Source organism: Ambystoma mexicanum, chromosome 12 (assembly GCF_040938575.1).
Source record: "Ambystoma mexicanum isolate Mex_15411 chromosome 12, UKY_AmexF1_1, whole genome shotgun sequence".
Taxonomy (NCBI): Eukaryota; Metazoa; Chordata; class Amphibia; order Caudata; family Ambystomatidae; genus Ambystoma; species Ambystoma mexicanum.
In genome coordinates, this window is record NC_090936.1 from 507,763,009 (window position 1) to 508,051,366 (window position 288,358).

The 288,358-nt window shown below is 45.4% G+C and overlaps 1 non-coding gene across 1 annotated transcript; it reads left to right on the forward strand.

Moving 5' to 3' along the window:
* The first annotated feature begins 61,999 nt into the window (after positions 1-61,999).
* Positions 62,000-62,106, forward strand: LOC138514821 (U6 spliceosomal RNA). Its single transcript, XR_011281967.1, has one exon. It is a non-coding gene; the product is annotated as a U6 spliceosomal RNA (small nuclear RNA).
* Positions 62,107-288,358: the final 226,252 nt, after the last annotated feature.

Below are 288,358 nucleotides of genomic sequence, written 5' to 3' on the forward strand. Positions count from 1 at the left end.
AGGGGCACCTGCCAGCAGGCCCCCACTCATGTCCCCCAGCACCCCCACGCCCCAGCAGTCAGGGGAACCTGCCAGCAGGCCCCTAATCATGTCCCCTAGCACCCCCACCCCCATCAGTCAGGGGCACCTGCCAGCAGGCCCCCACTCATGTCCCACACTTGTCCCCCAGCACCCTCACCCCCCAGCAGTCAGGGGCACCTGCCAGCAGGCCCTCACTCATGTCCCCCAGCACCCACACCCCCCAGCAGTCAGGGGCACCTGCCAACAGGCCCCCACTCATTTCCCACTCATGTCCCCCAGCACCCACGTCACGACAATCCTCAATCATGGGCCTCATGGCCACCCACCCCACCCCACTCCACCCCAGCCCAAAGACCCAAATAAGTATTGCATCCACCCACAGAGAAATGGCCATTACATGATACAACCCAAATGGCAAGTATGTACATGAACACATGTCCGTCACACACACAATGGGTGCAAGTGAATGTGAAAACCCATATCATGACCTGCATGAAACCAATGAGAGAATACCACACATCAAAGTATGAAACAAAAATGTATTGAACACAACATGAATGTAATGAAAATAAAAAAAATCAATAATGGGAATAAGAAATAAAAAATATGAAATCAGAATCCAAAGAAATCCAATGAAAATGTGTCCAAAGTCTCAGTCCAACAAAGCAAATCCAAGGGAAAAAAAATATATGAAATCCATTGCGCCGTGGTGAAATTAAAATAAAAACGAGAAACATCCACTGTTCAACTATATACAAATCACCAATCCAGGGTCCATGAGCCCAACAAATGAAATGAAACCTACAAAAAACCCTACCTAATAATGAACTATATACAAAAATGTGGTGCATTGTCCAAGCGGCCCAAAATAAACAAAAACAGAAAGGAAACCTAACGCTATCTAACTATTTACAATGGCAGCGGGCTAGTCAGACGGCTCACTTTTTGATGTCCCAGGCCAGGGCATCATCAAACTCCCGCTCAATGTCCTGGAGGCGGTCCTCTTCCATGGCCCCGAGGGTTTGCAAGGACGATGACATGTTCACCTCCAACTCCCTGCAAATTGCCTCGAGGCACTCGGCCCGCCTCAGGGCCCTCTGCATGGAGTTCTCCGCCCTGACCATTGTGAGCCGTGCCTCTTCCGCCCCCTGCCGCTCCGCATCTATGGCGTGGCCCAACCACTGCCACACGGAAGACACTTGAAATCCGGGGTCCTCCTGCCCTATGGCCGCTGCCTGCCCTTCGATGTTGAAGGCCCTGAGCCATCATTGCTCCCACCATGTTGCTGCTGCTGTGCCTGTGCCTGCGCCCTGGCTCTTGCTGCCTGCATGTCCTCCTCCGGCTGGGGTGTAGTTGTCATGGTGGCCACCCCTGCTGGACGTCCGACTCCCGACTGTGGCAGGGATGTGTCCTCCACCAGCCAGGCCGCTGGGTCAGGGGCAGCTCCACAGGGTACCCAGGTGACACATGGGTGGGAAGATGGCATGGAGGATGACTGGCGCATAGGGGGTTCAGGTGAGGAGGGGGTCGCAAGAAGGTCCAGCACACGGAGGAATCCAGCACCGGTGACCCATCCCAGTAGGTCAACGTGGTCAAAGAGGCATGCGAGACGACGTGCAGTCTCTCCACGAAAAGACTGCAGGTCACCTCACATGCCCCGTTGACGCAACGCTATCCCACTCAGGACAGGCTCAACACGGTCCCGGATAGCCACGTCCGCAGGGAGAGGAAGGCCAGTTGTTGTGCGCTCATCCCCTCCCTGAAAACGGGTCTGGACGTAGGCATCCCTGCTGGTGCCAGATGATGCAGTGACAGGATCAGAGACAGGATTACACACAGGCACCTCCGTGGCTGCCTGTGCTGCCTCCTGTCCCAGCCCCTGCACTGAACCACTAGCACCAGTGGAATCCCCACCTCCAGACCCCGTGTGTGTCCCTTCCGCGGCCTCCTCCTCCACCAAACCCCCCACCAACCTGGATGACTCCGTGCCATCTTCCTCCGTTGGACCCTGTGGGGTCTCAGCTGCCCCTTCTGCTGCCGAGGAGTCCACTTCCAACCTCTGCCTCTTGGACCTACCCTCTGCAGCTGCGGCCTGCTACGCGGCACCAGACTCCTCACTCCCTGACGAGATGACAATCTGGGAGGGGAGCCAGGCCTTGCGTCTCCGGCTGCTGGTGCGATCCCTGCCGCTGTGCTCGACAGCACCCTCTCTGCCCTCATCATCAGTTGACGCTGCAGACATGGAGAGATAAAACACAGACATCAGGGCACTGTACAATGGACTGATACACACATGACAGTTGAACATGAGTGGCAGTGTCAAACTTCAGACATGGCATCACACTCCACGACACACATGTAATTTCAACTCACACACATGAGCATTTCCACAGCAATATTGCACCAGGCAGCAACATCCATACACATACAACAGCATGAACAGCTGAAGGTGAGCCTGACATCACATGAAACACAGGGAGTGCACTAGACATGCACACACGCCACCACACTTACATGCATGTCTACATCTCCTCCAACTGTCGCAGTGATGCGATCGCCATACATGTCACATCTGGCACTCAGCCTTCTACATATCAGTGTCACGTGCATCCATGTTGCATCACAGTTGCACACTTGTCAAATACACACACATGCACATGCACACAGTGCAGATACATGCAGCAGGAACCACCATCCATGTGTGACACCACAACCATGCCAACGTACATACACAGAAATTCAAACATGTGTGCTACCACACATGCATTTGCACAGCATGCTTACCCACACATACACCATCGACGTGTCTCACACCTAAGAGGACTCACATGTGGCAGCCTCACACCCCTGTTTATACACATCCCTACATGGCCCTACGAAAACACATGTGCAACCTGCACACTACTGGCACACCACCACACGCACAGCGTCCAATCAGTATGCATGTACACTTACCGCTCGACTCCAGACGGGTCTGCCTGTCAAGGACCTGGATGTGGAGCGCTGGGCATATGTGTTCCAGGACCCTCATCTGGTGGTCGGACAGGTGGCCCCGGCGCCCTTTGGCATCTGCTGCCTTCAAGAGGCACCGGGCCTTGTTGAGGGTCCTGGACCTGAAGTCCTCCCAGCGCTTCTTGACATGGTGTAAGTCGCGGACTGCCACCCCCTCCTCGTAGATGGCAGTCACAATGTCCATCCAGATCCTGGTCCATCCTTCATTGTCGGTGCGCAAACTTCCAAAGAGGGCATCATACTGCCCCAGGACTTGCTCCACCAGGACACCAACTTCCCTGGCATTGAAGGTGGTGGCCCTCTGCCTCTCTGGCTGGGGGTTGCCAGTGGTGCCAGATGGTGTTGTGCCCGACATGGCAACCCCAGAGGCAGGAGGGGGTGGGCAACTGGGTCCTGGGGCTGAGCTGTGGAGCGATGATATCCCAGTCGGGAGTCTTCGGTTCCAGCAGGGGTGGTCACAGCAACTGCACCCCTGGCTGACGTGCAGGCAGCAAATAGCAGGGCACGTGGGCAGCAGGCAGTCAGGCAGCAGCAGATGGCAGGTGAGAGCGTGTTCAGGGCTCTGGGGGGCAGTAATTCGGCCTTCTGGGCAGGAGCGTGTTCTTCCGTGTGTTGTTGCGTGGCCAGCTTGATAGTGAGTGATTTGGCACGTGAAAATCTTGCACGTCAGCATGTAATTCGAGGAAAGGCCCTTTGCGCATAAGCGCGTCAGCACACGTACGCCGTATCATTGGACCAAAGGTCCTTAACGCGTAAGCGCTTCTGTGACATGACTCGCGCGGGCGTTTCCCTCGTGACGTGGGCATAGTGGTTCAGCACGCGTGAAAAAACTGCACATCCGCGTGTGAATGCGTGTAATCCGAGGAAAGGGCCTACGCGTGTAAGTGACGTGATGCGCGCGGGCGTTTCCCTCAGCACGGGTTAAAGGTGAGCGGGACCAGCAGTTCTCTGTACGTGCCTTTCATGGAGACCGACATGTGTTGGTGCTTCGTGTTGTTTCGTGCGCCATCAAAACTTCACAGCTATCAAGGACGTATCTCTTCTTTTGGCGGGGGTATTGGCTACGCGTGTTTTTCAGCATCATGCTAGTCAGATGGTGAGTCGCGCATGCTATTTTTAGCACTGCGGATGAGTTTGTGTATCACACCAGTTTTCGAGGTCATAGTAGCCTGCGTGTCCCATGCGTACTTGTTTTTCGTGTTACTGGGTGCCACCGCGTACTGCGGGACGTTGATTCCACGCACATAGGCTGCAGGGTTGCGTGCACAGTTTTACTGCAGTTTTGGGGTGCCTGAGCGTTGCATGATCCGTCACTACATCACCGTGGTCACATACAGCCTTGCAGGTGCAAGCTGTTAACAACTTGCATCCCACCCCCTACACCCCAATAGCCCAGGTCATTTGTGGTGTACACCTCCCATTGGCACTACTCCATCTGTGCCGGCACTACTACATCTGTGCCATGGTTGGGAGGCCACCAAAGGTGAGGGACGCCTCAGCTGGGCTTCCTCCTCGTGGCGGGTGTGGTCGGGGACATGGCCGTGGTGACCAGGGAGTAGGGGGACTCCAGGGTGTCCAGGGTGGCCACAGAGGGGGAAGAGGCAGGGGTGCGCCACTTGAGCATGATGTTGTGACATGTGTCAGTGCAGTCATGCCACCACCCCCTTTTGTTCCAGGAGATGCAGCTTCTGCATCTGGCACTGGAGCCCGTGTGACCCGGCAGTCCGTTTCATCGACTGCCATGGGCCCAAGGGTAGTGTAGATGCAGGTGCAGCTGTGGACACCACCACCCAGGCTCAGGATCTGCCAGCGCAGGCTGCGTTGGCACTTGAAGAGCCCTTGGAAGATTTCCAACAGGCCAAGACGGAAACCGTAGGGGCACGCAGGGCTGCCCTGACCAAGACACATGTCCCTGGGGCAGTTATGTCATCTGCTGCACCGAACAGCTGGGTGTTGGCAAGTGCAGGGGCAGATGCACCCAACAACACCCCGGTTGTGAGTCTGCCAACCAGGACAGTTGCGGTCAATGACCCTGCCACAGCGGATGTTGCTGCGCAGGGTCCATTAGAGGGCACCCAGCTGCCACTGACACAAGTCTGGCCTTTGGTCGTCCCTCCACCTGCCACTCCCTTGGCTCAATCCACCGAACCCACTGGCCATACTGATCAGGGTGGCATTAGCCAGCCAGGTTCTGCGCCACAATCCAAGAGGAGGAAGGTTGCACCTGCAGCACAGGCTGGGACCCCACACACAGCCACGACCTCCGGAACGTCGAGGAAGAAGCCTTTCTGCAAACAGGAACTGGACTTCCTCGTGGACTACGTGCGGGACAACAGCCGTGACATGCTAGTGGGTGCTAATTGTCAGATTACGGCTGCCCACCGTGATACCCACTGGAAGCAAGTTGCGGAACATGTGAGTGCATTTGGCCATGAGGTGCGCAAGGCGCAAGAGTGCAAAAAGCGTTGGAATGACCTCAAACGCAGCGCTAAGGCTAAGCGTGCCTCAAATTACAACTTGACTCTGGTGACTGGCAGTGGCCCTGCACCAGAGGAGGAAGAACTCACTCCGCATGAGTCCCTCGTTGCGGAGTTCATACCATCTAAATCGGTCGAAGGAGTGGGAGGGATGCCGGACTTTTATGCCCAGTCCAGTGAGTGTTGATGCGTGTTTGTTGAGGACGTGTGTGTTTTACTTGTGTGATGTGTTGTGCATGACTGCCACTACATGTCACGTGTACATGGTTCTGATGTGAAAGTAATGCAATGTTTCCCTGATGCATGACTACTCTGCTGGATGGTGGACATGTGGAGCAGACAGGGACTGTCCACATCACCACTATTGCACCCTACTCAAATGCTGGTTAACAGTATGCCCCTCTGGTCCATGTTTCAGCTCACTGGCACTTCTGCATGTAGCATGGGGTGTCCTTCCTCTCAGCCCAGGGACTATGCATAGCATGACTGACGTGCATGTGTCCTCATCCTGCAATCGGGTACTCAATGAAGGCATGCTCCCCTGCCCCTCAACCCCCCGCTCTGCACCCCAATTCCAATTTAGCACTGGTCTGCTACAATATTGAAATTGGGTACTTCCCTGTCCATGCCTCCTGTGTACATGCTAACATCCAGCGGCCAATCTGCCAGACATATGCTGTTTGGTACATCCTTAGTACTTGATGCAGGGTGTCTGACTTGACTGTACAGAGGTCAGAGGCCCCACAGGGACATGAGTGCCCATTCATGCTCCATGTGCATTCCACGCATGCCCCTATGTGTCCATGACTGGATGATCACTGTAATACAAGTCCTGGATGACCTACATTGCATGGCATTTCATCTGCCTTCCTATGTCAACTGTGGCTCAGTACTGCGTTGCACACATGTTTAGGGTCTGACAATCTGTGTGGGTCACTGGCCTCAGCCTGTTTAATGGCCAATGACTCTGTCCAACTGGTGTAGTGCCTTCTTCACACGTGGGTGTACTCCAGAGGTTTCATCATGTGTCCTGCTTACTGTCCCATCATCATTTGCTGTGTTGTCACTTGACTCACATGCTGCTGTTGATGCTAGTCAACACTGTCTGTCAATACACAGGTCTATGGTCAGCCTTTTGATACCATGCTAGGCATCCCTGCTTTTGCACTTGGGGGTAGGGGTGGTTTGCTTGTAGACATGCTACCCATTGAATGCACATTGCACGTGATGCCTGAAGTTGACTTTGCACTGCCTTCACATTTTCTGACACACACCATGAAGTCTTTGTACATGTAGATAGTGAGTAACATACATATTTGCTGCACTGCATAGACCCACTTCAGTGCAAACTGCCACCTTTCCACAGGTCTAATCACAGAAGCAATTTCAAGTTTACCCAGCATGCATGCCAGGTTCTATTTTGTGTGTCACATGTCTGCCTGATGTGTTTGGTGTTGGTGTGTGTGTCTGTTGTGTGCTTCTAACATGTGTAGTGACCTTTTTCCTCTCTATTTTTCAGGTGATGACGCAATGGAGCCGGAGGATGGTGTTGTCATGCCAGGCACAGGGTTGTTATCACTACATCAACCCAGCACAAGTGGGGGTCGTGGGGTGGTAGGCCACGAAAACCCCCAAGTGCTACAGTCCATCTTGTCTCTGGCTGCCTATGAGTCCAGCCGTGATAAACACTCTGACGACCATGTCGAGTTGGATGAGCATCAGGTCCATATGTTAGGGGTGAGTGGTTCTGATGTGGACACTCCTCTGTCCGCGACACCTGCACTGAGGGGTCAGACAGTCTTGGAACCTCCACCCGTGGTGGATCGGGACGCAGGGTCACCCTCCACACCAGTCACTAATGTGCCTGGGACATCACGTCGACGGGGGCATGTAGTCGTGCAGCCACGGGCGGTGCCAATACAATGAGGACACCCGGTCCTTGGGTCCCACAGGGGTCAAGCCCATCAACGTGGTCGCCACGCGCAACCGCTGTATACTGAGTGGGAGCAAGACATTACTGCCAATTCTGAACGCCAGGGGGCAGCAATGGAGAACATAACATCGCTGAGAGCATGGAGTGTGTGGCCCGATCCGTGCTCCCCCCTGCTAGGCAGGTGCTTCTCCAGCAGCAGGCGGCACGGTCCACGGCCCGCTCACTCAGGCTGGGCATGGCGGCCTCAGACAGGGCACGCCAGGCTGAAATGTTGTCTCTGCGTGAAGCAATTGCTGCTCACGCAGAGGCACACATGGAGGCCCTGGGGGAGGAGTATGCTTCTCTCAGATCCACTCTGGGTGTCCTTCTGATGTCCCAGAGGGAGCGGGCAGAGGAGAGGTTTGCACAGCTTGAGCGTACCATCTCGGCTGAGCTACATGCTTGCCAGGAGGTGCACCGGTTGTCCAGCCAGGCCTTGCAGGAGGAACTCCATGTTACATGTCATCACCACACAGAACCAGGCTCACCCATCCGGCAGACTTGCTGCCGACGAGGGGCAAGCTGCGGCTAGGCGTGATCATGCTCCTGTGCAATGTCCTCCTTTCCAGGAAGAGCCAGACTCGGACGACAATCTATCTCCCACATAGGTCGGGCTGTGCTCTATTAGTTTAGTTAGTTAAGCTTCTGTTTGATAGTTAGTTTAAATAGGTAATGTAGGTTTTTCATAGTTAGTGTAATTAGTTAATATAGTTTAAAATTGCTTGTCTATTGTGCTTTCATGTGACGGTGTGGTGCTTTGTGGCTTTTGAAAGCATCCACTGTCTGTTCCAGCTGGGCCCTTCAAGCTTGTCTTGTGTATGTGTTTGCTACTTGGGGTCCTTGACTCACAAATGCCACTCCTGCTTCCCTTATCCATGGGCTCGCAAGGATGGTTCGGTGTAACAGCCTATTACACAAGGGCTTTGGACTGTCATATATGTGGCATGTCTGCTGCTGTGGAACTTGTGTTGACACCCCTAGTGGGGATGATTGGGGTGTAATTGACCACTGTTCTTCTTTTGCTAGATGGGGTGTTTCATGATTCATGTGTACATTCATTGCTATGCATTGTGTAGTATGTTTCTTATCTTTACCGTACATGTGCTTGTTGCAATTCATGCCGTAGATAGTGTATTCCACACTTTGGCTGTGAAAGACGGACTGATGGTGTGATTTCTGATGTACGTCTCTGACATGGTCCAGTCAGGAAATGCCTGAAGAGACACACACAGATGAATCGAAAGCATTAATCATGTGTTTCATGGCCTTTCTGCAGGGGGATGAGCCTCCAGACCACCTTTGCCAGGAGACATGGGCCATTGGACGTCTGGAATCTGGACACGTTTGGTGGTGCCGACATGCACATGTGTGCGCAAGCAGAGGCACAGGGATTGCGATCATACATCCGAAAACTGCTGACGTGTTTCAAGGGACTCCAGGCAAGGTGAGCAGCACAAGGGGGTCACAACACAGCAAACCTTCCACCAGGCCAGTTGCACATGCATGCTTAGTAGCAACACTGACGGTGAACTTGGACAAATATTGGGGTTGAAGCGCACAATACAGCTCAGATGTGTTAGTGGACTGATGGCTAGTTGATAGCGAAAGTTGTCTGGGGCACCTGCAGGGGCAGTGGCACATACCCTCCGGTCCAACATGGGCCATTGAGGCACTTGTATTAGCCATGTAGCGTTCCGAGACATGGAAGGAAGCAGCTCACAGGGACAGACAGCAAGGGACATACTCGGGTGCAGTGCATTTCATTTCCGAGTGGAATTTGCAACATGCACTGCCTACTTTATTTTGGTCATGGTGGTACACGACTTGTTCTGAAGTCATACTTTGCTATATGCGTCTGTCTGCTTACCCAGGGAACATTGCATGTTGTGTGAATCGTGACACATTTGTGTTCCATTTGCCACGCACCCAGCGGCGCCTGACTAACTGCATTGACTGTGTATGAACCATCACAGAAGTAATGTTACGAATGGGTACGAAGCATCCACAGAAGATTGTCTGTATGTAGAGTAGTTTGTTACTTTGGGCCATATTTGGTGGTGTGTTTGTGTGTTTTGGGCACGCACAGATTATTAACTCTGGCTCTCTTTGCAGCATTGAACTGCTCCTGTTACCTGCCCGGAGAGTGCGCAGGCAGGAGGCCAGCACTCACCCCAGAGATAAGTTTCTCTTTGAATTCCATTTGAGTAATTTGCTGCTATGTGCATGATGAACAAGGTTGGTCTAATTGTGTATGTGTTCATGTGAGTATTACATTTTTGTGCATTCCCTACTTTCCCGTGTCAATCCTACTCCCCTCTCCTGCCCCTCATTCCGGTTATCCAGTATGCCAATGCCTGTCCCGACTGCATATCCCTGACCCTCCTTCCCCATCAGGGTCTCAGAGGCCTGTGTGTGTTTGACCTTGCAGGCATGCAGACCACGGTGGGGGTGGTTGGTTCGTGCCACTCCTGCGCCTGTACACGGGATCTGTGACAGTACACATCCGTTCGTGGTGCATCATTCTATGTTATGTACCACACATGGTACACATCCTGTTGTGACATTGTTTTACTCTGCTACCTTGGTTGTTAACATCATTGTGGCAGTACTTGGTCTTTGTGGCGTACTGCTACTTCAAGTCATCTACTGGAGGCTGTTCTGGTTTGTTTTCCTGCCTGCAGGCTATTTGCTTGGCTTCTGTGTTGGCCTGCTTTGAGTTCTCTTGGATTTGGTGCTTTTGCAAATCAAGGTGGACTCTGAGGGTGCTGGCAACATTTTACACACAAGGTGGGAAATGGTGACAAAGGGGAAGGGTGATCCTGTGGCCAGGTGACATTAAAGGATGAGGCTGAATAACCCAGGTGCAGTTGTTCAGTGGGTCGTGGTGATTTGTGAGGGGGGTTGTTGTTGATATTTGCCTTGCCCTGCAATGTGATGGGCATCCTGACATTGTAATTGTGGTATCCTATGTACATGATGTATTCTTCTGATCAATGCCTGTTCATGTGTTGTGTTTACCTTTCAGGTGTGAGGGGATAGTTGTGGTTTGACATGCTGGGATGTATACATGGTGAATGTTCATATGTGATGTGTAGAGGACACTGATGGTCACTTGATTGCACATGCATATGTTGAGTGCATGTCCCTACTGACCCACACACTGGCACTATTATCAACTACATGTACAACCACCCTTCCATGTCCATGTGTACACTCTATTTGCCTTCTGGTGCCCACTGTGTCCCTGCAGCACATGTTCTATGAACAATTGTGGATCCTGTACATGCCTAATTTGCTTTTTGATGTAGTTTGTTGCTTAGATGTGATGCTCAGGGTGTGCATCACACACAATGGCTGTTCACTGTGCTGTGTACTGAGCAGTGTGTTGCAGGAGGTGGACACGGCACACAGAAGCTGCAGTGTTGATTTTGCAATGCACATTGTGCATGTAGACAGGCATTCATTGTTATGTTACAACTACAACTTTTGGAATGCATTTGGGTATGACTTATCTTGGGTGAGAGGTTGTTGGTCAGTCATTTCATCTGATTCCATGTCAGGCATCATTGTCTGATGCCAATTTACATTTTTCACATGGCAATGTGTACCTTATTGGCACTGTGTTGGTGTATGGCTATTGCCTGCCATGTCATGTTGTGGTTTAGGAGGGTTAGAGTGACATACCAGTGATAGTCATGGCCTGTTTTGCAGGTCTGTGTGATTCACACCTTGCCTGTGTGCCTTTTGGTCACACAGGATTGCTTGTGTTTAAGTAGCTAGGGATGCACACAATGTGGCAATTCCATGGCAACAATCTTAGGGTGGTAAGGTTGTGACAGTTGACTGTCTCTTTGTCATCATTGATTGTCACCTGGTATGTGCCAGGCCTGTGTGCACTCCGCAGGGTTGGGAGTTTAGGTGAAAAATATGGCCACAAGCTGGGTCCGGGCTGCCTCGCCACGTGCCCTATCCCCTCCCATGTGCAGCGCCTGTGCCTGTGGTTGGGGATGTGGGGGCACCACCATGTCCACCGGTACGCCCTGCCGTGTTTCAACATTGTGCAGGACACATGCTGCCACAATGATCCTGCACACTACTGGGGGTGCATAGAGTAGCTGCCCGCCAGAGCGGTCAAGGGAGCGGAAGTGTGACTTGAGCACTCCGAATGTGCGCTCCACTATGGCCCTGGTTGCAATATGGGCGGCGTTGTATCTTACCTGGGGTGGTGTGGTGGGGTTCCGGATTGGCGTCATCATGCGGTTGCTCAGAGGCTAGGCACTGTCCCCTGGAGAGGTGACAATGGTTGTGATTATTGGGGTTGTGTATTTGTGTGTGTGTGTGACATGCATGCATGTGCACAGGCATTTGTACTTACCTAGGAGCCATGTGTCGCCATGCTGCCCAGAAGCTTCCAGGGCCCGGCTCAGGGCTGACATTCTGTATATGGAACTGTCATGGGTGGAGCCAGGGTAGTTTGCATAGACAGAGGTGATGATTCCCTTTTCATCGCATACCACCTGTACGTTGATGGAATGCCAGTGCTTGCGGTTTTGGTAGATGTGCTCAGTGGCCCTAGGTGGATGTAGGGCCACATGGGTGCAATCTATGGCACCGAGCACTTTGGGGAAGTGTGCCACCCCGTAAAAGTCCTGGACAATGGCCTGCCTTTCTGCGGGTGTTCTGAGCATGTTCTTTGCCTGCGGACTGAGGGGCGCGCTGTCATGATTGCCAAGACCTGGTGTAGGCAGCGTGACTGCGTGGCCTGTGAACCCCCCCCCCACTACGGCAGTAGTCCGCTGAAAGGACCCAGTGGCCAAAAAATGCAGGACATTGAGCAGCTTCTCCAAGGGGCTCAATGCTTGGGAGCAGAGGGTGGGGGATGTAAGGTCATCTTTCCACTCCCTGACCAGGTCTAGGATGATAAACCTATACCTGCCATAGACCTGGTCATCAGGCATCCCAAAAAGGCTTGTCCGTGGTGACAAAATGCGTGCCCTGGCTATTCTCCTCCTCCTGCGGTGTCCCACGATCAGTGCTGCGACAAATGGGGCATTTATCGTAGCTGTATATACGTGTTTGTTGTTTGCGCGCACTTTTATACTGTGCGCGGGGACGCTTCCGCCTTCCTTTGTGTGGCGGACGCGTTGATGCCTGTGACGCGTCTTTTGCAGCGCACGGGTTTCTCGTATTCCAATCCATGAATACGGGTTGTTCGCGTGCGTGTGGGCATTCCGTGTAGTTCACTGCAGTACTTCCCCAGTTACACCTTCTTTTTCCCGTGTTATTCCCAATTTTGCATGTTACGCCCACTGTTCCGCCCACTTTTGTTGTGTGCGCCACGCTATGTGCGCTTTTGCTGTGCGCGTAGCGCACGCCATTTGATGACGTGTGTGCCTGCGTGCGCCATGCATGGATTTGGCGCACAACCAGTGGGAAACAAGCGCAGCGCCTTCCTTGAATCGCACACTTGCTTTCTCACGCTTGCGCCACCTTGCGCCTGCTTGTGCTGGGATTTTCGGTGCACGTTTGTTCCATGAATCTGCCCCCGAATAGCTTAAGAAGCAATGTAGAATGAATGTTTGATCACATATAAAAGAAATGCAAATGCGTTACATTAGAAACATATTAAATAGGGAGCCCACACTGGAAATGAGTATCTGGTTCTTAGATCTAAAGTGCAAGTGCTAGCTGCAATATAACAAGCAAAATAAAAACCCAAGTATCAATGAAGATATTCATGCAGCAATGTAAAGTGCAAGTGCATATGCTGTGGGATGTTCTAACCCACTAGCATATGCCCTGCAACATTACTGTGTGCCGCTTGCACCAGAAACATCAGAATGGCCGCCGAAAAGCCTAATGTGCGCTAGAAATCTAAGAAGTGCACAGGAAAGCTGAAAAATAGGCAGCCAATCCGTTTTTGCCTATGTCAGTGGTAACACAGGAGACCACTGCTAAAACCTATCATTGGGCTGCGCACAGAGTAAAATAGAACTGCTTGAAAAGTCAGTGCTGCATTGCCAGGAAAATCCAGAAGTGTTTAAAATCTGTTTTTCTTTGGCTGTGGAAAGTGCAAAAATCATGGTTCCCAAACATCCCAAAAGATCCAACATCCTTGTTGGGTGTTAAACATCACTTTATTCAAAGAATTCACCTAAGCACAATGTCAGCAGAAACACATTTCATCATAAGAAAATCCACATTGAAAGGTGCTTGCATGGGAAAAATATGTCAGAAATGGGTGCAGTACCGCCGCTCGCCTGTGTCAGAAGCTGGCATTACTTATACTGTCATTTAAACTTGTGCCTTAAGATCAAAGTGTGGAAAAGAAGAGACTTCCCACAAAAGAAATATAGGTTGATACAATGCAATCCCATGTTTTAAAAAGGCTGGAATTAAGAGATTTGTGGCTAAATTTGTTAAAAATGTAAATTGTATTTTAGAAAAAGACTATTTTAGACAATGTTTTAAAAGTGAGCTAAAGCCAGCCACACTGGGCTTCAAAGACTTTCCACAGTTTCTCCCAAACAAAGGTATCTTCCCCCCTGCTCTCTGCTGAAGAACTGGCAGGAAGGTGTGAAAGGAGGAGGGAGGAGGACTTTGGCCCGTTGCTCTGACAGGAGACAAAAGACTCCCTTGACTGAAAGGAAATGCAAATGCAAATGTGGGTGTCAACAGAAACCAGCTGCTGGCAGGAAGAGGCTCAGGTTGCTCTGGCCCAGCCAAAACCTTGGGGGTGGGGCCAGACTGAAATGTGTATCTGGAGCAGTAGAAAATATATTTTTGAGAAAAAGACTCATAGAAAACTGTGTGAAACTGGTAAAAATCTGAAATGTATAGGTTGTTTAAATGAAAATGTTGCTCACAAGTAGAAACTGTGTGCGATGTTCAGAGACTGAACCACGAAAATGTTGATATTGTAGCAATTGTGATAATGCTAGGAATATGAAAATGTACAGGATGGTGCCCAGGTGTTATGCGCATGTATGTGGAAATATTTGTACAGATCTGAAAAACTGTCATTTGTGAACGGAAACCCTTAAGAAGAAGGGACTTGGACAGATATGTGCCTTATTTAATTTGGGATATAAATATGTATTATTAGCAAGTTGGTGATATTGTAAATATGTTTTATATAGAAAATAGATTTTCTGTGTAAAAACAAAGGCAAGGTTTTTTCCCTGGACCATAAACACAGCATCATCATGACACATCATGACACTTTGTTGCCTTCTCAAATCAGTAGAGAGGGAATTCTTTGACCAATCAGTTTCCTAGAGGGTGGGCATAGTATAATCAGCCTATCCACCCCCTTGGGAAATACATAAATAGGGACTGTTGAGGACCTAGAGACACACAAATTCACCCATCAATTGATTTACTGGTGAAGCGCTCTGCAGGAAGAATCCAGATCCAGACTACAGAACTCTGAAAGCAGAAGGCCCAATCCAAAGCTGAACCCTTCTCAGCTGGCCTTCACAATCTTGCAACCTGATTTTAACCCCAAACTTCCAAAGGGCATAACAAATTCAACAGCCTGGCTGTGCTGTTTTTTTGGTTCTTGCCAAGAACCTTTGCTAGAACCCAGAGGTCCAAAGCAGTAAAGTAGAGCTGTAACCCAGAACCAACCTGTCAGATCCAGTCCAGGAGGCCGTGCAGTGATAGAGTGCCGTGCTGAGAAGAGAACTAGGTGCCCTGAATCCTGTCCGGTGGCGAGAAGATTCCAGTCCAAAACCCTTGATCAGATCCTGACGGGCCTATTCCAAAACCATAGTTGTGAGTATTTAGCATAGAATTGTCCATAGCCAATCTCTTGTCCTTACCTATCCTATCCAAACCATTCTATCATATCCATAATGCATTGTAGAAACTCTTTTGTCCTGAATCATTCTCTCATCCATATAGTCCTGTGATAATTGTAATGATAATCATCTTTGCGCTACTATATAGTTGCTGAAGAAAGGCAAGTGTCGCAGTGGGCAAGAATCAGACAAAGGCGCCTCTGGACTGGTGGCTGTACCGTTGGTATCTCGCATCTTCATAGCCTGCCTTAGTGTTAAGTAATCCTTCTAGGTAATATTCAAGAGCGCATCTTTCATTTGAAAATCTTGACTCTTTTTGAGAAAAATTGACCTCTACTAAAACCTTTGTAACTTTTGAACCGTACGTGCTAGAAACAAAACCACATTCCAACTCCTTATAGTTTTACCGCAATCGCGCTTAACGCGCACTGAAAAGTTTGCCGCGATTCTGCATTTGGCTCAATTTCACCACATGTAAAATAGCTATTTCTTTTCATTCAGCCTCTGAATTCAGTTTCCTATCTGCCAGCCATTCAATCATAATTGCTAGTGTCTACCTGGAACTATCCAAAGTGGCTCCCACTAGTTCTGAATCCAATTTAGAGAATTAAAGTCATTTTTCAGTATTTTTCCCATTCATTTAAAATCACATTCAAAAGCATTTGACCTGTTTGAAATCATTCCTGTTTCTCTCTGCTTGCTGGGGGGAATTTGGATTGAACTTGCATTGGTAGAGTGTTTATTCCTGAAACCTGTTTTCTCTCCTTCCATCTCTATATTGCATATTAGTGGGGATTGAGTAGTATCAGGGGGAAAGAGTGATTACATTGCATTTGATTGAATTCAAATCAAGTATTATTTCTGTGCAGCATTAATTCAATATCATTGCATTTCATTGAACCCACACAAAGTTTTATTCTGTGCTACATTATTCTTCTCAGCCATACTCCTATTGATTAAAGAGATTATATGTAAATATGTTTTATATAGAAAATAAATTTTCTGTGTAAAAACAAAGGCAAGGTTTTTTCCCCTGGACCATAAACACAGCATCATCATGACACATCATGACACTTTGTTGCCTTCTCAAATCAGTAGAGAGGGAATTCTTTGACCAATCAGTTTCCTAGAGGGTGGGCATAGTATAATCAGCCTATCCACCCCCTTGGGAAATACATAAATAGGGACTGTTGAGGACCTAGAGACACACAAATTCACCCATCAATTGATTAACTGGTGAAGCGCTCTGCAGGAAGAATCCAGATCCAGACTACAAAACTCTGAAAGCAGAAGGCCCAATCCAAAGCTGAACCCTTCTCAGCTGGCCTTCACAATCTTGCAACCTGATTTTAACCCCAAACTTCCAAAGGGCATAACAAATTCAACAGCCTGGCTGTGCTGTTTTTTTGGTTCTTGCCAAGAACCTTTGCTAGAACCCAGAGGTCCAAAGCAGTAAAGCAGAGCTGTAACCCAGAACCAACCTGTCAGATCCAGTCCAGGAGGCCGTGCAGTGATAGAGTGCCGTGCTGAGAACAGAACTAGGTGCCCTGAATCCTGTCCGGTGGCGAGCAGATTCCAGTCCAAAACCCTTGATCAGATCCTGACGGGCCTATTCCAAAACCATAGTTGTGAGTATTTAGCATAGAATTGTCCATAGCCAATCTCTTATCCTTACCTATCCTATCCAAACCATTCTATCATATCCATACTGCATTGTAGAATCTCTTTTGTCCTGAATCATTCTCTCATCCATATAGTCCTGTGATAATTGTAATGATAATCATCTTTGCGCTACTATATAGTTGCTGAAGAAAGGCAAGTGTCGCAGCGGGCAAGAATCAGACAAAGGCGCCTCTGGACTGGTGGCTGTACCGTTGGTATCTCGCATCTTCATAGCCTGCCTTAGTATTAAGTAATCCTTGTAGGTAATATTCAAGAGCGCATCTTTCATTTGAAAATCTTGACTCTTTTTGAGAAAAATTGACCTCTACTAAAACCTTTGTAACTTTTGAACCGTACGTGCTAGAAACAAAACCACATTCCAACTCCTTATAGTTTTACCGCAATCGCGCTTAACGCGCACTGAAAATTTTGCCGCGATTCTGCGTTTGGCTCAATTTCACCACATGTAAAATAGCTATTTCTTTTCATTCAACCTCTGAATTCATTTTCCTATCTGCCAGCCATTCAATCATAATTGCTAGTGTCTACCTGGAACTATCCAAAGTGGCTCCCACTCGTTTTGAATCCAATTTAGAGAATTAAAGTCATTTTTCAGTATTTTTCCCATTCATTTAAAATCACATTCAAAAGCATTTGACCTGTTTGAAATCATTCCTGTTTCTCTCTGCTTGCTGGGGGGAATTTGGATTGAACTTGCATTGGTAGAGTGTTTATTCCTGAAACCTGTTTTCTCTTCTTCCATCTCTATATTGCATATTAGTGGGGATTGAGTAGTATCAGGGGGAAAGAGTGATTACATTGCATTTGATTGAATTCATATCAAGTATTATTTCTGTGCAGCATTAATTCCATATCATTGCATTTCATTGAACCCACACAAAGTTTTATTCTATGCTACATTATTCTTCTCAGCCATACTCCTATTGATTAAAGAGATTGTTGATATTGTAATATCACCCAACGTTGATCATTGTATAAATATTAATAGTGTGATATCTAGATATTGTTCAAATTCATAAAAGTGTGATATATATATTGTTCAATTCATATCATAAAACTTTTAACTTTGCAAAACAACCTACTTCTTGGTTCAGTGAGACCGGGGGGGATTCAAAGAGAGGGGCATGATTTAAGGGTACATTATTCAGAAATAAAAGAACTTTAGACATAAAAATATATAATTAAGGGTTGCAGCTGGGCATCTCATGCTAGGCATTGACTTAAGTGAAAGTGCCTACAACAAATACAATAGTGCTTGATGAGCATCAACCAAAATAAAGTGCTAGTGTGAACAGCTGCCATCTGAAGTGCAAGTGTATAAAATTGTCTAATTGCCAACCCTCAATATCAGTAGGTCATGATGACAAATAACAATCTCCATAAGACAACAGAGCAAATAATATCACAATGAATAATTCAAATGTTCAATTCATAAAAGGAACAATAAAAAGTGATTCTCCATATAAATGATATATGTTCTTTGAGCCTGCAATTCTGTTATGACAGAATTCCCTTCACTTTGGACATTAGAAAACAACCACAGCTTATGTCATTTCAATACCGCTGTAGATGTAACAAATGTGGCCCTGATCCCTCGCTGATACAATAAATGGGGCTGTGCTGCAAATGGCATATATATATATATATATATATATATATATATATATATATATATATATATATATATATATATATATATATATATATATATGTGTGTGTGTGTGTGTGTGTGTGATGTTTTACCGCAACAAAACCCTTGAAATTTGCAAAGTGTTGGAAGATATGCCACCTTAATTTTGATCCCATGGTTGCACAGCCCATGAGAAGATTGATGACATCACAGATGATATCACAGATGGTTTCACTTATGATATCATTGATGACATCACCGGAAACAAGATGACACGGATGACAGCTTTGAGAAACCACAAAGAAGCACAGTGGAGTGCAGAGGTTGACAGGCAGAGCCTGAGGAATCACATGGCACATCTGAGATAGGATCATGATTCCCAAACACCCAATGACTTGTGATCATATACTGTGTGTCTCGGCATTGCTAGTGCATAGCTCTGGGTTGTGGAGCGCCCGGAAAATGAAGTGTAATGATGAGAAAAGCATGGCACAGCTCAACGCTGCCCGACAATGAAGAGTTTCATTCTGTCTGATGTTATTCTTGTTTTTGGAATCTGTGATTGGGGAATTTGATCTTGCACTGTATACTGGACATGAATCTGCTATTTTCCTTCTGTTGTGTCATCTACCTGCTTGCTTTCTATGTTGCTGAACCTGGCCTGTTGTAGGCATGTACACACCTTAGCCGCCTGTTTTGAACCCGCACCATCTGCCTCTTATTCAGTATGGACTACAATTCATTGACCATAATACCCTACTTCTAACTACTTTTTGGACAAGTCTGTTTCTCCTGAACATATGACCTTTTGGTGGATCGTTCCCGGTCCTCTGCCTCTGTTGCTACTTGGAACTTTTGTTTGGATTCCTAGTAATTATCTGTTCATTATGAACCTAATTTTCCATTAGTTGCATCCTTGTCCCTCCCGGGACAGGTTCCAGGTTTTTGTTGTTTTTCTTGTTTATTTGTTTTGTTTTTTGGCATCCCCATTCTGCTCAGGGCAGTTCTCCTGGACACAGGACTGTACCTCATCCTTAGTGGGGAATTACCTATATGGAACATCAGGATAATCTGGGTTTTGAGTGAAGTGGGCAATAATCTTGGTTTACTGGACACTTACTCAATTGCGTCCCTTATCTTCCAGATACGTGTTTTGCTTGGCCACCATCTATGCTACATACCCTCCTGGTCATTCCTTTTCTTGGGCTGCAATTTGGTCCCCCTGGAGATTTCAGGATCTGGTCAAGACAGCAGTCATAGTTTGTTGCCATATTGCCCAGGGAATGTCTTTTGATCATGTTCTTAACCTTGCAGAGCTACCCAAAATATATGGAGAATTTATGGACCCCCTTTCTTGTTGTTACCGTGACTCCCTGCTCTGACTCCTAACTCATACCTCCCAGAGTGGCACCCTACAGACGCCCTGAAGGTCTCGCCCTCTTCTTCCAGCCGGCTGTGACGGCCCTCATCTCCTGAGCGCGGTTCTTGGGTGATGAGATCCAACGCCTCCTCTGCACCTGGAGTGCCGCTGCAGCTTTTATCTTAAGTCCTGCTGTCGGAGCTCAGGACCTCCCGCCTGTGGAGAGTTCATGGACCCCCCTTTTCTTGTTGTTACAGTGACTCCCTGCTCTGACTCCTAACTCATAAATCTCCCAAGAGTGGTACCCTTGGACGCCCTGCTGCCATCTCCACCCTCATATTTTTCCTACTGATTTGCTTTTGTCCACGATCAGGCAACCTTTAACGGCATTTCCTCTGCCCCCCCCCCATCAGCCCTTTCTCTGAGCCCTTACCACCGCCTCATCCACTCTACCACTATGCACCCTCCATCACCTGATGTTCAATCCCAATCCCTTTAACATTGCATTCTCTCCTTGTCATGCGCATTACCAAAATCCTCCCTTTTCACCCTCCTTGCTCTTCCCCCTCCTTCCCATCCTACCCTCCCCCTCCTTCCTCTCCTCCTTGTCCTTCCCCTATTTCTCATGTCTATTCCCTTGCTCAAACCCCTTCCCCGTACACTCCCTTCCTCTTCCTTCCTTCCATATCATCGTAACCTCATCTACCCCAATCTATTCCTCCAGCCTAATCAACGTTGCCCTTTGGAATGTCAGATCTCTTTGCAATAAGACTGCAGCTGTTTTGGATATGTTCCTCCTCTTTAACCTTCACTTCCTCTGTCTGACAGAAACATGGATCCCTCTTCACAACTCTATGGTCCCTGCCTCTCTTACAACCCCCCTCTTCATCCTTTTATCAAATCTCTCGTCCCACTTGTCGTGGCGGAGACTCCTCTTCCACCTAATTACCTTGCATCTACATCCTCACTGTCCCTTCCTACCTTTTCTTCTTTTGAATACCTATTTAAATCCTTCACCTCCCCTCACCCCATCTCCTTCTTAATTATCTATAGACCTCCTGGTCCCCTTTCCTCCTATGACAATCTTGACCACCTCCTTTCTCTTAACTCCCCCTCCCCTCTCCCCTCACTGTACCCGGCAACTTCAACATTCACCTTCCCACTCCCCCTCAACCCTCACCTCTTCTCTCTATCCTCGACTCCTACCTTCTCTCCCCTCCTCTCCTTCTCACTCTTCTGGCTCCACTCTTGACCTCATTTTTAATTCAACCTACTCCTCCTTCTCTGTCTCCTCACCACCCATCTATCTATCTGATCATGCTCTTCTCTCTTTCTCCCTTATCTCCTGCTCTTAACCTCCCATTCCCTTACCCTCTGACAACTCTTTTACTCAACGTGACCTCCGGAACCTTAACCCCTCTCTCTTCCTTGAAACCTGCTTTTCCTCTCTTCCTCCTCTCTCTGAGTTCTGCACTCTCCCACCTGACCTTGCCCTATCCTCCCTGTCTTCCTCCTTCTCCTCTAGTCTTGATCAACTCTACCCCCTCTCCTCTTTCCATCCCACCCGTAAGCCTTCCCAACCCTGACTCTCCCCTCACCTTTTGCCCATGCGTCGTCTCCTCCGTCAACTTGAGCGATGCTGGCTCAAATCCCCTACCCATCCCCACCAAATCGCCTACTTCTCTTATCATTCTCTCTATGAATCCTGTCTTAACTCTGCTATACGCTCCTACTTGTCTAACCTCCTTCACTCACAAGCCTCTCACCCTCGTCGTATCTTTCAAACCCTCTCTCGTCTGCTCTCCCCTCCTCCCCCTGACCCCACACTTTCCTCTCCTCTCTCTCCTTCTGACTTTGCTGAATTCTTCTCGGCCAAAATTATTTCTCGTCGCCAAAAAATTAAATCTTCTCCTCTCTGCTCCCCTCCCCCTCCTTCCTTCCACTCCCCCTCTGCTTGCATGTCTGAATTCTCTCCTATCACTCCCTCTGATGTCTCCCTGCCCCTTGCTAAATCCTACCCCACTGCTGCCCCTTCTGATCCCATCCCTACCCTCCTTATTCCTAAGATTTACCCCTCTCTTATCCCTTATCTTACTTCCTTCTTCAATATCTGTCTCTCCGCTGCCTCCTTCCCTACTGCCTTCAAGCATGGCATTATTATCCCTAGACTGAAGAAACCTTCTGCTAATCCCCTTCTTGCTTCCAATCTCACTTCTACCTTTCCTCTCTAAAATACTAAAATGCTTAGTCTACTCTGAGCTCTCGACCTTTGTCACTAACCTGTCTCTCCTTCCCCCTTCTCAATCTGGTTTCCACCCTAAGCACTCCACTGAGACCGCTATCACCTATGTCCTTAACTCCCTCCTCGCCGCTCGCTACTCTAAGCAATCCTCATTCTCCTTGACCTCTCTGCTGCCTTCGATACTGTCGATCACCCTTTACTTATCAATACTCTTTCCTACTTTGGCTTCAAAGGCTCTGTCAGTAACTGGCTCTCCTCTTACCTCTTCCAATGTTCCGTTTCTGTCTCTTGGGGTGGTTGATCCTCCCCTACCTTCCCTTTGGACCATGGCATCCCGCAAGGCTCTGTTCTGGGTCCCTTCTTATTCTCTCTTTACACTTCATCCCTCGCCCCTATCATCTCCTCCTTCAGGATCTCTCACCATTTCTACGCTGATGACACCCAGCTATATCTCTCCTTTTCTTCCTTTACCCCTGATCTACAACTAACGCTCTCTTCTTGTTTTACCGCCATTAAAAACTGGATGTCATCTCACTATCTTTCTCTAAACACTGATAAAACTGAAGTACTATTCTTTCCCTCTAACACACTTCCCTCCCCCACTTCCCCTCCTTCCATTCATTTCCCCCTTCTAACCTTCCTATTTCCACCCATGCTAGTAATCTAGGCATTTACTTTGATCCTTCCCTCTCTTTTTCCCATCATATCTCCCTTACTTCTCGTGCATGTCGCTACCACCTCTTTAACATCCGTAAAGTCCGTTCCTCTCTCACCTTTCATGCTACCAAACTTTTAATCTCCTCCCTCATCTTCTCTCGCCTCTTCTATTGTTCTTCCCTCTTCCTTGATCTCCCTGCCTCCCACCCCCCTCAAATCCATCTACCACTCTGCTATCCGCACCCTCTGCCTTCTCTCTCCCCTTGACTCCATCTCTAACTCACTTTCCAACCGAGGCTGGCTTCCTTTCCACTCCCAACTTAAATTTCACTTACTTTGTCTTGTCTTTAAATCTCTCCATGACCTTGCCCCTCCATATCTCTCCTCTCTTCTCTCATTCCACACTCCCTCTCGCTCCCTTCACTCCTCTGATCTCTTCTTACTTTCTGTTCCCCCACACCCTTGTGCTTCTTCTTGTTTCTGCTCCTTTAAGCTCCTTGCCCCTTTACACTGGAACTCCCTGCCTCTTTCTATCCGCTCCATCCCCACCTATTCTTCATTCCGTTCCTCCTTGAAATCACTTCTTTTTCATCCCCCCGACACCCTATTCTCTCTTTCCCTTTCTTTCTGTCACTCTCTCCCTCTAGTACCCCCATTTTAGCTCTATTTACTCTCCCCTTCCTTCCTATGACCTCCCTTCCTACTATGTAATTTACTCCCTAATCTCTCTCCCTCATCCTTCCTTCCCCATCCCCCTCCCCTTCTCCTCCTTCTCATATGCAAATTGTTCTACATACTGTTTTTTGGTCTAATTCATGCATATTGTTTGCTTATACTGTTTTATGTTTGGTGATTTCTTGTTGTTAAACTGTAAAGCACCTTGGATTAAGGCGCTATATAAATACAATAAATACAAATACAAATTAGCCACTGTGCCTTGCCTCCTACACCCCCCTCCCTACTCTTGCCCTTCCCAACTCATCCTTCTCTACTCCCAACAACCATCCATACCAAAGCCTCCTCATGCCACCCAACCTACCCCAGCCATGTTATGCCCCACCAACCTACTCGACCTCACCCTCGTGCCATTCCACCTGCTTGTCCCCACTGCATCTACCTCCCAACTTCACCACACCTTCCACTCTCCCACCACCTGTACCCCACACTTTTCTACTACACCCAAGCTACTTCACCCCTCTAGCCCCACACCACCTACTCCCCTCATCTATAACTCTATCCCCCCTATCTACCCCACCCCTCTATAAAACCAAGGGTGTTACAACAGGGGCAAACACTGGCCTTTGTCTGCAAAGCAGCAGTGTTATTACAAATGCAAAAACGAGACTTTGGAACAACAACTGCACAAATATGTTATAACAGGTGCAAATACTGGCCTAAGGGGGAAAAGGCAGCACAAGTGTGTGCTAACAGGGGCAAATACTGGCCTTTGGGGAAAATCAAGAACGAATTTGTTCTAACAAGGGTAAACACTGGCATGCTGGGGTAACGCCATCAGAGGTGTGTACTTACAGGGTCAGATACTGCCATGTCATGTTGGGGGAAAGCCATTGCAGGTACATTCATACAGGAGCTAATGCTCACATTCTGGGACAGGTGGGTGGGGCTGGGTATTTGATGGGGATTGGGTGGGCCTTGGTGTCTGAAAAGGATGGGGTGAATTTCTTTTGAGGTGTGTGGGGGGCTGGGTATCTGATGGCTGGTGGCTGACTGATGGAGTGGAGGGACTGGATGTCTGAGGATGGGGGAGGGCATTCGGTTCCATTGGGAGCCAAACGGTGGGAGTCTGTTGGCAGTTTGGGGTGTCTAATGGAGGTGTTAATGGCAGGGCTGTGTATGCCTGGGGTCCAAAAGTCAGTGCTAGTATGCATTTGATTAGCATATCTGATGCAGTTACTGGGTGACTTGCCATTATCTGGTACAGCCTGTGCATCTGAAATAGTGCAGGCATGCCTTGGTGATGTCATATGTGATGTCACGTGATATTGCTGGTGATGACACCTCTAATGTCATCACTGTGCTCATGTACTGTGCAAAAGAGGAGCTCAGGGCTATCTTCCAATACTTCAGGGGGTTTGTTGAATTAAATCATCAGAAAGAAATGAGAAAGGGCCAAAGATCTCATTTTAAAAGCTTTGCTGTATATTGGTAGTGTATGTCTAGAGAGAATATCGACATATTCCGTGTTTATGAAAAAACTAAGATTTTTATTTCCACTTTGTTTACATTTTCTTTTAGAAAGTGGCTTCAAATGAGAATGATGGCTTCTGTGGTTCATTACCCGAGTGCTCCAGGGGTCACTTCTCAGGAAATATTCTTCACTCTCAGAGACTTGATGAAAAGTGATTGCATTGACCTGCATTAAGGGTTACACCTATTTATACTGGCAAGCTTACGTTTTTAACAACTTGCTACAATGTGTAGGTCGAGAGAGCAAAATGTATTGAGATGGGTCGAGAGATGAAAGAAATGTGTGGGTTGGCTTGTTACCCGTGAAAGTCGATTGGTAGAACATATGTTGTAGCTTAGCAAGAAAATAAATATTTTACTGGAACTGGCACCGAACCTTTTTACACGAGAAAGAGTATCCTATTAATGCCTCGGTATTTAGCATCATAACCCATTGACATTCATTAAAAAAAAACATTGGTAAGGCATTTAAAATAAAAGTGCGCAATGTAACAAAACCTTGAAATGCAGTGGAAAAATGTCTGTCGAAGTGACCTGAAGGTGCCGGTTTAACACAACGTTTAACAATGTCATCATTGACAACGCCATAAGTGACATGGTTGATGTTATGAATTGTTTCATAAGTGACGTCGTATGTGCTGTCATCGGTGATGTGAACTGTGATGTTATTAATGTGCTCTACTTTCCAGCAATGTTATCAATGATGCCATGAGCCATGTCATAAATGACGTCCACACTGATGCCATGTGTGCTCATGGCCATCACAACAGGGGGGCAGAGAGTTAAGGTGGTAATTTCAAAGGTTTTGTTGTGTTAAACCTGCACCTTAGCATCACTTCAAATTAGGTTTTTTCACTGGATTTTAAGGGTGTCGTTGCATTGGGCTCTTTCACCTTTTCGCTGCCTTAATTAAAACAAATGTCACTGAATATAGATAAGACATGGGAGTACGTTATTTCAGGAGATGTGCTATATTAGTTACATGTATTCATCAACACTTTGCAAAGTCTGGAAGTCCCCCCAGTCACTGGTAGGAACTGGGCCATGATCGTTCTTTTGGAGAGAAAAATGAGTACCTGAAATATAGCTGGCCTGTGGGGTCACTCACTGCAGCTCTAGGGCCCTTGTTGTGAGGCCTCACCTTCACCGCCCTTAGGTCACCTCTTGATTATCTTTTCCTTAGATAATTCCACTGGGTCCTTTGCAGTAGCAGCTCACCTTGTGGCTGATTGTTCCATTTTGTTCACTGTCATGACCTCATTCTGTGATTTGGGCTGAAGAGTAGCAGCTCACCTTGTGGCTGATTGTTCCATTTTGTTCACTGTCATGACCTCATTCTGTGATTTGGTCTGAAGAGTAGCAGCTCACCTTGTGGCTGATTGTTCCATTTTGTTCACTGTCATGACCTCATTCAAGGGTCCAGTCTGTGATTTGGTCTGAAGAGTAGCAGCTCACCTTGTGGCTGATTGTTCCATTTTGTTCACTGTCATGACCTCATTCAAGGGTCCAGTCTGTGATTTGGTCTGAAGAGTAGCAGCTCACCTTGTGGCTGATTGTTCCATTTTGTTCACTGTCATGACCTCATTCTGTGATTTGGTCTGAAGAGTAGCAGCTCACCTTGTGGCTGATTGTTCCATTTTGTTCACTGTCATGACCTCATTCTGTGATTTGGTCTGAAGAGTAGCAGCTCACCTTGTGGCTGATTGTTCCATTTTGTTCACTGTAATGACCTCATTCAAGGGTCCAGTCTGTGATTTGGTCTGAAGAGTAGCAGCTCACCTTGTGGCTGATTGTTCCATTTTGTTCACTGTCATGACCTCATTCAAGGGTCCAGTCTGTGATTTGGTCTGAAGAGTAGCAGCTCACCTTGTGGCTGATTGTTCCATTTTGTTCACTGTCATGACCTCATTCTGTGATTTGGTCTGAAGAGTAGCAGCTCACCTTGTGGCTGATTGTTCCATTTTGTTCACTGTCATGACCTCATTCAAGGGTCCAGTCTGTGATTTGGTCTGAAGAGTAGCAGCTCACCTTGTGGCTGATTGTTCCATTTTGTTCACTGTCATGACCTCATTCTGTGATTTGGTCTGAAGAGTAGCAGCTCACCTTGTGGCTGATTGTTCCATTTTGTTCACTGTAATGACCTCATTCAAGGGTCCAGTCTGTGATTTGGTCTGAAGAGTAGCAGCTCACCTTGTGGCTGATTGTTCCATTTTGTTCACTGTCATGACCTCATTCAAGGGTCCAGTCTGTGATTTGGTCTGAAGAGTAGCAGCTCACCTTGTGGCTGATTGTTCCATTTTGTTCACTGTCATGACCTCATTCTGTGATTTGGTCTGAAGAGTAGCAGCTCACCTTGTGGCTGATTGTTCCATTTTGTTCACTGTTATGACCTCATTCAAGGGTCCAGTCTGTGATTTGGTCTGAAGAGTAGCAGCTCACCTTGTGGCTGATTGTTCCATTTTGTTCACTGTCATGACCTCATTCAAGGGTCCAGTCTGTGATTTGGTCTGAAGAGTAGCAGCTCACCTTGTGGCTGATTGTTCCATTTTGTTCACTGTCATGACCTCATTCAAGGGTCCAGTCTGTGATTTGGTCTGAAGAGTAGCAGCTCACCTTGTGGCTGATTGTTCCATTTTGTTCACTGTCATGACCTCATTCTGTGATTTGGTCTGAAGAGTAGCAGCTCACCTTGTGGCTGATTGTTCCATTTTGTTCACTGTCATGACCTCATTCAAGGGCCAGTCTGTGATTTGGTCTGAAGAGTAGCAGCTCACCTTGTGGCTGATTGTTCCATTTTGTTCACTGTCATGACCTCATTCTGTGATTTGGTCTGAAGAGTAGCAGCTCACCTTGTGGCTGATTGTTCCATTTTGTTCACTGTAATGACCTCATTCAAGGGTCCAGTCTGTGATTTGGTCTGAAGAGTAGCAGCTCACCTTGTGGCTGATTGTTCCATTTTGTTCACTGTCATGACCTCATTCAAGGGTCCAGTCTGTGATTTGGTCTGAAGAGTAGCAGCTCACCTTGTGGCTGATTGTTCCATTTTGTTCACTGTCATGACCTCATTCTGTGATTTGGTCTGAAGAGTAGCAGCTCACCTTGTGGCTGATTGTTCCATTTTGTTCACTGTCATGACCTCATTCAAGGGTCCAGTCTGTGATTTGGTCTGACGAGTAGCAGCTCACCTTGTGGCTGATTGTTCCATTTTGTTCACTGTCATGACCTCATTCTGTGATTTGGTCTGAAGAGTAGCAGCTCACCTTGTGGCTGATTGTTCCATTTTGTTCACTGTCATGACCTTATTCAATGGTCCAGTCTGTGATTTGGTCTGAAGAGTTTTGAGGGTCCATGGACTGAAACAAGTGGGTTGCGTCTGCCCATGTGAATGCCCAGGAACAGAGAGGGAAAGGGCTACAGGCACTGCTAACCTCACTGTGCTATGAACCTTGGCTATTAACGAAGGAAGATTACACCTGACTCCCACCTTTCCTTATCTGGTGGACCTTCTTTGTCTCTGAGAGGCAGGACGCTGTGGGTTCCGCAATCTGACACTGGTGCATATAGACACCGGGTCCACAGATGAACAAGTGAGATGAACCTATGCAGTTCAAAGACCTGCTACCATCTTTAAAAGTAAGCCAGTGTCTGACCTATATTATAACCTTTGTGTGTACATGTTAGGCATTTTTATGGCTTGCGGAAGCTGCCTTCAGATGTTTTTTGTATATATCATGCTCGCTGCTTTCTCCTGGTACCGGAAGCACAACTTTCTAAATAGATTACCCAGTGCATTCTAGTAGTCATAGGTAATGTGAAATGTGTGCACATACAGTTCTACAGGATTTGCTGTTCCTTTTGGAAGGCTTTCCTTGCTGCATCTCAAAAAGAGTACTGCCTACATTGTATTGGATGAACATGATATTTTGTTCACTATAGACGTCGTAAGCCTCTACACAAGTATACCTCACGAACAAGGTCAAGAAGAAGTTGGTGACCCTAACGTACATTATTTAGATGTGCAAACAGTAATCAATGGAAACAGGATAAACACTACACTGTATACAAAGCAAACGGATCGAAACAACCTACTACACCGCATGAGTTTCCACCCGCCGAATCTGTTACGTAATTTACCATTCGGGCAGATGCTGAGAATAAAGCGGATCGTTAGTGACACAGAAGACTGTGAAAGGCAATTGGAACTACTTCAAGAAAGGTTGAAAGTAAGAGGTTATCCTCAAACTGATTTACAAACAGCAAGAGAAAAGACTAGTACACGGACAAGAGAACAATTGCTCACTAAAAGAACCGAACGAAAAAATCCAGATTTGGTGTTTATCACCACATATGCGATACAAAGCAATAAAATCAAAGATATTATCAGGAATAGATGGAGTATACTCACAAGCGATGCACGAACCAAGGATCTGTTTCCCCAACCACCGGTCTTTGCCTACAAGAGAAGCAACAACCTATGCAACATGTTGGTGAATACGAGAGACAAGAACTCTAATAGAAAACCAGACAAACATCCGGGCACGTATCCCTGCATGAGCTGCGGCAATTGCAATAACGTGATCAAAGGCAACTGCATTACGCATCCCAAAACTGGAGCCAAAATCAAGCTTAGGTACCATGCTACTTGTCTATCAGAAAACGTAATATATGCAATTAAGTGCCCATGCGGTATATATTATGTGGGAGAGACATCACGGAAAATAAGAGTGAGGATAAATGAACATAAGTCCTGCATTCGAAACAACAACTTGACTTCAGCAGTAGCAAGACATTTTAAAGAAAAAGGGCACTCTGTGACGCAATTGAAATTCGCAGTACTAGAGCTACAATCCACCAGGAAGTGTGACAAGGATATGAAGAAATGGAGGGCTCAACAGGAAGCTTTTTGGATTGACAAACTGGATTCCCTAGCACCGGATGGAATTAATGAAGTGTTTGATTTGAGTTGTTTTTTGTATTTGTATCCATGACTAATTTTTCTTTCATTATGTACATTCACATGACAGATTATGCAGAACCGCATTCTACACAATAATGGAGTAGACCACGTGTCAAATATAGGGTATTTAGATTTGGAATATGCTTGAACCAAATTTATCAGATAAACTAAAGGTTTGAAGCATGATTTGTAACATAAATTAACGTAAAAAGTGTAGACATACACATTGTTAACAGAAGTTGTTTAGAGAAATTAATCACAGTACCGGTCACTATATTTATACTAATGACATGTTGCATACTTTCATTTAAATATAGAGCGACCTGCAATAGTGGAAAGGTAATCATTAGGCTGCTGTGCTCAATTGTTTTACTGACCGTTTAAGTGATCGAGTCCATTACAACATGGCCGCCGTGTGCACCGGCGGTTCCTCCTTGTTTAACATGATCAAGTAACCGTGGTAACTTTTAACAACTGAGCATACAGAGGAACGCGCGCACCCGCGATCCTCTGTAAGTTTCGTGGCACTGTGATTTGACACAAGGTAAGCGAAGTACAACGCTCTGCGTTGTTCTGTAACGCTGAGCCATTAGATAGGCTAAAGATACTCGTTCTTATGTCTTCTATAGGATTTGTGACGAGCACGAGTCTACCACGTACTCACAGACCAGATTAAGCTGAGTGATTACACGACTAGCGAAACAAACGCTGACATACAAGTTCACAAGGAAACCAGGTCAGATTTAATTTTCCTTGTGCTAGAACGGAAGATAAACACAGATAGCGTTTAATGTAAAGAGTGATTGCTAACTCTTGATTTCCTTTCGTTTTGTTTTTTCTGATCTTGCTTAATTTTTCCAAATCGCTGGGCTGTCTTTACACACTTCCATCGTTAACCGTATGTACTTTTCTTTTGTACTTACATGCTGATATAATGTAATGTCTATGGAATGCTTTATCTAATGATATATATACACACGCGCATTTCTGAACTGTGCTCTTATATGTGAAATGTATGGGGTTCTTTTCAATCTGGTGCATAATGGATACACAACATTGGGTCTAAAATGGGGGTTCTCCTTAACTCTTTGGTGATTTTTCAACTTAAATGGGTGTTGCATTGATTTTTACCAGGCCCTGATGAAGGAATTTATTCCGAAATGCATTGGCCACCCGTATAGGCATCTGCAGGAATAAGAGACCTAAGATCTCGTGAGAGTTAAGAATAAAATACAGCCACACTTGAAAAGAGATTCTTTTTCTTTGTCTTTTTGAAAGATTACGTACCTGAAGTTTAAAGACTCCACTTACTAGTGGCTATAGGAGTGCAGCCCGCACCGCTGGCTTCACGGCCAAGGTCATTGAATACTGCCTACATTGTGTCATGGCACCAACATTTTCGGTAATTAACACCTATTCTGAAGCATGCGCATTTTTACGAGGGTACACAGAAAGCGCCACTTTAGGAACCTGTGTGCCGGTTGCTAGGATTTGATTGGCATTGACTTCCATCTCGTCCTATGTGTCTACGGTGGGGCCTGTGCGTCCAAGGCATTGATCCACGCTTCTGAAATGTGTTGATAACAAAATAGGCCTGGTGCCGGAGGGTCTGTTGGTGGAAATCAATCAGGTCTTGTGGCCCTGGTTGTGTTGTATGAGGGTTTGAAGGCGGAATCTCGAATCCACACATCTCTCTTGGAATCTTTGTTGTTTAAATTTGAGCATTTAGGGGTACATGGTAAACTAAAATAATGTTTAACTGGATCACAAGGAGGCAAGTCATTGGAGGAAAAGCAGGGTACCCATTTGTCAACGTTCCCCACTATTGGAAGGAACTTGGTGACAAACGAGACAAAATTAGCGGACGATGGGGCTCACAGAGATTTGGTATATGATGAAATGTCCAATGTGACTGATGATAGCACTGATCCTAGAGCGGACCTCTTGACTATGTTACAGAAGGAGGTTATGGAGGAAGCTTGCGATGAAGATGTCTAGGTGTCTGATATTAACTTAGAATCGAGTCTGCTTAGTTCGAACAATGGTAGTGTGATGGCTGAAATTAACCATGTTTCTTGTCATGCGCCTGTGGAATGAGCTCCCTTGCTGATTAAACCCCCTCTAAGTAAAAGGAGAAAGGTGAGAGGGAAGGGTAAAACCCAGATTGTAGCAGAGAAAAATTAAAAAATAAACCAACAAGGAACCTTAATAATTAATCATCTTGTACATTTCTGAGGGTTCTGACTGAACAGCCTGCAGTAACAGCGTCCGTTTGCAATACGTCCCAGAATCCTATTTGCATTTTGTTGGGAAAGGAAGGGGGTGTGGCGGATGGGAACTCTGCTTGCACTCCAGTACAGGTTGACTCGCTGAGTTTAGAGAGATGCACCCAAACTGCGCCACATGCTGTGCAAGCAGATGGTTCGCAGTTGTTTTTCAAGAAGTCTGTTGGTGGTGTTGAATTGATGTTGCGTGTTCCAGTGTCCATGAATGGTGCCAATGCTTTCTCTCACAGTTTTAGGGATCTAGAGTAGTTGGTACTGATCCTATGTTTGTGTGTTTGTTTCTCCATCCTGGCCTCAAAATAGAAAACAGGAGCAATGGTTGGTCGTTTAGATGAGAGGTTGGTGAATAAACAAAATAGTAGCATCTTGAAAGCTGCCAGGGGACCTAAAGCTTTAGATGGATTTGGAGGGAATACGTTTTGATACGAGGTTCTATAAATCACAGGAGAATGAGAGAAGACCCTGTGTTTTTGCACTTTTTATCAAGAAGCCATCCAAGAAAACTTTGGTGGAGAGTTTAGAACAAAGAAGTACTGTTAAATAGCTTGCATATCCTGTGTCTCTTAAGTGAGGAGCCAAGTTTCAGAGCACTCTCATCTAGAGATATAGAGAGGGTGGATTTTACTGACTTGTGGTTATGTTTATACATTCAAAGACTGTGGGGGTCATTACGACCCAGGCGGTAAGTTACCGCCTGGGTCGTACCTTTACCACCATGGCGTAAACTACGTTTACGCCATGGTGGTTGGCGGACTTACCGCCCCATTCCGAGGTTGGCGGGGCGGTAAGTCCCCAATCCCCATTTACCCTTCCCCATTCCCATTTTTGCCCCATAGGGCATAATGGGAGTGGGGAAGGCGTTAATTACGCCACCGTAAATTACGGTGGCGTAATTAACATCAAGGTACCTTAGCGCCATGGATTTTAACACCTGCTAAAAGCAGGTGTTAAAACCTCCATGGCGCTGAGGGACCTCGGAATCAGGCGGTAAGGGTCGGCGCTGTTTACGCCGCCGTAAACCCCTTACCGCCTGAGTCTTAATGAGGCCCTGTGTTTTGCATTATTCTTAAAGGGGTACAGTCTTTGAGACCTTTAGGATTTGACCTATCTCCTTATTATGGCTCTATTACTAACTCAAACAACAAAGATTGTAGAAGGGAGATTCTGGTGTCGTGTAATACAGAAGTGAATATGCGGAGCGAAATCCAGTTATCCAGGCCTAAGCCAGTGACTATGGGAACTTCTGGGGACTGGTCTTGGTTGGTGGGTGCCCTATAAAAGTCTGGTAGGAGGAATAATATGGAACCAGCCAAATGGAATAATGTTGAGTATAGCACTTAGGATTTTTTACGGGAACTCCAGAGGACCCAGACCTTATTTACCAACCCTGACATTGGTAGAATGTTGAAACAAGGTCATCTTATTTTTCTGCAAGAAACGTGGTTATTACAAAAACCATCACTTGATGGGTTTATATCTAGTTACCAGGAAGCAGTAAAGGGAGTGCTGGGTCGCCAGGCTGCAGAGTTACTTATTTTTGTTACAGTTGGGAGGGGCATGGATGTTGTAAATGTGAACGAGGTGTGTCATGGAGTGTTAGCCATGCATGTCAAGCTATCAGAAGGAAACATTATTAGTGATCTGTTAATCCTTAATGTGCATTGGCTGAAGGAATTTCAGATTTAGCTACTGTTCTAGATGTATGAATCCCCTTTATAAATGAATGGTTGAATAATGTGAAAGGGGGCCATTGTACGATAGCAGGTTATTTTAATGCGCGATGTAGCAATGTGGTTGACGAAAAAAACGTTCTTCCCAGGCCCGCTAAAATTAATTCTACCTGTAACTTGGGAATAAAATGTCTTTTTGCATTTAAGGGGTTAGGGCTTAAGATGCTTAATGGGGTCGTCCCCGGCAACATACCGTCTAATTACACATGGACTAAAGGGAAGACGGTCTACACTATCAATGATATCTTTGTTGAAATGTAGTTATGAATGAAATGTTACTCTTTGGTGATTTCGGCAACAATATTGACCGACCACAGGATCGTTTGTGCCGAGTTTGATCTAATGATTAATGAAGGGGCTGTGAGTGGCCCCTGGGATCTTGAACTCAACTGCACTGGAAACAAAGTTGTGTGGTCCTTTCGAAATATGAAAATGATAAATGATTCACTTGCTCAAGGTTTAATGGGAGCGTCATATGAATTGAAATTTGACACGTTTACAGTGGATTCTTATGAGCCCTTTGCAGTGGATTTGTTATGCACGTCCCTAAATTTCAGGAACGTGGGTATGGTTAAAAAGATTAGACATATTCATGCCTTAGACCAACATTTGGTACATAGAAGAAATATAATGAGTTCCCAAGTGAATCTTCTGAAAAAAGTGAATGGTGGTGACCCATTGGTAACTGCCATGGGGTTTCCCCCCCAGTGCCAAGGACTTTTTTGGTGATTTCGGTATTTCACCATTCAATGCCTTCTAATATTTTCTCCTTCATTAACCCCTTAAGTGCCAAGGACGAGCTATCTCGTCCTTGGCAACATGGAGGTAATCCCAAGGACAAGATACCTCGTCCTTTGCATTTAAGGGGTTAAAGAGATTATTCCTTTTATGAGGGGGCTTAGAGTCCTGCAGTCACAGAAAGATGCAGATAAAATGCTGGAAACATTAAAAAATAAGAACTCTCCTGGATTTTGGAAGTGGATCAATGCCATTGGATCTAAACAGGGAACAGCTAAAAATGTACGCAGTAGGAGAATCTGATTGGGTGAAACAGTATGACATTGTATTTGCGATTGTGTAACCTGAGAGTTTAGAATATGAATCCAGGTCTCCTGATGTGGTGGATGAGTGGAGTCTACAGTTTGATTGTGAGATTGTTGAAGGGCTACTGCTGAAGATTAGTTCGTTTAGAGCCGCAGGCACTAATAAACTAGAAAATGTCCTGTTTAAGTCTGCCCCAGATCATTGGGCTACCATGCGGACTATGTTATTTGCACAGATTTTGGTTTCAATTAGCATGTCAAGGACATCCCGTGACTCCCTGCCATATATTAACTCAAATTGCACTTGCACCGGTGAAACATTTCTGGGTTGAGAGTCCTTGGGGACTGGGGAAAGTATAGTGCATATTGTTTCCATTTATAAAAGAGACGCAGGAAATGACCCCAAAAATGATCGTTGAATATCAATATTTGATGCAGACAGTGAAGTTGTTTCGCTGTTATTGTTGGAACACCTGCAAAGTTGGGCCACGGGATCTGGCAGATTACAGAAATGACAAGTTGGCTTCAGAAAGCAGAAAGGTACCTCTCTAAATGAGTTTATACTAAAAGCTGTTCAGTCTTGTGCATGGTCTAAAAAGTATAAATCAGTTTTTATTGCCAGAATTGACCTCTCCACCGGTAACAGGAATGTGTTATGGGCTAAATTGCAGAGATGGGTGCTGCCTTTTGGGTTATTAAGACTCATTGTTGGGCTCCATTAACATACCATGGTACAAGTGAGACTTGATACAGAGGGAGCTCTCTCATTTTGTTTTGCCCCCTGTCTATTTAACCTACACATGTCAGATATTGTAGAACACCTTACTCATTATGAGAAGACCAATCCTACCTGAACTTTAGGTCTAACACTATCACCTGGCTTAAATCTTCTGACCAGCATTGACTGTGTTCATCATCACCAACCAGTCACAATCTCTTAATGCTGCCACCATTAAGTAATATAGAACTGCCTGCTTACGCCCCCATTGGAAGAATTTTAATTTACTGTAAAATTCGTAAGCTATCCTGTATGCCCCGTTGACATTATCTACCTGTACCTTAACTTGTAAATTTGTAACCTAAGATGTGTATTGTAACCTAAGATGTGTATTGTAACTATGTAAATGTGTAACCTAAGATGTGCATTGTAACCTAAGATGTGTATTGCAACTATGTAAATCTGTAATTTAACTATGTAAATGTGTAACTTAAGCCGTGCATCTTCCTGTAACTGCTGCACCCTGAAACCCTCGGGTGTGGTGCGCAATACAAATAAACAACCAAACAAACATGCAGCTTTAGCTTCCGCTAAAATGGCTCTTTTAGGAGTCACTTGGATGAGCTATGCTGATAACTTTCTCATCTTTGACACCACGAAAATTGGAATCCAATGCCTATCGAATGCCTTTGGTGACTTTGCTGTTGAACAATCGTAGAAGATAAATAGAAGAAAGACTAAGGGCCTAATTCACAGAAGCATTTTATAATGGCAAAACCTCTTTGGAAAACGCTCTGTGAATTACTCCCTAACACTTTGCAATGTACAAATAGGAGGGAAAATACCAATTTTAAATGGTATGTACAACATGAGATTTTAAAACGCGTAGATAGTTTTATCTACATAGGTTTCGCTGTAGTTGCTAAACAGCATAAATCTCAGGTGATAGAGTGGTTTAAGGTTTGTGCAATAGCTTTAGCATCCCAGGTGAATCGGGTGGATGTGAGATATGGAAAGCTTTCTGTAATCCCTATTTTAAAATGTTATGAGGGGAAAGTGCTCCCAAAACTTTTATATAGTATGGAGTTACAATGTTTGGGGATTTCAGAGGTTTTACCGTTTATTGAGGTTATCATCTGTAGAAGAGTATTAAGACTTCAGAATTCAGTCCCATTAGCAGCCATTGAGTATGAATTGGGTATTAACGGCTCTGACTAGTAAAGCCAAGTGTAGACTTTAAGCTTTTTATCGGGAGATTATCTCTCCAGTAAACAACTCTTTTTATTATGATTTAAATACATTGGCCCTCATTAGGACCCTGGCGGATTTTTTCCGCCATCGGCGGACTTTTCCGCCATGGCGTAAAGTCCCTTTACGCCATGGCGGATGGCGGACTTACCGCCCCATTCCGAGGTCGGCGGGGCGGTAAGTCCCCATTGACCCATTTACCCTTCCCCATTCCCATTTCGGCCCCATAGGGCTCAATGGGAGTGGGGAAGGCGTTAATTACGCCACCGTAAATTACGGTGGCGTAATTAACACCAAGGTCCCATAGCGCCATGGATTTTTACGCCCGCAAAAAGCGGGCGGAAAAATGACCATGGCGCTATGGGAACTCGTAGTTGGCGGTAAGGGGTCGGCGCAGCTAACGCTGGCGCAAACCCCTTACCGCCAGGGTCCTAATGAGGGCCATTGAAAACCTCCAACAAAATTGTTTTTATTTATGAATATGCAGTTTACTTTGGAAATCTATTGCAAGAGTGGAGTACACAGAAGATGATCTAATTAGTAATCCAGTTATAGTGAAAAGGGCTGATTTGGATTCTGACTTGATTGCTTTAATGAAGAGACTGCATTCGTATGACTCATTGAGTGACCTAGGTTCGGACCATAAGAGACATGGTCAGTTCTCACCCTTCCTAGCTATCTATCCAAACAAATTAATTAGAAGGTCAGTCTTAAAAGTCTGGTGTAATCTGTATCAAACAACACACATTTTGTTAAGCTTTGGGGTATGTACTGTTGAAGAGGCCTCCTGAAAATGTTGTGTGTAAACTGATGTAATGGAACATCTTTAGCATTTGGTGACACAGCAGTGAAACTTTTAACCTATTTTGGCAAATTTACTGATATGAAATTCAGATGGTATTAATAGTTTTTTGTTACTCTCACCTGGTCTCTGCAGAGGCGTTGGGGCACGGTTGCAGCCCTCCCGGGGGTGAGGTGGCTCAGGTCCGACTTCACCCTCTGCGCTTATGTGGTGACTGGTGGTAATAGGTGATGCTGCTCGGGACTGCTCCTGCGTGGAGAATAGGCGGCATGAGTATGCCAGCTTGTGCGCCTGAATCCCTTCCAGACCCCTTCTCCCAAACCGTGGTACCCGTGGGATGCGCTGTCCCTGGAAAGCTCACCTGTTGATTAGTTTTGGCGAGCACTCCGTCCTGCTGCTTCTGGCAGGGGCACTTGTATGATCTGGATTGAGTTCTTTCACTGGTCCCTTGCACGTGGTAGTCCAGTCCTGCTGCAACTAAGCCACTATATTTCAGGTAAGTGTTCCAGTTTTCCTTTCCTCATCTGTTTTTGTTGTATTGTAAAGTTTGTTGTCTTGTTTTGCTGTCCGTTCCAGTTTTGATGTTTGCTCTTTTGCTTTCTTCCCTTGCAGGTGATGCTGCCGGCCCAGCAGAAGCTGCAGAGCTCGAGGCGACAGCCGGAGGGAATGAGGAACGAAGCTGCAGCAGTACAGTAGCTGGTAAATTGTTAACTACAGGATGCGGGGGGTTCAAATGCAGCACAGCCCTAGGATGGATGTTCTAACCTTGTCTTTCTTCTTCTTCACAAGGTCCGAGTTCATGGATGCGGAATGCGGCATCGGGATCAAGATCACTGGATGTCAGGAGATGAGTCTGCAGATGAAGCAATGAAGCACCGGTTTCCTGGAGGTGAGTATGCAGGAGAATGCCTGGTTTGAAAGGTAAGTAAACTGGTCCAAACGGCGGTGAGTGTCATGTTGCACGCAAGTTCACAGTAACGCAAAGCACCGGCCTTAAGGATAGAGCAGCTTATAGCTGAGCTTCTGAAGCCACGCCCACCAGATTCAGCCTGTCTGCCACACCCTGCCACACCTGATGAGTCAGCACATGAAGACCAGGCCTAGGGAGCCACACCCGATGAGTCAGCGCATGAGGATGTTGTATGCAATAAAGTCATTTCAGCTCCTGGAAAGTTCTTCCAAAATAAAAGCACTCCTGCACTGAAATAAAGTGTTCCTGCTCACATCTCTATATGAGCCTGGCGGCAAAGGCACCAGGACTGAGTGAGTCCAGCCAGGGTCCCTGTGTTTATAGGTCCCAAAGGGACATAAATGAGTCAAGTGACTCATTGCCCCCATCACTAGATAGTGTGGTTTTTGTGTTCTGGGGCTTGTGGCTATGATAGCACTCCCCCTCATGGCCCCTCTCATGGGTGGTTTCCCCCCTGGCCCTAGTTTATCGGGGTTATTGCGGTGGAACTTCCTGATTAATCGTGGAGCGTGGACATGCTCACTGGGTTCCCAGGTCAGATCTTGGGGTCCATAACCTTTCCAGTCTATAAGGTAGTATAACTTGGACTGGATCATCTTAGAGTCTAGGATTCTTTTAACTTCGTATTCTGGTTCTCCTCCAACTATTTTGGGATCTGGTGGAGTATCGATCTGCGTACCTGGTCTCAATGGCTTTAGGAGGGAGACATGAAACACCGGGTGGATGCTCATGTGGGCCGGTAATTCTAATTTCATGGCCGCAGGGTTGATCACACCCTTGATAGTGTAGGGTCCCAGATATCTGGGACGGAACGCCCGTGGTCCTTTCAGGGGAATATTTTTGGATGCTAACCAAACCTTGTCTCCAATTTGGTAGTTGGGAGCTTCCCTTCGGTGTCGATCCGCAAAGTGCTTCTGTTTCTCTTTGGCTCTGGTAAGATGCTCTGCTGCTTCCTTAAAAACCTGGGTGATGGTTTTGTGAAAGGTCATTACAGCGGGTAATTCTAATAATTCGAGTGGGTGGAAAACATATGTCCATGGATGTCGACAGTACACTATGTAGAATGGGCCTTGTCCCATACTGGTGTGAATGGAGTTGTTATATGCGTATTCTGCCAACCAAAGTATGTCCTTCCAGGTATCCTCGGTTTGTTGCAGCATACACCTTATGTATTGCTCAAGGGTCTGGTTAGTCCATTCAGTCTGGCCGTCAGTTTGAGGGTGATGGCTTGTAGATAACCGGAGGCTGATTTTGGCAATTTTACAACATCTTTTCCAGAATGCAGAGACAAAGTGAGTTCCTCTGTCTGATATCAATATTGATGGGAACCCGTGTAGCCGGACAATCTGTTCCAAAAACACAGTTGCCAGAGTAGAAGCAGTTGGGAGACCTTTCAGGGGAATAAAGTGTGCCATTTTGGAAAACAGATCTACGACGACTAAGATGGGATTGTATCCGTTACAGGAGGGAAGGTCTGTAATAAAATCCATTGATAGCATATTCCAAGGTGCTGGGGATACTTCTAAAGGACGTGACAGACCTGCAGGACTTTATTTTTGGGACTTGTGTTGTGCAGATGTGCCACAGGTTGCGATGAACTGGACAATGTCCTTTTGCCAAGTTGGCCACCAGTAATTTTTCTTTATTTTAGCTTGGGTTTTGGCTATTCCCGGATGCCCTTCTACTAATGAATCGTGATAGTATGCGATGATTTGATTCTGTAATTTCTCATCTGGGATGTACAATCGTCCTTGGTAGTATGGTAGGTTGTCCACGATCGTATACCGGTCGCCCTTACCTAGCCATTCCTGTTGCGCTGGTGGACCTATCAAGTGTTGCAGGTCAGATTTTAAGTTGTCTAGAGTGGTGGTTGCGGCAATCATGCCTTGGATTCGTCCTTCAGGGATGATGGCCACGGGGTCTGGTGTAGTGAATGCCTCTTCTCCCTCACTCATGCGAGACAGGGCGTCCGCTTTTCCATTGCATACTCCGGGTCTATAGGTGATGACGAAGTCGTATTCCGCAAAGAAGAGAGCCCATCGGAGTTGGCGTGAAGGTTGCACTTTAGCGGTCTTCAGATATTGTAAATTGCGATGATCAGTGGCGATGGTGACTGCATGTCTAGCTCCAAGAAGATAATGTCTCCAGCCTTTGAACGCTGCCTTAATTGCTAGTAGTTCTTTATCAGTGATTGCATAATTCAATTCAGGGGCTGAAAACTTGTGAGACCAGAATACCACCAGATGCAACTGACCTGTTTGGGGGTCTCGTTGTGACAGGACTGCTCCCATTACTATGTTGTAAGCATCTGTTTCGACCATGTTTGGTAGTTCTGGTTGAGGATGCCATAGAATTGATGCTGTGGTAAATGCTTGTTTTAGCTCCTGGAAGGCTTTCTCTGCCTCTGCGGACCAATTAAATTGTTTATTTTTCCGTAGTAAAGAGGTGATTGGGTGGACGATCTGGGAGAACCCGGGAATGAACCAGCGATAAAAGTTGGCGAACCCGAGTACACTCTGTACTCCCTTTATGGATGTCGGTGAGGGCCAGTTAAGGAGAGAGTCTACCTTGCGCGTGTCCATGCGCACGCCCCGTGGTGTGAGAATAAAGCTGAGGAATTATACCTCTGTCACATGAAAGAAGCATTTCTCCAATGTGGCTTGTAGCCAGTGTTGCCACAGTTTCTCCAAAACTGCCCGTACATGGTTGACCTGGTCCTCCTTGGTGGTCGAACAGATAAGAATGTCATCAACACAGACAAGAGCGCAGATGTCCAACAGTTTGCGGAGCACGTTATTCATGAAAAACTGGAATGCCGCCGGGGCATTATATAGTCCAAAGGGCATATCCTGATATTCACAAAGGCCATATTTCATGTGAAAGGCTGTCTTCCACTCGTCTCCTTTTTTGACTCTACTAGATGGTAGGCACCTCATAAGTCTAGTTCTGTATATATCTGAGCGTTTTTGACTTGATCCAAGAGCTCAGGGATAAGCAGTAACGGTACCATTTTTTTACCATAATCTGGTTAAGTGCTCTGTAGTCAATGCAAGTTCTCAGGTCTCTCTCCTTTTTGGGAACAAAAAAGAGGGGCGAGGATGCAGGGGACTTGAACAGACGAATGAAGCCATTTGCCAGATACTGATCGAGGTAGGTTTTTAGATGCTGGTTTTCCTGTTCTGCTAGGGTGTAAATCCGGCTGCAGGGAACTTGAGCTCTAGATACCAGATCAATTTGGCGGTCATACAGTCTGTGCAGAGGTAGGGTGTTTGCTTGCTCTTTTTGAAAGACCTCTTGGTAATACAGGTATTCAGGTGGTAGTGAACTGGTAAGGCCCAGTATGGTTTCTTTCTTCGACAAACCTGGGTTGGTTAGACCTTTTAGACCTTTTAATGAGAATCCCTTGCTATAACAGGTGTCGGCACAGTCTTGGGAAAAGGTCAGAACTCGTTTACGCCAGTCAACCCTGGGATTATGGGTCTCCAGCCAGGGCATTCCCAATATCATCTGGAACTGAGGAGCGCCAATGAGATCGAAGGTGATGTCCTCTTGGTGACCGTCCTGACACAGAACCGTGACCTTCTCGGTGTAATGCGTCACTGGGCCAGATGATAGCTGAGATCTATCAACTGCTGTGACGTTTTCCGAAACCTGTTTCTGTCAGAGAGGAAGACCTTTCCGGGTAGCCCGATCTTGGTCCATGTAATTTCCCACAGCCCCACTGTCAATGTATGCCTCCAAGGCATGTATTTTTGATGGTTGCTTGTGGTTTACCCGGAGCACGGGGATGACTAGATCACCATTCGACAAGTGGACCCCTATGCTTGCCGGGCGTTGGAGTTTCCTCGAGTCCTGTTCTTCTTCTTCAACCTTGTCAGTTGCTCCAACTGCTTCCCTGGGTGGTTTCATCGGGCATTCTTGGAGATAGTGACCTGCCTTACCACAGTACAAACAAAGCTGCTGCTGTCTCCTTTTCTCTCTTTCTTCCTTGGTGAGTGGGCTCCGCAAGCCTACGATTTGCATTGGCTCAGACTGATCATGTGATTTGGTGTGATTCTCACGAGGTGGCACGTAGACCGACTGCCCCTCGGCATTGGCCCGATCCATCTTCCGATCCTGCAATCTGTGATCGAGTTGCACTGTCAGGTTGATGTATTCAGCAGATCTTTCTGAGGGAATTTACTACTTGGGCTAATACGTCCTTAAATTCCCCTCCCAAGGCTTGGTAAAAGAGTGTATTTCTTTTCTCCTTTGGCCAGTTAGTTTGTACTATCAGACAATTGAAGGAAGTGATATATGTTAGTAGGTCTTGATTACCCTGCCGTAGTGATAACAGTTCATTGTCCAGAGCCTGTCCTTGAGTATGCCGTGCAAATAGTTTCTCCATTTCACTCTGGAAACCTCCAAAGTCTTGAAGCAAAGGATCATCCTGGTTTACCAAGGGTATTGACCAGTCTGCTGCACAACCTCCCAAATATGAGAGTACAAATGCCACTCTCGCTTGATCGTTGGGGAATGCCCCAGGTCTGCACAAGAAATGTAGGTGACATTGATTCATAAAGATGCCATACTTATTTGGATCACCTGTGAAGCATTCTGTTGGGGCCAAAGGAACCCCCCCTGGGAGAACCACCTGTACTGGCGTGGGCTGTAGAGGCGCACGAATAGGGGCATACCCCGGCAGTGGGACCTGGCCTGCCTGTGCCTGGAGCATTTGCCTTGCTAGTTCATCTGTCCACTCCCAGTTCACAATTAGATCCCTCCTTAGGGCATTGGTTTCCTGTCTTGAGGCATGAACTTCAGCCCGTATCTCTCCCAGTAATTGGGGCAACTGGTCCATTTCAGAAGTTTCCATAATGCCCAGGCAGAGATTCGAAGAGGCTTTGCGCTCTGTTACGCTCACCTTGTCTCTGCAGAGGCATTGGAGCATGGTTGCAGCCCTCCCGGGGGTGAGATCGCTTGGGTCTGACTTCGCCCTCAGCACTTATGTGGTGACTGGTGGTAATAGGTGATGCTGCTCGGGACTGCTCCTGCGTGGAGAATAGGGGGTGTGAGTATGCCAGCTTGTGGGCCTGATCCCCTTCCAGACTCCTTCTCCCAAACTGCGATACCCGTGGGATGCACTGTCCCTGGAAAGCTCACCTGTTGATTAGATTTGATGAGCACTCCGCCCTGCTGCTTCTGGCAGGGGCACTTGTATGATCTGGACTGAGTTCCTTCACTGGTCCCTTGCATGTGGTAGTCCTACTGCAACTAAGCCACTATACTTAAGGTAAGTGTTCCTGTTTGCCTTTGTCTTTCTTCGTCTGTTTTTGTTTTATTGTAAAGTTTGTTGTCTTGTATTGCTGTCCGTTCCAGTTTTGATGTTTGCTCTTTTGCTTTCTTCCCTTGCAGGTGATGGAGCTCAAGACGACAGCCGGAGGGAATGAGAAACGAAGCTGCAGGGGTACAGTAGCTGGTCAGTTATTTACTAGGGGGCGCACGGGGTTCAAATGCAGTGCGGCCCTAGGACGGATGTTCTAACCTTGTCTTTCTTCTTCTTTACAGGGTCCGAATTTGTGGATGCGGAGTGCGGCATCGGGATCAAGATCACAGGATGTCAGGGAATGAGTCTGCAGATGAAGCGATGAAGCACCGGTTTCCTGGAGGTGAGTATGCAGGTGCACACGAGTGCACAGTATGCGAAGCACCAGCCTTAAGGATGGAGCAGCTTATATAGCTGAGCTTCTGAAGCCACGCCCAACAGGTTCAGCCTGTCTGCCACACCCTGCCACACCCGATGAGTCAGCACATGAGAATGTTCTCTGAAATAAAGGCTTTCAGCTCCTGGAAAGTTCTTGTAAAATAAAAGCACTTCTACACTGAAATAATGTAAAAGCACTTGTGCACTGAAATAAAGTGTTCCTGCTCACATCTCTATATGAGCCTAGTGCCAAAGGCGCCAGGATTGATTCCAGCAAGGGCCCCTATGTTTATAGGTCCCAAAGGGACATAAGTGAGACAAGTGACCCATTGCCCCCATCACTAGATGGTGTGGTTTTTGTGTTCTGGGGCCTGTGGCCATCCCATTTTTAGAATGGTTGTTTGGTAGGAAGAACAACTAGGATGGTATTGGCGGTAGTAGGTTTTGTTGAGAGCTTACAACTAAATAACTAATGGATATTTCACAATTAATGTACTGTGTATCAGGGCATAATTATTCATGAATTAAGTATTGTTTGGGAATTGTTACTCTGTTTATAACATTTTAAATGATGTCAATGTTTATTGATTGGAAGATTATGAGTTCATTAGTGTGAATGAATTAATGATTATGTGTGAATTGTGCTGGTATATTTCAGGAATTTTAAGGTTGTTAATGGTGTTTTTTTATCTGAGGATGTTATGAAAGGTCTTGTTTTAGTATATAATGTAATATTGGCAGGTGGTTTAAGGTATTTGTAATATGTGTATTCTTAATCTATGTATTCTGAATCCATGCATTTTAATATTTTGATATGTATATTTATTTGTTATAATGTTTCCTAAAGATTATATTTGTTAAAGGCTTCTTTGCCAAATAACAATAATACAAAAATTATGTAGCCATAGTCTGCATGTAGGTATATGTTTAACTATGTTTGAAAGACCAGGAATAGCTTGCTGTACTTAAAAGGTCACAGTACCTGGTGCTTCTATTGGTTAATGCTCAGAGCTCTAAACACAAAGGCAAAGAACAGCTGATACACTTTGGGTAACATGCTTTATTGTCTGGTGTCATATTTAAGGCAATGTTGCAATCATTCTGATGTTCATAGCACCCCCTCATTCCTCCCATCCTTCCTTCTCGAGCTACACTTTGGTGTCCACTGGAACTAGTCCTGGACTCAGGGCGAAGCGGGAACCCAGTGAGATGGGTATGTGTTGTGTCGCAGTATCCTGAAGGTAACACGTGTATGTTTTTGCTATTGAAGGGTCATTCCCCCTTGTGTCATCAGCGCCTCTCTCAATCCCCACAGCAGTGCCTTCCTTGGCAGCCAAGATCCTTTACTTGTGAAAAGAGGGCTCTCACATCAGCTACAGTGATTTTTTGTAATGTTTATGCACCGACGTTGATTGATGGTACCTTTTTCAGAAAGGTGGCTCAGGCGATTCAAGACCTTAAGTCCAGTAACATAGTCTTGGGTGCAAACTTCAATACGGTTATGGATTCTGCTTTGGATAGGAGCAATACTAGACATTTCAGAAGGATGGACATGCAGTCTCGGGCATTAAAGGATCTGCTAGAGGAACATAATCTGAAAGACTGTTGGCGGATAAAAAATCCTTTGAAGAGGGAATATACTTTTTATTCCGGTGCACATGCTTCATATTCCAGAATTGACATGGTATTGATGGCAGGAGATATGTTGCAGGATTACAAAACTAGTGGTATAGGTAATATTGTGCTGACTGATCATGCTCATGTTTCAGTGGATTTGGATTGGAGTTATACTATGTGTAGACAAAAAACTTGGAGACTAAATACCATATTGTTGGACAATCTAGATGAGATGGACAAAATTGCGACTGAAATAGACTATTTTGTAGTGGAGAATTGTACTGGGGAAGTTGGATCTGATATGATTTGGGAAGCATTTAAGTGCACAGTTTGTGCTATGTTTATTAGTCTGGTGAGTGGTTTGAAAAGAAAATGGGACAATACGCAGAATGTACTGGAACTGAAGATTAGGGATTTGTCAAGGGTTCTGATGGTGGATCCTACAAGAGTGGAATTGATTCCTGAGTTAAACAGGCTGAAAAGAGAGTTGAGGGAGTTAATATCTAATAGGGTGGATAAGAAGTATTTCCATCAAAAATGCTCTTATTTTGAACATGGGGAGAAATGTGATCACTGGTTAGTGTATAGATTGTGGCTGAGAGAGTCGGAGCGTTCGATCATGTCTATTACTGATTCAGATGGTCAGGTCACATTCACTCCGGATGGTATAAATGAAGTATTCAGAATTTTTTATGTGGATTTATATAAGAATGAATCCTATATTGATGCGGATAATGGAGACTTCCTGGAAGGGGTTCAGGTCCCAGTAATTTCAGGAGAGGAAGCTACTTTACTGGAGGAAGATATGTCGGTGGATGAAGTCAAGCTAGCAATATCAAAATTGAATGTTGGTAGGTCTCCAGGGCCTGATGGATTGCCAGTCGAATTCTATAGGTGGTTGCCTAATTCGGCGTTGACACTTTTGATGGATATGTATAAGACCACCAAGGCTAGGGGTATACTTCCAGACTCTACTAGACATGCAACTATTTCTGTCTTTCTGAAGAAAAACAGGGATGAGACACTGGCGTCCAACTACAGACCAATTAGTTTGATCAATGTGGACAATAAGATTCTGGCCAAGATTCTAGCTCTGCGAATGGAAAATCTTTTGCCGGGGCTGATAGATCGGAATCAATCTGGTTTTGTTAAAGGTAGGATGACGTCCAGTAACATACGGACACTGCTAAGTACTATCGCGAAGGCGTCAGAGTTGTCTGAAGACTCGGCTGTCCTATCACTCGATGCAGAAAAGGCATTCGATAGAGTTGACTGGCAATTTCTGTTTAAAGTATTGGAAAAGATGGGTTTTAGAATTCAGTTCTGTTCTTGGATTAAACTACTGTATACCAGGCCTACGGCTGATGTCAAAACTAATGGTCAGAGGTCAACACCTTTTGAATTAGAACGTGGCACGAGACAAGGTTGCCGATTGTCTCCTTTGTTATTCGTACTGAGTATTGAACCTTTGGCTATAGCATTGAGAAATGAGGTAGGTTTACAAGGCATAAGTTGTTGGGGGATGCTTCAAAAAATGTGGTTATACGCTGATGACTTGTTATTGGTCCTCAAGAACCTAGGTGAATCAGTGCTGGTCCTTATGAACATTCTCGAAGCTTTTCACCAGTGCTCTGGATACAAGATTAACTGGGCAAAATCAGAGGTTTTACCATAAGTGCCGTTGTGTGACAAACAATTTATTACCCGGTTGGGATTCAAGTGGTGTGCTGAAAAACTGTTGTACTTGGGGGTTTGGATTTTGCCTAATATCGCTGATTTTGTGAGGGAAAATATGTTGATGGTGTGCACTACTTTCAAATCAGATTTGAAAAGATGGAGTTTGTTGCACCTTTCCCTTTGTGGGAAGGTGAATGCTTTAAAAATGGTGTCGACTCCTCGAGTGAATTTTGTTCTGAGTATGATCCCCTTAGATATTGAGAGGCATTTTTGGCGTGAGTTAGATAGACTCATGCGGGACTTTTTGTGGGATAATAAACCTCCACGACTGAAGATTAGCAAATTGCAATTGCCTTTGTCTAAGGGTGGGCTGGGGGTCCCTAATTTCAAGTCATACCATCTGGCTTTTATGTCGCGGAATATATTTGATTTTCTCAAATCGGAACATGTGGATTGGATATGTGCTGAGTCTAGCCATATAGGCCCTTTGTTGCCTAGGGCCATTTTGACCAGTAAGCCACTTCGAGCAAGGGTGGAAGGCCTACTGACTAGGAGCTTACAGAACTCATGGGTGGACTTGTGTGAGTGTTTGGGTTTCAAAGCATTAAGAGGTCTGAGTGGTTCAATTTGGCTGAACCCGAGCATTACACACGAAGGGAAAACTTTGTTCTGGCAGGATTGGTATCTAGCTGGGGTGAATTGGATTAGTGATCTGTTCAATGGTTTGAATTGGATGACGGCTAGGGAAATACGGTTGAAGTTTGAAATTCCTACGTTTTGTTTGACAGACTATCGGAAGATCAGGAAGGCGGTGGGGGAGGTGAATTTGGAAAAGAGAATCAACATAGACATGCTTGGTTGGGTGCCTGAAGTGAGTGGATGTGGCCTGGTTATCTATGTTTATAGACTGGTTGTGTCGAACTATCGGTCTAATGATGCTTTGAGATTGGATTGGAATCGGAGAATTGGTGAGGATATTACGGAGGATGATTGGAAACGTATTTGTGAGAATGTGAAATTGTGTTCTTTGGGTCTTGCTGATAGGTCTCGTCAGATAAAGATTTTGAATAGAACATACTGGACACCTGAGAGAATGATGAAAAGAGGGATGAGTGACAGCTCTGAATGTTGGGCATGTTTACATGAGGTGGGCACCTTTCAGCATGTGCTGTGGGAATGCTCGAGGGTGAGAGGCTTGTGGTTTGAGTTTGACCAGATCTGTGAAAAGAATTTGGAGGAGAAGGTTCATATGGATTTTAAGACAATAGTGTTGGGTAGTGAGGATTTGTTGGATGACCTGAGTACTTCTCAAAAGAAATGGATCTTTCGAGGGGCAATGGTGGGGAAGAAACTAATTTTGAGACATTGGAAAGCATCTAACCCTATTACTATTGAGGAATGGATTTCGGAGATGCACTCTTTAGCGGATATGGAGAAGGAGCTGTATTGGAGAGATAAGAAAAGTGCATTATTTAACAAGATTTGGGGTAAATTTCTTTTACTATATTAGACCAGTTTATTGATTGTTTTGTGACTCCTGGGGGGAGGGGTGTTTTCTGGTGTATATAGTTCTGTTGGCTTTGTTATGATTATCACATGATGTTATATTATGTACAAACTGTTTCTCTGTTATGAACTTTTTGAAAATAAATTTTAAAAAAAAAGAAAAAAGAAAACATCAGCTACACCAAAGTGCAGAGAGATCACATAGAAGGGGTGAGAATGAACGAAAGAAGAGAGAGAGTGGTACTATGAAGGAATGAAGAATGGGAAGCATTGCTGAAGCAAGGGTGGGTGGAAACAAGTGGGTGGGGAAGGGAAGGAATGAAAGAAGCGAGGTGGAGAAAGAAGGAACGAAGGAGGGAAGGAAGCAAAGGAGGGAGGGGGGATTGCAGGAAGGCAAGAAGGGGGAGAAGTGCATAAACAGCACGATCCAAACTTTGAAAGAAAGTGTGTGGTTATGCACGGGATTCTGTTTGCCTGCGTGTGCCTTTGTCGTGGGGCATGGAGGGAGGGAGCTTACGGGTGTCCCTATGGCTGCATGAATGTATTACATATAAGACTTTAAAAGGCAACACAATTTGAACAGATCTGGGGCTAGATTAATGAGATAAGTGCCAGGGTTTAGCCCTGACAAACACCCCCACAAAGTAAGCACTGCACACTCTCGAGCCACATTACAGAAATGTTTCACTGATGCAAGTATCGATTTTGCAGTTTGGCGTAGTATTCGTGCTAGGGCAAAGTTTGTCTTAGTTCAAAAACATATGCTTTCAATGCAATTTGGCACGATGGAAAAGTTAGCCATAGTGCTAATACCAATCCTTATTAGCACTAGGGCAAACATTGCCCTGTTGCAAAAATGCATTGAAAGAATAGGGTTTTGCTGTAAAGGCAAACTTTGAACTAGTGCTAATGCCATGCAAAATTGCACTTGCACAGGTGAAACGTTTCTGTAATGTGGCTCTACTGTGTGCAGTGCTTAATTCTTGGGGGTGTTTGCCAGGGCTCAGCCCTGGCACTTATTTGTTAGCCCCTCACTTATGCCACGATTCATGGAAAAGTGTGCATTTATCCTGCAACGTCCGTGCGCCGAGAACGTCACTGCGCGAGCCTGTGTGCTGAATTCATTCTGCGCACTCTGCATATTCATGGAATTGTTTGAGCAAAGTAACCATATACGCGAGTCGCAGCTGGAACATCCCCGACACGTCCCCACGCAAATCAATAACAGCCCGAAACAGCTCGCTTTGTGTACTCCCTGGGTGCGCATTCATGCACCCCCAAAACAGTGCCCCGGGGACCCCAGTAAGCATGCCTGCATCTCAGGGACCCTGTGCAGAGTCCCCCGTAGCCATTCCCAGCACCCCGATGACATGCGTACGGTTTTTGGAACTCGGGCAAAACTCCAAAAATCAGTGTACGAACCCCCGTAAACCGGCCCAGCACCCCACTACGCAGCTTACGCGCACCCCTAAGTCTAATCAGAAACTCTGTCTGCATGCATGCACCCTTAAATCGGACATGCAAACTCACCTCTGCGCTGCGAATCCTATGCGCGAGTGTCCATATGCCTGCCTTCAGGTTGCGGAGAGATCGAGGGATTTGCGTGGGCATTTCACAAGCGAGAGGTTGCGCAGTAACATTCATGAATAGACTTTGTGGTGTGCATTTGTGGGCATGCTATGGACTGCCTGTGGCCGGTCCCTCGTAATGCCCACTTTTTCCCTTGTTCTTCCTAATTTTCTGAGTTCCGCCCCCTACTCCGCCCTCTGCGCAGGCCTCGCCCCCATGCTCTGCGTGGAGTCTTGCACAAGGCACTCAACCACTCACAGACTGCGAAATCCACGCAAGTCCAAGCAATATCCCACGCATTCGATTCCATTAATCGACAAATGGGATTATGCACACAGCAGTTTGGCACACAAATTCCCTATTTTCCGCCCAAATAATTCCATGAATCAGGCCCTTATTGTCTCATTCTCACTTTAATATGAAGTGGTGATAGTCAGTGCATCCATCAACCACAATGAGCAGGGGCGAGCTGTAGTGTAACCTCAAATACATGTTGACACTGTGGGAAGCAGCTATGGGTGGTGGCAGCTGTGGTGGGGAACTGCCTACCTGCAGTATCACAGCAGTGCTAGAAAATATTTGGGCCCAGGCACTTATTTTCTTACAAATTAAGCACTGTGTCCCCATGCAGCATACACAGCAAGGATTACCGATGGCTAGAGGGAGTCATCTGTCTCCCGGACGCCTCACCAAAGCACCCTTAAAGCCTTTGTTTGAAGAAATGCTGAGGTGATTCAACCCGGGAGCGCGCAGAGCAGCAGCAGACACCCTGGCACTTTGCTCGGATTTATTGACGACTGACTGAAAACCCCGGGCTTCTCACGGCATGAGGGAGGCAGGACTGCACCGCGATCCCTTCAACACCTGAATCACCGGCAGACAGCTAGTTACCGGCACGGCGCTGATACACATGTATTTTGAATCCATTAATCTGTCAACAATTTCATTGCGCTCGTTTCCCCCTCAAATTGCCGGTAATTAGGGCGTTTGTGTCTGGACTGCACATTTCTCATCCTGGCGCCCAGCGGGTCTCTAGGCCGCGGCGATGCTGCGGGCCTGGCAGTGCACCTGTTCCTGGGGTGAGATTTCTTAAGGGGGGTGACTCCAAGAACATCGTGTGCCGTCTGCTCTGCCTGTTAAATCAACCAACTGACTTTTGTCTGGCACGTAGGGATGCGGAAATTGATGACAGACTTTAAAAAAGAAAGTGAAGAGGTCTGGCCCACGCTCTTCAAGTGCTTTTAATAAATTAATGCATGACTATCTGCATAAAACCTGGATCTGTCTGTTCACGGGATAGAAACATTTCCGGTCAGGGGTGCTGTACATGCACCTAGTCCCTGTTGTGGTTTGGTTAGTATCCGCTCTGCGGAAAAGTCACTGGTATATATACGCACCCCAGTGCAGTGCTGTGGAGCGGGCTAAGTGAGAAGACTGCTTTATTCCAGTATGCGCAGCAGCACTGTCGCGCCAGAGGTAGTTGGCTACTCGCTTGACCGTACTGGTGGGCAAGCAGCTCATGTGGCTGGTGTTAGGGTTTGTGGCATGCACAGCACAGGTGGAGCAGTAAGCGGAAAGGGTCCAGGTATTGCATCATCTCCTCAGTGTGGAAGATGATGGAGGCCAGTAAAGTCCAAAGGCTGTCCACATTGGTGGTAACGTGTGTGTGGTTGGTTGGGTGCTCCTGGTTCTTCAGTTCTGGAAGCAGCAGGATTGCCCTCAGTAGTTGAGGCTGTCGACCTTTCCAGTGATTGGAACGTTATCCTGTGGATGCAGTGTGCACAAGTGTTCTTGGTTGTCCACATTCTTTTTGTAGAGCTACACAGATGCTTACCCGTATTTCAGCATTCTCTTAAAGAACTTAGCTCATCCTGCCTTCCATTATTCTGCTGGCTGAGGTGTTTGTTTGCAGCATCTCAGGCTTTTCTGAACCGTTTCCTCTCCACCCAGACACAATGTCAGCTTCAAATTGTCATGTGCTGTTATGCAAATGGCACAGTAGATGCGATCATCCCAATTTAGGGCCCGATCAATGAAATTGTTTGCACGGTTCAAAGTGACTTTGCATTGCTGAAAACCCAACGCAAACCCTGATTCATGGAACTGTGCAAAGTGTATTTTTGCAGTGCAAAGTCCGTGCAGTCAGTGCATAGTAGTTTTTGCACAGACGTTGCACTGCAAAAATACCCTTTACACAGTTCCATGAATCAGGGTTTGTGTCGGCAGTGCAAAGTCACTTTTCAGCAGTGTAAAGTCACTGAACGGTGCAAATAATTACATGAATTGAGCTCTGAGTACTTCAAAAAATCCAAACTTCTCCATGCTACATGTATCCTTCTGCATGTAAAGTTGCACGCTGCAAACAGATGCACACAGCCTAAAATACTCCCAAATGCATCTCCGAGAGGCAGGGGCAGAGATATGCATTTGCCAAGTTACTTTATAAGTCTCATAAAGATGCAGATTTGTTTACGACATTAAGGATGGACCCATGTATCAGAGCTCATTACCCTGGTTGGACTGAATTATTTTAACAGAGAACGTTTACCTAGGTATTCTAGTTAGCCTGCTGAAAGTCACAGTACATTCGTCATGCTATCTATATACACCGAGGTCACTGGAACGTAGCTTGCAAAGTACCTCCTCTCAGAAGAAAGCATGTCCGTCTTGCCTTGAGCAGTACACCAGGATGTTGTCCTCAAAATAGAGCACAACGGGCACGCGTTTTAGTAGGTTTGACATCAGCTTTCGGAGGATGGCATGAAAATGATGCAAGAGAAAATTGCATTCTGGTGCATATAAATATACTTTCTGAGGTCAAACATGCTGTGAGATGTTGCAGGAGAGGTTGGTGCTTGATCTGATGACAGACACTTAGTGGATCATGTTTGGTGAAGGACATGCAGTTGGCCATGTAGACCACGCATGCAATAAAGTTCGGCAGGGTGTAATGGACCGTGATCCTTTCTGCACTGAGGCAGGTTTCTGCACTTTTAGTCATGAAACATCCTTCATCTTTCATGTTACGTTTCTTCACATCTTTAATGCAGTGGGGTGACTGCCCGGCGCTCTTGGCAACTTCCTCCATTGTTGGATCTTTGCAGGGCCACACCACTTCTTCAATTTTTCTTTCTTTTACAATCGACTATGAAATTGTTTATGATCAATTATGTCACAAATTGCACATTATCAGGATGAAAGATCCTATAAGCAATGAAGTGGCTCTGTGTATGTATGTTTATTTCACAATGTCACAGAACATGTTTGGTGATTTGACAATTTACTTTATAGTACTTTCGATAAGCACGAAAGTTTGAGAAAACAAACGGACACAAATGATTGTGAATGGTGGTAACACAGGTAAGTGTCGACCTCAGAGGTATTGAGGTCAAGACTCCACAACAAGGCACATTCCCAAGATAGATGAGGTAGGAAAGACCTACTGTTCAAGGAAAGTGCACCTGAAACTTAAAATGGTCCAAGGCATAGTTCACACAAAGTGTACACAACAGTCTTTACAAAACATACACGAGGGGGATGGTACAGTCTTGTCACGGGGATCGACACAGGTGTGTTTCGGCCAAAATAGGGCTTGATTGAAGCCTGTCTATGTGCTGGCCTTCGTCAGGAGGAACACCAATTGCGGTGCTGTCCGTAGAATCTGTAAGTTAGAAGAAGATGTAAGGATCTCAGAGAATAATTGACTGATTCATGATAGTACTTAATACTGGCCGAGTGGTGCCATAGTGATACATCGCATGGTGTATCAAAAACACAGCTTATCTGCTGCTGCAACAGCAGTAGGATGCTGTGGACAATCCTCAAGGAGTTGCTGGATTGCTAGTGCGAAATTGCACTTAAGAGTGGGCCGAAGTTTCCTGAAGGCCGACGTCTCTCAGGGTCCCGCAAAACTGGAACGGGCCGGGGTTGGTCCCATATCTTAGAGGAAAAACAAGGGAGGATCATGAAAAATGATCCACAAAGTGGTCTATTTGTGGTGGATTCGGTAGTGGTGAGGGAATCCTGTCCGGGATCTGTACCCCCCATTTGCCGTGGTGGTAGTCCATGAGTGCCCGTAGAGTGAAGATGTATACTCGATAAATCTATGTGAAATATGGCGAGTAGTTTCGGTGGGCCGTGGAGTTTCTATGGAGGTAAGTGAAGTGACATGGCTCCACAGGTTGGTATGGCTCCAGGTATAGTACATCCTTTCTGGTGCACAGATCGTAACTTGAGATGTGCAGCGGTTTATGCAGCCCTGTGCAAAATGCAAGGTTGCACACAAGGTGTGAATAGTGGCGCACAGGTTAAGCAGTGTGGTAGTGGAGGACTAAAAGCTTCCGGTATGAAATAATACAATAATGCGGTCTTATGCTTACTGCAACATGGGACAGTGCGTGCTGGTATGGTGAACAAAATGCACGCTGCATGTGCACGAGCTGGTGGTGGAGGCGTGGTCTAAAAACGGCTCCAGAGGTGCTTTAGAGGAGGAGTGCAGGGCTAGGATCCTAACCTAGCGTCATAAAATGCAGAGGTAGGCTTGGTGACAGTGCCTAACACAGTTGAAGGTCGGATGAAAAAGCACGTAGTAAATTATTAGCACAAGACCGTGTGTGAAAGTTGCTCCTCATTACAGGCATGGTGACATATTATAAAGCTACAAAGGTTGTGGTCCCTATCAATTTACCGCAGTGCGTCCGGTGCTTCTGTGCTCACGGAGTCCTCAGCTCACAGTGATTCTGCGCGAGGAAAAACGGCTTCTGTATCTATAAACATTCCTATGGGCTGACGCTCAGCCAATGGGGATGCGCGGTGGACGTGAGAGGCGCCCAAGAGAGCCAATCGCATCATGCTCAGTGTGTAGCCCAATAACGTGTCAGTTGGTGGGCGGGAGGATGGGGGAGGGGTGTTCTCAAGGGTATGGACTACTGGTGCAGCAGGGCATCATGGGAGAGGTAGTCCCATATTGGTGAATGCTATCTGCAACACCATGCCGGATGATTTGAAGTGTGAGGCAAAATGCCTGAATTTGTTGGATAAACACATGGGTGGATGGGCCATGAGAGCCTAGGCACATCATTTGCCAGAGTATCTGCCAAATGTAGCAGAGATATCATTTGAGAAAGTTTTAAGACCATACATGGTGATAATCAATGTGGCCTGGTAACAATCAAAAAGTGAAGCATTTATCGATTGGAGTGGCAAAAGACAAGACACATGGTGCCAGCACTGGCATTGTACTGATAGAAGAAGAGACACAATTTCTTAACAGTTTCAGCCTCAAGTTATCAAAGCAAAAATGTTTGGTAATGACATTGGTGCTATTTGTCCATGCATTTGTACAGTGGTGTAGCAGTGCACCCACGAAATGTGAGTCCCATGGTTGCAAAGTAGAACAATAGGTGAGGAAGCAAGTTCTATTTGTGCATACATTTTCAATTAGTAGGAATACACAAGGTGCACCTCATGTTTGTGTGAAAGATGGCTATTTACAGGTATATTAGCATTCCCATGCTAAGGTCAAATTACTGTTCAATGTACATTACGGGCCACATGGTGATAAAGTGGTCATCATAACACCAAAAGGTTGGATTGCTGGTGTCATTACCAAGTAGATGGGTCGAAAGAAACAGAGTGGAACTCTATCCATAGTGCATTTGCAGAAAAAAGGAGACAATGGTGGGAGGCAGGAGTATCTCAAAAGTGTTTCCATTCTACGGTTATGTTTAAACCGTTGCGTACAGAGTCCAATTTATACACCCATTTTTGTTCCAGTTTGGTGAGGGCCAGATTGATATCCCCTCCACGTCGTTGTGGCTGGAGCTGTTGTAACACAGTCCAGGAGAATTGTTCGTGAGTATGTCCTTTTTTGTTAAAGTGTTCAACCAGAGGTTTGTCTTGCACTTGGTTCTTGATACAGGACCTGTGTTCGTTGATCCTTTGTTTTATGGGTCTAATGGTCTTGCCGATGTATACCATGTCGCATGGGCACTTGATGGCGTAGACTACAAATCTGCTCTCGCAGTTAGTGTGACTGTTCATCTTCCAAATGAAATCCCTGTGGGTGAAGGTTTTGCTATTGGTTTTATAATGACACACGACACAGTGTCCGCAGCTGAAATGTCCTACAACTGGTGGGAGGTTCCACAGGGTCGATGGTGTTTTTGTTGGTTCCACAAATGCACAAGGGTGTCTCTTAGGTTCTTGTTCTTTCTGAAGGCGAACAACGTTTTTTTGGCTAGGCTGGCCTCGTTTTTAATCAAATGCCAGTGTTTGTTAATAGTGCTCTTGATGAGATCGCTAACTGGGTTGTACGTAGTTACGCAGACGGTCCTATTGATGGGATCTTTTTCCTTGGCTGTGAGACAGACAGAGCGGTCGGTATTCGCTGCTCTTTTCTTGGCCGTCCTGATGGATTTCTTAGGGTAGCCCCTCTGTCCTAGGCGTGTTTGGAGTTGCTTAGCATGTAGATTGAATTTTTCATTGTCGGTGCAATTCCTGCGGATACGGAGGAATTGGCCGTAGGGGAGATTGTACTTCAACCCTTGTGGATGGTAACTTGCGAAATGTAGCAGACTGTTTCTATCGGTCAGTTTTCTAAAGAGTTCTGTTTTCAACATCTCGCCTGATCGATAGATGTGCAAATCAAGAAAATGGATAGCTTGGTAGTCCCAGTCGATGGTAAACTTGATTTGGGTGTTCTATGTGTTGAGCCATTGGTGAAAAACCAGTAGTGATTCTTTGTTGCCTTCCCAGATCAATAGTACGTCGTCGATGTATCGACGCCAGATCTTGATGTGTGATCTCTAGGGGTTGTTGTTGTGGTAGATGTTATCGTCTTCATACTGGGCCATGTAGAGGTTGGCAACGTCTGGTGCAAAAGTTGCACCCATGCTGACGCCTTTTATCTGCTGATACATTTGTTGTCCGAACAGGAAAAAATTTCTCCCATGGCTATGCGGATACATTCCAGGAGGAAGTTGGTGGGTATGGTGGTTGTGTTGGTTGTTTTTTCGAGGCAGGTTGCCAGTGCCTGTAATCCTTCTAGCTGTGGGATGGAGGTGTACAAAGCCATTACATTCATAGTGACGAGGATGGAGTCGGTGGTTAGATGTACTGTGTTCAAAATCTTGATGGTTTCTGTGCTGTCCTTGATGTAGGAAGCCATTTTTCTGACAAAAGGTTTCATTAAAAAGTCTGTGTATAATGAGAGGGCTTCGAGTAAGGAGTCACATGTGGAAACAATAGGTCTGCCTGGTGGTTTGGTTGCATGTTTATGTATTTTGGGCAGTATATAGAAAGCCGGAATCCTGGGGTGTGTTTTGTTCAAAAACGCCCCTTTGTCCTGGCATATCCACCCTTCTTCTTCGGCATGTTTCGTCAGGTTGTTGATTTCCTCTTGTAAACGCTGTGTCGGGTCCCTGTTCAACTTCTTGTATGAGGTGGTGTCATTTAGGAGGCACTGGCACTGTTGGTTGTAATCTCTGGTGTTCATGATCATGATACCTCCACCCTTGTCAGCTGGTTTGATCGTTATGGTGGTGTTTTGGTTGAGGTCCCTCAAGAACTGTCTTTCATCTCTGTTTAAATTGTCTTGATAGAAGTTTTTTTGTGTCAAGCCGTTAGTGATGGTCTTCATGATGATTTTTTTCGAATGTGTCGAACTCGCCCGGGATGGTGTGTGGGGGAGGAAAGAAGGTCGAATTAGGTTTGAAGCCTGTCCTGTTGTCTCGCTGTGTCTCTGGTCCTTGGATGATGATGTTTTCAGAGTCCTGCTTTTCTGGTAGGTATACCTTGAAGAAATATTTGAGTCTCAAGGTGCGGAAGAATTTTCTAAATTCAGCCTCCGTTGTTAAAGGATCAGCCTTTGTGGCTGGGACAAATGATAATCCTCTCTCAAGTAGGGTCTGTTCTGCTTGGACTAGAGTTCTGGAGGATAAATTGAAGATAGGAATGGATGCTAGGGCTGGTTCGAGTACCATTAGCGCGTCCTCATGTATTGGCCCGTCTGTTGTGGAAGTCTCTTCGGTCAGCCCCGTTGGCCCCCTCTCTGAAAAAACGGATGTAGTGGTGGTGGTCCGGGGTTCGTGCTGCCCCCGGGCGAACTTGGTGCGCTACCGCTCGAGGATCCTGAGCTACCAGAAAAATTCACAACGCGGTTGCGTCTGTTGTAGTTCGTTTTTTGTTGCTGTTGTAGATCGCTGTAATACGTGTCCTTGAGATAAGGATATGTTTTCTCCTCGACGTAGTTTGTGAAATCCTTTCTGAATTTCTGTACCTTACGTTCTACAGTGAGTTGGTTGTATTTTATAACCTCCTCCTCCAGTTTTTCCAGTTTTTTTCTTTGCGTCGTTAATGGTTTCGTCCTCCACAAACTTCTTCTCCAAAGTGGCCAGTTCTTCTCCCTGCGTCGTACATTCTTCCTGAGCAGTGTCTATTATAAGAATGATCCAATCGCGGCTAAATTTATTACCGAAGCCGCTAAAATTTGTCTTGAACTTGGGGTTATCGGTGAATACCCGGGGAATGTTTTTCACTTGTAACCCATCAGGAATAATCCCGTCGTTGAGATATTCAAGCATGAAAGTTCCATGCATCTCTGTGCGTATAAGTTTCTTCCTCTTCTGGAGGATAGTGTCTAGTTCATCTTTTTTCGCGCCTTGCGCGATGGGTCCGCCTTCTGACACTAAGGCAGATATAGTGGCAATCAGTTTTTGAAAATTATCGTCCGTATAAGACACAATTTTTACCTTATCCATATTTATTGGTCGTAGGAGAAAGACAAAGTTCTAATGTCTACTCCTGTAGTTTTGATAGCCCTACAACCATGGGTTGTGCTAAATCAGGTAGAAAAAATAGGGCACCTGGCGGATTCCTGATTTACCCAGGCAGGTACATGTATAAGTCCCACGTTGCAGTAAGCATAAGACCGCATTATTGTATTATTCCATCCCGGAAGCTTTTAGTCCTCCAGTACCAGTGATTTTAACACGGACCACACTGCTTCACCTGTGCGCCACCATTCACACCTTGTGTGCAACCTTGCATTTTGCACAGGGCTGCATAAACTGCTGCACATCTTAAGTTACGATCTGTGCACCAGAAAGGATGTACTATACCTGGAGCCACACCAACCAGTGGAGCCACGTCACTCCACTTACCTCCATAGAAACTCCACGGCCCACCGAAACTACTCGCCATGTTTCACACAGATTTATCTAGTATACCTCTTCACTCTACGGGCACTTATGGACTACCACCACGGCAAATAGGGGGTATAGAACCCAGACAGGATTCCCTCACCACCACCGAATCCACCACAAATAGACCACTTTGTGGATCATTTTTCATGATCCTCCCTTGTTTTTCCTCTCAGATATGGGACCCACCCTGGCCCGTTCCAGTTTTGCGGGACCCTGAGAGACGTCGGCCTTCAGGAAACTTCGGCCCACTCTTAAGTGCAATTTCGCACTAGCAATCCAGCAACTCCTTGAGGATTGTCTACAGCATCCTACTGCTATTGCAGCAGCAGGTAAACTTTGTTTTTGATACACCACGCGATGTATCACTACGGCACCACTCGGCCAGTATTAAGTACTATCATGAATCAGTCAATTATTCTCTGAGATCCTTACAGCTTCTTCTAACTTACAGATTCTACGGACAGCACCACAATTGGTGTCCCTCCTGACGAAGGCCAGCACATAGACAGGCTTCAATCAAGCCCTATTTTGGCCGAAACACACCTGTGTCGATCCCCGTGACACAACTGTACCATCCCCCTCGTGTATGTTTTGTAAAGACTGTTGTGTACACTTTGTGTGAACTATGCCTTGGACCATTTTAAGTCTCAGGCGCACTTTCCTTGCACAGTAGGTCTTTCCTACCTCATCTATCTTGGGAATGTGCCTTGTTGTGGAGTATTGACCTCAATACCTCTGAGGTCGACACTTACCTGTGTTACCACCATTCACAATCATTCCTGTCCGTTTGTTTTCTCAAACTTTCGTGCTTATCGAAAGTACTGTAAAGTAAATTGTCAAATCACCAAAAATGTTCTGTGTCATTGTGAAATAAACATACATACACAGAACCACTTCATTGCTTATAGGATCTTTCATCCTGATTATCTTTTTCGTACTAATACATGTACCCAACTTGGTAAACCAGGACTCCGCCAGGTGCCCTATTTTTTCTACAAATTGCACATAGGCTGGCTAACTCGCTTACTACTCGGGCAGTTCTTGATGAATTCAGGGGGAGCTGGGAGTTCAGTGTCAAATGTGTAACTCGTGTGCAAAACTTCATGGCAGTCAGTGCCATCTGGATTCGTCTCAGTTGGAGTGAAGAAGAGCGGTCTCTGTCCCTCTAAATCCAATGGATGATTATGCTTGACTCATCTCCTCGCTGGAAACTAGTTGTACCATCCACTGCTGTTATGTAGTTATTGACAAATATTTGTTACTCTTGCCTTGATGTGTGGCGAGACAAAGCGAATTGAAGAAAGAAAGGCCATGAAGCTACTCCTTGTATAGTAATTGGGCACATGGTGGCCCCTTCATAGTGATGACTTACTGTGGTGCAGATTAAAGTGTGCCGTGACTCACTGGTCCGGTGGAGCAGCATGGACCTTTGAGGGAATCACTGTAGGCAAAAGGTTTCTCAGACAATAAATCATGAGGGAGCAGACCGCCTGCAGCGTGTGGATACATGCTGAAACAGTATCGAGTTTGGATGCATGCATGCCTCCTTGAAAGGGGCAGCAAGCCCACCCCTCATCAGCCTCACACTGGCGTGTGAGAGGGCTTATCTCCTAAATTGGTTGTGATTGGTGGGAGAGACAACAGCAGATACACTTATATTGTTCATCCTTACAAAACTGTATAGAAATAGGCATCCCCTATTCTGAATAGGATTTATCCTTACTGAATTGCCTTGAAGCGTGTTTGTGGGTGTAATACTTAGTATTATTATCACAGTAAACAGTGCTCTTTTCATTGACCTCAGAAGATTATCGACGCAAATTGTGCCTTTCTTAGGAAAATTACATACAGATCTTTGCAGATGGTGCATTAACCAATAGGGCTATTTTGTGTGCACATTTACTCATGCTAATAGCTAGGGGGCAGCTGCCATTTTATGGACCCATTCTCATAGTCAAGAAGCAATTCAGCAGAAGATTATCATGGCCCCTGTGCAAGGATGACACGCAAATTCGTGAAGCGTTCCAAAAAATAAAAAAGAAGCAATTCAGCAATCCCAAGATCAAAAGCAAATTTTCATAGAGTGATTAGTCATGCAATACAGCCATCAATTGACAACTAGACAATTATCATGGATCCCTTCAGCCACCAGAAAGTGTACTACATAAGTAGCACTCCAGAGTGGTGGACAGGTGAGACCATACCAAGACAAGGTTCCTGCCAAGGTCACGGTAAGAGTATTGATTGTGAGAAACAGGCAAGATGGAAACCTACCAGATATTAATGGGCGAGTAAACCAAACAAGATATCTTTCGACAGTTGAAAACTAAATGGAAACAATTCATTTTTGTGGTCGGAACAGCGTACTCTTTTGTTAAGTCAGCCAGTTCCTCTCATGATGATGGTGGACTTTATCTTAGTGGAGGGTACTTCTGTTTCGGCATCTGCTTACCTAAGAACTCATTGCTCTTTTTTTTATTTTGGTAGGATTTAAATGAATGCCTTTAAAAGAAAGCTGCCTGGATGTTAACTTGATTGCATACAACTTCTTTTCCCTTGGAGCAATTGAGCTATCTTGTTGGCAGTTATACCTCTGACGGCATGCTGCACACTTATCTACAAAGGAGACATCTTGACCCATTTAGTAATATCCCTTCTATTGGAAACTGTGAGATAAGACACAACTTTCCGCATCAGACCTGTCAACTCGCCTGAGCTAATTTGTAGTCAAAGAAGCAGCAAATTAAACTGGAGAGATATTTTGATAGTTTGCATCCTATATAATACTTAGGGCCTGATTTACAAAAGTGTGTTTCAAATGGGAAAATCTCATTGAAAAACACTTTGTAAATCAGGCCCGATGGGCTGGGCAGAGTCAGTCACAATTCTGACATGCAGATCCAGACCCAGGTAAGGCCTTCAGAGTGGCTCCCTTGACTTGGTCGCGATCACCTTTGCAGATGCACCTGCCAGTGAACACAAAACTCAATCAAATGTCAGCAATTCCAGCATCCTAGTGCATTGGAAAGAACCATAGGGAAAAGGGGAAATAAAAATGTCAGGCATGGAAAGCCAGTCAAGTTCACCTGGCATGTGACTGGTTCTATCGGTGGCTGTCTCCCCGAAAAGAAAATCACAGACATGCCAATTCCTTTGAAAAATAGAGTCACGTCGACACACTAGGGCTTCTAAAGCTATAACAAGGAAAATAGCTGCTACTCCTTTATCCCTGTTCCTCTTCCCAGTAGTAATTAAATAAGGTGACCTTCACAGTCAACCCTGTTGTCAATAAAAACATGTTTAATGAAGAGTATGTTTTTTTGTCTATCTGTTTAAGAGCAGGATAGTTGTATGTACTGATACAATGCTACTTGAATCCCCTGGTTGGTCTCGATACAGGAAGATGGAAGGGGTAGCAACCACCATCATGCTATGGCCAGAACCCTGCCCCATCCTTGGAGCAACTGGCAATCACCACAGAGACATTACTATTACTATTGCTTTTACGGGTGGTTCAGACTACCCATCCTGGACCTTTTGCTTCCAAAGAGACCAACCAACTTCCAAGCTATTGCTGAGGGAGCAAAGACCCCCTTGGTTGTGCTCAGGATGATCCCTCTCTGCTCTGGTCACCCAGACTCCTCTATGCCTTTCCCCCTTCCTACTCTTGTCAAGGCTTCCTCCTAGGTGCGACAAGGAAGGAAGGCATTTAAAGTAGGAAACCAGCTTGAAGGAGGAGGTCCATTTAACTCTCCTTCAGGGATTGCCTTCAGCCATCCCCTGGCTGCTCCAGCTCCCCTCCTACCATTAGAGACTCCTCCTCCCACCACTTATCTCCCTGAAGAACCCTAATAGTATGGTCATTTTTTTTGTCTTTATTGCATCATTTGGTTTACAATCTACTTACAATAAAAACAAACCTTTACAATTTGATACAACATTTTCAAGCAACACACTTCATTTTTCAATAAAATACCAGAGAATCATCCTACCTCCACCCCCCTAAATTATGGGTGATCCGCTTTGGCTTCAAGGTTGTGTGATTCCCCCGAAAGGAGTACCTCCCTGCCCCCTTACCAAACTTGAAATTCTCCCCCAAACCCTTCTTATTCTCTGGCTCTTTAAAAGGTTCAATTCTTTCCCGAAGGATTTGTTTTTCTAGAGCTGGGTTAACATCTGGCAATACTGACCTGTGTCTTCCTACTATCCCCACGTTAGTAGTGGGTTACCTTATTCCACTAAATGTAGGGCCTGCGGAAGGCCTACCATCGCTGCTGTAAATTGTACTTCATGCCCTGGTATCATTCTATGACACATATTCTCTGATGTTAACCAATTAATTAATCCTTTCCACAAATCTTGCTAGCTTTTTCACCATTAGATCCCATGTTCCTCCACACTCCATTAATAAGTGTCTTATGGACTGATTTGTTGGAGTTGCACACCCGTCACAGTATTTCATAGCCTTGTGTGTCTGTTTTCGATTTTCTAGTATTTCCCCCGTGGGTAGCAGATTAAGTCTAACCCTGAGAAAATTATTCCTAATTTTCTCATCTGGGAATTTCTCTAGATATCATGGGAGGGGTCCTAGTTTTTTGTCAATAACCAAAAATGAATTCTGCGGGACTGATGATCTTACTTTTCCAGTAGTTTCAATCCAGTCCAGTAGTTCTAGCTCCCGTTTTATCTTCAAAGGGTTATTGTCCAATGTTTCAGGGCCTAAGCCTATTTTGGCTAGCGCAACTTCTGCTTTTAGTTCTAGTCCCCGTAGGCTGCTGGATTTTAGATGACTGTGATGTCCCTTGATATCCTCATACAGAGATGCACGTTTGGGGTTTGTAATCTCTCTATAGAGGGATAGCAATTTCCATTTTGCCAAACAGTCCAGGGATTTTAGTCCAGGTTCATAGTGCAGCTGCCATTCTGGTGTGCTCCAAGGTAAATTTCGAGCCCCCTTCCAGATTCTGCCCTCCAACTTGGACCAGTTTAGGTCCCACAGTTGTGGTTTGGCTTCTAAGCCGTACAGTAGTATTGGAACTATTTTAATCGAGTAGTATTTTATCATTGGTGCGATGGAAAATGTACAGTGCCTGGCTCAGATTTTTGTCAGGTGAGGAATTAGTGAAAGAGATGTATGGTCATTAAATTGGGGATTTCATGCAGTTGTGGATGTCTTCAGATTTGGCTATTGCCACCCAGGCTCCCAAAATCCCTAATGGCTTATGCTAGGCACTGGTACCCCTTTGTCTCCCAGTGCAAAAGTGGGATTGGTGTATCCTGCCACTGCTTTTAATTCCTTCATTGGGTTATATCCCTTGCTTTCTGTTGCTGTGTCTAAGTCTGCTGTTTGAGGAGGAGGAGAGGGAGCAGCGGGCTGCTCATCCCCCATGTCACATTAGGTTAACTTCAAATGCTGCCGAACCAAGTCCCCTTCCTCGTCCTGAAACATCTTCCATAACTGTAATATGGCCAATATTAGCTTAGTTACTCCCCTTATAAACTGCCTGCAAGTAAGTGGTTATTTGTTGCTGCACTCATTTGGAAAAACCTCAGTCTTTGGGCCATGGTTTTGCCAATTTGCTTGCTGAGTCACGAGTCCATTCCACGCTATACTTGCAAATTCTTTCTTAATACTGCAGGATGGACTTGTACAGATATTGAAGTGGTGTATCCCTCATTTTGTTACCTTTATATAACACTTTATGAATACTTGCTTGGCCTCCAATCAGGATTTAGACCCATCCAATTTTAATCAACACAATATAAATAATCTTTTCTTAACCTCTCCACCTTACCACGATAAACCCAGGCATGCTCCGTGCACTGCCCCTCTTGCGGCTCTGAAGGCTCAAATCACATCTCCGCTCGTAAACCTCTCAACCTCTGCCCAAATGGCACAACACTGGTTTTCAATCACAATCGGCAACCTACCCAATAAGTTCCACCAGGCTCTGTACATTTCAAGACGTATTAGACAACCTCACGGGTGACGTCATGAATACCATAGAGGAAGACATTTCAAAACTCAATCTTTCCATAAATATGACTGCTTATAAACTGCCCCAAGCACAACGACAAACACAACATCACATATATGCGGCCTCCTTCCTCTCTCCTGACAGGGAAAAGACATAAGAACAAAGCCCGTTATTGCCAACAGGTAACCCTGTGTGCACTCTGTAGGGACCAAAGTCCCAGTGTGATTTGTTGGCGTTAGTGGGTGGTGCCCAGTGTTATGGTTTTTACCCAACACACCATTATATTGATGCTCTTAGATCAAACACTAATCATATAAGAGTATGAATACAAATTCCAATTCAAAAATTTGGATACAAGTAGAAATGTGATGTTGTCCAGGTGAAAAACATACCTACGCTCAACATTGTACTATATACTCAAGGTTATATTATAACAACATTGTTAGCACAGAATTGTTCATATACACAAAAGAAATATATATTAATCCAGAGGTGACCGTAATCAATACACCTCTGTATGTCAAAATTTCGATTTCAATACAATGTAGTATTTCGTCAACAGAATAAATCTGTATAAAATCAATGAATCATGCAGATTCTACTGAAACGCAACTCAATTTAACAGGAAAGAAATATAGATCAACCTCATATATTTATCCAATACGCTCCAATTAAAAGAACAATAGCCAACACGTGTTGGATTGAAAATCCATCTTCACGGCTTGGGAGTTCAGAGTTCCAAAATATTCATTGATGGGGTAGATAACAATTCTGACAGGCACCTTCGATCCCTCATTGGATAATTCAGTGCTGATACGCCCCGGCTGCAAACTGTGTCACACCGGATAAGCTGGGGCGACAGAAAGTAGGCCGGCTGTGTTGTTGTTAGATTTGGCGCAAGTAACCACTAGTGTAATTTCACACAGGACCGGAGCCGACCTTCAGCAATAAATCTTGTGGTGCCTTTTCTATAGCGTTGCTGCCTTATAGAAAATGCAGGGAAACCACTGATATAAGGTAGCTTCTTCTGTTAACCAATATACCCAGTTAAACCATTATATATTCATCCATGAACCAAGCTAAATTGCCTAACTCACAGAGGAAACCATTAAATAATCATCCATGAACCAAGCTAAATTGCCTAAATCACAGGGAAACCTTTATATATATTATTCTTTTTTCATCCGCAAGCTAAGCTGACGGCCTAAGCTAACGGTCCAAACTAACCGCCCAATAAGCAGGTATCCTTACATAAAAAAAAAACTTCAACACAAGACACCAACCGAACCTACCCTCCCATTTGCCATATAGCTGAGCCTATACTTATCCACAAAAATGTATCCCCCTGTTGCGCCAAATCAACAAGTAGTTAAAATTGTGAACTAGCTAAACATTCAAAATGGCTGCGATGCCACGAACGTGATGACGTCATCACGCATGCACATTATGTGCGTGATTACTTCACCATGCTGTTTCGCTGCCCTAAAAGCGTGAAATCGCTTCAAACTCTGAGCAACTCAACTGCTGCACAGAGAAGGAGGACAATCGGATCCCTCTGTTACTCAAAATAACTTGAGCCTAAGATAAGCACTTGAATACTCTTTTATTGACCATGAGTGGTTATAGTAAAATCTTTTTTCCACTCATCCAGCAAATTTAAAAATACTGGAACGTGGATTATAAACATTGACCAAAAGAATAATCTAAAGAACAATAATCAAAATGCACCACTTTTGCAAAAAATAGGTGAGTAGCCTTTCTAAAAATCAAGAAAGCTAAACTATGAGCAATCAATCTTAAACCGTTTCAATCACAAAATCCTAGTTGAAATGTTCACAAATATGTTAAAATGAACTTTGTTTTACTTCTCTTTGAAAACATCCAAATGTGTTTTGAATTGTTATTGGTTTCACTACATACCACATCACAAACTATTCTTGTTTACTTTGCTATATACTCTCCTGAATATCCCTATGAATTGAATAGGGTGAAACACGTGCAGAGAGTTCTGAAATATTACTTTGAATTCTATTAAAGACTATTTACTTGAACATTATCTAACTGGAATCAAGATTTATTTTTGCTCTCACCTACTAAAAAACTTTAACTACTTGTTGAGTTGGCACAAGAGGGGGATACATTTTTGTGGATTGTTAAACTCTTTATCTCAAGCAATCAAGATAATAGTATAACCCCATTGCAGACGACTCAGTTTCATTTACTTTATGAAATACTAAGATTGGATTTGCCCAAAGAAATAAGTCCCTCTACTTATTGCTTTTTCTGTTTCTATACTTACACTGCGTGATCCACTGAGGTCTTTCAGACCTCGGCTCTCCCGCAACCTGCCACTCTGCCATCCGGTATGATAGGCATCCCACAGGAAACAGGTAGGAACTGTCTTCCAAAGGCAGCACCTGTCAACCTTCTCTTCATACACGCATGATTTTAAACATCGGTTACTGTGGGTCGCCACCAATCTCCTCAAGCATGAAATGGGACAAGACGGTTTCTCGCTGAAAAAAAATAGCAACCCACCTCTGCTACCACTTTGTATAGTTGTGGCAGGGGCCCTCTAGCAGTTACCGCAATTATCAGCAGAGAACACTTGGGCCATCAAAGATTCCCCGCCACAAGAACGGAAGACTCAGCCACTGGGCAGAGTTACTGCCTCTTATTACCAAACAAAATGGCAGGGATCACACCAGAAAAACAAGTATCCTCCGGAGCTCTCATCTTCTAAGCATATGTCACCCGGTTTTATCCTGGTATGATGTTGCAAGTTCAGGTTCCATCCCAGAAACCAATCACACATTTACATTGGTCAGTTTGGGTAAGTTACATACAGAAGATATACGGATGAGTTCTACAATTGGATAGCCATATCTAGTGCCTCCTCCTAGCACCACCTCTACTAGTATCAATCTACAATTGTGCAGGGTTGCTGAGAGACCATTGGCCCTTGCAACAAATTATATCCCCATGTGAAAGTGGAATCTGAATTGAGCAGAATGTGTCCTCCCATTCCTGGACCCTGGATGGTTACAAGACTGAGAGTACATTTTCAAGGCAATGAGAATGAATATGGAGGTGCAAAGTGTTCTCTAATTTTGCCATCTCTGATCACCTAATCCTGGGAGAGTGCTTTCAGTTAGCAGTTAGTGGGCAACACTTGTAACTTTTTCACCTCTGGTTCTATGAGAACAGTTCTCTTTGTCTGCATCGATTGACGGAGCATTGTCCTGTTCGCCTGGGTCAAATGTGTTGAGACCACAAAATTAAGCTGTCCTGCTTGTAATTATGAGGATTTTAGCCTGGTTTTCTGCAGGTGGCTCATTGGGCCTCATTACGACCCAGGCGGTAAGTTACCGCCTGGGTCGTACCTTTACCACCATGGCGTAAACTATGTTTACTCCATGGTGGTTGGCGGATTTACCGCCCCATTCCGAGGTTGGCGGGGCGGTAAGTCCCCATTAACCCATTTACCCTTCCCCATTCCCATTTTTGCCCCATAGGGCATAATGGGAGTGGGGAAGGCGTTAATTACGCCACCGTAAATTACGGAGGCGTAATTAACAACAAAGTCCCTTAGCGCCATGGATTTTAACACCTGCTAAAAGCAGGTGTTAAATCCTCCATGGCGCTAAGGGACCTCGGAATCAGGCGGTAAGGGTCGGCGCTGTTTACGCCGCCGTAAACCCCCTAAACCCCTTACCGCCTGGGTCCTAATGAGGCCCATTGTCTTGGTAACTGGAACTTTCCATCTCCACTTGTCTTTGGCTTTGTGCCTTGTCTCTGTTTGCCTCTAGCTGTGACTTTCATGTCAGGATGTCCATGTACTCAAAGCCTTTCTCTCCTTTGCCATACATTTCAGAGACATATAGTTTCCATAACAGTCCTTATGGCTTCTTCACATTAGTATCAATCAAGCATGTGCACGCTAAATATATGAATACTTTGTATCTTGTGGTTTCATCTTTAGCGAAGGAAGTGAATATAAAGAGATATCTATGTGTGTCCATCCTCTACCTATGTGAGTCATACGCATGTGCTTTGTGCCTATGTGCAATAAACTAGTGTATGCTCATGCTTCGTGCCTATGTGCAATAAACTAGTGTATGTTCGTGTAACTTCATGAATGGATGAATATGTACTTCATGTATAAGCACGGCTATGTCGTGATGTTAATGATGACGTCATTGATTTCTGGCTTTGCAGTCAGTCCCATTGCTCGATCAATGTAATTTACATATCATCCATATCATTGATTGGGTACGTTCTGAATGGCTGTCTGAGGCAATAATGCTTCTCCTACATGCGATAAATCAAAGATTGCGGTGATGGGCCTAGGAGTGAGGCACATCTGTCATTGTTCTGCCTTAGTGTTGAGAGTCATGTGGGGGCATGAGGGTCAGATTTGGCCCTGCATCTACACAGGCACTCTTGTTTGAGCCAATACTGCTGCTTTCGCTAGAGGTGGATCTGCTTGCTTCTTTCTTCTCTTCGGCCCTGTCCTGCTCTATGGTGACCTTGCCCCACTGTTTCTGTTCCTCTAGCGCTAATCTCCTCTCCTCCAGCAGGAGTTTTTTTGCCGCTACCTCATTAACAGCCGGAATAATTATTAGGCCACTTAGAAACTGTGCTGGGCCTGGAACCTGTGGGATGCTGCACTGGCCACTGACCTCACTGATACTGTAGAGTGTTGAGAAACCATGCGTGCCCCCTGGTGGGATGGTTGGGGGAAACACTGCTCATGGTGTCTTCTTCATCATCTTCCACTTCCCCCTCTGTAAGGTCTTTTCTGTTCAGATACATGGGGGCTAGCCCCTCCCCTGGGGTCTTCTCCCCAACCGTCTTCACTTCTACACAAGCTTGGAGGCTGGTCAGCAACTCATGTTTATTAAAATTAGTGCTGTGGGGAAATCCCATCTCTTGACATAGGACACGCAGGACATCCTTGCTCATGTCTTTCACAGTCTCTATGTCAAGATCCATGATTATCTAAATATAACTTGCAGTGTCTAAAGGTTGGCTACAACAGTTCTTTTATTGTTGGGTCACTAAGCTGTGCGCAAGGCTCCAACTAGATCCAATAGCTTGGCACCAATGTGACAAATCAACTTTCAGGGCATCAGTGGTCCGGGGATGAATATCGGTTTCTAAACCATCAATCAGCTCCACACATCTAGTACACCAGAAGAGATCCGAATAGATTGGAAAAACAAGCAAATTATAAACCTCCTTGTCCAATTTTGGTAACGTGGTTCGAATGGCAGGCATGGTTATCTCCACAAGGTCGTGGATCATTGGTTAGTTGCAGCACAGCGAAAATACAATTGTAACCCAATGATAAAAGGGACTATCCAGTCAATGTTGTATACAAATATCTACTTTATTATTATTCAACAGACAGTTCTAGCACACTACAAAATACAACCCACCATGTAAAGGAATGTAGAGGACAGATAGTTTCAAGAAGGAATAGGGATGCACTCTGGATACTGAGAAGAGGGTAGTCTGTAAAATTATTAATCGCAATAGTTCAAGGATACTTGGTTGCAGCGCAAAGGGAGCAATGGGTCAAAGAATGTCACCAGGGGCCTTCGGAGAATGTCCAGGGGGACAGAACCACAATGCACCTTGTGCTTGTAGAGGTTTTTGGTGCTTGACAGTGTAGAGTCGATTTCAAGGCACTTTGCAGCTTCTGCAACAGAGTTCAAGATGGGAGACCGTTGCAGGTATCAGACGGCAGGCAGTTCAGCGAGTGAGCCTGGACGGATGACTACAGGCTGGCCTACATGGCGGCTTGGGGTCAGGAATCATTGTCTCAGTGCTGGTTGGTGGGTCTGAAGCACTGGCTGAGGCGTCTCAGACAATGTTAGCGATGGAGGTGTGACAACAGTCAGCAGTGCAGTCGGTTGAAAATCGAAGGGTTTAACTGACTCAAAAATGCCTTTTATGGCGGACGCTGGTTGATGCTTGTCGATGCACTCCTCCTAGCTTCTTCACGGGGCTTGTGTCGTCCTTTAAGGTGGACGGCCCAAAACTGAGGAGAGTGTTGCGGGCCCGGCCTTGTCCTGGGTTTGGTTCAGAGACTCTCTGGCACTTCCCACCTAGGAAGCTTGCTTGCAGAGCCTAGAAGGGCATTATGTGTGCTGGCTGGGTACTTGTTCTGGAGCTGCTGGAGGGTCCTCTGGATTATCTCCCTCTGTTTCCCGAGAGATGTTTTTGGGAGGGATCTTGCTTCCCTCTTTGGAAATCCTGGCCTTCCTTCACTGGCAGAAGCTATAAGGCAGTCCGTACCTTCAGACAGGGACCGAATAAGTTCTTCTTGTTATTCCCTGCAGTCTTCAGATTATCTCCAAAGGAGTGGATTGTCCCTCTTTTAAAGCTAAATGGGCCCCACGTATTGGTGTAGGCTAAGCCTACCTTAATGAACCCATCCTGGTTCCCCACCAACAATCTCCTGTATGCGTGAGGTCATAAACAGAGTACTTTGCAATAGAAAATGTAAAGGTGTGAAAACATGTAATACCAAGTCCCACCCATCTTGTTGTCTGTTGTGGATCAAAGGGTCTCTCTGGTTAATTAAGCTCTCTGTGGTTCCGCATTAAAGTGGCAGGCCTCCCTTGAAGCTGTGGTGGTACCAGAATTTTGGTCTACGCCAATCCACATACTCATACGTTCAGAATGAGGTCCCCCTGCAGTGTTTGGCTACCCTAAACACATGTCCTAGCCATGACATATCACTGCCCTTGAAACTGTGAAGTGGGGCTGGCTTCAGGTTGACACAGGGCATATCAAAGGTTGTTGGGGTTTCCTGTCCTTTGCTAGTCCTGTGGCCATACCTCCCATGGGCCTGTTTGAATTAATTGTGATTAGTATGCAAAGACCAGCAGCTAACGAAGTATAGGGGAGATCCAAGGAGCCTTCGTTAGTAAATAAGACTGGCAATGGTGGGAGGAAGGTTTTGCCATCCCCCTTCTGTGATGCCTTGATGTACTCTTGGCTGTCTTATTCTGACTAAATATGATGGGGAAGACGGCGCTGGAAATCTGTGTCCACCCAGAGTACCCGGGTCTATATGTATGTCGTGCGGTGAACATAGGAAAATGTGTGCAGATTAGCTCCACACATTTTCCAGAGGTTAATCTACCATCATTCAATTTCATTTAAAATTTCAAAGAAAACCCAGGCGAGCACACACGCACCGTGCAGATGGTCAAATACCTCACAGTAATAGATGAATATGCATCTGGGAACTACTGGTTTAAACATAATTGCTACTCTTTCTCTGTCTTAGGGCCTGATCACTAGTTGGACGTTATCCGGCTGTAATACCGGCCAACTGTAATAGCGTTAGCACCCACCGGTCCGGTGGCATTACCGCCGGATCACAGGTTGATTGTTAACGGTAAATCCCCATTCCCCACTGGGTCCATTGGATCCAATGGGGCATTTTCAGTGCTAATACTGTGTGCTAATACAGCTGGTGATAATATAGGGTGCTAAATGGAGTTTTCACCTCCAGAAGAAAGCTGGAGGTAAAACAGGCCATTTAGCGCCCATCTTGTGATATGGCCAGCCCTTAAATGCCACAGTAATACCGTTACCACTGCATTTAAGGGCTACAGCCCAACTCGTGATGAGGCCCAATGAGTTGTTTCAACCTGCAACTTTGACATTGGTAAACCCACACTCTAAACACTGGGCTACAGAATGTAGCTTTTTGTACTATGACATAGCTGTCAAAGGTTCATTGGATGATGATGCATCTGGCAACTAGAAATGCCAGTTGGGATAAACAAGGGCGCAGTTCTCTCTCTGAGTCACGTGTACTGGAAATGATGATAACATTCTATGTTTCTAACAGTAACATCTAGAAATTCATTTATTGATAACACAAATAAACAGGATGCGCGATCCTCACAAAAATCCACAGGTTTTGGACGTATTTATTTTAATCTCAAGAACCAGTGTCTTAAATTATTACAAACTTTCGCTAAGCACGAAAGCGATACCGGACAGATTTCAATAAAAACATAGGGAAGTGCAGTTGTGCACCCTCATCGGGATGTAGAGGATGAGTACCCTAGTGACAAGCACATATGAGTATACAAAGTAGGTGACACAAGTAACTCAGATCAGTGCTGCCCGAGGCTGTTCTTCAACCCGGGTGTGGTTTTTAAACAAACACAGTGTACACAACACGGAATTAGAAACATACAACAAAGGGTATTTTCACAGTTGTGCCACAAATGATCGACAGAGTTGCTTTTCTGCCACAATGGCTTAGTAGAAGCCTGTAGTTGTGGTGGCCTTCATCAGGAGAGACTAGTTGAGGAGTCTGTCCGTGGGTAAGGTCTGTGGGGGGGAGGAGAACTATGAGGATCTCAAAAAGTACATAATGAATTAAGGGTTAATAAATAACAGCTCATTGGTGCTGGAGAGATACATCAGTGGTGTATTGGAGAGCGCAGCTTACCGTCCGACCGGAGTGAGGCGGTATGCTGTCAAAAGACCTGGGTGAAATCCTAGGTCTGGTGGTGTGAAAAGATACACCAATGGGTGTAGATCGGCCGTGCCGGGGAAACTGGATTCAAACGGCGCTGGGCTTATGATTAGCCATTGATCTAGAGAGAGGGAGACACAAAAGTATGCCCCTGTCAGAGCACTATGGTGGCGAGAAGTCCAGTTGGTGAAACAAGACGTGTCAAAAGTGCAACAGTCTTGTAATGTACAGGAGTGATGCGGCTCTGGGGCCAGCCGGAGCCTGGCTTACCTGATTCACATTCTTTTAGTTCTTGCTGGGTTGACGGCGGCGATGGAAATGGCTGCCTGCCGTGAATCAGCAGATATGACTGGGGGGGTGGACACGCCCCCCATGTGCTGGGCCACTCCCTGTGAGGGTGTGTGGAAGACTCGTGAAAGAGTTGTGTGCACCCTATGATAGGCTACTTGGTACTGTCACTCAACGGGAGCCATCCCGTGTCTGGGGTGTATGCATCCAGTGTGGAAAGGAGTGAAGGAACTGCACTGGGATGTATTATGGGAAAGGTAGTCTTTGGGAGTGCATAGGTGAGAGGTAAGAGAGGCGAGCGAGCCCGCTGGTAAGGGGCTCGTGTGAATCAACATGGCCCTGTGGTCACGTGTGGTCGGAGGACAGTGATGCCACAAGCAATAGCTACAAGTTTTCTCTATACATATCCATATATATGTCATTCTGAGAGAAAAACCAGAGCAAACTAAACATGCACGTGTATGGTTTTACCACATGTGTATTCACATACATATTTTGCAGAGAAAGTAAAACAGTGCAACACCATAGATTCTTGCTGGCAACGTGTATGAACCATTTGGGCGCATAAAACCATTTTTGTTTGTTGCATATTTTAGCATTTGTGACAACAACTCTAACCTATTGTTGGCACACGACCAAAGTGGTGTGGTTGGTGAAGGGTCCCACACAAGGGGTACTGGTCATGATTCTAGGGGACTAGTCCCAGAAGTGTTTCCGTTCTACTGTAATATTGAGCCCCTTCTTTACAGTGTCAAGTCTGTGGACCCATTTCTGCTCCAATCTGGTGAGAGCAAGATTGATATCTCCTCCTCGTTTCTGCGGGGTTAGTTGCTGGAGGACGGTCCATGTAAACTGTTCATGTGTGTGTCCTTTTTTGGAAAAATGCTCAACCAGAGGCTTGTCTTGAACAGAGTTTTTGAGGCAGGATCTGTGCTCATTGATCCTTTGTTTTGCCTATATATGATGGGCATCTGATGACATAGATGACGTACTTGCTCTCGCAGTTCGTGTGACTCCTCATTGTCCATTCAAAGTCTTTGTGGCTGGTCTTGGTGTATCTACAGGCTACGCAGTGGCCGCAGCTATAATGTCCAATAACCGGTGGTAGGTTCCAAAGGGTGGGTTCTGTTTTAGCTGGTTCAAGGAAGGTGTGCACCAAGCTGTCCCTGAGGTTTTTATTTTTCTTGAAGGCGAACAGAGGTTTTTTGGAGAGGCTCCCTTCATTCTTGATGAGATGTCAGTGTTTGTTGATGGTGGTCTTGATAAGATTGCTTGCAGGGCTGAATGTGGTCACACAGACTGTTCTGTCTGTCAGATCTTTGATATTGGTGGTGAGGCAGATGGTGCGGTCCGTGTTGGCGGCTCTTTTTTTAGCAGATTTTATGGACTTCTTGGGATGTCCTCTCTCAGTAAGCCGTGTTTGTAGCTGTGAGGCATGTAGTTCGAACTTGTCTCTCTCGGTGCAGTTTCTGCGTATCCGAAGAAATTGTCCGTAGGGCAGGTTGTATTTAAGGCCCTGAGGATGGTAACTTATGAAATGCAGTAGGCTGTTCTTGTCCGTGGGTTTGCGGAAAAGTTCGGTTTTGAGTTGGTTTCCAGAGCGGTAGATGTGTAGGTCCAGGAAATAAATGGCCTGGAAATCCCATTCAATGGTGAAATTGATGTGTGCGTTCCGTTGGTTAAGCCACAGGTGAAATGCTGTCAAGGCTTCTTTGCTTCCTTCCCAAATCAGAAGAACATCGTCAATGTACCGCCGCCAGATTTTGATGTGATCTTTATACGGGTTGTTTTCATGGTATATGTGGTCGTCTCCATATTGGGCCATATATAGATTTGCCACATCTGGTGCGAACGTTGCGCCCATACTCACGCCTTTGATTTCTGATATATTTGGTGTTGAAACAGGAAGAAGTTTTCTGACATGGCCAGGCGGATACATTCAAGGATGAAGTTGGTAGGAGTGGAAGTAACGTCTGTTCTTTTGTTTAGGCATTTTGCGAGTGCTGTTAATCCTTCATTTTGTGGAATAGAGGTGTATAAGGCCTCAACATCCATGGTGACCAGGATGGGGTTGGGTGTTAAATCCACTGTTTGATGAATTTTGATAGTTTCCGTGCTGTCCTTAATGTAAGATTTCATTTGGACCACAAATGGTTTTAGGAAGTGGTCCGTGTAGAGGGACAGAGGTTCCAGTAGGGAGTCACAAGCGGAAATGATAGGCCGCCCTGGTGGTTTAGTGGCATGCTTGTGGATCTTGGGAAGGATATAGAATGCCGGTATCCTTGGGTGTGTTTTCTTAAGGAACCTGTGCTCGTCCTTGCATATCCATCCTTGGTCTTCTGCGTGCTGGGTTAAACTGCTGATCTCGTCTTGTAGCCTTTTGGTAGGATCTCCATGGAGTTTTTTGTAGGAGTTGGTGTCTGCTAGCAATCGCAGGCATTCGTCGTTAAATTCTGTAGTATTCATGATGACAATCCCACCGCCTTTGTCAGCTGGCTTGATCGTGATAGATCTGTCCATGTTCAGTGTGTTCAGTGCTGCTCGTTCTTCTTTACTCAGATTTTCTTGGTAGAAGTTTTTGCATATAAGGCTGGTGGTCACAGTTTGCGTTACTATTTTTTCGAAAGTTTTGAATTCACCCGGGATGGTATGTGCGGGCGGAATGAAAGTTGATTTAGGTTTGAGGCCACGGGTGTTCTCGCGTGTGTCCCCCCACAGATCTTACCCACGAACAGACTCCTCAACTAGTCTCTCCTGATGAAGGCCACCACAACTACAAGCTTCTACTAAGCCATTGCGACCGAAACACAACTGTGTCGATCATTTGTGGCACAACTGTGAAAATACCCTTTGTTGTATGTTTCTAATTCCGTGTTGTGTACACGGTGTTTGTTTAAAAACCACACCCGGGTTGAAGAACAGCCTCGGGCAGCACTGATCTGAGTTACTTGTGTCACCTACTTTGTATACTCATATGTGCTTGTCACTAAGGTACTCATCCTCTACATCCCGATGAGGGTGCACAACTGCACTTCCCTATGTTTTTATTGAAATCTGTCCGGTATTGCTTTCGTGCTTAGAGAAAGTTTGTAATAATTTAAGACACTGGTTTTTGAGATTGAAATAAATATGTCCAAAACCTGTGTATTTTTGTGAGGATCTCGCATCCTGATTATTTGTGTTATCAATATATGTACCCACCTGGGCATATCAGGACCCCGCCAGGCGCCCTTTATTTTCTTTCCGACATCTAGAAATTCTACCAGTTTCCTCACAGTAAACAACACAACCTACAAGTTTGTGCATTCTCAAGCCATTTATGGGCTGGAGTTTGCAGGCTTATGAGTCCTAAAACCATACTATAACCTCTGAACTATTGGGATTCCCTTCAAAAGGCATAGCCTTTTCATTATGACGTACCTGTTAAAGATGTAATGGATGAAGATGCATCTGGTAACTGGCAATACACGTTTGGATTAACATAGGTGTTTCTCTCTCTCTCTCTCTCTCTCTCGCTCTCTCTCACACTCTTTCTCTCTCTCTCTCCCTCTCTCTCTCTCTCTCCCTCCCTCTCTAAGTCATTTCAAGGGGAAATAATGATAAAATTATATTTTTATAACAGTAAACATTGGAAGTTTTATCTACTTCCTCCCAAAGTGCAGCTAAAGTTACAAGGTTGAGCTTTGTTAAGTTCATAGGTGGACTTCAACCTGAAAACTATCCATTGGTAGACCTGCACTCTAAACTCTGAGCTGCTTGGTATACCCTCAAAAAGTAAATTTTTCTGCTTTATGACATAGCTGTCAAAGGTGTCATGCCTGAAGATGCATCTGTGAATTAGCAATGGCGCTTGCGATAAACACATATGTTCTAAATATTTAGAACACTTAAAAAAGAATCATAAACTAAACATTTTAATGATTTCCTCCTAATGCACAGCTCAACCTACCAAGTCAGTGAGTGGATTTTAATCTTTGATAGTGCCACTCGTAAACCCACTTGCAGAAATCTCAGTTACTGGGTCTCCCTCGAGAAAGCATAGCTGTTTGCTTATGACATATCTGTCAAAGGTGTTATGAGTGATGAAGCATCTGTGAATTAGCAATGCTGGTTAATATTAACATAGGTGCTGCTCTCTCTCTGCAAGTCATTTATAAAGAAAACAATAATAAACTGATATTTTTATAATACTAACAACTAAAACATGTATTGATTTCCTCCCAATGCAAAGCTGAACCTACCAGGTTGAGTATTTTCAAGGCAAGGAGAGGATGCAAACTTGCAACCGTGCCATCGGTCGGGTCTGTGGCTCAGTGGCCTAATTCATCCAATCCAAGGTTGATAAAATGAGCATCATTGAGTTAGGAAACAATACATCTGTTATCTGTCAATAGCACCAAGATAACCCTCTGGGGGGTGAATGTGCCCTCTATAGAATGTTATTGGTAAAACAACCCACTACCCGGTGAGTCACTGGGTCTCATTTATCTGAGAGCTAGCAATGCTGTGTAATAAGAAGAAACATTACCATAAAAAGATACCAGACTCATAGAGAGATTGCCATAAGAGAACAATCAGAAGGAAGAGAAATTTTCCGAGTATAATTTAAGTTATTCAAATAGTGGTAGGATCAGTTAGAATTACTTATCGACGGAGGACATCTTCATTTCCGAGTTCCTGATGACTGACAAGCACCTTGAGTTACTTATATCGGCTGGGAATCTCCTAGAAGGATTGGGAAAGATAAGCCTTATTCTTATTGATTTGAATAAACCAGACTCAAAATGTCCTTCAAGAGTCCACCTCCTTCTTCTGACCCTCCACAGCGGACAGAAATACCCTGTTACATCACACAAGCTACCATTTGAGAGCCCTAACGGGTAGTCTTCCATAAACTCAGTTCCTACCTCTTCATAGAAACTGTAGCCCTCTATCTGACTATGCTGAACATGCAGACATGTTGAATTCTCATCACATATGTAAGAGCTATCCCAGTAAACTACTAAAACTCTACAGAAAACAAGCACTCCCCACTACCTGAGAGACTTCGATTTGTGGACTGTAGAACAATTGTTATGTGTTACTACCTTCAATCCAAATACGACTAAAAGCAAACACATTGTGAAGAAACATTGGTTGTTAATACAATTCAATTTTCCAGATATACAAATGCCAATGTTCACTGTGACAAACAATAGGAACTTAATGGACCAACTGTGGTATTCAAAAGACAACATAGCACAGACAGAAACAATCAAACAGTCCTCTGGGTGCTGGCTCCCCTTCTTGGCCATAGTCCACGTGGAGTGTGTACTGGATGCAAGCTCACCAGGAAAATCACCAGTTTTACTATTGGTGACTATGGCTGGACTCTTCAATATTTATCTAATGTTAAGACTACTGGAATAATGTACTATACCAAATGCCCCTGTGGCCTAGGATGCATGGGACAGGCTGCCCAAGGCTGCCCATTCAGTTAATCTGAGAATCTCGGAACATAGATCACAGATTACATGCACAAATACACATGCGCCACTGGTTCAACATTTTCAGGAGCAGAATCACACACTAAGGAATATGTATAGGTGTTTTGTACCACACACTCACAAAATATTTAGAAGTTTAGTCTCCAGGGAGATTGTTTGAATTCAGAAAAAGAATAGCTACAATGCAGGGCTGAATGAAGAATTTGACTGGTCCGGACTCTTTACACACTAACCCCCCATCCTTTAGTTGGACATTGGCTTCTACATCTAGTAATCACTATATTTTACACTTAAGTCTAGCTCTTCTGCCTCTTACTGTAGGTGGGTTCTAGGTGCTTAGTCTAATTTAGTTTGCTTGAATTAATCTTCCCTTTCCACCTTTAACATCTCCTTTTTTAACCTGTCTATTGTGCAGCTATTAGTCATAGTGCACACCACCAGCAATCCTGCACTTTAGTACTCTTAAAGTACTCTTAAAGTACTCTTAAAGTACTCTTTAGTGATTCAAATAAAATGACATTAAAACAACAAAGTAGATTGTGCTCTCTCATTTACATATGCCGGGTTTAATAGTCTGCATTAGGCTGGCTGCCGCCATGTTAGACAAGTATTGCTATTGCCCTTTATGTCATTATGTTATTATTTTCTCAGCCACCATGGCGACTGCGAACATGCGAACGCCGTTCAGAACACTTTAGCATTCGGCTGCAGTTCACCTTTCTGATTGATCAGGTGAGCATACAGTTTTTCTTAGTTAATGTGCTGCACTTAATTATACTGCATGTTTGTGGATATATCTGTACATGCACAGTTCCACAATTCCCAGCAAATGGCATATATTATTAATTAATTTCTCTCCCCCTAGAATATTACTTATTCCCCGGATCTGAATTTGACATTTCAATGAAGGTACAGGTTTGTATCGCCCAACTTCGCATAGCGTACTATGTATAACTTCCACATAAGGCTTCAGATCCAACAAATTTGAAGGTACGTTTTATTCTGTAACAAATAAGTCCTTATACATTTGGGCAAGCTTTAGAGCTCCTCCAAGAGCTGCTTGTATAGCGACCTACTTAATATAAGAGATGTTGACTGTGATATTTTGGACAATTCTAGGTGAGACCATTACACTTACAGGCCGATTCATGGAATTAATGTGTGCCGAAAAAATGACGCACGCGTGCGAAAACGTGCAATTCGCAGAGAAATAGCGAAAATCGCAGTGCAAGTGCGATTATCGCACAGAAAACATCGCACATCAATTTATGGAAGTCCGTGCATGCGCGAAATGTGGGATGTGTGCTGAAAAAGTGCGCGCCGCATGCTGGCGCATGCCGGCGTACATGTCATCGAACGCCGTGCGATAAGGCCACAGTGAATTCGCACATAGCGCGGCGCACATAACAAAAGTAGGCGTAACACGGGGCGTCACACGCAGAATGGGGAACAACTCGTGAAAATGTGGGCGTCACGGGGGAAGTACAGGAGGCAAGTGCGCAGAACGCCCACACGCTCGCCTACAACACGTATTCATGGAATCGAATAGGGAAAAACAGCGCACGGCCAAAGATGCGCACATGCCCATACATGTCCGCCACACGAAAGCAGGCCGTAGCGTCCCTGCGCAGGAAAAAAAGTCCTACACGCGCGAGAAGGCCCACATGCGATCGGGCCTGGGGGAGCGTGTGCGTGTATTTCAGGGGTGCGCGTGAAGTTCCACACGCGATTGGCCTGGGCGCGTGTATTTCAGGGGCTCGCGGGTGTTTTCACACGCGATCGGGCCTGGGGGAGCGTGTGCGTGTATTTCAGAGGTGCGCGAGAAGTTCCACACGCGATCGGGCCTGGGGGGGAGCGGGGTACCACTCACCGTCTGCCTTGCGTGTAGAAGAACGCGTAGCCAACACCTGCTGTGAAGTAATAGCGTGTGAACCCCAACGGATGGAAAACACACGCACCGCACCAAAAGCACGTACCGAGCAGTGTAAAGGCACGCGGGATCTCCAAGCCCGGCCAAGGCAACGCCCGTGCGCTAAACGTCACAGACGCGCTTACGCTGTAAGGGCCTTTGGTCCAATTAAATCGCGTACGCGTGCTGACGCGCTTACGCGCTAAGCCCCTTTCCTCGAATTTCACGCTGACGTGCAGGATATTCACGTGCCAAATCACTCCGTATCAAGCTGGCCACGCAAAAACACACGGAAGACCACGCTCCTGCCCAGAAGGCCGAATTACTGCCCCCCAGTGCCCCGAGCAGCCTCCCATGTGCCATCTGCTGCTGCCTGCCTGCCTGCTGCCACCGTGCCCTGCCATTTGGTGCCTGCACATCAGCCATCTGCAGGGGTCCAGTTGCTGTGTCCACCCCTGCTGGAACAGAAGACTCCCGACTCGGATAACATCGCTCCACAGCCCAGCCCCAGGACCCAGTTGCCCACCCACTCCTGCCCCTGGGGTTGCCATGTCGGGCACATCAACATCTGGCACCAGTGGCAACCCCCGGCCAGAGGGGCAGAGGGGCACCAGCTTCACTGCCACCGAAGTTGGTGTCCTGGTGGAGCAGGTCCTGGGGCAGTATGATGCCCTCTTTGGATCGTCCCGCGCCAACAAGGAAGGACGGGAGAGGATCTGGGCCGACTGTGTGGTTGCCATCAACGCGGAGGGGGTGGCAACCCGCACCATCCAGAAGGTCAAGAAGCGCTGTGAGGACTTGAGGTCCAGGACCCTCATAAAGGCCGGGCGCCTCGTGGAGGGGGGCCGGGGCCGCATGAGTTCCATCCAGATGAGGGTCCTGGAACGCGTACAACCAGCGCTCCACGCCCAGGTCCTTGAGAGGGAGACCCGTCTGGAGTTGAGCGGTAAGTGGCCAAGCATTGCTTTGTGAGACAGGGCATGTTGCAGTGTGCTGGTTGTCTGATACTTGCCTGTATGTGTGACATAGGCCATGTACGCATGTATGTGTGCAGGGACATCATGGTAATGCATGTGCAACCAGTAATGTGTGAACCGCACGGTTATTGCATGTGTTTAAATGCGACATGGGGAGCCTTATGCAGATTGTACACATGAGAGCATGGCAGTCTCTGTCCCTGGACATGGGTGGGGGTGAGGGATGGGTGCTGATGCCAGGTACATATATGGTATCCATGTCTGTGTGCCTGACCTGCGTGTCTGTGACTTGTGAATGCCATGGATGTATGACACATGTCTGTGACAATGTTCAGATTCACTGATGCAGCCTAGTTATCCTTGCATCCACTGTGTCTGGGGTGTACGAGTCCAGATGGATGAAAGTACGTTGAAGTGTGTGCATGTGATAGGCATGACCCATGATGCATGTGAGTCCAAAAACAACATTGTATACTTCAAGAGTCCCTTGGACATGTTTGCTTATGTCCATAGCATGCGCCATGCCTGTTACTGCATGTGTTTTGCCTGCACTGACCCATGTGTTGTGGAGGGACATGATGGAAGTGATCTTTGACAATGCCACTCATCTGCTATTGCTTCCAGTCTAGGGGACCATTGTACAGTACCCTGATGCTTGTGTTCTATGTCTCCCTCTACACAGCGCAAAGTGAAGAAGAGGGCGGAGACGGCGCTGTGGAGCTAAGCGGCGGGGATGCCCCCACGGCTGCAGCGGAAGGGGTGGGTGAGCCCCCACAGGGGCTTGCAACGGCGGAAGACGGTGTGGAGCCATCCAGGTTGGTGGTTTCCACAGAGGAGGAGGAGGCCGCTACTGAGCCGCACATGGGGCCTGGTGGGGGCATCCCTGCTGGTGCAAGTGGTGCAGTCCAGGGGCAGGAGGCAGCACATGTCGCCGTGGAGGTGCCTGTGCATGTCACTGTCCCTGGCACTGTGACTGCACCACCATGCACCAGCAGGGATGCCCCATCCCAGGCCCGTCCGCAGGTAGGGGGGATGCCCATGTCATCTGACTCCCCTCCACCTGCGGAAGAGGGGACCCCTGGCCGTATGGAGAAGGTCCTGATTGGTGTCGCATTGCGCACGGCTGTCATTCGTGATGAGGTGCGTGCTTCCCGGGGGGAGCACGCACATCATCACGAAGAGCACCGTGCCAACGTGGCCCAGTTGGGAGCGGTCATGGTCGGGGGTCTCGTACATGTGTCGGGCACTCTGGCGACCCTCTCCTCCTCTGTGGAGGCTATGCGCCAGTCGTACTCCATGCCGTCTTCCGACCCAGATGCCACCAGGGCCCCCTGTGGACCTGCCCCGACCAATGCAGCCACCTTGGTGGGGATCCCATCCCTGCCACAGTCGGGAGTCGGAGGTCCAGCAGGGGTGGACACACCTGCAATGGACCCCAGCAGATGGAGGATGTGACGGCATCATCGGGCAGGGCACGTGCACGACGGCGTCAGTGGTTTCCATCAGCCTGGATGCCGTCGTGCTGGCACAGGCAGTTGTGTCGGAGGCAGCAGCAGGCTCAACGTGAGAGGCATCATGGCTCGGGGCCATCAACATCAGGGGTGCAGGCATCGGCCGGAGGGCAGGAGAACCCTGGAATGAGAGTGGCTTCCGTGTGGGAGCGGTTGTGCCAGCAGATAGGTGCGGAGTGGCAGCGGGCAGAGGAGGAACGGCTCACAATGGTCAGGGCGGAGGACTCCATGCGGAGGGCGCTGAGGCGGGCTGAGTGCCTCGAGGGTCTTCGCAGGGAGTTGGAGCTGGACACTGCATTATCCCTGCGGGACCTCGGGGCCAGGGAATATGCCTGCCTCCAAGCCATTGAACAGGAGTTCGATGATGCCCTGGCCCATGACAACAACCAGTGAGCCCTCGGACTAGCCTGCTGCCCTTGTAAATAGTTATGTAGTTAGTGTTAGGTTTCCTTTGCTTTTTTATTTATTTTGGACCTTTTGGACAATGGGCGACATTTTTGTATATAGTTTTATTTTATTAGGTAGTATTTTTATGTAGGTTTCATTTCTTCAGTTGGGCTCATGGACCCTGGTTTGTTTATCTGTATATACTTGACTGTTGGATTTTTTTTTTTTTGATTTACCCATGGAGCAATGGTTTTCGGTTTTGTTTTTACCTTGGATTTACTTTCTTCAACTGTGACTTTGGACACCTTTCCTTTGGATTATGATTTGTCGTTTTTCATTATTTTACGGACTTGCTGCTTTTGGTTTTTGATTCCCATTGTCATTTGTTTATTTTTTATTCCATTTATGCTGTTTTAATACATTTTTTTCATCAAACTTCAATGTGAAGTATCATCTCATTGGTATCATGCATATCCTGATATGGGTTTTGAGATTCACTGACACCCATTGGGTGTATGTGAGGGCCATGTGTTCATTTCCAAACTTACTATTGGGGTTCTATCATGTCATTGCCATTTCTAAGTGGGTGGATGCAGTACTCGAGTGGGTGTTTTGCATTTGGAGGCTGACCATAAGGGCCAGGGATCTAGATTGTGATGACATGTTGGCTGGGGGACATGTGTGGGGGCCTGCTGGCAGGTGTCCCGCAATGCTGGGTGGTGGGGGTGAAGCGGGACATGAGTGGGCATGAGTGGGGGCCTGCTGGCAGGTGCCCCGCAATGCTGGGGGGTGGGGGTGCAGGGGGACATGAGTGGGCATGAGTGGGGGCCTGCTGGCAGGTGCCCCGCAATGCTGGGGGTTGGGGGTGCAGGGGGACATGAGTGGGACATGAGTGGGGGTCTGCTGGCAGGTGCCCCGCAATGCTGGGGGGGTGGGGGTGCAGGGGGACATGAGTGGGACATGAGTGGGGGCCTGCTGGCAGGTGCCCCGCAATGCTGGGGGTGGGGGTGCAAGGGGACATGAGTTGGTGATCAGTAGTGCAAGGAGACATGTGCCTTTGCTGGGGGGCCTGCCCATGTTGGGTGGGCTGCCTGCGGGACATGACCAGTGATGCAGGGTAGTCCCCTGTGGTGTGGGCTGCCTGCAGGGGCCGTGGAGGGTGTACAGGGGACACCTGGGAGGACCCACACTGCCAAATCACATGTAGGACTCCCCGGCACCCCTGAAATACACGTACCCTGCTGAAATCGCGTGTGAAAATTCTCGCGCACCCCTGAAATACACGTACCCTGCTGAAATTGCGTGTGAAAATTCTCGCGCACCCCTGAAATACACGTACCCTGCTGAAATCGCGTGTGAAAATTCTCGCGCACCCCTGAAATACACATACCCTGCTGAAATCGCGTGTGAAAATTCTCGCGCACCCCTGAAATACACCTACCCTGCTGAAATCGCGTGTGAAAATTCTCGCGCACCCCTGAAATACACGTACCCTGCTGAAATCGCGTGTGAAAATTCTCGCTCACCCCTGAAATACACGTACCCTGCTGAAATCGCGTGTGAAAATTCTCGCGTACCTCTGAAATACACGCGCCCAGGCCAATCGCGTGTGGAACTTCTTGCGCACCCCTGAAATACACGCACACGCTCCCCCAGGCCCGATCGCGTGTGGAACTTCTCGCGCACCTCTGAAATACACGCGCCCAGGCCAATCGCGTGTGGAACTTCTCGCGCACCCCTGAAATACACGCACACGCTCCCCCAGGCCCGATCGCGTGTGGAACTTCTCGCGCACCTCTGAAATACACGCGCCCAGGCCAATCGCGTGTGGAACTTCTCGCGCACCCCTGAAATACACGCACACGCTCCCCCAGGCCCGATCGCGTGTGGAACTTCTCGCGCACCTCTGCAATACACGCGCCCAGGCCAATCGCGTGTGGAACTTCTCGCGCACCCCTGAAATACACGCACCCAGGCCAATCGCGTGTGGAACTTCTCGCGCACCCCTGAAATACACGCACACGCTCCCCCAAGCCCGATCGCGTGTGGAACTTCTCGCGCACCTCTGAAATACACGCGCCCAGGCCAATCGCGTGTGGAACTTCTCGCGCACCCCTGAAATACACGCACACGCTCCCCCAGGCCCGATCGCGTGTGGAACTTCTCGCGCACCTCTGCAATACACGCGCCCAGGCCAATCGCGTGTGGAACTTCTCGCGCACCCCTGAAATACACGCGCCCAGGCCATTCGCGTGTGGAACTTCTCGCGCACCCCTGAAATACACGCACCCAGGCCATTCGCGTGTAATACTTCTTGCGCACCCCTGAAATACACGCACCCAGGCCATTCGCGTGTAATACTTCTCGCGCACCCCTGAAATACACGCACACGCTCCCCCAGGCCAGATCGCGTGTGAAACTTCTCGCGCACGCGTGTTCCCGACACCCGTAATACACGTTGCCCGCTTTGTGTTTGCTGTTTGCCAGTCCGGTAAACTGGTACAGGGTTGGCGCAGCCCTTTGCGATGGTTTTGCGATCTTGATGGCTTTTCCTTGCGCGAGGGCGTTCTTGGGGGTGTAACTAGCGCTGCTGCAGGGTCGCTGCGCCACTCTGCGCCACGTCTGCTTTTGGAGGTGAGAATCCATGAATACGCTGTGCGTGGAAATTGATTTTATCGCACGCGGCTGGCACAGACATTCGCAAGGGCACGCTGTGCGCCAGCCGAGTGCGACACTTTTGAGAGGAATTACATGAATCGGCCTGTTAGTCTTCTTGCGTTACAACATCTGTACAGTTATTGAACACCTTGCACTTTTTGCAGTGCTTCGCACACATGCAATCTTCTTTTTGCATATGAAAGTTTACTTGATTCTTAACTTCGTCATCAGTTTCGTAAGATCCATACATTCTCTTCAGCCAGTATCCTCAGGGCATCACGCTCATCTCTTGTGATGTCACTGGCTCCTCTTGTGAACAATTTCAGGACAACAAGTTATTGTCCATTTATTTGTTAACATTGGCTAATCTAATCATCATTTGTTTATGCTTGGATCAATGAAAATTCGCACTAAAGACACAATGACGACTAACTGAAAGTATATTAGCCCTTACCCACCACAGCCACATTCGAGCTATGAACTAAACCATTACATGGTTTTCTCTCTGTTGGATCTTAAACATCCCTTTGAGACATGATTCGGAAACCCATCAATTCAAAGTATCTTTTGCAAATTGAACTGTGACATTTCAAACACATATGAAAGTAAGCAGGTACCTTTTGTGTGCATTTGTTCCTGAGAAAGGTGTGCAAATTTTTAACACCAAAACGTGGGTGACATTGTATCAGTTACTACCTGTTTGTATCAGCTACAATCCATTGATCACTCGATAATTAGACTCTAGGGGAAAGCAAATCAATTTAATGTTTACTAATTTTTGTTCATGAGTAGAAATTATGTAATGTTCAATCATTGGATGAGTAGCTCAGAGTTTGACTGGATTTTAGGATAAAGTGTTTAATATGTTTTATTATTGATCCATTAATGAGTATTGAACTGATTTGTACTGTTATTGTTTCTACTACTTTTTTGGTTTCCCCTTTCCCATCCCCTTTTTCTTATTGTTCTCTATTGTTCAGTGTACAAAAAAATGTTTTATTTCAGACTGTGTGTATATTAAGTCATCTATGTATTTTTCTGTTGCTCTTTTATGTCTGGCAATATTGTTGTTTCCATAGCTTTTCTGACATGTAGTAACTGTGTATTGGTTTGAAATGATGTAGTATGTCTTCTGTGCAACACTTAGAACATTGTTCTATTTACTGTTGTGTTTTGAGTTTAGTACTCACTTAGTTTGATCCTAATAAAGCATTATTGTGTACTCCATTGCATAATGAGCAGACATCATTTTCAAATGATTAACACTTCGAAGTAAATGCTCTTTTTTATATCTAGGTGATATCCTGCTATACAAAGTTACCATTAATAGTCGTTTTCTCAATAAAATGAGAACTATTTTTGATTATGTTTCTCCAATGGGAACAGTCCCTTTTGTATGTTAGTTACTTGGGAGACAGCCTGGCCAGGGCTGCCTCAAGGTCCTTCTTTTTGCAGCTGATGGCTCTGGTGCTCATGGTTGGCAGCTGGGCTTGCAAGGCATCATAAATGTGTGATGGGACCCCACTAAATTGAAGTAACATAAGTGGAGTGGAATACTGAAAATCAGTATCCAACCAAATTGTGTTCGGGCTCGTGAAATTCACTGAATAGATGTTCAAAGGTTGTGTGACCTGAGAAGGAAACACTGGCTCGACTGACATTGTGGAGTCACCTTTCTGAGAGGCCTTGTCCAGCATTGAGAGGAAAGACTGGGCTGAAAGGCTGCGCAGCGAGGATGGAGAAGCGTGCTCCTCTTGGGACCAAGACAACGCGAGCAACATGGGTTTGGTACCTGGTCCCTGTGCTTACAGGCTTTAGACAACTGTGAGAGAAAGGGACACACTCAAAGAAAGAAAGGGTCCGACGAGAAGTATTTTTAAAGACTGAACATGACACCATTCTCATGCACGAGTGGTATTACAGCTGAGAAAGTCCGTATCCTAATGCAAATGGATGGAACATCCAGTTATAAGAGTGATGTACACCGGTTTAAAAAAGTACATTGTAACTAAAGGCAAACCTGTGTTTTGCTTGCTTGAATGAGAGCACTCCATCAGTGTACTCAGCAAAAATAAAGTGATATTATTTTTATTTTTATTATCTACTCTTTAGTTATGGAAAAAATGTTCTTTCTGTGGCACTAGCGTTTGAGTGGCATTTCCCTGCAAACACCCGCGAGACTCACATAATGGAACCAGAGCACCCTTGTGGCATGGTGGGATCTTGGAAGGCCCTGTCCTTCATTAGGTGCAGTGCAGCGCTAAATGTTGACAGTGAAGTGTGGTGGTGTGGTTATTTCGAAAGAAGCAATTTTGTGCAACATCTTACCCGCCATGCTGCCATTATGCTGTAGAAGTGTGGACGTGGACAATTCCCGCCTTTCAGGGAGGAGCAGTTGACGTGGTTTGCAACAAAACGATCAGAGTGGTCTGCATGTGGACCATCGATCTCTATTTTTCCCTTGAAGGTTTTGCAATTTGAATGGGGCAACTCTGCACACATTTACACAATCATGCATCTGGTTCACATGACCCAATTCTGGCTCAAACAAATAATAGTGAAGATAAGTATTTCTCTTACTGATATGCTTTCTTTTTCACCCACGCCCCAGATCGGTCTCAAGAAAGCACTTTGCAAAGCAGCATCGATAGATTGTTCCATTCATTTAACTACAGAATTGAAACTTCCCCTAAAACAGACAAGTGTATATTAACTTATGGCACAAGCTGCAAGAGTATTCAGCCGATTATCTACAATTGGCATGTATTCAATTGTGTCATGGGGCAATAACGTCACAAGATTCATAAAAAAGACGATGTACAGTGTATCAAATCTTTTAATGTGTGCAGATGCACTTACCAAGAAGCATATCCCGACTCATTTATGGACTGGGTATAGGGTGCATACCCTTGTCGAGATGTTCATGTTACAACAATTTGATTTAAGGTGACAGTATTTCCCATTCTATAACTGGCATAGTGATTCTGCTGAAAGACTAGGGCGCTTTTCTCAGCAAATATTTAATATAGGCCTGTGTAGGCCCTTCTGGAATGATGTATGTCAGACAAGTCATGTGCAAGTTTAAAGAATGCCTTTTGAGCACCAATGTAAAATACATACCCACACACCAAATCCAGTATTGCAGGGCATACTCTGAATCATTCACTGTGGCAGCTCCATGCTTTTGTGCTGGAAGTAATGGAAACTCGGCCCAGAAACTGTGGCAAAGAAATCAAGTTGTTAAAAAGAGAGACTTTTGGACTTTTATTGTAGAATCTGGATCACCTATAGAACAGAATGAGTATGCAAATTAGCTATTTTTTTATGTACGATTTATACAGTGTTCATTTTGCTCGTATTTCTTCCCGTGAGGTTAAGTGTAATATGAAGCATTTTCACTGTGCCTGTGTGTCAGGCATGCACTTTTTGGGACATGTTGATTTTCATCTTCGGATATGCACAGTGTATCCACATGCAGCCTATTTGCCTGTGCTTCCAGGGAAACAAACAGGTGCTGATTGGTATCGATCAAAAGCAAAATCCAGTCCTAAGTAAGGTGGATCTGGAAGTATTTGAGTTAGTTTGTGATTTTAACTTATCTCTCTGCAGGGCTTATTCTGATTGGTCGTTATTGTCTGTTTTATGTTGTAGCGCCTGATTAAGAGAGATGACTCCCAAAATATTGTGTATTCAAGGACAAGTTGAGCACACATCAAATTGCTGACAGAAGTATTCACAATTGAATCTATAAACTTTGATAAATGGCTAACCGAGAGGACTGGATTGTTTAACTTCTACCTCATCAGTTTGTCAAAATATTGGATGAGAACTTCTCTTATTGGCCAGCAAAACATCAATGGTGGCAGTAACTAGTGGGTGCTAATGTTACATTAAGTCATGTTGTGGAACCCTAAGATGTGCTCAAAGGTTTCTGGGAACTGTGGGTGCTACTTAACAGTTATAATCACATGCTTTTGTGGTGAATAAAATGAACTGAAGTATAATGAAGCTTCATGATTGTTGGGTGTGATACTGTATTAGTAAGCATTGCTGTTTTAATGATTTTAAGTATTGTGATATCATTGTGAGTTTTATTAAAGGTTGAGATTTTTGAACCATAAAATAAAAAAATAAAAAAATAAATGATCACATGATTAACCCCTTACTGCTGATTGCTGGAGGCGGTTCTGGTAAAGCCAAGCCCACTGACTGAGGTGCCAGAGCCAATAATTGTGGGCTACATAATTAGACCTTGGCAGAGACTCTGCCCCACACATAGCCATACAGACTGGTCTCGTGTGGAGAAGAGATAACACATGTTGTCTGTGTATGGAGTAACTTGATCAATATGGCCACTCCAATGCAAAATGACAGAATACAATTGGAGGTAAGCTTTTGAAGGAATGCACAGTCAGCTCACTCATTCAAATGAGACATTCACATTATGGACAACATTCCAAAAGGGCAAATATTCTGTATAAGCCCTGTATTCAAAGGCTGTTTGACATAATCTTTAAAGCCTTCCTGCACTGCCCATCTGTGGTCAGGCAATAACCAAGGGAAGGCGAGAGCACACACTCACGTTTTCCCTTGGCCATGAGCAAACTGGTAAGGATCTATAGACAGAGACATTAGGAGAAACTAAGAACACATCTAAATCAGGATGAGTTTTGATCTATGGCTCCTCTGGGAATAAGGACCTGGACAGGGTTGCCTTGAAGTCCTTGAAGCCTGCTGAGAGCTTTACGCCAATGGTAATGGTGGTTTCGGGAGGTTGTGACCTAGCAGTTCGGGCTGGAGTGTCCATTTGGGGGTGGGACCAAGCCTGTTTTGCATATGGTCTTTCCCCTTCTGTAATGGCTTGGCAGGCAAAGAACAATGGTCTGGAGGGTTGCCCAGAGCAATGCCAGAGGTTAAGATTAATACCTTCCAGCCATAACCTCTTTGTTTGTACTTTGTCACTCAGAGTGGGATGGGTATGCCCTGACATGGGTACCATGCCTGCTGGGCCTAAAGACCCAACCTACTCCTCACTGATGAGTCCCAACAAGGCCAAAACATGTCTGGGGATACTTGTGGTCTCGTGCAGAAGGGATGCTAGTGTGCTTGTATAACAAAACTGACGATATTTCCAAAAATTGAAGTGGGGTATAAGTAAATGTACACATAGATACATATGTGAGACTCCCCGAAAAATGGTACATGGACTTTGGAAACAAAATCATAATTTGGAGGGAAGAGTTAAAATAACACACAAGGATGTAAAGAGAAGGAAGTCCAACAGGATTGTGTGTGTGGGTTGGGGGGGTTTAACACCCATGAAGGCAACCAGAAGGTGTGCATAAAAAAAAGCAATGGAGGTCAAAACATTTGAGTTCTCACCCTTTGTCAAATGTATGACTGCAATCTGATGGGATTGCATTAAAACCTGTCAAAACAGAAATGCATTTCCTCCAAAGCAGACTTCTAGACTTTAGTTCTTTGGAGCTGCATGATCAATGTGGAACTGGGCAGTACCTATGCTTGTAAATCCTTCAGAACCCCTTTCCAAACCTAGGTGAGATCAAATTAAAACCTGTTGAAACCCATATTCATTTGCAACAAAGCTGACCCCCCAAATTAGCATTCTTCGAGTAGTTCAGAGAAGTGCATATCCTAGCTCTTGTAATCAATATTTTTCCAAATACCTCTTTCGTTCAAGGGGTTTCCAGAGTCAGCCAAGTCAAGGATGCACTAGACCATATGTGTGGATAAAGATAGTCAATAAAGCCCATTTTACCTGTTAAACATGGATCCCAGGCCAGCCATTTCCTATACAAGGTCAGTCAGGGCCCCTATCCCTTTGCTTCTGTTGCTATAATGTTCACTTGTGTTCCTATTGTGCTATGGGCATTGCCACAAAGACTTCAGAATTAATAGAACCATACACAGTGCCAAGTTGTATCTATATCCAGCTGTTGCCCACGTACACTGCCAGTCTCCCAACATTAACTGACTGCTCTGCAGAAGCCCATAAATTGTAGAAAAAAGCTCTGCCAAGCAGCCACAGCGGATTGCCTTCTGCAGGGAAAACAAAGCCCAGATCAACAAGGCGTGTCTGACTGTGCAAATAAGTTGATTGATGTAATATAGATTTCATTGTTAAGCTGTAAATAAGGACATGGGCTGGAAGTGGAAAGTCCTTTCTAATATGCATTTCTTGCTATTCTATATTCAGGCTGGACCTGAATAGTGTTTGCATTGGAATAGCCTCATTACGACCCCGGCGCTAAACCATGGTGCTATTAGCACCATGGTCCATGCCGAGGTCCGCCATGGTGAATGGCAGAATTACCGCCCCATTCCAAGGTTGGCGGGGCGGTAATTCCCCATTCACCATGGGCCCTTCCCCATTCCCATTTTTGCCCCATAGGGCTCAATGGGAATGGGGAAGGCGCTAAGTACGGTGCCGCAAATTGCGGCACCGTACTTAGCACCAAGGTCCCTTTGCGGCACCCTACTTTAATGGCTGGTAAAACCAGCCGTTAAGGTCGGGTCCTGCAAAGGGACCTCGTAATCAGGCGTTAAGGGTTTAACGGCACCGACACCTTTTACTGCGCCGTTAAACCCTTAACGCCAGGGTCGTAATGAGGCCCGTGTGTGTGTGTGTGTTTCTTTCTGTTTTATTTATTTATTTATTTATTTATTTATTGTTTATAAAGCGCAGACTATGGCCCGAAAGCATCAAGGCGCTGAAGTGAAAAATCTCTAGATGAAGTGAAGCATCCTCTGTCACGATTCAATGCAAGTGATGGAAGAGATCGGGGCCAGTGTTTCCATATGTCACCTTCCCTTTTATTACCCAGCCACCCCAACACTGTTACAGACCCATTGCTTGATGGTCAGGTGTTTGGGTCCGGCCATCCCTCAGGGAATATCCCCTGCAGACTTGAGGCAGGGCTTTCTCTTTCGTCCCCTGCCCCCCTTGGGTTGCGTTGCTATAGTTGGGTCCTCCCTATGCTGGTTGTGCCTATTAGGGGCCCTTGTGACCTTTAGGGTAACCTGCCCTTTTAACTTATTCCTGGTCATTAGTAAACGTTTGATGCAATCGTGTTGTTATTTTTCTCTGAGGTCTTAAGTGACGTATGTATAATATTCTGTATATTTGATGCCCATTAATAGCTTATGGCCCTATTTTTCTGAAGGTGCATTTGGTTGTTTTCTGTCATCGGAGTTGTGTTCTATAACTGAGACAGTGGCGGCTGCTATGATAGGGCGGCCGGGCGCCGCCCCCCCAAAAAAAGAGAGAAGCTAAAAGAGATTCAGTCAGAGAACTTCTCTGATTGAATCTCTTTTAGCTTTAGTACTGCTGCATTTCCTTTGCCAACAGCGCGGGGGCGCTGTGGCAAGGAAACAATAGTGTGTTAGGTCGGCCCAGCGCCGGGGCGCGTCCCAATTTAGTATATATTTTTTCTATAGTAGAGTGCGTGGAGCTCGTAGCTCCACGCACTCTACGTAGCCCCTTTCATTAGAAGCCTGGCGGGGCGCTTCAGGGGTGGCCCCGCCAGTCTGAAATTTGCGCAAACAGCGCACTTATTCATTCCCTCGAATCCCTCCCCTGCCATGGATACAGTAATATCATTGGCTGGCAAACAGCCAATGATATTACTGTATCTATGAGTCAGACTATTGGCGGCGCAGGGTGTGTGCGTGCGCCTGCGCCGCCTTCACACCCTGTTGACTTTCTCTTTCCATCCCCGGTACGACGAGTCAACATCAACATTCAAGTTGTGCTGCTGCCCAGCCCCAGTGACCAGGCGCCGCGGTAAGTACCCCCGTTTCTTCTCTGGGCCCGGGGACTGGGAGTGTTACTTACACTCCCCTCCCCGAGCCCAAACTATGTGATCCACCACCACCACCGCCCTGGGCCCAGGGCCAGGGCCGAGTCAACACTGAACGACGTGTAGGCCAAGGCCTACACGTCGTTCAGTGTTGCTGGCTGCCGAGCTGACTGCCGTCAACTTGGGGCGAGCCTTGGTGGTAGCGGGCCACCCGCTACCACCAAGGCTCGCCCCAAGTTGATGGCAGTCGGCGGGGGCCGCCTGGGCCTAGCCTTGTTGTTTATCCCGGTCCGTGCATGGCCCAAGGGCCTTGCCTTGGGCCACGCCGGACCGGTACGCAAGCGCAAGGCCCAGTGGGCCATGCACGGACTGGGATAACCCAGGGCAGGCAGGCGTGTGCTGCTGCTGCCCAGCCGCGGGCAGCCGCGACCACTCACAGCGCATCTGCTAATTGTGCCGTTTTATATTTTCGGCATTTTTCCACAAAAAATGCAGAAAATATAAAACGGCCGGGAAACGGCACAAGTCACCACTGGGAGAGCCCTGGCAGGGAGAGGGTCTCTGCCTGCCAGCCAGGCTCTTCCTGGTGGTGACTTGTGCCGTTTTATATTTTCGGCATTTTTTGTTGAAAAATGGCGAAAATATAAAACGGCACAATAAGCAGATGCGCCGGGAGTGGTTGCGGGCCGCGCGGCTAACGGAAACGTGGGCTCTGCCTCCGAGGGCCAATGTATACAGTGTGCCTCACATTACCAGGCGATGGACAGCCAGATGCCTGACGCGGTGCAAGCCACTGTGCTTTTACTGTCAGCTCCCATGAAAGGGAAATTTAAGGGGAGCGAGTGGTGATGCCCGTCCATTGCCAATTACCTCTCCCCTAATGGGCACACAATGGCACATGCCATCCAATCTTAAGCTAGATGATGATTTGTTATTTATATAGCGCCTTAAGTCAAAGGGCTTTACAGAGAACATGTACATACATTTATCATATCATCACAGCCGAAGTTGGTACTCATTTATCGACCTCGGAAGGATGAAAGGCTGAGTTGGCCTTGCCAGGATTCGTACCTGCGACCTGCCGATCACACATTGATCGCAGCAGCAAGCGCTCAACCCGCTGAGCTATCTTAATACCGACAATTGGTCAACCCTCATAACAACTTCGAGAAAGTGCCATGTTGTGCACAACTGGTGTCGACTGATTTTGGTAGAAATAAACCACAACTTTAGCACACGTTCACCTTTTCAAAACGGTGTTGAGCGATTGGAAGCAAAAGAATGTAAGCAAGAGAACAAGCAGGATAACACGGGGCACACCGCCAGAGGCTCTGCTGGCATGTGTTTCATTCGGGTTTATCACCAATAATGACTCGAGGTGTGGTCAGATACCCCTCTGCATAGCTGAGTTGGCTCTGCAGCCTTAATTCTACAAGCAAAATCCCATTATCATCCAGGAGAGCGTAGCAGTGCACATCTGCTCCCCCTTTCCTCATGATAAAATTACTCCCTCTGGCACTGCGGGAAGGGCATCGCAGACTGATGCTCAATTCGTCCAAATCAAAGCTGTTTAAAGTGCTCACATCCATAGTGTCACATGCCACCTCTTCTCACATCTCATCATTCCCGTTGGGCATCATTTCACCTGCCGCCGCAATCCTCGATCCTCGGGGTCCAGCTGGACAGCGAGATGTGCCTCTCCACAATCATGGCTAATGCCAACAATGCAGCCACCTCCCGCTACTCACCGTGCGCAATGTCTGTCCCGTCTCACCTTCCACTGATCCAAACCTCAATGTTGAGCAACTACCCAAAGGAGTTAATCAGACGAACTCTTGATTTAGGGACTACAAAAAAAGTCACATATATCCCTTCATTCCCTTCGAATGCCTGACCTCCCGTCCTTTGCACCAGATTCAGTCCCGTCCCATGTGTGTGTGTGCTGTGCGTGGACACGCCCGTCCCTTGTAGTATGTGTGCAGCAGTGACATTGGGATCCTAGGGTGAGGCTCGAAATGTGGCCTTAGTAGATAAAAGGGCAAACGGTTTTGTTAAGTTTAACTCTGGGTATAACTTAACGAGACTACAAGGGAAAACCTTAGTTTTATTGTATGTGCATGTGTATTTAACTGTCAGCCTGTGCTTCTTCTTGCTGTTTACCCACCTTCCCCTTTGACCTCGGCTCACTGCCTTGTGTTGTGCTTGCTTGATCTGTCTACCTTCACCCCTTCATCCCTTGTTGTGGCTAGGCACAGCTGTAGCACAGCTACACTGCCAGGCACAGTGCCACTTGCCAGGCACAGCTGTAGCAGAATTAACTACCTGTTGTTGTAGAAGCAGAAACATGGTGCACATTCCTGGGCATCATGATTTAATAGCAGTGCCTGGCAGAAGCTTACATCGTATGCACAAGGCCAAAATGCTGGCTTTGTCAATGCTTGTGTTTGAACAGGATCTCAGTGGCTTTGCCAATGCTGTTTTTAACAGGACTTCAGCGAAGGACACGTAGAGTGCTTATAAATCGGGTGCCTTAAGGGCTGCAGCAAATTAATTTTGTAATGTGAGCTCCGCAAAGCGCACTTTTAAAGCCCCAGAACGAAAACATTACAAAAATGTTTATATTGCAGCGTTATACAACTGATGACTGGCACATGGTGGTAGTTGCTGGTACTTTCTTTACACATTGTACTAATGATTATTCTGGTGCAGCTTCAATGTTACAAGCAGTTAACTCTCTCTCCTTCATGTGTGAAAACCATTTTAATACTGCTCTAAGCCTATGTTGCCCTTTCTCAGATCAGTCTCTCGCTTTCTCTTTACAGACCATCAGCAACACCTTACATGAACAAATCCAACCAGTCCAGGGCAATTGTGCAACTAAAAACATCAGACTTCAACCTCCACAGTGCACCTTCGGGGATTTGGATTTCCCATAGCCTGCGAAGGAGTTCATTGCAGTGACCATTCTCCAGAACGAGGTGAGCTAGCATGAGTCTTTTGTAGGGTTTGGTGCTCAGGGCACTCCAACTCTGTTTGTGTTCATCTGTAGTAAAGAAGGTACAAGCTGCTGTAAAATACACCATCACACTTGCACACGTAAGAATAGTGTACCACCATTAATATGTAAAACCGAATGCTTTTTTCATATTTCGGTGGGTTTTTTGGACAGTAAATTGCACATTTTGTAGGCCATTTTTCCAAAATTTTCGCGGGGGGAGAACCCCCCCGCACCCCTCTTGGGGGGGGTGGGCTCGCGGGCTCGCGCGCTGCGCGCGCTCGCGACTATATTCGCCCTGGGAAATTTACGCCCCACCAGCTTTCAAACTCACCAGCCGCCACTGAACTGAGAGATGTTGCCACACAGTTCTGCGCAATGCTCGAAGTGCATGAAAAGAAGCAGTGGAACTAAGTTCCCTGCTGGCCTGACCCCGTCCCCACAAATCCCTATCGCCATCAAATGCCCCCTCACACGCACAATACAAACCCCCAAACAAATGCGTCTGCTCTTTAAGGGAACGTTCAGTGCAGTGCAAGTTTCAACTGCTTCCTGAACTTTTATTTTAAAACGAAACCATTCTGGAACAGTGAAACTTTAAAAAAAAATTAGAGGAACTCCTTCCCGCCCTCTTCGACCATTGGTTCTGTGTAAAAGACAGAGAGGATGCGCAATGCTTTCTGAATATTTAATGCTCCTTTGAAGCGGCGAAACTGCCACTCAGAGTGCTATTGGTTGTCATCCAAGGTTTGCTGCGTGCCTGCGTTCAGCACACGAGGGGGTGGCGGCGCAGCGATTAGACGACATTAGTCCCGCTGGAGCGGATCCATCACAAGCTCATCCCAATTGACAAGTTGTTGGTCTGTGATGAAGCCCAGCCACGTTTCCTGCCAAAGCCAAGTGAGAGGAAGCTGGATAAGCAGGCATCTCTCAGGCTCCCGCCCCCCTGCGAAGCGTGCAGGGCCCAAAGGGATGTCCAGGAGCCATCAGGATGTGTTAGGTTTTAATCTGTTTGCTGGATGGGAGGTGGCAACATTTATGAGGTTAATCTGTTGGCTCGTGATATAAGGCAGGCAAAGGCTGCTTTGAAGTCCCCCTGTTGATTCACTGCAGCCCTGATGGCTGTTTGTGCAAAGCGATGCATTACCTTATGTTTTAGTAGACGTAGGGGAAATAACGCAACTCTTGCTCGTGCTCATTGTCATCTCTGCTTAGTGGCCTGTTTACAGGCTGGTGGCCTATAAACATGTCGGCTGAATTACTGGGCTACGATTTGTAATATACAGGAGTCTCTCAGGCCAGCTTACTCAGATAATATCCGGGTGGTCAGTCAATTAATGTTGTCCCGCCAAAAGCTCTAAGTGAGAAGGATTCTTAAAGATCTAAGGATATTTAGTCCTGTTAACAGTGACTTTCCCAGCTACCCAGTGAAATAGGATTATGAGGGGAAGAACTAGCATGTCCTCAATCCCCCAGCCTGTTTATTATCAGCAAACGGAAAGGCGGTGCGGCGGGAGAAGCTTGGCGCACGTCCCTACACTGTAGCCTTGGCATGGATATTGCATCTTATTCTTGGCATAGATATTAATGTTGGCTTTCAGGCCAGCTGCCATGAATACTTACAGATAGCTGACTCATGTCCTCTACCTGGGGGTGGGAGCATATAACACGAGGGCAGCATATGGCGTCCCTGCCCATTGACCTTGCTCTGAAACCATGCCAGACCCTTCATTCATCAGATGAGACAGTCATTCAGACTTTTTTCGTGATATTCCCAGGTGCCCATACATTACAGTCTGGGGTATTACTGTGCCTGGTATGGATAATGAGCGCTTCCCTTTGAGGGCACGCCTTGCATCATGTTCTCGGCCCACCGTTCTACGCTAGACTAGGTCATTACATCCTTGGTGCTAAGTGCACCAACTTTACCACCAAGGTGTAAACTACGTTTACACCATGGTGGTTGGCGGATTTACCGCCCCATTCCAAGGTGAGTGGGGCGGTAAATCCCCATTTCCCATTTTCCCTTCCCCATAGGGCATAATGGGAGTGGGGAAGGCGCTAATTACGCCGCCGTAATTAGCACCATGGCGGGTTAGCGCCATGGATTTTAACGCCTGCTAAAAGCAGGCAGTAAAATCAGAATCAGGCGTTAAGGGTTAACGGTGGCGTTAACCCTTAACGCCTGAGTTGTAATCAGGGCCTATGTAGTCATGGTTTGACACACCGTTGCAAGCTTTGATCAAAACAATTTTAGTCACTACTTGATACTGGGCCTCATTCCAAGGTTCGCGTTAAATTACTGAGTTTACCGGCATGGCGGAAATACTGTATCCGCGTTGGTAGCAGGGCGTAATTAGCACCATATTCCGACCTCGCTTTCCGCCATGCCGGTAAACCCCCTAGCGCCATACCGGTAAAGGGCGCGTCAAACCCCTTACCGACAACAACCGAGACGTAACTAACACCATCGCCCTCCACCTAGTGCGTAAATAGCGGTGCCCGTAATTAACGATGACCGTAAATTACGGGCACCGGTAAAAACCGCAAACGGAAATTACGTCATCGAACAGGAACGGGAAGCATCATGGCGGCCATCTTTAAATGACAATCCATTGCAATCCTCCCCATACAGGACTCGTGGGCATATTGTGATAGGCAAAATAGACTCCAGAGACCAGCATCATGCCAAAAGCATTAAAAAAGGGTGCTGCGCGCATCAGGAAGGAGAAATTCTCCCAGGATGAGCTCCAGGTACTCATTGATACTCTGCATGAACATGCTGAGATTGTTTTCAGCAGCGACATGCGCAGGCCAACCATCCACAGGAAGAAGGAGATATGAGAGCTGGTCTCGCAGAGGGTGAGCGCTGTCGGAAACACCCCCCGCAGCACGACGCATTGCCGCAAACGCTGGGATGACATCCGTCTGAGGGTGCGGGCCATCCTCTCAGCAAACCGCAATCTGGCCCTAGAGACAGGAGGAGGCCCAGCCTCACCCATAAAAATGATGCCCTGGGAGGAAACATGTGCAGAGATGATGGGCACAGAAGCCATCGAAGGCGTTGGCGATATGGATTGCGGTGATCCTTCATCAGCTGACGCAGGTGAGTGCCATGAGTGTAAACAGTACATGCATCCCTAATGCAAGTCATCACCAAGGGCTGGTCAAGCAGTCACATCATGTTTGGGTAAAGCCTCCCCCCCTCCAATGATGCCGTAACAACTGGGACCCAGGATGATGTCAGGTGCAAGGCTGACACCCATATTGGGCATGCCACACAAAAAAGCTGGTCAATGTCAGTCACCACAGTACTCCGCCAACATGAGTGACCCTGCCGACAGTATGCTTTTCCCATCCAAGCAAAGATAACAGTCCCACTCAGCACCCAAATGTCACCACAACGCTGCTATCCCATCGTAATACCATTGTCTGGAAGTAATTCTGACCCCCAGATCATTGCTCATGCTGTCTCTCTCTTGCCCCCTACAGGCACCGGTCATGAAAGTGAGGACCAGGAAGGCCCCCGGACAAGTACCTCCCGGGGCACAGGCAGGGGACAGCACACACCTGCAAGCAGGAAGAAGGCACATGCCACACCACCTGTCCCAGCAACCCCCATGGAGGGTACACAACCCCCATCCGCGGCCCTGGACATGCCTGCAGTTCTGCGGGACACATGCCCCACGCTGCACCATGAGGAATCGAGTGCGTCATCGGAGAATGCTGCCATGTGCATCCTCGATGTGCCAGGCAGCACATCACCAAACACCATCGACAATGTGGAGGAGCCCAATGACTATGTACAGAGCCCAGACACTCCCTCGTACAGCCAGGTTGCCCATAGCAACCCTGGGTCGAGTGACAGCCCAGGGCTCACAGGTGAAGGGGATACACCTGTCTGTCATGAGCCCACTTCCCCTGCAGGAAGTCCTGAAAGTCCTGCAGGCACAACAACAAGGAGCCTGCCAACCACATCGCCCACATCGGCTGCAGAAACAGTGCGCTGCCAGCACCTCACGGGCATGATAGAGGAGTTTCTCCGGGACAACCGGGAATCAGGGTCGGTGCTACATAATGACCTTCAGGCCCTGGGCGAGATCATCAGTACCAGCACAAACCGCATCTGTGAGATGCTTGGCACGATTGCTGATGCCCTGGAGGCAGCACCCCCCAGACCACAGCCCCAGCAGGAGGAGCCACTCTCCCAGAGCTCCTCCACGCAGACCAGCCCGGTCCGTAGGTCACTGCGCACGATGCGCCGGAATGGAAGGGATGCCCCAGGCTCTGGCAGTGCCCATTGACTGTGCAGCCACACACATGTGGCCAATGCTGCACTGATGGGAACATTGTGGGGATGTTGTGGGGGGAGGGTGAGGGGTTTGAGGGTGTGTGTGGGAGTTGGGGGGGAGGGGGGGTGAGGGTGTGTGTGGGAGTTGGGGGGAGGGTGAAGGGGTTGAGGGTGTGTGTGGGAGTTGGGGGGGAGGGGGAGGGGGGTGAGGGTGTGTGTGGGAGTTGGGGGGGAGGGTGAGGGGGTTGAGGGTGAAGGATCTGTTGTACACGTTTGGACATCATCATACAATACACAGTTTGGTCTATCCTACAATACAGAGTGGACATTCATTATTGTGCATGTGCCTTTTAATGTCTCACAGTGCATGTAGTACATGTATCCCCACACCCAGCGCCCAATGCCCTGTCATCCTCACCCCCTCAGCTGACTTGTGATTCAGAAATATTGCTCGATCAATGCTTGTCGCACGGAACGTCCCTCCCGTGCATCGGCACCATGTTGCTGTTCTGCCATTCCTTCCTCCACCTCCTCCTCATCTGGTGGTAGCAGTCCCACATCAGGGGGCAGTGGCACATTCCGACGGATGCACATGTTGTGCAGCATTACACATGCCATGGTGATCTTAGGCACCTTCTCGTGGCTGTAGATGAGGGCCCCACCTGACCGGCTGAGGCAACGGAATCGTGCCTTCAGAAGGCCGAAGGCCTGCTCTATGACCACCCGTGTACGGGTATGAGATCTATTATAGTCCTCCTCGTGCCTGTTTTGGGGGTTGCGGACCGGGGTCATGAGCCACGGTTTCAAAGGGTAGCCAGCATCACCTGCATGAGAGTGGAATGAAGGTAAGTGTTAGTACATTCATGGTGGAGAACTGTGCTAGTCTTACATTGCAGCGGGTGATGACTGGCCATGCACACATGTCCCTGGATACAGTCAACCCATTACTGGTCCGGCCATGTGTGCTGGCCAATGGAATGATGGAGGGTGTAGCTTCTCCCTGATGGGTCATGGTGCGCACTCATGTCTTGTTGCATGTGCATCGTTTATGCATGCAGCAGTGTTGGACTGCATTAATTGATGACTTGCATGAGACCTGCTGTAAGGGTGTGTTGGTAGTAGTTGGTAGCATACCCTTCATTCAGCACTGATCCCTATCATGGTGATTGGCAGCTATCCTATGGAGGTGCCGAACCAGTCACACGCAGTAGGATCCCTGTCAGACTAACCTCTATGCACTCCCATGGATGACTGTCCTTTGTGTTGAGATGCAGGAGTCAGCGACATGGTGCTATTGCACTGCATGGTGCACGATGGCCTTACGGTGTGTAAGGTCCACCGATGTGTGGTGCATGTGTTGTGGTCTTTGGCCAGGGTAACTGTTTGTCAGGTACCATTAGGTGTTGGCTCGTATTCACTACTGTGTGGTTAGGTGGTAATGTGGCGTGCCACTTGTCATGGGGCCCAGTGTTCTGTGAGGTGCACAACATACAATAGCGTTGTCATTCCCCCCCCTTCCCCTCCCGGGTGGAGTATGCATCCCCCCCCATTTCCCTCCCGGGTGGAGTATGCATCCCCCCCCTTTCCCTCCCAGGTGGAGTATGCACCCCCCTCTTTCCCTCCCGGGTGGAGTATGCATCCCCCCCCACTTTCCCTCCCGGGTGGAGTATGCATCTCCTCCACCCCCTTTCGCAGTGGGGTATGCTGACAACCTACTCAGAGCCCCAATGCACTGCCATGGCCCATTATGGTTACTCACCAAGCAGCCAGGTACGTTGTCCGGCATGTCGGCCCATGTAGCGTGGTAGTGTTGAGTTCCACAGGACCAAGGAGTCATGAGTTGATCCGGGGTACCGAGCATTGCATTGTGTGATGGCTTTACTGGCATTGCACACCATCTGGACGTTGATGGAGTGGTATTGCTTGCGGTTGCGATACGGCACCTCCATGGCATGAGGAACCACCAATTCTACGTGGGTGCAGTCGAGGGCACCTATGCAATTTGGCATGCCTGCAAGTGCATGGAAGGCAGCTTTGGTATCATATATCTCCTGTGGAGTCCGGGGGAGGCATATGTAGTCCCTTCTGTGCTTGAGGAGGGCATCCAGCACTTGGTTGAGTATCCGGGAAAATATTGGCTGTGAAATGCCATGCATGTGCCCCACTGTATGCTGGTAGGTGCCTGTGGCAAGGAAGTGGAGCACGGACACTACTTTTAGTAGAGGGGGGATGGCAGTGCTGATTTCTATGAGGCTCACTATGTCGGTATGTATCAGGGCCACTATGGTGGTTATGGTGTCCCAGTCAAGCCGGTACAGGGTGTGGATCTGCTCTGGTGTGAGGTTGAAGGGGGTGGCTCTGATGCGGGGCATTGGGGGCTGCCGGCGTGGTAATGGTGGCTGCACCGGTAGGGCATGCTGGCCCTGTCTCACCCTCCTTCTCCTACTGTGTATCCTCTGTGGTGGTTGCTGTGGTTGCTGTTGTTGCTGTTGTCGTAGTTGCTGCCTTGGAAGCAGGGCCTCCAGCTCCAGGAACGTTGCTACAAATGGTATCATCTTGGTGTGGGTGGGGGTGTGGTGTTTGGGTGTGCTCCTTTTGTGCTGTGCCAGACTCTATTGCCTCCACCTGTGCTGATTGGGTGCACCTGTTCCTCTTCCAAACACTGATCAGGGTTGTTAACACCTTCCCCGCGATGCCGGTATTAACGCCATGGCGGTAAGGTACTTTGCGCCCTTGTGGAGGTCGTTATTTCCGTGTTCGCTTTGCTTGGAATCGGAGATGGTTTACGCCTTCCCGTTATTTCCGCGATGATGTGTCGGGTGCGCGACACTGGTCCGCTATTTACGCAATCGTAGTTTACGGTGGCGTAAATAATGGTGTGGCGGGTCAGAATGGCCCGTAACGGTAAAGGAAGTCGTTATTCCTTTACCGGCCTCGTTTTTCCCTTAACGCCGGACTCGGAATGACCCCCAATGTGTTGATATGTCTGCAAATCGTTTATTTTACAATAGTATTCAGTATCCAAAAAATGAGAGAGTTTTAGATGCCAAACATAGTTGGTATGGTTTCTGGATGGAAGAAGCATACCCTGCAATGTTGCATGCCCTGCATTCAGGAACCTTCGGCGGGACCAAAGATCTCCAAGGGAACTCTTGATTGCCTGCCAGACCAGCAGTCAAGTGTCTGTCCTGTCCAATGTGCGCCAAAGCTCGGCATTGGGGAGGCTCATATGGAGATCTAAGTTAATGAACCTGATGGTGACCCGCTAGATCAGGCTGAAATCAGCATTAACCTCTTAAGTGCCAGGTTATTATTGAAGTCTATGTAAAAAGCCGAGGCGTAAGACAGAGGTGGCCAATAGAGACTGTGACTGGTCTGTGATCCCAGAGGAATAGCACTGGAGTGGACACATGGAAACCCCATCATAGCCTTGTGCCCGTGGTTGGTGAGGGCCGTTTCAATAATGAGGGACTCAATAGAATGTGATATATTCATTTGAGCTCTTTCTTTAGCATCCTTTCTGAACGTGTTAAATTCAGTATAGTTATTCCCCTCGTCTTGCCACTCAGCTGAAAACATACTGATATTCAAGAAGGGGGTCCTCTTTCCCATGTGAACTATTGCCCAATCTCTTTACTTGCCTCAGTCTCTAAAATGTATGGAAGGGTACTTTTGGCCCGCCTTGATAATTGGGCTGATGAGTGTAAAATTTGATTTGAATATCAGGGTGCTTTTTGTAAGGGGAGAGATACAGTTGAACAGGCTTTTTTACGTACTACGTTAATAAGTACATCAGTGAAAATTAAAAACAAAAATAATGTCTTTTTATTTTCTTAGTTGATTTAAGAACAGCATTTGACCCTGTTGAAAGAGCTAAACTCTGCCAGATTTCTGTGCACCTTGGGTCACCAACAAATCTATGAAATGCACTACAGTCACTTTAGACCACTCCAAGAGTTAGGCATAAAGATGAATGTTCCAGTGTTTTTCCCACCAATAAGGGGGTGCCCCAAGGGTGCAAATTGGTACCCTTCTTATTTTTAATCTACAGAAATGCACTGGCAACTTTGATTCAACAAATATATTGGGAGGATAGCTCAGGGGCAATGTGCTCACCCTGGAAGCAAGACAACATGAAGCAACACGGGTTCAATCCCTGGGTCCACGCTTAGAAACTTCTGGGTATTACGTGCGTTATAAATAACAAATTACAATTACGATGCCCTGATCATTGGGGATCCTACACTATACAGACCATCATATTAATGGATGCATTCGGGGGTAATGCCCCTATTTCTGCAGTGGAAGTGTACATGGTGGCAGAATGCCTAGCAGCAGAGTATGGTTCAGAATTATGGAGCTATTTAACATCTGACCCCCGCCTCAGCCCCCATCATTCTAACATATTTTGTAAGATGTTATTCGTCCGACCATATATGAGGCCTATTTGAAACCAATACTATTTTTGGAATGTATGAATTCAAATGATGAGCTAGCTCTGAATAAATAAGTATTAGAGTCTGTTACCAATGACCTTGAGGGTAGCAATTGAAAATGGCCAAACTCTATTTAATATATGTTGGTGGAACTTGGCTTAGGTCACTCTTGGAGTGCTTGTGGCTCTATAAATAAAACAACACAAATATAGTTAAAGTGGCTTTTTAAAGATGTGCCCCTATTTAATTTTACCAACTGTAGGAATCTTGGTGGTAAAACATTTGTGTACCTGAACATAGAAAACTGCCAGAGTTTTGAAAATGAATTATCTTGGATCAAAAAGTCAACACAGTCCAGCAAAGTCTAAGGAAGCAACAGTTGTGCAGGGAGGAGCTTCAAGGCTACTTCAGTGTGTGACAGACTTTACCTGCTGCTACTGTGCATACATTCCGTGTGCTTTCAAATTTGGAGGATACTTTCATTCATTCCTTAAGGCTGGCAGCCTCGGAGCATTGTTTGCTCGGCTCTGCGTTTCGTGTGCCTGACCCGTGTGTCAGACATAAAAGGACTGCACATGCGCGAAGCGCGCATGAAGTCCAGCAAAGTCTAAGGAAGCAACAGTTGTGCAGTTGTCACAAAGGTTTTAGAGTTGCAGGGCTGAATCAACACAGACTGTGATTACGTGTTCATATACAACAGGAAAATAACATTTAACAATTTTCAAGAGTTAATTATGCCAGGCTCTTACACCCTCTGCAGTACCGCTGTCAAACGGGAAATTATATTGTGCCTCCTGTTTGTAGTGAATAAATGTATATTGCCCTACGCCAAGCTGCTTATAAGCCACTTGCGAAGAAATCTGTGTTACAAGGTCCTGACCTTAGAATCAATGTAAGCCGCCATTTTAGGTCAATCCGCCATTTTAGGTTCTCTCTGTAAAGTCGCCCTGTGAGTTAAAATGGTGGACGATGTCATTCCGAAATACATCATGGCCGTCTTGACCTCTGTGTGCAATTAATATGTAACTTGCCTGCAGGTCACTTGTTGGGGTCGTGAACTGAGACCTTGTCCTACGCTGACCTGTGTGTAAAGGAATACCTGTGCCAATGAAACTAACCCACAAGCATATGTTAAGAACAATGGGCCTCATTACACAGTGGGCGGTAAGGGTTTACCGGTACCGGTATTTTACCGGTACCGGTAAATCCTTACCGCCTTACTACGAGGTCTCTTTGCGGTTTGGGGAATTTAACGGCTGCTTTTTGCAGGCGTTAAAAATCCAACCCGCAAAAGGAACAGGGAGCTAATTACGGTACCGCAATTTGCGGTACCGTAATTAGCACCTTCCCCATTCCCATCATGCCCTATGGGGTAAAAATGGGAATGGGGAAGGGCAATGGAGGAAGGAGGAATTCCCCTTTCCTCCAAGGCAGTACCGGTAAATTACCGACATGATCCACGGCACTAATTGCGCCATGGTTTACCGCCTACCGTGTAATGAGGCCCAATGTATCCAAATACTGAACTGAGAACACTTGTTTAACTACATTGTATTAATGTTTGAGAAGACCTTTATGAGAAATCTTAAAATACACTATTACCGTGTAGACTTGTTGGCGAATGTATTAAATGCAAACCCTATGCATATAGAGGTGTGAACTCGGCATGAACCCTAGATCTGTAATGTATTAGAGGAATATTAACACGCCGTAGGGTTGGACATCATGTTCGCAAAAAGTATAAATGTGGGACTATTCTAATGTACAGTCCCACTCACTGAGCTATCGGACTGGGATCGGACGGTGAAGGGGGCCCCTTCGGAATGAGACGAGACACCTCGGCAGCGCTGCACGACCCGATCCCTGGACGATTAGCATGTGGTCCAAGACGGCATCTTGACGAGGGTCCACTTATCGAGGTGGGCAGATTTGCCAAAATCACCAAACACAAAGTAAGATTAGTTAGGTAAGATTCTTTGTAATCCGATCAGATCTCCTTAGGATTGATCAGGTGAGTCGTGACCCGATTCTTAAATATCCTGATGATTTGATTTTGGCGTATTGTATCTGCAGACACAATTATTGACCAGGGTACACCAATAATTTGATATGCCTGGGAAACTGTCTACCTGCTTCAGGGCGTTATTCCGCAGGGATAGACAATCTTTGGAATTTAGCCATCCAGCACCACATGAGGGGTCGCCGGCGTGTACTATGTACTGTAAGCATGGCATTGAAAGTATAGTGTTTAATGATATTTGGCACAGACAAATCAGACATGCCTCAGAACTTCAGTGGCCAATCAATGGTAGTTTTGAAATCCCTCGTATTGAGTATTTAGAGTCGATTCTATTAAAGAAAAAGGCTAGACCTGCAGCATTCGAAGTTTTGCAGAATTGGAAAAAAGAAGCGTTACAGCAACTTAAGAGTAGGGAAAAACATGCGCGCCGTCATAAGATGAACGCCGAAAAAGCATTGTTGTATGACCAATATAAACATCTGAGTCAGCTAGGAATATGGATAGGGCTTTCTCACTTGGCATTCAGAAAATCTATCCTTCTAAAGATTTCCATGTTTCTGATGAATTCATTGACAAATTGTTAAATGAACGAAGGCCTGGTGCCACTGCGCCACCTCCGTATGTTCCTCTTCCTGCTGTTGTGCCTATTCCTGCTGTTATTCATGTTATTCCTGCTCTACCTGTTGTTCCTGCTCCTCCTAATGTTCCTCTTCCTCCAGTTGTTGTTCTTCCAACTGTTCCTCCACCTCTTCCTATTGCACCAGTAATAGTACCTCCATTGAATTTGCCTGCTCCCCCTCTTCCAAGTGGTCTTGTACCGCTTATAGTCGATCAGGGTGCGGGGTCAAGGGTTGTCACTCGTAATACTGTATCTCCAGAAAAGAAACATGAATTGATTGCCTGGGCTAAGCATTGTATAGAGAGAGATGATCAAACTAACGTTTTTGCCACACTTTCTAATATGGATAATTTTCCTGAGAAAAATGTTTTTATTGAAGGTTTAGGGATTCATTTATGTGTAATGTGAGGCAAATTAAATAATACAGATCTCCCGCAAGGGTTAAGGGATCTAAACACTTTAGCGTTTTCAAGAGACACTGTGGAGAAAGTAAATGAGCATGTCGGGAGGTTAGTTGAGTATCGAAAGGAGTTGAAAAGGTTACAGAATGAGGATGACGAGGGGGAAAGTATGTATGTACAGAAACAGTTCCTTCCTTGTCGAAAATCGATATCTGAGGAAGAACGGATTTGTACGAAAGACACGCTTAGATGGATTTCAGATATGTCGATAACTCCAGTTGAGGTATATGACACATACAGTCAGTATACGCCAGAAATGCGTGATACAAGTAATGATAGAGTACCTACAGGATGATTGTGTGAAGAGAAAGATTAGTTGTCCTACAGAGTTATTGAGTATTTATAAGAAAGCTTTTTCACTTGACACTTCTTCGACTGCTTTAGCGCTCGACTAGCTCTCTTGCTTAGTAAGCGTTCGGAGTTGCCTATTTCTCAGTTGCCTATGAGAGAGGTTTCTCCGACATTTGTCCCGAAGGTTGAGATTGTGGCTGATCCTGCAACAAATGCAGTTGCTGTGAGAATTCCTTCACATTATGTATCACAGTTTGTTCATGTCCCGTTCTCAAGAAAGTAAGTGAATACTATTAGACAATCTATTCCTGATATTAGGAAAAATCCGACAGGATTCTATAGAGAAATAGAGTCTGTCTTGCAGTCCCCAGTATTCACCCTAGGTGATATTGATTTGTTATTTCCTGTACTCCTGCCCGTAGATTTGTGGAAACAAGTTAGGACTATAGACGACGTACCAGAGTTGGGAGATACATGGGTTAACATAACTAGACTCGATGGAGAAAGGCCAGATGGTGAGAGACCGCCCCAGGTGATATTAACTTTGCCTGATCGAATCATTGCAAAATTGAAGACTATAATTCCCGAAAAGAGGATTATCTGGGACAAGCTTACAACCTGTGTCCAAGGGAAGTCTGAGGGTGCTACCGAGTTCTTTAATCGGTTCGAACAGGTATTCTCGGATTTCAGCGACTTAGGCACAGAGTCTGGGAAAAGATTATTTGTGGACAAATTTGTGCGTGGATTGCTGCCTGACATCCAGTCACAAACGATGTCTTCTGAGAGCAATTGGCAGGCGAAGTCCCAATCAGAAGTAATGCACATGGCTCAGTACTACGAGAATCGTGTCAACAATGAAAAGATAGAGTTGAGAAGCGAAAAGGTGATTTAAAGACTAAAGTATCATTACAGCAAACTGTTAGAGGCCCCAGAGGGGGTAGTTCACAGATTAGAGGTCAGTATGTTCCACAAGCGAATGAGTCCCTTGGGTCCTGTGAACATTAAGCAGTGTGCCTATTGTCGGCAAGAGGGTCATTGGCGTGCACAATGCCCCGTCCTTCGACAGAGGTCGAATAACACATTCGGAAATATGGGTAGACGATCCAAAGGTCGCCCGGGTGTAGGGGGCCCTGGTAGAGGTCAGTTTACACAGGATCCTCAGCAACCTTTTTCACAGGGTAATCAGACTTCGAGTGTGGATGCTAGAAACATATTTGATCATCCTTCTTCTGCATATCTATCTGAAGAGCTTCCCTTTGATGATATTTTGTTTCGCTAGGATTGTCCGAAGCAGGGTTTGGAACCTATACCTATTCCCGTCAATCAGAAAGGTCCCTACGTTAAAATGGTAGTGGGAAATAGGAAACATCAGTTTTTGATAGATACTGGAGCACAGAAGTGTTCCATTGATCATTCTCGGGTTCCAAACATTCCACTGTCAGGGCAAACCAATGTTTCTGTAGGGTTTTCTGCCACACCAGTTGTTTGTCCAGTTTCTTCGCCGGTACCTATTTCTTTGGGTCCCTTTGCAGACCACTGTCCATTTCTGTTGACTTCGAATTGTGGAGAGAATTTGCTGGGGTTGAATCTGTTGAAAGAATTAAATGCAGTAATGTATTGTTCTTCTGACGGAGTGCGTTTGACGATTTCACCACAGCAACTTTCTGTCTCTCAATTCTTGACTAGACCTTTGCCGGCAGAATTCATTGATGTACCAGAGTGCTTATGGGCAATTGACGACAATGATGTCGGTGTTCTACAGATTGAGCCTGTCAAGATAGTCTTGAAACATGGAATTGAGCTTCCACGCATTCCACAGTATAAGATTTCAGTTGAGGGCGAGCTGGCTGTGAAATGCATTGTTTCCGATTTTGTGCATCGTGGGGTGATTGAGGAAATTTCAGGTATTTTGTGCAATAGTCCGATTTTGCCCATGTACAAAAAAGGCAATAATGCAATTCCATTCCATTTCATTATTGATTTACATGCCATTAATAAAGGCGTCGCTCCGCAATTTCCAATTGTGCCTGATGTGACAACAATATTAACTATGATTCCAGCTACAGCTACTTACTTTAGTGTTGTGGATCTGAAGAATGCTTTCTTTAGTATTCCTATACACAAGGACAGTAGATACTTGTTTGCATTCACCTTAGAGGGATGCTTGTTCAAATTTACTCGTGCACCTCAAAGTTACACAGAGAGTCCTAGCATCTACAGTAGGGCTTTGAAAGAACAGCTTGATACCCTTGAATTGCCTTCTACTTGTACATTGCTTCAGTATGTTGATGATTTGCTTTTAGCTGCTGACTCTGAGAGCGCCTGTAAGGAGGGCAATGTGTTGTTGTTTATACATCTAGCTAAACATGGTCACTAAGCTTCGCTTAAAAAGTTTCAATATTGTTGCCAGGAGGTCGCCTATTTAGGCTATCTCCTGTCAAAAGAGGGAAGAAGATTGACACCTGAAAGAATAAAACACATTTCTGGCATGTCTGTCCCAAATACACAGAAGGAAGTTAGAGCCTTGATAGGTACGGCTTCTTACTGTAGGTTGTGGATCCCAAACCTCTCACAAGTGATTAAACCGATGTTGGCTTTGACAAAGAAGGGCATTTCTTCGCCATTGCCGTGGAACACAGAGCACCAGCAATCATTTGATTTGTTCACGACTTCATTATGCTCGGCACCAGTTTTGGGCACACCAAACTATGAAAAGGCCTTTGTGTTGTTTGTGCATGAATGTGATGGATGTGCTTTGGCTGTATTAACGAGGGAACATGGAGGGAAGAATAGGCCGTGCGGTTACTTTTCTGCCGCCCTTGATCCTGTAGCATGCGCTTTGCCAAGATGTTTGCGAGCTGTCGCTGCTGCTGCTGCATCTGTAAAACAAAGAGAGGGAATGGTCCTAGGCCATGATCTAACCCTGATGGTGCCTCACTCTGTAGATGTTCTACTGAACAGAACCCAAACACAACACCTCTCTTCCACACGGCTGACGAGATATGAATTGATCTTGTTTGCTCCTCACATCCAAATTAAGAGGTGTTGTGTTCTTAATCCGGCTGAACTCCTACCTTTCCCGCAGGGTACTGCTTGCGGCGAGGAAGAGTCACATGACTGTATACTACCGAACAAGAGACAAAGGGTAGAATTGATTTAAAAGACACTCCTTTGAACAATCCGCAAGGAGAGCTGTTTTGTGATGGTTCATGCTTCAAACTTCCGGATGGTACATCCACAGCTGCTTATGCAATCACCACATTAAGCACGGTTGTGGAAACCAAGAGAATTACGCATAACTCCGCGCAGGCCGCTGAGATTATAGCACTGACTCGAGCTTGTGAACTTTCCGAAGGGCTTACAGTAAACATATATACTGATAGTCAGTATGCCTTTGGGGTGGTTCACAACTTTGGGAGACTTTGGTCAGAGAGAGGGTTCTTGTCTTCTCATGGCACAAAGATCCAACATGGCTCACTAATAGTACAACTGCTCTCAGCGCTTGCGCTCCCTACTCAGTTAGCTGTCGTAAAATGTGCAGCACATCGAAAGATTGCAGATGATATAGGAAAAGGGAATGCTTTCGCTGATCAGATAGCTAGAGAAACTGTCACCGATCTCTTTACGGAGATGTATGTTTCAAGGAAGACTGTAAATGCCTATGCAATGGATGAGGGGGTTGGGTCTATAGGGGATATCCAAGCTGATGCCACGTTAGAAGAATCCAAGAGGTGGGCTGAAGGCTTGGGGAAACTCGATGATGATGGGTGTTGGGTTGACATAGTTGAAGGAAAATGGCTACTCCCTGACGCTTATGTGATGATGATGGTCACTATGGCCCATGGCCCTACGCATATATGTGCCCAGAAAGTTACGAAAATGTTAGAGAAAGTTTGGGCAAATGACAAAATTTCAAAAATTGCCCAGCGCTATGTTCAGGACTGCATGATTTGCCTACAACACAATGTGGTAAAGGGGACATCAACTCCAAGGGGAAGTTTTGGGCCACCTTCTGTCCCCTTCAAAGTCATTCACTTCGATTTTATTGAAATGGAACGGTGCAACAATATGAAGTATGTGTTAGTTGTGATCTGTGATTTTAGTAAATGGGTCGAGGCTTTCCCTGTCAAAGATGCTACAGCCATGACTACTGCAAAAACCATGTTAAAGGAGTATTTTCCTCGGTTCGGGCTACCAAGAGTCATCTGGTCGGACAATGGTCCACATTTTGTTGCTGCTGTAATTCTGCAGATATGTGCGGCATTACAGATCGACAAATGGTTCCATTCGGCCAGACACGCTCAGAGCGCCGGACAAGTAGAAAGACACAATGTTATCATCAAAAACAAGCTCGCTAGGACGTGTGCCGGCACTAAATTAAAATGGCCAGACGCCTTACCGATTATGTTATTAGCCATGCATACAACCCCTCAAACTAAGACTGGGCTCTCTCCATTTGAGGTGGTAATGGGGAGACCTGCCAATATCTGGAATCTTCCTAAATGTAGATCCTTGAAAAATGTTGAAAATTTACTTCTTTCAGATTATTGCAGCCAGTTGACTAAAAACCTGTATTTGATTTATCACCAGGTGCGAGAGGCTTTACCTGTGCGATACGAGGGCCCGGGCCACAGCATGCGGCCTGGGGACTGGGTGCTCATCAAGGCATTTGAGCATTCTTCCTGCCTTGCACCTAGTTGGCGGGGCCCATTCCAGGTCCTGTTGGTCACACAAACAGCAGTGTATGTCTCAGGCAGAAAAAATTGGATCCACGTGACGCATGTCAAGAGGCTTCCTCACCCAGTGCCACACGATACAGAAGAAACAGAACCCCTCCCTAACGCTGCAACCAACGATCCCAAAGCAGTAAGTAAGAGTGCATCGGAGAATCCTTCTGAGCCTGTGAGGCTTGGGGAACCTGCCATTCTGCCTCCACACTCTCCAAAAGTTTCTCTTCCAGAAATTGTTGTTTCAAATTCAGCATCCTCACTTGCTCCTGATAAGTTGCTCCCAACGGAAAGTGACGACACATTGTTTCCAGATCAATCAGTACCGGGAAAAGCAAGGTACAATCTGCATCCAAGAAGATAGACTTACGGCACGGTTTTGCTGTGCATCTGATAGACTTACGGCACGGTTCGGCTCTGCATTCGGAGAAGGAAAGGATCATCGAGGGCTAGTTTTTGCCCAAATTTGAGAAAGGGGATTCTGTAGGCTAGGGTTGTGGAAGGACTAAGAAGTCGCGCGGCCGGGAGGTCGCCAGCAAATAACACTGGGGTTTGTCGTTTGAAGACTACAATGCCTGCCATCGCTACCGCTCGCATGGGACTTGTAAATGATCGTGTGACCAGCCGGGATAATGAACAAAGCAGTTCGGCCCCGAAAACGTATTGCTGTGTTTTTATAATAATATTTGTTTTTATAATAGTCACTGGCCCTCATTACGACCCTGGCGGAGAGGGGTATACGCCAGCGTAATGCATGGCGTACCTCTCCGCCAGATTAAGACTTTCCGTAGCGCCATGGTGATTTTTCCGCCCGGATTTTCCGGGCGGAAAAATTCATGGCGCTACGGGACCTCTTGTTAATTACGCCACCGTAATCTACGGTGGCGTAATTAACGCCTTCCCCACTTCCATTATACCCTATGGGGCAAAAATGGGAATGGGGAAGGGTAAATGGGGATTGGGGACTAACCGCCCCGCCAAGGTCGGAATGGGGCGGTAAGTCCGCCAACCCCCATGGCGGAGTTGGCAGCTCGGCGCCATGGTCCATGGTGCAAATTGCACCATGGACCTCCGCCAGGGTCGTAATGAGGGCCACTGTGTTAGGCCTATGGTACCTCGAGGAAACTCATCCTTTAGAGTGTTTGCAACCGACTGAAAATGTAGCCCCTGTTCCTACTCCCTTCATACATTTGCATACTCTGTCCCCTAGGGACTCCCAGCATAGACACAGGTACCATAACAATACTCTGTTACTTATCATGAATGCTACGCATGCCATTTTTAATAGGTCAAACTGTTGGGTCTGTTCACATTTACGGCAACATGGGGATAAGGGGTTAGGTTGGTATGTTCATCCGTTACCTTTGACAACTGCTTGTTATGCTTCTCTTAGAGCACTGTCCTTTGGCCGATGGAACGATAGCATCTCGGGGAACTTTGATGGTACTAATTTGAATAATTTTGAGAAACGTGTTCTGACTCCCCTGGGATGCTCGCTTTTCGCAAATAGGAGTATGCTCAACGTTGCTTCTATTAGGCCTTCTGATAGACTGCCTCGTCCCTTTCAATCTTTGATTATGATATGATATGATAGGTTATTTATAATGCGCTTAATACCCAGAGGTTTCTAAGCGCTGACCCGGGGATCGAACCTGTGTTGCTCCTTGTCGTCTTGTTTCCAAGGCGAGCATGTTGCCCCTGATCTATCCTCCCGGGACATCCAAGCTGATTTCCTTCAAAATGTCTCTGATAGGCAATAAGGATGCCATGCCTCCTTCTTACACTGTTAACCATAGCCCCGATTCAGTTTCTTTCGGCATACAGAGGAATGGTACTCAGTCAATGGGAGACTTTAAAGGTTGTGCCAACGTTGCCAATTTGACTGGGGAAGACAGACCTTTGTGTGTAGGCGAACCTGTCTACTTTGTTTGCTGTAATGTAGCATTTCCATGGTTGCCCAGGGATTGGCAGGGAACCTGTTATTTAGGGATCCTGTTACCTGGGGTGTTCATAGCTAGTACTGTAGAGGTTTCAAAGGCTTGTCCACGGCAGGACGAGAACGGTGACACTCCAGCACAGGTCTTGGGAGATGTAGCAAAATCATTTGTGCCATTTGGGGGCAGATAGCGAATTCCAAAGATATCAGAAGACTAGCGAGAGTACTGGAGAGAACCATCAACCGGACCACAGACACACTCTATAATATGACATTAGAACAGAAAGCGATAAGACTAGTAGCGCTCCTGAACCTGATGGCATTAGATGTCATTCTGGCTGAACGTGGTGGAATGTGTAAAGTAGTGGGGTCCGCTTGCTCTGTTTTCGTGCCAGATTCCTCCCCAACTATCTTCAATGCAATACAGAATATGCACGTCCTTAGTTCAGAAGTGCATGTTCCCGAGGGAAACTGGGATCTTAGCGCTTGGTTCTGGGACTTCTTGCGATCTTGGGGTTGGAAGGTACTTTCGGTCTTACTGATTATTTTGGGAATTCTGTTGTTCCTTTGTTGTTGTATCTAGTATCTACCTAATATATGTTCGATGCTAGTGGGATGTTACGCACAAGCGATAGGCACAATAGGACATAAAGTGTATGCCCAGATAAAACTTCCAAGGAATATGTGTTAAAAGAAATTTTAGCGAATGATCTGATGGCAATAGATATTTCTGACAGCGATTCAGGGTGCATGGACGATGATGCATGGAGTTGTTTGCAAGGAGATCAGAAGTAGTTTAGCACTTGGCATAGGCCAAAAGGAGGGTTTGTCAAACAGGAAATTATATTGTGCCTCCTATTTGTAGTGAAGAAATGTATATTGGCCTACGCCAAGCTGCTTAAAAGCCACTTGCGAAGAAATCCGTGTTACAAGGTCCTGACCTTAGAATCAATGTAAGCCGCCATTTTAGGTCAATCCGCTATTTTAGGTTCTCTCTGTAAAGTCACCCTGTGAGTTAAAATGGTGGACAATGTCATTCCGAAATACAACATGGCCGTCTTGACCTCTGTGTGCAATTAATATGTAACTTGCCTGCAGGTCCCTTGTTCGGGTCGTGAACTGAGACCTTGTCCTTCGCTGACCTGTGTGTAAAGGATTACTCGTGCCAATGAAACTAATCCACGATTATATGTTAAGAACAATGTGTCCAAATACTGAACTGAGAACACTTGTTTAACTACATTGTATTAATGTTTGAGAAAATCTTTATGAGAAATTCTAAAATACACTGTTACCGTGTAGACTTGTTGGCGAATGTATTAAAGGCAAACCCTATGCATATAGATGTGTGAATGTGTTCATTCGCCATGAACCCTAGATCAGTAATGTATTAGAGGAATATTAACCCGCAGTAGGGTTGGACATCATGTTCGCAAATAGTATAAAAGTGGGACTATTCTAATGTACAGTCCCACTCACTGAGCACACCGAACCACGCTGGAGTTCGTTGTGTTGTACTAAGGTCCGATAGCTATCCGTTACTTTTGTCCTTTGAAACTGTTCAGTATAAAATAAAAGATCTTTGTATGTTCCTTTGTAACCCTTGTTTGGTGTATTTCCTTTTGGGGTACTCAGCCTCGATATTTTCACTTTGTTTTCACACCGCCTAAGGAGAACATTTCAGAGGGCCAGAAATTGAAGATCCCGCCGGGTGGGACAAAAATCCCATTTCCGTTGAAAGATCAATATTTAAGCCCTATTCAGTGGGAGGGAGAAGGTTTTATCCTACAAAAAGAGTGTTTGTGGAAGATAACCAAGTATCAATAGGGTCCGGAACTGGGGTCTCAGATAATGCAGAGGCAAGGATTTCAGCAGCATCAACACCCTCACATCAGATGATGAGAGGAGTGTTGACATCTAATTTGGACTGCACTTTAATGGCCTCAACGTTGAAAAACACAAAATCCAAGTTTTTTCAGCAAGAGGGCCGCTATGCGACAAATAAATCCCCCTGGTTGAAACTACAGAGCAAACAGAGGGAATTGAGATCCGTCCCCAAGTCCAATATGCTAGAGGCCGATTGGACTCAAGAGAACACAGCACCAACACTTATAGCTTTGAATTTTGTTAAAGTTTTCGAAAACCTGAAAACAGAGGTGCAACAACACTCTGGCCTACTTTTGGAAATTACAAAGGATCTGGAGATTACCAAAACCTTGTTGGTGGCCATGAAGTCGGCAGTTAACGAGTCTGTAGGTGGGATTGTGGTAGATTTTCGTTCAACATCAAAGAAGCAATCTGAACAGATGGACCGTCTCTTACAACAATGGGAGGGAACAAAGGTCATTCTGAATTCAAATTTGGGGAAGATGCAAATGGGGCACAGCTTGGAAAATTCCCACAATGATCACCATCTCTGTTGCCTGATTACCCAGACGTTCCTATGGATACCCCACTTTCAGCTTCTACCCTAGAAGAATTTGTCCAGCTAGCTCAGTTGGAGGAAGAACTAGACAATCTTACCCCTAAGGTTAATTCTGCTCCAGAGAGGTCAACTCAGAAAGAGAGGAAATGTGTGGGGAAACAAAAGAAGCTGAATGGAAAAACTAAAAAAAAGAGTAAGAGACATCTCCTGGAGGCAAAGAAGGTGCAGCAAGCTGTTTCGAGAGAATTAAAGAGGATAAATATCCTGAAATGCAAAAATAAGAATAGGACTCCTGATACAAACAAGTTCATTCCAAATTTAAAAGGGGCTGCTTTGGAAGAAATGGAGAAGATCAACAAGAGGAATGCAACACCCCCACTGATATTGGGGAAGAACGAGAAACATTTATCAGAAAATGTTAAAATGGCTGGGAAAGAGGCTATCAGCCCGGAGAACTATGAAGTTAAAGTGGGGATTCAAACCAAGATCAATCTAGAACCACTGAAGATCGCTCTGATCTTTTTGAGAGGCAAACAACGTGCAGAAAATATGAAAGCGGTGGGGGTTATCCCTGTGGGAGCTCGACAAGACCAAAAGACGCATATTGGGGATACTTTGATTAGCTCTCATTTGCCATCAAGGCCCAATAACGATAAACCTGTACCTGTGCCACCAGAGGTGATTCGGATTATGATCCGGGAGAAGGACTTAAATGTGGAAGCAGAACTTACAGAAAACCAACAAAACCCAGAGACCACAGATGCCTCAGTACAACCCAATTGCTCATATTCTAGAGTTAGCTTAGATCAGCCAAAAGTGAATAAACCGCAGTGCCCCACTCAGAGAGGGGATGCTAGGGTCTTCATTTTGAGGCCGATTCTGGCAAAATGAACCATATTTCCATTGAATCGAAGCATGATTTTATCAGTAATGAAAAGAATTCCAAATTTACAATTCTTTACCTCGGCTGACATTGAGTTTGTCAGATTTCCATACTCCCATCAACAGACAGAGTGGAGTTGGGCTTAAAATTAAGATTGGGGATGGACGCCATCTAGAGATCCGGACTAGAGTGGTCAAAGAAGGGCTATTTGGTTTCTTTGGACTTACAAGGTAGGCCAAAAATATGTAATGTACAGATACCCAATTATAAGGCTCCACAAAATGGGCAGAATGTCGCGCAAAAGTTAGTGCCCACCCCAAATGTGTGATCCTTGGTCCCCCAGATTGTTTCCCAAATTATTCTTAAACTCAGCTTCTCTGAACAATCACTCTAGTCAGGGAGACTATTAAAGTGCTGGACTGGAACACTAGGGGGCATACATTGTTTTGTGGTGAAAAGAATAGGACCCTTATTTTTGGGAAATTCACTCTGATAGTGTTCCAGGAGACATGGCTGAAGAACTTATTTGAGCTAGATGGCTTTTCTGTATATCATCAACTGGCAACAGGGGAAAGGGTGGGACGCCCAGCGAGGGGACTATGTATTGCTTGCAGAAATTAGGTACTTACACATTCAGTCTTGTTGTCCGATAGGGTTACAGGTATTTTGGTGGTCAGACTGGAATCAAGGGTCGGAGGGTTGTAATTTGAAATGGATTATAGTGAACATTTATTGCAACCTACTGAAGTTTCCCTTGTTGGATTATCATCAAACTCTAACAGATCTGCTCCTTCTCCTCACTTCCCAGTATCCCTCTGACAAACTTTTGGTTATGGGAGATTTAATTTTGCAATGTATAAAAGGGGGCTCCCCAGTTTGCACAAGGTGTAAAGTTCCCATGACTAATGGTGACATGTGGTGTAACTTTTTGCAGGGATGGGACTTATCCATGCTTAATGGTAACATCAGGGGGATATTCCTCCAGCCGCCTCCTAGAAGAGGGATGCGAGTTTTTCAACAATTGATTATCTTTTTCTCTCCAAGAACCTTTTTTATAGGCGTGCCCACTTTTCCATCAACAATGGGGCCCCAAGTGACCATGTAATCTTAGAACTAGTGATTAATGTAAAATTTAAAGAAGGAGGGTGAGCTTTGGTCAATAAACTGGGAAATATTACTATTTCAATGACGGAAGAGGAATTATCAGAACTATGTTAACCCAGTCACTTTGTTGAATTTCTATGGTAGCTTAATTCAGCAGAATCAATATCCGCCCTAGCTGTTAAACATAAACATCAGTTTGACGCCCAAATCTGGGAGAAAAAAAGAGATAGGAGGAGACTCATAAAACAACTAAAAAGGGGAAATAAGGTCACTCAGGGTTATAAGAGGGAGGCTAGTCTGGTGAATAAAAAATACAGGAAATGGTTCAGATCCCATAAATCTCTTATGCTGCAAGCAGAGGGAGAACGGATGTCGAGGGCTGTTTGTTTAAGGAATTCTCAGAATTTCTGGTCTATTATTGGGTCAATAGATGGGCCCATTAACACAGAACAGGATGGGGTCATCCAGGATCAAGTCTGGGTGGACCACTTTCCTGGATAACCCACGGTGAGGTGTGTTAGCTTAATCCTAAAATTACTATAGAAACAGAATGGTCCCTGAATATTGCACAAGAGGACATTGCCACCTTAATAAATAAATCGTCCTCTTCCAGATACCCCAGACCTAATGGTCTAAGTAACAAGATTCTTAAATCAAATCCCAAAAAATGGGTCTAGGTTCTAATAGTCCTCTTCGGTAGAATAATCAGCACAAAACAAATACCAAATTCCTACAGAAGATTGATTATCATTCCGATATACAAGAAGGGAGATCGATTGGCCGCTTCAAACTATTGTCCGATTTCCCTCTTGGATGCGGATGGTAAGATGTTTGCCAGTCTAGTGTTGCAGGATTTGGAATCATGGGCCAATACACAGGGAATTTTTCCTAAACACCAGATAGGCTTTAGGAGAGGCCTTTCTACTTCACTGAATGGCTTGTTCCTGAGCAGTGTTAGTGGTGACTCTTTCTCCAAGGGTGGAACTCCCCTATTTGGGGCATGGGTGGATCTGTCCCAAGCCTTTGACACCATTAACAGGGACCGACTTTGGGGAAAGTTAACACAATGGGGGTTCCCAGGTAACCTCCTGGCCATCCTGATAGAACTTCATAATAAATCAGAACTTCAAGTCAGATTGTGCAGTTCTGATAAACTTTCAAAATCCATACAAATAAAAAGAGCAGTTCAACAGGGATGCCTAGTGGCCCCCTTTCCGTTCAATTTATATCTATCTGATGTGGCTAAATGGTTACAAAATTCAGCCTTGGCGAGTCCAAAAATAGGAACTACTAAAATCAACTGGTTGGCATACGCCAATGACATTGTATTATTAGATTACACGCAGATTGGACTGCGACAGCTTCTCGATGCACTCCAAGAATATGCAGAGTTGAATGACCTAAAAATAAATCCAGAAAAATTGAAAATTGTCATTTTCAAACATCTTTAAAAGATCGCAAAATCGTTCGTCTGGCGTATGAACAACCAAAAAAATCCCTATTGTAAAGGAGGTAACATATCTGGGTTCCTTTGTTAGAGTGTTTCCTACAAAAGGGTTGATAACATCGAGTTTGGAGGTTAAAATCTTGAACCTGGGATCGCAAATGAAAAGAAATTAAATAGATTTTGCAAATTCTCCATTGTCCCAGTCACTAGATTCGACATCGGTAAAATAATTCCTACATTATTGTATGGCTTTGATACAATTCCCCTATCATTTGTTATTGACTGGGACAGAATTGAGGGGAAAATATGGAGACGAGTCCTGGGTCTCCCCAATTGCGTGCCTATTGCATGTGTACGCTAGGAACTGGGCCTTACCTCATTAAGAGCATATCTGGAGTGGAAGTGGATCTCTGTGTATAGATCGATTCTGGCTCCCCCACCGCTTTCCCTTTATGAAGATGTGGCAGTCTTATTGCAGGGGTCCTCTAACACATTTTTGAACAGCTTGAAAGAAAAATTCACTAGCATTTTACTACAGTCGGATAGTACAGTAGAAGTACAAATTTAAAATCCTTTAAAGGTTAAGGAAACCTTGAAAAGGATGGACTAGATCAGGACTATTGAGACAATGAGAACAGCCAAAATCTCTGCCTCCATGACTATGATGGACAAACCGAGGGCTTTTATACCAACTTACTTATTGAAGTTTCCAGACCTGGTCAGCAAATGAGATTTCGATGAAATCTGCTGCCAACTCTGGAAATACAAAATATAAGAGATGGGGCAGAGATTTCTTGCAATATTTGTCAAAAATGTAGTAGGTCCAAAAAACAAGACACCTGCTGTTTGTGTGTCCAGGGACTTGGACCTAAGGATCCAAAGGCTACAAAGATTTGTACATAATATTTGGTTTCTAGAAAAAGATTGTTTTTGGAAAAGAGTAGCCTCTGGGAATGACATTTTTCGAACGTTAGAAGTTGTAAAGTTAATGAAAGACTTAAATTTGACAGGGTAGCTATGAGACCTACATTTCACTGGATGTTATATGTTTTACATCTCATGGCCGGGTTAGCTACTATGAGAGTCAGACGATGGGAACTTCCTCTGCGTTTTGTTTTTACTATTCCCTCTTTTTATCTTTTAAAGAGTTAGTGAACATTTCTTCTTTTTTCTTTTTTTCTCCCGCTGCATTTTGTCCTTTTTTAATAACAAATGTATGTATATTCGACATGGTTTTTTGCCATACTTTTCTATGTGATGTTGTTGTTTTGTGAAAAAAAAGATTTCATTTAGGCAGTATGGCCTTTGCAGTTTTTACCTCAAAATGGGCACGTAGTATCCATGTTTTGTTCATTCTGCAGTAATGTTTTGGAAACTGTTATCCATTTTATTCTGCCCCGCGTATATTAACCAAAGGAAAACATGGATTTGGCCGCAGCTTAGGAAGCAGAGGATCACAGATACTGAGGAAGCCATGACCTTCCAAAAAGCATGTAACACCAAAGAAATATGCACTGCATTAGCAAACCTTTTCCACAATGCCTTTATAATCAGGAAGATAGCATGCCATAGTTGACGTGTTGTGCCTCTGGGACAGATCGAACCCTAGGCACTTTCTAATTGTTGGTATAAAATATCTTTAAGGTTATCTTGTAGTGCTTTCAGATGCCTAAAAGATGTTTTTAGAAACTTTTTTTATATATAATTTTTTTATATATATAATTATGATAGAAGCAGGCACTCGGCCCCCTTGTGTGCCCCTGTGCTCTTCATTCTGCAGGAAAAAGGTTAAAACATTTTTACAAATGCGCATTCTGTGCCAAACTTCCTTCAATTGATTCCCACCCACCAGCCCTCATAGTAACTCCCCTCTCCCACTCTCCCCACTTCAGATTGGCTGTTAGGAGGCTCATAAGCCCTGAAACAACAGACACTGAGGCCCCAGTCACAGGAGCAGCAGCAGAAGTGCTGCAGAGACCAAGGAGGTAAGGGCCCTGCAGAAGTAAGCATTAGACCCCCTTTTGTGTCCCATACAAATAATTTTCCAAATGCATGCGACTGGTTTTCCAAATACGCAATCCTTGCCAAGCACCCCTCTGCTGATTCCCACCAACCAGCTCTCCTCTCACCCACCCTCCTCACCACGGATTGGCAGTTGTAAGTGTCATAAGAAACCAGAAACAAGAACATTTACCAAGTTCTCCAGGGCAGCCTTGCCTGGGCAGCCAGCGAAGGGCAGGGCAGAAGGGCAATTCTTCTGTTTGCCTGGCACCCATCCCCGCTGACCCAGGGCACCACTGAAGTTAAGGTAAGGGAAGATGAAACATACTCACAAAGGCTTGAATCCATCATTTGCCTCCACATTTAACTCGGCTCTTTTGAGTCCCGCTAAGGTGTGGTCTCACCACTTTCAACCTCTGCAGCTTAGACTTTTCCACTTTTAACTTTTCCTACTGGGAGGTTTGTGCCATTTTCAGTTATGCTGCTTTGAATTTTGCTGCTTTTACTTTTTTTCCTACTGTGAGGTTTTACCGCTTTGAGTTTTGCTACTATGAGGTTTGCACCATTAGAGTTCTACTGCCTTTGAATTTTGCCATTTGAATGTTGCTACCATGATGTTTATATGCCAGTAAGTGCTGCTGCTTTGAGTTTTGCAACTGTGAGGCTTCACCGGATTTGAATTCTGCTACTGTGATGTGTGTGTGTTTTTTTTTATTCTGCTGCTTATGAATTTTGCCATTTTTAATTTTGCTGTGAGGCTCCACCACTTTGAGCTTTGCCACTGTGAGGTTTTTGCCATTTTGATTTCTGCTGCCTTTGAATTTTGACACTCTGAATGCTGTCGCTGTAATGTTTCGTAACATTTGAGTTTTGCTAATGTGAGGTTTTACATTATATTACATTTCCATTGCAATATCGAGATGGTACAGACAAGAGGACCTGTGTTTGTGGTATCTTTGTCTTAGCTGACAATTGTTTATGTAATTTGCTTGCTGACTGCATGTTAGCCATTGATGCATGTGTTCTGCATGTAATGTATGGGGGAGCCCTATCCTCCCACTTCTTAAGAAACCAACTCTGGACCCGGACAGTCTCAACAACTACCGCCCCATTACCCATGTTCCCTTTCTAGGTAAGATCCTTAAGAAAGCAGTAGCCACAAAAGTCCTCCAACACATCAAAGCCAATAACCTCCTTCATTCCTACCTTTAGTTTCAGACCCAGATGCAGCACTGAAATGACTACTATATAGGTGATGGACGATGCTCTTAACATCCTCGATGATGGCCATCCTTGCCTACTAGTTCTCCTTGACCTCTCAGCAACATTTGACACCGTAGACCACCAGACAGTCACCAACAATCTACATCACTGCACAAGGATCATTGCAATTATCCTCAGCTGGTTCAAATTCTACATTGGAACAGCTAACAGTTTGTACAAATAGATTTTTCCAGATCACCAACTCTACCCATCACCTGTGTAGTCCCACAAGGATCCATCCTGTCCCACGTGATCTTAAATCTTTACATGGAGCCACTCAGAACCCTCCTCTCTCCACACAACATCCACATTCACCAACATGCATATGGCACGTAGATCTACCTCAAGATATCCTCCATCGAAGACATCCACAGGCTTAAGGCCTGTCTCACATTGATCCAGTCCTCAATGTGCAGTGCTTACCTGAAGCTCCACCCCTCCAAGAATGAATTCCTACTTCTGATCAACAACACTGTACACCCTGACATCCAGACCTGGATCACTGCTATGAGCCTTGAGGGATTCACACCCCAGCTGGCCCCATTGTGCCAAGTCCTTTGGGTTCAACATTGACAGACACTTCATGTTCAAACAGCACATAGCAATGAAAACACAAAGGGCCTAATACAATCTTGCTCTCCTGTGGAATATCATGCTCCCCATCCCAGAAAACAAGTTCAGATCTGCTGTCCAGGCCTTGATCCTCTCGCACCTGGATGGTGGCAATGCCCTTCTTGAAGACCTTCCGGTGACTACTCAGCACCCCTGAAATGTGTCCTGCATGCTCTAGGAAGACTCATTAAAGGACTTTGCAAATTCGACCACATCGCCCCGAACCTCATTGAACTGTACTGGCTCCCACTGCAAGCCTGTATCATCTTCTAATTCTGTTGCATCATCTACAAGGCTGTCATCCTGAAGTCTCCCAGCTACCCCACTGAGAAACCCGGCATCTCCAGTGATCCACCAGAAGTAAGGAAATGTGCAGACTTGAATTATGACAGTGCAGGGAGGAAAGAACCAAAAGACAGACCTTCTCTGCCCACGCTCCAAGAATCTGGAACCTCCTCCCCATCAACATAAAACTTGCCCGATCACTTCTACAGTTAAGGAAAGTATTTCACTATTTGAATATTTCATTTTTATGACATATCATACACATGGTTATGGATTCTTAAACTACACTAGAGTCTTGTTGCTTGGATTATTTTGAGTATATGCATTCTATAAGTATGTTTTTTAGGAGTAAATGAACTATAGATGATTCCACTATGCATTTTAGCAAGCCTGGACCTGAAAAAGGAAGGCTTTTCCAGTGTGTCGCAGCTGAAAAGCAATTGAATTACGTAGGTGAACCAAAGAAGGGCGAGGCTGTACCAGCCCCAAGAAGCTAAGGTCACTCTGGGCCGGAGTGATCAGACAGTAGCTACAAACATGTGAAAGAACAAACTCCTGTTTTGAAGACATGTACGAAAACAAGGAAGACGTCGGAGGTTCATTAAATTACAGTATTTTAAATGCATTAGAGCTCGAAATCATGGTCTGCAGTCACGTAGATGGGTGAAAATGGATAATCATGATGAACCACAGCTACGCAGGTAGACAGAGTATACTATACTCCCTTTCCATTCTTAGATGTGAAGAACAAACTCAAGGACACGCTTCAAAAGGCTAATTGACTCGCAGACAGCAGGGTGATGATGGATAATGGTCCAACTTGTAGGAATCTATGGTCAACACCAGCCCACCAGCACCTGCAATGCCAGCCAGCGTGCTGCTGGTGTATGTGGAAAAGTACTGACAAATTTAAGGGTGCCAATCAATTATAGAGGGCCACATATTAAAGGGCCCTACAGTTTGTGTAACCAATGGGACATCATGTATTTGATGATGTTCATATTGACCTGTTTGAGGGGTGGGCTTAGTTGCCCCACCTGACATTAGCGACCCTATTACTCTCTTAGACTAGTATGGAACATATGCCCAGATGTTCCCTTAATCCTATCACTTTCTCCAATAGGTTTTTGTAGGTTGACACGTAGATTGACATCAGCAATGACGAGGTTTTGCTATATAACTCATGTTTTTTATTAAATGCTCTGAAATCATGCTGTGAGACGTCCGTTGATGTCCACTGTAGTCCCTGTTTTAGACAATTGACATTAAAACAGTTAAAACTTTGCCAACTTCCTGAATTAGTTTAATTATTGATGTTCGTGTATCTTCTGCATCCCATTCATCTCAAAATATTGCTACCTCATCTTAAAAGGCTGGGTCATCAATCCCGGTTCACGTGGTAGCAGAGAGAGGCTGGTTAAAGCACCTTCAACTTATTAAGCTTTGAGGTCCCGGCAATATCGGACGTCCTGTGCCATTTAGCTGAAAGGATATGAAGCTCCCTGTAGATAGCGGAAATTAGTCTAAAGAAAGGCTTGCCAGCGTAGGTGAGATGGGTCCCTTGGTTTGCACGGAATCCCCTCCCGACTCCTACAGGAAGCTAAGCGGGCGCAAGGCTGAAGTGGCTGGTTGAGGAGGTGACCGTCCTGAGATCTGGAAGTCGAAAAAATGCAAATGCTGAGTAAAAGTGAGTTTGGTGGCAAATTGTGAATGGGCATTGAGTGGAGAGAGTGATAAGGGGAAATAAGTAACAGAGGGCGGTTGAGATAATCAGCTCAAGACCATGAACATCGAGTTTAAATGGGTAAACAGCTCGAGACGATGAGCGTCGAGTTAGTAAGTAATTGACTTGAGACGAGGATCGTCAAGCAAATAAGAAACTGTGAGATGAGGAACATCACAGTTAGATTAAGCCCAGAATCCTGCGTCTTAACTTAAAGGACGTTAGAAGGAGTCGTGTCAAAAGTCCAAATAGTGGTTCATGTAGACTACGGACACGTTTAAAGACTGCCTAAAGGGAATTACTCAAACTCCGTAGCAGTATTTTTAGGGGCAAGGATAAATCATGAAGAGCGTGAAAGAAGGGATAGTCACGAGGAGCGTAGACTGAGATATACGTAAGCCGGCCAAGTCTGTCATTTTTGTCTCTATATTTTATGTGTTATGTAAAATATATATGGCAAAGAAGTGACAAATAATTTAAGAAATGAAAAAGAAGGTATAAAGATTTGAAGTTTAATTATTTATTTGTTTAAATGAACTGATGATGTTTAGTGAATAAATAGATTGAAGTAAAAAGTGATATAGAAGGCTTGGAGCGGCGACGATTGGTGCACGCTCATATTGTGTTATTTTTCTGAAACTTATTTTTAAAGTAAAAAACATAACGGTGAGTATTGACAGTCAAGTGTGATGAGTCAGAATGGAGGATATTACTCTTCCTATACATCTATTCAGGCAGTTTCCAAAACACGCACACAAGCTTAAGTAGTACAGTGCAGAATGGGTTAAGGGCACGGCAGATAAGATGTTCATGCCATGGCCACAAGGGGGATCACTAGCAAAAGCAGTTTTGCAGCACATGATGACATATTTACATGCAGCATATACAGAAAAAAAAATTGAAAAGAGATTAGTGAGCTTAGAGCTCTGGAAGATGGATACTTAACCAGTGCAAAGAGGGGGGTGGGGAGCCTTTGCTCCCCCAGCCGCACCTAAAATAAATGGCGATAGTACGAAGGATGACGGACTGTACCCATTAAGAGAGTTTAAGGCAGCAATGGAGTACAGAAATCCAGCATATGAGTCGCCTGCTCATAGCAGCGACGAGAGTCAAGAGAAGACTCCAGAAAGAGATGTGATCTCTAAAGTCTTACAAGACAAGGAGAGAAGCGATCAACCAAGTACATCCTTAGATATAGGACAGGAAATAAAGAGATGGAAATGCGAGAAAGATAAGGCTGATGAGGTAGCGTTGATAAAAAACAAATGGATGGGTGGTCAGATTCTGCTCAAACTTGATGGAAAGAGCATTGAGGAAGTAAGGCAAAAAGAAGATCAAGAAGAGCAAGATAAACAAGACAGGAAATGAGGAACAATTGAAAAGAGATGGGGCTAGAAGAAAGGATAGACAGAGACGGGAACATCTATATGAAGATGAGCAGCTAAAAAAGCAGGACAAGGCAGAGGAGCAAAGAAAGTATGATAATAGGCAGAGGGCAATTGAAGAATGAGACAAGCTAGAAAGAAAGAGAAGAGGAAGAGCAGAAATTTAGAGATGAAAAAATACAAAGACGAAGAGATGAGGAAATACTTAGGGCAAGCGAGAAAAGAGGGATGAAAAGACAGGAAGAAGAAAGAGTGAGAGAGTAAGCAAGGAAGCGAAGAGAACTTGACGGAGAAATAGAATGAAAGAGAAAACAGAGGGCATGCAATCTCAATTGCATAGAAAAAGAATTATTGGAGCTTAATCCAGTATTAGAACGGGAAGACATACAATAATTCTTCCAGACACATGAGCCAATGCCAGCTCCATCTAGAGTAAATCTAGAGGTTGAGTTTGACACTAGAAGCATTGGTGAAGCAATTGGTAAGGTCTATCATAATATGAGGACCAAGAAAGAACCAAAAGGAAAGGGTAAAAATGATCGACTCGAAAGTATGCAGTTGTACGATAAGGAGGGAAGCTTATATGACTTCGAACATAAGGCTTTATCTCTGAACAGGCTGACTTGGAATAGAGATGAAAAAGAGGGAAGCCATACAAGTTGGGGACAAGAAATGTCTGATGAGGACAGAGAAATCTTCCATGGGGAGGAGGGAGACAATGCGTATGGTCCTGAAGGATGTTCTCTGATGTACAAAGAAGTAAGATGGTCAGATCTAGACCCACCCAAATCTCTGGCGTCAGAATCTCTGACGCAGCTAGATCGACCTAAAGGGCGATCCCATGGTGAGAGGGGGACTCGCCACCTTATGTGAACAGGTTATGGTCACTTACAGGGAGAAGGGGGTGCAGAATCATTGCCCCTGCTATGGACAGACAGATGATGGGGGATGAAATTTTGGATTTCGCAGTTTCCTTTGCTAGAAAAGGGAGGAGCCAGACTGCAGTACATACCATGGCCACAGATGGTAAGGATAATTTAAGGTGTAAACTCCCTAGTTTCAATTCTGGCACTGGGAAATGGATACATAAACTAGAGAAAATGACAGGAGGATATACATTAGCTGTAGGAGACATTAAATGTCTTCTAGCCGCTATTCTTGGGGAGAGAGCAGATGACATTTTGACGAGAACAGGATACTCGAGTGTCACTGCACAAAACAGTGCTCATGATGGAGCACTGTTAAATAACTGTAGAATGGTTGTCTGGGATGCACTGCGAGTGCAATATCCAGATACGCCAGATATGGGAGCTATAATGGCATGAAAGATGCAGGAAGGAGGGGATGCTCTTGTTTACATTCAAATGGGGCAAATCTATACCTGTATTTTACAATATATTATGTCAAGGGCTGCCTGAACCAGTGCAGAAGCAGCTCAAGAAACTGGAGTGTATGGAGACGAAACCAGGGTCAGAAATACAGCTGACCATTGCTTATTATTGCAGATTATTACAGGAGAAAAACCAAATTAAAGATGATGTTAGGAAAGGTGAGGAAGCAAAATGAGTGCAGAAGAAATTGCCAACTACGCCATATAAAGGGCGATGTTGACTAGTGGTGAAGGGCCAGGTTTGCAACAGGCATGCCACAGATGAATAATCAAAGACATTTTGATCAAGGTAATAATGAGCTTATACCACGGGGAAGGGGAGGTTTCATAGAAAGAGGCTTCATAAACAACCAAGAACTTTTTCAGAATAATCAAGGTGGGTTTCCATATATGCAGAATGAGGGAGGGCAAATTAGGAGACTTCCTCCTATATGTGAGACAGGGCACATAGCATGCATGTGTGGAAGCCAAGGGTACATGCAGAATGGGCAGTTCTCAGGAGGAGGGCCCAGTCACCCGCCTGCATATAGTCAACAAAGTAGAGAGGGGTTTGCCCAAAATCAGACATTGCAGCAAGTACAAGCGCTGAGAATGCTACAAGATTTATAAACACAGGCGACACTAATGAATCCGCCGCAAGGGTAGTCACAGCACTCACCCATGCAAAATGCAGCAGGGCACAAGCACAGGAAAGATAATGACTCCTTGGGTAGAAGGTGTCACTGTTGAGGAAGGGAATTTGTTCACAGGTCCGGGAATAAGCATGTACCCGCAATAGGACATCTCACTGGGTGACTTGATGTGTTCAGTGCTATCAGTGACTCCCAATCCTCAAGAACAACCAACGGTTGACGTCACTAAAGGAGGCAAATCTTTTTCTTTCTTAGTAGACACAGGGGCAACACGCTCATGTATACGAGAGGGGAAATTTACTTTATCTGGGAATGCCATGAAGGCTCACAGGAGCTACAAGCAGAGTTCCTTTCACTGAGAAATTGCCAGCCTCTATAGGAGAATGTGATATAACTGTGCCATTATTGTATACAAGGCAGACAGCAGTTAATATACTAGGTTTTGATTTAATGATGAAGTTAAATATCACAATTTTGTTTACTTATGAAGGCATAGTGTGCTCAAAGCCAGGAATTCATTATTTAAACGTGAGTACATTTATCTTGGCATTTACAGGACAAATGGCCATACAAGGAGTACCGTTAGAACCAGAGGTCTTTCACTGTGGAGTACACATTTTGTTAACATGGCTACCTGGGCTAGTGGGTAAGACTGAAAGAGTACCTGATGAGTTTTTATTCAACCGAGGATACCTATGGATGAAGCGGGGGGACTAGTTTTTCCCTTAGAGTTACAAGCAGCAATAGTGCAGGGAGAAATAGCCATGCTTGATGGAGTTGACGATGAAGGCATCACAGTGACCGTGCAATACTCCAGTGTACCCTATCAAAAAATCTATCGGGGGGTCGTGGCGTTTAATTCAAGACATGCGCCCAATTAATCAGATTGTAGAGGCCAAGTTCCATGTAGTTCCTAATCCAGCGACGGTTTTATGTAGTATCCCGGTAGAGGCACGATATTTTACTGTGATTGACTTGAAACATTTATTTTTCTCAATCCCATTGCATAAAGATTCTCAAGATCTGATGTAATTTATGCTCAGACAGACTAAGTTAAATAATACAAGATTACCCCTGGGGTATTGTGAGTCACCATCGATTTTCAACAGAGTTCTGCAGATGGTCTTAAGCAACATCAGTTTGGCAAGTGTTGTGTTGCAATACATGAATGACATTTTAGTGTGCAGTACCTCAGAGGAAGAGTACAGACATGAATCAGTTCAGCTAATGATTATCCTAGCAGAGAAAGGATATAAAGTAGACAAGGAGAAATTGCACTACTGCCAGGAAGAGGTGCTGTACATAGGCCAATTAACTTTGCATGAAGGAAAGAAAGTCACACCTGAAAGGGCTGAGGCTATTTTGAAAACAGTGAAGCCACACACAATAAAGCACATGCAAAGAAAATGAACATGCACATGATTGATCGAACTACGAGGAATTTTATGATCAGATCCCGAGGTTGAAAGAAAATGCCTTAACAGCTGGGGAAATTCTCTTTATTGAGGGTTCTTCAAGAATCGATCAAAATGATGGACAGAGATATACAGTTTCCTCTGTGGTAAAGCACAGTGTCAATGGAGAGTTTGAAGTATTAATAAGTGCACGACTACATCTCACTTTTCAGCACAGGCTGCATAATTAGTGGCACTGATTGTCATGCTCAAGAATAACGCAGACCAGAAAGTAATCGTGGGCAGTGACCCCGCCTATATGACGTCAACAGTACATGCAGGGTTAGCACGTTGGAATAGGAGGGGCTACCTCTTAGTGAATGCCACTACAGTGCAGCATGCTGCCTTTTTGGATAGGCTTATTAGAGCACTACAACTCCCAGTAGCCATCAGGGTCATCAAATGCCCAGCTCACTTTAAGAGAGCAGACTTTATTTTATGCGGAAATCAAGCCGCAGACCAAGAAGCAAAATGAATTGCATGTTCAGAAGTTATAATTAATTTTGACATGCCTGATGTATATGAAAGAATGGTGGTAATGATGAGTGTGAATGACAGTTTTAATAATTTGTCTAAAACTCAATTAATGGAGATTCAAGGGGAAGCACCACAAGATGAGAAAGACCTGTGTACTCGGAGGGGGTGTTCTTTAATTCGTTCTGAAGCATTGTGACGATAGGAGAACACTGGTAAACCGGTGATGCCTGTAGCCTTATCAAGGGTGGCATTGAAACAGCTACACTAATCTGCGCATTTCACTAGAGAAAGCCTCGCAGCAGCTATTGGGGTAGACTAACTCATACCGAACCTGTTAGAACACGTTGCATATTATGTAGTGAACTGCATCATATGTCAAAAGTTTACTGCTGGGCACACACTGCATACAGTTTGAGGGGTCACCCCGAGCCCTAATGGTCCTTTTCAGCATTTACACATTGACTATGTCAATATGCTGCAGATCTGTAATGGATAAAGATACATGATAGTGGTAGTTTGTCCCATTTAAAGGTGGATTGTGGATGGTTCGTGCACACATCCAGATTCCACCTGTGCAGTGAAATTTTTAGTACGAGAAGTATTTTTTAGATGGGGAGTATGTGATGTATTGAGATCAGATAATGGCCCCCATTTTGTCAACAAAGTCTTCGAGCAAAGAAGCTTGCTGCTTGGTATAAAGCACATGTTCTCGTTGGATTATCACCTGCAAGTGAACAAGATCTGTGAGAGACTCAATGGCCTGCTTAAAGAAAGGATAGCCAAATTGAAGCTTACATTGAAGAAAGTATGGTTACATTGCCTGCCCCTTGCATTATATGCGTTGAGGAATCAACTAGGCTCTGACCATAATCTTACGCTCCATGAAATAGTGACAGGGAGGCAAATGAGGACACCCCGCACTTCTCCATCAAGAACTAGAAGTGATGCCCAGACGACAGCAGAATTGTTAGGAAAGGAGCTGCATGCCTACTTGAAGTGTATGACTACAAGTATCTCTGTCATTTCAGATCAGCTCAAGCATAAGGAGTGTGGGGCTCAGAATACAGATAGAGACCATATAACAGCCAGACTAGAAGAATTATGTCTTCCCAAACTTTGCCCCGGAGATGAGATCCTAATTAGAAACTTCACAAGGAAGTGGCATGAGCCAAGTTTTAACGGTCCGTTTATCATAGAAGACGTAACACTGTCACACGTGAAGGTCCAAGGAAGACATGCGTGGATATTTCTCAGAGACGTAAAGATCTATGATGGAGAAACCCCTTTATCCCCACCCCAGCAGAAGCAAGCAGCAGGGAAGAACCTCAGCACATGCAAACTAGATCAATGGCGAGCAAGAAGGATGCAGAGAATGTCCAGTAGACAGATAAAGAGTTCATTGGAATGTGGTTCTGTTGAGACACTCTTTGAAATTGCTAAACAAGGAGTGAAAGGAAAGTTATCTGTTCTTAAGCCACAGGAGCTTGCTAACATTGGACTGAGACATGCTAATGTCTTGATTGGGAAGGAAAGATGGAAAAGGGAACAGTTCCCCGATTCCTTTCTCACTGAGTTTCTCTTTGAAGGCACCCATAGTAATGCCTGATGGCCACGTTCACAGGACCATACTTACTGTTTTTCTCTTCATTCTTCGTGCATACCCTGCACTTGTGTTCATCTGTTCCTGCAAGATCCTAAGAATGGTCCAATGGTAAGGAGATTGCTCACAGCAATAATAGAGGAAATTATCCAACTTCCTGAGGACAGTTTGGAAAGTACACATGCCCCTGTCTGAGGATAATGCTAATAGACTAGTTGAAATGGTCTTCTACTTCCAGATTGAAGAATTTCCTCATCTTTTTTGGAAGGCAAACAGATGTTTGCACCTTCCTGAGAGATCTGAGGAATACAGTGGCACTTAATGAATTGCTACGAGATGTAGGAGAGCAAGTACTATTGTTTTCTGAGAGACTGTAAAGAACAATCCTGAATGAGGCTTTTGAGGGAATAAGTCCAGAACTTACTGATCTTGAACTTTTACTTCTTACTAGAAACGCATCCACACTTTGTCTGGCGAAAGGACAACTCCTTTGTGTACATCAGGAATCCTGTTTATCATCCTGCAATTGGCCAGCTGCTTGAAGAACTTGTGGAGCAGATCCAGATACTGCCAGAGTATGTCATGATGTTGCCCGAAAACAGTTAGATTTTTTCCTTCCTTAAAAAAGATTGAGAATGGGCAACATCGATAGCAATAATAAGGTTGCCAACGCTCAGAGGTCACCACGATGCTGCATCGAATGGGCCTATTTGTATGTTATTTATACATGCATCGTATTCATTGTGATTCTTCTCTCTCTTACAGTACGTACTGCATATTACGTGACATAAGTAAAGCAAGGGTCCCTGTGTATCTTCCTATGCAGAAGGAGGGTACAGATGTGGCAACTACAAGGCAGCCTAGACCTTATCTAATTGTTCCTACTCCCGAGGTACACTTAAAGGCCCCTAGTCCTGTGATAGAAAAATCTAGGCTTCCTTTTGGGGGAAGGTCACATATGGAAGTTACATGACACTCTTATGCCTTCCTTTTATGTTAATAGGGTGAAGCTTCTGGAACTTTCTCCTACACAAGTAGCACATGTAAAAACACCAAGTTCACTGACAAATGTTCCTGTGATTCCTCCAGTGATATAATATTATGCTGACATACTTCATGAAATAATTAAAGAGGCTCATGAGGAAAGAAAGAGACTTAAGAGAGGCATATGGGAGGATGATCAAGAGTTGAATGATTACCTGGATAGTACAGCACCTTTAGGAAATAACATATGATATCAGCATATGAAAGAAATGGGAAGGAGAACCTCAAAGGAGGAATGCTCTGTATGTGCACTCCTGCCTTATAGTATGGGGAAGTCTAAGATTTTCATAGGCATTGAAACAGACGTCCAGACAGCACATTGTCTATCACACATTGTGCTCTGCCTGACAAGAGGTCAGTTCATGGGCCGGTCAGCTTATCTCAAATGGGCAACTTAATTGGCAAATCCAGAGGAAGACAATTATGTCCAGGACACAAAGAAAGGCTAAGAATGCATACCAACAATCACATGATCGGATACTAACAGCCTGGAGTAAAAGGAGCCGGAATCAGATGGGAAGTAAACAGAACATTTGAGAGTCCAGGAAAATCTACAGAAGAAGTTTGAAGATGGAAGAATATAGGCCAGATGCAGATTTGTGGATCAGTGCTTTCACCAGATGGATGGGAAGAAGGAGTGGTCATCTGCAGAGCGTGGGTAGTCATTGGTTTCTACCAGTCAACCATTGACATTCCATAGAATGGATGCAAACCTCTATGGGAAAAACTTGCTAAACTACTGACAGAAGATAAAGGAGGGCCTTTGCAGATAGTGCCTTTGGAAAGTGGAAAATTGTGTTTCAGAAACAATGGCACAAGAAAAGAATTGTGGTTGAATCTTTGACATAATAGGAATACATATTGAAACAACAATGATTATGGATCACTACTGGCTTGTGGATCCAGAGCTTATATGAAGCTGCCCAATGATTGGGGAGGACGATTTTCCTTAGTAAATGTTTATGTTCCAGCATTGGTGATTCCTAAAGGAGACTTAAACATTGGTAGCTTTCCAGAAGCAGATGCTCACCAGAGGAAAAAGAGATCCGTAAAGCTGATAAGTCAAATAAAGAGAGATAAATATTTCTCCAGGGAAATCAATAGAATCTTTTGATTCTATTCCATATGAGCACAGATTGTTCAGTCCGACTTCATCAATATTCACGATGATCTTCATGCCAAGAATCCAGACAGCAGCAAATACTAAGTGGTTGTAGATAACCAGATGGGAATTGTTGCAGACGATCAACACTACCATAAAGGGATGTAATGCTATCAAGGAAGAGCTGAGAGCCATACGACTGATGATTCTTCAGAATAGATACGTCTTAGACATGATCACAGCTATGGATGGAGGTGTTTGTGCCAAAATTGGAGAATCATGTTGCACATTATACCTTCTCATGATGATGAGAATGGTACCCTGACAGAGACCATAAAGATACTGACTAAGCTACATGTCCAGATGGTAGACGAAGTTGAAGACATTGCTGATGACAGTTGGTTTGGATCACTCTTTCTGTGGGTTCCACAATGGATGGCATACATGTTCAAATTATTTGGAGCCTTGATAGTGATGATATTGCTTGGATTCTGTGTAATCAAGATAATAATCTCACAATGCAAGCAGACTGCAAAGAAATCTATAGGAATGAAGAGCATGATTGATGTTGAATCAGGATGGAAAACCAAAGAGCTAACAGATGAAGAAATCAGAGACTACATGAAAACGGGCATCTATGCGCCTGAGGGAACGAAATTCCTCTAGCCAAAGAACCACAAGAAGTATGTGGGGAGATGGATCTATTGCATTCCAAGTGGACAATGCATGCTTATGACCTGGAACAAAGATGAGCATGTGAAATCAGCTAGATGCCTGAAAGGATAATAAAGAGATGGGTCCTGAAAAAGCATTTCTTCAGAAAAGGATGCCTTACGTGAAAGATGATGAGAGAGTGGTCGATGTATCGCCAAGAGGAGGGATAGTAGAGAAGGAGTCAAGTACCCCCACCTCAAGCATCTCACCCATGTTGCCTATATGTTGGCAACCTGAGGGTGAGACACAAGCAGTACCAGTAAACATACCGATACCAAGGAGAAATATGGAAGCAAGATTCACATTGATGAAGCCATACCTGCATACACGACAGTATGATGGCCATTTGAATGAAATACCAGAAGAAGCGGGACAAAGGAGTGAAAGAGCAGATTGGTGACATCACACAAAGCAAGTCTGACGTACCCAGAAGAGGTGCAGAGACAGGAGAACATAGACATTATATAGGTATTAAGAACATTTCAGTGATAAGTAACATTTCGGGATAGAATTAAAGATGTTTATATTAATGGATCTAATGAAGATATCAAGTTATTTTACACGAGTACAGATGCAAAGAAACACAAGCAGACAAAGTATTCATGAGTCTAGCTATATAGTGAATAGATTGCGGCATGTGCCTAACATATATATATATATATATATATATATATATATATATATATATATATATATATATATACCTATAGCTCTGCTAAAATGCATAGTGGAATCGTCTATAGTTCATTCACTCATATATATATATATATATATGAGTGAATGAACTATAGACGATTCCACTATGCATTTTAGCAGAGCTGGACCAGAAAAAAGAAAGCTTTTCCAGTGTGTCGCAGCTGAAAAGCAATTGAATTACAGAGGTGAACCAAAAGAAGGGCGAGGTTGAACCAGCCCCAAGAAGCCAAGGCCACTCTTGGCCGGAGTGATCAGACAGCAGCTACAAACGTGTGAAAGAACAAACTCCTGTTCAGAAAACATGCACGAAAACAAGGAAGATGTCAGAGGTTCATTAAATAACAGTATTTTAAATGCACTAGAGCTCGAAATCATGGTCTTCAGTCACATGGATGGCTGAAAATGGATAATCATGATGAACCACACCTACGCAGGGAGACAGAGTAGGCTATACTCCCTTTCTAGTCTCAGACGTGAAGAACAAACTCAAGTCCAATCTTCAAAGGGCTAATTGACTGGCAGACAGCAGGATGATGATGGATAATGGTCTAATTGGTGGGAAGCTATGGTCAAGACCTGCCCACCAGCACCTGGAATGCAAGCTGCGTGCTTCTGGCATATGTTGAAAAGTACTGACAAATGTAAGGGTGCCAACCAATTATAGAGGGCCACGAGGTAAAGGGCCCTATAGTTTGTGTAGCTAATGAGACATTGTGTATTCGATAATGTGCATAATGACCTGTTTGAGGGGTGGGCTCTATTGCCCCACCTGACGTTAGAGACCCTACCACTCTCTTAAACTAGTATGGAACATACACCTAGAGGTTCCCCTAATCCTATCACTTTCTCAAATAAGTTTTTGTAGTTTGCCACATAGATTGACATCAGCAATTACAAGGTTTTGCTATGTAACTCATGTTTTTTTATGAAATGCTTCAAGATGATGTTGTGAGACATCTGTTGATGTCTGTTGTACTCCCTGTTTTAGACAATTGACAGTAAAACAGTTAAACCTTTGCCAACTTCCTAAATTAGTTTGATTATTGATGTTTGAGTATCTTCTGCATCCCCATTAATCTCAAAGTATTGCTACATCTTAAAGTGCTGGGTCTACAATCCCGATTCAGTGGGTTCAGCAGAGAAACATTGATCCATAGTGAAGAGCCCAAGATTGGGGGGACCTTAGCGCTGCAGCATTTACAAACAGTATAGCTCTGACAGGCGACCCACATCTTCTTCCAAGGTGTCATCAATCATTTTAAAGGCCTTTTTGGAAGTAGGGGATGACTACAATAGATGAGTCTCTCACTGGGCAGTTTCTTTGTTGTGTTTGCACCTTCATTCCAATTATCACACAGCTTCAGTTTAACTGTTTCAGCCTGATTCTCAAAACATTGCCTTGCCTCTGCATGTGCAATGTAATTCACAGATGCAGAGAAAAGAAGCAATCTGTGCAGCTCACACTCTCAAAGATCATTTTTTGAGAATCTGGGCTATACCGCTAGGGGCTGGGAATGGAGATGGGTGTGACATGCATGCTTCAAAGTGCAGTGCGATTCCTATGTGCTGTGTTATATTGACTTATACGATGCACATTACCACCTGAGGGACGGTCTCCTGGTGCTCATGTGTCTCTGCAAGAATGAGGACGGTGTGGGTTAGTGAGGGTAGAATGGCAGTATAGGTCCAGAACCAGGAGAAAACCGGCATCTGTGTGTGTTGATTTGCAGAAGGGTTGATTTGCATGCACTGGTTTGTTGTATCCGTAAGGGTGCGGTCCAATGTCTGGGTTGTTTGTTGTCTGTGAGTGTTTGTTATGTTGGGTATGTGTTTGTGAGATTCCTGTGTAGTTTGGCCAGTAATTTGATTGTGCGCACTGGCTTGTATCTGAAAGGGGAAGGTCCAGTATAAGGGTTGTTTGTTGTATGAGGGTGTTGGTTGGGTTTGGGTGTGTGTTTTGCAGGTTACATGTGTAGTTTGGCTGGTAGTTATGCTTGTGTTTACTGGCTCGTTTTATCCATAGGAGTAATGTCCAGTGCCTGGGATTGTTTGTTGTTTGAAAATGTTGTTCATGTTAGTGTGTGTTTGTGTGTGGTTTGGATAGCCCAATTGGCCTGTATAGTACTTGGGAGGTATGCTGGAGGGGATCAGGAGCTGGGTGGTCAGTACATTGGCTGCTCTCACCATTCTTCCAAGTGTGTCCGCAGAGCTCATCTAGCTGCAACCCAATGGTACCCTCCAATTTTCCAGTGCAATACACTGGTCGATCCCACTACCTGCTCAACACACTAGCCACTCCCACACCTTCCTCTAAATGCAAAGACATTGGCTAATCCCACTAGCCAATCTCTGTGCCACAAGAAATATCAGACACAAAGTGTGCTTCTGGGTGCAGCAGGATAAGCAGCTAATATGACGCATGGCTAATCTTCACCAGTCTATCTGAATGCGACGCACAGCTAATCTTCACAATTCTATCTGGTGTTTTGCATGGCCAATCTTCACAATATCTGTCTAATTGTTATGCATGGCTAATCATCAGAAATGTGTCTAAATGTGACGCTTGGATAAACTACACAAATCTGTCTAAATGTTACGCATGGCTAATCTTCACAAATCTATCTGAATGTGACGCATGACTAATCTTCGTAGAACTGTCTAAATGTGACACATGGCTAATTTCACAGAACTGTCTAAATGTGATGCATAACTAATCTTCACAAATCTCTCTGAATCAACATAGTGGCTAACTATAGAATGCAGTGCAATGACTAGCTATAAGGCCGAGTACAGTTCAAACACAATGGCTAATTCTAGGAAATAGACTGTGGCTAACTATGGCGGCCGCACAGTTCATCAAAATGACTAACTATAGAGCGTAGTACTGTGGCTAACTATGAAGGCCGCGCAGTTCAGAAAAGTAGTTGTATAATAGTGGTAGGATTTTCTGGAGCACAGTAATGCCTGCGCTCACTGCCCGTGCCACCTTACCTGATTGTCGCAGTAGTATGGCTTGTTAGGTGCCCATGGGTGAACAGGGGAAAACAGGCATAGGAGCTGCCCCAAGAGGTCCTGCCCTTTGCCTCTGGCCTGTCGCCGAAGGCTTCCCAGGCATGGTTGCCCAGGGTGGATTCCTGGAGAACGGGCTTCTGGTCATGTGACCCAGCAGCAAGGCCGATCCATGTAGAAGAGGGTGGGCAGAGAAATGAGAGGGGGCAGGAAAGCACGTCAGGGAAAATATTGGGCAAAGAAAGGAGAAAAACAGGGACCAGAAGCAAGGGAAAAAAGAAAAGTAAATTGAGGATAAAGAGGTTGAGGGGGATAGAGGGGTATTTACCCGCAGCATGGCCAGAGTGGAAAAGGCCATGCCAGAGGGGGTCTGCCAAGGCCACCCTCTCAGCCTGCTTCTGGTCACGTGACCCTGTGAAAACAAAGTAAAAATATTGAGGCTGAGTACCCCAAAAGGAAATACACCGAACACAGATTACAAAGCAACATATGAAGATCTTTAATTTATACTGAACAGTTTCAAAGGACAAAACAAATCAGATAGCTATCGGCCCTCAGTACAACACAGCGAACTCCAGCATGGTTCGGTGTGCTGAGTGAGTGGGACTGTACATTAGAATTAGTCGCACTTTTATACCATTTGCGAACATGATGTCCAACCCTACTGCGGGTTAATATTCCTCTAATACATTACTGATCTAGGGTTCATGACGAGTTCACACATCTATATGCTTAGGGTTTGCCTTTAATGCATTCGCCAACAAGTCTGCACAGTAACAGTGTATTTTAGGATTCCTCATAGAGTCTTCTCAAACATTAATACAATGTAGTTAAACAAGTGTTCTTAGTTCAGTATTTGGATACATTGTTCTAAACATATGCTCGCGGATTAATTTCATTGGCACGAGTAATCCTTTACACACAGGTCAGCGAAGGACAAGGTCTCAGTTCACAACCCCAACAAGTGGCCTGCAGGCAAGTTACATATTAGTTGTACGCAGAGGTCAAGACGGCCATGTTGTATTTCGGAATGACATTGTCCACCATTTTAACTCACAGGGTGACTTTGCAGAGAGAACCTAAAATGGCGGATTTACCTAAAATGGTGGCTTACATTGATTCTAAGGTCAGGACCTTGCAACACGGATTTCTTCGCAAGTGGCTTACAAGCAGCTTGGCGTAGGCCAATATACATTTATTCATTGAAATAGGAGGCACAATATAATTTCCTGTTTGACAAACCCTCCTTTTGGCCTATGCCAAGTGCTAAACTACTCCTGATCTCCTTGCAAACAACTTCATGCATCATCGTCCATGCAACCTGAATCTCTGTCAAAAATATGTATTGCCATTAGATCATTCGCTAAATTTTTTTTTAACACATATTCCTTGGAGGTTTTATCTGGGGCATACACTTTATGTCCTATTGTACCTATCGCTTGTGCGCAACATCCCCCTAGCATCGAACATATACTAGGTAAACACTGGATACAACAACAAAGGAACAACAGAATTCCCAAAATGATCAGTAAGACCGAAAGTACCTTCCAACCCAAAGACTGCAAGAAATCCCAGAACCAAGCGCTAATATCCTAGTTTCCCTCTGGAACATGCACTTCTGAAATAAGGACGTGCAGATTCTGTATTGCCTTGAAGATAGTTGGGGAGGAATCTGGCACAAAAACCCAGCAAGCGGACCCCAATAATTTACACGCTCCATCACGTTCAGCCAGAATGACATCTAATGCCATCCGATTCTGGAGCGCTACTAATCTTATCGCTTTCTGTTCTAATGTCATATTATAAAGTATGTCCGTGGACCGGTTGATGGTTCTCTCCAGTACTCTCGCTAGTCTTCTGATATCTTCGGAATTCGCTATCTGCCCCCAAAATGGCACAAATGATTTTGCTACATCTCCCAATACCTGTGCTGGAGTGTCACCATTCTCGTCCCGCCGTGGACGAGCCTTTGAAACCTCTACTGTACTAGCTATGAACAACCCAGGTAACGGGATCCCTAAATAACAGGTTCCCTGCCAATCCCCGGGTAACCATGGAAATGCTACATTACCTCAAAAAAGTGGACAGGTTCGCCTACATACAAAGGTCTGTCTTCCGCAGTCAAATTTGCAACATTGGCACAACCTTTAAAATCTCCCATTGACTGAGTACCATTCTTCTGTATGCAGAAAGAAACTGAATCGGGGCTATGGTTAACAGTGTAAGAAGGAGGCATGGCATCCTTATTGCCTATCGGAGCCATCTTAAAGGAAATCAAAGATTGAAAGGGACAAGACAATCTATCAGAAGGCCTAATAGAAGCAACGTGGAGCTTACTCCTATTTGCGAAAAGCGAGCATCCCTGGGGAGTCAGAACACGTATCTCAAAACTATTCAAAATAGTGCCATCAAAGTTCCCCGAGATGCTATCATTCCATCAGCCAAAGAACAGTGCTCTAAGAGAAGCATAGCAAGCAGTTGTCAAAGGTAAAGGATGAATATACCAACCTAGCCCCTTATCCCCATGTTGCGGTAAATGCGAGCAGACCCAACAATTGGACCTATTAAAAATGGCATGCGTAGCATTCATGATAAGTAACAGAGTATTGTTATGGTACCTTTGTCTATGCTGGGAGTCCCTAGGGGACAGAGTATGCAAATGTACGAAGGGAGTAGAAACAGTGAGTACATTTTCAGTCAGTAACAAGGACTCTAAAGGATGAGTTTCCTCGAGGTACCATAGGCCTAAGACAGTGACTATTATAAAACCAAACATTATTATAAAAACACAGCAATACGTTTTCGGGGCCCAAGTGCTTTGTTCATTATCACGGCTAGTCACATGATCATTTACAAGTCCCATACGAGCGGTAGCGGTGGCAGGCATTGTAGTCTTCAAACAGAAACCCCCAATGTTCGTTGCTGGCGACCTCCCGGCCGTGCGACTTCTTAGTCCTTCCACAACCCTAGCCAATAGAATCCCCTTTTTTCTCAAACAATTATTTGGGCAAAAAGCAAGCCCTTGATGATTCTTTTCCTTCTCCAAATGCACAGCCGAAACGTGCTGTAAGTCTATATGATGCACAGCAAAACCGTGCCGTAAGTCTATTTCCGTGGACGCAGATTGTACCTTGCTTTTCCTGGTACTGATTGATCCGGAAACAATGTGTCGTCACTTCCCGTTGGAAGCAACGTATCAAGAGCAAGTGAAGATGCAGAATTCAAAACGAAGGTTTCCGGAAGCGAAACTTTTGGAGAGTGTGGAGACAGAATGACGGGTTTCTCAAGCCTCACGGGCTGAGAAAGATTCTCTGATGCACTCTCAGCACTATTTACTGCTTTGGGATCGTTGACTGCAGCGTTAGCGAGGGGTTCTGTTTCTTCTGTATCATGTGGCACTGGGTGAGGAAGTTTCTTGAGATGCGACGCATGGATCCAATGCTTCCTGCCTGCGACACGCACCGCCGTGTGTGTGACCAGCAGGACCTGGAATGGGCGTGCAAGGCAGGAAGAACGCTCAAATGCCTTGGTAAGCACCCAATCCCCAGGCCGAATGCTGTGGCCCGGGCCCGAGTATCGCACAGGTAAAGCCTCTTGCACCTGGTGATAAATCAAATACAGGTTTTTAGTCAACTGGCTGCAATAATCTGAAAGAAGTACATTTTCAACATTTTTCAAGGATCTACATTTAGGAAGATTCCAGATATTGGCAGGTCTCCCCATTACCACCTCAAATGGAGAGAGCCCAGTCTTAGTTTGAGGGGTTGTATGCATGGCTAGTAACACAATCGGTAAGGCGTCCGGCCATTTTAATTTAGTGCCGGCACACGTCTTAGTGAGCTTGTTCTTGATGATACCATTGTGTCTTTCTACTAGTCCGGCGCTCTGAGCGTGTCTGGCCGAATGGAACCGTTTGTCGATCTGTAATGCCTCACACATCTGCAGAATTACAGCGGCGACAAAATGTGGACCATTGTCCGACCAGATGACTCTTGCTAGCCCGAACCAAGGAAAATATTAGTTTAACATGGTTTTCGCAGTATATATGGCTGTAGCATCTTTGACAGGAAAAGCCTAGACCCATTTACTAAAAGCACAGATGACAACTAACACATACTTCATATTGTTGCACCGTTCCATTTCAATAAAATCGAAGTGAATGACTTCGAAGGGGACAGAAGGTGGCCCAAAACTTCCCCTTGGAGTTGATGTCCCCCTTCCCACATTGTGTTGTAGGCAAATCATGCAGTCCTGAACATAGCGCTGGGCAATTTTTGAAATTTTGTCATTTGCCCAAACTTTCTCTAACATTTTCATCACTTTCTGGGCACATATATGTGTAGGGCCATGGGCCATAACGACCATCATCATCACATAAGCGTCAGGGAGTAGCCATTTCCTTTCAACTATGTCCACCCAACACCCATCATCATCGAGTTTCCCCAAGCCTTCAGCCCACCTCTTGGATTCTTCTAACGTGGCATCGGCTTGGATATCCCGTACAGACCCAACACCCTCGTCCATTGCATAGGCATTTACAGTCTCCCTTGAAACATACATCTCCGAAAAGAGATCGGTGGCAGTTTGTCTAGCTATCTGATCAGCGAAAGCATTCCATTTTCCCATATCATCTATAATCTTTCGATGTGCTGCACATTTCACAACAGCTAACTGAGTAGAGAGCGCAAGCGCTAAGAGCAGTTGTACTATTAGGGAGCCATGTTGGATCTTTGTGCCATGTGAAGTTAAGAACCCTCTCTCTGACCAAAGTCTCCCAAAGTTGTGAACCACCTCAAAGACATACGGACTATCAGTATATATGTTTACTGTAAGCCCTTCGGAAAGTTCACAAGCTCAGGTCAATGCTATAATCTCTGCGGCCTGCGCAGAATTATGCGTGATTCTCTTGGTTTCCACGACCGTGCTCAATGTGGTGATTCCATAAGCAGCTGTGGATGTACCATCCGGAAGTTTGAAGCAGAAGCCATCACAAAACAGCTCTCCTTGTGGATTGTTCAAAGGAGTATCTTTCAGATCAATTCTACCCTTTGTCTCTTGTTCGGTAGTATACAGACAGTCATGTGACTCTTCGTCGCCGCAAGCAGTACCTTGCGGGAAAGGTAAGAGTTCAGCCGGATTAAGAACACAACACCTCTTAATTTGGATGTGAGGAGCAAACAAGATCAATTCATATCTCGTCAACCGTGTGGAAGTGAGGTGTTGCGTTTGAGATCTGTTCAGTAGAACATCTTCAGAGTGAGGCACAATCAGGGTTAGATCATGGCCTAAGACCATTCCTTCACTCTGTTTTACAGACGCAGCAGCAGCAGCGACAGCTCGCAAACATCTTGGCAAAGCACATGCTAAAGGATCAAGGGCGGAAGAAAAGTAACCGCACCGCCTACTCGTCCCTCCATGTTCCTGCGTTCATACAGCCAAAGCACATCCATCACATTCATGCATGAACAACACAAAAGCCTTTTCATAGTTTGATGTGCCCAAAACCGGTGCCGAGCACAATGCAGTCTTGAGCAGGTCAAATGATTGCTGGTGTTCCGTGTTCCACGGCAATGGCGAAGAAATGCCCTTCTTTGTCAAAGGCAACATGGCTTTAATCACTAGTGAGAAGTTTGGGATCCACAACCTACAGTAAGAATCCATACCTATCAAAGCTCTAACTTCCTTCTGTGCATTTGGGACAGGCATGCCAGAAATGTGTTTTATTCTTTCAGGTGTCAATCTTCTTCCCTCCTTTGACAGGAAATAGCCTAAATAGGCGACCTCCTGACAACAATATTGAAACTTTTTAAGCAAAGCTTTGTGACCATGTTTAGCTAGATGAATAAGCAACAACACAGTGCCCTCCTTACAGGCACTCTCAGAGTCTGCAGCTAAAAGCAAGTCATCAACATACTGAAGCAATGTAGAAGTAGAGGGCAATTCAAGAGTATCAAGCTGTTCTTTCAAAGCCCTACTGTAGATGCTAGGAATCTCTGTGTAACCTTGAGGCGCACGAGTAAATGTGAACGAGCGTCCCCCTAAGGTGAACGCAAACAAGTATCTACTGTCCTTGTGTATAGGAATACTAAAGAAAGCATTCTTCAGATCCACAACACTAAGTAAGTAGCTGTATCTGGAATCATGGTTAATATTGTCGTCACATTTACTACATAACTTTACTAATGGCACGTAAATCAATTATGAAACGGAATGGAATTGCATTATCGCCTTTTTTTGTACACGGGTAAAATCGGACTATTGCACAAACTACCTGAAATTTCCTCAATCATCCCGCGATGCACAAAATCAGAAACAATGCATTTCAAAGCTTGCTCGCCCTCAACTGAAATCTTATACTGTGGAATGCGTGGCAGCTTAATTCCATGTTTCAAGACTATTTTAACAGGCTCAATCTGTAAAACACCGACATCATTGTCGTCAATTGCCCATAAGAATTCTGGTACATCAATGAATTCTGACGGCAAAGGTCTGGTTAGGAATTGAGAGACAGAAAGTTGCTGTGGTGAGATCGTCAAACGCACTCCGTCAGAAGAACAATTAATTACCGCATTTAATTCTTTCAACAGATGCAACCCCAGCAAATTCTCTCCACAATTTGAAGTCAACAGAAAAGGACAGTTGTCCGCAAAGGGACCCAAAGAAATAGGTATCGGCGAAGAAACTGGACAAACAACTGGTGTGCCTGAAAACCCTACAGAAACATTGGTGTGCCCTGACAGTGGAATGTTTGGAACCCGAGAATGCTCAATGGAACATTTCTGTGCTCCAGTGTCTATCAAAAACAGATGTTTTCTATTTCCCACTACCATTTCAAAGTAGAGACTTTCTGATTAACGGGAATAGGTGTAGGTTCCAAACCCTGCTTCGGGCAATCCTAACGAAACAGAATGTCATCAAAAGGAAGCTCTTCAGAGAGGTAAGCAGCAGAAGGATGATCAAATATGCTTCTAGTATCCACACTCGGAGTCTGATTATCCTGCAAAAAAGGTTGCTGAGGATCCTGTGCAAACTGACCTCTACCAGGGCCCCCTATACTCGGGCGACCTCTGGATCGTCTACCCATATTTCCAAATGTGTTATTCGACCTCTGTCGAAGGATGGGGCATTGTGCACGCTAATGACCCTCTTGTCGACAATAGACACACTGGTTAATGTTCACAGGACCCAAGGGCACATTCCCTTGTGGAACATACTGACCTCTAATCTGCGAACTACCCCCCTGGGGCCTCTAACAATTTGCTGTAATAATACCTTAGTCTTTAAATAACCTTTTCGCTTCTCAACTCTATCTTTTTCATTATTGACACGATTCTCGTAGTACTGAGCCATGTGCAGTACTTCTGATTGGGCCTGCCAAACGCACTCAGAAGACATAATTTGTGACTGGATGTCTGGCAGCAATCCACGCACAAATTTGCCCACAAATAATCTTTTCTGAGACTCTGTGCCTAAGTCTTGTCCGCTGAAATCCGAGAATACCTGTTCGAACTGATTAAAGAACTCGGTAGCACCCTCAGACTTCCCTTGGACACAGGCCGTAAACTTGTCCGCGATAATCCTCTTTTCGGGAATTATAGTTTTCAATTTTGCAATGATTCTATAAGGCAAAGTTAATATCACCTGGGGCGTCTCTCACCAGCTGGCCTTTCCCCATCAAGTCTAGTTATGTTAGCCCATGTATCGCCCAACCCTGGTACGTCGTCTATAGTCCTAACTTGTTTCCACAAATCCACGGGCAGGAGTAGAGGAAATAACAAATCAATGTCACACAGGGTGAATACTGAGGACTGCAAGACAGACTCTATTTCTTTATAGAATCCTGTCAGATTTTTCCTAATGTCAGAAATGGATTGTCTAATAGTGTTCACCACCTGTCTTGAGAACGGGACATGAACGAACTGTGATACATAATGTGCAGGAACGTTCACAGCAACTATACCCGCCGCAGCATCGGCCGCAATCTCAACCTTCAGGACAAATGTCGGAGGAACCTCTCTCATAGGCAACTGAGAAGTAGGCAACTCCGAACGCTTACTAAGCAACAGAGCTAAGTCGAGCGCTAAAGCAGCCGAAGACGTGTCAAGTGAAAAAGCTCTCTTATAAATACTCAATAACTCTATGGGACAACTAATCTTTCTCTTCACACAATCATCCTGTAGGTAATTTATCATTACCTGTATCACTTTCCTCAAATCCACGGGCAGGAGTAGAGGAAATAACAAATCAATGTCACACAGGGTGAATACTGAGGACTGCAAGACAGACTCTATTTCTTTGTAGAATCCTGTCAGATTTTTCCTAATGTCAGAAATGGATTGTCTAATAGTGTTCACTTCCTGTCTTGAGAACTGGACATGGACGAACTGTGATACATAATGTGCAGGAACGTTCACAGCAACTATACCCGCCGCAGCATCGGCCGCAATCTCAACCTTCAGGACAAATGTCGGAGGAACCTCTCTCATAGGCAAATGAGAAGTAGGCAACTCCGAACGCTTACTAAGCAACAGAGCTAAGTCGAGCGCTAAAGCAGCCGAAGACGTGTCAAGTGAAAAAGCTCTCTTATAAACACTCAATAACTCTAGGGGACAACTAATCTTTCTCTTCACACAATCATCCTGTAGGTAATTTATCATTACCTGTATCACTTTCCTCTGCATTTCTGGCGTATACTGACTGTATGTGTCATATACCTCAACTGGAGTTATCAACATATCTGAGATCCATCTAAGCACGTCTTTTGTACAAATTCGTACTTCCTCAGATATCGATTTCCGACAAGGAAGGAACCGTTTCTGTACATACATACTTTCCCCCTCGTCATCCTCATTCTGTAACCTTTCCAACTACTTTCTGTACTCAAATATCCTGTCAACGTGCTCATTTACTTTCTCCACAGTGTCTCTTGAAAACGCTAAAGTGTTCAGATCTCGCAATCCTTTTGGGAGATCTGCATTATTTAATTTGCCCCACATCACACATGAATGAATCCCTAAACCTTCAATGAAAACATTTTTCTCAGGAAAATTATCCATATTAGAAAGTGTGGCAAAAACATTAGCTTGATCATCTCTCTCCATACAATGCCTAGCCCATGCAATCAATTCATGTTTCTTTTCTGGAGATACAGTATTACGAGTGACAACCCGTGACCACTTGGAAGAGGGGGGCAGACAAATTCAATGGAGATACTGTTACTGGTGCAATAGGAAGAGGTGGAGGAACAGGTGGAAGAACATCAACTGGAGGAAGAGGTACAACCGGAGGAGCAGTAACAACAGACAGAGCAGGAATAGCAGGAATAACAGCAGGAAGAGGCACAACAGCAGGAAGAGGAACATAGGGAGGTGGCGCAGTGGCACCAGGCCTTCGCTCATTTAACAATTTGTCAATAAGTTCATCAGAAACATGGATAGATTTTCTGAATGCCAAGTGAGAAAGCCCTATCCATATTCCTAGCTGACTCAGACTCTTTGTCTTGGTCATACAACAATGCTTTTTCGTCGTTCGTTTTATGACGGCGCACATGTTTTTCCCTACTCTTAAGTTGCTGTAATGCTTCTTTTTTCCAATTCTGCAAAACATTGAATGCTGCAGGTCCAGCCTTTTTCTTTAATAGAATTGACTTTAAATACTCAATACGAGGGATTTCAAAACTACCATTGATTGGCCACTGAAGTTCGGAGGCATGTCTGGTTTGTCTATGCCAAATATCATTAAACACTATACTTCCAATGCCATGCTTACAGTACATAGTACACGCCGGCGACCCCTCCTGTGGTGCCGGACGAATACATTCCGAAGATTGTCTATCACTGTGGAATAACGCCCTGAAGCAGATAGACAATTTCCCAGGCATATCAAAATATTGTTGTTACCTGGTCAATAATTGTGTCTGCAGATACAATACGCCAAAATCAAATTATCAGCAATATTTAAGAATCGCGTCACGACTCACCTGATCAATCCTAAGGAGGTCCGATCGGATTACAAAGAATCTTTTTCTAACAAATACTACCTTGTGTTTGGTGATTTCGGCAAAACTGCCCGCCTCGATAAGTGGACCATCATCAAGATGCTACCTCGGACCACAAACTAATCGTCCAGGGACCGAGTTGTGCAGCGCTGCTGAGGTGTCGCATCTCGTTCAGAAGGGGCCCCCTTCACTGTCCGATCCCGGTCCGATAGCGTGTGTCAACCTTCGACAATCCGGCATCAATCTTGAGGGTCCCTATTCGGGGGCCAACTGTGAAAACAAAGTGAAAATATTGAGGCTAAGTACCCCAAAAGGAAATACACCGAACACAGGTTACAAAGGAACATACGAAGATCTTTAATTTATACTGAACAGTTTCAAAGGACAAAACAAATTAGATAGTTATCGGCCCTCAGTACAACACAGCAAACTCCAGCATGGTTCGGTGTGCTCAGCCATGTACTGTACTGTACATTAGAATCAGTCGCACTTTTATACCATTTGCGAACATGATGTCCAACCCTACTGCGGGTTCATATTCCTCTTATATATTACTGATCTAGGGTTCATGCCGAGTTCACACATCTATATGCTTAGGATTTACACTCTTAAGTCTGCACAGTAACAGTGTATTTTAGGATTCCTCATAGAGTCTTCTCAAACATTAATACAATGTAGTTAAACAAGTGTTCTTAGTTCAGTATTTGGATACATTGTTCTAAACATATGCTCGCGGATTAATTTCATTGGCACGAGTAATCCTTTACACACAGGTCAGCGAAGGACAAGGTCTCAGTTCACAACCCCAACAAGTGGCCTGCAGGCAAGTTACATATTAGTTGTACGCAGAGGTCAAGATGGCCATGTTGTATTTCGGAATGACATTGTCCACCATTTTAACTCACAGGGTGACTTTGCAGAGAGAACCTAAAATGGCGGATTTACCTAAAATGGTGGCTTACATTGATTCTAAGGTCAGGACCTTGCAACACGGATTTCTTCGCAAGTGGCTTACAAGCAGCTTGGCGTAGGCCAATATACATTTATTCATTGAAATAGGAGGCACAATATAATTTCCTGTTTGACAAACCCTCCTTTTGGCCTATGCCAAGTGCTAAACTACTCCTGATCTCCTTGCAAACAACTTCATGCATCATCGTCCATGCAACCTGAATCTCTGTCAAAAATATGTATTGCCATTAGATCATTCGCTAAATTTTTTTTTAACACATATTCCTTGGAGGTTTTATCTGGGGCATACACTTTATGTCCTATTGTACCTATCGCTTGTGCGCAACATCCCCCTAGCATCGAACATATACTAGGTAAACACTGGATACAACAACAAAGGAACAACAGAATTCCCAAAATGATCAGTAAGACCGAAAGTACCTTCCAACCCAAAGACTGCAAGAAATCCCAGAACCAAGCGCTAATATCCTAGTTTCCCTCTGGAACATGCACTTCTGAAATAAGGACGTGCAGATTCTGTATTGCCTTGAAGATAGTTGGGGAGGAATCTGGCACAAAAACCCAGCAAGCGGACCCCAATAATTTACACGCTCCATCACGTTCAGCCAGAATGACATCTAATGCCATCCGATTCTGGAGCGCTACTAATCTTATCGCTTTCTGTTCTAATGTCATATTATAAAGTATGTCCGTGGACCGGTTGATGGTTCTCTCCAGTACTCTCGCTAGTCTTCTGATATCTTCGGAATTCGCTATCTGCCCCCAAAATGGCACAAATGATTTTGCTACATCTCCCAATACCTGTGCTGGAGTGTCACCATTCTCGTCCCGCCGTGGACGAGCCTTTGAAACCTCTACTGTACTAGCTATGAACAACCCAGGTAACGGGATCCCTAAATAACAGGTTCCCTGCCAATCCCCGGGTAACCATGGAAATGCTACATTACCTCAAAAAAGTGGACAGGTTCGCCTACATACAAAGGTCTGTCTTCCGCAGTCAAATTTGCAACATTGGCACAACCTTTAAAATCTCCCATTGACTGAGTACCATTCTTCTGTATGCAGAAAGAAACTGAATCGGGGCTATGGTTAACAGTGTAAGAAGGAGGCATGGCATCCTTATTGCCTATCGGAGCCATCTTAAAGGAAATCAAAGATTGAAAGGGACAAGACAATCTATCAGAAGGCCTAATAGAAGCAACGTGGAGCTTACTCCTATTTGCGAAAAGCGAGCATCCCTGGGGAGTCAGAACACGTATCTCAAAACTATTCAAAATAGTGCCATCAAAGTTCCCCGAGATGCTATCATTCCATCAGCCAAAGAACAGTGCTCTAAGAGAAGCATAGCAAGCAGTTGTCAAAGGTAAAGGATGAATATACCAACCTAGCCCCTTATCCCCATGTTGCGGTAAATGCAAGCAGACCCAACAATTGGACCTATTAAAAATGGCATGCGTAGCATTCATGATAAGTAACAGAGTATTGTTATGGTACCTTTGTCTATGCTGGGAGTCCCTAGGGGACAGAGTATGCAAATGTACGAAGGGAGTAGAAACAGTGAGTACATTTTCAGTCAGTAACAAGGACTCTAAAGGATGAGTTTCCTCGAGGTACCATAGGCCTAAGACAGTGACTATTATAAAACCAAACATTATTATAAAAACACAGCAATACGTTTTCGGGGCCCAAGTGCTTTGTTCATTATCACGGCTAGACACATGATCATTTACAAGTCCCATACGAGCGGTAGCGGTGGCAGGCATTGTAGTCTTCAAACAGAAACCCCCAATGTTCGTTGCTGGCGACCTCCCGGCCGTGCGACTTCTTAGTCCTTCCACAACCCTAGCCAATAGAATCCCCTTTTTTCTCAAACAATTATTTGGGCAAAAAGCAAGCCCTTGATGATTCTTTTCCTTCTCCAAATGCACAGCCGAAACGTGCTGTAAGTCTATATGATGCACAGCAAAACCGTGCCGTAAGTCTATTTCCGTGGACGCAGATTGTACCTTGCTTTTCCTGGTACTGATTGATCCGGAAACAATGTGTCATCACTTCCCGTTGGAAGCAACGTATCAAGAGCAAGTGAAGATGCAGAATTCAAAACGAAGGTTTCCGGAAGCGAAACTTTTGGAGAGTGTGGAGACAGAATGACGGGTTTCTCAAGCCTCACGGGCTGAGAAAGATTCTCTGATGCACTCTCAGCACTATTTACTGCTTTGGGATCCTTGACTGCAGCGTTAGCGAGGGGTTCTGTTTCTTCTGTATCATGTGGCACTGGGTGAGGAAGTTTCTTGAGATGCGACGCATGGATCCAATGCTTCCTGCCTGCGACACGCACGGCCGTGTGTGTGACCAGCAGGACCTGGAATGGGCGTGCAAGGCAGGAAGAACGCTCAAATGCCTTGGCAAGCACCCAATCCCCAGGCCGAATGCTGTGGCCCGGGCCCGAGTATCGCACAGGTAAAGCCTCTTGCACCTGGTGATAAATCAAATACAGGTTTTTAGTCAACTGGCTGCAATAATCTGAAAGAAGTACATTTTCAACATTTTTCAAGGATCTACATTTAGGAAGATTCCAGATATTGGCAGGTCTCCCCATTACCACCTCAAATGGAGAGAGCCCAGTCTTAGTTTGAGGGGTTGTATGCATGGCTAGTAACACAATCGGTAAGGCGTCCGGCCATTTTAATTTAGTGCCGGCACACGTCTTAGTGAGCTTGTTCTTGATGATACCATTGTGTCTTTCTACTAGTCCGGCGCTCTGAGCGTGTCTGGCCGAATGGAACCGTTTGTCGATCTGTAATGCCGCACACATCTGCAGAATTACAGCGGCGACAAAATGTGGACCATTGTCCGACCAGATGACTCTTGCTAGCCCGAACCAAGGAAAATATTAGTTTAACATGGTTTTCGCAGTATATATGGCTGTAGCATCTTTGACAGGAAAAGCCTAGACCCATTTACTAAAAGCACAGATGACAACTAACACATACTTCATATTGTTGCACCGTTCCATTTCAATAAAATCGAAGTGAATGACTTCGAAGGGGACAGAAGGTGGCCCAAAACTTCCCCTTGGAGTTGATGTCCCCCTTCCCACATTGTGTTGTAGGCAAATCATGCAGTCCTGAACATAGCGCTGGGCAATTTTTGAAATTTTGTCATTTGCCCAAACTTTCTCTAACATTTTCATCACTTTCTGGGCACATATATGTGTAGGGCCATGGGCCATAACGACCATCATCATCACATAAGCGTCAGGGAGTAGCCATTTCCTTTCAACTATGTCCACCCAACACCCATCATCATCGAGTTTCCCCAAGCCTTCAGCCCACCTCTTGGATTCTTCTAACGTGGCATCGGCTTGGATATCCCGTACAGACCCAACACCCTCGTCCATTGCATAGGCATTTACAGTCTCCCTTGAAACATACATCTCCGAAAAGAGATCGGTGGCAGTTTGTCTAGCTATCTGATCAGCGAAAGCATTCCATTTTCCCATATCATCTATAATCTTTCGATGTGCTGCACATTTCACAACAGCTAACTGAGTAGGGAGCGCAAGCGCTAAGAGCAGTTGTACTATTAGGGAGCCATGTTGGATCTTTGTGCCATGTGAAGTTAAGAACCCTCTCTCTGACCAAAGTCTCCCAAAGTTGTGAACCACCTCAAAGACATACGGACTATCAGTATATATGTTTAGTGTAAGCCCTTCGGAAAGTTCACAAGCTCAGGTCAATGCTATAATCTCTGCGGCCTGCGCAGAATTATGCGTGATTCTCTTGGTTTCCACGACCGTGCTCAATGTGGTGATTCCATAAGCAGCTGTGGATGTACCATCCGGAAGTTTGAAGCAGAAGCCATCACAAAACAGCTCTCCTTGTGGATTGTTCAAAGGAGTATCTTTCAGATCAATTCTACCCTTTGTCTCTTGTTCGGTAGTATACAGACAGTCATGTGACTCTTCGTCGCCGCAAGCAGTACCTTGCGGGAAAGGTAAGAGTTCAGCCGGATTAAGAACACAACACCTCTTAATTTGGATGTGAGGAGCAAACAAGATCAATTCATATCTCGTCAACCGTGTGGAAGTGAGGTGTTGCGTTTGAGATCTGTTCAGTAGAACATCTTCAGAGTGAGGCACAATCAGGGTTAGATCATGGCCTAAGACCATTCCCTCACTCTGTTTTACAGACGCAGCAGCAGCAGCGACAGCTCGCAAACATCTTGGCAAAGCACATGCTAAAGGATCAAGGGCGGAAGAAAAGTAACCGCACCGCCTACTCGTCCCTCCATGTTCCTGCGTTCATTCAGCCAAAGCACATCCATCACATTCATGCATGAACAACACAAAAGCCTTTTCATAGTTTGATGTGCCCAAAACCGGTGCCGAGCACAATGCAGTCTTGAGCAGGTCAAATGATTGCTGGTGTTCCGTGTTCCACGGCAATGGCGAAGAAATGCCCTTCTTTGTCAAAGGCAACATGGCTTTAATCACTAGTGAGAAGTTTGGGATCCACAACCTACAGTAAGAATCCATACCTATCAAAGCTCTAACTTCCTTCTGTGCATTTGGGACAGGCATGCCAGAAATGTGTTTTATTCTTTCAGGTGTCAATCTTCTTCCCTCCTTTGACAGGAAATAGCCTAAATAGGCGACCTCCTGACAACAATATTGAAACTTTTTAAGCAAAGCTTTGTGACCATGTTTAGCTAGATGAATAAGCAACAACACAGTGCCCTCCTTACAGGCACTCTCAGAGTCTGCAGCTAAAAGCAAGTCATCAACATACTGAAGCAATGTAGAAGTAGAGGGCAATTCAAGAGTATCAAGCTGTTCTTTCAAAGCCCTACTGTAGATGCTAGGAATCTCTGTGTAACCTTGAGGCGCACGAGTAAATGTGAACGAGCGTCCCCCTAAGGTGAACGCAAACAAGTATCTACTGTCCTTGTGTATAGGAATACTAAAGAAAGCATTCTTCAGATCCACAACACTAAGTAAGTAGCTGTATCTGGAATCATGGTTAATATTGTCGTCACATTTACTACATAACTTTACTAATGGCACGTAAATCAATTATGAAACGGAATGGAATTGCATTATCGCCTTTTTTTGTACACGGGTAAAATCGGACTATTGCACAAACTACCTGAAATTTCCTCAATCATCCCGCGATGCACAAAATCAGAAACAATGCATTTCAAAGCTTGCTCGCCCTCAACTGAAATCTTATACTGTGGAATGCGTGGCAGCTTAATTCCATGTTTCAAGACTATTTTAACAGGCTCAATCTGTAAAACACCGACATCATTGTCGTCAATTGCCCATAAGAATTCTGGTACATCAATGAATTCTGACGGCAAAGGTCTGGTTAGGAATTGAGAGACAGAAAGTTGCTGTGGTGAGATCGTCAAACGCACTCCGTCAGAAGAACAATTAATTACCGCATTTAATTCTTTCAACAGATGCAACCCCAGCAAATTCTCTCCACAATTTGAAGTCAACAGAAAAGGACAGTTGTCCGCAAAGGGACCCAAAGAAATAGGTATCGGCGAAGAAACTGGACAAACAACTGGTGTGCCTGAAAACCCTACAGAAACATTGGTTTGCCCTGACAGTGGAATGTTTGGAACCCGAGAATGCTCAATGGAACATTTCTGTGCTCCAGTGTCTATCAAAAACAGATGTTTTCTATTTCCCACTACCATTTCAAAGTAGAGACTTTCTGATTAACGGGAATAGGTGTAGGTTCCAAACCCTGCTTCGGGCAATCCTAACGAAACAGAATGTCATCAAAAGGAAGCTCTTCAGAGAGGTAAGCAGCAGAAGGATGATCAAATATGCTTCTAGTATCCACACTCGGAGTCTGATTATCCTGCAAAAAAGGTTGCTGAGGATCCTGTGCAAACTGACCTCTACCAGGGCCCCCTACACTCGGGCGACCTCTGGATCGTCTACCCATATTTCCAAATGTGTTATTCGACCTCTGTCGAAGGATGGGGCATTGTGCACGCTAATGACCCTCTTGTCGACAATAGACACACTGGTTAATGTTCACAGGACCCAAGGGCACATTCCCTTGTGGAACATACTGACCTCTAATCTGCGAACTACCCCCCTGGGGCCTCTAACAATTTGCTGTAATAATACCTTAGTCTTTAAATAACCTTTTCGCTTCTCAACTCTATCTTTTTCATTATTGACACGATTCTCGTAGTACTGAGCCATGTGCAGTACTTCTGATTGGGCCTGCCAAACGCACTCAGAAGACATAATTTGTGACTGGATGTCTGGCAGCAATCCACGCACAAATTTGCCCACAAATAATCTTTTCTGAGACTCTGTGCCTAAGTCTTGTCCGCTGAAATCCGAGAATACCTGTTCAAACTGATTAAAGAACTCGGTAGCACCCTCAGACTTCCCTTGGACACAGGCCGTAAACTTGTCCGCGATAATCCTCTTTTCGGGAATTATAGTTTTCAATTTTGCAATGATTCTATAAGGCAAAGTTAATATCACCTGGGGCGTCTCTCACCAGCTGGCCTTTCCCCATCAAGTCTAGTTATGTTAGCCCATGTATCTCCCAACCCTGGTACGTCGTCTATAGTCCTAACTTGTTTCCACAAATCCACGGGCAGGAGTAGAGGAAATAACAAATCAATGTCACACAGGGTGAATACTGAGGACTGCAAGACAGACTCTATTTCTTTATAGAATCCTGTCAGATTTTTCCTAATGTCAGAAATGGATTGTCTAATAGTGTTCACCACCTGTCTTGAGAACGGGACATGAACGAACTGTGATACATAATGTGCAGGAACGTTCACAGCAACTATACCCGCCGCAGCATCGGCCGCAATCTCAACCTTCAGGACAAATGTCGGAGGAACCTCTCTCATAGGCAACTGAGAAGTAGGCAACTCCGAACGCTTACTAAGCAACAGAGCTAAGTCGAGCGCTAAAGCAGCCGAAGACGTGTCAAGTGAAAAAGCTCTCTTATAAATACTCAATAACTCTATGGGACAACTAATCTTTCTCTTCACACAATCATCCTGTAGGTAATTTATCATTACCTGTATCACTTTCCTCAAATCCACGGGCAGGAGTAGAGGAAATAACAAATCAATGTCACACAGGGTGAATACTGAGGACTGCAAGACAGACTCTATTTCTTTGTAGAATCCTGTCAGATTTTTCCTAATGTCAGAAAGGGATTGTCTAATAGTGTTCACTTCCTGTCTTGAGAACTGGACATGGACGAACTGTGATACATAATGTGCAGGAACGTTCACAGCAACTATACCCGCCGCAGCATCGGCCGCAATCTCAACCTTCAGGACAAATGTCGGAGGAACCTCTCTCATAGGCAAATGAGAAGTAGGCAACTCCGAACGCTTACTAAGCAACAGAGCTAAGTCGAGCGCTAAAGCAGCCGAAGACGTGTCAAGTGAAAAAGTTCTCTTATAAACACTCAATAACTCTAGGGGACAACTAATCTTTCTCTTCACACAATCATCCTGTAGGTAATTTATCATTACCTGTATCACTTTCCTCTGCATTTCTGGCGTATACTGACTGTATGTGTCATATACCTCAACTGGAGTTATCAACATATCTGAGATCCATCTAAGCACGTCTTTTGTACAAATTCGTACTTCCTCAGATATCGATTTCCGACAAGGAAGGAACCGTTTCTGTACATACATACTTTCCCCCTCGTCATCCTCATTCTGTAACCTTTCCAACTACTTTCTGTACTCAAATATCCTGTCAACGTGCTCATTTACTTTCTCCACAGTGTCTCTTGAAAACGCTAAAGTGTTCAGATCTCGCAATCCTTTTGGGAGATCTGCATTATTTAATTTGCCCCACATCACACATGAATGAATCCCTAAACCTTCAATGAAAACATTTTTCTCAGGAAAATTATCCATATTAGAAAGTGTGGCAAAAACATTAGCTTGATCATCTCTCTCCATACAATGCCTAGCCCATGCAATCAATTCATGTTTCTTTTCTGGAGATACAGTATTACGAGTGACAACCCGTGACCACTTGGAAGAGGGGGGCAGACAAATTCAATGGAGATACTGTTACTGGTGCAATAGGAAGAGGTGGAGGAACAGGTGGAAGAACAACAACTGGAGGAAGAGGTACAACCGGAGGAGCAGTAACAACAGGCAGAGCAGGAATAGCAGGAATAACAGCAGGAAGAAGCACAACAGCAGGAAGAGGAACATACGGAGGTGGCGCAGTGGCACCAGGCCTTCGCTCATTTAACAATTTGTCAATAAGTTCATCAGAAACATGGATAGATTTTCTGAATGCCAAGTGAGAAAGCCCTATCCATATTCCTAGCTGACTCAGACTCTTTGTCTTGGTCATACAACAATGCTTTTTCGTCGTTCGTTTTATGACGGCGCACATGTTTTTCCCTACTCTTAAGTTGCTGTAATGCTTCTTTTTTCCAATTCTGCAAAACATTGAATGCTGCAGATCCAGCCTTTTTCTTTAATAGAATTGACTTTAAATACTCAATACGAGGGATTTCAAAACTACCATTGATTGGCCACTGAAGTTCGGAGGCATGTCTGGTTTGTCTATGCCAAATATCATTAAACACTATACTTCCAATGCCATGCTTACAGTACATAGTACACGCCGGCGACCCCTCCTGTGGTGCCGGACGAATACATTCCGAAGATTGTCTATCACTGTGGAATAACGCCCTGAAGCAGATAGACAATTTCCCAGGCATATCAAAATATTGTTGTTACCTGGTCAATAATTGTGTCTGCAGATACAATACGGCAAAATCAAATTATCAGCAATATTTAAGAATCGCGTCACGACTCACCTGATCAATCCTATGGAGGTCCGATCGGATTACAAAGAATCTTTTTCTAACAAATACTACCTTGTGTTTGGTGATTTCGGCAAAACTGCCCGCCTCGATAAGTGGACCATCATCAAGATGCTACCTCGGACCACAAACTAATCGTCCAGGGACCGGGTTGTGCAGCGCTGCTGAGGTGTCGCATCTCGTTCAGAAGGGGCTCCCTTCACTGTCCGATCCCGGTCCGATAGCGTGTGTCAACCTTCGACAATCCGGCATCAATCTTGAGGGTCCCTATTCGGGGGCCAACTGTGAAAACAAAGTGAAAATATTGAGGCTAAGTACCCCAAAAGGAAATACACCGAACACAGGTTACAAAGGAACATACGAAGATCTTTAATTTATACTGAACAGTTTCAAAGGACAAAACAAATTAGATAGTTATCGGCCCTCAGTACAACACAGCAAACTCCAGCATGGTTCGGTGTGCTCAGCCATGTACTGTACTGTACATTAGAATCAGTCGCACTTTTATACCATTTGCGAACATGATGTCCAACCCTACTACGGGTTCATATTCCTCTTATATATTACTGATCTAGGGTTCATGCCGAGTTCACACATCTATATGCTTAGGATTTGCCTTCAATGCATTCGCCAACAAGTCTACACGGTGACAGTGGCCCTCATTACGATACTGGCGCTAAACCATGGCGCTATTAGCACCATGGTTGGTGCCGGTATCGTAACGAGTCCGTCAATGTTCAATGGGGAATTACCACCCCATTCCAAGGTTGGCGGGGTGGTAATTCCCCATTGAACATTGGCCCTTCCCCATTCCCATTTTTGCCCCATAGGGCTCAATGGGACTGGGGAAGGCGCTAAGTACGGTACCGCAAATTGCGCTACCGTACTTGGCACCAAGGTCCCTTTGGGGGTCCCTACTTTAACGGCTAGTCTAGACCAGCCGTTCAGGTCGGGTCCCGCAAAGGGACCTCGTAGTAAGGCGCTAAGTGTTTAACGGCACCGCTGCCTTTTACGGCGCCGTTAAACACTTAGCGCCAGGGTCCTAATGAGGGCCAGTGTATTTTAGGATTCCTCATAGAGTCTTCTCAAACATTAATACAATATAGTTAAACAAGTGTTCTTAGTTCAGCATTTGGATACATTGTTCTTAACATATACTCGTGGATTAGTTTCATTGCCACAAGTAATCCTTTACACACAGGTCAGCAAAGGACAAGGGGCCTCATTACGACCCAGGCGGTAAGTTACCGCCTGGGCCGTGACTTTACCACCATGGCGTAAACCATGTTTACGCCATGGTGGTTGGCGGACTTACCGCCCCATTCCGAGGTTGGCGGGGCGGTAAGTCCCCAATCCCCATTTACCCTTCCCCATTCCCATTTTTACCCCATAGGGCATAATGGGAGTGGGGAAGGCGTTAATTACGCCACCGTAAATTACGGTGGCGTAAGTAACTCCATGGTCCCTTAGCGCCATGGATTTTAACACCTGCTAAAAGCAAGTGTTAAATCCGCCATGGCGCTAAGGGACCTCGTACTCAGGCTGTAAGGGTCGGCGCTGTTTACGCCGCCGTAAAACCCTTACCGCCTGAGTCGTAATGAGGCCCAAGGTCTCAGTTGACGACCCGAACAAGTGGCCTGCAGGCAAGTTACATATCAGTGTATGCAGTGGTCAAGACGGCCATGTTGTATTTCGGAATGACATCGTCCACCATTTTAACTCACAGGGTGACTTTGCAGAGAGTACCTACAATGGCGGATTGACCTAAAATGGTGGCTTACATTGATTCTAAGGTCAGGACCTTGCAACAAGGATTTCTTCGCAAGTGGCTTACAAGCAGCTTGGCATAGGCCAATATACATTTATTCATTGAAATAGGAGGCACAATATAATTTCCCGTTTGACAACCCAGCAGCCAGGCAAACCCATGCAGCGGAGGGCAGGCAGAGGGATGGGAGGGGGTGGCACAGCAGTGAAACAATGAAAGGAGAAAAACAGGTACAAGAAGCAGGGCAAGAAGGAAAGGAAATACCATAATTATTATTATTTTTTTTTATTACTTGTTTGAATCACATTAGTGAGTTTTACAAGAAGTAGTTTTAACAAACTTTGCTTCTCTAAAATACAAGATGACGAAAAGTGGAAGACTGCGAAAAATGGCGACCTGATATGTTCTTGTTTCTCTGTAATCATAAGATCCTCATGCTGTTTTCTATGAAAAATCATTTCTTTGTTCAATTTTCCTCAATGCGTTTCGAAGAATTTTAGTTGTCGCTTTTATCCACAAAGTTTTTTAGCATAATAAGAAGTGGAAAAGCTCCCTTAACATGGAAGAACACGTTTATCATCCCCATTTACAAGAAGGGTAACCGAACAGCACTGACTAATTATAGGCCAATAGCACTGATTGATGTGGACAGTAAGACTTTTGCTGTTCTAGTATTAAAAGATCTGGAAACCTGGATAGAACATATGGAAATATTAAAACCTAACCATACTGGCTTTAGAGGAGGAATAGGGATGGACTGAAAAGGTCTTATATCCTCCATTCAGAAAACAGCATGGTCAAAGCACGCCACTTCAATCTATATGGTGTCACAAGATCTGTCTGTGGCCTATGATATGGTCGACAGGATCCTTCTCTGGGAGAAATTAGACCGCTGGGAATAGATCATGGTATTCTGAACATCTTATAGCCATCTTAATGTATCTGCATCGGAACACCACGATACGGGTTAGACTAGACAGAGGGCCTCATTACGACCCAGGCGGTAAGTTACCGCCTGGGCCGTGACTTTACCACCATGGCGTAAACTACATTTACGCCATGGTGGTTGGCGGACTTACCGCCCCATTCCGACCTTGGCGGGGCGGTAAGTCCCCAATCCCCATTTACCCTTCCCCATTCCCATTTTTGCCCCATAGGGCATAATGGGAGTGGGGGAGGCGTTAATTACGCCACCGTAAATTACGGTGGCGTAATTAACTCCATGGTCCCGTAGCGCCATGGATTTTAACACCTGCTAAAAGCAGGTGTTAAATCCGCCATGGCGCTAAGGGACCTCGTACTCAGGCGGTAAGGGTCGGCGCTGTTTACGCTGCCGTAAACCCCTTACCGCCTGGGTCGTAATGAGGCCCAGAGTCTCTTGATCTTTCGTCGGTTATTAAACATCTACCTGGTTTAATCACTCTCCCTGTGTTCAGTATAGTGTTCAAGTCCTTTGGGTTTCTCCTCAGCACCAAGATGATTCGGCGAGCGTGCGCTCTACAAAAACAATTGACATAACATAACATAGCAGCAGCAGTGGGTGGGCACAGGGAGGGTAGGGGCGGGAAAGGAGAAAAACAGGCACCAGAACAGGGGAAAGAAGGAAAGTAAACGGAGGACAAAGAGGGCCAGGGAGAGAGAGAGGTACTTAGTCGGTGCATGGCCAAGGTGGGAAAGGGTAGTGGCTGAGGGATTCTCCAGAGGACACCCTCTGGGCCTGCTTGTGGTCAGTCACCTCGCAGCCAGGCCAATGAATGCAATGGAGGGGAGGGAGGCAAGGGGTTGGGAAAGAAATTGAGTACAGAAAGGAGAAAAAAGGCACCAGTAGTCAGGGAAGGAAGGAAAGCAAACAGAGGACAAAGAGCACCAACAGGGAGAGAGGGGTACTTAACCTGTGCACAGCCAGGGTGGAACGCGTACCTGTCAGGGCCCTTTTCCCCTGCTTTCACAGCACTATTTCCCTGCAAGGATTAGAAACTTACAACATAAGCACTACATTTTATTTTCCTTCAGACCTTCGAAGGGAGCAAACACATTTACATTGGTGCACTCTTCAAGGCCCATCACTGTAAATGTGCTTGGGTGTCTGACGTTAATGTACAGCTAATACCAGCCATCAACTACATGAGTGATTGCAACTGATGCATACTTTAGTGAGGCGTGCACCCATGAATAATTAATTCAGAAGGAGGTGGGCTGCATGCACCCAGCACCCGACGCACCTCCCACGCATCTATTGGCAAGACCCTTTAGGCAGTGCCGGCCCCAGGCCTACCAGTGCCCTGGATGCGATTTTTGGATGCTGCAGCCCTCCCGCCCATCCGCCCCCAACATTCTGTAGACTACAAACAAATAGTTTTCTCTGGGGCGTGGGGCCAAGGTTTTCAGGGTGCTGATCAATGTTCCCTGTAAGCTGTGCACATGTGCGCTTGCCCAGCTTCCTTCTGGGTGCCGGTCGTAATATTTATAGCAACGCACACAGGCAATTCTCACTTATGCAAAAATATTTAATAAGGCACAAGCCACAGCATTTACCTGACATTTTCTTTCCCTTAAAATAACTAACTAGTCATGATATTCTGGTGTAGCTCATTTACATTACCATACTATGCAAGTGTGACCTTAAAAACCTAAAAACCCTAAAAATAGAATACAGCCACATGAAAAAAGTGGCTCCATGAACAGAAAATTCTAACTAAGATATGCTTGCACACATTAACAAACTACTGATCCCTTCCCACCCATGACTCCTAAGCTTTTACTCTACCACACATATTTAGATATTTACCAGACAACCTTGACTCTTCCTTTCTTGGCTTTGCGAAAAGGTTACCAGACATGAACCTACATCGACTTATTTTATGTTTGTTGTAATTTGAATAACGTTCAAGCAACAGAACTTCTGTTATTCATGGTGCCTTATAAAAAGTTCCTCTTGGAAGGCCAGACTACTCTGGCACCCCTGAGATGTGTCCTACATGCTGCAGCATGACTCATGAAAGGACTCTGGAAATTCAACCCTGACCCTCCAATAACTGCATTGGCTCCCTCCGGAAGCCTGTATCATCTTCAAATCCTGTTGCATCATTTACAAGACTGTCACCCTGAAGTCCCCAAGCTACCTCACTTAGAAACTAAGCATCTCCAGAGGCCTGCAATCCACCAGAAGTAAGGAAATGTGAAGGCTTGAACTCTGATGGTGCAGGAAGGAAAGAATGAGAAGAACAGCCTTCTCTGTCTATGCTCCAAGACTCAGGAACCTTCTTCCATCAATATCAGACTTACCCCATTGCTGCTGCAGTTCAGGAAAGAGCTCAAGACCTTCTTTGTCAAGGAATGGCTCCTACATAACACATAGGTCTACACACACCCCATACCCACCGTACCCTCCACTCTGACCTTCCTCACAGTGTCTCCTCCCCTAGTTGCTTGTAGATCCCTTGATGCAAATTGGCCGCCTCTGCCCTCCCCTGTTAGCTCCCACTCATCTTTTCTCTGCTTCCCTCACTGAGTTCTTGCCCCTACGATAGTAAATCACTCCATTGATTCCAGAAGCCAGGTCTGCTCTCAATAAATAGACTAATAATATTAATAATAAGCGCATTAACCACACTAAGTAACCCAATTATCTCAAATATCAGAAACTGACTGTAGGTAAACAGGTTACTTGGATGTGTAACCTCATCCCATGCTTCCTATTCTTTACATATGTCACGCAAGCGCTTTGAAGGGGTCCCTTGCAAGTTAACACAATATGCATTCTAATATTATGCTCAGAGTCTCCTAGTTTAACACTGCTAACATTACCGTATAAGTGGAGAGAAACACTGCAATATAATTTACTTGGCCTGCAAGGGATAATGGGTATGGGCTATGCCAGGTATTACTTGTCTATAGTATTAGGGCAATGGATATTCAGACAGTAGAATGCTTTTCGCACAATCTGCATCCTTTCTAAGATTTCTAAGATTTCAGAGTTGCATTGGGCATACACCTTAAATTATATTGCAACTCACTGCTATACAAAAAACGATTTCACTTTTCAGTTGTATAATCCTACCCAACAATATAAGGGTGGAATAAGTTGCAAACGATCATGTGTGCATTGCAAAATAATTGTGTACCTGCAGATTCATGAAATGTTCTTAAAATTCATATGATATCATGGTGAGGTACTAAATATGTTTTGCTTGGAAAGCACTATGGGTATGCAAATATCCCAAGCAAATATTTCACTGCTACAATGTCTCATGTTTTATAGTGCCCTATCAACTACTATTGGAGGAGAGCACAGGAGCCGCAGAGGGGTACGGGTGAAAGGGCACAGGAGAACACTCCTTGCGGGTGAAGAACAAATCAGTAACTTTCAAAAACCAAGTCAGTTGTTTCGGCAGTACATTGCAGTGTAGAAAATATGTTTTTTGCTGAAGGAAAGGACACTTTAGGAACAAGTCTAGAGTACTACACATTCTGTTTCTTTCTATGCTCAGCTGCTGAGGGTATTTCAATATAAACATGTGTTCTGTGTTTATTGACTGTAGCATCCCCCTGCATTTTGTTTAACTAATAACAATGAATTACACAGGGATCCCTAGTTACAGAAGAAGGCTCTCAGGCCATTGTACCTCTGATGCTATTAATCCAAATGGCATAAATATGTGATGTACTTCAACAGGGCTCTACATGAAACCTCAGCTGGTCTCTTGTTAAATATTTTCTAGGCTGTGGTGAAGAAGGGTGGGCATAATTATAGGTTGTATTATGTACCCTGTCATTTTACTTCCTACATCAGGGTTTCAAGCAAGGCTCTGACAAGAATTTGCTTCCTACTTAGAGTGAAATTAGTTTTTCAGGGAGAAAAAAAAAGTAATTAGCTTTGCCAGCAGGGATACTTAATGCTTATTAAAAGATGTTCTTTGCTCTTATAATTCGTCTTGAGAGTGGTCAGAAATATTATTAGAGTTCCTTCCTATGCGACTGCTCTGCTGGTCACTGATTCAAATAAATATCAGTGGACCGGTACCTTTGTGGGCGAAAGCCAGGGGTTGGTTCCTATGTGTTCATTGGTTCCCATTTTTATTGGGCACATGTTTCTGTTTTTAGGGATTACAAATGGATGGTGCATATGTCCTGTAGCTATAAGGCTGGTTTTGAGTAACTCACAGGACAACATAATGGGGATAGTCAGCAGAAGTCAGGGAATTCTGATCATCATATTCTATGGTGCAGTTATTCTGATGCAACAATCATCCATACACAAATTATGAGAGGCATGTTCTCATGGCCCTTGAATTACGTAATTAAAGTGGCACATGAACTCCTATTGGCATGTTTTCTAACACATTATTTCAGTTGCCTTTATCGCATCTGCAAATATTGTATCCGGTCTGATTTTTGAAAGCCACATCAGTTATGAAAAGCAATATTTGTTTTTTTTGTAATATACATGTGTGTATTTCCAGTGGCATAAAGCACACATTGTTCTCTGCACAGGATTGTTTTCGCTAGCTACTGTGGCATATCTTGAGGTCTTGAGCTGGTTTATAAATTTGCTTTATGATCACATATAAAATATGAATTGTTTTACCCTATGTGTTTGGAAAAAGTGTTGTATGATGCACATTTTACGCAGATTTGTAAAGAATTGCTGTGGTTTCTTTCATTCCTCTCCTGTTAAACCGTGATCGTATAGTGCGTCCTTATTATGAATATTGCCCTAAACCCATTCGCATTGCACAGAAAACCGCATTGCAAAAGTTCAGATTTTGGGTTAACTTTGACGCCATTTTTAGACTCATCCACCATTTTGATTTCAATTCATGTTCCACGTTCTAAAATGGTGGACTGTGTTTCCGACTAGCAGTCGAGCAGAACAACCATTGAGTTTCGTTAATGTTTAGGTTGACTTAGAGCTGACTGTTTAAACTAAGCAAATAAACCTTGTGCTTCATACGAACTGCCATTCAAGTGTTTTCTGCGTTCACAAGTCTCATCCTCGTATAAACACCGAAACAATGAAGAGTAAACGTCGATCGTATGCTTTAGCTGAACTGTTTTGTAGTGACTCTTGAAATACGGTTTACAGCGGATCCGAGAACCTACACCATCATTGTATTTTTATGGGAATGTAAACCTGTTTAATCCTTTGTATGATATTTTAACATCTGTCATATGAACTAGGCACAAACTCTAGCCCACAAATTATTAACGTTAAGAGAGGCTGGACAATATTGTAGAAATTGTATAAATATGCCTGTGTTTAGATGTCCAGCACTCTCTCTCCTCACTGTGTTGGCTGGTAGTGTTGAGAGCCAGATAGCTATCTGTTTTGCTTTGTAAACTGTACAGTAATAAAAGATACTTGTATCTTTTCAGCCCGAGATTGGTGTTTTTCATTCATGGTGCTCAGCCTCAATATTTCTTTGGTCTTTCAGAAGGCACCCGAATAGGGACCCTCAAGATTGATGCCACCTCGTTGAAGAGAAGACACGGCTATCGGACCACGATCGGATGATGAGAAAAAAAGGGGACCCCTTTGTATGAGACGCGACACCTCGACAGTACTGCACGATCTGATCCCTGGACGGTGAGCACGCGGTCCGAGAAGGCATCTTGACGAGGGTCCATATATCGAGGCGGGCAGTTTTGCCGAAATCACCAACCATGAGGGTCCTTTGTCCTTTGTAATCCAATCGGACCTCCTCAGTCCTTTGCAATCAGGTGAGTCATGCCCTGATTCCTAAGTATCCTGATATATTTGGTTGCAGATTTGTACTCACAAGCACAAACAACGCCAGGTAACACCAGTGATCTGACATGCCTGGGAAATTGTCTGCCTGCTTCAGGGGTTTATTCCACAGAGACAGACAATCTTTGGAATTTGGCTGACCGGCACCACAGGAGGGGTCACCAGCATGTACTATGTACTGTAAGTACAGCATTGGTAGTATAGTATTCAACGATATTTGGCACATACAAACTAGACATTCGTCCGAATTTCAGTGGCCAGTCAACGGTAGTTTTGAGATTGCCCGAATAGAGTATTTACAATCTATATTGTTAAAGAAAAAAGCTAGACTTGCAACATTTGATGTAATTTAGAATTGAAAAAAAGAAGCTATGCAGGAACTTAAGAATAAAGAGAAGCATGCATGTCGTCATATGTCAAATTCAGAAAAGGCATTATTGTATGATCAACAGAAACAGACAGAGTCTGTTAGAAACACGGATAGGGCTTTTTAACTTGGCGTACAGAAAATATATCCGTCTGAAGATTTGCTTGTCTCAGATGAACTAATTTATAAACTTCTAAATGAACGTAGGCCTGGTGCCACTGCACCACCTCCTTGTGTACCTCTTCCTGCTGTCTTACCTCTTCCCGCTTTTGCACCTCCTCCTGTAGCAATACCTGTTCTTCCTGTTGCTCATCCACCGCAGCTGTTGCTCCACTTCCTATTGTTGTTTCTCCTTCTATATCTCCACCTTTACCGACTCCGTCTTTGTTGCCAGCGGTAGTGTCTCTACTACCTGTTGTACAGGATTTGTCTACTCTTTCTTTCCCAAGCGGTTCTGCTCCGCTTGTAGCTGATGAAGGGGCAAGTGCTGAATCAAAAGTAGTCACTCGTAGTACAGTTTCTAAAGATAAGAAGAGAGATTTGTATGCATGGGCTAAGAAATGTATAGAGAAAGGTGAAAAATCAGCTGTCTCAGCTACACTTCTTGATCTATAAAGTATTCCCGAAGAGAATGTTTTTATTGATGGGATGGGAATACATTTGGCTGTAATGTGGAATAATTTTACGGACATGGCTATCCCACAAGGGTGGAGGGATTTGAATGTTTTAGCTTATTCAAGGGATACTGCGGAGAAAGTAAATGAGCATGTCGAGAGGGTTTTTGAGTTAAGAAGGGAGTTAGAACGGTTACAGAATTATGAAGTAGATGGTGTATGTGCAGAAACGGTTCCTTCCTCCTTGTAAATCAACGAGTGAAGAGACACAAATTTGCACAAGGGATGCGCTTAGATGGATTTCGGATGTGTCGATATCTCCCATAGAAGTATATGAAATGTTTAGTCAGTATACTCCGGAAATGCAGAGGAAAGTGTTACAGGTAATGGTAGAACATCTACAGGATGAGTGCATGAAGAAAGAGATTTGTTGTCCCGCAGAATTGATGATTATTTATAAGAGAGCCTTTGCGCCCGATACTGCTTCGGCCATTTTAGTGCTCAATCTGGCTTTATTGCTTAACAAACGTTCGGAGTTGCCTACTAATCAGTTGCCTATCAGAGAGGTTCCTCCGACCTTTCTTCCTAAAGTTGAGATTCCAGCGAATGCCGCGACAGGCGCAGCAGCTATTACAATTGAAGCTCATTATGTATCACAATTTGTTCATGTCCCGTTTTCCAGACAGGAAGTGAACCTTATCAGACAGTCGATCCCAGACATTAGGAAAAATCCAACATGGTTTTATAAAGAAATAGAATCTGTCTTGCATTCGTCAGTTTTCACCTAAGTTGATATAGACTTGTTGTTTCCTGTGATCCTACCTGCTGATTTATGGAAACAGATTAGGACTTTGGACGATCAAGGAGGGCTGGCTGACAAATGGGTTAACTTGGTACGGTTAGACAGAGAAAGGAAAGCTGGTGAGAGACCACCGCAAGTGATACTGGGGGTCATTCCGACCCTGGCGCTAGGGGGTTTAACAGCACCGCTAAAGATGCCGGTGTCGTTAACCCTTACTGCCCTATTACGAGGTCCCTTAGCGGGTCCCACCAGGGCCGGCTGGTTTTACCAGCCACCCTTAGCGGGACCCGTTAAGGGACCATGGAGCTAATATAGGGCCTGCATTATTAGCTCCTTCCCCATTCCCATTGAGCCCTATGGGGGCTCAAATGGGAATGGGGAATAGTTTTCGAAATGGGGACTTAATGGGTCCACATAGGTTGGAATGTCCCGGTAAGTCCCCATTCCGACACCACGGACCCGGACCCGAGTTTGGAGGCAGCCTTGGTGCTAATAGCACCATGGCTGCCTCCAAACTCGAACTTTGCCAGACAGAATAGTAACGAAATTAAAAACTCTGGTTCCCGAGAAAAGGATTGTTTGGGACAAACTCACTACTTGTACCCAAGGGAATTCTGTAGGTGCTACCGAATTCTTTAATCGGTTCGAACAAATATTTTCAGATTTTAGCGGACAAGATTTAAGCACTGAGTCAGGAAAAAGGTTGTTTGTGGATACATTTGTGCGTGGATTGTTGCCTGATATCCAGTCAAAATCATGACTTCTGAAAGTTCTTGGCAAGCGAAATCTCAGTCCGAAGTATTGCATATGGCTCAATATTAAGAAAATATAGTCAATAATGAAAAAGAGAGGATTGAAAAGAAAAAGGGAGACCTGAAAACCAAAGTATTGTTGCAACAGATAGTTAGAGGGACTAGAGGTGGGAATACACAGTTTCGAGGCCAGTTTGTTCCACAAAGTAATACACAGTTGGGTCCTGTACACATGAACCAATGTGCTTATTGCAGACAAGAGGGTCACTGGCGAGCACAATGCCCGATCCTTCAGCAAAGGTTGAAAAACACATATGGTATCATGGGTAGAAGATCCAGAGGCCTCCCTGGGGTAGGGGGTCCTGGAAGAAGCAAGTTCACTCAAAATCCAAAGTCATTCTCGCAAGATAATCAGCAACCTAGTATAGATAGCAGAAATATTTTCGATAATCCTTCAACTGCCTATCTTTCTGTAGATCTTGTCTTTGATGATATATTGTTTCGTGAGGACAGCCCGAAGCAGGGTCTGGAACCAGTACCTATTCCCGTCAATAAGAAAGGGCCCTACGTTGAGATGAAGGTGGGGAATAGGAAGCATCTATTTTTGATAGATACGGGGGCACAGAGTGTTCCATTGATCATTCACAGGTTCCAGACATTCCACTGTCAGGGTAAAAATATGTGTCTGTAGGGTTTACTGGCATGCCAGTGGTTAGTCCGGTTTATCAGCCAGTACCGATTTCACTGGGGCCATTCACGGATTACTCTCCATTTCTTCTAACGACGAATTGTGGTGAGAATTTGTTGGGGTTGAATCTGTTGAAGGAATTAAATGTGATAATTCATTGTTCTTCGGATGGAGTATGTTTGACGATTTCACCTCAGCAATTTTCTGCCTCACAGTTTTTGACTAGACCTTTTCCGCCTGAATTTAGTGAAGTTCCGGCATGTTTAAGGGGGGTTGACGACAATGATGTCGGCATTTTGCAAATTGAACCTGTTAACATTGTTTTGAAACCAGGAGCTAAATTGCCACATATTCCACAATATAAGATTTCAGCTGATGGTGAGCAAGCTCTGAAGAGCATAGTTTCTGATTTTGTCCATCGTGGAGTGATTGAGGAAATTGCAGGAAGTTTGTGCAATGGGCCGATTTTCCCTGTGTATAAGAAAGGGGAGAATGTGATTCCTTTCCAGTTTATTGTTGATTTGCATGCTATCAATAAGATTGTTGCTCCACAATTTCCAATTGTACCTTATGTAACCACGATATTAACAATGATCCCAGCTTCTGCTACTAATTTCAGTGTGGTGGATCTTAAGAATGCCTTCTTTAGTATTTCCGTACACGTGGATAGTAGATATTTGTTTGCGTTCACCTTAGAGGGACGCTCATTTACATTCACTCGTGTGCCACATACAGTAGGGCTTTGAAAGAGCAGCTTGATACACTTGAGTTGCCTCCCACTTGGATATTTGTAACGCTCACCTGACTCCCACGAAGGCGCTGGCCTGGTTCGCGCTGCTGTGACCTCTTCTAAGGTGATGCGCAGGGTTCGGAAGACGGACTGGACCGGGCCCCCAAATCTGGCTTGTCTGGCTCGCAGAAGTATCCTTCTGTAGGCGAAAATAGGGGATTAACTGTCTGCTGGGTAATGCAATCGGCCTCCCACTTTCCCCTCTCACCCTCCTCGAAACCCTTCTGGGATTCCTCGTAGCGTCTAACCTTAGGGTCTGGAAGGACGAGCTCTCCATCCTGCTTCTGATGCAGGGGCGCGTTGGTATCCAGTTACTTCACTGGATTTTCGGATTGGTGAGAACCAAACTTGCTTGGCTTCCAGGGAAGTTTTTGATAAGAGGTTCCCCTTGTGTCCATGCATTAATGTACTAATGCTAGTGTCTTTTTCCCCATAGGGGCCGGGGTACGGAATGCCGGGGAACAGGCACCGACCCGAGATGAGACGTGAAATCCTTGTAGAAATCAGTAAGTCTTTAATGAGCGTTTTATGGTAATGTCTTTTCATTCGCTCATTAACGCTGATGTCTCTTTTCCCCTTAGGGGTCAGGGTCTGCAAATGCCAGGATGCGGCGCGGACCCGAAATGGAGAGGGAATGAATCAGCAGGTAAGTCTTAACAAGGAGATTTAGCTTTCCTTATTCCCTTCTCTCTCTCACCTTTTGTTCTGGTCTTTTTCTCCCTAGGCGCTGGGGCATGACTGCGAATCTGGATGATCGCTGCTGAACATGGAGGCGCCCTGTAAAGGTGAGTGGAATGCGGTGCTGCAGCGATCGACGCGATGAGCTTTTAAATAAAAGTCTTCCTTTTCAGGATTGTCGGCGAGATGTCTCCGGGATGCGGTTTTAGCAGGTAAGGACTTTTCCTTCTTCTGTTCTCTTCTTCTCTTCCTTTGCAGGTGATTCAGGATGCTGGCAGGTGTGGCAGAAGTCAGGATGCAGGAGCAGACAGGGTGAGCGTCCAGCTGCTAGATGCAGAACAACGCAAAGCACGTGTGGCTGTTCGGGTGGGGTTTAAATAGCCTTGGAAGAAGTTCCAGGTATGTATCCTTCCTCCAATCAGGTATGTATCCTTCCCCGACCACGCCTGGATGGTAAATTAGTCCCACAGGTAAAGTAGTTCCTTTCAGGCCTCAAGGAGGCCGGGATCCTGCAGCATGGGCTGCATCAGGTAAGTGCACCCAAGCACTCCCATAATGAGCCTGGCGCCTATGGCGCCAGGACTGATGTTTTTTATGAGCCTGGCGCCATAGGCGCCAGGACACTGTCCAAAGGGCCCCTATATGGGGTTGCTGGGTCCTTCCTTGGGGACTGGATGTCCGCTTTCGGGGACTCAGGGCTTGAACCGGCTCCCCGGGAGCGGGCATCATGACAATATTGTTGCAATATGTTGACAATATTCTCTTAGCTGCAGACTCAGAAATTGCTTGCAAAGAGGGTACTGTGTTGTTGCTTATTCACCTAACAGAGAATGAGCATAAAGCTTCATTGAAAAAGTTTCAGTATTGTCGACAGGAGGTCGCCTATTTAGGCTATCTCCTGTCAAAGGAGGGAAGAAGATTGACACCTGAATGGATAAAACGCATCTCTAGCATGTCTATCCCATAAACACAGAAAGAGGTCAGAGCCTTAATAGGAATGGCTTCTTACTGTAGACAGTGGATCCCTAAGTATTCACTAGTGATAAAACCAATGTTGGCATTGACAACGAAGGGCATTTCTTTGCCATTACCGTGGAACTTGGAACACCAGAAAGCTTTTGATCTGCTCAAGACTGCAATGTGTCCAGCACGAGTTTTGGGCACATCAAACTATGATAAGGCCTTCGTGTTGTATGACCATGAATGTGATGGATATGCTTTGGCTGTGTTAATGCAGGAACATGGAGGGAAGAATAGACTGTGTGGTTATTTTTCCCCCACACTTGATTCTGTTGCATGCGCTTTGCCGAGATGTTTGAGAGCTGTCGCTGCTGCTGCCGCGTCCGTAAAACAATGTGAGGGTATGGTTTTAGGGCACTCTTTAACCATCATGGTATCCCACTGCGTAGACGTTCTTTTAAACAGAATGCAAACGCAACACCTTATTTCTGCATGATTAACAAGATGCGAACTGATCCTATTTGCACCGCATATTCAAATTAAGAGGTGTTGCGTATTGAATCCAGCTGAGTTATTGCCTCTTCTGCAAGATATTGCTTGCAGTGACGAAATATCACATGACTGCCTCCATACTACAGAGCAAGAAACCAAAGGCAGTATTGACTTAAATGATACACCATTGAATGATCCACTAAGGGAGCTGTTTTGTGATGGCTCCTGCTTCAAACTTCCGGATGGTACATCCACTGCTGCTTATGCCATCACCATGTTAAGCACGATTGTGGAAATCAAGAGAATCTTACATATCTCTGCGCAGGCTGCAGAGATTATCGCACTGACTTGGGCTTGGGAACTTTCCGCAGGGCTTAGAGTAAATATATTTACAAATAGCCAGTATGCCTTTGGGGTGGTTCACAATTTAGGTAGACTATGGGCAGAATGAGGTTTCTTGACCTCACATGGAACTAAAATCCAACATGGCACCTTGATAGTTCAGCTACTCTCAGCACTTGCGCTTCCTACTCAACTAGCAATCATGAAGTGCGCCGCACATCAGAAAGTAACAGATGATGTAAGGAGGGGAAATACTTTTGCTGACAGGATAGCTAAACAGACTGCTACTGATTTATGTTCAGAAATGTATATAACGAAACAAGCTACGAATACCAGTACAATAGATGAAGGAATCGATTCCATAAAAAATATTCAAGCTGATGCCACTCCAAAAGAACTTAAAGGCATGGTCTAGTAAAATTTTTTATTGTCCCTATGGGTCGGCCATGTTTTTTTAAGCCTAAGTGGCTCGATTTTAGAAAACTTTCCTATGGACCTTAACCGAGTTTTCATCCATTAAACGCACGCGAAAACAAGCACCAGGGAGCCACCATTTTCTGATAATCCTATCTTTTCCCCGATTGCCCTGGGTGAGCTGCTTTTGCGGCACTAAATCAATTCCCCCGCCCCTGAGCCTGTCATCAGCAGACTCGTACCACCCATTTCCCAACGCCAAAGCACGTCTCGTGTCAACATTCGTTGCGCTTCAGCTAATGACGTGTCGCCATGGAAATGGCAGGACGCCTCTCTCCTCAATAAGTATAAACAGACCGTTTCACAACACACAGCAGCCGATTTTCGATTCCATTCCTCTCTCTGTGTTACTTTGAGTATTCTGTGACTCGTTTCAGTGCTCTGGTCAGCTACCTTCGCCGCTTGTAGCCCGTGTAAACAGATACCAGTACCACCGCTATAAATTATTTTAGTTTGTTTAACACACAATGGCTACAATAATGCCCTACATGTACGAGCCCGAGTATACCGAGGAGGAACTACTGGAAAGGGAAGCACGCGAAAACGATGGGGATTCGGACGGCAGTTGGCAGGATGAATCAACAGATGAAGAGCCTGGGCCTAGTCGAATGGACGGCGTCTCCACCTGGTGCACATGCAATCGGTGCGAGCTAATGCCAACTGAGGACGAGAACTGCTGCTGCCGAGAAAACTCGGGATGCCTGGCCTATATTTCGGAAGGCGAGCCACGAACGCAATGCATCACCGAGCTGCCAGACTTCAGGGCAGCCTGCCTCACACGGGCCTTGTTGAGAATACTGATGGTGCTTATGCACAAACTTCGTGCAACTGTTCGTCCTCGTAATCCGAGTAACGAGTAAGTATACTCTGCTTGTCATGCCACTCCTATTTCATGTTCTTCTACTATATCCAAATTTACATCTACATATCACTGTAACGCATGTAAGTCGTTCAATAGGGTGCATTGTCTAGATAGCATTTGTCCGCGTAAAATGCCAATAGTTGCAAGAATTGTCATTGACAACAAACGTTTATTAAACTTATCTTGGTCATTTAAAAACAGTTTGTTTCATTCCTTTTCACAGGTGGTACAGGCTGGTGGCCTATCATTCCTTTACATGATGGCTTCACGGGAGGCTTCGAAGAGTGATACCCGCCGGTGCCGTTCGTGCCATTAGAGAAACGTTCCCGAGTGACAGCGGTCAGTACAGGGGATTTTCTCTCGCTGTGCTGCAACCTGACCTGTATAATCTTTAAAGTCTTGTATTTTTGTGTCATGAAAATAAGATACAAAATAAAACACCACATATATTTTAACAACGGTTGTCTCGATTTTTTAAATGAATCAAGTGTGTCTCCATTCAAGGATGGACGTCAGACATCTGTGCTCCGAATGGGTGAAGGTCTGGTTGCTGTGAAGCAGGGTGGTCACTATCTATCTAAGCTCACATAACATACTCTCGATAATGCATGCACTAAAACACACTTGTTCAAAGTCTTTCAGTAGGTTATGTCTCTATAAAAGTCACACATATATCTATACTAACATTTACCATTGGATTATACAGTCTTGACCACTATAATACACCGGTTGAAGTGTGGGTCTGTGCTCACAAGAATCTCCAGTATGTGGCATTTGTTATTGATAAGCAACGATATACTATCATTGATATAAAGGCGATATACTGTATATTGATATAAAGGCGGTTCGCGCCGGTGGATGCCCGCTGGCATGGGGGGCTGTGACGGGCGCGAAAGGCCAAGGTGCCAAACTACATGTACACTTCAAAAGGTGTCCCACGTCAAGGGGCCATTGTTCACATGGTCTCCTCAGACCCCGTGTCTCCAGGCAGGCCTCCCCTGAGGCAGGCCGCCCCCCTGCAATACACATAAGTGTGTCTCCATTCAGCAGTCTTCCTGTGCCTTATCTGCACGCCCCAAGGCCATCCATCCCACCCCCCTGTATCAAAGGCGGTTCGCGCCGGTGGATGCGCGCTGGCATGGGGGGCTGTCAGGGGCGTGAAAGGCCAAGGTGCCAAACTACATGTACACTTCAAAAGGTGTCCCACACCAAGGGGCCATCAGTCACATGGCCTCCTCAGACCCCGTGTCTCCATGCAGGCCTCCCCTTCAAGCAGGCCGCCCCCATAATACCACGACATACATACGTCATTCATTCACAAACACACCCCAGTTTCTAATACTTTAAAAACCACTCGATATGTCTCATGAGAACATCTTTGTGCTTTGCAAGTCAACTCCTGAACGTGCTACCTGGGAACCACTGAGATCTATGGTAATCTGCTCGTCGTCGTGCTATCCGTGAACTTCTGTGACTGCTTCGAGCATACCCATCAGTGCGCTACCTGTGGCCATCCACCTATTCCCCCGCAACATACTGCTCTGCTTGCTGAATCCAACTGTTTGTTGGTCAAGGTAAGGCCATGTATCCTGGTCATATTTCGCAGATTTTTAAATTTCTATCTATTTGCGAGTAGAGTACCCAATAGTGTTATGTTCATTGGTCTCATTGCTATTGACTTGAATTTCCATTGCTATGCTATCAATAGATCTATTTATTTTCATCTTTGTCTATTGTCATTGAATTGCATCCTTCGGGGGTCCAGTCTATAATGTAAGCATGTTTCCTTCTCGTGCAAGAAAGAACATCCAAGGGACGAGTCACATGTTCAGATTTCAGTCACATCAATTATACATTTCTGCAACTTATGCAAATACTAAGCTGCACATAATGAACTGGTATAGTTCCTGCGACCAAAAGAAACCTTGCATTGATCATTGTAAGATTCATTTACTTTTGTATCAAATCTTTATTCTTGAAGATTGTATAATAATGTTGATATTTACTTTTCAGATTTATCAACAATGCCTGCCTGTTCGATTAGCGGTTGCCCTTCGAAGACCCATGCGAAATCTGAAGGAACTACAATGCATGCATTCCCGAAAACTGTTGATCGAATAAGAGAATGGGTCAGACATTGCGGATATCCACTGGATGAGCTGGAAAGTAGAGTCCAACAAGTCTTACAGGAGAAGAGGGGTGATCGATACCGCATCTGCAGCCGGCACTTTTCCTTGGACATGTACACAACTTCTTGGGTAACAAAGAAGAATAAACGGCGAACGACACGGAAATTGCGCGAAAACGCTATTCCCACTCTATTCGTCCACATTCCGCCACCGGTGAGTCAAGTGTCCGTTTTTAGCTTTAGGCCTTGCGGTAGTGTGTAGGTAGCCGAATGGATTAATTGATATTGTAGGTGTTCTATCCCTTGTAATAATTTCGATATTGATATGAGTGTATAGTTTTTTGAATAATGACATTTATCAATATATTCTTTTTCGATTTCATAACCCACAAACGCAATGCATATATATATGGGGACAGGGAACTGCGCTGTATTGAGCATTTTTCAAGTATTCTGTCGGCTTACATGGCTATTTTTAATATTGGCATTTCATTATCAATCATTAATTGACCTTTACAACATCTTGACTATCCCTTGAATCTGAAGCAAGAACATTCTACATCCTTGACGTGGTCGCAGTTATCAACCACTTCTAGCGCGTATCAGGTAATCTTACTAGGCTAATCCGCTACAAACTTGTTTTATGCATGTCAAGTAATAGTTTTATTCTATCGTGTAATTATTTTACCGAATGTTTGGTTACTGCTTTCCAATTGATATACACCTTAGTTATCGTCTACTGGTGTTTGTTTTCAGTTATAATTAGTGTTATCCATACTAATGCAAGTACTGTCTTTCAGGGAGATGCTGAAGCGTCCGCCATTTCTAGATATTTTTCAACAGCAGGAGGTATGGATACTGACAGCTCCATCGAGCGTCATCATCAGAGCTGGAATTCCTGTCGTTTGATTGTTCTACACAATGTTTCATTCGTGGTTAGCCGTTGATATGTACCTGTGCTGTCGACCCCAGGTGTGTGTTATGTTTTCACAATTGTAATCCTCACTAATGCAAGTACTATGTTTCAGGCAGTTGATGGAGCGTCAACCCCTGCACTTGATGCAGAGCCTGACATTCAAGTATACAAATCGGCGCAACAGTTTTCAGAAGTGCGCACAACATTTGTAACATCCATAGATATTCTTCAGCAGCACGAGGTATTGATAATGGCAGCTACATCCTGCGTGATCATATAACGTGATTCCATTTGCTATACTTTCTTCCCTATTAACGCAAGTGCTGTGTTTCAGGGAGACGACGAAGCTTCCACTACAATCACAACATCCAATTTAGATGATGCAGATGTAAATAATTCGTTGAAAAAATGCGATGAAATGTGATCATATTTAGATTTTCCTTGATTCTTTTGGACAATGCATCATTTGCGGTTATCTCTTTATATGTACCTGTGCGTTCGACCCCAAGTGTGTGTTATGTTTCCAATATTGAAAACCATAATAATCCAAGTACTGTGTTTCAGGGAGACGACGGAGCTTCCACCACAATCACAACATCTCATTTAGATGATGCAGATGTAAAGGAATCGTTGAAATAAGTCGATGAAATGTGATCATATTTGGATTTTCCGTGATTCTTTTGGACAATGCATCATTTGTGGTTATCTCTTTATATGTACCTGTGCCGTCGACCCCAAGTGTGTGTTGTGTTTCCAATATTGAAAAGCATACTAATACAAGTACTGTATTTCAGGGAGATAGGGATGCCTCCTCTCCAATACAACCATTCATGGCAGTCCATGCAGAGTCAGAGGTATGGATACTGACAGTTCCATCGAAATAGATCATCACTGGTCGAATACTTATCGTTTGATTGATGCACACAATGTTTAAATCGTGTTTGGCTATTGAGATGTACCTGTGTGTTCGTCCTCACGTGTGTTTTATGCTAACAATATTTTGATACATAGTAATGAAAGTACTATGTTTCAGGGAGACGATGGAGCCTCATTCCGTGCTGTCTATGCGGATACAGAAAATATAGTCGTTGCAGCGCAAGAGGAAGGGAGGACATGCGGAAATGAAGTAGTTGCAGATCAATTTACACAATCTACACCCGCCAAAAATTTGCCACCAAAAGACCTGTCGACATTGTTGTGTTCTCCCATCAATGTTGAAGTAATAGATGTTGAAATGACAGAGAATGAACCAGCCGCAGCATCCATAGACACATCAGAACTTGATATCAGCGATATTACTTTCCAATGTGTTGAAATCTCCACAACGTCACAGGCCGAAACAACGTTGACGCAGGATGACAGTCTAATGAAAGAGAGTAAATACATTGTATTCGACAGTTGTTTGATGGATATTATAAGTATGCTGAAATGTGTGCATTCCATTAGAGGGAAAGTATGTGGGAAGCCGTTGATTAATGTGACTCGTCAAATAAAAGGCAGTAACGTCAAAATAAATGCCGCCTGTAGATTAAATCATAGGTTCTCATGGTCTGCACAACCGATGCTGGGGAAACTGCCAGCAGGCAATCTACTGTGTGCAGCTGCATTACTTTTTAGTGGCTCCAGTTTTAGAAAGTTAGAGGCTTTCTTTCAGTTTGTGGGACTCCATTTCATTTCTAAAGCGCTGTACTACACATACCAACGTGATTATCTGTTTCCTGCCATTAGTGATGCTTGGAAAATTGAACAATTGTCTCTAGCAAGTACATCCGAAGGCAAACGATTCAGGCTAGCCGGCGATGGACAGTGCGACAGCCCTGAATTTTCTGCCAAGTACTGCACCTACCACTTTCAGGACATGGATAGAAAGAAAATTGTGAGTTCGGTGGTCGTGCAGGTAACACAATGTACATCCTCAGTGGCCATGGAGAAACTAGGTTTTATAAAATCAGTGGAATATCTACAATCGAGGGGAATGCACATCGACCTCATAGCCACGGATAGACACGTTTCAATTGCCAAGACAATGAGAGAGCAGTTCCCACATATTAAACATCAATTTGACGTATGGCATCTTGCTAAATCAATCAATAAGAAAATCTCGGCTGCAGGGAAAAAAAAGGTTTTGAAAGTATTTTGCAGTGGTCACATTCTATCACCAACCATCTTTGGTGGAGCTCAAAAACTTGTGAGGGGTCAGTGGAAATACTACTTGAAAAATGGCGGTCACTGATGCACCACTGTACCAACGTTCACCGCTGGAAAGCAAATGAACATTTCCAGCAATGTGAACATGGCCCTTTGTCCCCAGAGGAGGCACGGAAGAAGAAGTGGTTGATTCCATCTTCACCGACAGACAAAGCCATTGAGAAGATTGTTTTCGACAAAACTCTATCAAGAGATTTGAGAGGACTGACAGAATTCTGAAACACTTGTGTATAGGCGCGTTACAAATGCCTTATCATATCATATCATATCAGGAGATTTGGAGGTGTTCCACAATATGTGCCTAAAGTACAGGCCAAAGCGCTTGCATTTTAGCTTTCGGGGCATGAAACATCGCACTCTACTAGCGGTCTTGGCCCATAACAGCAATGTCGGACGTGAACAATCTAGGACTAGGGGTAAAGTAAGGATGCCTCGCTACACTAAGGTGTTTTCAAAACGAGGTAAGCAATGGGTGATCAAACCAGTCTATAATGAAATGCAGTTCGACTTTGTGAAAGGACTTATTGTTACTGTGTTAGAGAAGCACAGATATGGAATTTTGGACGTTTCTGTGCAGAGCAGTGATCCATTGCCACCAAACATTGCGACTGTGCCATGCCCACCTGAAGCACAGCTGATTGTGAAGTACAAATCCGGTTTAAATAATTGCAATACGATTGTCTTTTTGTAAATAAATGTTATTGTACAGTGTACCTGTAAACCTAACCCCTACCTTCACCATCATGGGTGGTGAACAAGCTGGGTGTCATCTTTGAATTCTCTCTATTCACCTCACATATGTGTATGTATATATTTTTCTCATGTCTCATCTCATGTAAATGTAAATGCTGCGCACTGTTAACGGAGGGGAGGCTTGCGTATTGCAAATAATAAAACAAACAAACAAACAATAAATCTCACTTTTAACTCAACTCCTGTGGTACTTTATACTTTCCCTGACCTTCTGCCAAAAATTAAATCTCTCAATTTGGGCTGCAAAGCTCGCAGACAACGGGGACAAAATTGGGGCACTAAGAACGCGCCAGCCAAGCGGGCCGTGGCATTTGGGAGAGAAGCCAGTTCGCATTTGCACATTGAGGCGCACTACATAGACGGATTTTAAACTTCAAGTTCTCACAGATGCCTATACTACGTGATGTTGCAAATAAAGAATGCGAAGTACAGCGCCCAGATGAGGCCCACAAGTCGCACTGGAAGTATAAGGGTCTATTGTTTTTTGACCTTGAGACAGGGACCATGCCGAAAGAACTACATTTGAAGGGAGTGCGCAATAACGTAAGAGACGATAAGGCAGAAAATTCAGAAACTAGACCGAGTTTCATTTTAGGTCAGTATACGAAAAATCGTTGTCAAGAGCATGGTCCGTTTTACAGAATGCATTACGAAGAGACACAATGGAAATTTCAAATATAATGTAAGTAAATCTTTACACGCTTTTATACCGGAATGAAGATTTAATGAATGGATGCATGAATAAATGAATGAATGAAGAACTAGGAAAAGCAAGTAAAACTGTTCGTAGTGGGCACATGGGCATGCAGGTCCACTGGTCTCACCGATCTCGGTCCTTGGCCCAGCCACTTTTCCCTGCACTACGGGACTGTCTCTGTATCCTTCAGCCCCTTCTCCCGGCATTTACCTTGCACTTGCCACCAGCTGGCCCTATTATTTAATTTGTATTCAACTAACCATTTACAGCCCTTCCCCATGCGTGATCAGAAAGACACCTGGCCTAGTAGGATCGTTGTCTGTCTTCCCTTGTTCCCCACCTGCCTCGTCACGCCTACAAACACTTGAGTATAGGCGCGTTACAAATGCCATATCATATATCATATCATTCCTCACGCATGTAGACTGTCGTTTATCATTGTGTGTTGGCCTCGATTTATCTCGTTACTCTTCGCATTGATTTTAGAGACGAACATACTCCATTGAACTATCCTTGCAAGCAAATAGTTTCTGATCGGCCGTAATAAAACAAAATGAGTAATATTAATGAAGTTCAGCTAGCGAGACTAATTATCATTTTTTTGTTTTCATAACAGGTATTTGATCCCTTTCTGCCACTGCCATCTGTTGGAGACACCGGCGGATGGATTCTTCAGCAGACACCTGCAGCTTCGTGTCAACAACTGGAGCACGATCACCATATTATGGGACGATCGCCAAGGGCCCACATGCCCTTACGCTGTACTAGTGGCTAGAAGCAACATATCAACCTTTAGGCTGGACTAGTGCCTAGTTGATGGAACAGCCTTGCGGTTCACCGTGCTTCCAAAGTGATTCTTTTTACGAAAATGAACACCCTGTGTACCATAAAGGAACAGCGCGTGACTCAAGATGAAACGGAACAGTTATTGCGGATACAGATAAAAGAAAATAAATGGCTTCCGGAGTTCATATGGCAATTGCTGAATATTCTCTAAACATTTAATGTCAAATAAATGTACTTTACCAAATGTACCGTGTTGCTGTTTCATTTTAAAGTACAGTTTCATATTCCGAATTGTGGCGCGCTGTGTTGTGAGTTGATCTGTGTTGGTTTCCGGGTTCTGTGTGGAGTCGCGCAGAAGACGACTGGGCGCGTTTGCCTACGCAGCCGCAGCACAGTAACGTCACGGGAAGAGGCGGGGAATATGAATGTTTTGATAATGTCAGGCTCAGGGGCGGGGGAATTGATTTAGTGCCGCAAAAGCAGGTCAGCCAGGGCAATCGGGGAAAGGATAGGATTATCAGAAAATGGCGGCTCCCTGGTGCTTGTTTTCGCGTGCGTTTAATGGACGAAAACTCGGGTAAGGTCCATCGGGGAAAGTTTTCTAAAATCGAGCCACTTAGGCTTAAATAAACATGGCCGACCCGTAGGGACAATAAACATTTTTACTAGACCATGCCTTTAAACACTGGGCTGAGGGTTTAGCAAGTTTGGATGAGGAAGGTTGTTGGGTAGACAGTTTAAAAGGAAGATGAATGCTACCTGATGCATATGTCACCGCCATGGTTACAATGGCTCATGGTCCTACTCATATATGTGCTAGGAAAATTTGTAAATTGCTAGAACCTGTTTGGGTAAATATTTCAAAAACTGCTGAGTGTTTTGTCCAAAACTGTATGGTATGCTTACAGCTTAATGTGGGTAAGGGTACAACGACACCGAGGGGTAATTTTGGTCCCCCCTATGTTCCCTTCAAGGTGATTCATTTCGACTTCATCGAAATGGAACGCTGCTATAACTACAAGTATTTTCTGGTAGTCATTTGTGCCTTTAGCAAGTGGGTTGAAGCCTTCCCTGTGAAAGATGCCACAGCAATGACAATGGCGAAAACCATGCTTAAGGAATATTTTCCAATGTTTGGTTTGCCGAGAGTCATCTCGTCGGACAATGCTCCACATGTTATCACTGCTGGTATCCTGCAAGTATGCGTGGGATTGAAGATCAATAAACAGTTCCATTCGGCTAGACATGCTCAGAGTGCCGGACCTGTAGAATGCCATAATGGTATCCTAAAGAACAAACTAACAAAAGTTTGCGCTAGCAGTAACCTGAAATGGCCGGACGCCTTACCAGTAGTTTTACTCTCCATGCGGATGACCCCACAGACTAGAACAGGACTCTCCCCCTATGAAATTATAATGAGGAGACCAGCTAACATTTGGAACCTGCCCAAGCCCAAGAAACTGAAAGACGAGGAGCATTTGCTTCTTGCTGAATACTTTGACCAGTTAACTCAAAACTTGTATTTGATTTATCAACAGGTGCGAGAAGCCCTCCCAGTTAAATATGAGGGACCAGGTCATCGACTTCGACCTGGGGACTGGGTGATAACCAAAGTGTTTGAAAGAGCATCCAGCCTCGCACGGCGTCGGAGAGGACCATTTCAGATCTTGTTGGCCACACAGACCGATGTACGAGTAGCTGGAAAGCGACACTGGATCCACGCGACGCACGTCAAGAAAATACCTTTTCCTTTGCCACTCGACGAAGAAGAAAAGAAGGAAACTGTTTGTTCTTCGCACAATAAACCTGTCTTGAACAACACCAAGGGTGGTTCAGAGATTCATCCTGAGCCCGTGGGGCCTGGGGAGACTGCTGCCTTGTCTTTGAATTCTTCCTCAGATCTTTCTGCACCCTTGAACAATCTTGCCTCTGTTTCATCACTTCCATCAGGAAGCAACGACACTCTGTCGTCAGATCACGTCGTACCTGGAGTCTTGAGGTAGGATCTGCATCCACGGCACTAGACTTACAACACAGCATGGCTGTGCCCACGAAGAATCCCTGTTGAGCTAGTCCCTTGCCACTCTCTCATTGAAACATAAGTCAGTGGCCGGGACCGGCAAAGTTACCTTCAATCAAGATAAAGCACTTGGTCAGGAGATCAACAAAAAATTAACTTAAGGAGTTTTTCACAGAGACATTTTGAAGCGAACTTTGAGGCACAATGCCCATCACTGACACTGCTCGTATGAAGCAACCGATCGGTCTTGTGGCTAACAAAGACATTGAGCATCAAAAATCATGGTCCTTGAGGACTTACTGTTTTCTTGTAATTATGTTAACTGGTCTAACAGTTGTGATTGCACTTGGGTTTTGGTATATTGAAGGGGTGCATCCACTTGAGACATTGTTACCTACCGAGAGTATTCCCAGTATGTCTTCTCCGTTCGTGCATCTGCACACTCTAACTTCTAGGAATTCCCAAAACAGACACAGTTACCACAACAATGCACTTTTATTAATCATGAATGCGACCCATGCGATTCTGAACAGAACAAATTGCTGGATATGTTTGCATTTGCCACAGCACAGGGAAAAAGGGTTGGGCTGGTATATTCATCCTCTTTCTTTGACTACTGCATGCTACACCTCTCTAAGGGCACTTTTCTTTGTTCATTGGAATGATAGCATCTCTGGGAACTTCGATGGGACTAATTTGAATGAGTATGAAAGACGAGTCCTGACGCCTCAGGGATGTTCCCTTTTTGCAAATAGGAGCAAACTCAATGTTGCTTCTATTAGGCCTTCCGATAGACATTCTAGACCTTTCCAATCGCTGATTTCTTTCAAGATGACTCCCGTAGGCAACCGGGATGCCATGCCTCCTTCTTACACTATCAATCATAGCCCCAACTCTGTTCCCTTCTGCATACAAAGTGATGGTTATTAGTCAATGCGTACTTTTGAGGGTTGTACCAATATTGCAAATATAACTAGTGGGGACATACCTTTGTATGTAGGCGATCCCGTTTATTTTGTCTTTGGCAATGAAGCCTATCCTTGGCTACCTAGAGATTGGCAGGGTACTTGTTATTTGGGTATCTTGCTACTAAGGGTATATGTAGCTAGCACCTCTGAGGTCTCTAGAGCTCGTCCAAGGTGAAAAGAGAACGGTGATACTCCTTCACAGGTCATGGGTGATGTGGCAAATTCCTTTGTGCCATTTTGGGGACAGATCATGAACTCCGAGGATATTAGGAGACTGGCAAGAGTATTGGAGAGAACCATCAACAGAACCACCAATATACTATACAATATGACGTTACAACAGAAAGCAATTAGATTAGTGGCTCTACAGAACCGGGTGGTGTTAGACGTCATCCTAGCTGAACGTGGTGGAGTATGTAAATTGGTGGCATCTGCTTGTTGTGTTTTTGTGCCTGACTCCTCCCCTACCATATTCAAGGCAATACAAAATCTGCACCTCCTAAGTACAGAAGTACATGTTCCCGAGGGAAATTGGGATCTTAGTGCTTGGTTCTGGGACTTTTTACAGTCTTGGGGATGGAAAATCTTTTCTTAGTGGTAATCCTTGGTATTGTTCTGTTGTTGTTGCATGCAATGTCTTCCTGCCATATGTTTGATATTAGGTGGGTGTTGCGCGCAAACTGTAGATACATTGGAACCAAAAATACATGCACCTGAGAAAATGACTAATGTTTTTGTAATGAAGGATATCACTGTTAAGGATCTAATGGTGATTGATATATCTGAAGAATGTGATTCGGGATGTACGGACATTTAGACGTGGGGTTTTGAGTAAAGCAAATCTTTTAGTAAAGCTCTTGGCTTAGGCCAAAAGGAGGGCTTGTTAAACCGTAATAATTTAGTGCCTCCTTATTATGAATATTGGCCAAAGCCCATTCGCGTTACGCAGAAAACCGCATTGCAAAAGTTCCAATTTTGGGTTAACTTCGCCGCCATTTTAAGACTCATCCGCCTTTTTTGATTTCAATTCATGTTCCGTGTTCTAAAATGGTGCACTGTGTTTTCGACTTGCAATCAAGCCGAATGACCTTTGAGTTTCGTTAATGTTTAGGTTGACTGAGAGCCGACTGTTTAAACTATGCAAAGAAACCTTGTACTTTATACGAACTGCCATTCAAGTGTTGTCTGCGCTCACAAGTCTCATCCTCGTATAATCGCCAAAACAATGAAGAGTAAGCATCGATCGTATGCTTTAGCTGAACTCTATTGTAGTGACTCTTGAAATAAGGCTTACCGCAGATCCGAGAACCTGCAGCATCTTTGTATTTTCATGGAAATGTAAACCTGTTTAATCCTTTGTATAATATTGTAATATCTGTCATGTGAACTAGGCACGAACTCTAGCCCACAAATAATTTACGTGAAGAGAGGCTGGACAATATTGTAGAAATTGTATAAATATGCCTGTGTTTAGATGTCCAGCACTCTCTCTCCTCACTGTGTCGGCTGGTACACACTGCGAGGTGTTGGGAGCCAGATAGCTATCTGTTTTGCTTTGTAAACTGTACAGTAATAAAAGGTACTTGTATATTTTCAGCCCGTGATTGGTGTATTTCATTCATGGTACTCAGCCTCGATATTTCTTTGGTCTTTCATTCCAAACTCTCTTCAGAGATGGTAGCTCACTAATTACGCATTCTCACAAAGTGGCTTACGTTGTTAGTCAGTTGCGCACATCGAAAATAAAGTGCGCACAAAGGGTAACCGGTTCCGCACTTAAAGAAAAATAATTAGTGGCAACATTGGTGCTGCTGCGTTTGAAAGAGGCTCGGCGTGATTCTTGAATAGGCGCTGGTAATGCCCCTCTGTCACTCGCTGTCATGTAAAGTGTCAGTCAATGGGCCTCATTACAAGGTTGGTGGTCCGGTAATAATGATACTGGTAAGGGAATATCGGCATCGTTTACCGGACCGCTGCAATACAACCCGCGATGTCGGTGCTACTGGCATCTGCAGTGACCAGTTGTGACCGGGTAGCACCTACCCGGAATCGGCGTGGGAACGCGGCAGCCGTGCCAGTAACACCGGCATGCCGTAAGTAAGTGCACATTATGAGGTTCACGGACATGCACTTACCGGCATCCAGATGCCGGTAAGAATGGATACCATGATGCCGTTAACATCGGCATTGCGAGGGAGCCGTTAATAGCAATCTGCTGTGTTGAAACCTGCCACAGGTGCACACAATTACATGTTTTCAAGAGTATGCGCCCGGTTGCCCCTGGGCCTGGTTCTTTGCGCTTTATAAATAAATAAAATACAAAATACAAATACACAATCAGCACAGGTGGAGGCAATGGAGTCTGGCACAGCACAAAAGGAGCACACCCACACACCACACCCCTTCCAAACACAAAATGCTACCATTAGCAGTTGCAATACTGAGGCTGGAGGACATGCCTGAACTGCTACTACTCCAGCAGGCATTGAACCAGGGAATGCAGCAGAGGCACAGGAGGAGAAGTAGGTTGAGACAGGGCCAGCACATACCACCAGGACAGGCAGTTGTGCCCCGCAGGCAGCCACCAATACCTCACCTAAGGGCCAGTCCATTTGACCTAACCCCTGCACAGATCCACACCCTGTACCGCCTGGACAGGGACACCATATGCACAATAGTGGACCTCATCCATGACGACCTGTTAAGCCTCATCAACATCCGGACAGGCATCCCCTTTTGCTGAAGGTATTGTCTGTGCTGCACTTCCTTGCCACAGGCACCTACCAGCACACTGTGGGGCAGCTGCATGGCATATCACAACCATGTTTCTCCAGCGTTGTCAAACAGGTGGTAGATACCCTCCTGAAACATGGAAGGGACCACATATATTTACCACGGACTGTGGAGGAGGTGAATGATACCAAAATAGCATTCTATGCACTGGCAGGCATGCCTAACGTAATTGGTGCCATTCACTGCACCCATGTGGAGCTGGCAGTCCGGCATGCCGAGGAGGTAGTGTACCACAACAGGAAGCTCTACCATTCCCTGAATGTCCAGATGGTGTGCGATGCAAGGCAATTAATCACACATTGCTGTGCAAGATTCCCAGGATCCACACATTATGCCATGGTACTGCGCAACTCCACGCTTTCCCGCTACATGGCACAGTGCGCTGCACAATGTACCTGGCTGCTGGGTAAGTCCAACAACAGGGCAATGAGGGGCGTTGCATGGGGGTGAGAAGCATAGGCAACCTGTCTGCTTGCTGGGGTACGAGGGGCGTTGCCTTTGGGGAAACCACAAGCATAGGCAACCTGTCTGCTGGCTGGGGTATCAGGGTGTTGCCTGGGGGGGACTACATGCATAGGCAACCTGGCTGGGGTATGAGGGGCATTGCCTGGGGGGGACCACAAGCATAGGCAACCTGTCTGCTGGCTGGGGTATGAGGGGCATTGCCTGAGGGGCACAAGCATAGGCAACCTGGCTGCTGGCTGGGTTATGAGGGGCATTGCCTGGGGGACCACAAGCATAGGCAACCTATCTGCTGGCTATGGTATGAGGGGTGTTGCCTGGGAGGGGACACAAGCATAGGCAACCTGGCTGCTGGCTGGGTTATGAGGGGCATTGCCTGGGGGGACCACAAGCATAGGCAACCTGTCTACTGGCTGGGGTATGAGGGTTCTTGCCGGGCAGGGAAAACTGTGACCCCAATCACGTTTACAGAATGTTTGACACAGCCAATGGATGCAGATGTGGCATGCCTACACAGCTGTGTGTAAATGCAAGCAACAAACACAGCGCCCCCCCAGCACATGCACCTTGCACATCATCGGACATGATGAACCAAGGGTACCACGATCCACCACCCTGCAGGCACAATGCCTGGAATAGATGAGCAGAGCAAAGTCCATCACGGGACATGCAGCCATGCCTGGGGCAAATCCAACTACCACACATGGAAATCTCTGTCACTGCACCCACCCCACAGGTACACTGCAGACCAGTATACCGCCTGGGCATCTCTAAGGAACACTTACAATTGCAATGGTGCAAGCATGAAACGTGTGTAATCACCAATCAGTTACCACCACTAACATATGAGTGAGTAGCACAGGACCCATCCACAGTACCTCGGCTCCACCATGGCACACACCCAGCCCCCTAACAGAAATGTTTGCTGTCACTGGCAGACCATACCACCATTTCCATTCGGCCTTGGTCATATGGGGGAATGCAGTGATGGACAAGTACATGGTGACATCAAGTAGCCATGAACATGATTAGTAAACCACAGTATATCATGAGGCACATCAGGCAAACATGTCATGATGCATTCCACATGTATAGTACACATTACAAATGCATCACACCCATCAAATGTCGGCAGGTGATGGTCATTATCAACTCATTTGTGTGAATGCTTCAACTGATGGAAAGGTCCCTTAGACGTGAATGGCATACATACCCCACAAGCATGGGTCATCCCTAAGTGTACTTTCCTAGGTCTCACTATGAGGAAATGTGACCATGAGCACTGTACAGGCACTGGACACAAGGAATGAAAACAATGTTCACAAATACACTTTCCATTGCTCCTGTGCGGGTGATGCCGGGTATCCCCTGAAGCCCTGGCTTTTGATCCCCATCAGGCAACCGGTCAACAGGCACGAAGAGGACTACAACCGTGCACATGCATGCACTCGTGTCACGATTGAGCAGACTTTTGGCCTGTTGAAGGCTCGTTTCTGCTGCCTCAGCAGGTCGGGTGGGGCACTCATATACAGGACTGAGAAGGTGGGCAAGATAGTGTTGGCATGTGCCATGCTGCACAACATGTGCATCCGGCGCAACGTACCCCTGACCCCTGACACGGACCAGATTCCACCAGAAGAAGAGGAGGATGATGGTAGAGAAGATGCATATCGACCACGGCACAATGTGAATGAAGGACGTGTAGTATGCCAAACATTAATTGCACATTACTTTTGATGGACGGGGTTACACAAGGCACTTGGAATGGGGGACACTGAGCACTGGGCACTGTTAAGAAATAAATTGACACACAATGAAAAAGCAATGCCCAGTCATGTGTTTTTCTAATGCACACCAGATGTATTAAATGATTCATAACTAAATACAGTGAACAGGAACCCCTCAATATGCAACCAACTACCCCCGACCCCTACCCCCAACATCCCCACACACCCACGTCCCCCATACCCTTCCCCCAACATCCCAACACACCCATGCCATCCACCCACCTCCCCCCAACATCCTCACACACCCACACCTCCCACCCCCTCCCCCCAAAATCCCCACATACCCACGCCCCCAACAGTCTCACCCCAACATCCCCATACACCCACGCCCCCCACCCCCTGCATCCATTTCAAGTTCAACTGTGTCAGACTACTGATGACGCCCCCTTTTGGGTGGAGGGGGTTGTTCATCTGGACAGTGCAGACTGCACATTGACCTGCGAACCGGGCTCCTCTGAGTAGAACTCGCCGGTGTTGAGCTGGTCGAGGAGGGGGGGTTGTCGGTGGGGCTCTGTAACGCGATGTTGGGCCATGGTGGCCCCCAACTGGCTGACCGCCTCTGTCTTTGCTGCCATGCCCTCACACACGCCCCAGGCCACACGGTAGATGACACAGCTTATTGTCCTGGTGTTATCTTGCATGACCTTGCGTGTGTCTTCCCCTTCCGCTATGTATTGTCTGACCATATCCTGCATGGCCTGCTGGCGCTCCTCCATGCGGGTTAACCACCCCTCTAAGTCCCGGATGGATTCCGCAGCTGGTGGTTGCACAGCAGGTGGTGGTGCTGTCTGCATGGTTCCGGGATGCGTGCTACCACAGGCATGTCCTCCATAGAGCTGCCTCCATCAGGGCCATGTTCGGAGGAGAACACTGGTGTAGATGGCATGGTAGGGGTGTGTGGCATTTCCTCAGACATGCAAAGGCCTGCGGTGTCCGCCTCTCCAGTTCCTCCTCCTCCTCCTCCATGCTATGTTGTGCGGATTGTGCCGCTTCACCGAGGGCACTCGTGGCCGTCGACTGTGGCCCCTCGACATCACTGCCCACTTGCGATCCCTCCTCATCCACCTGAGGTGTAAGCTGTGGTGCAGAAGTTTTCCTTAATGTCACCTTGGTGGCAGGTGTGCCTTTTGGCATGGGTGCCTTGATGGCACCAGTGTGTTGTTGCTGGGGCTCAGGGCTAGGTGTTGGAGCTAGGTGCTCATCTGCTTCTCCAGCTTGTGCGCCCTGTTGGCTGGGGGGCTGTGGCTTGAGAGCGGTGGTATGCCCTGGGCCAGCCCTTGATGTCGATGGCCAGGAGGTGTCGTCGGTCACTCTGCTCAGGCGTGATGTTGGCTTTTTAGGTGTTGCGGTGTGTTCGGTCTCGCTGTCTGATCACATCCCTGTGGGGCACAGAGAGGCACGGCATCAGTCATGGGTGAACGTACAACCTATATACATTGATGCTGGTACATTTGGAGTCCTGCACATAGTTGTGTACATGTTGGAGGAGCAGCCATGATGCTTACAGGAGTTGGGGGTGCAGTGTTTGGGCATCCTTCTGTCTGTTGGGTGGCCCACAGGTGTATCGTGGCTTACATGTTCTGGCCATGCCTCAGGGGCTGTGTGACATGTGGTGTCTAGATGTGGGTCTGACGTGCTTGCACAATGTGTGTTGTTGCATTGGTGTTTACACTTCATGCATGGTCATGGTGGGTGTCTGAAGTGTGCAATCGGCAGTGGTGATGTGTGCACCCTGCAATGGGATGGAACAGTGGTCAGGCCTGTATCTTTGTGGTGATGTATATTTGTGTGTATTTATGCAGATGGTGCTTGTGTTTGCAAATGGGGGCTCATGTGGTTTGTGTCAGTGGGGTTAGTTGTGTGTTTTCATGGCAGGGATGTTGCGCTTTTGTAGGGGCTGACTTTAGGTTGGAGGTGATGGGCTTTGTATTTGCTCACATCTACTTGCCATTTGGACTCCAACATTGTACTTGGGGTATTGGGTGTGTGTGATGACTTTTGTGTTACGCTAAGGGTCCCTCACTGTAATCCGCTGATGATGGGACTCCATCTCCAAATTGCCAACACCCTCAATGGCCTCCATATCTATTACTGAGCTGCAGGTTTCCTCCCACCGTGCCAGCTTTATAGGCAATGATGCTCCACCACCTGTTGCCTGGGCCTGGCTGCGGTTTGCCAACAGGATGTTGTGGACATGCAGCCCTAGATCTTCCCAATGTTTCCTGCAGTCTTTAACTGTGTGTGGGGTTGTCCCGACTGCAGACACCTTCTGCGCTACCTCCTCCCAGATGTTCTTTTTTCTTATTTGTGCCGCACGGCGCAGGTCTGCACAGAACTCGACATCTGCATGCTGGACCAGAGTGTCGGCCCGCATGTTCAGTTCCTCATCTGAAAAACGTGGCTTTTGCTGCATCTTTCCGGGTTGCCTTGGCCATGTCCTTGTTAACACTGTCCACAGTTTCCAAATCCAGGTGCTGTAGGCAGAGGATTGCATTGGATTGTGTTTTTAAAGATGGCCAACGGAGCATTTCCCGTTCCGGCATGATGACGCTGCTTCCAGTAACGACACTTCCGGTGCGGGTTTGAACTGTATTGGTATGAACGGTAACGTTCATTACGGCATCTAGGATGCCGGTGCCCGTGTCTGCAGCATTGATGATGGCGCTAGCGGGGGTATGGAGGGCCTTAACGGCATGCCGGTGCAGCCGTTAACAGCATGCCGGTATGCACGTGCCTGCTGACTCAGAATCAGCTGTTGATTCCGGCAGCAGTGCAGCACGGACACGGCTGCACCGGCATGCAGGTAATTTGATTTTTTTACCACCCAACTCGTAATGAGGCCCACTGACTTTCTGTTAGAAACTAATTGATACTTTACATTGCGTGAGCTGGTGGCACTATCTGCAGGAGTTAGAGTGTGGGACTAGTAAACTGTACTTGCACAGCGGGAAGCGCCCATACAACGTGCACTCTGGATACACAGATTCTTTGAGAATCTGCGCCATACAGTACATCTGGCTGAGGAAAACCATTGCTTTGGTGCCTGAAACTTCAGTAGAACTGCGCCCCCTAACCAAGTCCTCTGCTGTTTATGCGCCGCCTCTCACTTTCGCATTTGCTTATGGCGCTGGCTTGTGAGATCACGCACAGGCATCTTTCAATAAAACAAAACCTTCTCTTTCTTTTAGGCCATCCACCTCCTGCCAATTAACTTTGCTCTGCAGAGAAAACTGCCTGTCAGCGTGTCGAGTTAATCAGCCCATCTTCTCCCCTGGCGTGACACAGCTGAGAAAGAAACTGAGCCAAAGATAAAAAGATAAAAATACAGCACGGTGCGGGACGACGATCGCAACACGGCTGGCATCTGGGTGTGTGCTCGGGGCTGTGTGAGATTTAGAAGTGCGATTGAAGTTTTGGTTTGGCATAATATCAATGTCAGGTTAGGAGTTAAGGTGTTTCAAGTATGAGCATTTTTTTCTCAAAATTAGTTTCTTTGGACCTTCATTGTCCTCCATCATTGCGGCTAACAAGCATCCCCAGCCTCCCTGCATTAGGCAAGCGTTTGGAATGGTGCCGGCCTTGTCAATAGTCATCTTGGCTGCCGGGTGCCTGCTTTCATCCCAAGTCTTGAGCAGTCTCTGCTTATCTTGAACAGCAGAAGCAGAGGAGGAAGGATTTCCCTGCAGCCATAATGAATGTGCGCGTGGCACTTCAACACTTGGGTCCACATTCTCAGAAAGGAAAGCAAATAAAACAAAATTGCAGAGGGTGCGTGTGATGCTGGAAATGCATCTGAGGGACAGGGCCTCTGAATCCTTGTCCTTTTTCTGTTTTTACCGTGTGTTCTCTCATGTTTTCTTCCCAGGAGTCCAGTTGGGACTCCTAGGCAGTGCAGCTCTCTCTTTTGGTTTGGTGAACAGACCCATGGGATACCCTTATGGCACCCATGGGTAGGGGTACAACCCTGTGCCCCTAGTGTATGTTTTTGGGCACCTGTGGGTGGCCCACAGAGCAGGGTATGGGCTGGTGGCAGCTCCATGCTGAATTTGACAGGTGCTCTGGGTGTCCTCCATTTTGGGATACCCAGGCCCTGCCATTGGAATCAGTTGATTCCTGATAGGAAACAAGATGGCCCCTGTGGCCTCTTGCTTTCTATTGCCTGTTATCTTGTTTTTCCCAAAGTCCTGGGAAGCCCTGACTCTGTCCCTTCCCCCTGACTGGCTGTTGGGTGGAAGTTCCATATATGGTATTGTTGTGAAGGCCCAGCTAGACTGACTGGAGCCTTCCCAGTGACTGTATGTTGTGGGTACCTCCTGTGGGTGGGACCTGGGTGAATGGAGTGTGTGACCAATATACACTCCTTGTTGTGGTTGTCTGGTTTCTGGCATGTGAGACAAAGACTGAGACAGCCCTGCCCGAAACTGGCCTGAATGCAGTGTGTAGTGTTGAATGGCTGGGTACTTGTCCCAATCCACATTCCTTGTTGTGAGTGTCTGAAAGGGAGGAGTGTGGCCTGAATGCACTGTGTGCCTGATTGGCTGACTGACTGCATGAATGCCCCTCTGTATGATTGGCTGCTGAGTGTAGGCCAGCAGTGTGGATGAGAGACAGAATAGTATATCTGGGGACCCCTCACCACTATTCAGGGGTTCAGGAACGTTCAGGAACGTTCAGAAGCATCCTGGAGCTGAGTCTCCACTCTAAGAGTAACTGGAACTGCTGATCCTCGACGTCCAGCTGGAAGAAGAAGACTTGCTGTGGCATTTGCTTCGACCGATCCGAAGGCTGTCGAAATCGTCGACGACTGACCCGAGAGAGGACCTGGTAAGGCGCCCTCTTCCCGTGCTCCGAGGGACCATCGAGCACCGCTCCATCTTCGCCGAAGCGCCCTGGAAGACAGACCCCCGAAAGGCTGTCGACCCGAGACGGGACCGCCGAGGAGATCGAAGTGAAGCACCCGGACATCGACGCCGTCGAAGTCCATTGCCGTCGACCAGGGTTCGCAGGTTTGTGTAACCGCTGGAGGCCCGTCGAAGTTGTGTTGCCCAGCCGCGGGAACCACTTGACGCCGTGCCGCCGACGACCGGAGCTGTCCGCTCCTTTGCCTAAGAACATTCAATCGAAGGACTCTCTCGACCGCATCGTCGACCGCTTATCCAGCCGGAGAAAGTCGAGGACGACCAACGCGCCGAGGAGAAACCTGCCGGTGGGTTTCCCGCCACCCAACGACCTCAAAGACTCGGACGACCCGATGCCCTTGCTGGGCTCCCGTCTCTACAATCTTTGCGGTCCAGAACTATTGTCAACGAGGTGCCCCGCACACCTCCGCCTTGCAGGACGCCGACGCCCCGACGCCGACGAGCACCGCTCGGACGAAGCTGCCGCCTCTTCGACATCGTTCTACCTCGTTTGTCGACGGACGTTCGACGCCCCGTGCCTCCCGCTTGAAAGGGAAGGCATTCAAGAAGGGCCGTCGATTCCCCGTCGCCAAACCCCGAGTTCTTCGACGTTTCTCGACGCCTCTCGACGATCCGTGACTCCTGCTTGAAAGGGGGTCGCTCAAGAAGGATCCGTCGACGCCTCTTCGAAGGACTCGACTCCACCAGGTACATTGGGGGGGTAAAAACATTGTAGGAGAGAATAAGACTATTGAACAACATATGGACTGGGCTTGTGTTAGATCTCTTTCTTTTACAGGTTGCCCAGGTGGGGGGATCTCCACACAGAACTGTGTCTAGAGTTATGGGCCAGTATTTTGCCTATTGTTCAACCCCCTTATTTTCTCTCTTCCCTCTATTGCTGGTTTCACTTATTGATCTGTGTGACATTTTTGTGGATGCACTTTAATGAGGTCTAATACTAGTGGTACCACTTTAGAATTGTAGATATTTACCATTATTGATTTTCCTGAGCACAAGGTGCGTTATTGTGATAAGTGTACATAACCTTTGAATTAATTATATAAAGACTGTGTTTTCAGTAATACAGTGTGTGGACATTCCTTTGTGGGGGCTTGGGGAATACACTGTACTTAAGAACCAGCCCGCATCACCTCCTGAGAAGCTAGGCCTTGATTGCTCGTCCATTGCTACCGTATTAGAGAATCTTGGCTGGGGTCTTCTGTGCCTCTCCTCTACCATATAGAGAGCAGAAGTACAGACACCCCCTACCGGTCTTTACAGTGTGCTTTTTTCATTTGTGTTAATTTCAGAAATGGGCGAGTCACCTTATTCTCAGACGTGACCTGCGCCTTTCAGGAGGTGCTGGACAGCAGCCCAAATAATGCACTGGTCAGCCCGATTGAGTATGTTAGTGTTGGGATTAAAATAGTACACACATCCAGCACCTAAGTGAGTCCTGGGAGCGCATTTCATAGTATACTCTACAAATAAATGCATTTCTATCCTTGTTTGAAGGATAGAAATGCAAGTGGGGGAAAGAAAATGCATCAAAGGTTCCGAAATGAACCTCTTGCGCTTTGCACCTTCTCACATATGCCTAAACCAAAGAGGCACATGGGAACGACTTTGGTTTTTGCACATTTTAAATTGTATCTCATTTGCGTATTTGAATTGCACATTAAAATGTACACAAGCACACCCTTATTTGCTCTAAAGCACAAAAGGGAGAGAAAAGGTCACCTGGATGGTACCCAGTTATTTAATCACTGGAAATAAACATTGATGGTGGGGGACGATATTTGTTTAAACTACTATCCAACACTTCCCCCACATATTCTAGGACTGGAGTTTGTTTAAATAATTGCAGCAGTCCTAAAATATGTTGGGAAGGGTGTTTTGTGGCTTAAAGAAATATCGTTTCCCCTACGATGTTTATTTCCAGCGATTAAATCACATATAACCCACCTGAGCGCGCGCATCTGCGCGTGGATTCAGATGCCTTTTGTGGATTCGGATACTCGTTTTTCTGGTGCAAGTGATGAGTTGAGTAACTCATCATGCGCTGAAACACGTTTTGAGAATCTACCCCTTGGAATCATGGTGCAGTGGCCTGCAACCATTCTTATTTCATGCCGCTACTCGTGCCTGTGCCGGCCATCACTTCTTCTTGAGAGATAGCCAGTACACCCATTTTCATGTTGGACTAGGTACAAATGGAAATAAGACATGTCAGCACCACTGGGATGCTGTCACTGAGAGTTATGGCCAAAATGTCCAGCATTTACTTCTTTGGTCTTTTGTAGATCACCAGCGTCTCGGCGCTATTGTCACTAAGATTTAGAACCAGAACTCTCTGCATTTAATTCTCTTAGTTATTTTACATCCCAGATTTCCGTGTTTTCTGTCAATGTTATTGTCCTGAGACCGTACGTTCCCAACGGGAAATCGTTTCGTATCTAGTCTTTTTGGTGTCGCCACTTGGCTGGAATCAGTATGTGTTGACGGTGCAGCATGTAATATTCAACTCTTTGTAGTTAGTTCCATTGGTAAGTGCCACTGCAATGTATCATTCATCTTTTAGATGATCAATTTGCACAGTTCAGCTGTGCTCTTTTGGAAAGTCAGGACCACAGCTCCCATCAAGCAAAGCCTCTCTTAGTTATTTCACATGACTGGTCGCCACTCTGTGCTCTTTGGAATGATCAGACCACAACTTCCAATGTGCAATGCTTCGTCCTTTGTGCTGTACTCTCACCGGCACTGTCGCCTTATACCTACTCCTATAGAATCCCCTGCAATTTGCTGGTGTAAAAAGCCGGGGTATTTATAATGCATACATATGATTTATGGGATTCCATAAGAACCCACATAATTCACACCGGTTGTATAATAATTGACCTTTTCACAATTGACCTCAGGAGAATTGACCTCGGGAGATTTGACCTAATTTAGAAGGTCAATTAGGACATATATGCGGGGTGAAACCCCCCCCGCAACCCCACACCCAATCCAAAAACGCCTGCAACCCCCCACCCAATCCCCTTATATTATTTATAATCCAAAACCAACCCATACATATATAAAATAACTAAAATAATATAAAGGTCAATTGTGCAGAAGGTTAATTAGGACCACTATAATTAGGTCAATTGTGCAAAAGGTCAATTGTAAAAGGTCAATTTGGGTAATACCATTCACACCAGCATGCATATGTCATGCTGATGTAAAACCGATGCAGAATGAGGCTGTACTACCGATTACTAATTAATCCTTTTTTTGCTCTGATGTCTGCTCAGTAGGATCAAGTCAAATCACTGTATGCTAATCCCTAGTCATATTGTATTTGTTGAAGTGATTTTTGAAAAAATTCTTTTAAATCTGTTTAACTTTATTGAATCTGTTTGTTTTTTGTGCTGACTTTAGCGGTTTTATAATTTTGTATGTTGGGAAGACATTTTTTAAAATTACAAAACAGATATAAGATATCTTGATATGCGTTCTCTCTCAAGTTGTTTGGGTAAAAAGTGGTGAACAACGTTACAAGTAAATGGTGTGGGCCCATTACTGTGTTTAAAAAGTAAGGGAGGGTTAACTAGTCTCTTATAGATAGAGTGATGGGAAAGCTGTCATATGTGATTGGGGGTTCGAGGTGTGGAACCTGATATTCCGTTCTGTACCCCCATTATAGCGTACAAAGGAAGTGAAACGCAGAGTGAAGGAGAACCATGCGTAAAATGTTTATGCAAATGCACACAAGGTACATTTTATTTTTATTTATTTTTGTTTTATTGGACATTTGTATGACGCCTATTCACATGTGTTTCCAGGCACCATAACGTGTCAGGGGTGCACTGAGGGCAGAGAAGTCTCCCTTCTCTGACCAGTCAGTTGTGCTTTTTGTCTTTGCCTCTCCGCTCGAGAGTGCTGACTTGCTAGGCAGCAAATCCATTCTCTGGCAGTCTCTGTGAAATCATCCTCAAACAGTGCTCAACCCCGAAGGCAACTCGCACCCTTTCCATCAGCCCTTCATCTGTGTTTTGTTCTGCACACGTGTCAGCTCCACACGCTTGTCTCAAAGTTTCTGATCCACGCTGCGCTCTAGGCCACAGACTAACGATCTGCTGTACAACTCCTTGTTTTCGTGGGCCCTCTTCTATTTCTGTTTTCTTGGGGTACACGGACAGGGTCACATGTCCGGAAGCATAAAGGAAATCCTTCTATCCTACAAATGCGTTTAAGGAAATGAGGCTGCTTCATCCCATTGGGCCTCATTACAAGTACGATGCGGTAATGTAGTGGTAATTCAGTTATCGCTGCGTTACTGCGCTGCCGTACTACAGGTTTGGTGGTGAGGTGGAGGATTTTCCTCCACCAAAAGGCTACAGGAAAGTCTGCTGCTTTACCGCCAAATAATCTGAAAATGTGGCAAAATTACTGGCAGTGGTAATTCTGCCAAAATCCCCATGGAGTCGTATAGACTCCGAAAAATGGGGACTTGTATCTCCGATGATTTCGTGAAGGAACAAACTAATAGGCGTGAGCCCAAAAAGATACATAGTGCAAAAAAATAAAACATACATTTCTTTCAACATATTAAATCGCCAAATCAAAAAGTCACATACTCTAAATTGTAAATATTATACACTTAATAAAAAGATGGTTGCAGGTGCAAAATGAAGCAAGGAGATAACGAATCGAAGAGCACCTACACATGTGTGTTTGATGACATAAATGAATAGGAGTAAATCAATCATTCTAATACAATGAATTAAACATATGTATTACGTTACTCAATGTACTATTCGAAAAACAATCCTAAATGTTTCTGTCCTAAGCACTATGACTGTTGGGCATTCCTCATGGGTTAACACAACGTATCTCCTGAATGATCTTCAAAGGTCCTCTGTTAGAATAACCTCATGGCCATAACAGCAGGACAGCCTCATATTGAGTCCACCTTCAGAAAATCAATACTAGTAGGGAGACTCCAAAGTCAATTCAGATTCACGTGAATGTGCCAGTTTCAAGAAGTCCAGGATGGTGAACAATGTTGTTCCTTGATACAAATAGCCAGTGCCTGTGGCTTTAATTTTCTAGCATTTTTCTGTGCAAGTCTAGTCCTCCTTTGGATATCCCAAAGAAGAGTTAACCTTTGGCTTTCCCGACCAGCCAATTCTTTAGTTCTTAGTCCTTAGTTCTTATATTATCTGATATAACTATATTACTATGTGCACTGGAATCTGAAGGGGTGTAAATAATTTCTTCCAGAATGCGCACACAAAGGCAATGGCCCTCATTACAACACCGGCGCTAAATCATGGCGCTATTAGCACCATGGTTGGTGCCGGTGTTGTAACGGGTCTGCCGTGGATCAATGGGGAATTACCACCCCATTCCAAGGTTGGCGGGGCGGTAATTCCCCATTGAACCATGGCCCTTCCCCATTCCCATTTTCACCCCATAGGGCTCTATGGGAATGGGGAAGGCGCTAAGTACAGTACCGCAAATTGCGGTACCGTACTTAGCACCAAGGTCCCTTTGCGGGTCCCTACTTTAACGTCTGGTGTAGACGAGCCGTTAAGGTCGGGTCCCGCAAAGGGACCTCGTAGTAAGGCGCAAAGTGTTTAACGGCGCCACAGCCTTTTACGGCGCCGTTAAACACTTAGCGCCAGGGTCGTAATGAGGCCCAATGAGCGAATCCAAACCAATTAAGGAGGGGATGGATCGGGTTGTTGATCTCTGATCACTTTTTAATATAATAATTGGTTGAAATTATGCATTTACAGCTCGAACCTTTAAGAAACACTGTTCATTTACAATCAGCTCTGTATGTGAGACATAAACAATAGATGCCAGGTATCCAGCAGTACGCAGGGACATTTTGCAACACATTTCAATCCTGACTGCATGAAAGAAAAATAACAGGAGGCCTATATTTGCTATTATTGCCATCATAAACGCGTGTTTGTGGTGGCTGACCCCACAATATGCCAACATGGTGTTGTAAGAATACATTGCCAAGATGGCTGCTGTCAAAGAATGCCCAGAGCAGCGTCAGTGGCTAAGATTAATTCAAAAAATTCCACCCATTACTTATTTGGTTATAGTTTGTCCACCTATGTGAGAATGGGTATGCCCAGACATGGGTCCCTTGCATGCAGCACTCTAGAGAACCATGTTCCACCTCACTAATGAGACCCAACAAGGATGAAACATGTCTGGGTTGTATGTATTACAATGAATAGGGTATGTTCGCTAGCAGTTTGAGCTGGACTGCTCCCACTGATAACAGTTCCTGACTTATATGAGTATGGCTGGACCCTTTTTTCCAATGGACAGATGGGCTAAAAACGGTGGTGTGGGTGAAAGCAATGACAGTGGTTAAGATTAATTAAAAACCTTTCACCCATCACATTTTTGGTTATGATGTACTACTGGAAAAACATTTTCATGCTGGCTTTGCCCAATGTATGCCTGCATGCTTCTGTGAGAGCACACTTTAATGCACACACAACTGCACATGCACACACATTCATGCACACTAGCACACAAGTGCAAGCAGAAATGTGCACTTGTGTGTGCACTCACTCACATGAAATTCACACATTTACTCATGTATGTGTGCCCTCCTGCATGTGTGCAGTAACCTATGCATGCAAGTGCCCACATACGCATGCGTGTACTACCTCATATACATGTGCACCCACCTATTCATGTGTGCATATTTTCATGCATGTGTGTACTCACATGTGCACTTACTTGTGTTTGCACTCACACATGTTGTATTCATCACATTCACACTTGCATCGATATGCACATACATGATAATTTCCTTGCATGTTCACATGTGCGCTCACTAGCACATGCACTCCCTTGCATACTCACTAATGCATACTTACTATAGAACCCTCACTCATGTTAGATAGCTCAGTCATGTGCACTTGCTTGAGCATACATGCATACTCATATGCTATCTCAGTCAAGTGGGTGCTAACATTCGCATGAATGCTTGCTTGCATAGTTGCTTGGTTCCTCATTCCCAGGTTCACTCACTCGCTCACTCATTCACTCACAGGGTTTCTATTGTGGACACACTTCCCGTGTACAGCTGTGTGTCACGTTATATTGAGACCACCCTTAACCTGGGGAGTTCCTTCCCACCCCCAATCAAGGAGCCCTGCATTACTTGCTTAAGATTTTAAGAACTGGCCTTACTGAAGACTAATACAGAGTCACACAGATTCCCCCCCCCCCCGTGTCCAAAGTGTGCCAAGAATCAGGCCAGGTATAGAAAATATATTTGATTTAATTAATAGAAATCACACTAAACTACACATGCCATTGTCTTTGTGGCTCACAATTAACTTCTTGTTAAACAAGTGAATCACACCAATGGGTTAGGAAAAACACACATCACAATACTTTTCTTTCTACAAATTTCAAATTAAATGATCATCAACACTGGCCCATGCATACAACCACTTTACATTTGAATTGCTGCACCATTTCGATTTTCCTGCGCTCTTAAAGAGCTAGCAGTTGGTCTACAGATGTGTACCAATGCAAAGTATAACTATGATTTCACCCACACCTTTGCTCAAAATAAGCACAGGGTGATTTAGCAGTGGGTTTTTCAGCCCTCCCCCATCCCCTACTTTGGTCAGTGTTGGGAAGGTTGGACCGAAAAATTGGGATGATTGAAGAAATTTGGATTTCAGACCCCCCATCCACTTAAAGGCCTGTGTTGGGGAAGTTGGACTGCAAACATTGGTATGATTTGAGAATTTTGGATTTCAGACCGGCCATCCACTTACGGCATGTGTTGGGGAAGTTGGACAGTAACAATTGGGATGATTTGAGAATTCTGGATTACAACTCACCTCCACTTAAAGGCCTGGGTTGGGGACGCTGGATAGCGAAAATTGGGATGATTTGAGAATGTTGGATTTCAGACCCCCCTCCACTTAAAGGACTGTTTGGGGAAGTTGGACAGTAAAAAATGGGATGATTTGGGAATTTTGGATTTCAGGCCCCCTTCACTTAAACGTCTGTGCTGAGGAAGCTGGATAGCAAAAATTGGGATAATTGGAGAATTTGGGGATTTATTTTTAGTTTAGGTACAAAGACACCCCTCTTCCTAAAGAAGCCGGCTCAAAAGGACAAATTGATTACTCAATTAAATTACAGTATATAGTTTTCAGTGCACACTGAGAATAAACTTTGTTAATATTGAATTGTAACCAATGCATAGGATAATTAGGATTTCACCCACACCTTTGCTCAAAATAAGGACAGGGTGATTTACCAGCGGGTTTTTCCACGCTCCCACCCCCTACTTTGGTCAGTGTTGGGAATGTTGGACATAGAAATTGGGCTGATTGAAGACATGTGAATTTCAGACCCTCCCCCCATCCACTTAAAGGCCTGTGTTGGGGAATTTGGACAGCAAACATTGGTATGATTTGAGAATTTTGGATTTCAGACCCCCTTCCACTTAAGGCTTGTGTTGGGGAAGTTGAGCAGTAAAAAATGGGATGATTGGAGAATTCTGGATTTCAGACCCCCCCTCCACTTAAAGGACTGCATTAGGGAAGTTGGACAGTAAAAAATGGGATGATTTGGAAATTTTGGATTTCAGACCCCCATTCACTTAAAGGTCTGTGCTGGGGAAGCTGGGTAGCAAAAATTGGGATAATTGGAGAATCTGGGGATTTTTTTTAGTTTAGGGACAAAGACACCCCTCTTCGTAAAGAAGCCGGGTAAACAGGACAAATAGGATTACCCAATTAAATTACAGTCTATAGTTTTCAGCGCACAGTGGGAATACGCTTTGTTAATTTTGAATTTTAACAGAAATCACCCCATGGTGTTCTGTCAAGGGGAGTTAAATACATTTATATTTTTAGTTAATTAGGCTGAGGATCTACACAGGTTAGCCCCTCCATCCACTATCAAGGGAAAGGATTTAACGCAAACAGACTCCCCCACCTTTTGGGTTCCCAGGGCTCAGTTTTACTTACATAGAAAGCCTCTGTTAAATTCAGGAAAGCCAGCTGCATGGCAGGTCCCTCTTGGAGGATAGGGCAGGGGTCTGGTCACTCCACTCTCAATGATGGCCACCAGCACTCCACCATAGGATCCAGTTAGCTTTTAGACCTTCCCAGAAAGAGACAGCTTCACCCAGATGCAATTTCAGCAATCTCCTTTGTGATTCCTTGGGGCTGTCAGATGGTAAGTTTCAACATCCCTCCTTTTCCTCATAGCACATTTCACATTATATAGCAGCAATGATACCATCAAGTTTACAATATAGGAGAGTACTCGGCAAGAGTTCTCGCAAATAGGATCGAAGAGTTACCCTTCTCTCTCCTCCCAATCCCAGCCCAGCTCTAAGGATTGGTTTCGGAGTCTGGAGCATACATATGGCAATTCCCATTTGTAATCGTCATTTCTTCTCATGTCAAATTTTTGTATGAAAAACTTGATTTACTAGTAACTGCCATGTTATACATATTTTCAGAGTCAGCTAATCAGGGGGAATTTAATAATTTAATAATACAACAGCCAGCTCCACACCATGTTGCATGGCAGTTTGGCAATTTTCTGCCATTTTTACAAAAAGCATAATGGTTAGGAATAGGAAATGTATTATCCATATTCCTGATTCCACCCTCCACCCGTTCGCCAACTCTCAACTTTGGAACATTTTCAGATCAGCCAGAAATCCATTTATATAGCCATTACAGTTCCCTGAGTCTCAGGTGGATGAATTTTATATCACCAAAATTGTCTGGAAATTACCTAAAAAATGATATGTCAATTAAGGAAATACGACATATGGTTGCAGAGAAAAAGGCCTACGTTACAATAGTCCTTTTAAATTAATAGTAAATCTTCATGTTGGACAAATGGTAGCTCTCCTGCCTCCAGTCCATTTGCCTCTCCAGGCAAGCCTGTAATCAGAGTTTTTATTAGTCTCTTTGGATGTGAAGTTCTACTGTTTGAAGTTGGTGGCTACAGATCGTAAATGGGGAATACATTTGCTACACAGAGATACCCACCTGTAGACAATGAGCAGTGGCAGTCTTTTTATGTCACACGGCCTGTGTCTTATCTGAAGGAGACCACCGTTTCGATCTGAAAGGCATCTATTTCTTGTATTTTTTCAAAGTTCAGCTCCTCTTAATTATAGCCCCTGTTTTTTCACACCTCCCCTCTACATTCTGGGCATTCACCACCCAGGGCCATTTGTCTTTGCACAGAGCCCAGCCTTCAGGGACACCACCTTTCAGGCAGGCCACATTTTATTGCAGTTGTACACAGTGGGGAGGCAAGCCAGGCTTCCATTGGGGGAATTCTTTCTGAATTTTGGCCAGAGCCCCACCATTTGTCCTGGGCTGAAATGGACTCAGATATGCTTTTTCTAACGTCAGCCTTGATTCCTTGACATTCGGTGTGTTTTCAGGGTCCACTTTGCATTTCATTTTCACTGAAAGCACAGGGCAGTTTATTTCGGTCAATAATAAAAAACACATTTAATTATCTGCTGTTCGTTTTCCTGCTGAAAAGTGAGTCTGAAGTGTCACAGTGCACCAACTTTTGATGGCTGGCAGTTTCAGTGAGAATGCTGCATTTAATTCTCAGCCAGTACTGCAATGTGCTCTTCCAATCTTGGTTTTGCCCTTCTCTGGATTTCCCTTGCAGTAAGACACCCGCAAAGTCTGCCTAAATAGGCCTACAGGAACATTTCATGGCAACCAAGCAGGGTTTTCTTTTCTGGTATTTTGCATGTGAAGCATTATCTACCTTACATTTTGTCAACACACACCTTGTCTTTTCCCTGACATCTTTATTTTGGCAGCAGGAAATTGTTCTCATGGCTTGCTTTAATTTGCAAACACACATGAAAAGACATTTTTGTGTCAGTGTTTAAATATTCTGTTTTTCATGTAAAAGCAACATTTTAATTTCTTCTTGCTTTGTTAATTAAAATGCTGCTTTTCCTTTGGTAATGACAGGTAAGCCTTTTTTACACATCCCCTCAGTTCCATTGGTTTGGGGGCCTTTGATTATACCCCACATGCCCACCCGTTCTTCCAGGATTCTTTGGTGGGGAAGAGCAGAAGAGCAGGGCAGTGTGGGGTTTCATCTGATGACCCCTTTTTCATTTTCTTATATTTTCTTTCTCTTGGACCCTGTCTAGCTCAATCTCCTTCATTAGGGAGTGGGCACTACAGCCTCCCCTTTTGTCTTTGGGTTGGGAGGTGTAGCACAGCACCCCCTTCCTTCCTTCATTAGGGAATGGGCACTCCAGCCTCCCCTTCCATCTTTGGGTCGGGGTGTAGCACGGCACCCCCTTTCTTCCTTCTTTCCGGGTTCCCTAGGGTCCCTCCATGGTGGAAGTGAATGGAGTTAGTTTCTAACAAATCGAAAGAAAGAGGTTTGGTACTTTTACACACGAAAACAGCATACATTTATAACTCACAACATTTTCATCCTTTCACACAACCTTATTTATATAATTTTCTTTCTCTTTACCATGAGCACTAAGTAAATTAATCCCTGTACATATATATTTATATATATCTTGATTTCCATCCAATTTGTCATCCTTTTTCATTTCTCAGATGGTTCCTCTGCTCATCTTTCATTTGGCTCCTAAATCAGTCATAAAGCTGGTCTGGGATGACAGTTTTTCAACTGATTTATGTGGACCATTTTTCTTCTGTCTGTACGCCTTTTGGGAATGCGGATCTTGTAGGCAACAGGTGATATTTTATCTACAATATCAAAGGTACCATGCCAAGATGGGAGAAACCTACGCTCCTTGATCTGATTCCTTTGAAAATTGCACAGGTAGACCTTGTCCCCTACTTCATACTCTTTCTTGGTGGTCTTTAGATCATAATAGGTCTTCATTCCTTCAGCTGACTTTTATAAATTTTGCTGAGCATTAGCAAATGCGTGCTGGACGTGCTTCCTTAAATGTTTGATGTACTCATGAGTAGTGGACACAGTTATCAGTGTCTGCTCCTGAGTTCTATAGAGCAGATGCTGCGGTAACCCCATTTTTCAACTGGTCATGAGCTCAGATGGAGACATCTTTGTTGCAGAAGATGGTGTAGACCTATTAGCCATCAGGGCAAGCGGTAATCGCATGTCTGAACTTGGTCCAGAGTCTGCCACAAACTTCTTTAAGATACTCACAATTGTTTTGTTGTATCTCTAACCCCCACTTGAGGCCAGGCGGTAGGCAATGTGGCATTTTCGAGTCACCCCTAGAATCTCCCACATCTTTGCCATCACCTCACTGGTAAATGGCTTCCTTGGTCTGACTCAACCCGGGAGGATGAAATGAGAGAATGTGTGGTTGATCATTAGAGCAGCAGCTGTCTCTGACTTACAATAGAGGGCTCGAAGACATTTTACCCACTTTGTGAACAAGCATCTCACCATCAACAAGTACTTGTTTCCGCTATAGGTGCGTATCACTGGACCAGCAAATTCGACTTGCAAATCTGACCAAGGCAGTGTCATTCCCCTTTTTTGAAGGGTAGCTCTGTGTGCGAGTGAAGTGGGTTGAAATTGAGCACACACAAGACACCCCTTTAGGTACATTTTCAGGTTCTGGCCCATATGGGCCAGTAGGCAACCTTGTGCACGTTTTCTAAAGTCATGTGAAACCCCCTATGACTGGCAGTGGCTGTGTCATGGGCGTGGATCAACATCAGGCTTCGGAATGAGGTAGGTACCACTCACTGGTCACAGCCAGATTGGGCTCTCCTTACCAACAATCCGCATTGGATCCGGAACATCTTGGAAAACTTCATTAACACCTGGAGATCCTCTTTACTGCTATAATCCGACTCTGTTAGAGGAAATCTCACAGGGTCTTCAATGTGTTGATAGCATTTTCCAATGGTCAGGTCATCTTTCTGTGCAGTCATCAAATATGCATCTGGGGTATATTTACTCCACTGGGCAGTCAAAGGTTTGCTGTTAGCGCAAGTGTGCAACCTGGTGACAGCAGCAATTTTTATTCCACCCAGCAGGGAGTCTGTTTCTATTCAATCCCCCTGCAGAGCACTGCTTTTAGCCAGCTGGTCAGCCAGGTGATTCCTAGTCTTTCCTGGGCCCTTGATTTTGAAATGACCTCTTATCTTCTTCCAATAGATGGTCATCTCATTGGAGGTCACCAGATAGTCAATTGACTGGATCGGTTTGGCATGATTTAAGGGTTTATTGTTGGCAAAAGCATGCCTCGATTCTTCTAGTTAATCAGGTGCTCCACAAACCCATTCCTGACACAATCAGAGTCAGTGATTATGACCAGTTCATTGATTTGATGGTGCATGCAGTGAGGATGGCTTGATGAACGGCCATCAACTTTGAAACCTGACTTCTTCCGGGTCCTATTTTATAACCAGCAGAGGGTTCCAGGGCATTCCCAATGCCAGCCACCAGTTATTTGTCCCCGTTGTTGCCAACATGGTAGGAACACCTATCAACATAAACTGTGGGTATCCTCTGCCAAGTGAATTCCTCATAGACCTTGTGTGGGGAAGTTAAGTACGCCTCCATGTTGTTGTTGGACACTAGACTTTCATCCTCAAGACATTTTTCTTGAGCACAATCATGCAAGTCTACCAACCCTTGCGATAGGGGACTCTTCTTGTTTTGGCCATACCTGAACTCCATAGGAAAGCCTTAAATGGACAGGAAGTGATTCAGGAATTACTAGCATTCTCCACCCAGATTCTGTCACTTTGGCGATATTGCAAGGGTTGGTGAGGAGTCTCAACAATGATGTGCTCCCTCTGTATGAATGGGCAGTAATTTTTCAACACGCACACCATTTCCAGGAGTGCAATCTCGCAGTCATTGAATTTTTCCTTTACAGTGTATGAGATGACATTGTTGACTTTGACTTAGCAAGCCCCGCCTACCTGGTGCCTTCCTGGTTGCCGCTCTTTTTCACCACTTAGCAAGCCCCACCCACCTGGTGCCTTCCTGGCTGCCTCTCTTTTTCCCTACTTAAGGAGCACTCCCTCTTTTCCTTTGCAGATGCGGAGCATATGCAAGTGGATCAAGGTCACCTGGCCTAAGCGCCACACACCTTCTTAGCCCTGCCTTTTCCTTCCTGCTCTTAACTGTTAAATGAAGGGCGTCTATTGCCAGGGCGTCCGAAGCGAAGGGCAGACAAAGAAAAGGCAATTCCTGTTTGGACCTGTTCGGACCAGGAGGATCCAGGGCCCGGACCCCTGCTCAGACAGCAGGTAAACATGCACCAACATGTATTTACTCCCTCTGTCCCACAGGCCATCCCCACCCCTCTGGTCCCCCCGTGATGTACCCTTGTTCCCCCCACCCTTCTCACACACAGGTGTTGCCTGTTTTGCTTGATTCTTCTACCCTGCTCCCCCTCCCCCTCCAGCGTACTTCTGCAGGAGTCTGTCTTGATACATTCTGTTTTCACCATCACCGTCTTGTGGCCAATGCTGGATTTGACTTTTATGGACTCCATTGATTCACGGTGCGTCACCCTTTCTCATGGTGGCCCTGAATCATGATGTTCCCATCTTCATCTTGTATCCAGGCTTGCAACATTATGTGCTACTTCTGACTTCTGAAATAGTATTTGCTCGCTCCTCTTGCTTCTCCACCCTTTTTGACTGCTTACTCTCTACTCTCACCTCCATCACTTTCTCCCTTTTCCTATCTTCTCCCCTCCTCCCCTTACTTTCTTCTATGCACTTATTGTATCAGAATTGTCCCTGGACCTGGTATGATAGCAACGTCCTCTGTCACCTCCCCCTTCTTTTACTTGCTTTTTTCCTCCCTCTCCCCCCTCCAGCACTAACTGAAATGTCATCAGGCCTAGTTCGATAGTCGCTTGTTTTGTTCCTCCCCTCCCTTTCTTCAGCCCTCTTCCTCACCTTTTGTTTTCTACAGCTCTACCAGAAATGTCGTCAGGCCTAGTACTGTAGTCGCCTGTCTGTTTCCATTTCCTTCCCACTCTCCCTCTCCCTTCCTTATCTATGTCTTAGCTCTTGCACTATCTGAAATGTCGTCAGGCCGAGTACGATAGTGAATTTCACATTCTTCCTGTTTATGGCCTGTAAGAATGTCATTGTATTTTCCCTTGTTCCCACCCTTGCCTTGAAGCGCTTTGAAACACATGGGGCCTCATTACACGGTATGCGGTAACCATGGCGCTATTAGCGCGATGGTTGCCGCCGGTATTTTACTGTGTCCGCCTTGGTGCATGGCGGAATTACCGGCCTACTCCAAGGTGAGCGGGGCCGGTAATTCCCCATTCACCAAGGCACTTCCCCATTCCCATTTTTGCCCACATAGGGCTCAATGGGAATGGGGAAGGAGGTAATTACTGTACCGCAAATTGCGGTACCGTAATTAGCACCAAGGTCCCTTTGCGGGCCCGTTCCTTAACGGCTGGTAAAACCAGCCGTTGAGGTCGGGTCCAGCAAAGGGAACTTGTAGTAATGCGTTAAGGGTTTACCAGTACCGGTGCCCTTACCGGTACCGGTAAACCCTTACCGCATACCGTGTAATGAGGCCCATTGTGTATAGGCGCTATATATAAATAAACTATCATATCATATCATGCTTTTGATACCTCACTGCTATTAGGCAAGTATCTGAGAACCCCGTCTCCAAGAAGAACTCCTTGTTCTTTATGGGGTAAGCCAAACAAGGAGCCTGGGAAAGGCTTCTTTTCAGTTGTTTAACTGCCTCGACTTGTTCAGAATACCTCTCCCACTTGACTCTAGCCTTTACTAAATGGACCTAGGGTCGAGTGACCTGTGCGTAGTCTTCAATGAACCTCTGACTATAATTAGTGAGTCCAGGAAGGCTTCTTAATTATAGCTGAGTGGTAGTGCCTTTTTATTTCAATAAGGCTTCAACCTTCTTTGCCTGGGGATTAAGACCCTTGCGTGAGCTTGTGCCCTAAGAAGTTCACTCGGGTCTTACACCACTGTGCCTTCTGAAAGGACAGTTTCTCTCTGGCTTTCTGCAACTGGGTCAGAATGTAGCAGATTTCTTCTATATGTTCCTCCACTGTTGAGTGCTTCATCAGAGCATCATCCACATTGCCAGGTTTCCCCTTTTACCCAAGTTGGGCATGGCCTTATGTAGAAAGATGTTAAACGCATTGCCAGAGTTGATGTATCCAAAGAGGGTTTGGGTCCACATGTACTGCTGCTCCCTGAATGTAAAACTGGTCTTCCCTACTCACAAGTACTGTACAGTAACCGTTGGTCAGGTCAATGGTCGGTGTGTGCACCTTTGACCGCTGGATCTGTGCCAGCCCTAGATTGATGCAGGGAAGTGGCAATCTTGACATGTGGCCCTTTTTGTTAATCTCCCTCAGGTCTGCACATAGTGTCCATTGGTCTTTTGGTTAGAGTATCCCCAGTATTGGGTTGTTGAAGATACTGTGGATAGGACAAATTATCCCACGGGTTCTAAGATGTTAATGATCTCCGTGAGTGATTCCATGGGCGCGAGAGGTAGCCGGTATTGTTTCACTAATACTGGAGCCATCTCAGGGTCCATGGGTACGGTGTTTGAATGAATGAATATGCGTCCACAGTCTATGAGTCCAATGAAAAGATATCTTGAAATTCCAGGAAGACCTGTTTTATCTTTTGTCTTTGCTCCTCAGTCTCACAGGCATCAGCAAGATTGATCCTGGACAGCAATTTATAGGGATTCAAGGAAGTGTTCATTGACTCAGAAAACTACCTCTTCCCTTCTGATGTCACAGGTCACCCCCCACAGGGGCAGGAAAAGTACACCAATAAAGTCACCCAATGCCTACTAAAAATCGTTTTTCTGGAGAAATACCGTCACTGATGTCAAAACAGTAGTTTGGGAATGGTCCCATGATTCCATTAACTAAATCAATAGAATAATGTCGGGCATGAACCGCCATTCCAATAAAGGTGTCTGTGCCCAAAATGAAACTTTGAGGACCTCTGTTATCCAACAATATTTGAATGGTGTCATTTTCTATTTCTATTAGAGGTGTCGGATTTAAATTAAAACCTTGTTGTTGGAGGTGGGAATTTAAAGGTATATAGGCGTCCTGATTTTGGAGGTTCTATTCTTGCTTAATTTTGAGTGGAATAGTGAATAGACACACCTGTCCTGGGATAGTAACCTCTTCGAGCACTTGAACTACAATGGCATAAGATAGCAATTGGGATGACCAAAATGCTTTTTCAATGTTGTCAAAGCCCATGGAGTTACCCCTTAGTAGTGTGCAGGCTTTATTATTAATTATTTCCAAATTGATTGTGGATTGGTTGAGAATGTAACTGCCAAAATAAAAGGCAGAAGGGACATCTATCGCGTCTCAACAATTATGCTCTCTACTTTTGTTGCCCATGGGCATTTTTAGCTTACACCTGCTAGTCAGGAGATGTTTGGAATTTGAAGTTTCCAGACTTACTTCCCATTTGTCAATCAATTTAAATATGGGAATGCTCTGATCTTTTGAGAGTTTCCTGAATAATTCCATTATTCAAGCATATTCTTGTGAGCACCAGCTCCTCCCCCTCATTCATCTGAAACGGGAATAACAACTGTTCACCCTTTTTCTGAATGTCCATCAGACTTTGAGTCAGTTCTTCCTTGTCTGGTTTCATGGGACTCAATGTTTCTGCTGATTTTGGACTGGTGTACAATGTTAGGGTGTTCCCTTCCAGTGTGGATTGCCACTTAAGAGTGGGAGGAAGGTTGATTTTCAAGAATGGAGAAGGGTTCCCATCACCAGTTGGTTCTCTTACAGAGATGACAGTGATGTCTGGGACCTGGTTATTCTGGAAATGGAATTCTACATTCTCAGAGCGTTAATCAAGCAAATGACTGGTACCATTGCTGCTTACATAATTGGTGCTCATTTTTCATTTTACAGGCCGTTTAGTCTGGGTCCAGAGGACCTTGTTTACATAGTCGATCAGAGGTGATAAACTCCTCAGTAGAACATTCCCCAGTAAACAAGGTGTGCCCTCTGAAGTCACGACTAGCACTGGATGTTTAAATAAATGTCACCTACTTTTTATTTCCAGTTCTGCAGTGCGTTTGACAGAAATATCATTCGCATCAAAATGTTGGAGTTGTCCATGAAGTGGTATTTGGTGGCCCTGCCCCAGTCCTGAGTTTAGTTGGTCAAAGACCTTTATGGACAGGAGAGTGGCTTGGGATCCAGTATTCACCATAGCTGATAAATCACACTGACCGTGCACCTAGACCGATGCATAAAATCTGCCTTTCTTCTCTTTTAAGGGGCAAAGAAAGTTATTTGACAGCTCAGTGATCATTTCCTTAATATTTAACTCCAACACTGTGTGATATTGGGCAATTTTCTGTGTCAGAGTTTGGGAATCTGTAAAGAAAACTTTGAAACTTGCAATGGAGTTGTTGGGGAATCCTGCTTTTCCCCAGCTCCTTCGCTGTCCACCATTACCTGGCGATAGTTCTCAGAACCTGTTCGGACACCCCCTTAGTTTCAATGTGGTCTGGCACACATTTTGGGGATGGAATTTCTTGTTCTGGGTCAGTCTCCATACTTACCCTGTCCCATTCAGGATCTTTGGGAGAGAACCCCTGTGCCTGAAAGAGAAGGTCTGTTTATCTTCTCTTTCAAATGGGAAAATCTTAACCTCCTCCACAAAGGGGGTTCTTCTTTGACCTCTCGTACTTATCCTTTGCTCTTTGGATTCTAAGATTTCGGGGGTAGAAGAGACACTTTCAGGCTGAGAGGTTTTTAGGGGTTCTGTCTGGGTGAGAAAGGAAGCTTCCTCTAGGGCTTTGCATCTCCCCTCCACCCAGGTGTCCTCCTCAGGAACCTGTGGTTTGTTGGATGTTTTCTCACGACATTTCCCCCCTGGGGCATCAGACCTGGGTGTTGGGGTGTTCTTGGCAGCAGGTTCCAGTTTCACTGAGCCCTCAGCATGCATCCCAGATCGCTGGTCAGTTTCTGGGACTGTTGCTCCAGTTGCGAAACCTTTCTGAGTTGTAAGGAGGTCTCTGGTCAGGCCTCTGCTGCTCCCAGAATGGGTAATTGTCCCTTCTCCCGGAGTAGCTCGGGTATTAGAAGTTTTCCCCATAATTTTCCATCCTGGGTCTCCCTTTGCCCGGGTTCAGGGATAGTTTGTCCTGGTAATGGAGAGAGAAAAGATTAGGCTGGAAGTTCTGGTTCAGAGGTGCCTGGGAAGAAGTTCAGGCTAGGAGGTGGAGCAATACTTCTTGCCTGAGGGAAGTTTGGAGGTAAGTTTCTCGGTGCAGCACTTACCTGGTTGATCCCCACTCCTCTGTGCTGGGGGAGTGTATACATACCCCAGTATTGTCCTATTACCCTTGTAACTTGGGCTTACATAGATCGCAGTGTCAGATGGGTCACCATTCTGGTATCCCGCCTAACTACCATCTGATTGGGCTGGGTCAGTGGGTCTCCTCTGCTGTTCATTCTGCTTGTTGGCAGAAGGAGTATTTTTAGGCCCCCCATCTCCAGATACAATTGAGGGGTAGTTTTCACCTTCGCCACCTTCGCATCGGCAGGTTTAGTAAATAGTTTAGGGGTTTTGGGGTAATTTTTACTCTCAGAGGGCTTCTGGACCTCATAGATCCTGTTGGCCTATTCAATCACCCAATCCATGGTCCTGTGCTCATGAAAATCCAGCATCAGCTGAGTCATGATGTATTTGGAGAGTGCATGGATGAAGGTGCTCACAAACTCCCTACTGTTGTTGTTCACGAATTGGGAGGTTTGTGCAAATGCTCATTTTAAATCCTGCACAATCTCCCTAGGTGCCTGGTCTTCCCCAAATTGCAAGTTATATGCTGTTTTAAGGGCCTCCTGTGGGTTGCAGTGGGTGGAAAATATTTTCAATACAGCCGACCTATAGGTGGACCATTTGTAGTGATCCTAATCCTCCAGCCCTGCAAAGAAGCTAGAGTATTCAGGGGTGAATGCCGACTTGACAAACTCCATACAATTCACATCATTTTTATTCCAAATGAGGTAATCATTTGCTCATAAAGATGTAAGTGCCCCAATACCAAATATTTTGCATTCTTGTGGTAAGGAGTCAAAAAGCTCTTTATGGCCTTTATCTGTTTAATCGGTTCTTTAACAAAACCATTCTTCTGTTTCCCAGTCTTTTTCTTCTTCTGCACCAGAGTCGATTCCCCTTCTAACTCAGAACTGCTACTGGTACTCCTTTCACTGTCTTATAGGTGCTACCTATCTCTGAGACTGGTTATATCTCCCAGAACCACAGTGTCAGGACTTCTCTCGTCTTGGCAAAAGTGAACTCTCAGGGTCACTTTCCCAGTAGTTACTTTTAGCCCAGATTAGACTCAGTCTCTTCTTCCTTCCTTTCAGGTAATCTGGGGAAATCCTGCAATCCCCCTGAATGGATGGAGGGTTTTAATATGCTCTTCCTGGGTTCAAACTCTGGCTTTTCTCTTCCAGTGAAGCGGGCCAGGTGGTCTCTTTGTATCTGCATCTTCTGCAAGTCTAACTCTCTGATCTTGTCATCATGGGTGTTTTCTGGGTCAGAATTACTCACAAGTTTCCTTTTGCCCTCTCAGGACTCACTGGTCCGGCCCCCTTCCCTTTCGTGTGGTAGAGATGAATACTTATCAATATCGGACAGTGACTGGCCTTCTGGATCAGTTGGGCTAGGCCTGGGTAAGTCTTACTGCCTCATGTTGCCCTTTTCTGAATAGGTGGCATGCATGAGCTTGGTTCCCATTTTACATGAGAGAATGTAAATGACTGGTGTGGGTCCCCTGCTGGGATGGTCACCTCACCTTGATTAGTGGGCCTTGTCCCATATCCTTATTGGTCAGGGTATCTCAGGGCCTGTTTATAATTTTCAATTTCATTTGTGAGAATCTCACACATGTGTCTCTATTTCTTAATTTCTTGTTGGTAGTCAGAGAGCTGGCTTTTTAATTCTGACACTATGGCCTGATTAGTGGTGTTTGACACTAATAAGGCTTTAGTGTCAGAATTAAAAAGCCAGCTCTGAGCAACTAACTGATTTTTTCTTTGCTGCACCTCATGCTGAAGTGATTGATTTTCCCTCTGTGAGCCTTGTAGTCTGGATGCATATTAAAAGTGCTTTTCCTTCAGGAGAATAATCTCTTTCTCTTGCTCATGCCTACAATTTGCTGCCTTTGATGGTTCTGCTTCTATTTGTCTCACAGGCTATACTAACTCATTCCTTTCTTATCTAATTCTGGTCAGTTCCTGCGGACCTGACTGTTCCTTCTCTGCGTCCACTTTCAACATGAATGCATCTTGGTCTTTGATCAGCTGTAAATTCAGTTGCTTCAGAATTTGTACATTCTGACACATTTCATCATTCTCCTTTTGTGAGTCCATCTGTTTAAGGATGGACTGACTATTTTCCTTTTCCAATTCCCTAATTTGTTGATTGAGGGTCATAATGTCATCTGACAAACCCTCTTTTATGACCAGTCTGATCATTCAATTGAGAATGAAGGTGACTTACAGTTTCTGCACCCTCAGTGCATGCATTATGTTGTGCAGAAAACTCTGTCTCTCTCTCTGCACTGGCTTGCTGTTGTGTTTTTTCAGCTCATCTTGTGGTTGCTCAATGAGCCTTTTTTTGTTGTAACTCAAAGCAATCGCTCTGCTGCCCTTTATCTCTAATCTGTGTGAGTTTTTTCTAAGCCTGTTTCCAGGCCTTAGTCTGCTTCATCACATCAGCCTCACTCCTTTGCACTCGCTCTTCCACTAACTGCAAGTGAAAGTATAAATAGGTTCTGAGCTTAGTAATTTGCCAAAGTTCTTCACAATTGTTTTGGTTCATATAAAATGCCTCTAACACTTTGTGCAATATCCCACCTTCACACCAAATGTCAGTGCTCACTGAGGTGACCTGTTGCATCATTCTAGTTTTGAAGCTCCTGGCTTCACTCTGGCCCTATTCTCCTCGAATGAATAGCTTCAGAATGTGCTTCCTGGCATCACATACTTCTATGGCAGTCATTTTAAAATGGCGTTTTGCAACTTTTGTAAAACTTTGCGACGGGGCAAAAATCACCCTGTTCCTGCTTGAGTTCAACACACAATTCCAAATCAGAAATCAATTCTTGGCTACCTTATGTCTACCTCAGTGCAATTACACCAAACTGAATATCCTGTCACTAATGCACTTGTCATGGGTCAACAATAATATACCAGATCCAGTGCACAAAGCCCCAATTTGCAGTGTTATATTGAGGTCGTCCTTAACCTGGGGCGTTCCTTCCCATCACCCAATCTTGGAGCCCTGCAATTCTCAGTTATGTTTTTTAGCGCTGGTCTTACTGAAGACTCATATAGAGTCACACAAATTCCCCCCACACCCCTGCCCACAGTGAGCCAAGAACCAGGCCAGGTATAGGAAATATATTTGTATTTATTTTAATTATAGGTAATAAAAATCACACTAAACTACACATGCCACCTTCTTTGTGGTCCACAATTAACTTCCTGTTACACAAGTGAATCAGACTAATGTGTTAGGAAAAAACACATTGCAATAATTTTCTTTCTACAGATTTGACATTTAATGATCATCAACACTGGCCCGTGCATAAAATTACTTTACATTTGTAATACTGCACCATTGTGATTTTCCTGTGCTCTCAAATGGCTAGTAGTTGGGTTACACATTTGTACCAATGCATAGGACAATTATGATTTCACCCACATCTTTGCTCAAAATAAGCTCAGGGTGGTTTAGCAGTGGGGATTTCAGACCCCCCGCCCCTACTTTGGTCTGTTTTGGGAAAGCCAGACAGAAAAAATTTGGATGATTGAAGAATTTTGTATTTCAGTCCAGCCTTCACTTAAAGGCCTGTTTTGGGAAAGTCAGACAGAAAAAAATGGGATGATTGAACAATTTTGTATTTCAGACCAGCCCCCACTTAAAGGCCTCTGATGGGGAATTCTGACAGCAACAATTGTGATGATTTGAGAATTTTGTATGTCAGACTGACCTGCACCTAAAGGCTTGTGTTGGGGAAGCTGGATAGCAAACATTGGGATGATTTGAGAATTTTGAATTTCAAACCCCCCACCACTTAAAAGCTTGTGTTGGAGAAGTTGGACAGTAAAAATTGGGAATGATTTGAGAATTTTGGATTTCAGACCTGCATCCATTTAAAAGCCTGTGTTGGGGAAGTTGGACAGCAAGAACTGTGATGATGTTGGTATTTTTTAGTTTAGGGACAAAGACACCACTCTTCCTAAAGAAGCCGGGGTGAACGGGACAAAATGAATTACCCAATTAAATTACAGTCTATAGTAATTAAATTACAGACTATAGTGTTCAGTGCACACAGGGAATGAGCTTTGTTCATTTCAAATGTTTACAAAAAATCACCCCATAGTTAATTAGTCTAATGATCTACACAATTTTGACCACCTCCCCCTCGCCCACTATAAAGGGAATGGATTTAAGACAACCAGACTCCCATATCTGTTGGTTTCCCAGGGCTCAGTTCTACTTACATAGAAAGCCTCTGTTTAAAGTTCAGGAAAGCCAGCTGCATTTCTGGTCCCTCTTGGGGGATAGGGCAAGGGGTCTGGTCACTCCACGATCAAGGATGGCCACCAGCACTCCACCATAGAACCCAGTCAACTTTTAGGCCTTCCCTGAAATACACAGCTCCACCCAGATTCAATCTCAGCAATCTCCTTTGGTGTTTCCTTGCAACTGTCAGATGGTAAGATTCAGCAGCCCCCCCATTCCTCATAGTGCATTCCGCATTATATAGCAGCAATGGCACCATCAAGTTTACAATCTTGGGGAGTATTCTGCAAGAGTTCTCACGAATAGGATTGAACAGTTACCCTTTTCTCTCCTCCCAACTCCAGGCCATCTCTAACGATTGGTTTAGGAGTCTGGAGCAGACAGATGGCAATTCCCGTTTGTAATCGCCATTTGTTCTCATGTTAAATTTTGTATCAAAAACTTTGTGATTTACTAGTAACTACCATAGTGTGTGTATATATATATATATCAGTGAAAAGACTTTGTTAAAAGGGACGTTATGGTTAAGTTGCGCTACTAAAAACCTATCAAATTCAGTAAAAAGAACTTTGTTAAAGGGACGTTATGGTTGAAAGTAAAACCGAAAAACCCCTGAAATTCGGCAGTTATGGTAAGATAAGCAACCATAACTCGCGCCACCGTGCACTGCTAACACTAACACCCAGGACATCAAAGATGACATCACAAATGTCATTGATGACATCACTGATGACATCACATGTGCATTTACTTTTCATGAAAACTCTGTAGGAGGGATTCTTATAATGTTGACCAAAAAGTGTCAAGGATCATTTGAATAAATATCATGAGCTAATTAGTGTATTAAGCAATGCAATGATATAAATAGCATTCTATTATGAAGTTCTATCCAGTATACTAAGCAACTCATGCAGAAACTTAGGCAGTGTGTGCAGTATACATGATGAAGGTGCAATACTCATAATCTTTCCATGTAGAATAATGAAATGATAACTGCTTTCTTATTAGAGTTTTGCGTATTGTGAAACATGTAATAAGTAGCTATTGAAACCCACTTAAAACATAATTACACTTAATACAGACAAAACACAAAGAGACAACAACACATACAAATATGAGTATATACAGGGACAGAGAAGTAAGCAAAAAAGCAGAAGTAGTAGCAGAAAGAGTTCATAACCTAACTGATTATCTTTATGCAGAGAAATGATTGCTCTGTTTCAAAGCTGCTACTTACTTTATGTATGTGTATGAAATGATGTCAGTGAACCCTAAGGAAAGGAGTGTGAGTACAATGTATACAAATATGAGCATATACAGGGAAGGTATAGTAATAAAAATAAAACTATGAGAAAATGCTGATAACTCTAATGATTATCTTCATGCACAGAAAGTATTGCTCTCTTTCAAGCCTGTGTCTTCTGCTATATATGTATGTTTCATATGACATGACTTGACCCTAAGTCTACAAATATAGTACCTTTTCAATTTTTACTTCCTGACTGTTACTGAAGAAAACTATGTGGCTTAGATATGTCAGTAAAGGAAAAAAAGGGAGAGCCAGCCATGTGATGTCATCAGTGATGTCATCAATGACATTTGTGATGTCATCTTTGATGTCCTGTGTGTTAGTGATAGCAGTGCACGGTGGCACGAGTTATGGTTGCTTATCTTACCATAACTGCCGAATTTCAGTGGTTTTTCGGTTTTACTTTGAACAATAACGTCCCTTTAACAAAGTTTTTTTACTGAATTTGATAGGTTTTTAGTAACGCAACTTAACCATTCCGTCCCTTTTAACAATGTTTTTTCACTTAATTTCATAGGTTTTTAGTAGCACAACTTAACCATAATATCCCTGACTTTATATACATGTAACATACAACATACTGAACCCCTAGCTAGTGATTTTGATGTCCGCGGACTACCGCCATGTCCGTGGACATATCGAAAATCTGAGCGTGGTGAATGTAAATTTAAATAGTGTGCCCCATTTCCCCTTTGAGGTTGGCTCTGAAAAGAGCCGTTTTTTGGGGGGGGTTTTTGCAGATGCTTGACAGACACCTGTTATTTTGTATTTTTTTTTATTTTTCTTACTTTACTCCTAAAATCTTCACATAACCTTCTCCAAAGCAACCCTTACATTCCAAAACAGAATGGCATTTCCCATAAAAGATAAGGAAATGCCATCTTCTTTAAAATAAACAGCATTACTGAATCAATATTCTCATTATTACAGAAGAACATACCAGCTCTAAGCATGAAGGCACACATGCCTCGGTTGATTACACACCTAGCATTGTTTTGCTGAGGAAAAAAAACTGAACTATTGTCCCATATTGCCCTAGGTACTAATCCAGAAAAAATTACTTTGGCATTTGGAAGGATGTTCATTACTGCTTGAACCAAGTGTTCCAAATCTGCCAACAAAGTAGGGGCACTGACATAGCCCAAATGGAAAGCACCATAGTGCAAAACTACCACATTGGGACTGTTGATCCTGCCCATATCTTCACAAACTTGTACAATTCCCTGTACATTGCAATCAGGCACAGTGCTCCACACCACCTCCACTCCTTTAACATCAACATTCTTTGCAACATGCCTGCATTGAGCATACTGTTGTAAACCATGCACAAACATATCTCCAAGCACCAACACCCAGACTTTCTCCACTTCTGCCATCTTCACTACACACAGTCTCTTTGAACACAAATCCACAACCTTAACATCTGATTGGCTGATCCCTACAGTCTTCTTTCCTTGCTGGATTTGCTGGAAAACCCTCGATGTAGCACGCCCTGTCCGCAGACCACATAACTCTTAGACAGCCCTTCTACCATTTCCACTTCATTCTCTGTGCCATTCCCTCATTGGATACAGCTAAGCAGGCACACAATACGGAGAACGTCCTCAGAACACCCCCTTTTTATTTATTTTCGAACATTTCAGGACACCGCGAGTGTTCTTAGAACACATTCAACTTGCCAGCAAACAATACGGACAACGTCCTCAGAACACCCCCATTTTCTTTATGTACGAACATTTCAGGACACCGCAAGTGTTCTTAGAACACTTTCAGCTTGACAACGAACAATATAGACAACGTCTTCAGGAAACCCCCTGCGAACATTCCAGGACCCCACGAGTCTTCTTAGAACACTTTCAACTTGACACTGAATCCATTCTGTTTATTTACGAACCTTTCAGAACAGCCGTGTTGTCCGCACAAAAATCAAACACAACAAAAGTGTCTAGCAAATAAAAATAACAGAACATTGAACCTATCTCATACTCCCCCACCCTCCCCAAACACTCTTACACACCAACACACTCCACTAAATACAATTTTTAATCCAAGTTTCACTGCGATGTCCGCGGTCGTCCGCGAATGCAAGATGGCGGGCGCCACAGAAAATCTGACGCGCTTCACGCACCACGCCGTCCAATCAGCGAACACGTTGCATGTCGGCGGACATCACGCAAGCCGCTTGGCCAATCAGGGCACTGTCTGCGGAGCGAACCGGGAAGTCCGTCCACGGAGCGAACGGAGATATCACTAATTTTTCTGCCTTACATTTTGGTCATTTTAAAAAAAACTACTGGACGGATTTACACCAAATTTGCAAAAGCATGCTTTCAGGACCAAGCCCCCGCTCCTGCCACAAATTTGGTGTACATCCGTCCAGCTGTTTGGGCTGTAGGCGTGCGCAAAGTTTTTTCCCATTATGTCTATGGGAAAAAACTAAAGTTTTGGGACCCCCCCTATAACTTTGCCCCCCCGGACCAAACCTCTCCAACTTTGCAAAAAAATTCAGAGTGGTCATATACTTTTTTTTGCAAAGTTTGGTGAGGATTCGTCCAGAGAGAGCGAAGTTATAAGCCACCCATAAAATGCTCTTCCTATGGAAACACCAACTTAACCATAACTACATGGACGCTGCCACGTCCATATATATATATATATATATATATATATATATATATATATATATATATATATATTACACAGCCACAGTAGTGGCTGTGTAGTTATGGTTAAATTGCTAATCCCATAGGAAGAGCACTTTTTGGGTGGTTTATAACTTCGCTCTCCCTGGACGAATCATCGCCAAACTTTGCAAAAAAGGTATATGGCCCACTCTGAATTAGTTTGGTGAGGTTTGATCCAGGGGGGGCAAAGTTATAGGGGGGCTCCCAAAATGTCTTTTTTTCCCATAGACTGAATGGGGAGAAAACTTTGCTAATGCCTACAGCCCAAACCGCTGGATGGATTTTCACCAAATTTGTGGCAGGGGCAGTCGGTTGGTCCCGAAAGTGTGCTTTTGTAAATTTGGTAAAATCTGTTAAGTCTTTTTTTTTAAAATGACCAAAAAGTAGGTCACAAAAAAATTTGTGATATCTATGTCCACTTCGCAGATACACTTCCCTGTTCGCTCCGTGGACAGGACACCTATTGGCTAATCGGCTTGTGTCATTTCCGGGGACATGCAACGTGTTCGCTGATTGGCTGGAAGAAAGCGTGAAGTGTGTCGCATTGTTTTGATGTGCCCACCATCTTGGATCCGCGGACATCCGCGGACATCCGCAGACAGCGCAGCGATGAATGGTGAAGAAATACAAATTTGGCAAGTGTGTTGGTGTGTAAGAGTGCTTGGGGAGGGTGGGGGAGTAAGAGATGGGTGAAATGCTTTATTTATTTAGGTGGCAGGCACCCCTGATGTGTTCGTCATGTCCGCGGTCACCGCAGCTGTCCGCGGACATAACAAATGCAATGCAGTAGCCCATGTAACCAGTTAAAATATTTGATTCTATAGGTGTGATCTATGGTTGGGATATGCTGCGGTGGTTGAGACCAGGGCCTAAAGTCTTGGGTGCATGGCCGAATATTTGCAAATCTACAGTTTGTGTACTGTTTGATTTGTATAGTTTGTATGTGAAGTTTTGGCTATGTCATGTCATTAAGATTGTAGAGTTTGGTAACAAGCACTGCAGTATAACATATCCATGGAAGTAAACATTTTGTATTGTGGTGTATGGTTAGATGTTTGCTTCAATGGTTGTAATATGGAGCAGTATTTATTATAATATACTTACTGGTTGATATTTTGTGATTGGATATATTTTTTTCATGACTTGGGTAACTGGAGCAGATATTCTTTTTCAATTTCTGTGATAAAAGAAAAGATCATGTTAGTGTAGGTAGTTTATAAAGACTTATTACATTGCATAATAGACATGCCTGCTTTATTTCGACCCTCATATTTAGTAGTTTACAAACCAGTGTACTGTGCAATTTGCTCAGTTTTTGTGTTTGTTGCTTAAATCATTGGGTCTGTGGGAAAAAAATCCATGTTGGATTAAAATAAAACTTTTTTGTTATGGTACAGTACATTTCTTTCTTTGTTTTCAGTGTCTACTTGTTGTTTCTGGCTAATGTTCTATCTGTTGGCTTTTTGCAGATTGTTAGATACCTGTTGTCGATTTTGTAACTGGTTATAGTTTTTTAATTATAAGTTGCTAATCTATCTGTTGGGTTATTGCAGATTCTTGGGGCAGTTAGATACATGTTGGCATATTCTAACTGTTTATTTCTTGTTATATTTTAGTGGTATTGATTTATTTGTTTGGTTGTTGCAAAATCTTGGAGCAGTTAGATACCTGTTGGCGTATTCTAACTGTTTATTTCTTCATATAATTTAGTGGTATTGATATATCTGTTTGGTTGTTGCAGAATTTTGGGGCAGTTTGATACCTGTTGGTGTATTGTAACTGTTTATAGTTTTCTAATTGAAGTTTTATTAATTTTTATGCACAGATTAGTTATTAGTGGTATTGATTTATTTGGTTGGTTGTTGCAAAATCTTGGGGCAATTAGATACCTGTTGGCATATTATAACTGTTTATTTCTTCTTATAATTTAGTGGTATTGATTTATTTGTTTGGTTTTTACAGAATCTTGGGGCAGTTAGATACCTGTTGGCGTATTCTAACTCTTTATTGTTTTTTAATTGAAGTTTTGTTAATGTTTATGTACAGATTAGTTATTAAATTTTGGTTTTAAGAAGGTTAAATAAGCGTTTATAAGATTTGCTGGTAATCTCTGCTTTAGAGTAATGGTACTATCATCACATTCGAACCATCCACAATTCTTTTTTATATATGCAGTCTATTGACCTGCATTGGTTGTGGCTCCTGCATGGTAGATTATAGCTATTGTTGTGAAGGTTTTCTTACCAAGTGATACTTGACCATGTGTGAATCCAGTCAGCTTGCAGTTGTTTTTGGTACCATCTGCATTGTAACGTAGAAGCATTAATATTACGTATTTACTATGTGTTTCTATTTGTAAGGTGGAGTGATTATCTGAATTGCAGGTAGTACATAATCTGCCATGGTTTTCATTTTGTACAATTTTCTGAAATGGAAAGGATCCACAGTTAGGTATGGATACATACACGAAGCATTCATTAGGGATTTTTTCCTGTGTCATATTGTTGCACAGAGTGAATGTATGTTTCCACATGTATGAAAGCTGGAAGATTTCATTTATAGCTATGTTTTTTGTTTTCCAGTACTTGTAGTAAGTACATTAGAAATTCTTGTGGATCCTCTTGAGAATTTATAGTGAATTTCACCATTCCAGCACAGTAGTCCAATTCTTGTCTTATTCCATGAACACGATATGTGTTGTCAGGATTGTTGCTTGCATTTCTATGAAGGACTAAAATTTGCGAAAACAATAATTGGTCTGTATTGTGTAAGTAAATGTTGTCAACAATTGGTGGCAATTGAAATAGAATATTTACTGCTACATTTGCGTAGCAATTTACACCAGTTATATTTGAAAATTTGAATGGACCAGATAGTTCTGTGTCCAAGTCATTTCTTCGGAATGTGTGTTGCTTCTTTGAAGAAGTACCTGAGTTACTTTGAGTAGTAGATTCTTCTTTGGTTGTAGTAATTGATGAATTGATGAAGTGGAACAGGATAGGTTTTTAGATGGGGGGTGTATAGTGAACGTAGTCTATTGTATTCTAAAATGCAAGGAATATCAGCGTTTACTTTACTTGTATCAAAGTTGATTAGAAATAGACCGTCAAGTGTATGTAAGCATTATAGTGCTACGTAGCTCATGCCTTCTTTAAAGACTGCGTTCCCAATATCTATCAATGCTTTATCTAGGGTAAGACCTTGCGATTTGTGAATGGTGACTGCGTATGCTAGAGTTAGAGAAAATTGTTCTCTGCGTACATACATGTCTTTTAAAAGAAGGAATCGAGCTGTTGAGCGTCCTATCCTTTTTACTTCTGATAGTTTGTCAAAGAGAATATTGACAAACTGAATGTTATTGTCACGTGGGTATGTTTGAAAGCCAACAACTGTACCAAGTTCTCCATTAACTAGTCCTTGCTCCACGTCAAGGTTACGTTTAAGCATTACTCTACAGTTTAAAGATAATTTAATATTTTCTCCGAACCAGCTGTGTTGCAGAGAGAGTTTTCTAAGGGATTTAGCCTTGTTGTCTTTGTTGACACATGGGTAGTGTCATACCATGTACGTCCAGTTTGTTTGTGCAGCAAATTTCAATTATTGGTTGCATTTCTTTTTTCAACATTGTTTCATTGAATTTGGAACAGCTTGCAAGAGTTGGCATCAAGGACATACAATTGACAGTGTGTGCATGCAGTTTCCTTTGACTATGCGCAGCCTTTATATTTTACCTGCAATATGTTAGTTCAACATACTTTGCAAATGAGTAGAATACTAAGTATATGAAACTCACTTGGTTTCTTAAGGCTGTGTTATTGCATTTTAGGAGATAGAAGAAATAATGATGTACTTGTTTTGCAATTTTTGTAAGGTAAATGGCAGAAACTGTATAGAAAAGCATAGAATGTATGCGTTTGTGAAGGTATGGGTAATAAAGCAGAAGGATGTGATGTACAGGGAGTGGTGTTATTTCAGCTGTGAGCTTTTCAATGATAGTGTCTATCTGTGTGAGTGTATAAAGATGCATGAACTTATCCTGGCTGCGTGTAATTTTATAATACACTACCAACAGGCCGATTCATGGAATTATTAGCGCGGCGCAAGTGGCCAAAAACGTGCGATTCGCAGTGGAATAGCGAAAATCGCAGTGCAAGTGCGAAAATCGCACGAAAAGCAGCGCACATCGAGTCATGGAAGGCCGTGCGCGAGAAAACCTTCGGATGTGCGCTAAAAAAGTATGCGGCGCACGTTGGCGCACAGGCCCTCTAACGGCATGCGCCAGGTCACAGCGAAAATCGCACAGGCCACAGCGAAAATCGCACATAGCGCAGCGCACACAACAAAAGTAGGCGGAACACGGGGCGTAACACTCGGAATGGGGAACAACTTGCCAAAATGTGGGCGTCACGGGGGAAGTACAGGGTGCAAGTGCGCGGAACGCCCACACGCTCGCCTACAACCCGTATTCATGGAATCGAATAGGGCAAAAAAGCGCACGGTCAAACCAGCGCACAGGCACAAACACGACCGCCACAAGAAAGCAGGCGGTAGTGTCTCTGCGCCTGTAATAAATGTGCGCCAAAAGGTGTGCCAACAAATAGCACCTATATACAGCCATGATGAATGTCCTATACTGTGGCACTCCAGGACAAATGACGTGCAAAGGGGTACCCACAAACACGGACACCTGCTGACTGAAAAATAACATGTGCGTGTATTCCGGGGTGTGCGGGAAGTCTCACACGCGATTTGGCAGGGTACGTGGATTTCAGGGGTGCGCGGGAATTCCACACGCGATTTGGCCGGGTACGTGCGTGGGAATTTCCACACGCGATTTGTCTGGGTACGTGGATCTCAGGGGTGCGCGGGAAGTCACACACGCAATTTGGCAGGGTACGTGGATTTCAGGGGTGCGCGGGAAGTTCCACACGCGATTTGGCCGGGTACGTGCGCGGGAATTTCCACACGCGATTTGTCTGGGTACGTGGATCTCAGGGGTGCGCGGGAAGTCTCACACGCGATTTGGCAGGGTACGTGGATTTCAGGGGTGCACGGGAAGTTCCACAAGCCATTTGGCCGGGTACGTGCGCGGGAATTTCCACACGCGATTTGTCTGGGTACGTGGATCTCAGGGGTACGCGGGAAGTCTCACACGCGATTTGGCAGGGTACGTGGATTTCAGGGGTGCGTGGGAAGTTCCACACGCGATTTGGCCGGGTACGTGCGCGGGAATTTCCACACGCGATTTGTCTGGGTACGTGGATCTCAGGGGTGCGCGGGAAGTCTCACACGCGATTTGGCAGGATACGTGGATTTCAGGGGTGCGCGGGAAGTTCCACACGCGATTTGGCCGGGTAGGTGCACGGGAATTTCCACACGCGATTTGTCTGGGTACGTGGATCTCAGGGGTGCGCTGGAAGTCTCACACGCGATTTGGCAGGGTACGTGGATTTCAGGGGTGCGCGGGAAGTTCCACACGCGATTTAGCCGGGTACGTGCGTGGGAATTTCCACACGCAATTTGTCTGGGTACGTGGATCTCAGGGGTGCGCGGGAAGTCTCACACGCGATTTGGCAGGGTACGTGGATTTCAGGGGTGCGCGGGAAGTTCCACAAGCGATTTGGCCGGGTACGTGCGCGGGAATTTCCACACGCGATTTGTCTGGGTACGTGGATCTCAGGGGTGCGCGGGAAGTCTCACACGCGATTTGGCAGGGTACGTGGATTTCAGGGGTGCGGGAAGTTCCACACGCGATTTAGCCGGGTACGTGCGCGGGAATTTCCACACGCGATTTGTCTGGGTACGTGGATCTCAGGGGTGCGCGGGAAGTCTCACACGCGATTTGGCAGGGTACGTGGATTTCAGGGGTGCGCGGGAAGTACCACACGCGATTTGGCCGGGTACGTGCGCGGGAATTTCCACACGCGACTTGGCTGGGTACGTGGATCTCAGGGGTGCGCGGGAAGTCCCACACGCGATTTGGCAGGGTACGTGCGCGTGAATTTCCACACGCGATGTGGCTGGGTACGTGTATGACAGGGGTACGCGGGAAATTCTACACGCGATTTGGCTGTGTGCTCCCAGGTATTCCCTGTACACCCTCCACGGCCCCTGCAGGCAGCTGACACCACAGGGGACTACCCTGCACACCTGCTCATGTCACCCAGCACCCCCACCCCCAGCAGTGCAGGGCCAGCCTCCACCAGGCCCCCACTCATGTCTCCCACCACCCCCACCCCCCAGCCACCAGGGGCAGCCTCCACCAGGCCCCCACTCATGTCTCCCACCACCCCCATGCCCCAGCATCCAGGGGCACCCTCCACCAGGCCCCCACCCATGTCTCCCACCACCCCCACCCCCCACCCACCATGGGCAGCCTCCGCCAGGCCCCTACTCATGTCTCCCACCCACCCCCACCCCCCCAGCAGTGTGGGGCACCCTCCACCAGGCTCCCACCCAATTCTACCACCACCCCCACCCCCCAGCCACCATGGGCAGCCCCCACCAGGCCCCCACTCATGTCCAACTCATGTCTCCCACCACCCCCACCCCCCAGCAGTGCAGGGGCACCCTCCACCAGGCCCCCACTCATGTCCCCCTGCACCCCCACCCCCCAGCATCCAGGGGCAACCTCCACCAGGCCCCCACTCATGTCTCCCACCACCCCCACCCCCCAGCATCCAGGGGCACCCTCCACCAGGCACCCACTCATGTCCCCCTGCACCCCCACCCCCCAGCAGTGCAGGGGCACCCTCCACCAGGCCCCCACTCATGTCTCCCACCACCCCCACCCCCCAGCATCCAGGGGCACCCTCCACCAGGCCCCCACTCATGTCTCCCACCACCCCCACCCCCCAGCATCCAGGGGCACCCTCCACCAGGCCCCCACTCATGTCTCCCACCTACCCCCACCCCCCCAGCAGTGTGGGGCACCCTCCACCAGGCTCCCACCCATGTCTACCACCACCCCCACCCACCATGGGCAGCCCCCACCAGGCCCCCACTCATGTCCAACTCATGGCTCCCACCACCCCCACCCACCAGCAGTGCAGGGGCACCCTCCACCAGGCCCCCACTCATGTCCCCCTGCACCCCCACCCCCCAGCATCCAGGGGCACCCTCCACCAGGCCCCCACTCATGTCTCCCACCACCCCCACCCCCCAGCATCCAGGGGCACCCTCCACCAGGCCCCCACTCATGTCCCCCTGCACCCCCACCCCCCAGCAGTGCAGGGGCACCCTCCACCAGGCCCACACTCATGTCTCCCACCACCCCCACCCCCCGGCATCCAGGGGCACCCTCCACCAGTCCCCACTCATGTCCCCCTGCACCCCCACCCCCCAGCAGTGCAGGGGCACCCTCCACCAGGCCCCCACTCATGTCCCCCTGCACCCCCACCCCCCAGCAGTGCAGGGGCACCCTCCACAAGGCCCCCACTCATGTCTCCCACCACCCCCATCCCCAGCCACCAGGGGCAGCCTCCACCAGGCCCCCACTCATGTCCCCTTGCACCCCCACCCCTCAGCAGTCATGGGGCAGCCTCCACCAGGCCCCCACTCATGTCCCCTTGCACCCCCACCCCCCAGCAGTCATGGGGCACCCTCCACCAGGCCCCCACTCATGTCTACCACCACCCCCACCCCCCAGCCACCATGGGCAGCCCCCACCAGGCCCCCACTCATGTCCAACTCATGTCTCCCACCACTCCCACCCCCCAGCAGTGCAGGGGCACCCTCCACCAGACCCCCACTCATGTCCCCCTGCACCCCCACCCCCCAGCATCCAGGGGCACCCTCCACCAGGCCCCCACTCATGTCTCCCACCACCCCCACCCCCCAGCATCCAGGGGCACCCTCCACCAGGCCCCCACTCATGTCTCCCACCACCCCTACCCCCCAGCCACCAGGGGCAGCCTCCACCAGGCCCCCACTCATGTCCCCTTGCACCCCCACCCCCCAGCAGTCATGGGGCAGCCTCCACCAGGCACCCACTCATGTCTCCCACCACCCCCACCCCCCAGCATCCAGGGGCACCCTCCACCAGGCCCCCACTCATGTCTCCCACCACCCCCACCCCCCAGCATCCAGGGGCACCCTCCACCAGGCCTCCACTCATGTCCCCCTGCACCCCCACCCCCCAGCATCCAGGGGCACCCTCCACCAAGCCCCCACTCATGTCCTGTTGCACCCCCACCCCCCAGCAGTCATGGGGCAGCCTCCGCCAGGCCCCCACTCATGTCCCCTTGCACCCCCACCCCCCAGCAGTCATGGGGCACCCTCCACCAGGTCCCCACTCATGTCTACCACCACCCCCACCCCCCAGCCACCATGGGCAGCCCCCACCAGGCCCCCACTCATGTCCAACTCATGTCTCCCACCACCCCCACCCCCCAGCAGTGCAGGGGCACCCTCCACCAGACCCCCACTCATGTCCCCCTGCACCCCCACCCCCCAGCATCCAGGGGCACCCTCCACCAGGCCCCCACTCATGTCTCCCACCACCCCCACCCCCCAGCATCCAGGGACACCCTCCACCAGGCCCCCACTCATGTCCCCCTGCACCCCCACCCCCCAGCATCCAGGGGCACCCTCCACCAGGCCCCCACTCATGTCCCCCTGCACCCCCACCCCCAGCAGTGCAGGGGCACCCTCCACCAGGCTCCACTCATGTCCCCCTGCACCCCCACCCCCCAGCAGTGCAGGGGCACCCTCCACCAGGCCCCCACTCATGTCTCACACCACCCCCACCCCCCAGCATCCAGGGACAGCCTCCACCAGGCCCCCACTCATGTCCAACTCATGTCTCCCACCACCCCCACCCCACAGCAGTGCAGGGGCACCCTCCACCAGGCCCCCACTCATGTCCCCCTGTACCCCCACCCCCCAGCATCCAGGGGCACCCTCCACCAGGCCCCCACTCATGTCCCCCTGCACCCAGGTCCTCACAATCCCCAATCATGTGCGTTATGGTCAGCCTCCACAGCCAAAAGGCCCTACCAAGTAACCCATTCACCCAAATGGAAATTACATGTTACATCCCCAATGTTCATAAAGCAAATGAACCCATGTCCGTCACACACAATGGTTGCAAATGAATGGGAAAACACTCAACATGACATGCATGAAACCAATGAGATGATACCACACAGTGAAGTATGAAAACAAAGTTGTATTAAAAAAAATTGAATGCAAATGAAATTAAACAAACTACAATGGCAATGAAAAAAAGATAAGCTGCATGTCCGTCCAAAAAAATCAAAAGTACAAATGCAAATACAAAAAAATGTTGTTCAAAGTCACATTAAAAATAAAATCAATCCGAGAGATAAAAATAAATGCAAAGACCATTGCTCCGTGGAGAATAAATCAAAAATAAAAAAATAAAACAATCCAATGAAGAACTATGTACAAAACATCCAAGGGTCCATGAGCCCAACTGAACAAAGGAAACCTACAAAAAACTCTAACTAAAACTACGAACGTGTCAGGAAGCGCTGGGAGGACTTCAGGTCCAGGACCCTCAACAAGGCCCGGCGCCTCCTGAAGGCAGCGGATGCTAAGGGGCACCGGGGCCACTTGTCGGAAGATCAGATGAGGGTCCTGGAATGCATATCCCCAGTGCTCCACATCCAGGTCCTTGAGAAGCAGACCCGTCTGGAGTCGAGCGGTAAGTGTACATGCATACTGATTGTAAGCTGTGCGTGAGGGAGGTGTGCCAGGAGTGTGCAGGTTGAACATGTATTTTTATGTGGCCAAGTAGGGGGGGTGTACAGGGCCGTGAAGGTGACACATGCGAGGGGTCTCATGTGTGACACATGGATGGTGCTTATCTGTGTGGGCTTGCATGGCACAGGATGTGGAGGAATGATTGTCAGGTTTGATATGGATGTCGATCAAAACACTGCGACAGTTGGCGGAGGTGTACACATGCATGCAAGTTTGGTGTTGTGTGTGCATGTGTAGTGTACTCCCTATGTTGCATGTGATGTGTGGATGACCTTTGGCTGCTCATGCTGTTGTATGTGAATGTGTAACGCTCACCTGATTCTCGCAGAGGCGCCGGTCTTGACTGGGCAACTACCGTATCTTCAAAGGTGATGTGTAGCACCCGGTTGGCTCTTTGGGCTGGACCTCTGTGCACTGTATGCCTGACTTCAAGAGTGAGATGTCTGCAGATAGAAAATATGGGATTAATGAACTGGGGTTATTGGGGTGTCCCTATCTCTTTCCTTTTTTGCTCTCCTGTAGACCCCCAAAGGTTAACGCTCTCACCTTAGGTAAGTGAATGCTGAGCTCTCCATCTGCCTCGGGGCAGGGTGCTGTAACCAGTTTCTTCACTGGATAGGTAGCGCAGGCCTCTTGACTTCAGAGGACTGCTGTCCATCGTTTACCGCACGAACGGTAAGTTTCGAGTAATTCTATTGTCTTTAAAGTCTTTAGTAATGATGTCTCTTGTTTTGCAGGGTTCCGGCGATGGCGGATGACGGGCTGAAGTGTGTTGAAGATGGAGTCCGTGTGATGAATAGAAGCGCCTGGAAGCACGTAAGTAAGCGCTTGTTGCCTGCTTCACGATGCGCGCTAACTGTCTTTTTATTTTGCAGGTACGAGTTCGGAGCGGCTGCAGGGTGCCGGAATACCCACTGGGTTAGATGTGGAAAGGAGTAATGGCACGTGAGTATTAAAGTTCCCCAATGTCTTTAAACGCACCTTGTTTTGTCTTCCAGATGCGGGATGCAGCGCCGAAGGCCTCCGGAGCGTGCGAAGAGTTGGTAAGCTTTTGTCTTTCAGATGCCGGAATGCAGTGTAAAGACCTCCGGAGCGCACGAAGAGTAGGTAAGCCTTTGTCTTTCAGATGCCGGAATGCTAACCTGTTCTTTCTTGTCTTTATAGGTGTTGCTGAAGACTGGATTCAGGATGGTAAGCCTTTTTCCTTAGGCCCAGGATCCGATGCAGAAGACACGATGAGCGTTCTGCTGCAGAGGATGCAGAATAACGCAAAGCAAGATTCATCCACCGGGTGTGGTTTAAATAGCCTCCTGTAGTGCTTAGGTGTCTCCTTCCACAGCCACGCCTAGGTAAGAAAAGAGTTCCTGCTTTCCAGAAGAGTTCCAGTGTTCTGAATCTAGGGAGTGGCTCCTGCCCCACCCAACAGGAAAAGTAGTTCCAAACAGAAGAGGATCAGAGGCTCAGCTGGCAGGCAAGTAAGCAGCATGGTCTGCTGCAGGTAAGTCCACCCAAGCATTATGAGCCGGGCGCTTCCAGCGCTGGGATTGGGTATATTTATGAGCCTGGTGCCACTGGCGCCAGGACTGGGTCCAAAAGGTCCCAAATGGGACTGGTTGGCCCTCGGAACCTGGGTTATGGATCTGCTTCCAAGGGAGTTGGGAAAACCCTGACCTTTTGGAAGCAGAGATCATGACAGAAAGGATGGTGCTGGCTGTTGCAATATGGCTGTGGTATGGCTCATGTGTGCAAGTTGAAATGACATGTGTGTTGGGGATTGTGATGCCATGTCTGAGGTTTACCAATGCCACTCATGTATAACTGTCATGTGTGTATGAGTCCATTTTACAGTGCCCTGATGCCTGTGTTTTCTTTCTCCCTGTCTGCAGCGTCAACTGATGAAGAGGGCGGAGAAGGTGCTGTGGAGCACAGCGGCAGGGGTCACACCACCAGCCGGAGACGCAAGGCCCAGATCCCCTCCCAGGTTGTGATCTCGTCGGGGAGTGAGGAGTCCGGTGCCGCGTCCCAGGCCGCAGCTGCCGAGGGGAGGTCCAAGAGGCGGAGGTTTGAGTTGGACTCCTCGGCAGCAGAATGGGCAGCTGGGACCCCACAGGGCCCAACGGATGAAGATGGCACGGAGTCATCCAGGTTGGTGGGGGGTTTGGTGGAGGAGGAGGTCGCGCAAGTGACAGTGGCGGGGTCTGGAGGTGGGGATTCCACTGGTGCTAGTGGTGCAGTGCAGGATCAGGGACAGGAGGCAGCACAGGCCGCCGCGGAGGTGCCTGTGTGCAATCCTGTCCCTGCTCCTGTCACTGCATCATCTTGCACCAGCGGGGATGCCTACCTCCAGACCCGTTCTCAGGGAGATGATTGGCTTACAACACCTGTCCTTCCTCTCCCTGCAGATGTGGCTATCCTGCACCAGGTTGAGCCTGTCCAGGGTGGGGTGGCGTTGCGTCAACGGGCCATGCGAGCTGATCTGCAGTCTTTTCATGATGAGTCTGCACGTCTTCTCGCATGGCTCGTTGACCGCGTTGACCCACTGGGACAGCTCACCAGGGCTGGATTCCTCCATTTCTTGGACCTTGTTCCGACCCCCTTCTCCACAGAACCACCTATGCCCCAGTCGTCCTCCATGCCATCTTCCCACCATGTATCACCTGGGTGCCCTGTGGAGCTGCCTCCGACCGTGCGGCCAGGCTGGTGGACAACAGATCCCTGCCACAGTCGGGAGTCGGACGTCCAGCAGGGGTGGCCACATCAACGACTGCACCCCAGCTGGAGGAGGATGTGCAGGCACCATCGGACAGGGCACATGGACAGCAGCAGCTGCAGCAGCAGGAGGCTGTAGGTGGGAGCCACGATAGCTCGGGGCCTTCAACATCGGAGGGGCAGGCATCGGCGGGAGGGCAGGAGGACCCTGGACGGGAAGTGTCTTCCGTGTGGCAGCGGTTGGGCCACGCCATAGATGCGGAGCGGCGGCGGGCGGAAGAGGCGCGGCTCACGATGGTCAGGGCGGAGAACTCCATGCGGAGGGCCCTGAGGCGGGCCGAGTGCCTCGAGGCAATCCGCAGGGAGTTGTTGGTGAACATGTCGGCGTCCCTGCGGACCCTCGGGGCCATGGAACAGGACCGCCTCCGGGACATAGACGAGGAGTTCGATGATGCCCTGGCCCGGAACACCACTAAGTGAGCCGCTGGACTGGCCCGCCGCCATTGTATATAGTTATTTAGTGATAGGTTTCCTTTGTAGTTTATTTTTATTTGGAGTCGACGGACACTGCTCCACCTTTTGTATATAGGTCCATTTTAGATAGGTTTTTTGGTAGGTTTCATTTCTTCTCTTGGGATGATGGACCCTGAATACTTTGTACATAGTTGGACTTTGGATTTGGATATTTTTTTTACTATGAATATTTTTTCCCAGGGAGCAATGGTTTTCTATTTCTTTTTTCCCTTCATTTCCTTTTCATGGACTTGAACTTTGGAAGATATTTTTTTGGATTATCATTTATTGATTTTAATTTGAAAAGGGACAGCCAGCTTAATTTTGTTATTTTCTTACTTGTGTATTTTGGTTAATTTTGATTGCCATTGCTGTTGTTTTTAATACATTATTTGGACTTTTTCATTCTTCAATGTGTGGTTTCATCTCATTGTTTTCATGCATGTCATGATATGGGTTTTCAGGTTCACTTGCAACCATTGTGTGTGTGTGAGACACATGTGTTGATTTACATTGTTTGCATTGGAGTAGTATCATGGGCACATGTAATATTTGGTTGTGTCTTTGGGCTGTGGTGGCTTGCCATGAGGCACATGCTTGAGGATTGTCAGGGCCTGTGGGCAGGGGGACATGAGTGGGGGCCTGGCGGAGGCTGCCCATGGTGGGTGGGGGGTGGGGGTGGTGGGAGACATGAGTGGGGGCCTAGTGGAGGCTGCCCCTGGTGGCTGGGGGGTGGGGGTGCAGGGGGACATGAGTGGGGGCCTGGTGGAGGGTGCCCCTGCACTGCTGGGGTGTGGGGGTGCAGGGGGACATGAGTGGGTGCCTGGTGGAGGGTGCCCCTGCACTGCTGGGGGGTGGGGGTGCAGGGGGACATGAGTGGGGGCCTGGTGGAGGCTGCCCCTGGTGGCTGGGGGTGGGGGTGGTGGGAGACATGGGTGGGAGCCTGGTGGAGGCTGCCCCACACTGCTGGGGGGGTGGGGGTGGTGGGACACATGAGTGGGGGCCTGGTGGAGGGTACCCCTGGATGCTTGGGGGGTGGGGGTGGTGGGGGACATGAGTGGGGTCTGGTGGAGGCTGCCCCTGCACTGCTGGGGGGTGGGGGTGGTGGGAGACATGAGTGGGGGCCTGGTGGAGGCTGCCCCTGGTGGCTGGGGGGTGGGGGTGGTGGGAGACATGAGTGGGGGCCTGGTGGAGGGTGCCCCTGCACTGCTGGGGGTGGGGGTGCAGGGGGACATGAGTGGGGGCCTGGTGGAGGGTGCCCCTGCACTGCTGGGGGGTGGGGGTGTAGGGGGACATGAGTGGGTGCCTGGTGGAGGGTGCCCCTGGATGCTGGGGGGTGGGGGTGGTGGGAGACATGAGTGGGGGCCTGGTGGAGGCTGCCCCTGCACTGCTGGGGGGTGGGGGTGGTGGGAGACATGCGTGGGGGCCTGGTGGAGGCTGCCCCTGGATGCTGGGGGGTGGGGGTGGTGGGAGACATGAGTGGGGGCCTGGTGGAGGCTGCCCCTGCACTGCTGGGGGGTGGGGGTGATAGGGGACATGAGTGGGTGCCTGGTGGAGGCTGCCCCTGGTGGCTGGGGGGTGGGGGTGGTGGGAGACATGAGTGGGGGCCTGGTGGAGGCTGCCCCTGGTGGCTGGGGGGTGGGGGTGGTGGGAGACATGAGTGGGGGCCTGGTGGAGGGTGCCCCTGCACTGCTGGGGGTGGGGGTGCAGGGGGACATGAGTGGGGGCCTGGTGGAGGGTGCCCCTGCACTGCTGGGGGGTGGGGGTGTAGGGGGACATGAGTGGGTGCCTGGTGGAGGGTGCCCCTGGATGCTGGGGGGTGGGGGTGGTGGGGGACATGAGTGGGGGTCTGGTGGAGGCTGCCCCTGCACTGCTGGGGGGTGGGGGTGGTGGGAGACATGAGTGGGGGCCTGGTGGAGGCTGCCCCTGGTGGCTGGGGGGTGGGGGTGGTGGGAGACATGAGTGGGGGCCTGGTGGAGGGTGCCCCTGCACTGCTGGGGGTGGGGGTGCAGGGGGACATGAGTGGGGGCCTGGTGGAGGGTGCCCCTGCACTGCTGGGGGGTGGGGGTGTAGGGGGACATGAGTGGGTGCCTGGTGGAGGGTGCCCCTGGATGCTGGGGGGTGGGGGTGGTGGGAGACATGAGTGGGGGCCTGGTGGAGGCTGCCCCTGCACTGCTGGGGGGTGGGGGTGGTGGGAGACATGCGTGGGGGCCTGGTGGAGGCTGCCCCTGGATGCTGGGGGGTGGGGGTGGTGGGAGACATGAGTGGGGGCCTGGTGGAGGCTGCCCCTGCACTGCTGGGGGGTGGGGGTGATAGGGGACATGAGTGGGTGCCTGGTGGAGGCTGCCCCTGGTGGCTGGGGGGTGGGGGTGATAGGGGACATGAGTGGGGGCCTGGTGGAGGGTGCCCCATGACTGCTGGGGGGTGGGGGTGCAAGGGGACATGAGTGGGGGCCTGGTGGAGGCTGCCCATGGTGGATGGGGGGTGGGGGTGATAGGGGACATGAGTGGGGGCCTGGTGGAGGCTGCCCCTGCACTGCTGGGGGGTGGGGGTGATAGGGGACATGAGTGGGTGCCTGGTGGAGGCTGCCCCTGGTGGCTGGGGGGTGGGGGTGGTGGGAGACATGGGTGGGAGCCTGGTGGAGGCTGCCCCACACTGCTAGGGGGGTGGGGGTGGTGGGAGACATGAGTGGGGGCCTGGTGGAGGGTGCCCCTGGATGCTGGGGGGTGGGGGTGGTGGGAGGCATGAGTGGGGGCCTGGTGGAGGCTGCCCCTGCACTGCTGGGGGGTGGGGGTGGTGGGAGACATGAGTGGGGGCCTGGTGGAGGCTGACCCTGGTGGCTGGGGGGTGGGGGTGGTGGGAGACATGGGTGGGAGCCTGGTGGAGGCTGCCCCACACTGCTGGTGGGGTGGGGGTGGTGGGAGACATGTGTGGGGGCCTGGTGGAGGGTGCCCCTGGATGCTGGGGGTGGGGGTGGTGGGAGACATGAGTGGGGGCCTGGTGGAGGCTGCCCCTGCACTGCTGGGGGGTGGGGGTGGTGGGAGACATGAGTGGGGGCCTGGTGGAGGCTGCCCCTGGTGGCTGGGGGGTGGGGGTGGTGGGAGACATGAGTGGGGGCCTGGTGGAGGGTGCCCCTGCACTGCTGTGGGGTGGGGGTGCAGGGGGACATGAGTGGGGGCCTGGTGGAGGGTGCCCCTGCGCTGCTGGGGGGTGGGGGTGCAGGGGGACATGAGTGGGTGCCTGGTGGAGGGTGCCCCTGGATGCTGGGGGGTGGGGGTGGTGGGAGACATGAGTGGGGGCCGGTGGAGGCTGCCCCTGCACTGCTGGGGGGTGGGGGTGGTGGGAGACATGAGTGGGGGCCTGGTGGAGGCTGCCCCTGGATGCTGGGGGGTGGGGGTGGTGGGAGACATGAGTGGGTGCCTGGTGGAGGCTGCCCCTGGTGGCTGGGGGGTGGGGGTGGTGGGAGACATGAGTGGGGGCCTGGTGGAGGCTGCCCCACACTGCTGGGGGGGTGGGGGTGGTGGGAGACATGAGTGGGGGCCTGGTGGAGGCTGACCCTGGTGGCTGGGGGGTGGGGGTGGTGGGAGACATGGGTGGGAGCCTGGTGGAGGCTGCCCCACACTGCTGGGGGGGTGGGGGTGGTGGGAGACATGTGTGGGGGCCTGGTGGAGGGTGCCCCTGGATGCTGGGGGGTGGGGGTGGTGGGAGACATGAGTGGGGGCCTGGTGGAGGCTGCCCCTGCACTGCTGGGGGGTGGGGGTGGTGGGAGACATGAGTGGGGGCCTGGTGGAGGGTGCCCCTGCACTGCTGTGGGGTGGGGGTGCAGGGGGACATGCGTGGGGGCCTGGTGGAGGGTGCCCCTGCACTGCTGGCTGGGGGGTGGGGGTGCAGGGGGACATGAGTGGGTGCCTGGTGGAGGGTGCCCCTGGATGCTGGGGGGTGGGGGTGGTGGGAGACATGAGTGGGGGCCTGGTGGAGGCTGCCCCTGCACTGCTGGGGGGGTGGGGGGTGGGAGACATGAGTGGGGGCCTGGTGGAGGCTGCCCCTGGATGCTGGGGGGTGGGGGTGGTGGGAGACATGAGTGGAGGCCTGGTGGAGGCTGCCCCTGGTGGCTGGGGGGTGGGGGTGGTGGGAGACATGAGTGGGGGCCTGGTGGAGGCTGCCCCTGGTGGCTGGGGGGTGGGGGTGCAGGGGGACATGAGTGGGGGCCTGGTGGAGGCTGCCCCTGCACTGCTGGGGGGTGGGGGTGCAGGGGGACATGAGTGGGTGCCTGGTGGAGGGTGCCCCTGCACTGCTGGGGGGTGGGGGTGCAGGGGGACATGTGTGGGGGCCTGGTGGAGGCTGCCCCTGCACTGCTGGGGGGGTGGGGGTGATAGGGGACATGAGTGGGTGCCTGGTGGAGGCTGCCCCTGGTGGCTGGGGGGTGGTGGTGATAGAGGACATGAGTGGGGGCCTGGTGGAGGGTGCCCCACAGTGCTGGGGGGTGGGGTGGGTGGGAGACATGAGTGGGGGCCTGGTGGAGGGTGCCCCTCAGTGCTGGGGGGGTGGGGGGTGGGAGACATGAGTGGGGGCCTGGTGGTGGCTGCCCCTGCACTGCTGGGGGGTGGGGGTGATAGGGGACATGAGTGGGTGCCTTGTGGAGGCTGCCCCTGGTGGCTGGGGGGTGGGGGTGCAAGGGGACATGAGTGGGGGCCTGGTGGAGGCTGCCCCATGACTGCTGGGGGGTGGGGGTGCAAGGGGACATGAGTGGGGGCCTGGTGGAGGGTGGCCCACAGTGCTGGGGGGTGGGGTTGCTGGGGGACATGAGCAGGTGTGCAGGGTAATCCCCTGTTTTGTGGGCTGCCTGCAGGGGCCGTGGAGGGTGTACAGGGAACACTTGTGAGGACCCACCCAGCCTAATCGCGTGTGTAACTCCCCGCGCACCCCTGTAATACACGTACCCAGCCAAATTGCGTGTGATCATTCCCGTGCACCCCTGTAATACACGTACCTGGCCAAATCGCTTGTGATAATTCCCGCGCACCCCTGTAATACACGTACCCAGCCAAATCGCGTGTAAAACTTCCTGCGTACCCCTGTAATACACGTACCCAGCCAAATCGCGTGTGATAATTCCCGCGTACCCCTGTAATACACGTACCCTGGCTAATCGCGTGTAAAACTTCACGCGTACCCCTGTAATACACGTACCCTGGCCAATCTCGTGTAAAACTTCCCGCGTACCCCTGTAATACACGTACCCTGGCTAATCGCGTGTAAAACTTCCCGCGTACCCCTGATATAAACGTTACCCGCTTTGCGTTCCTTGTTTGGCAGCCCTGTAAACTGGTCCAGGGTTAGCGCAGCCCTTTGCGCTGATTTAGCGATTTTGATGGCTTTTCCTTGCGCGAGGGCGTTCTTGGGGGCGTTACTGGCGCTCCTGCAGGGTCGCTGCGATACTCTGCGCCACGGCTGGTTTGGGAGCCTAAAATCCATGAATACGCTGTGCGCGGATATAGGTTTTAGCGCACGCGCCTGGCGCAGACAATCGCACGCGGACACTCTGCGCCAGCCGCTTGCGACACTTTTCTGCGAAATTCTATGAATTACCCTGCAAGTGTTTTTCTACAATTATACTGTTATTTCTCCCATCTTTTAATATTATAATTTTTTAGATAGTTGTGTGTGTAGAAAAAGAATTTAGATAGCAGACAGGTTTGGAAGTGACCGTTGATTATAGCAGATGGGAAAAATAATAGTAAGTAATTTTATAGGTTATACAGGTTAAGTGGCAGTTACTTTGTTTATATGCATTTATAAGAGTTGTACACGTACTCTGCATAAAATATGCATACCTGTGGTTTGTATTCATGCATGTGGATATGCATGCAGCTGAAAGTAGAAATCTTGGAGACTTGTACAGTAGTTTTTGTAGTAGGTGCTTTCCCCATGATATGAGACTTGTACTCAGAGTGATCAACAGTACATTTGAAGTGCTGGACTCTGATGATGGAGTTAGATGTAGAAGTCTTGGATGTGATTGGTGGATGGTTGTGTGACTGCTTAGCTGTATTCAATAAGGGAATGGCACAGAGCGTGAAGTGGAAAGGGTAGAAGGGCTGTCCAAGAGTTACGCGGTCCACGGACATCACGGCTGTCTGCAGACAGGGCGTGCCACATATGGGGTTTTCCAGCAAATCCAACATGGAAAAGGAATTTTAGGGATTAGCCAATCAGGTGTTGAGGTTGTGGATTTGTGTTGAAAGAGGCTGTGTGTAGTGAAGATGGCAGAGGTGGAGAAAGTCAGGGTGTTGGTGCTTGGAGATATGTTTGTGCATGGTTTACAGCAGTATGCTCAATGCAGGCATGTGACAAACAATTTTGATGTTAAAGGAGTGGGGATGGTGTGGAGCACTGTGCCTGATTGCAATGTACAGGGAATTGTACAAGTTTGTGAAGATATGGGCAGGATGAACAGTCCGTATCTGGTAGTTTTGCACTGTGGTGCTTTCCATTTGGGCTATGTCCGTGCCCCTACTTTGTTGGCAGATTTGGAACACTTGGTTCAAGCAGTAATGAACATCCTTCCAAATGCCAAACTTATTTTTTCTGGATTAGTACCTAGGGCAATATGGGACAATAGTTCTGTTTTTTGTCCTCAGCAAAACATTGCTAGGTGTGCAATCAACCGAGGCATGTGTGGTTCTTCTGTAATAATGAGAATATTGATTCCAGTAATGCTGTTTATTTTAAAGAAGATGACATTTCTTTATCTTTTATGGGAAATGCCATGCTGTTCTGGAATGTAAGGGTTGCTTTGGGGAAGGTTATGTGAAGATTTTAGGAGTAAACTAAGAACAAAAAAAAGAAAAAAAATACAAAATAACAGGTGTCTGTCAAGCATCTGCAAAAAAAACAAAAAAAGTCTCTTCTCAGAGCCAACCTCAAAGGGGAAATGGGGCACACTATTTAAATTTACATTCACCACGCTCAGATTTTCGATATGTCCACGGACATGGCGGTAGTCCGTGGACACCGCATATTACATACAGGGATTTTGGGGTGGAGAGGCATGCAAATGAGAATGAGTAGAGCAAGGGATTGGTCAATAATGTTTACTGGGTGTGTTGTGTAAGGAAAGAGTTTGTTAAGTCTTTTTTCTCAGCGAAGAACAGATAGATAGCTATGGTCTTATGATTCAGAAAACAGATTATCTGGATTTTGAGAGACTCACGGATACATTGGTTGGAGGTGCATGCAGAACGCTGTGGAGTAGCTGCAGATCTTGGATTCCCTTATGTGGAAGTGCATTGGCATGGAGTGCATGGAATGAAGTGTGGACTTGGTACCTCTCTGTGCTACTTTGGAGACACAGCATCATCCAGACATAATTATAATTCATTGTGGAGGGAACAGTTTAGGACATGTGTCTGGAATTTCTTTGCAATTTACAATGAAAGAAGGACTTGGGAATGTCATGGACATATTTCAAAATGCTCAAGTAATTTTTTCTCATATTGCGCAGAAACAAATGTGACTGCGTTCTTCTACATTTGATCCACAAATGGAGAAAGCGAGGCGAAATGTCAATAAGGCTGTTTGTGCCTTTTTTCGAGATGTTGGCATGTCCTCCATTCACAATGAAAATATTATGTTTCGTAGCACATACATTTTTCGCAGAGATGGAGTCCATCTTACTTATGCTGGCAATCAGATTTTTCTGAGAAATGTACAAAATGCATTGCGACCTTTTTTGGAATTACAGCCATCCATTTTGCAGTAGGTGATGACCATTTGAAGTTTTTCAATCACAAGCAAACACCACCAAAAGGCTCTTTTCAGAGCCACCACTTCCTCCCAGAGAAAAATGAAATGGTTTTGATAGGGCAGCACTGTCTGCGGACCTCTAAAAAATGCACAGGGCCCTGCTCCATTTATTTGCCACTTCTATTTTTAAACTGTAAAAGGCGGCTCTGAAAAGAGCCTTTTTAAAAAAAAAAAAATTGTTTTTTTTTTTACACACGACACACAAGGAAAGGAGGGGAAAGGAGGGTAAGGAAGGGACACCAACCATGGGGATAAGAAAGGGCAGGTGGAGAGAGTAAGATGTAGGATCGGCCTTATTTAGGTAGTGGGCAGACCTTCTCATGCTCCGTGACCACCGCCACGAAAGCACTCCAAAAACTCTCCCCCTGCAGAGTACTGCATCGCAGTACATACACAATCCTCGAAAGGTAAGGGTCAACAGCATCATGGATGGCCTGTGAGGCAGCTGGAGGGATGCACTGTCCCACAGGAGTGTCTCTTGTGGTGACAGCAGCGGAAACGGAGGATGTTGTAGTAGAGGAACTCAACCGACTATGTTTATGACAATGTACAACCTTGCGAACGGCCCCACCGCGAAACGACTTTAGGTGTCGCTTCATGGATGTCGTACCAAAGCTGTACGAACCAGGCCTCCCATGACTCAGCACCATTTTACACTGGTTGCAGGTGACCTTGTTCGCACGTGCTTTTGGTACGTCACCATGAATGGTAAACAACCGCCACACCCAAGACTCACAGCGAATGCTGGTAGTAGGGACTTCCACTAACTCATCCTCTTCATTCTCCTCCTCTACATCCTCACACCTGTTCCCCTCTGCAGGCCCTTGGGGAGGTGGTGGCAGTGGAGGGGTGGGGTGGTGCTGAGGCAGAAACAGCACCAGCTGGAAGAACAGCAGCCATGGATGCCATCAGGTTTGATGATGCAACAACAAAGGCAGCAAAAGCAGGTCAATCTTCAATAGTAGAAAGACAGAATCAAGATGAGCTCTGGGGTGTGGCCTTTTATAGGGGTGCAGGTGCGTGCTCCGTGGACAGCCGCGCTGTCCGCGTACAGATCAAACACCCCAAAAAGTCTCAAAAAGTTCCAAAAAGTATGTAGAAAGCCAGAGTCATTGTCTGGGACATATGCACTGTAAAATACTTTGGATTGTCTAAAAAAGTCCTTTTCAAATGTTCGGGGACCCGGACAGTGTCCGCATTTCAGGACACAGGTTCAGCGTGGGTGCGGTCACATGATGACGCCGCGAACACGTCCACGAATGGGACAGGTGTCCGCAGGACACCAAATGTGTAGGAACGGTCCTGGGCATGCGTGCGGGTGTTCTATGGACAGTTTTCGGGTCCTCAAACTAATTAAAAGTGCGACACACGTGAGATGGACAGTTACGGACAGGCGCGATATTTGTAGGACTTATGGGTGTGGTGCGCATGTGCGTAGAAGTTCTACAGAGAGTACGGACAGGCATGGTGTCCTTAGGACACCTCATTATGGTTAATTGCGGATATACCGGACACCAAGTGTGTTCTAAGAACAGTTCCATCTTGCTTGCGGACAGTACGGACAGGTATAGTGTCCTCAGGACACCCCCATTTTGGTTAATTGCGGACATTTCAGACACCCGTGCTGTCCGGGGACACCCTAACTGCGTTTTTTTTTTAAAAATGAGACACAAAGGAATGAAGTAACAACACATATAATATTTTATTATGATGTACAAATATAACATTTATGAAAGAGAGGGGGAAGCAGAAACTGACACAAATACAGGGGAATTAGGGGTTTGGAGAGGATCGATGTGAGGGGATGAAGGGATGGAAGTCTCATCATAACGTTTTTTTCTTGGTGATGAGGGTTTGGGGATAGTTGACTGGGACATGGAGAGGGGGAACAGGTACATGTGGGACAATGATATTTTCTTTTTTTCTTTTATGTGGTCCTCTACAATATGTTTCAAAAGATTGAAATTTTCCATAAGCATATCCATTTTTTGTTCCATGCGCTGTAGAGTATTTTCTAATGTCTCTTTTGCTGTATTGTTTTCAATGTTTGTATGGTCTGTTAAAAAAATATATATGTTAAGTACACATAAAGTAATGATTATTAATTTTCTTATATAGAGAAGTGTCTACCATTAGTATCGCTGTCTTTAGACATTTCCTCAGGTGGGAAATTGTCTTCAAGCCATTCCAAAGTACTGGACATTTCTGTGTAAAAGAAAGATATATTACTTTTAGTGTACCAAATACAGAAAGTTTAGAAATATATAAGGAAAATTAAGTTTACTTACTAGTTTCTGGTAAATTGTGTTCTTACTGTTGTGTAGTAGGTCTGCTGTTGCTCCTATCTATGCAGTTTCTGTGAGGTGATTATGTTGGAAGCATATCTTTTTTGTTTTGGTATATTCCATTTTAGTATACATGCTATTTAAATGGATGGTTGATGTGTTACATATATAGGTTGCACTTCTTATTTATTGTTACATATAATGTGTTTATGTGCTGCTTTCTGAACTTGTTCAGTGGATTTATGGAATGATAGAACAATCTAAGATACCCCCTGAGTTTTGGGGTACTGTTGATGTTGTCCGCGTCCATCCGCGGACATACGCACAGTCCATGGACATCAAAATCACTAGCAGGGGGTTCAGCATGTTATATGTATGTAAAGTAAGGGAATCCTAATAAACATCTATCAAATTCACACTATGTATATGTATATTCAGTAAAATAAAAACGTTGACAAAGGGACGTTATGGTCAAGTTGCATTACTAAAAACCGATGAAATTCAGTAACCATAACGTCCCTTTAACAAAGCTTTTTTACTGAATATATATATATAGATTCAGCTAATCAGGGGGAATTTAATAAAACAACAGCCAGGTCTGCAGCGTGTTGCATGCCCGTTTAGCATTTTTCACCAGTTTTTACAAAAAGCATAATCGTTAGGAACATGAAATGTATTATGCATATTCCTAATTCTACCCTCCACCTGTTCACCAACTCTCAACTTTGGAACATTTGCAGATCAGCCAGAAATCCATTTTAGAGGGGCATTACTGTTCTGTGAGTCACAGGTGGATGAATTTTATAATACCAAAATCGGCTGGAAATTACCTAAAAATGACATGTCAATCAAGAAAATACGGCCTATGGTTGCTGAGGAAAAGGCCTAAGTTACAATAGTCCTTTTAAATTAATAGTAAATCTTCATGTTGGACAAATGGTAGCTCTCCCGCCTCCAGGCCATTTGTCTCTCTGGGCCAGCCTGTTGGGTTTTGATGATGTAAATAGGGAGGCAAACTTGACGTTCCAAGCAAATGGGGCTTTACTCCAGTTCATAAAGTCCTAGGTTTGTTATGCAAACAATTCCACAAAGGATGATTTGATACTTATATAGCATCTACGCCTAAGCGCTGTACATAGAGGATAGTTACACACATTAATCACCCCAACTGAAGTTGATGCTCATTTATTTTTTTGCAGAATGAGAAATTGTTAGTTCTGCAGAAATTGGAATCTTTTTTTTTCTAAAAGTGGTCCTTTATTTACCAAATTCGGCACCCAGGCATGTGGTTCATAATGAACTTGCTCAGTCATTTAGGGTGATGCATGCAAGGCCAATCCAATTCTGTTCCGGATTTTTATGTGGTAACATTCTGTTGTTGCATTTTTGCACAGGATTCTACTGTTTCCGGTAGGGAAAGTACTGATACAATTCCGTGGTTATCTCACAGTAAACATTTATTAAGTACTATTCATGCTGGCATTGAACAAAAAACCCTAACCCCATTTGCGAATTGGACAGAATGTTGGTAAAAAAAACTTTCGTGGGCAAACTTACACTAGCAAGAAAAGCTACATAAATGGAGACAATATGTAACAGAAATCCCCAGTCAGTCCTACTGCCACTTAGACTCTAACCATACTTAACCTGGCGTTCTATATTAAGCATAAGGAAACTAGCAATATGATTCCTTGTTAATAGACTTCCTATTGGTAGACATCTGGTAAAATGGTCTCCTAATGATATAGATGTTATCACCTGCCCTTACTGTCCTTCAATTGATTGAAGAAGCACTTCTGCATTTTATGGTCGATTCCCAAAAGCATGCACATCTGATTGAGAGGTGCAAATTCGCAAAGATATGCTTCCACCATCACACATTCGATTGTGCCACATTAATTCTCGAAGGAAAGAGCAAAACATGTCCAGTGCTCCAGACAGCACAAATGGTTGCAAATATTTCATTTTGCATCTGGTGAGATTCACAATGGCACATCTGTCTAGTGCATGCATTTGATGGATAAATGCTGTCACATCACATCATGTTGCGCCACAAACATATGCATCAGATGTACCAAAAACGAGGGCAAGTACCCTAAAAACACATGCAAAGTATTTTAGGCAATTTGTTTCCAGTGCATTCCCTTTTTGTGTTTGCACATGTTAAGTGTGGGAATAAGAAAATAATACATATGTTTTTAACTTCAGCATTGGTGTGGGTCTCCATTGTAATCTGGGCCATTTGCCATGGGTTTAGGGGTACACCATTTAAATGTCACATGTTTGTCCATGCCAACCAGGAATGCCATTGAGCAATGGCTATATCTGTCTTGGTGTAAGGTAGGATTATACATTCATTCATATAATTGGGTAAAACTGTCAATAAGTGTGGGCTCACTGGCCTGCCACATGGAAAGTGTTCTACTGCCTAATGTCCTATCATTGTCCTGACTATACATCTTGCAAGATGTTGAACCTTTGAACAGAGGTATCATGAATTGCCAGAACACCTCAGAGGACACTTGCTTGTCAGACACATTCACAGGCCATGGGCCTGATCAATTGGCATACATGTATCAGCACACTATCCTGCCTCAAATTGTTGTGCTATAGCAGAGTGCTGTTGTGTGTTGCTTCACAATAGTTAGCACTCACACTCATGATTATGGCTTTCACCCCCTTGGCAGGGGGCAGACATGGTTGGTAACGGCGCACCAGCCCGACCAATGTAGGCCCGAGCAAAGTGTGGCCTATGGGTCATTACCAGCCATGTCCACCCACCCAGCAAGGGGGTGGAAGCCATTCGCACCCTGGGGTTTATCCGGGGTGTGAATGTTTTGTTGGTGGGGTTTCTTTTCTGAAAGATTTGCATGCAAGCAGCCGATCTCCTGAGGGAGGAAAAAGTGCCTATAGTGAAAAGGGAATAAATCCCTTTTCCGTGTCTATGGTGGGGACCAGGAGATGGGAGGAACTGGGACCGGAGCACAAGGCTCCAGTACAGGAGGTAATTGAGGAGGAAGGGAGGGGGTGGGGGATGGTATTGGATTATTTTGGGGGAGGAAGTGAGTGTGTATGCAACAGGGAGCGGCTCCATGTTGCCTCCCACATTAAATGTAAAAAAGAAATGGTGCCACCCAGGGAAGGGCCTCGGGTATCTGAAAGCAGCAGGCAGAGAATGTCTATCCCCCCCCCCCTGCTGTTCCAGCCCCGTTGATTGGCTGAAGGCCCTTCCTTGGGTGCAAATATGATCTATGCATCCCACACGAAATGTACATGCACAGGATGCTAGTGTCTCCTGTTCCTGTACAAGCAGGGGCACTGCTAGGTTGGTAAAGATCTGGGGCTAGAGCCCATAGCAAGTTTAGATGCCACCTAACTATATTATATGACCGCATGTGTCGCGTCATGCTTTCGAGCATTAATATTGCATGCTATACTGCTCATACTCATTTGGAAGTGCTGCACTGCCAATCCAAAGTGTGAACATTCATCCAATAGGGCTAGGTAATACTTTGAGCTTAAATAAGACAAAGATAGCCTTTGGACAGGACAGCCAAAGACTTTCTGTGGATTGAGAAATTGTATTTAAGCAGCAGATGTAGAGCTACCCGTTTGCCATAAAGTCGCTTGCTGCTGGTTGTTAAATTGACGGGGTAGCTGGTGGGATTAAAAAGTGGTGGGATATACTTAATTTAATTGTACAATGTAGCAAGCGAGCACAGCGAGAAAGCTTGAACTTGACCAGGGAGATACAGAGGGGGGATTCTCCCACAGTGGGAACATTTTTGAAAAAGCCCTGTCAAAATTGCATATATTTCAGAACTATTTTTCCAAAATAACCAGAAAAGTACATATGTTTCTTAGTGATCTAATGGGCTACTGAATACTGAACCGCTAATAAACTGCATCAGGCAGGTGGGATACAAATACCCAATATAACATAACATACTCATGCTCAAAGACCATCATGGGCTTTCCTCATCAATGTATGCCAGTGTTGCACCCACTGACACTTTGGTGTTACCAAAGACTATTTTGAGAGGCCCCTGCCACGTAATAGGCTAGCATTGCCACTGTATATTGAGAGGCTTTCCTCATCCATACATGCCAGTGTTGCATCCATCATCAACTTGGCGTGCCCAAAGAGGCCATATAATATGCTAGGATTGCCACTGGAAATGTTTTTCATGCTAATTGTGCCCATATACCATCATGAGGCTTGTCTCATCAATATACATCATTGTTGCAACAACTATCAACTTGGCGTATAGCCCTTGAAGGCAGTTTCAACAATTTAAAGGAGTACTGAAGGTCTTCAATTAACTGGACGCTCAGTTCATATGAACAAATAGGCCAGGTACCTTAACTCCCCCATCATGCTATGCTGCTGCACTGCTTTGATCATTGTAACCGGGATTTATGTACAGTTCACTAGCCCACAAAGACCAATTTCCCTTAAGCACCTCAATTACACCATGTGCTAGACAAAAGCATTCAGTATAAACATGATTCTGGAAAAGCAGAGGTTGCTGATTGGCTCATCTACCTAAAATGAGCACCATCATCTAGAATTGCAATCCCCAAATCCCCCAGAAACAAATAGATTTGCCTATGCATTATTAAACAACATACAACCAGCCCCAAACTTAATAACATACCCACCAAATCACAAGTAAAGTACTAAAATACTTAGGGCTGACGTGAAGATGATCATGCAATATGGACCCAATATTGAACACACAAAGTACTTGGAATTGCAACACATTATTCTGAATGTTTAAGTGTTTGTGAAAAAAGGACATGGTTAATACCAGAAATCTCAGAGATTGGTATAAACATACTGAAATCTGCATGTTACACCACAGAGATCTCTACAGCAGCCACTCAACCTGCAGGGCTACCCCATCAGTTTCTCTCTCCTGAGCTCCATGACATAGAGGCAGGCTTGAAAGTGATCATTTGAACGCTTTTGCTTGCAGAGGGGGAGAATGGAGGAGTTGCCCAGTGCGGTTTGTTAAAAAAAACAAAGAAGGCCTGACTTAAGGCCCTTTTTAGGTCAATATCAGTCTTTTGCATAAAGGTGATGAGTCCAGTAAAGTACTTCATTCAGATACACAAATATAATGAATCCTCCAGGTTGTTATTAAACAAATATAGAAATCCTATACTACTCAGACTGAGGCTCGAAAAAAGTTGCATAATTCAAATTCAGATTGACTTCTTTTCACTTCCGATGCCTCAATTCTAAGCTAATTGGATGTATCCACATTCTCTACAGCAAAGTTCAGTTGAACACACACAAAAAGTGAAGTGTGAAAGTACACAGTCCCCGGCACAAATGTATCCCTTGCTTGATGACTGCAAGTTTACATGGCCCACATACGAGGGTCTAGTCAGGCAGTGTTGCATGTGGCTGCTGCCACCTGTCCTGTTGTCCCTCTCCCAAGCCAAGTGAATACTCGAGAGCACTACAGCACCATGTACTGCTGCTGCCCGGATCGGTGGGGGAAGGGAGTCATCAGCAGCATCACATCAGCACAGTGGGCTGGTGGTGGAGGCCGCGGCCAGGCCCCTGGTCCATATCCACCCCTCGAAACCAAGTAGGCAGAACAACGAAGGGGCACTTACTAAGTTACATGAGCACTTTAAAAAGCTCCTGAATTAAAGAAATTAAATAATATGGCTATAGCACTTTCTTCCTTTGACTAAAAATAAGTGTGAGAGTTTGTTTGCAGGATCAGGCAGATGCGAGTTCTAAATTGAAATAGTGTCATCATTTTCATTTTCAGAAAACAAAACAACACTGAGATGGCACCATGCCAAAACCACCACAGCGCACGCCTTGAACCGAGTTTAAACCAGATTTTGTGTATTTCTGATTTGCTTTCACATCCCGTGACCACTGACTATCCATTCCGTAGGAACAATTTAGAATATAGATAAAAGTATTTTAATTACCAATCAATATGGTACTTGGAGTAAATCTGAATTTCCCCTGATTTATTTCTGTCTAAACTGAAATCACATTGCAAAAGCATAACAACGTAAACGAGTTGTATATACATCTATGTTGACGTGTGTATCTCTTTGCAATAGACTCAGGCTGGCATGGGAGCGTTCCTTGAGGCAAACTGCTCTGGTTCCTGGCTTTATTTCAGTGTTGCAACATTAAAAAGACAGATGCAAAAGGGCAGAGGGCTTTACCATCTGTTTTTTAATGCCAATGCACAGGTTTGAGGGGCGGGACATAAAACGAGGTGTCCCAGCCTGGCTAAGTCTCTGGGAATTTTGTTTTATAAAACGTGTTGCTCGTTTCCGCCAGTTCATGTAAAATGTGCCCAAATTAAGTCCAAATAAAAAGGTGAAACACATGTTGCAGGTGTTATACCTGGAGAGCCGCTAGTGATTGGTGTTGCCAGGATTGTGTAACAAGTGGGTCTGGCGCCGACATAGTAGGGCTCACACTAAAAGAAAGAAGGGGGCTTGTTCTGCCACCGGCCAAATGTGAGGCGTGACCGAGCATAGTGAGGGAGGGCAAGCTAATCATGGGGGTGATTTGGGGGGGTTCACCCCATGAGAATATATATTTTTTAATAATAGGTTAAAATTGTGCACTTTCTGTTATAAATGCAATGCCACAGTAAGAAAACATGTCCTTGCAGCCTAGCCGGTAAAATAGTTCAGCGGGTTGAGCGCTCACTGTTGCGATCTGCATGTGATTCGCAGGTTCAAATCACAGCAAGAACAACTCAGCCATTCATCCTTCCGAGGTCGATAAATGAGTACCAACTTCGGTTGGGTGATAATTCTATGTAAGTAGGTTCTCTGTACAGTGCTTCACGAAAGTGCTATATAAATAACATATAATTACACGAATCCCCCATATAAGAACACTCACTCATGTTGTAATCATGTTGTATTTACTCTGTAACCCCAGTAAAAAATGTCATGCCACAGTAATGAAATATTGCCTTGCAGGCTTCACAAATGCCCCCCAATGCTCCATGTAAGAACACTTATATTGCCTTCGACCTTAACACCAGTAAGAAAACATGCCAGCCATAGTAAGGAAACATGCCCTACCCCATGTAAGAACACTCATCATGTTGTCTTTGCCATTAATGTGAGTACAAAATTCCATTCCACCGTAGGACCCAGCCAGCCCAACTGTACTACCGTCCCCCCCACTCCAACCCCAACTTCACATAATAACACTCAAGTTGGCTTTGCCCAAAAACGCCAGAAAAAGATGCTATGCTCCTGTCAAAAATGTGCATGCTCCATTGCCCCTCCCCGGGCCACAGCCCCCCACAGCACGCTCAAACACACTCACACATACCCCAGTCACACACCCATACAGCATATTTGTCGTTCACACAAGCACCCAGATCATGTATTTATTTATTTAATTAATTATTTGGAATTATAAAGCGCCAGCGGCCCATAGGCATCGTGGCTCTGTTACAGAATATTTATCTTGGACAAACAAAACATTTGTACATAGTGAGCCAACTAGCCAACTAAAAAATTGACATATCTATGATGATACAAAACAGTGAAGATAATGGGACAGACATTTTCAAAATGAGAAGGTACAAAAGACGTGTTTTGGCTAGCAAGCAGTGTCAGCCGTACAATTCATCTAAGTACAAATAAATGAGACATTCTGAAGTGAGTGCTGGGCTAGCGGAATAGTTGTGTTTTAAGTGCTTTGCGAAAAATAATGATGGAGGGTTCTTCCCTGAGGGCAGGTTGAAGAGTATTCCAGTTCTTGGGGGCTAAAACAGCAAAGCTGGATCCACCTGCTTTGAGTCTTTTGTATGTTGGAATCGCTAGCTGGTTGCAGTGTTGGGTACGTTTCGGTCTGTTTGAGGTGGCTCTGTGGATGGTTTCTGATAGGTATGGTGGAGCCATTTAGGATAGGCAGGAGTGAGTGATGGATAGGGTCTTGAAGAGAATGCGCTCTCTAACAGGGAGCCAGTGGGTGTTTCGTCTAGCCTGGGAGATGTGCTCTCTCGGTTATGCTAAGGGCTGCTCTTATAGCCTTGTTTTGTGTGGTTTGTTGTTTAGTCAAGTTTTAAGAAGATGTTCCTAGGAATAGTATGTTGCAGTAGTCTAGTCTCGCTCCCACAGTGGCTCTTGCTTTGGCTAAGCAGTTTTTGGGAGAGGGTTATGGTTTGATGGCGTTTATGATCTTGGTGTTAGTGCCGCAGAGGAAGCAATCGCGTTCACTTGACGTGACATGGAGAGTGTGGAGTCTAAGTATACCCCTAATGTTTTGGCAGCTGCTGCTGTGGTGATAATCGTATTGTCTATGATGAAGGATGCGTATTTGCTGTCCAGTTTGCTGAGGATTTGTTTGGGGACGACCAGTAGTATTTCTGTCTTGTCTCCATTGAGACAGAGCCCGTTTGCCACCATCCAGGCCTGGATGATGGCGTAGATCTTGTTCGGTGTGGCTGCAACTTGTTCGTATGAGCCAGTGAGTCGGAGAAGAACCAGGGTATCATCGGCATAGCTTAGTGTAAGCTATGCCGTGATCATCAAGGTCGTTGAAGAGAGGGAGGGTGAAAACGTTGTAGAGGGTGGGTGAGGTTCAGGATCTCTGGGGGACTCCGCAGTGGGTGGGGGAGGAGTTAGCGCAGTTCTGGTCAGAGAATACTCTCATGAGTCTACCTTCTAGGAAGAAGGTGATCCAGGAGGTAGCTTGTTGGGGAAAATGTGCTGTGTCTTTAAGGTGTTTGCAGAGAGCCTTGTGATCCACAAGATCAAAAGCAGCGGACAGGTCTAGGACAGGAAAAAAAGCAAAAAACAGGAAACATTCTAACTCGCCGTTCACGCAAGAGCTATTAGACCCTAGGCCAAGGTCTCTAATCACCTTCCATTGTAACAGCAGCACAGCCAAGCACTGTCTGCATTATGCACACATCAAGGATCCCACTGGGATAGGCACTTGTATTTAAAGATGCTGTGATTTGGGGAGGGGTGAGTGAGGCTGCACATGCTCAAGGTATCATTACTCACTAGCAGTCGTTAGCCTAAGGAAGTCGGCGGTTGGGTCAATGCCGTTTGAACAGTTAATTGCATATTGATCTTAATTAATCTTAATCCAAATTAATCACGCTTTAATCAATGCCTGATGAATAAATAAAGCAAAATACCCTCCACTGTACACTGGCAAACTAAAAACAAACACAATTGTCTGGTGACCTATAGAACCGGCAGACTGGACCCGATGTATGCGCGCCATCACACGAAGGCTGTGTGAGCGGTCGTTTACTTCACAACCAATATGCTGTCTCTTCATTCCTCCCTCGACTGGTATGTTACTGGGATTTAAAGCATGCAGCACTGCCATTGGCACGGTCTCCAGGCACTGTGAAGGACCTGAAAGGGGAGGCAGGTGAAGTTAGTGGGGAGAAGACTAAATGCAGGAAAGCTGTGCTGCTGTGTTGATGTGTGCAGTCTGGAAGTACAAGGTCCTCTAGGCAGTTCTATTCCTCAGTGGTCTGTATTCGGAGCATAAGGGAATTGGTGTCCAGATAGGAGCCTCATGAGCTTGTGGTCCTACTGTGAATTGGCCAAGGGGGTGATGTGTAACTCGGTTGTAGATGTGTCGATTTATGTTGTTTGATGTCTGTAGGGAGTGATTTTAAATTGCCATGTGCGAGTAGCATAGCTGGCCTGCATGTTGTTGGGTGTGGAATGCAGTGCTAGTTATGGGGCGTTAGATGCAGTGCTTCCGAGTCTTGATCATAGGTGCAGGAGAGTGGTAGGAGTACCTGTGTATCATCAGCATAATTGCTGTATGCTATACCAAGTGCATCCAATTTATCAAAGATTGGGTTGGTGAACAAGTTGTAGAGTGTGGGGGCTGTGCATGAGCCCTGAGGGACTCCACATTGAATGGTGGTGGGCACTGCGCAAGCTTGGTTAGAGAAGACCTTCATAGCTCTGCCTTCCAGGAACGATTTAATCCATGAAGAGGCTGCTCTGGAGAACTTGGCGGCCTGGGTGAGATGTGATGTGAGGATCTTGTGATCCACCAAATTGAAGGCAGCCGAGAGATCCAGGATTAATACGAGTGCTGGCTTGCCTTTGTCCATGTTTTGTGTGATTTGATTTTAAAGGTCTACCAGGACGGTCTCTGTGCCGTGCCTTTTACGGAAGTAAGCTTGTCTTTTCCCTTGGATAGAGTTAAATTCAAGAAAGTGTTGAATCTGTTTGTGGGCTGCTTTAGCCAGGATTTTTAAGAGAAGGGGGACTGTGGTTATTGACTGGTAGTTGTTGGGCAGGGCAGGGTCTAGAGTAGGTTTTTTTAAGAGGGGGCGTATCCATGCTTCTTTGAGGCATGTCAGGACGATACCTGTTTTGAATGAAGCATTGATAAAAGCTGTAATAAGAGAAGCAAGAGAGTCAGCACACTCTTTGATGATATTGGCTGGACAAATGTCAAGCTTACACATAGATGGTTTGAGGTGCTGTATGAGGTTGATGACTTCTGGTACTGTTGTGTCACGGAAGGAGAATAGGGGATCATTGGAATTCAAGGTGTCGAGTGCTGGCTGGGGAGGCTGGTTATGGTGAGGTCATGCTTTGTAGTGCTCCTGGATTTTATTTTGGAGTAAATCTGTTTTACTGAGCAGTGCGGTTTGTATACTTGAGCACCAGGCTTCATCTTTAATGATCTCGTCTGGACTAGTGGGTGGCGAGATGAGTTCAATAAAGATTGCGAACATTTCTTTGGTTTGGGAGTTGGCTTTATTGATCCGGGAGTTGAAAGAATTAGCTTTTTCTTTAGTGATGGCTTCCTGGTACTGAGTGGAAATCTGTTTAAAGCTTTCCGTGGCTTGATCACTTGGGAAAGCTTGCCAATTGTTTAGTGTCTTTTGTTTGCTTGAATGAAAAGCCTGTAGTTCCTCAGTGAACCATGAGTTGGAGTGCATAGATGTTTTCTCCTTTTTACATTCGAGTGGGGCTATGGCTTCAATAGCTTTAGTGAGGGTGTCCCTGTAAATGGTCACCAAGGTGTTGGGGTCATTGGAGAAGGGACGTGAGAGTTCAGGAATTTGCAGGAATGGACGGTGGTTTACCTTATTGAGTTTTATTTTGCTTCTTACCTGTGCAGGAGGCACATAGATGAGAGCTTTAGTGGCTGAGACAGTGTGTATAGTGAATTGAATGCAGTTGTGGGCAGTTCATGGGTGGGCGACGTTCGATGTGATGGAACAAGAGCAGTTGTGATCTGCAACCCAATCCAGGGTGCAGCCTTTGGTGTGGGTTGGGCTACTGACCTTCTGTGTGAAACCTAACTCGTTGAGTACTTTGGCTAGAATCAGAAAATGTGGGCTCCTGGTATGGAACCTATTCTACGCAGGAGGGTTAAATCAGAAACAAAATACACCAATGAATAGGTTCAAGGGTACTCATACACGAAGGGCTCCCACAATTGGTTTGAAAAAATGACTCTTCGAAATTGTTATCATAGAGAAAGATCTCTAGAGGACTTTTTATGTTGTAATTGCATTAGTCAAAAACACAACAACACAATTTACAGAGAGAGAATAGACATCATCAATGTTTTGTTGGACCATAACAGAACATAAACGTAAATGCTTTAAAACACCATTTACCACCAATGCTCGGGACAAAGTTGAAAATGGTGTGTGTGCAACAAATCCAACCTCTGTGGAGGTTTGTCAAAACAGACACAGTTCAATTGTGAAACAATTCAAAGCGGAATTCTAAAGACAACGTAAAACAACTAAGAGGCAACAGATAAGATTTGGGACGGCCATCATCAGGACAAGGTTCTGTACACGGGACGTCTAAGCTGTGGGGAAGGGTGATCAGAATCAGGTGGGTGTATGAGCCGCAGAACTAATTTAAATTGACTGAATCAAAAATGTGTAGTCACAAAATAGAAAACACACAGCTTACCTATGTACCAATTGATAGGCACTGTATTAGAGATCCATACGCCACACTGGGCTGGTCTCTAGGTACTCCTGTTGTATTAAACAGAAAAAAGGGGGCGGGGGGTGAGTCTAAACCCCAACCGTTATGTACATAATAAATATAAATGTACACAAAGCATAAAACGTGTCTTACCTTTCACCGAATAACTACAGGTGAAAAGGTCCAATGTGTTGTAAAGCGGTCAGCCATCAAAGGTATGGCTGCAAGTAAACAGAAAGTCACATTTAAGTGTCTGAATGTAACGACTGCTCATGTGGAACTAAAAGTGCCCATGCTGGCGAATTTACCTTTGGTGGTGGGCCAGATAGGCTGTCAAAAGGCTGCGTGCAGAGAGCGGGGCATCTTTGAGTGACTGAAGGAGCACACTGCACAGCGTGGGAAAAAGCTGTTGCCAAGGCTGCATGAGTGTTTTATATGGCAGCCATGTTAGGATCAGGCTGAAATCGAGCAGCCAGAGAAAAAATGTATAGCGCTCGAACTGGTGGAGCATAGTGATAATAAATCAATTTAGAGGGCACACGGGATACACATCTGTCTTAAAAATTAATTTAGGAGCTAAAATTAGCCAACTGGTTGTCATGGTAACCGTCATGTGACTCATACAAAAAAATCATGCATCAACAGAGTGTAAGATGACCTCATGGGGATGTTAACAAATTCGTTGAAAAGTCGGCGCATGATTAGAAAATGGGCCCAATATGTACAGCTCTTGGAATGCATAGGCAAATAGTAAAGCAATAATAAATACATGGCACATAATGCAGGTACATAATTGCATAGTCATAGAAAGCCGCAAAATGCATTAATAGGTACAACTCTTGGGATGCACAGGCAATAGTAAAGCAATAATAAATACAAGGCACGTGGTGCAGGTACATAATTGCATAGTCATAGAGAGCCACAGAGTGTACTGATTAAATACCAGCCGTGGGCAAAAGAACATATAAATTGTACCGCTATCCTAAATAGATGGCAAAAGAGAGCCGCAACAAAATGCTCACTAAATGTGCACACAGACATAAGAATTGGACTGGATGGAAATCGATGTATAGAAAACCGAAAAAACAATGGCATTTTTTGGAAAAGCATTCTAGTAGGCATACCGGGCACATAATTTGGTCTAGATGTAAAAATATCTAAACAAATGAATGTTCAAGAAACCAAAACACAACATTTTTGAGAACAGTGTTACAATGGACATTCAAGTGTGTCAAAGATGGTTTAAAGAAAAGACTTCCATTCCAGCAGCACGTGTTTTCAGGCTGGAAAAAAGGTGGAATATAAGGATTTAGCAGCAGATTCTAGGTATGGATCAGGGTTGGAGCCTGATGTCAATGCTCTATAGGGGTAGCTACTAGTAATTGCAGCAGTAGCCTACCCTGTAGTGAGGACTTGCATCATGTAGATCAGCTGTGTCCTGCAGATATCAGTCAGTGGATGCAGAGGGGGCTCCTGCCCGCCCTCTTCATAGCAGATGCCGATCACAGTGAGAGAGGCACGGACAGAAGCATGGCATGGTCTTTTTAATTTATATTGAGAAGGCCCAAGCATCACAAAAAGTAAAATCATTAATTGATAACTGATAAAATGATAAAGTAGGAAATTCATGAACCATGAGCAGACATGTTATGAAATGTTAAATAATTGTCATAGCATGACCATTTAGCATCATATTTGGTTGTGAAAAGAAGACAAATAGCCATACAGTTTTAAAGTCTGTGAACATGACATTCCACCAACCCTTCACAGTAAAATTTTGAAAAAGGTTTCCAATTGGCTGGAATTAATTTAATTGCAATGGCAATAAGAAGGTCATATAAAAGTGGAGAAGGGTCATTTAAAATATTACCACAAGCAATATTACCCAACACAATGTTTGTGAGGGATAAGGGGAGATCTATTTTGAAGATCTTTTTTAATGAAGTCCAAATTTCCTGCCAAAACCTATGAACATACGTACACTCAAAGAGCATATGTGAATAGGGCCCCCGCCCATTCCAACAGGACCATCAACACCAATTAGAACTACATAAAGTCTTAAGTAATTTCATTGGGGTTAGAAAGGTTCTGTGTAAGAAAAAGAATACATTTTATGTAATGTTAGTGAAAGGAGATATACATTTAATTCTAGACCATATCCTACCCCAAGTCACATCATCAAACGATATCCCACAGTCAACTTCCCATTGAAATTCAGTGGACCATCTCATATTTGGAGGTTTAACAACGCCCAACAACCTAATAAAATTGAGCCACTTTGACAACAGAAGCCTTAGCCTTAAATAGTACTCTTGTGGCATCTGGTATAGGCTCATTGTTTGTAAATTGATTGAATTTGTCTAGACAAGCATTAACCGATTTATTATAAAAATAGTAGTCTGATAAGGGTAGGGAGAAGTCACATCTCATATCATGAAATGATTTCCAACTGTTAGCATTATAAATTTGATGAATAAACCTAATATTTTTATTCAACCAAAGCTTCCATCAAAGCAGCCTACCTTTAAAAGTGATAGATGTATTGTACCAGAACAATTCAGAAAACGTTCTTGATGGAGCAGTAACAGTAGAGAAGAGGAAAAGTCTAAGGGCACGTGTGGAGGCTTTGTTATTACTAGCATTTTTTTAAAAAGTGGAACCAAATATATAAACCAGATCATACATATTGATGGGGGATACTAATTCTTTGTCCAAATGGGGAGATCAGCCTCAGAGATAAACCAAGTGCGAGTTTGCTTAATTAAAAATACATTATGATAGCACTTAAAGTAAGGAAACCTAACTCCACCATACTCAAAGGGAGATCGAAGCTTACTGATGGCAATTCTTTTACATTTATCTTTACCCCATAAAATATTTACTAAAATAGAATTTATAGATTTTAAAAAGATGGAAGGAAGGGGAACTGGTAGCATTTGTAGATAATAGAGAACAATAGGCAATAACCTAATTTTAATTGTTTCAAGACTCCCCCACCAGGACAAGTACAGAGGAGACCAAAGGGAAGTTGACTCTCTAAGTCTGTGTAAAAGGGCATTCATGTTAAGTTTAATGGAACTACTAATCGAAGAGGAAAAAAGAAGGCCCAAATTAACTGAAAGAATTGTCACACAATTTAAAACCTGTCAGGGCTCAGTCCCAAGTGACACATAGTGGCTTCAGATCTCCTTTCCCACGTGTTGGACAATCGGTGCACGGAAGTAAACAACCCCATGCCTCCTATGAATATCCTGGAACCTCTTCTTCTACTGCTGCTGTTTCTACGTGGGCCACTCTTCAACTCTTGACAATTTTCTGATCGTTAAGCAGAGTTCACATCAGCATTCATATCTGTGTGATTAGACCTATTACCGGTGTAACAGTCTATTCTGTTTCCCAGGGTTACCCCTCACATCCTTGCTTGAAACACTAGACAAAGCTAACAACGTTCTAGTGAGTACTTTGTCATATTCCTATTTAAGTCTTTGGTTTTGTTCACTGACATTATACTAATCATTTGCTTTCCTTTGCAGCCAGCTGTGTATCAGGGTGTAACTCATTTTTGGGCAATACTCTCCTCAATCTGTCCTTTTGTACTCTTGAGGGGTATATTGTTATAAAGACTGTATTGCTTCACGACGTGTCAAGCCACCACTTCTGACTTAGCCCTTGGGTCTAACATATTCAGAAGCCTTATTAAAATGGAAGGAGCTGCTGATAATTTGGTGGCTTTAACCCAGTTGGTGGCTGACCTTAGGGCCGACATGACGGTAGCTCATGATGCTACTCAACGTCGTATCACTGAGTTACAAGCTGGCTTGCAACCCGGGGTAGAGGCACCTGCCTCAAGTTTGGATTTTGCTGCAGCTGGGTCCCAGCCTAGAAATGATCTGGGCCCTGTTTACATGGCAGCACAGTTTCCTTTGGCCCCCCTGGAAAGGTTCCTAGGGGATCCTAAGACCTTTTGGACATTTATTAATCAATGTAGGTTACATTTTTTGTGAAGACCTACATCATTCCCTGATGCAAACACAAAGGTGGCATTTGTACTATCGAATCTGGGAGGTACATAAGCAGTATGGGCCAACCCCCTGTTGGAACAAGGAAGGCATCTGCTCTACGATAGCTGCGCATTGATCACGGAAATGACACGCGTCTTTGATACAAGGTATAAATCACAAGCCACGGATCTGGAATTACTTACTTTACAACAAGGTGAAACTTCCCTTTTGGGGTACCTAGCGAAGTTCAATCAGATAGTTGCAGAAACAGACTGGCCAGATGAAAAGAAGGGGGCCTTGTTTTACAAAGGCCTTTCTGAAACCTTGAAAGATATCCTGGCTTGCAAGGCAGAACGAAAAGGGGAGACAAGGATATCCTCCTCAGTTCCTCCAGTACTAACCCCTGCCTTAACAGCTGAACCCATGCAAATTGGAGCCTTGAGAGGTCCACTGTCCACCACAGAAAGGGAACAAGTTATGTTTCTATTGTGGTTCATCAGAGCACTTCTTAAGACTCTGTCCACAGAAACCCAAGAAGGCGGGAAACACCAAAGCTCAACAATAGAAGGAATCCCTTTGTCGAGTGATGCTGCTATGGATCCCGGAAGTCTGATTCCCTTCTCGGTTTCAGCTACATTGTCTTATTCTTCGATGGAGCCCTGGTCGGTTGAAGCCATTCTGGATTCGGGAGCTACAGGTAACTATGTGGATGCCCAATTTGTTCCAGATCATTCCATACCAGTGGTCCCCAAGGAAATACCAGAACTGGTTAATGCTGTGGATGGCACTTCTATGCTCTCTGTTCTAGTTACGGAACAAATCGCTGATCTCACTATGACTTTTGGTTCTACGTGTTCTGAGATCATCACTTTTGATATCATTGCGGCTTCACAGTTCAAGCTAATACTAGGACTACCAAAGTTAATGAAACATAATCCTGCAATCGATTGGTATAAAGGGTCAGTAGATTTTGCCTCCATCTATTGTAACGAATCGTGTCTGTCCACTGAGGTAAAATTTGGTAGTCTCAGTTCAATGATCTTGGATTCAGTCTCAGTTATCGGGGCTACCACAACAGTTACCCTCCCCAAGGAATATGAATCATACAGGGATGTCTTTGATATGAAGGCGGCGGAAGAACAACCCCGCATCGTCCCTATGATTGTCCTATCGATTTAATTGCGGATGCTATCAGACCTCCAGGTAGGATTTACTCGCTTACACAAAAGGAGGACGCAATACTTAAAGACTACCTGTATCAGGCATTAAGTTCAAGTTTCATATGTCCCTCCAGATCCCCTGCGGCATCCCCACTTTTTTTTGTTCCCAGGAAGGAGGGGGATATACGTCCCTGTATTGATTACAGAGAATTGAATGCCATTACAATCCAAAACCAGTATCCGATTCCGTTGATCTCAGTACTGTTGGATCAGCTTGGCTCCTCTAAATACTTCACCAAGTTGGACCTGAGAGGGCCATACAACTTGGTTACAATAAGAAAAGGCGATGAATGGAAAATGGCCTTTTAGACCAAATACGGTCTTTTTGAATACTTGGTCATGCCATTTGGCCTGTGCAGTGCTCCTGCCACATTCCAGTACTTCATTAATGATGTTTACAAGGATTTACTGGATTAATTTATGGTTGTCTATCTCAACGACATTCTCATATATTCGCCTTCCTATGAAACACACGTTCAACACGTATCCACGGTGTTACAGAGATTGTGTGATAATAATCTCTATGCCAAGTTTGAAACGTTCGTGTTAACAATAGAAGGGATCCCTTTGTTACTCAAGTGGAATTCCTGGGTTACGACATCACCAGTGATGGTGTTAAAATGAGCAACACTAAGGTTAAGGCGATTCTGGACTGGCCAGTCCCTACGCCCGTGAAGTCTCTTCAATTCTTTTTAGGGTTTGCAAACTTTTATAGGAGGGAGGAGGGAGGAGGTTTATCCATTCCTTCTCGACTACAGCAGCCCCATTGACAGCTCTTACAAGCTGTAAGAGTTGGTTCATCTGGACTGACAAGGCCCAAGTTGCTATTGACACCCTAAAATCTGCTTTTACATCAGCCCTGGTGCTCCAACATCCAGATCCGGCACGTCCATTCATTGTTGAAGCAGATGCTTCTGATCAAGCAATTGGGGTGGTTCTATCCCAGTTATGTGCGGATACGGGTTCTCTTCATCCGGTGGCCTATCACTCCAGAAAGCTCACAAAATTCGAAATGAATTATACCATCACTGAACGTGAGTTGCTGGTGGTACGTGATGCTTTCATGGTTTGTAGAGATCATCTTCTGGGAACTGCAGTCCCAATACAGGTAAATACTGACCAGCGTAATCTCCTTGCACTCAAGTCTGTATGCTGTACTACAGCTTGTCATGCACATTGGCATGAGTTCTTTTCCATGTACAATTTTCTGATTATCTACCGTCCAGGCGTTCTGCATTCTAAGGCAGACACTTTTTCCAGACTTAATGGGGGAAGTTCCTCACGTTCTTGGGATGGGACGGTTTTACAACCCTCTCATGTTGTCTGTTCTTGTACGCTAGATACTTCTTTGAAGACCAGGATTCAAGAATGGGTGGCTACCAACCCTCCTGAAATTCATGATTAAAATATGGATGTAGTGAACTCTTTACCCTACGTGCAAGGGCGGCTCTATCTCCCTACCACCGAGACTCGATTAACCGCCCTTCAGTGGAGTCATGATGCTTTAATGGCGGCACATCCTGGCAGGTGCAAAACCCTTGAGCAATTAAAACGATGGTCCTTCTGGCCATCTATGAGTAAGGATGTGGCAGACTACATCAGCAAATGTTCCATTTGTGCCCAGTGTAAGGGTTCCACTTCAAAACCTATGGGACTGATGCAACCCATGCCTATCCCGAAAAAAACTGTGGGAAATGATTTCAATGGATTTTGTGGTGGAATTGCCTCTCGTCAGGGGTGTCGATATCATTTGGGTTATCATAGACTACTTTTCTAAAATGGCTCTATTCATTCACTGTCAATGTGTTCCTTCTGTTCCGGTTCTAGCGGACCTGTTTCTCCATATGTATTTCGACGCTTTGGGTTACCAGAAGTCATTATCACAGATCGAGGTTCTCAATTCACCTTGCACTTCTGGCAGCATCTTGTCACTGCTTTGGGTATTGAGGGACGCTATCACACTGCTTACCATCCTGAAACTGACAGGCAGACAGAGAGGGCAAATGCTTCTATGGAACAATACTTACACTGCGTAATCACTCAACATCAAGAATCATGGTTGGAAGAGTTAGTAGCTGCAGAATTTGCTTACAATAACTCGATCCACACTTCCCCGAGCACCATGCCTTTTTTGATCTTTATGGCCAACACCCTAGGATGCTTCCTTTGGATTTGGTGCCTGCAGTGGATAGTCCTGCAGTTCAGGGGTGCTTACGTTTGTTTGTTGCCTTAAGGGAACAGATTGGTGAGCACCTGGAGATGGCTCAAAAGCAAGCCAAGCTCTACCTAGATCGATATCATGTCTCAGCACCGGATTATCAACCTGGGATGCAGGTGTGGCTGCCGTTCAAAATTCTTTGCATTCCAGGTCGCAGGTGTTTGTTGCCTCATTTTGTGGGGCCGTTTCCTGTTAAAGAGGTACTCAATCCTCTGGTGGTTCGTTTGGAATTGCCCACCCAGTGGAAGATTCATCCGGTCTTTCAAATTTCTCTTTTGAAACCTTGCCCTGCGCATCCAGCTCCTGTTCTAGTCCAAGGGGTTGAGGAGTATGAGGTCAAGGCCATTGTGGACACTAAAATGGTGTGTGGGGTTCGTCATTACCTTGTTGATTGGAAAGGTTACAGTCCAGAGAATCGTACCTGGGAGCCTGAGTCAAATATACATGCCCCAGTTCCTTTGTCTCTATTGCTTGCTTCCTGTGCCGGGGAGGTGTCTTTGGGGGAGGAAACTGTCAGGGTTACGTCCCAATTGACACACTGTGGCTTCAGATCTCCTTTCCCACGTGTGCATGGAAGTAAACAACGGTGTCCAGTCAACTCGTCGAAAAAAAACTGGTCGACTGCAATTTGGTCAAAAACCAAATGGTCAAATTTTTTTTTTTATTTATATATTTATTTTTCGGGTTTTCGTTTAGTTAAAAAAGGGGTTTTTAGAGAAAAAAAGGGGGTTAGGGGGGGACCCCCCCAAAAAAAAAAAAAAAGGGTTAAAATAAAAAAAAAAAAATTTCGACCATTTGGTTTTCGACCAAATTGGTTCGACCATTTGTCTGGTCGACCCATTTTTTTTGACGAAATGTCTGGCAACCGTAAACAACCCCATGCCTCCAGGAAGTCTGCTTTCCTGTCCCGACCTTTTGGAGTTCAACGGCGCATACAAAAGCCTCATGTTATGGCTTTGTCTACGTACACGCTATGGGTTGTCATGGAAACACTGGCTACCAATGCACAGACGTATACCTCCTGGATTACGCAAAGCAAGTAGTTTATGGATTAGGAAGCAAGAGCCTTGCCCACTTTATTAGAGGTTTGATAAATATAAGATTTGTATTTTAAAATGGTACCGGATGCTTGTTCAGTTAATTTGTTGTTGATTTGGATGTGCTGGGATTTGACATTACGATGTCCCAATAAGGAGAGAGATCAATAGTATTGCTTCTCAGCATTTATAAGCCAAAGAAATAAAGCATCAAGGTCTTTTTTTAAATGTATTCTTTCTTTTACTCATGTATGCAATAACTTGACCTCTCAAGCCTCCAAGGCTCTACAATACCTATTTCAGATATATAGCGAATAAATGAGTCATGGGATTTGAAGCGTCTAAACATACATTTGGATTTCCTATCCAAGAAGGTGTCTAGAACATTATTAAAATCACTGCAAGCAATGAGGTTAGTAAGGTCCGAATGCAGTATTTTTTGTTGTATTGTATACCAAAAGGCTGGGTCTGGCATTGTTGGACCGTACATGTTCATAATTGATATGATATTGGATCCAATTTGTAATTTTACCCAAACCCAGAATCATCACTACCTTGGGCTAATATTTTATAGGATACATTTTTGTTAATTGGTATAGCATCACCATTTTTCTTCCCTATAGCAGAACTGGGAGTAACCTCTTTAACCCAAAATGCTTTAAGTTTCAAGGATTCATTTAAGGAGAGTTGTGTTTCTTGAATGCAAGGTACAGAGAGATTGAATTCCTTGAGATGTGAAATAATCTTATGTCTCTTAATTGGGCTATTGATACCTTTACCGTTCCATGACACATAACAAAATGCCATTATTACAGTTTAAGAGTAATTATGCAGTTAATATAAATACATCAATAAAGAAATAACGTAATGTGAAGGATAAAGCATTGAGCATAGTACCAAATAATTGTGGAATATGCACCGAAACAGGGTGAGCAGGACACATGAGGTGAAAACATAAAGGGATATGGGGAGATGTAAATACTTGACATAAATACATTGGAGCATAGAGCAAGAGAAAAGCATTACAGACCTAAGCAAGGTAAGAGAAAAGATGTCAAGTTTACAAGACGAATAAGCAGAGAGATATCTGAGGACTAGGTGGCACTCAGAGGGACCTAACATAGGTCCCGCGGGAGAAGGACATTGGAAATGATGCGCTGAAGTTGAGTATATTTTAACAATAGGAAGATCAAAGTATGTGGCATTGGTTGAAATGCATGAGAGTTTTTCACAGGCCCAATATGATGCGCCCGTTGAATATTAAGGGTAACATCAGGCAGTATATGAAGCAGAGCCGGAAGCATTTTTGGAGAAACAAAATGGCGTCATTTCCTTCACATCCTTCAGGCAGACCTGAAATTCGAAAATTGTTACATCTCCCACTGTTTTCCAATTCCTTGTTGTGTTTTTGTAGGTCTTTAACAGATTTTTACAACAGAAGAACCTTTGGTGAATTATCTTCTACAATACTAATTATGTTCTCAACCTCATTAATTATGCTTTTCAATGCGCTTCATCTATCATCCAATTGCTGTAGTTTTTGAGTAGTGGTCTCTATAAAGGGCTTAAGAGACCTTATTTCTTGTAATAAGACTTCCATGTTAGAGTCTTCAGCTGAAAGTGGAGGAGGAGAGTCACTTTTGGGCCTTTTGTGAGTGGTCAGAGGGGCTTCAGCTTGCAACTCCTTATTAACTGTAGGAGTCTTTTGACCACTTCTAACTGACGCCATAGTAGTGAAATATATAACACAATATACTTCCATTTATCTGATGCAGGCGAAGTCTGAGTAAGAGGGGGTAATTTCAAAGGCAGAACACCTTCCAATCAGACAACGGATGACACAATATACAAAACAATTATAAAGTGTCCATGGTCCGCAAATGAGAGATAAAATAAAGTTACCTCTAGATGGGTATAATCTGGTTCACATGTATACTATTAACCGTCCATTAGGTGGTGTTCAGATGAAACGAGAGGCCAAGTTGCATCCGACGCACGGCGCTGCATCACACGGAAATCAGACGTCTCCTCAGCAAAGTCGGTCACCGAAGGCAGCCACAGCCGGGGATCAGCCCAGGGGCCTCAAAAGCACAGCTGCATGTCTCCAGAAGAACAGAAAAGAGTCTTGCTACTTGCCGCACACCATACGAGGCAAGTTGGTAGTGTTAAAAAAATAAAATAATTGATAAGTACGCATTACGGAAGCATTAAAACAGCGATACGGGTGGGAGATGTAGATTCAGGTGGCCATGCTTGTCGGCGCCAGACCACGCAGCCCTGCACAGCCAGCTCATTTTGAATGCAAAGGTTGAAAATACAGTTGGACAGCAATTAAATTAGGTTGAAAAATGTGACTAGAGCAAACAGGTCATAGTGTGAGAAGAATCAGAATAGAATACAGTGAACAAATTCATACTGTGGGGCAACTTTAAATCTATGATGGCATGGAGAAAGACAGTGCAGGGCAAACATTAAACTAGGGCAACCAATTTAACTAAGGCACACAATTCATACAGTGCATCAATATTTAAAATAGGGTAAACAGTTCATACCTTGAGGTCAATTTATTGGATCAGTTGTGTTGAGTCCAACTCATAAGTCATAGCAAGACATGATAGATGGACTGACGAGGCAAAACAGCTTAGTTTCCTCCCTGCTCTGCTACTGCTGGCCTCTGCTGACAGCTTCCATATCACTATATCACCTTGTCGCTGTCAAATTCTTTCTTTCTTTCTTTCTTTCTTTCTTTCTTTCTTTCTTTCTTTCTTTCTTTCTTTCTTTCTTTCTTTCTTTCTTTCTTTCTTTCTTTCTTTCTTTCTTTCTCCCAGATACACTCTACTTCAAGTACAACAAGGATTTGGGAATTGGCAGATATGAAGAGGGGGCATACTGTGTTGAATGGTGGGCTGAGCATCAGACCAAACCCCACTCTAACTTGCTCAGGTGCTCTGCTGCTCTGCTCAGAGGGCTTACTGGGACCTTTTGCCCGACAGAGCAGAGTCCATTTGTCAGCCATTCATTGGGTGATTGTGAAAGAGAGTAGGGTTCCATATTCTTTCTCCCAGGAGTCTACCCGGTTTCTCCCCCAAGAGTCACACACCTCTCAAACATTGCACACAGCCACAGACCAAAATGAAAGTCCACTGTGCCCCCACCGGCCACCCTTTCCCTGTTAAAGGCAGTTCCATAACTTCAGTTTCTCAAAGATTGTTGAAACCCTGCAAGGCTTTCTTCATAAGGAAAAGTGGAGCTTAAAACGATAAGAGCTGGAGTACGGATTCCTTGAACAACCCAAGGAAGCTAAGTGCACAGTCCCTTTGGCTAAAGGGGAGTGCCTCTGCTGCAGGAAATTAAAGAGAAGCATTCATATAGTCAAAGAAAGGGTGATGTGGCAGCGGGACTAGGATGGACAGTTTAATTGCACTGCAATCTGAAATATGCAGGATCTCCAGACCCTGTCTAGGTGCTATTCTTTACCAGAGTGCTTTTGAAAGCTTTTTGCACGAGCTAAATGCATGCCTGGGCGTAATTTTAGGGGAGGACAGGGGTGTTTGCCCCCCCCCCAACTTTCATGGCACACCATTTTGTGCCCATTCATTTGGCTGGGGGACCTTTTCTTCAGATGCCATGTCCGCCCACAACATTTTCAGCAAAGTTACTCCATTGAATACATGTCTCTACTTATAGAGGAAGTCTGATAAAGTAGTTAACGGGACTCGCTTTGTAGAAAGAGCTGTGAGTGTGTCATCGATATTTGGCTCAAATGTGTCAGTGTAAGCATTACTACTTTCTCAAACTGTTCTCACAGACCTTACTTAAGAGTGGGAGTCCATGTCCAGGAAGCAAAAACAACACCGGTTTAGCCCCTTAAAAATAGCTCATACACAGCACATGAAGGACTGCTTACATTTCCACTGGCCTGGATGCAGGCCTCTCTTTGCTGTTTTGTTTTGTTTTTGTGACGGGTGTTCATTTTCAATGAAAACGTGCCTGGCTGTTCCTGGTTTCCCGTTCAAAATGTAAACCCATTCACACACCAAAAACATGTTGTTTAGAAGTTCTCTGCATTGCAGACAGCTCAATGGATTCCCCCTGTTTACAGTGGAGATTCTTGCGGAAGAGCGCGTCTGCGCCTGCATAACATTCAATGGTGGTAGAGATGTACGTGCATTCTATACATGGGACGGACGGGGGAGGCAGATGCAGTGTTTATGCACTACCACCTGGCTCTGTGCAGAAAATGCATGCTGCTTAATTTACTGGCAGAGATCAGGTCTACCAAGACAATCACAAACGTTGCACCCTCCAGGTGGCATTAGAGTGAGCCCCAATACATCCATGCCTACTCCTTTCCCAGAGGATGCTCCCTGGTCTCTGATGCAAACTAGCTGTTCATCTGTTTCCTCGGGACTCAGGCATCTCACTGAAGGTGGCGTATATACTGCAATACTTGTTTTATCTAGGGACCCTTCCTTCTTTTTACAAATCTAGGTATTTCATAGGCTGCACCGTGTTGCCTCCTGGGACCTGACTCTTTTTTTGTCTGTGATCTTTGTAGGAGTGGATAGGACATGCTGCTGTAAACAGATGTTGAAAGCTTGGCATTCTGCCGTGATGAGGCTAGTCCCGAAAGGGCAGGATAGAGCACGGGGCTGTGCCGAGCTGTTTCGTTGTGTGCTTTGACAGTGCCTGGACTTTCTTTGTGTTAGGGGTTGTGCCACTACAGGGGTGGAAGAGAACACTTGACACGTATGCAGAATATGGTGTAATACCTGGATCTGAAGTGGGGGGCTGGTGGTAGAAAGGCTAATGTGGAAATTAAGGGTATAACATTGAAAAGTATAGCCTTCTTTACTGTACTAAACAAAAGTGACTCATAGAACAACCACAACAACAGTGTGTGAACTGTATATAAGGGTTTTAACCCTAGTGAGGTCCTCTTGGGTAGATCCCGTAATGCTCCTTTAAGAGATTAGCCTCACCCACGGATGAGTTTTGGGTTTGGGTTGTGTGAACTCCCTTAAGGTGTAAAGGGCAAGTAGCCAGCAACAGTTTCAGGATGGAGCATTAACACATCAAGCAAAGGTTGCATACTAAAGGACCTTGTGTCCCAGGCTAAGTTAAGTTCCGTAATTTAAATCACAGGAGCCCGGGGATTTTGCCCCCATAAACTTCCTTCACTTCACTCACAGTCACTGGTTCTTTGAAGGGCCCCAGCATGCTTATTTCTTAGCCTTGACAGGCAGTGTTAAGTACATCGACAGAGCCTACACCTACCAGCCACTAATCATGAAACCCCTTGACTTTAGGGGATGCTCAAATTGATCACCTTCAACTGCTGGGGGAAAGATCAGTGCCCTGTCTCCCTGCCTGCTCTACATATGCATTATATTATCAAAAGGTCAGCACTGTACTTTTGGTAATCAATTCACTTAATCCTTATGAGATAAACGGGGCCACTTCTCCACATATTAGTCTTCTCTGTTATAGTCATCTAAGTCAAAAATACAATTGTCACACCATGGAAATATATATGTTGGTATAATTTTTCAAGTATCATTTCTTAATACAATGTGCAATTGTCAACTGCCTAAAATGTCCGACTACCTTGTCAGGCAAAAATCATGGCAGATGGCTTTCATCATTCGATCCCCCATTTGTGTCTGTGGGGCACAACTTTCTATACCACAGACAAAACTAACTTCTCGTGTTTAGTCGGTAGCTCCCAGAGGCAACGAGTGTTGCTGCTGCCTCTCTAGAGAAAACCTAAAGTTGACTCCTCATTTTATGTTCCCCATGACCACATTATATCCATGGGTACCAAACCTAAAAACAATATGCCTCTGAATCATCATTATCGCTTAAATCCATGGGTTTTCAATACATCTCTAAAACCTCTGGAAAAACCAAATGCAGGTAGGGATTAAGTATTACATCATGCGCACATGCATTGAAATCAGTGTAATGTGTATGTATCCTGTTGATATGCTCCTGAACATTTATATTATATACAATGAAAAAACCTTGTTAAAAGAACGTTATGGTTACAAGTAAAACCAAAAAACCTCAGAAATTCGCCAGTTATGGTAAGCTAAGCAACCATAACTCGTGCCACTACTGTGTACTGCTAAGACTAACACCCAGGAGATCAAAGATTACATCACAAATGTCACTGACGACATTACATATCTGTGCTACTTGTTTTTGTTCACTGACATATCTAGGCCAGGTGGTTTTGTTCACTGACACTTAGAATATAAAAATTCATAAGGTGCTATATAGCTAGTGTTCTAAAAGTAGGATTTGGTCTCAGATCATCGTGCACATACATGAGGCAATAAGCAGGCCTCAAACACACAATGTATTTGTATACATGAAGATAAACTATAATGTTATTAACATTTTCTGGTGATGCTGTTTCTTTCTTCCTTACTTTAGTTTCCCTATATGTAACTCGGATGTGTATGCATTTTGGGTCTTCATATGTATTGTTTGTACTAGCACAAGTGTGTAGTAAGTCTTGAATTGTTAGCTAGCTATTACATGTTTAACATTACTCAAAACTCTGATAAGGTAGCATTCACTATTTTAATATCCAAAATTACAAGATTGTAAATATTGTACTTCTATAGTGCATGTTGCAGCCATTGCCTATGTTTATGTATGATTAGGTTCCTGTATTAACAACACTTCAATATAATGTTTTCTTTAGATGAGTACATTCCTTAATAGATTAAGTAGTTCATTATAGGTCTCCTGATCACCCATGACATCTTGTCACCAACATTATAAACACAACCCCTTGTAGGTACTTTTCATCAAAATTAATTTCATATGTGATGTCATCAGTGATGTCAACAATGACAATTATGATGTAATCATTGATGTCATGGGTGTTAGTCTTAGCAGTGCACAGTGGTGGCATGAATTATGGTTGCTTAGCTTACCATAACTTGCAAATTTCTGAGATTTTTTTTCGGTTTTACTTGTAACCATAACATCACTTTAACAAAGTTTTTTCATTGAATTTAATAGTTTTTATTAGTGCAACTTAACCATAACGTCACTTTAACACGGTTTTTTTAGTGAATTTCATGGGTTTTTATTAGCGCAACTTAACCATAACGTTCCTTTAACAACGGTTTTTCAGTGATTTTCATGGGTTTTTACCGGTGCATGCTAGTTTTCTACAATTTACTAATATCATATTTACCCCAATATAGCAATATTTTTGTCCAATTTACAAAGTTTAACCTTAAATCTCTGCCATTTCCCACCTTCTAGCATAATATTTAACACTTCTATATTCTTATTGCAACTGTTTTCACTGGTTTTGTGTCCGTCGAGGTTTTCAAACGTCTGACATCATCGCAGATCATCCAGACAGTGTCACCTGACTGCACACGCCTGCGCATGGCATGATGACGTGTTTGTGACCGCACTTCGCAATCGGGTCTATGCTTCACGGACAGTTTGGAACTTCACTTTCTGCTGATCTAGCAACTTTCAAGTTCAAAATGGTCCCCTTGCACAGTTCCTACACCTATTCTTACTCATTATCCATTAACAATCTAATACATAGCACATATGTGTACGAATATTAGCAAAACTGCTATGTATCTTAGAAATGGCATGAGATATTGCCATCCCTCCTCCCCAAGATCTATCATGAATAACACCACCAGCTGGAAGACCTACACAACAAATAAAAGTGCAGTATTTCCCAAGACAATGAAGTGGACCAAGAAGATGAGGTAGAGGAAGTGCCTACCTCTAGCACCCAGAGAGAATCGTGGGTGTGGCAGTTATTTACCACTGTTGGGAATGTACAAAGGGCTAAAGCTACCGAAGTGAAATGCACTGAGTGCAACGTAGTACTAAGTTGCAGACTACCTGGACAGTACTCCTACGGGACCAACTCCATGCACCGCCACAGCCAATCCAACCACTGCAATGCTTTCAGAGAGGCTGTTCCTTTCTTAGCAAGTAATAGGCTGTCTTCCTCCACCTCATCTTCCTCAATCAGTACTGTAACCACACAGCCTACTTCTGTGGGACACAAAATCCCACCAGCTACCTTGCAAGCAATAAAAGAGGCTTTTGATCCATATCTTTCAAAGACAACAGTCTTCTGTATATACTGAAACACATCACTCTGCAGGGGGGAGCAATTTCGAAGTGCTTTTGAATCTGTAATCAAGGAGCATGAGAAACATGTTCCCCTGCCTTAGATGTTACAAACGTGCAACATCTTCACCTGTCCTCCTGCCACTCCACATTTGTGGTCGGTGCCTGTTTTCTCATTTTCCTTCCCACATTACTTTCTAACCTCTCCTGCAAAAAAAATAATAATCAAAAAACAACAAAAAAAGGTTCCTTCCACCTTTCACAGTTAAAACAAAGCACTTAAAAAATCTTATTGACTCCATCTCCTTTATATTTTTCGATAATCTAGATAGACTTAATAAGATTCTATCACCCTAACTTCAAAAGCCCTCTCGGCACTGATTACGTTAGCCATCCCAAAACGCTAACATCCCTAAACATTCAAAATTAGCTCCACCTACTTCAATGATGCTAGGGGCAGCGTAGTCAAACGTACCCTGTCATAACCAACATCCTAAGGTTATCTAACGCAAAACAAGGAACTTAAGCACACACATCTACCACAAATGCAAAACGTTTCCTTCTTTTTACAAAAATGATACAAACATTTTATTTTGAAGTAAGCAACAATAGTACTTTGTATCAATCTCCTTTTGAGTGAAACTGTCAACAGTGATCTTCTAATGCCAAATCCGATCATCGATCCATTAGTGCAAGTCTTTGCGTTCTTCACCAAAAATTATCTTCCATGACCAACGAGTAATATAAACAAATGGCGCTCCATTACAGAGGGGAAATTAGTGCTTTAAAATTGAAATAAAAGCAGCACTTTCGCATCCACCCAATTCTAAAACCTATACACTCCCATGTTGCTCCTTGTTACTGCAACTGCAAAAGGACAGATTGCTGTCTGGCGGGACTTCGTCCCAGCTGAGTGTTATTACTTATCCGTTGTTGATAATTATTGTCCAAATACTTTTGAAAGAAATGTCAGCCGGTAGGCTGTACCCATGACATGTACACATCGGGATTTAAAATATATTTCAGTAACCACTTTACAGTTAAATAGCCACAATACATTGTTATTTTGGCTATACATTTAAATTACAATTCACACGTACAAAGTCTAATCTTTGTGTCAAATTAAACATTCATCCGTCAGGACGTTCATCATATGACACACAGTACATTTCAATCCACACTTCAATAAATATTAGTTAAGATCTTGCTTACATTGTGTTTTGCAAATCCATTCTTCCATTGTAGCGGACAACCAATCACTTCAGAGGACAGTTTTCCGAAATAGAAACTTTACTCTCCGACATCAGCTTTCAATGTAGTGAATATTATCATTTCTTTGTGGTTTTTTGATGCATTTACTCCTTCAAATTCTAAGTGTGGTGTGGTGAAGGACACATAACAATGAGAGCCGTCATGTGCCATTCACACCGTGCCTGAGTCAGTTTAGGTTTCAGAAACCCATACTACAAAAATTAACACTATTACTTGCAATCAGTGTACTGAAAAACAATGCAATATTTGACATAAACCATATAGCACAATATTTACTTCGATTTTACTGCTATCAATGCACCAGTTCCCAATACATTTACATTTTCTTTAAAAAATAACCTCAAACATTGTCCACACAGGCACATATTTCCTTGCACGTCAATAATAATCTGCCCCCTCCTTTCTGCTATGAGAAGTGTTTCCCGAGCAGAGACTTGCAGCAACAAGATCTAAGGTATCGTAAAGAAAAGTAGTTTGTCAAAAAGATCTGCAGATAGCGTGTTTCCATGCCTCAGACAGCCTTGTGGATAATGGAAGAGTCTTGACTTTCATTTTTAAACCAACCACAAAAGCATTACACGTTGGCCACCATAATTGCTGAAACCTGAACGAGTAATAGTAACGTAAATACAAGTACCCCGATCACGTAAAAGTGTAGGCACACAAACAGTGAAGTACAGCCTTACTAGCTTCTGTGTACATCTATTTCAACAATCATATCCATTTCTCCATTCATGCATGTGCCCCTCGTTGCCCTCCACAGTGAGATGTAAATGTGCAAAAGCCACAAACACATGTTCATAATGCACATTGGCAATACAAATTCCTTCGCCCATTATTTCAATGTTGACTAACACTGTGGCACATAAACTTTTGGACTATTGCAATCTACAGCCATTTATGATTGTACCTACTTTCCCCCATTTCCAATTACATCCAGTTCAATTAAATCATTCCTTCATATTACAAACACTTTTTACACCCACTACATTCCCTACAATTACTATACACATATTACTACTGTGGAGGTTGTGTCCAGTGAACATATTCTGGTGCCATGGCCTCAGGCCGTGGCTCCCAGTATCTGGCCACTTACCACAGCACAATTAACTATATAACAAGTACGTACCATACACTGTCAACTCCCAAAACTCACACTCATCCTCCTGCAATCGAAGGGATGTCCGCGGACACCGAAATAGGCCGCAGACTCAGCGGCATTTCCAAACCCTTTTTTCACCTATAAAAACAGCTTCAAATTGCAGGAGAACATCAGGCAGACGAGCCAGAATTCATCGAATTCAAACCCAAGTGTACATTTACTGCACCCTTCAATAGAGATTAAAAAAAAAATAGTTCTGGCTGACATGAAAAAACTGCACTTTGACAAAACCAAACACAATAACCTCAACAGAGAAAAATTAGCACATATCCGCAGGCTATATTCAGGAGCAGATATTACCATACGCCCAGCTGACAAGGCAGGAGCATTAGTGATATTGAATACCAAGGATTACCACAACAAATGCGAACGGCAACTCAATGATAGATCAAGCTATGCCAAATTGGAACAAGACTCAACCAATGAAATCATGAAAGACCTCAAGACAATTCTCAAAGCAGCCGAAGAGATGGAATGGATCTCGGGAAAAACCAGGACCTTCGTATTCACTACTTATCCACAGACACCTCATTTCTATCTTCTACCCAAAATACATAAACGTCTAAACAACCCGCCCAGACGACCAATAGTAGCAGCCACAGGATGTATCTTACAACTGTTAGGTACCTACATAGACTTATGTCTTCAACCTATAATTCAAAAAACATATACATATATTAAGGACAGCACTCACTTCTTACAGATATTGAGTTCAATACAATTGAATGAGAAAAGAATCCTTTTTACAATTAACGTAAGCAGTCTATACATGAGCATTCCCCATGACCTTGGCCAGGAAGCTGTGGAATGGCTTCTCCTACAAGAAGAGACAATGGAGCATCAAAAAAATGTCTTATGACTCTGTTACAGTTTATTGGCAACAAACTCCTATTTCAAATACAATGACACTTTCTATCTTCAAACATCGGGCACGGCCATGCAAGCTACCACGGCACCGCCTACGCAAACATTTTTATGCACAGATTTGAAATCCAACACATCCTAAAGCATCCAGTATGGTCTAAAACATCAGACAATGGGTTTGTTACATAGATGACATATTGAAATATGGCAGGGAGAGTTAGAGCAACTGAAAGAGTTTTTCATCTACATCAACACCATCGATCCCAGAATTCTATTTACAGCAGAGATAGGTAACCCTGGCATACTGTAAGAGGATTCAATTCAACACTACAGCTAAGTCAATGCCTAGTCAGGGATACTGAATGGAAACCCTTATTGATATATCTTTATGTCCAGTTCATGCGTTCTGGATGACTACCCCTATATAACACCCCTCTCTTGGAATCCCCCTGACCCCACTGAGCCAAGAAGTAGTTCTGTTTTGCAAGTTAAAAGGTTTATTTGAGAATTTAAACAATATATATATATATATATATCACACTTTATAATAAATTAATAATTGAATATCACACTTAATCTGATATGATAAAGATTAACAACGGAGAATCTGGCACTAGCCCACTTCTTTATAATCACTAAGGAGTTGACATGAAATGGATAAGGTAGCACACTGGTAAATAGGGACAGAAGAATAATGTGGTAGAGAATGCTTTATAGGGTTCAAGGAAATGCAAGGTTGAATGAATGAAATGCAGTATAGAAGATAAACTGATATGGTTTCACAAAAGACAAGGTAATCACTTTCCCTTTGTGGCAATTCACCCCCCCTATCCAATGTAAGGAGATGGAAGGAAGAGCACACAGTTCAGGTATACAATCACAATGTAATACAGAGTTCCAGTTTCCCAGCAAGCTTAGAGGAGAATAGATATGAGTTTTACACAGGCTCAAAATGCTTTAAAATGTGATAGCAATATATTGGAAAATGTGCTGAAATGATTTTAATTCCCTCTGGAGGTTCAGGTTGAGGATTAGTTGGTTTAAATAAGTTCAGGCTTACTTTAGCAATGTTCTAGGAATGATTGGCAAGTTAAACGAATTTTTAGCAAATGAAAGCAAGGAAGCTGCTGTTTTCACACGTGGAGAAATTTGCAAATCGCGGTAAAATTCGCGAGTGCGTTTTTCGCGATTGCGGCAAAAGTATAGGGACTAGGAATGCGGTTCTAGGTTCGTTGAAAAGCCAAGATTCCCAGCTTTCAGAGGAAAGTTACTGCAAGTCTCTAAGACAAACGGTCACGGAGATATGAGCGATATGGTAAAGGTCGTTTTTCAGATTTGAAATTTTAAAAGTTCAAAGTGACAAGTTACAGCTAGCAACTAGAAATGACAGGTGACAGCTTTGCAAATGACAGGTGACAGTTAGGAGACAGTTCTGGTTAGATTAAAATAGATTGAATTATATTATTTTAACTAAGAGATTGGTTCTGCACAGTTCTGCTAGGTACTCACAATATATTTAGAAATAGAATGGGCCTCGCCACGGATCTGGTCAACAGGTTTTCTTCACTCGCCACGGACGGTTTCTGCGCACAGCGGTCTGGGTCAGCTCTCTGGTTCTGCGAACAGCGGTCTGGGTCAGCTCTGCTATGCCTCTGGTTCTGGATACTGCTCTGCTTTCTCTGGGTACAGCACTGTTTCTGGATCTTTCTGCACAGCTTTCTCTGGACCCAGCGCTGATCTGCACGGCTCCTGGATGCTGCTATCGCTGTTAGGTTTGCTGGATGCTGAGGCCCACTGAGAAGAGTTCTCAGTTTGTGGGTTTAGGCCCTTGCTTTGAGTTCTGAATCAAGTTCTTTGGAGTTTTAAAGTCTAAGTGTTGAATCTAGTATCTTCTGGATGTGGTGTGGTCCGGCAGAGCGCGTTGCAGCAAATGGAATTGAATGTCCCTATCTGTCCTGACTGTCTGCTTTTATGTGTTTTGAAAGTGGGTGGAGAGGCTAGCTTTCTAGACCCTACCCCTCTCCACTTGTCATTGGCCACTTCATCCTCTTCCCCATGATTGGGGGAATGAAATGAAGTGTCATCATGATGAGGTCTGTTTATGATACAGAGAACCCACCCCTGTCAAATTACACACAATCTATATTTGATCAAAAGACATATTTGCACAGGTACACATTTGTTTAAAATTACATGCACCCATCACACAGGGAGGTATACCCTGTCCAAATCTGCTCTTCCTGGGGGCTTGCATTCAGAAATGGCAACATTTGCACTTTTTAACTGGTTTTGCAATATCGGACATTAACCCAAATTTACACACATGTGCGCAAGGAGTATGGACATTAATTGATGAAGTGTCAGATTTTTAACATGCATACATTTTAAGTAATACCCTCTTAACTGCTAGCTTGCCCCCGGATCATACCACCGGTTCTAAAAACCTCTTAAAATGTGGGCAGAAAATCACAAGAATTATGGTATCATTTATAAAATTTTCACAAGTCCGCTCTATGAATGATCCATCTTTTTAGAGTTATGTTCTGGCCCCAAAGGGGTGTGGTTTCCCCCCAGCACAAGGTCGAATTTCTGGTTTTTCCAGTTCTGCCAAGCCAGCTTGCTCTCACAGGCAGTGCTCCTCCCCTTTCCTTCCAGGAGGAAGCCACATTTACGACTCCCACCAATAAAACATTTGCCTGAGTCAGGACAGGGCTTTGTTCAATTTCCTGCAGAGCCCAGGTAATTCAATCAGAGAAGTGTCATATCCCTTTTGGTGGGAACAGCAAAAGGCAGCTAGGCCTGGGAACACAGCTGTTGTGCAAGTCTCAACTCCTGTCGGGGGTAGCTGGTGGGCAGAATTCAGTTCCTTAAGCCAGGCCCCAGCTAATGTCACTTTTAGTTACCCAGTTTTCTGCATTCAAATAAAACTAACCATTTTTACATATGCAGCTAGAATGCTGATTCTAAGTTTAAAACTATGACATTTAAACAATTGAAACCTATGTGACACTCAAAAGTAGGTCACTCATTTCTTTTAAACATTTAGATTTTTAGTGTCTTTCAGTCCAAATTTACTTAAACTGCTGAAATCCACAGCTCAGCCAGTCTTGTTATAAACCTTCAAGTCACTTCAGAATATAACTTTACATTGTATCCACCCCTCAGTAAGTCTTTCTTTGGCCTGCTTTGGGTTCATTTATTCAGTTTTACACAAAAAAAAAAGTCTGGTGTTGTTTTAAAACGCCGGCTTTCTGATAGTGGTGAGTACTGGTAATGCACCCATTTTTGGGATTTAAGAAAATGAATTCCCCACAATTCTAGGTTGCTCTTGGCCATCAGCATTGCCATTCCCAATGGTTTCAGGCTACTGTGTGGGTAGTCCAATGGGGTTTTAGGCAGTGCCCTTCTGTGCCCATAACATCGGCAAAAATGGGTGGCAGCCTATTCTTCATGCATTTCCCTGGGCATTTTCTGGGAAGCTCTGGCCATCATGATGTTTTCAATGCCAGTACTGCACAGTTTTTGAGGTAGGGCTCGGATGCATGGGTAAAAACATCCCACAATACATTACCTAGACGTATCAATTGATGTACAATATTATCAAATTTCAAAAACATTGTTCACAAAACTCACCAATAGGAACAATTTATTACACAGATTAAGCTTTCACCCTCTACAGACTCTCAAGAACGTACCGTACGGTCAGATGCTAAGAATTAAAAGAATAGTAAGCGATCAATCTGAATGCGATGCACAATTGGCTATACTATGCACCAAATTGAAAGAAAAGGGATACGCAGACAATGACTTAACATGGGCAAGATCCAAAACGGAGACAAAGAGACGTGAAGACTTGTTGAACAACAAAACCACACGTAGTGCACCTCCAATAGTGTTTGTCTCGAAATTTTCCTCCCAGAGTCACCAAATTCGGAAGTGCATCACCAAACATTGGAACATGCTGACCACTGATGAAAGGACAAAAGACTTATTTAGCAATCCACCCACCTTCGCCTACCAGAGCAGTAATGACTTAAGGAACCTATTGGTTAACACCAGGATGAATGTCAAACAAAAACAAACCAGTAAGAACATAGGTACCTAAGCCTGCATGAGCGGAAGACATTGAAACAACATCATAAAAGGACCAGCTGTATTTCACCCTAATGCAGGAGAAAAAATAACATTGAAAACCTATGCGTCCTGCCTTACAGAGAATGCAATATATTGCATTCGATGCCCCTGTGGCATCTATGACGTTGGGGAAACGGGAAGAGAATTCCGTACAAGGATGAATGAGCACAAACCGTGCATAAGAAATAAGAATATTGCCTCAGCAGTAGCAAGACATTTTAATGAAAAAGGACACACTGTCACTCAATTCAAGTTTCAAGTACTCAAAGCTATCAACACAAAAGGCCAAAGAAGGGACTTCAAAAAGTTCAGGGCACAGAGAGAAGCTTACTGGATAGACCGGTTGGACGCCTTGAGTCTAAACGGGATAAATGAGGAGTGGGACTTCCTCTGATGTAACTCCCAGAATGATGGCATGCAATTGGTTCAGAACATTAGAGTGTCATAGACTGTTATTTTGGGCTATAGCGGACTAAGAGTACCGGAGCAGATGTAGCTACCGCTCTTCTAACCAGATGAATTGTTGGAATCTGGAGTTTTAAAGAGTGACAGTGGTTCACTGGCGATAGCATGCTACAGTTGAATTGACTAAGGTAAATGTACCTATTTGTCACATAATGTAACTCTAAGGTTTCTCCTAGATTAGGACTAACATTGTTCTGGTTTAAAAGAATCCCCAATACTTTGGAGACCTAATGACCATTAGATGACAAGCCGAGTGCTTTAGTAATAAGCATTGTAGTATGTGACCATAACCCTACAGTCGTATTGTTTGAATTTAAGTTCTGCATGGGTTTACATATTAAGTGCACAACCAATCACTGAAGTATGTTGGGTTAGAACATTCCCAGACATCATTAGAACTTATTTCTTCCAGCATCACCACACTGGAGTATTGCTTTCGACCAAATATTCCTCCTAGCACATTTATATTAAGTTTTATGAGCCAATGTTTTCCACGTTTTTCTACATTTTCTCCTGATTTGCCTTTGTAGATAGTGTATAGTATTGTCCCTCAATTCAAGGATTATAGTTATGAGAAGGAGCATTGCACCATTATCATTCCCTTATAACATGGCCGCCCCATTCACTCAAACATACCGTATTTGACATATTCACCGGCTATGAACATTGTCATAGCAATGATTCAAACATGGGTTCTCAAGAGCGCTCGCCGGCATTTCACACGGAACGATGTGTGCATGCAGCTGCTGTCAACAAGACAGTTCCCAGATAGCCGAAGATACGGCACTAGTAAGATTTGAAGTTCTTAGAAATAAGAGTGACTTCAATCATATGCGCCACACGCACAGCGGCGCTTAACTAAATATCTAGCAACAAACCCATTTGCATCTCTGTCCTCCACAGGATGCATCAGTATTAAACGCAAAGGTCAGTATACATGAAAGGGTAAGCCGCACGTTATTTGAACACAACGGATTACCACGGTTTTCCGTTTTTGAAAAATGGTTTTATTACAGAGGAATTATCAGGTTTGCTCACTACTAAATTCGTCACCAACTTCGATTTGGTATGAGCACCGAGGCTCTAATGAGAGTTAATGCCACATTCAGCAGCACTTCTATTTATGCATGAAGAAAGAAACTGTAAGATTGTAAGACAATGCGATATTAAACATGTTGATTACGCACTAAATTAGATGAAAAATATAGAAGTGTTGGATGATTGTAGCAAATTGCTGATATATGCTGCCATACCTTTTTCTGATGCTCTTATTTTTTTTTTGTTCTTGTTTTTGAATGTTCTCAATAAGGTTAGTCTACTTTGTGTCTGTTTTTGTCATGTGGCCTGCATGCTTTTTTTTGCTTTTTTTGCTTTAAAAAACAATTTCCAATTTTCTATTGAACTCTGATGTACTGTAGGTATGTGTACCGGATTGGTATACTAATGTGGTGACTGCACCACACATTTGCAAACTGTGGTTCACTGATAACGGTGTGTGTCAATCAAATAGAATAACAACACCCTGATGAAGGACTTAATTTAGTCTGAAATGCATTGGCATTTGTTTGCATCTTCGAATAAAATAAATCGTTGTTTGTTGTCAAGAAATGACTTTGAATGAATTATTTCTAATCCACGCTTTAAGTTAGTATTCATGGATGAATACAACAGACTTTAAGTAAAAGATCAACTAAGTTATTCAAACATTAAGAAACCACTTGAGTGGTCTTTACAGTGTGCAGCACACACCGATGGCTATTGAGCATAGGTCTTTCTTTTACTTTCATTCCACTTGCTACCATTTCTACATCCTCTTTCAGCCAACAAATTACCTCAAATGTCTTTTCCAAGCCATCCGTCCACAGCGCTGTCTGCAAACAGCTATGGCACTTGTCCGGCCTTTTTCAACCTACAAAAACTGCCTCATATCATCTTTATTCCACTCACCCACCCTTCACAGACACTCTTTCCACCACCAAATGACCCAAAATGTGTTTTACAGACTTTTTCCACACCCCGCTGATCGCGGCCAGCTCTTCCTGTCCGCGGATCCAACATGGCAGACTTTTCCAAAAATCTG